The 288,358-nt window shown below is 34.9% G+C and overlaps 1 long non-coding RNA gene across 1 annotated transcript; it reads left to right on the plus strand.

Annotated features, from left to right (window-relative positions):
- The first annotated feature begins 190,827 nt into the window (after positions 1-190,827).
- Positions 190,828-201,903, plus strand: LOC131424932 (uncharacterized). The gene is made up of 3 exons (XR_009228590.1): positions 190,828-190,898; positions 200,162-200,231; positions 201,107-201,903. It is a non-coding gene; the product is annotated as an uncharacterized LOC131424932 (long non-coding RNA).
- The last annotated feature ends 86,455 nt before the right edge of the window (positions 201,904-288,358 follow it).

The raw sequence follows: 288,358 nt of genomic DNA on the forward strand, positions 1-288,358 counted from the left end.
CTTATATCCCTGTGTCAAATCCTACTAGATAATTATGAATGACCTTTTGGAGATGTTATTGAATTTATCACATGCTTGAGAGAAATACTAGTCTTTTTTTTTATTGTGTCCTTGTCTAGTTTCAGCATCAGGGTAATGCTGTCCCAATATAATGAGTTTGGAAGATTCCTTTCTAAATTTTGAAAAAAATTTGAGAAGAATTAGTATAATACCAATTCTTTTTAAAAGGCAATTTTAATAATATAACAGTTAGATAATCTAATGTGAATTGCTCTGTTATTTATAAAGTTAAGGTCTTAATAGTACTCAGATACAACAAACAAGTTTGTTACATTGCTGAACGTATGTTAATACTGTCTACATACAATATATGGCATGGACTAGGTAATTTAAAGTTCAGTCCTGGGCCAAATGTACCAGTAATTTTCTCGGCTTCTGCGTTTGGAGTATTGAAGAAATATATCTTTAAATAATATATTCCCCAACACTGCTACTCCTAGCTCACCGATTAGACACTAGGTAGTAGTCTAGCAATTCCATTCAATGAGAAAGCACTGCTAGGCTTAGCAAAAATGAGTAATGATTTTTCACTTGAGAGAATTTAACTGGCCTTTTCCAGGAACAGATTGCCTTATAAAAATGTGTATACCAATGATGGTAGACTACACTAGACACAAATTATAGCTTGCAAAGCATGTACACATGGTATTGAAAGGCTACACACGTGGAATTCACTCCAGAAATGCCTCCAGGAAACTCCAGACAGAATTCATGTCTCTCATAGTTACTCTCTGCCATAACTAATGTCTAAGGAATCGACTGCATTAATATCTAACTTGTAGTATCTAGATATTCATTACTGACTTCTGCCTAAAATCTCTTCAGTGCCATGCCATTTTAGTTTTTGAATCTTCAGGTCATAATGCAGTATCTACAATTTTTAAACTATTTAATAAATATTTGATGAATGAATTAAAGGGTGTAAATTCACGAGCATCTGTGTGGATTAAGCTGCCTAAATCCCAAACCTCTGTGTGGATTTGTATATGGCAACATACATAAATCAAAAGATGTAAAATAAAATTGTCTCAAGAAAATGAAGAACAAAAATCATATGGTTATCTCAATAGATGTAGAAAAGTTTTTTATATTTAATTCAACATCTTTTAATGATAATAACTCTGAACAACTTCAGTATGGAAGGAACGTACCTCAGATCTTATATTTCTTCATAGGGTTCTAGTTATATTAACATCTTAAATAATGACACTAATTACATGGGTTGAGAAATAGTCCTTCATAGAAGATTATGTGTACTAACAAATTTGGCTCTTTTTAAAATTTTCCATGGAAATGACATAAGCTCAATAGGTTCAATCAAATGGACAGACAATAAAAGATAAATATACAGCCAAATAAATATCATATAAATCAAATATGCAGTTTGCACAATATCTCAATGTGCTTCTGCACTTTAGCATGTACAGTTGGAATAGAGACCAACCTTGTTGGATGAATTATGCTGAAGTTGGATGTTACTTTACAATTGAAAATTAACTGAAAATTTTGTCCTAGTATCACTACGAAAAGATGTATATTTTGGATTTCAGAAGCAGAAGCTACTGATTTAAATATATATCTTAATTTCAATTAGAAGCTAAAATAGTTTGTCTAGTATTCTACTTTTTTTTTCTGCTAATGTGTTCAAAATAGAGATTCAGCCCATATTTTCATTCACAAATGAATCAAGACTGCCACTGCAAACATACAAAAAGTGATTCTTCTCTGGAACTTAAAGATCTGCAAATTATGTCAACCTAATGTATTATCATTCCACAAGAGCCAAGCAATGCAAAGAAGGAATCCCAAAAGTCAATCATATCACTAACATAGTAACTGCTACTACTTTATTGAATGCACTGCCAGACATTTTTCTGTATAGACATGTTGATCCATACTGAGTTGATCCATACTAAGGTACATCCACATATACAAGCAAAATACTATTCTACACACTGCTTGTTTAAGTGACCTTTGGTACTGAAACTATATCATGGTCATCTTTAGGAGTCAAATAACTCAATGAATGTATTATTATTAATATGTCTGAACTTAGCAATTATTTCTTTGATGGTTTATGATTTTTGGGAAACCTTTAAAATCATATCCTTCTATAATATTGAAGAAATAATCGGCTATATTTTTCTACGAGTTGCATAGATTTATTTTTATATTTAAATAATTTATTTCATCTAGAGGTTTGTAACATCTCAAGCTTTGGTGACTTTTTGTCCCTGTATTTATCACAAAACTATGCACCAAATAACAGTGATACAAAATACTAATTCTTATAAGCATTCTGTTCTGGCACTTTCCATTTTATTATATAGCTATACTTAATAGTGTCATGATATTTCATGAATTGCAAATTTGTAATATATCATGATATCTAGAAAAAAATTGTTCTGCAATGATTTGAATTTTCTAAACTTTTATTACCTATTTTGAAAGTCTTTTCTTCTAGGTAAATTTTTAGATATTTCAAGGAGGAGAATTTAAAAATTTTGTGGAGAGTTGGCATTCTTTGTATTCTTTTGTTACTAAGTTTAAAAAGTTGTTTGCCAAATATATTTGCCCCTCTTAGAATGGGCCTTAATATCAACATTAACACATTAACACTTTTCAGTTTTAAGCTATCTTCACATTCATGAGAAAAATTGTATTAGGTGTGGTATGTCGTCATTTATAATGTATTTATGAGTTCTTTTTGCCTATTTTTAAGACTTTTCTTTCTATATTCATAACTGGGGTTGTTTCTTTTTCTTTATTATATTTTACTTAGTACTTTTTCTGGTAAAGAGAGTTGGAGCATGCTCTATTCTCTAAACTTTCTCTTATTGCTAAATTTTCTGACCTTCCCTCAGACTGTCCATCCGTTTGAGCTTGGCTGTAACTCATGCTAACGCCATAGATGATGGCAGTGCAAAGGGTCCAATTGAATTGCTTAGCCAGTTTCAAACTTTATCTTGTGCCACCTCACTGTGATGCATCTACAAAATGAAATAGCTCAGATTATCCTTAAAATATAAAAATAATGAAGCTTTTATTTCATCCTTTTAGAGAGAGCCTTTAAATAATTAAAATCATTTGTATTATATTCACTGGGGTTTATATTTTTGGTAAATTTACATTAAATGAGCAGAAAAAAATAAGTCTGGTGTATAAGTGGTATTTAACACAATTATCCTTGGCGCGTGGCAAATGCTGCTTTTCTGTTTGCTTTTTCTTTTTCTCATTATTCTTTTGTCTTTTTCTTTTTCAGAGCATTGTTGTTTACATGGGACCCATACTGAATAGGGAAATAGGTTCAAACTGCAAGAGATGTTTTAAAATTTAAATAGTGTTACCTGGCAAATAATAAAAGCCAAAACTGTGCTTCTGTGGAGTTTTAAACATGACCAGCCTCAGGGGCTTACAGCTCTTTTCAAAGCATCATTTCATAAATGCAAAGATGCAATGTGATTGAGAAAGAAATGTATGATTTGCCCTAAGACAGTCCTGGATATGAATCCCAGTTCCACCACTTACTGGCTTTGTGACCTTCAGGAAATTGCTTAATCTTTCTCAAATACAATTCTCTATCAAAATATAAAAAGCACAGTGTCTATCCATCTACAGATAAAAGAAGTAAAAATATGGTAAAATTCCTTCCCCAGTGTCGGGTACACTCTGTGCATTCAATAAATAGGATTGCTTTCTCCCAATTGTATTTGAAAATCTGAAACATCACCAACTTAGAAATAGAGATTTAACCTATGCTTTTTGTGTTCAAATTATCCTCAATAAATTATTAAGCGATACTAATTATTTACACATTTGAAATAATATGTTCATTAGATCTTTCCAAAGAAGTCCTTTATACATGGACTTCCTCAGAAGCACTGAGGAAGGCATCATGCTAGAGGGAGTCCAATTACCTGTGATAGGAGAGGATATGAGTGGGGAGGAAACAGAATTGGGGCATAGTAAAAGTAAATAACATAAGAGATGAGGATCAGGAAAGTAAAACTTGAGAAGGAAAAAAGTAAAATTTGCCTATTTCACAACTTCTAGGGAATAAATAAGCTAATGAAAAATTATTGATTTTTTTAAATGAATACTTAGTTGATCATTAGACAGTGAATGGAATAGGTTAGGAAGATTAAATTTTTCTAAATACTCAAGTGAAAACAAGTGATAAACACTTAGTAGATTCTCCATGATAAACACTAAGTGATCATTATTTAAATCATTATGAGTCAAGACAGTGCAAAAGTATGCTTTTATTTTTTAAAAGAACTCCTTATAACCATATTTTTTTTACAGCAGGCCTCTATTATCTAGTCAATTTTCAAAAGTATGAGAACTATAGGAGCTAATTTACTTGCCCCAAGTGAGGAAAGAAGTTGATAATGAAAGCAGAATTAAAATCTAGACCTCTATATTGCATTTCACCTATTATGGTTCTTGAAAATAACCTTAAAAGCTGGAGCTCAAAAAATGAAAAATTTCAAGTAGTTTTACTGAAATATACTGTGACTTAAAATAATCACCAAGTCCATTGAAAATATATCTTGATTCTATCCAACTCCTTATATTATAGCAATGCATCTTTAAAGCCAGGTTAAGTATAATAATCATCATTGATTGCTCTTACAGTGGGAAATAAAATATTCTACTGTTCAGATGTTATTTGATTTTTTTTCTTGTTAATGTTTTTTTTTTACATAAAGACATAGTATATCAAAATCTAAGAGTTATTAGGTGTTTTAGTCAGCTTTTTTGTTGCTGCAACTAAAAGACCCAACTAGCACAATTGTAAAGGGGACTCACAGTTTCAGAAGTCTCAATCCACAGACAGCAGGCTCCATTCCTGGGGCCGAGATGAGGCAGGACCTCATGAGAGAGGAGAGTGACAGAGGGAACCAGCTCACGTGATGATCAGAAAGCAGAGAGAGAGGTTTCCACTTGTGAGAAACAAATATATATCCCAAGTCATGTCCCTAATTATCACCTCCTCCAGCCATACCTTACCACTTCAGTTAACACTCAGTTAATCCCTATCAGTTTATTAATTCACCGATTGGGTTAAGACTCTCACAACCCAATCATTTCTCCTCTGAACCTTCTTGCATTGTCTCCCACATTGGCTTTTGGGGGGTACCTTACATCCAAACCACATATTAGGGAATATTGATTCCAGCACCTTTATTTCACAGACATGGAAACTGAAACTCACAGGTATTAGTTAAGGATATAGAACTGGCATGTTGCCCAGCCAGTATGCATCCGTAGGTCTTCTGACTCTCAGACCTATTCTTTCTATAACCATCTGCTTTTTTGTGAACACCACACACACACACATTTTTTGTGTATACACACATGTACATACATACATATGATCAGAATGGAATAAGAGCCTTTAAAATCTTCTTTCTTTCTTTTCGTAGCTAGTTGCATTGATCAGTTTTCTTTGGTGATTAAAAACGAAATTGATTTTCATCCTAATTCTAATGAAGATCACAAAAGATAACATGCCTGAATATTTCTCACAAATTTGAAATTGCAAGCAAATGTACAGGACAATTAGGCCTAACACAGTGATGTTAGAGTAGTGAGAGGAATGAATGTATTAGGCATTTATAACTGAGATGTAGAGTGGGACCTTCCTTAGATTCATTTCCCTCCGCTTTGGAAAAATAGGCTGCCTGTTTTATTAGTTAGAGTAATTGACATTAGCAGCTACAGTTAAAAAAAATTCACGAGAAGTTTCAATGGCTGAGCATGAACATGTACTTCTACTTCTTATGAAAAGTGAAGCAGTGTGGGGGAAACATTTGGATTTGAAAAACAGGATTCATTCAGCTGTAACCCAACCATTTCAACACATCATCTCCAACCTAGAGAGTTGGAGGAGGTGTGTTGGCTCCTAACTGGCTTAACCCAAAAGTAACTTCTGCTGTTACTAGTTCCAGGGCCTCAACTTACTAATGAGAACTAGAAAATACACTAGAGTACTTGGAGAATTTGGTGAATGTTGTCTGCCTTTGGAATATCTATGGGCCATCTTTCTATCTCAGTCATTTCACTCTCTTTTTGGTGTCAAAACCTCATGAGAGGAGCCATGTACCCAAGATCCTACCAAAGTAAAGGATCAATGGATAGAATCACAAAACAACCGTATTGGAAGAAATCCCAAAAAGGAAAATATTCATAATACTGGATTCTGTCTTTTCAGCCTCAAAGAAAGAGTAGTATTAATCAATTTTAGGAGTAAAAATTACTTTTATAATTAATTGTTTTTGTGTACACACACGCACACACGCATTTAAAATCTTCTCTGAATGTTTCACTCTAGAATTTAGAAAAGAGTCCCAGGTCTGTGAATGTATGCCTTATGACCTTACCTTATACCACATTCTTCTAAGCTTCTTATATTCTAGCAACTTTGAACTCCGTCTTCCTCTTCAATTGCACCTAGCTTATATCTGTGAGGGACTTGATACATCCTGATCATTCTGCCTTGAATACCCTTAGCCCTCATCTTTGTTTGGTGGCTATTTCTCATTTCTCCAAATCTTAGCTCAAATATTGGCATCCTCATTTTCTTTCTAAAATTGTCACTGTACCTTGATTCATGTTTCTTTGTTTTAGTTAACACAATTTTAACACAATTTGTTCAAATTAATATATTTCCATCACTATTTTGTGAATATTATTTCTCTTAAAATTACCCAATTCATTGTCAGTTTCACTAGGATAAGGACTACTTTATGAACCGTTTCCTTGTTGCATAATGTCTAGTCCATGATAAAAGATCAACAGGAGTTGTTGCACTGAACTTGTTAGCTAAAAACTATTTAATGGTTTAAGCAACTGGTTTTAACCATATAGTAAAAGGACATGAGAACATGTACATGATTAAGTGAAGCTGAAGAGTGGACTTGATATTTTAAATGAAATATCAAGTATTTGATATTTCACAAACAGGTATAGCTCTAACTTGTCAATTTATAATGAAAGTAAATTTAATTTTTAAAACTAAAAGGATTCATCAATCAAAATGTAAATATAAAAAGGCAGAATTAATTAGCAGATACAAACTCGAACATATAAAGCCTAGATCAAAAGATTGTAAATGCATGTGACTTTTTTCCACATTCAAATAATATAGGTATAGGACATAAATCACTACAACTTGTTTCCCCTTAAGTGATTTTTTTTTCTTAGTGACCCATCCAATAGCTTTAGATAAGCGATTTCTAACTCAATTATTCTTATTTAACTGATTTGGAAAAAAAATGGAGTTTTGGAGGAGCTGAGCATTATACTGATAACAACCAAAGCATGATTCTCCTGACTGCTAATCTGGTGTTCTTCCATTATATTAGACAGTATCAATCTATCTGATATTGATCTTCTATTCTAGAATCTTGTTTTAATTCCAAGAATGACTTTAGTGCAATTTCTAAAGGTTATAAGCTAATGGCTAGAGTGAGGGTCCTGAGGTTGCACTCCACATATCCCTTCAGGAGAACCTGCTGCTGGGGACAACCCTGGCTGCTATAACTTTGAATACACTGCACTATTGATGAATGACACTGTTTGCCAATGATTTTGCTGCTGTAGTTTGCTTCCAGCTAGTGGTTGAGCACAGTGGGGAGTACTATAGTCAGGCCAGTGGCATTTCTATGAGCCTCCTCCAATGGGTAACCTTATTCTCTAATGGGAATTCTGTGGGATTCCCTAGAGGCTGAGCTGGGGAAGTGCATGGCAGTTTGAGTTTCTTTCTATCTCATCCTGCCTTTGTCCCTAGGGGTAAGACTCACATCACAGCCCGTAAACCTGCCCTGTCTACTGTTGCTCTATGCCACTTCGTCACTTCACAGGCATTTCTTTTAATAATCTGCTTGCACATTTAAATTCATTTTTAGTGTCTGCTTTGAGAACAATGTGGACAGACACAAGTGGTGCTGAGAATGGTCTAAGAAATTATGAGGTAAGATGTAGTATAATGATGTCTCACTCATTGTCTTACAGGCCAGGAAGACCCTGTATTGAGTGCAAAGGACAGCATGGTTAGTTTCTAATACAAGAGGAGGATCCATTTGCTGAAGATTCCATCAGTGGAAAACATGTCTCAGTTGAAGAGAACCATTTTGCCAATATGGCATTTGAAAGATATATAGGAAGCCAGGTCTGCAAAGGACTGTGGAATTGGCTATTTTCTACTAAGTAGTACTAATGCCAGGCAGAAGGGTAAAGAGAAACTTAGGGCTATTAACAATAATCAAAGGCTAAATGTAAGAAAGGGCTTCTTTGGTACACAAAGGGCCTTATATCCAGTCGTAAAGGAACAGGACAAAGATGAGGACAAACTTGGGGTGTGAGAGTTGATGTCTGAAAGCATCATAGACCGTAGTATATGCTTAACTAATTCAGTATTCTTATGCCAAAGTTAAGGTTTCAATCCATTTTGTGCTGCTATAACAGAATACTTGAATCTGAGGAATTTATTAAGAGTGGAAATTTATTTCTCCCATTTCTGGAGACTAGTAAGTCTAAGATCAAATTACTGGCAGCTTGGTGCCTTGGAGGTCCTAGTTTTTTTGTTTTGTTTTGATTTGTTTTTTGCTTCCAAGAGAGTATCTTGAACACAGCATTCTCCAGAAAGGGAAGGGGTATTAGGGAAAACAATGCCAAGATTGAACAGCAGAAGGGGAAAGAAATAATGAAAGACAGCAAAGAGACCTGAACTTGTCCTCTTGAAATCAACCCACACCTATGATTGCAGCATCAATTAATTTATGAGGTCAGAGCCCTTATGGCTCAATCACCTTTTAAACATCTTCTCTTTTAATAGTTTTACAATGGCAGTTAAGTTTCACTGTGAAACTTAATTTGGAGGGGACACTCAAACCATAGCAGTAGGTATGAAGGCATCTGCAAATATCTTCAGATTGATGTGTCTTCAGATCCGCTAAAGCCCCCAGAACTTGGGGAGGTGACCAACTGCTGGATGATACCAGCTAGAAAGGAACATAACAGAAGCCCCTGACTTTTGTCCAAGGAAGATATTTTACTTATGAACCCTTCCATTTAGTTTTCTTGTAGTCAAGTCAATATGAGTGATTGACTTACAACATACTTGGAAACATACAATGTCTAAACAAGGAGAGAAAGGATTGCATCCTGAATAGACTGGAAGGATGAACAGGCTTGTTCCTATAGGAGCCATGGTGACACCTCTAGAGTTTTATTTTGATCAGGTGCCTGGAACATAATACTATACAAATAAGGATTTATGGATTTGGTGGACAGTTTTTGCAGAGATATAAGGTTTAATTAATATCCTGACAGGAATCTTAGGGGTTTGGGTAACATGTTATTAGGGTGGCTTTTAATTACCTGGCTTATGCTGAGAAAAATGGATGACCTGAGTTTTTTTGGCATACTAAAAAGAAAGGAGTCAGAGTTGAATGTGACTATGATGGTTTGAGTATTATGTGAAGCCAGGGAACTCACCATTGGAGTATGTTTCTTGAGAATGTGCAAAAAAAATGTGATATTCACTTAGCTATTAGGAATGTGCTAGTAAAAGGGCACAAGCAGAACCAAGTCTGTGTGTCCTTGTCAAAGAAGGTCTATCACTAAGGTAGCTGGTTAAAGAAGTGACTTGTCATGAGGATCTGGCCTCTAAGTAATAGTGGCCAAGAGGCCAAGCTTAATTGACAGAAACTGGGGACCACATTATCATAGCAAGTAGAAAAATCAGAGAGAAACCCAAGGGAGGTTAACCTGCCAAGAATTGTGAAGATAGATAATCGAATATGGCATTCCCAGGTGTGTGCCACTGAACAGCTTCTGGGTACTTTTAACATCTTCAATAAAAAGATGGCAGGAAAGGAGAAGCAAGAGGTTGAGGGTAGTCACCATAATTAAAAGATTTGATCTCTTGTTCAGTTCCAGGTTCTGAGCCAACATTCAGTTCTGAAGACTACTATCTCATATGTATTCTTATAGTGGCACTAATCCTATCAAGAGGGAGTTATCCTCATGACCTAATTTCCTTTCCAATGCTCCACATCCAAATATCATCACCATGGATCACTGTTAGAGTCTGTAAACAAGTCAGGATGGCGCCTGGCATTTTGCCAGGGGGAGTGGTTTGTGAGGTGGCGCCAGCGAGCCATTAAGTGTGGAGATTTCTTATTGGTTGACTGCGGTATCTAATTTATGTTAATTAAGATAAGCTGTGTGGAATGTATAAATACCTCTGTTATCCTACAATAAATGGCTCCCACTCCTGCTGTATCAATCTACACAAGTTGTTCATCACCCCCCGGTTATTTTGCTGCAGCCGGACTGCGGCAGATCACCATGAGCATCAGGTTTCAACACATAAATTTTAGCATATAACCCATACATATTAATTATATAGCAATTACCAAGTGATTATAATGCCCACCAGAAAACCCATTTTCAACTGGGATTGCTAAGTTATTAAAATAGATATAGTATCAATCCATCATAAGATGGAAATGGTATTATGCTATTTTGCTCATGCAGAACTAGAATGCCCAACTTATCCAAGCAACCAGATAGCACAGAGTCTCATATCATTTATCACCATAGGACCTGTGTGTTCCCCATAGCTGTATTGGGAAAAAGTCCTAAATAACCAGCTGAAGGAAGAGGAAAATGTTTCTTTTTGTTTTAAGGACAAATTGGGTCCTTATTTGGGTACAAGTTAAAAATGAATGTGGCTGTATTATAGAAATAGTTGGAAATGTTTGGAAAAAGAATAGTAAGAAGAGAGGTACTTTGGATTAGGCAAAGGGGAATGTAGGGAGGGGTGGGAGAAGGAAAGACAGTAGCATGAATCAAATACAACTGATGTGATTCTACATCATGTACAACCAGAAGAATGAAAAGTTATACTTTATTTCTGTATGATGTGTCAAAATGAATTCTACTGTTATGTATAATTAATTAGAACAACAACAACAACAAAAAGGAGTGAAGCTGAAAATGGTTCATCTAGTTGTCTACACTTTGGAATGAACATGGTGGGAGGTGAGAAAAGTATACATACAGGACTCTGATCAGAGGTTAGTGACCTAGTTAATTAGTCAATGACATGGAAGAAAAATAATTGCAGGACAAAGAAATGTTGTGTAGGGCAATGTGGTGGGAATATGAGAACAGATACCAAGTGTAGAAATATTTGTATTACATATAACACACACCAAAATGTATCCAAATGGAAGAGGCAATGGAAAGCCAAGGAAACAAAATGTCTGGGCCAACTGACAACGTCAAGTCCTTGGCCTCCTTCCTTTTTCCTTCTGTGGAAGAAATGTTATTTCCAATGGGCGAGTTTGGGTAAAAGCTCAGTCTCCCAGAAGAAAATATATGTAATTCTTCTGCTCAAGACAAGGAAAACTTTAACCATTTTGTGAGGAGAAGAAGTAGATTAGGGGTTGTTCTAAGCTGTCCATGTCTCTGAGTGGGTTAGGTAAACTCTTAGCAGGCCCACTTGGTAATGAGCCTAAAGGCAAACAGTTCAACAACTGTCAGTGATAAACTCCTGGCTTACCTCTTATCTGCTTAGCTCCTATCCCCATTTTAATATGGATGTTTTCATTAGCACCTCAAGTCCAAATAACTCACAAAATGGAAAGTAAAGGTTACTGAAGAATCTTCTATCTATATTTCATAAAGGTGATTTTATATTATCAAAGGTGATTTAAGAGAAAAAGTAGCAGACAGTCAACTTTGTTACTTTCATTATTATCTTGTAGGTGGTGCAGTGTATCTTTCCTCTCCCTTCTCTATTTAAAATTTCATTTTTAATAAGATGGAGCTTTAAATTATTCAAAAATCACACTCTATGTCTACATTTATATGTTTTAAATTCCAGAATGTTGGGCTCTAACAATCTCCTTACATCAAGGGAAGTCCAGGATACATCTTTGCCAGCAGTCGAGTAGAAAAAAGCTCCTATGTTCTCCAACATAGAGGGAGTCACCTGGGCTGTGTCAAACAGGCAGGACACTGCTTTCCCAGCCACCATGACCATTTATTTGGTGTTTGGTCATGTTCTGTCTTCAAGACCCTCTTGCATTCTTTGATTTTTTGTGTGTTTTATTTTTATGGTTAAACTCCAAGTTTCTTGAAGGTGTTAACAACATGTTTCTTCATAGAATGAAAGGAAAGCCTCCTATGTTTATTTACATCCCAAGTGGAAAGCGTTTTGGAAATTATCACCTCACATACTTTTAAATGATTTTTCTTTAAAGTCAGTGTGATACATTTTTCATTAGGAAGTCCATATGTCAAAAAAATCAAAGAGGAGTTATGCTGTTTAAAGGGTGGGGAAACCACAGAAGCACACTGCATGACCTAAAGCAGCCCTATGAAATTCACAGAATTCTGGAGAGTACAGTTGAATACTGACAGAACATTTCACCCTAGAACATAGAGGGTGAAGAAATGTATAAGGGTCATGTATGCACCAGAGTATTATGTGACACACAAAATTGTTGAATACTTTAAATGTAACTAGTGTTTAATTTGGTGCATTTAAACCTATAATGGTATATTTCACCTTTGAAAATAGCAGATAGAACATAAATTTTAGAGTTCAATAAACCAGGGTCCAAACTTAATAACTGTGCTGAAATTCCATTTCTTAATTCATAATATAAGTGTTAATCTACCTCATAATTATTTTTTTTCTGAGGATGAAGCTTGATAAAATGTAACAACATTGTTTGAAGGATCCCATCATATTAAAAAAATTGCTTCTTTCTCTCAATTTGTTTTAATTTTGCCACACATGAGACATAGTATCACTGTAAGCCTAGTATGGAGCATTGGAAATTTTAAGAAGTTGTTCAAGATGTATGAAAGCCTTTGACCACCTCAATCCTTTTCCCTATTTGTGAATTATTTTATTAGTAGAATGACAATAAAATGAATTGGTCTTATCTGATAAGTGCTTTATTAATAAAAAGTCAGTGCTTTGTTAGTCATTTGTCTAAATGACAAATGTTGATTTTGCCTATTTCACAGGTAATATTATAAAGGGCAATATAGAAAGCACAGGACTATAACCCTGAAGAAAAATGAAGCTTGTATACACAACCCTTAAATGAAGAGTATTCATGGATCTTTATTTCATCTTAAAAATATATGATAGAAGCTTTTCTTTTGCCTACAAATCAGAAAAATAAGGAAAAATAAAACAATAACTCTGTCTAAAGTTTTTGAGAATTTAAAAGATTTTAATACTTTTTATGCACATTCTATAGATGATTCATGACAAGATTTTTTATTTACATTTAGAATGTTTTTCATTAATAAAAGATAATTTTTCTATATCAAAAATGTTCACTTGAGTCAATACAAGGAATTGATTTGGCTTTGTTACTGCTAAGTGCTTTCTAACACTTAGAAAGAAATATCTAGACCAAATACAATTAATACACATTCTATTACCTCTTAGTCTTGAAAACAGTAAATGGTTTACTGGCATAGTGTGAAGATATCTACTATTATGAGAAAAATTATTGCTCTTTCAATAAAGCTATACCTCAGAGATACTGCAGGGTTAGTTCCAAATCATTCCAATAAAGTGAATCTTGTCATAGAGCAGGTCACATGATTTTTTTTAATTTCCCAGGGCATAAAAGGCTATGTTTACACTCTACTATATTCCATTAAGTGACAATAGAATTATACTTAAAAACCATATATATACTTTAGTTAAAATATTTTCTTGCTAGAAATGCTGCCAATCTTCTGAGCCTTCAAAAAGTCATAATCCTCTTGCTGACGAAGGGTCTTTCCTCAGTGTTGATGCCCATTGATTGATGAGGGGGGTGATTACTAAAGGTTACCATGCCTATGTCTATGATAATTTATTCAAATAAAACAATGAAGTTTGCTACATTTATTGCATTTCTTTTAACAAAAGAGTTCTCTGTAGCTTGTAATGTGTTTGATAGCATTTTACCCACAGTAGAAATTCTTCTAGAATTGGAGTCCATCCCCTCCAACCCCATTGTGGCTTCTCCAATGACTCTATATAATACTCTAAACCCTTTGTTGTCATTTCATTGTTTACAGGAAGTAAACAGGAGTCAATTTCATCTCAAGAAAGCATTTTTTTTGCTCATCCATATGAAACAACTCCTGGTCTATTAGAATAATATGAGATGGTAGCAATTCAGTCACATTCTTGGGCTTCACTTCTAATTCTGGTTCTTTTGCTATTTCAATCACATTTGTAATAATTTCCTCCACAAAGTCTTGAACCACTCAAAGTCACCCATGAAGTTCAAGTCAACTTCTCCCAAACTACTGTTAATATTCATATTTTGGGCTCCTCTCAGGAATCACAAATTTCCTTAATGGCATTTAGAATGTGAATGCTTTTCAGAAGGTTTTCAATTATTTTTCCCAGATCTATCAAAGGAATCACTACCCATGACATCTGTAGTCTTATAAAATGTACTTCTTAAATAATAAGATTTGTAATTGAAAATCACTCCTTGATCCATGATCTGCAAAGTGTTTAGTGTGTTAGTAGGCATGAAAACAACATTAATCTTATTGTGAAATGCCATCAAAGCTCTTCAGTAACAAGGTGCATTGTCAATGAGCAGTGATACTTTGAAAGGAATCTCTTTTTCTGAGCATGGTTCTTAATAATGGGCTTAAAATATTCAGTGAATCATATTGTGAATAGATGTGCTGTCATCCAGGATTTGTTGATCCATTTACAAAGCACAGGCAGAGTAGATTTAGTATAATTTTTAAGAGTCTAGCTAGGATTTTCAAAATGGTAAAATAGCACTGGCTTCAATTTAAAGTCACCAGCTGCATCAGCCCCTAATAGAGAGTCAGCTGTCCTCTAAGCTTTGCACCCAGGTACTGACTTCTCTCCTCCTCTCCAGCTATGAAAGTCCCAGATGGCATCTTCTTCCAAAACAAGCCTAGGTCTCCTACACTGACAATCTGTTTTTGTTTTGTTTTGTAGATCAATTCTTCATCAATTCTCTTAGCTTGATCCTCTGGCAAATTTGTTGTAGTTTCTACATCAGCACTTACTCCTTCTCCTTGACTTTTACGTTCTAGAGTCAACTCCTTTCCCTAAGCCTAATGAACCAACCTCTGTTAGCTATAAACTTCTCTTTTAAAGCTCCTTGATCTTTTTCAGGCTTTTCAGAATGAAAGAGAGAGTTTTATTCTAGATTAGGTTGAGCTTAAAGGAATGTCATAGCTGGATTGATCTTCTGTCTAAGCACTAAAATTTTTTCCATATCAACAATAAGGCTGTTTTGCTTTCTTATCATGCATGTATTCACTGGAATAGCAATTTTAATTTAAAAGGAATTTTGCCTTCACAACTTGGCTTAATGTTTGGTGCTAGAGGCCTATCTCTCGGCCCATCTTGACTTCCACCATGCCTTCATCACTAAGCAATGGAGAAAACTCTGAAGAGAAATAATAATAATTTCTAGGTTTTCATTTAAAGTGAAAGACATGTGAATATTTTACCTGAAAGCTTAGAGGTCATTGTCGGAATATTCATTGGTCATGGATTATCATAACAGATATAGTAATAGGAAAAAAATAAAAATATTGTGGGAACTACCAAAATGAGACACAAAGATAAAAAGTGAACACATGATGGTGAAAAAAAAATGATACCAATAGATTTGTCCAATGCAGGTTACCACAAAACTTCAGTTTGTTTTTTAAAAGAAAGTAAAGCACAATAAAATAAAGTGCATTTGCATTGATATTTTGCAAAGAACTTAAAAATATTAGAAGTAAATATTATCTGACAAGAACACGAAATACAATATTTTAATATCAAATTGCAATGGTTTTTTATTTCAGTTATATATACATATATACACATACACTTATGTGTGTATATATATATATATATATATATATATATATATATATATGCTCACTTTTCATATTACCTCTTCATATCTCACTTGATATTGTATTAATTTGGGGAGGGGAAGACCTGTCCTAGCAAAATACCATAGACTACATGGCTTAAGCAACAGAAATTTATTTTCTCATAGTTCTGGAGTTCTGAGGTCCAGGATCAAGGTCAAGGTATGAGAAGATTTTCTCTTCAGAATTCTCTCCATTGCTTGCAGATGGTCACCTTCTTAGTGTTCTTTCATGACCTTCACTCTGTGCTTGTGCTTCCCTGTTGTCTCCTTCACTTCTTCTAAGGATAACAGCCATATTAGGTTAGGATCCTGTCCTATTGGCTTAATTTCAACTTAGTCACCTCTTTGAAGACTCTGTCTATATATCTAGTCATGTGGATTAAGAAAATATTGATTGGAGTTCAGATTAACAAACTCAAGAAACACAATAGGTTTTAACCATCACTGTCTACTTATCTTTAAGAAAAGGTAATGAACAACACCAAACACAGCATGCACAGAAACAGCAAAGTGAAAGTCTTGAGACTCCCACATCCAAATATCTAATATAATTATTCTGTGCAAGGAGAATACAAAATCACTAGAGATGGAGGGCAGCTAGTCACATAGGCTTTCAGGAGCACATGACTAGCAAATCATACAGACCCCTGAGGGGTACAGGACGAGTGACTCTTTTCTGAAGTGTTCTGTCTTCTCAATAATGTAGTCCTTTCTCATCCATGGGGGTTATGATCTGCACCCCGTCATGGATATCTGAAACTGTAGATAATACTAAACTCTTTATACACTATACATTCATACCCAAATTTAATCTTTTTCATCTTAACAAAACACTATTGTAACTTTTACAGTTTGAGATGTGACAATAAATGCAGCATGGATTTTTTTTTTCTTTTGTTATGATTTCATAGAAAAAGGATCCATTTTTTCCATAGATCATAGAAAACTTGGCATATTTTTTTTCCCTTTCATTGTTAGATTAAGAACTCTTACCTTTTTATTTTAAAAAGGTACTTTCTGGTTTTTCTTTGGCATATTCAAATTTTGCCTGTTGGAGTATTATGAAGTTAAAATAAGGATTATTTGAAAATAAGTACTGTTGTGCCATGACACTTGATTTGATAATTGAGTGAGCTGCTAAGTGATTGAGGGGCAGGTGGCATATATAGCATGTACACAGTGGGCAAAGAGAAGATTGACATCAGAGCTTGCACCATGTTATACAATTTAAAACTTACAAATTATTTCTGGAGTTTTCATTCAATGTTTTCTAACTATTATTCACTATGGGTAATGAAACTATGGAAGGCAAAACTGCAGATAAGGGGGGTGGTGCTACCATACAGGTTGATTTTCCCTTTTCCAAAATCTTTGGGCCAGAAGTGTTTTGTATTTGGGGCTTTTTTTGATTTTGGAATATTTGCATATATATAATGATATATCTTGGGAATGGATCCAATTCAAAACAAATTTCATTCTTACGTTTCATATATATCTCAAATATGTCCTTATATGTCTTTATGTTTCATAATATAATTATGTTTCATATCAGTCTTTGTAACAAGCTACAAGTTCTTCATCTGAAACATAATTATCTGTTGGTTTCTCATCAACCTCGACAGGGAAAATACAGCAAATTTATATGGCTGAAATGAAAATAATAAATAATGCCATGTTAAGTGGCAGAGTTCAAGTTGCATCATGATTCTTTATGCTCAGTCTTGTTGACTAATTCATGACCTCTCTTTAATTTCTTTTTATACCCTCTTCTCTTGTTACCCCCCACCCTCACCATCGTCACTTTATGATTGCCATCTCTTATTGAATATTCCAGGGGGCTGTAGGGGTTCATAATGCATGAATGATCTCTTTTTCCATTTCCGTTGTCCTTTGAGATGTCAACACAATGATATACATGTGACTTTGAAAGGTTTGAAATGGTTGGCTTTTGAAGTATCACAAGTCTAACAAAGCAGAGTCATTTAAGAAGAATACGACTAAAGAGAAGGAAAGTGTTTAATATAACTTGTCATAAAATATTCCATATCTGAGTGGTAAGGCAACCACTTATTTTTTCAGGAAGCTGAAAAAATAAACACAATAGTGCTCTTGGGGGATGGAGAATGGTGGATAGTGTGTCTGCAGAGGGGCCACAGGCTACCTGGTGATACTGGAGAGTCATCATATTCTGAATCATCACTCTATATTGTTTGAATTTTATGTCATTAGAACAATACCTCTGTGTTAGGATGTGTGTGTACACACATTATTCTCAGAAGTAATAGTTTTGGTTAAAGTAGGCTCCAGGCTGTCCCATGTAGATTGCAGATGTAGCTGAGATGAGCTGAGGGGAGAAATGAATACCTGTCCCTTTTTATATGATAAAATATTTCTCTCTCCTTATTCCATCTTCTGTCAACAAAACTGGCTTTATACCTTTATGCTTAGAATGGTCTATTTTATGTATCAACCTGGCTGGGCCATGTTATCCAAATATTTAGTCAAGCTTTATTCTGGATGTTTTCTATGACTGTGTCTTCTTAATAAGATTAAGATTTAAATCAGTTGATTTTGAATAAAGCAGATAATCCTCTATAATGTGAGTGGGCTTTATCGAATCAGTTGAAGGCTTTAATAAAACAAAAACTCCTCTGGGAAAGAAGAAATAAAGTCCCCTGAGAACAAAAACTTCATGTCTTCCAAGGAAAAATGAATTCTGCCAGAAAACTGCTTTTGGATTGAAACCAAAGCTCTCCCTTGGATTTTCAGCTTGCTTAACCACCCCATGAAATTTCAAATTCAGCAAGCCTTCAGAATTGCACAAGGATATTCTTTAGAATCTCTCACCACCACCACCACTTTCTCTTTCTCTCCCTCTCTCTCCCTTCCTCCCTCCCTCTGTCTCTCTCTCCTGTTTCCTCAACAGCACTGGTTAGTATATATTTTGGTACCAGGAGGGACTCTATCAGCAACATAAGCTCTTTGTGAATACAGTTTTTTTTTTAAATCAAAAACATTGACAATTGTGACATAAATGGAAACACTGTTATTTTTTTTTTTCTAATTCAGAGGAAAACCTGTTTTTGTTATGGGAAGAGGTGAATATTTTAGAATTTCCTTTCCTTTTCCTTCCTTCTGTCCTTCCCAAGAAAAGCATAAAGATGCTTTAGTTGGAATGTTGTAATTCAGAAGTAAAGAACTGGCAGATCTAAGAAATAAAGACATTAGTGATACTTGAAATTCACAGCACGTAGGTATTGCTATAGATGATTGGACCTTAACAAACTTGATTAGAATAAAGTTTATAAAATGCTGCTTTAAGGGTTTAGCCTACAATCTTTATCACAGCAGTGACTGGAGTCATAATGCCTTATTTGCTAAGATTTTATTACATTTTTTTACGAAACATTGTACTTTGTTTTCAAACACCAACTTTTTTAAAAGAGGCACATTTCCCTGCAGTTCTCAGGATTTCATACAACTCTCTATATATTGGAATCTTAGTGGCACAGTGTGGAACTGTTATCTGTGATGATAATGGATAACCCCCAAGGATCCAACCATAAAAACATAATGGCAATGACATTTCTCAGCATCAATAAAAGCAAATTCACCTATCTCAGTATTTTCAAGGTCCTGTAAACTAAGGAAAGCCTTTCTCATAGGAAAAGCAGTAAAATACAAATTCACTGAGTGATCAATTGTGAATTTCTCAAAGGGCAGAACACTTTCTTCATATTTCTCAGTACTCAAGCAAGAGTTTGTTCTATACATATAAATGGTGCTGAGAAACTTTTTAAATATTCCAAGTAATTCCAAGATATAGGCCTTGTTTCTGCCATATTAAATATGGACAACTGAGTGGGTAGGTCAGTTGTACTACAGAATAGATCTGGATCTAGAACAGAAGTTATGAAATTTTCATTTCAGTAGATATGTCAACATAACTAAAAACAGAGAAAAAAGCCCTGTGTGGGAATAATCAGTTTGTGTGGGAATAAGGAGAGGATTGCAATCTGGAACATGCATGTTTTGATAGTTGATGCATTCAGGGTAAATGAAGATGAAGGATTGTCAAGGTGAACTGAGAAAGGTTGTGTAAATTGCTGTGAAGCAATTGTCCTTGGCTAGGAGGATCAATGACAAGGATAAACAGGTGGTTGTCAGCAGCTATGCTTGCAGAAGTATCTTATTGTGTGGGCTTGTGTTGGGCTTTGTGCAAGGTTCTCAGAAAGTCCTTCTCATAGTTTTGTGGTAGGTGTGTGTGGGAGAGGCCTCCTGACTCCATTTTAATAGCATTGGACATAAGTGATTCCATTTTGGTTTTGACAACTTTCACAGCTCCTGTGCCCAACTCAAGTGATGTTCTGGCCATGATCGTCTCTTTATTTGAATACCGCAGTACTTACTTGTGCTTCCTTCTTGCATGCTAGTGACTTTGTACCCTGTGGTGTTAGTGCTACCACCTGGTGATTCTCCTGTTCTATTCTCTTGCTCCATAACTTGGACAGTGGCTTCCTTGCATGGCTTAACTCCAGACCTGAGACTCACACCCAGTCTTACCATATACCTTTTCTAGGGTTCCCAGAAGTCCTTTATTTTCCCTGTTTTAAACCACTTTTAAGAGGTAAGTGACACATAAATCAAGGCATTCAGAAAAACTTCCCATTTTGTTTTTCATCATTTATGGAATCTTTCCTTCTTTTCCACACCCTTTAAGTGTCCTGCTATTCTTCCTTGTTTCAACTGAGGTGTTAAATTAGATGACCTTAAATAGAAGACATTATTATTATTATTATTATTATTATTTTGCTTAGATAACAAGAAAATCTCTTGAAAGTCTAGTGGAGCATGCCTGTAATCCCAGTGGCTTGAGAGGCAGAGGCAAGAGGCAGGACAATCCCAAGATCAAGGCTGGCCTCAGGAACTTAGAGAGGCCGTGAGCAACATAGAGAGACCTTGTCTCTAAATGAAATATAAAAAAGGGCTGGCATTGTGCTCAGTGGTTAAGCACCTCTGGGCTCACTTCCTGGTACAAAAAAAAAAAGGTCCAGTTTTAGTTGTATGAGGTTAAAAAAAAACAAAAAAAAAATGGCAACTTAAGATGAATAGTTGGCAAGGAAAATATTTTTATTTATATTCATTTATTATATTAATTATTTCTATTATATATACTATGTTTTTATATTTGTTAATAGCAATATACACACAATTACAAAACTGATTTTTTCTCTCTCTCTCTCTCTCTCTCTCTCTCTCTCTCTCTCTCTCTCTATATATATATATATATATATATATATATATATTTAGTACTAAGTATTGAACTCAGGGCCTCATATATGCACTCTATTACTAAGATACATTTCCAAACCCAAGTTGGTTTTATATCTAATTTTGTGACGGTTAATTTTCTGTGTGTATAGATGTGTGTGTGTGTGTGTGTGTGTGTGTGAGTGATTGTCATATGTGTTTTCCAGCATTTCATGAACAGAATTAACATAAACAAATCTGACCAATGAGATGTTCTTCAGGTTTGGGATGATTCATCAAATTTCTCTGATCTGCCATAACCTCCTGATACCAAGCCAAAATTAATTTTAGAGTTTCTCATAAAGATAACATTTGTTGCATGATATTTACTATAACTGAATTACATAGTATTTTTTTTGAATCCAGAAACAACAAAAGGAAACTCAGAGAAAGCCATAGTTTTCATTAAAAGATGTTTGTTCAAAGTCTTTCCATTTCTACCTTCTTACTCACTCAGGCCCATTTTCCCACAGTGAACTGCTATTTTAGTGGGTATTATCCCTACTTTTAGGCTTAATGAAGCAGTTATTTATTGGTGACAGAACTGATTAAGATAGTAGAAAAGAAAAATGTGATGAAGAATTAAAGAACTTGCTTATTCTTTTGAGAACTTGAATTCTTTGGGGGAAAAAATGTTACAATGGATTGGAGTCTGGGGTGACTCAAAGAAAGCTGAGTTCCAGTAGCTATGTGATATTGTGCCTATCCCTCACCAGCTCTATGCCATTCTATAAACCACTTATTTATTTATCCAAAAGTTTCTCCACCCATAAAGTGAATTTTGAACCATTTTATATCTAAGAACCAATCCAACTTTTTATATTTAAAATATTGATGATATTCTGCTTTTGAATTCTTCTTATGTATAGTTTGGTGCAACTATTATCTTAATAACTCTGTGGATTATTGTATTTTTAAGAGACTAATTTGAGAGCACAGGAAGGCGAAATGACTTGTTCAAGGCCACAAAAAAAATCTAAAACAAAAATCAGTTCTATGGCATCCACTGTGTTTTTATTTCAATAGATAATGAAGCATTTTACATTGAATGTATAAACTAGTATACAAATGTTCTCAATATTATCTATGTTCTAGAATTATAAATCTTAGATTGCCGCAGTCCGGCTGCAGCAAAATAACCGGGGGGTGACGAATAACTTGTGTACTTTGATACAGCAGGAGAGGGAGCCATTTATTGTAGGACAACAGAGGTATTTATACATTCCACACAGCTTATCTTAATTAGCATAAACTAGATACATCAGTCAACCAATAAGAAATCTCCACACTTAATGGCTCCCTGGTGTTACTTCACAAACCACTCCCTCTGGCATTTTGCCAGGCGCCATCCAGATTTATTTACAGACTCTAACATTAGATTATATATAGAAAGTCTTTTCATATCTGTCAGTGCAAATTAAAAGTATTACCTTTGTCAAGGTAAAAGAACAATGAAGCATACAGAAGAAAAAACAGTGAGGGAAGTAACTCTTTGGTTTCCTATCAGTCAAGGTTAATCAAACTTGTGTGTTTCATTGAGCTTCTGGGCTGAGCTGGGACTTGCCTGATTCTTTGGAGCACATGTCGTGAGGTACTGAAGGTTTCTGATACACTTGGTGAACAGCCTCTCTAGCTTCAAGGTTGTGTTCAGAAAGATCAGGGAGAAATTGAGAACACTTTGGTCTCAAAATTTCATCTAAATCCACGAAGTTCAGATTCCTACTTGGTCTTTGAGACCAACAGGAATTTTTAGTTTGGGATTCCCCATGAAATTTAAATCCAGATGACTGGCATCCTGTGTTAGTTCTCTATTTATGTTTTAAGAAATTACCACAAAGTTAGTGGCCTAATCCCTCACAACGTTATGCTTTTCTCTTATAAATTACAGAGGTAGAACAACTGAAAATCAAGATTTTTTTTTTTTAGGAATTTCTAAGGGGAAGCCTTGCTCAACATGTAGAGACAATCTGTATCCTTTGGTTCTTGGCTCCTTTCTTCATCTTCAAAGCCAGAAACATGCCTTTCAAATCTCTCTGTGATTCTGACCCTCTAGGTCTCTCTCTTACAAAGATTCCATGAGTGACCCTCCTGCCACCCTCTAATAAGGACCTTTTTGATTATTTGTCCCACTCAGATAATCCCACATAATCTCTCCATCTCAAGATCCTCAATTGGATTGTATCTGCCAAGTCCCTTTTACCATATAAGCAACATGTTCATGGCTGAAAACTTTAGAGGTTTTTATCCTGTCTACTACATATAGCTAAACTGAATGAGTCCATCTGGATCCACTCTAGTCTCAAAAACAGTGCTTGGTGATTGTTGGTGGACCTTCAGTTGGATGAATATAGATTCCTAGTTGTCTACTGGGAAGAATAGTAGCTGATTCTGACACAAGCACAGAGATAGCTTCTCTCAGGGGTTAATGGACTTAACACAGATTACTAAAGTTAAACACTCTGAACAGCCTAAAAGAAATTAGAAGAGATAATCCACCTTCTCCCTGGAATATACATTCCTTGTTTTATCCTCAAAGCTTCTCACTCTTGACATAGTCAACATTGTCCCTTGAATGTGCCTCTGCTTCCTTAAGTAAGCCTCTCTCCGTCTCTGGAAAAAAAGAAAAAGAAAGTCAGTCAATAAGCTATGGTGATATTGTCATGTTGAGATATTCCTTCACTATTAAAGCCAATTCAGCAAGTGCGTGTGCGCCCGCGCCCTCGCACCCGCCCCCCCCCCCCACACACACACATCAACTTCCTTTGGCTAAGGCATGCTTTTGCTCTAGGGCAAACAATAACCATTCATTCTTTTTGGGACACTCTTTCTTCAGATAATCACATTCTAACCCCCTCATCTTCTTCAAATCTTTGTTTAAATAATATTTTTTTCATGGAGTTTGCTCCGATCATTCTAAATATTGCACACTTCCCTCTTCTCATGTTTAACCCACATTTCCCTGTTCTAGTTTGAATGTTTCATAACTCTGATCACTTATAATTATATAGTTCACTTAATTACATATCTATAGGGAATTAACTTCTTCTAGAAAGTTAATTCTAGATAGAAGTTAGGATCTAAGAGACCAGAGCTTTGATTCCCCCAACCCCCACTAAAAATCCTAAGTGATGGAAAGAGTGATTGCCCTGTAGGAGATGTTCAACAAAGATTTTTGAGTGAATCGAATGACATAGAATGAACCCCATGTACTTCAGCTAAATGTACCCTATTTGGCTTGTTTTCAGCTGTTTCTCAATTTTAATTGTTATTATTTCAATTGATTAACTTTTCTTCTTTTAATTGATTCCTAACTTTAGCTTGTCAGCTGTTTTTGCTTTTCTTGTATCTTTGAATCCTAGATCCATATTTGGCACACAGAAGGAAACAGACTCAGATTTATCTGTATAGTTTTTGCCACCATGGATACCTCCATCAGGAAAACCCATCTAAACTTTGGCCTTTGGCACCAGTTTATTTGGAAGACATCTCAATTGGGCCCATATAGCCTGAGATTAGGATTAAACTGGTATTTATATAACAAATGCTTTTCAGGTGTATTGATTCCACAAGAGTGCTGGAATTAAAGAAAACGATTTGCCATAAAAAATTAGTAGAATTTGGCTTTGAGAACTTGTTAAAGGGCATAAGTATTCTTCTTGACCATTCCCTAAGTGTCTTTGTTTTGTTTCATTTCTTGAATTTAAAGTCAGAATGTTGTTGAGACCGCTTCAGTGATTCATTTCCTCTGAGGCATTTTTGCTGAACAGAATCTCATGAGTTTCCCAGCATGTCTTTGAGACTAGGGCTGGATGTATATGAAACAAAATTTTGTATGAGAAAGAATGGCTTTTGGGGTGGGATTGCAATGCAGTTTTTGAAGCATACAAGTAGCAAGTGTTGATATTTGTCCAATTTTATGACCTGCTAACCTAGCCCACAATTGGTAACATCTTTTGGACTAAGCAATCTGAGTAACACATACTGTTTTTTAAATGTGACTCATATAAACACACAGTTCTTTTGACATCTACCGTGTCATAAAATAGTTGAGGTGCTAGGAACAGTCACTAAAATGTTAATAACCCAGGGAATGTAAATATTTAATTTGGCATGTCATGGGGATCCTCAGGAAGTAAAACTCTTCATGCTGCCACAGCTATAAACCCTTTAGCTGTCCCTCTGCTGGCTTCTTCACTCTGCCTGCTGGGCTCACTTCTTGCCTGTCACATTCTGCTGAAGAGAACAGAATGACAAGTCTCGCTCTGTCTCTGCAGCCTCACAGCAGGTGAGTTTTAGTTGGATGATCCAGAAACCAGACTCAGCCAAGGAGATGTCTTATTAGCAAGCATAAAAGGATGGAATAAATTCAACTAAAACATGGTTTACAGGAAATATTTTGCAAGCACACCAGAAGTCATCTATATTCATTAGTCAATTCCTTTACATAGAAAATCATTTTGCAACTTAAAATTACTTATGAAATAAGCCTCAGCTATAGCTCTCTAGATGGTTCAAGTCACCAAGGAGAATAAAGTTTTATTTTAACTGGAAACATCTGTGGAAATATCATATTTATATTCTAAGCCTTTATTATCTGTGTATCGCCTAAGTTAACCTAGGCATAATGCCAAATTTGAGACCAAGTTTTTGTCCGAGGACATTACATTTTATTTTTATCATGAAATTTTTAATTGTTCCAAATTTTCCCAAATTGATTTTATAAATGGATTAAGCTGAACATAGAAAATTTCCATGTCTGTGACATAGGTGTTGACAGTAGATGGAAATTCATTATACTCTCTCAAGTGAATTGTTTTCCAAACACTATAATTTCACTAACTCCTTAAAATTTCCAAGAAGGTAGATTAGAAGCTTGGACACTTCTCTCACCATTTCATTATCTCACATCAAGCCGTATCTTCCAGCTTTCCCACTCTTATTGTTTTTCCTGGCCACCACTTATTTTCCATTCATTCATTTATCCTGAGACCTAATTGAAGGTACTATCACTTCATACACCAGGGCCTCATTTGGCCTACTTGCTAGTCTTTTGAATTGTAGTTACAGTTACCACTTGCCCTTCCCCCAAATATATCCTTACGTGCCCTTCTTCTACCTGGAATCTCAGCAACTTTTCACACAATTATTTTTTTTGTGGGAAATACTTCCTTCCCTTGGATTTGATAACACATCACTTTCCACTTACTCTTTCTTCTATTCTGCTTACCTACTTCTTTTGCTAGCATCCTTCTCCTTTGGACTTAAAGGATACATCCTTCAATGGGTGACCCCATTGGCTTGCTTCTGTTAAACTCCATGGGCTCTACCTAAGAGTGTCATCTGTGCCCAGTAGTCTAACTTATCATTGCTCCATTGATTCTCTCCAATTTATTTCTCTAGTTTAGTTCTCTCCTCTTATCCCCAAACCATGCATGTAGTTCCACTTAACATTTCAATTTAATTCAAACATACCTCTAAATTAGCTCATTTTCTGCATTCCTGAACTCTGTATTTTTCTTTATCACCTTTACCATCTATCTATATATCTATCTATATATATATATACATATTTATATATATATATATATATGTTTCTTGCTTCAAATACTTAATATTTGTTCAATTCAATTTCTCCATAGTATATATAATATTAAGTATTTGAAGCAAGAGTTATAAGAATATATGATGGATAAATGAAAAAAAGTCTTAAACAAATGTGTGGTATTACACAATGAAAATTATTAGCAAGTGCAAATAGATCATTTGTATCTTGACATAAAAAGGTATTAGAGGTCATTCATCTAAACTACACACACACACACACACACACACACTATATATATATATATATATATATATATATATATATATATATGTAAGTGTTGATGGGAAAGGTGATAACTTATATATGAATATAAGTTTATATATGTAATATATAAAAGAATCAATAAACATATATTTGGTTTTCATATTAGACTATAAGCTCCATGAGATCAGAAATTATCCATCTTATTCAGAGATACATCATGAGTGGCTATAAAAGTCATATAACACGTATTGATCTATTGGTAAGGTTGTTGAATAAATAAAGACCAGATGAATGTTCTCAAAATTCAACTTTCATCATATCTTTTCATTATTAAAAATGAAAAACAAAACATAAAAGAAAGAAAATTGAATGCCTTATTATTGTATGCTTTAAAACTCTTTAATGTGCCTTTCAAGACCACATAAGCAATGCCTTATGTTTTACAAGACCAGGACCCAATAAACAATGTGTCTGTGAATGTGTTCCTGAAGCAGGGTTTGTGAGATGATGTTGAATAAGTTAAATAGACATTATTCTTACACAGATATACTAGCTTCTGTAAGAGAATGTAATTCAGAATGGTGCGGTTGGATGAACTGTTAGAGAGCAGAATAGATTTAGGTGCTTTAGTACCATTGGGATATGAGTTCTGTAAGTGAAAGTCAAACTAACTCTCAGTCATTCTGAAACAAATGGCTGGAGCTGGTTTCGTGCTCTGTGAGGAGTAATGAGAGCAGTGATGGAATGCAGAGAGTACTTCAGATTTTGATGATCACGAGGCAGCAAATACAATGCCATGGAGGAATTGAAATAAACAAATATTAAGTATTCGAAACAAGAAAATTTTGTAGGAGATGAAATATCTTCAGTAACATAAGATGCTTGTTGGAGGCAGTATAGTGTGTTCGGTTTTAGTCTCACACTACTTCTTTACTCAATGACTTTGAAATGGCCCATAACAAAAGACATACATATAGGAAAGTTGATAAAATCAGAATATGGAGCAAAAGGAGAAATCAAGCAGATGGAAGGCTGAATCACTGAGAATTCCTGATTGTCACTAAAATAAATGGATATTACATGATTTAAGCAAAAAATGTGATTCAAAGAAACTATAGAAATAGGAGATTCAAGTCCTTTAGATTTTAACTGGAAAAATTAAAAATGATTTTTGCTATTTCCCTAAGGTCTTCAAGCTTAATTACATTAACACCATAGATCATCATTCTTCTTTATATTGCATTTTTAAAATTTTTAAAAATTTTAATATTGACTGTTAAATATTTGCAGTTCTTCCATGTAAGTACTTATATGAAACTGCACTCATGTTTTTTTTCTCTTCTTCTGAGTTATAAGAATATATGATGGATAAATGAAAAAAAAAAAGACTTAAACAAATGTTTGTATTACACAATGAAAGGTATTAGCAAGTACAATAGATCATTTGTATCTTGAAGTAAAATGGTATTAGAGGACATTCTAATGTATTTATATGTCATTTATTTAAATTGATGTTTAAAGAGAAATATCTTAGGTGCTGTAATAAAAGTAATTGTTTTTGACTTCTTATGAAAAAATATTTCTATTAAATATTATCATGTTTCTAAGTCTAATGTATTGAATATTCTTAATTGTTGATTTAAGGCAGTAATAACAAGTATATTTTTGAAGTTAGTTTATAAAATGAATATTATCCAAATAGCAGTCTTACTTCTATCTCTCATCTACAATCCCTTTCTTGAATCTCAGAGTAAAATGTAAAAAATTCAACATGAAGGATAAAGGTTTGGTGCCTTTGTACATTATTTACCTATTGGGCTAAATGGAGAAGTTTAAAAGCAAGTACACATAACTAGAATCTACCTTTATTTAGGAATATCAAACTTTTCGTGAATTAAGTTCAGAGAATAAATTACAGGGAAAATTATAAAATACTTAGAGATGGATGAAAAGAAAATGACAATATATCAAAACTTATAGGACATAGTGAAATCTCCATTAAGGGGAAATCTGTGAATATAAATGTTTAAATAGTAAAATACAAGATTTTTTATTGATAACATAACATTATAATTAAAGGGATTTGAGGGCTGCCAATATAGGTCAGTTGTAGGGCACTTGCCTGGGTTCAATCCCCAGAATAATGGAAGAAAGAAAGAAAAAAGAAAGACAGACTAGAAGAATAAACTATGATTGAAGGTAGCAGAAAAAAGGAAATAAAAGCTAGAGCACAGATGATTAAAATAGACTATAAAAAGAGAGAAAAATTGTGAAATCAAAAGTTGATTCTTTGAAAAGATTAACATAATTGAAAAATCTTTAATTAGATAGAGTAGTAATGAAAGGAGAGAAGATTCAAATTACCAAAGTCAGAATTGAAATGATTCTTACCAACTCTATAGAAATTCTATTCTATTCTGCTGGACACAGTAGCACATGCCTGTAATCCCAGTGGCTTGGGAGGCTGAGGCAGGGGATCATGGTTCAAAGCCAGCCTCAACAAGGGTGATGCACTAAGCAACTCAGTGAGACCCTGTCTCTAAAAAAAAAAAAAAAAAAAAAAAAAAAAAAAAAAAAAAAACTACAAAATAGGGCTGGGGATGTGGCTCAGTAGTCAAGTGCCTCTGAGTTTAGTCCCTAGTACCCCCTGCCCCCAAATTCTATTCTATAGAAATAAGTGATTAGAAGAGAGTATTATAAACCATTTTATGTCTATAAATTGAAATGTAGACCAATGGACAAAATCCTAGAGGAAAATCCACCAAAATTAAATCATAAAGAAATAAAAAATATGATTAGACCTATAACTAGTAGGGTAAGTGAAAATCAAACTAACTCAATAATATCATAAAGCAATTATTGAGACAATAATCAAGAATCTCCTGACAAAGAAAATCCCAGGACTTAAAGGCTTCACTGATGAATTCTAAAAAATATTTAAAGAACAAACATCAGTCCTTTTCAAAGTTCTCAAAAAAAAAAAAAAACTACTCAAAAGGAGGACACACTTTTAAACTCCTATGAAAATAGTATTACCTTGAAACCAAAGATGGAAAAAGACACTATAAGAAAATAAAACTGCAGATCAATATCTACTATCAATCTTTATGAAAAAAAGAAAGAAAAACTCAATGGAGGGCTGGGGATGTGGCTCAAGCGGGAGCGTGCTCGCCTGGCATGCGTGTGGCCCGGGTTCGATCCTCATCACCACATACAAAGATGTTGTGTCCGCCAAGAACTAAAAAAAATAAATAAATATTAAAATTTTTTTAAAAAGTGTATGGGAAAATTGGATATTTATATGCAAAAGAATAAGTTTATGTACCTTTATTTTATATAATATGCAAAAAAAACCTCAAAATGAAATAAAGACTTAAACCTGAGACTCAAAGCTATAAACTCCTAGAGACAACATAGAGAAAAAGCTTCTTGGAATTGTCCTGAGCCTTGATTTCTTGGATAAAATAATAAAGGCACCGACATGAAAAAAAAGGAGAGATATATATATATATATCTTCATCATCAAACTAAAAAGCTTCTCTACAGCAAAAGTAACCATTAATAGAATAAAAAGACAAATTATGGAATGAGAGAAATTATTTATAATTCATTCAGTTGTTAAGGAATTAATAACTTCTCTATGTTCATATATGAATTCATGACCACATCGTAATCACAAAATTAGGATCCTAATTATAATAAGTTATACTCTATGAATGTACAATATGTCAATACTCTATGAATGTACAATATGTCAAAATTCACTCTACTGTCATGTATGTTAAAATGATCAAATAAAAAATACAAAAAAAAATGTCAAAATATAAAAGAAATTACCAACACTGAATAGCAAATAAATAAATAATTTAAAATATACAAATGACTTAAATAGTCATTCCTCCAAAGAAGGCATACAAATGGGATAACTGATATATGAAAAGTGGTTAACATCACATCATCAAAGAAATGCAAATCAAAAGCACAATGAGATGTCATCTCCTATCTTTTAGAAAAACTGATATCATAAAGCAAAAGATGGCAAGTGTTGATGAGGTTGTAAAGAAAGGGAACTATTGTACACACAGTATTGTCGGGTTTATAAACTGGTGAAGCCAATATGAAAAACAGGAGGGATTTTCCTCAACAATTTAAAATATAACTAAAAGTGGGCCCAACAATCCCACTTCTAGATTATATATACAAAATAACTGAAAACAAGATTTTGCAAAGATATCTACATTCCTATGTTCATTGAAGTATTATTCACTATAGCTAAATACACAAATAACCCTGATATTCCTCAACAGACTACTGAGTTAAAAATATAACACACACACACACACACACACACACACACACACACTTGCACATGATGAATATTCAGCCTTTAAAAAAAAGAAAATTCTGATATTTGTGGAAAAAAATGGATGAAACTGAAGGATATTATGTTAAGTTAAATAAGCCATACACACATGAATGAATACCCTCTGATACCACCTATATGATGAATCTAAAATAGCCAAATCCACAGAAGCAGGGAAGAGAATTGTGGTTGGCCAATGTGGAGGGAGGGAGATACAGGAATCTCGGTTATCTATCATGAGTAAATCCTAGAGGTGTACTGCACAGCCTGGTGCCTACAGTCAATAACAATGTATTATATACTTAAATTTTTTCTAAGAAGGTAGATCTATATTAAGTTTTTATCAGAAGCAAAAATAATAAAAAACATAAAAGCAAAAAAATAATTGGGGAGGTGATGGATAGGTTTATGGTATAGATTGTGGTGATATTTTAAAAAATGTATGTTTATTTCTGAACTCATCAAATGGTTTACATTAAGAAAAAAAATCTTTACTGTATCAGTTCACATAAAAGAAAGGAATGTATGACAGTAAAAATACTACCATAAACAACATTGGAAGCCAGATGACAGGCTGGGGAAAATATTTCCAAGATATATTACAAGTGGTAAATATCCATAAAATTCAAAGAACTCTTAGTGATCAATATGAGAAAAACAAATCCTCCAGAAGAAAAGCACACCACAATATGAAGATTTATTTTTTAGAAGAAATACAAATAACAGTTAAATATAAACATTAATGCCAGCAAATGCTTACTGGACACTTGTAATTGTGTTAGGCACATTCTAAGCACTTTGCTATATTAACTCTTAACACAATATACCAGTGAGCTACCTGAGTATATAATACTACAAAAAAGTTCTATTATTAACCTCTCACTTATTTTACAGAGGAGGAAATTAAGCCACAGAGCGGTTAAGTAACTTGCCCCAAATTATAGGTTTAGTGGTTGAGGAATTTAGATTCAACTCCAATAAACTTAAAGTAAAAGTTCATTCACTAGAAACTCTAGTTCTAATTTCATGACACTGCATAACATTGGGGAAAATATATAACCCTAATAACAAGAAGTCAATATAATAAGGTACAAGACTGGAGACTTATGCAAGTAAGTAACTAAAAAGAACTTTCACACACGGCTGGTAAGAAATTAAATAGGTCAAAACTTTCTGAATAGCAAATCTTAACATCACGTCTCAACTTCAACTCACTCATTATATCATGGATGATTGGTTCAACAACATAATCTTAATTATAGTCACTACAGCATTCCTTATAAGAGAATAATGCATTAGTTACTTAAATGACTAACAATTGGGAAATAAATAAATAATGCTAAATATATAATATGTAAGACACTTCCAGTAGATATTTAAAATGACACTTAAAAGACTATCAATGATTAGCAAATGTCCATCAGCTGTTGTAAACTAACATATACACAATGATATCCCAATACTATAAAATAAAAGCTATTTTAAAATTGAAGGTAATACAATGATTAAATCAAATGGTCATTTTTTTGGCTAGTAAATTGTAGGTAACTATTATCTTGTTTGCTCTCCAGATTTTCTGTGAGTTCGATGTTGAGAATGATTCCTTCTGTTGAAAACAAATTAATCTGATAAAAGAGTGGGCTTTGGAATTTGATTCCTCATTTTAAATTTGATAAATTTGGGCAATTTTATATCCTTGCTGGGTCTTGATTTCCTTTTCTGTAAAATTGGGCTGTTAAAACATACCTCAGAGGACTCCTGCAAAGATTAAATGAACTAATGAATAAAACGCCAAGTATATAAATATGACAAAAACATGCAAATTCTCACTCTCTTGGTGCTCCAGAGGCCTTGGCATACTATCTAAATTTATGCAATCAGTTTCTAAAAGTTTTCATTGTCAGAAGAATCAGAATATAAGCCATGTTGATGTTGAGTGCACTGAGAATACTGGGGATCAGAGCCAGGGCTGACTAAGTACTGAGTGAAGACAGGCAATCTGTGATTCCAAGCACGCTAACAGGCATTTTACCTAGAGAGACTTGATTCAAGTGAATGTCAGTTTCAAAAGAGTCTAATCTGGAGAGCACTACAAGGTATCATAAATTTTCAGCAAATAGCAGTAGCCAGATAAAAATAAGAGACTGTTTTTGTTCTAGATGATGCCTTTAACTTGGAGTATGTCTACAATGAATTCCCTAGTCTAGGTTTAAAGATGGCCCGACCTCCCCAGTAGAAAATGTTGCAAAAGGTTTTCAGAATGTGTGAAATCCAGAACATCTTCCAATATATTAGAGAGCTAATCAGAGATCTAGGGAACTTTTAGGGTGACCAAATGGCAAGGTTGCAGGAAAGCTCCAGTCTGCCATGTATATTGGGTACCAGTTTCCAATATCACCGATGGAGACAGGACTCTCGTCTTCAACTACATGGTTAAAACTCTCAACTCCCAGTTTGGTGGGCTATGGGCCACATTTCATTTATAGATAATTTTGCTTGGATCTACAAAATTTAAACAAATTTTAAATTTAAAAAACTAATTTATTGAGGTATTATTGACCTAGAAACACCATGCTTAGTGTATATAATCTTTTAAATAAAATTTAAAAATTATTTTTCAATTTTTAAATATTGGAGAATTTAATGATAAAATTTGGGTTTTAGATTTTATGAAATATGGAAAGTATCAGCAACCCTGGGGCTACATTTCTATGAAGCAAAAAGTGCCTGTTGCACTTTTTGCATCATAGAATACTACTGCCTTTAGAGGAGGCAGGGTCTCCAGTTCCCTGCGTTCCCTTCCCTACCCTCTTCACTGACAATTATTATCTGGCTGGCACCTACATTCTCTGCTACTCTAAGTACTGTCTGCTTCCTGGTAGAAGTCAGAGGCTATTAAGACTGATATGTGTGTCAGGCAGGTAGTGTAATACCCTTTGATCTAATCAGAAAATTTCAGAATAAGAAGATTAAGTGGAATATGACTGGCAGGCATTATATGGCTTACTGCTCTCCCATGTTGCAGAACCAAGACATGGTAGACAGGAACTCAACTTGAAATTAGGAGCTCAATGAAAGTTCTAATTTCCAGGGGTAGGGGAAACATTCTGCTCTCTCCCTTCTATGAATGGTTTAGTATAAATGATAATAAGGAAGGTAACACATATTTCAATACTAGCCTCAGTGTAACCAGCAGTGTGAATTTACACATAACATAATGCAATAGGTCTTAATCCCCAAATAATGTCTTTGAAATTGAAACTCTTCAAGGTCACTTTACTCTCTAACATTCTATTTATTATTATCTATAATTAAGGACACCAGAAAATTTCTATCCACAATTATGACCTATTATACCCTCAACAGTCCTGAAAGTGTCTGGCTGCCTCGCTTTCAAAGGGGGGGTATATAGGGATGATTCTACATCAAACCAATATGGTGCCTTTCTGATTTGTTTTCCCATTAAAAGCTAAGCATATTACCAAAGTGAACTCTGGAAATCTAAGTCTATAGCTTTCAATAAGGAAATCCAGAAATTCAGTAGATAATTTTCAATACTAGTTTTCAATGTCAAATAGCGAGACTTGCTTCAGCACTTATTTTATACTTGCCATAAATAAAGTTCCATAACCAGGTAGTTCCCATCCAGAGCATGTTTTGTTAGCATTTTTCCTGTGCACGCCACTCAAAAATTTTCTTGTATCATGGCAAGGATAAGAAAGCATTACTTAGATTGTGTTTATTTTCTAACATAAATGTGCTGACATCTGTAATTTCTGTTTGGTCCCTTCCAAGGCACCATTTTATTATAGCAAGAAAATGTACGTTTTAATGCTGTCTAGACAGAATTGTTGCTTCACATCAATACCTGAAGTTATCTAACTTGTGTTTTCTTAGGTCTAACATTATGAATGACATCTCCAGCAGACTATATAGTAAGGCTCAGGCATCAGGAAGCACTTGAAATTCAGATCCTTGATTTACCCTTTCCTAGAGGTATAAAATTGTGCACATTATTCAAAACCTCTAATGCATTTCCTTTATTGCAAATTGGTCTAATGTGTGTATATATCAAGTAAATCATAAGTTTGTATGAGCATTAAACAAAATAATTTATTAAAGTGTTTTGCTCAGAGATAATACTGGTTGTTAATAATAGCAATAATTTTGGTGAAACTGCTATTAATACAAAATCATGCAAAATTTTAAATGCATCTTGTTTCTAGAAGTTGTCATCAACAGATGTGCCCAATACATAAAATAATCTTTTCTAGCGCTCTTTAATATCCTAAGGGAGCTAAATAAGTTGGCGCTTCTGCCCTTGCTTTCCTTAGGTATGTTTGTGACATCTGGCATCTTGCTATTCAGAAATTTTCCACAGGTCAGTCTAAATTACAAATAATGCTAATCAGATCATCTTGCATAATCAATCAGCCCTGACAAGTACCAAGATTATTTCTTATTGACTGGCTACTCCTGATTCTAAATGAAATTGGAAAAAATGAACAAATAAGAAAGGAAAGTATTTAGACTGGTTTCAGTAAATTTACCTTAGACAATATGAGGAAGTAATCTTTTGCAACTATGGCGTTGACTCCAAAAACTTTGCTTCTAGTCTTACAAAAGAATTTTCAAAATGATACAAATTCTTATAAACCTACAATTTTACTTGAAAATATTTTCATCAGCTATTTACATAGGAATTATTGAAGTACTAGAAAACAACTTTTTTAAAAAAATCATTGTTATCTAAATACATAGCGATGTCATATTTTATTTCATTTAAAAAAATACATACCTGTTTTCTCTTCCATTCCTTGTTCTGACAGAACATTATCTCTAAATGATACATTTATACATTTGAGAATATTTTTGATTGTCTAATGTTATTACTGTGCAGGATTTTTTAATGTTAATTTTAGAAAATTCTAGTAATTATGTATCAGTTTTTTTTCCTTTTGTATTGTTTTGCTAAAATTATCATTAATGTGAAATTGATCAAAATAGCATATATTCAGATTTGAACAACAAATATATACAGTAAAATTTTACAGTAAAATTTATTATATATGAATTAGTAACTAACTTTTATCATGTTGAGATAGACTTCAATATAAAAATTTTATATATATACATATATGTGTGTATATATATGTATATACATATATATAGTACATTTGAATAAACAAATGGGAATTGAAGGTGTTTTAGAATGACAGTGTCCTTGAACTCTTAAACTTCTTTCATGTTATGTGGTAAACATCATATTGTGATTTAGCATTTAAAAAAACTTTAAATCTTTTTGCAGGTGTTTAGACAGCAAGAAAATGTGAGCAATCTACCTTGCAAGATGATTTACTATCCACTTGTTAGGTTTCTGATTTCTGGAAAGTAAAGCAACATGTTATCAAGTATCACTAAAAGACTATTTACATGTCTTATACTCTTCCATTTAGATGTACCTTTTTCAGCATGATGTGGCAAAAAGTTTTACAAAAATTGGAATAGTAATTTAAATATCTCTTCACCAGTAATTTCTTAATAACATTATTCTATCTGAATTAATCAGGCTTCTCTAGAGGAACAGAACCAACAGGAGGTATGATTATGAAAAGTGGATTTATTAAATTGGCTTATATAACCAGAAGCTGGTATAGTCCTACAATGGCCATTTGCAGGTGGAGAGCTGGAGGAATCAGTAGCTGCACCGTCCAAGATGCTGATGTCTCAGAACAAGAGATCAACAATGCTACTCCAGTTGGAGACTGAGGCTTCTGGAAACTCCCTGAAAATCAATGATACAATCTGCTTTGGAAGAGTGAAGGAGAGAGAATTTGATATCCTCAGGTGATCACAGCAACAGTCAAGAACCCATTCAAGAAGAATCTGCTGATGATTCCTTGTTCTTCCAATTTTTATTCCATCCAAGCCACCAACCTATTGGATGGTGCTACCCATGTTTAGGGGGAGTCTCTACTTTAGTTTGTTATCTCACATGCCAATCTTTCCTTATCACACCCTCATTGACACACCTACAAGCCTCTTAATCTTCAGCATCTCAATCCAATCAAATAAACAATTCAAATTAACCATTGCATTCTCTTAACATGTATTTTCAATACACTTTGGAGGTGCAGAGACAAGTGTCTATGGGAATACTAACTGTATTTCCTCATTTGCTTCCTTAATTCTTTATCAATAGAACCAAGTTGTTAAATAAAAATTAGTCCTGCTTTCCCAGTATACAGTTTGTCTTGATTTATAATAGCCCAACATAAACCATAATAAACACTTTCTAATAACACACTTCCACTCTAAACAAGAATAAGAGTGCAAAAGACATAAAGCACTATAATACCCTAATTAAACAATGCCTTAATTTGTTCATAATGCCTTAATTTTAACTGTCACTGATAGCTTAAATTATGTCTTTATGATATATACAGAGAATAACCTGAAGAAGCTGTAACAAAATAAAGAATGAGTGGGAGGCATACTCTTTTATCCAACAGAAAGACAGTCTTTATGAAAGGGAGTATAGAAAGAGAAAGGAAATATTCCGTCTACCAATGCATGAAATGAAAACACAAAAGGAAATTTAGAAACTGAAATTTTGTTCTTAAAAAAATGTACCTACCATACTTACCCTGGGCGGTTTGGTAGGGTGTAGTCTAACAGAGCATGGGGAGTCAAGGGAACATCTTTTGCTTGGTTTTTGAGGAATATGAAATAGTGGACTCATCAGGAATCAGTCTCAGCCTCTGCCCAGAACTGCAAAATGGTGGATATGGCAGCTTCTTTTGACTGTGCAGCTGTTTCAGAATGATTATTTTAGCTCATGTGAGATTTTTTTTTCTTTTTCTGTTTTAATAGCATGGAACTAGCTAACACGTTCAAAGAGGATGGGGATTCTTAAAGAAAGGTTGGGGTCAAAGGCACCAAATAGTAATTTGTATTTCTCGTGATTCTTTTGCTTAATCTTTACCAGAGAAAACATAAATTATACCTATGTAGATTGCTGACAGTAAAATCGGAGAGAAATTTTGAATTTAGTTTTCTGAGTGTTTGATTAAAAACACAGCATTATGGTTTGGATCTGGAATATGCCCCAAAAGGCTCGTGTATTAAAGGTGTAGTCCCCAATACAGCAATGTTCAGAGGTGGGACTTTTGAAAAGCGTTTGGATCATGAGGGCACTAATTTCATCAGTGGATTAATCCATTGATGCATCCAGAGACAACTGGGCTGTTAGGAGGTAGGGCCCAGTTGGAGGACGTGGGTCAGTGGGATCATTCATGCCTTTGAAGGGTGTATTTTTTCCTGCCTGCCATCTTTATTTCTCTGGTTCCTGGACGCCATAATGTGAGCAGTTTTCCTCAGTTGCATCCTTCTGTCAAGATGGTTCTGTCTTGCCACAGGCCTTCACGCAATGGAGCTAACCGACCATGGCCTGAAACTTCTGAAAACCATGAGGCAAAATAAGTATTTCCTTCTTTAAGTTGATTTTGTCATATATTTTGACACAGCAATGACACTCTTTGTGTCACTCAACTTAAAATAAGGGGCCAATTCAGAGCTTTTAACTGAGAGTGAATTGACAAATTATATCAAATACTTTTTTTAAAAATGTTTTTGAATGGACACTCCTTAAGAGATACAGCAATGTTAGTGACAATGGCAGAGTAAGAACTTCTGAAAACTCTTGCCTACATAAAAGCAAGAGAAACATCAGTTAAAAAATATATAGGAATCAATTTTATCATAAATCTTGAAATTAAAACAAAAAAAATTTAGCAGTCTGGGGAGTATATATTCAAGAAAAGTCAACTTTGTGGCATTTAAACACTCTGTATCCCCATCTCCATCTCCTCAACTCCATGGTAGTTTTAAAATTAATATCCTATAACAAGAGGCAAAGCAGCTACCTGCCAGGCTGTGAAGTGCGCAGATAGAATTGGAACTGCTTTGAAGACCTAGTCATAGAGAACTGTTGTCAGTTTACCCATCTGATAGGTCTGTTAGAAAGATCTCCCCAACAAGGATTTTTTTAAAATATCTAATCAGACATAGAGCTCACTCAATGTGAACAGTTGTTTTTTATTTTTTTTCCCTTGGGGGGGCGGTCTTTAATGAATTAAGAAAAAAATTACAGTGACAAATTTTTAAAAATATGATGATTACCTGAGGTGGTGAATAATAGTTGTGGGGAAAACACAGGCTAACCAAAAAAGGAAAAAGTGAAAAATAAAATGTTTATAGGGGACTTTAAAGAGTGCTTACACATTCTTAGGTACCTAGAGATCACTCAGGACGTAAATGAACAAAGCTATGCGCATACATAAAGGGGTACTCAAGAAAGATCTGAAAAGATGCTAACCTCTCATATCTAGATGATCAAAAGACATGCATATTATAGACATGCATTGAAATATCACTCTGTGCTGCATGTGAGATCATGTATTAATAAAAAATTTTACAAATGTTTGAGGAGAGGAAAATGCTAACTACTCTGATGATATATGGCACATTATACCCATAAATCAAAACATGAAATATATTCATTTCAAAAAAGAAGAAAAGACAGTCTACACATCCATGATACTCAATGAATCTCCAGTAGGATAATCCCGCTAATACATTATAAGATGCATCAAAAATACTTCTCAGTAAAAAGTTATCCTACAGAAAATTACTGTAATTGTCAAAACTAAGAGTATATATAACTAATATTTTTACAATGAAGAGTCCAAACACATTTACATAACATAAGCAAAATTGAGATGATGGTTTTGCTAAAGTATAGATGTCAGAGTTTGTCATTAAAAGTGATAGCAGGTATGAATTTATTTCCATGTTTCTTAATTTCTCCAACCTGTTTGTTGTTGTTGTTTTTGCTAAAACAAGGGTTGAGTAACAAGATGGATCTGAAAGAGGATGAGAAAAGGTCAACAAAATAGCCATCACCTGCTCATTAAATTCCAGATGGGATTTAGTCAACACAAAATTATAATTCAGATACTATTATTAAATGCAAAAAAAAAAATTGGCATTCTTCTCTCAAGACACACTGTGATATTTACCTTACCCAGCAAGTTCAGAAATGTAAGGCCAATGATGGAGAAAATGTTGTAGTCCTTTTGGTATTCCTCTCAACTATTATATTACTTTATATGTATATTGATTCTTTGGGTTGGGTTGGGTTGCTTGTTCTTATAGATATGGATTTATTTAGACATGAGTAAGTGAAGGCAGGCACAGAATTTAAGGAAAATATTTTAGTGCCTACCATCTACTTTGGTATACAAGCTAGATAATATTTCTGCAGAGATTACATTCTAGTGATGAAGACAAAACGTAAACATTTAATAGAGTAAGTATGATAATTTCAGGTGAAGAGAAGTAGTATGAGGCACATAATTTGTGATATCTAGTAACAAAGGAAAATGCAAGGCTCTTGTTCAAATTTGGTTGAGAATTTCAAGAGAGCACTAGCTGAGCATTAACCAAGAATTAACCAGTCCCTTTTCTCTTTGGGATGATGAGACTGAACAGGCTGTGGACCCATGAAGCCAGGCCTGAAGCTAGCACTATGAAGAAAATGATTCAGGTTATGGTCTGGAAAAAATTAGATAAGTTATCCAAAAAAGGATGTTAAAGTTTAATGGGTTTAAATTAGTTAAGAATGGACTCTTTATCCAAATAATTACATATGCTATTTAGATGAATCTCTGTGTTTTGTAACATAAGACACGATTTTAAAAATGTAGCTAGCAAGATAGTTTAAATGCATGCTCTCATTATATTAATAAGACATGATGGGGTGGGAGTAAACTCAACCTTGAAATCCAGCAAGCTCTTCCTGGCCTTTATCAGTTTTCTTACTTTGGTCTAAATCCTTAAACTTTCAAAACTTCAGAATAATGGAGAATAAAACATAGCATTTGATGTTGTTGGGGACAAAATAAGATGATCTTATTTCAGGGTGCCTAGCACAGTGCCAAGACTAAAATAAATATGCAAAAATGCTTGCTAGAAGCAAAAACAACTTTTACATTGCTACTTAATTTACTTGATATTTTCTGTTCTCAGGAAAAATCTTACTTTTGTTCAGCAGTTTTAGTAAGAGATAAGTTTAGGTATCTTGTTTATTCACAGCCACTTATCAAAACCATTCTGGTTGGGGCATTTAAAAGAAAAGAAGAATACCTCGAAAAATCAAAAGAATTAGTACATTTAAAAAAATATTGATTCTCTTTAGCTATTCATGATAGTAGAATCCATTTTGATATAATTATACAAGCATGAAATATATCTTATTTTACTCAGGATCCCATTCTTGTGGGTGTACACAATGGTGGGATTCATTGTAGTTTATTCATATGTGTACATATGGAAAATGATCTCAGATTCATTTCATTGTCTTTCCTTTTCCTGTCCCCAACCTTCCTTTTATTCTCCTCTAGGCAATCTACTGAATTTTTCTTCTTCTTCTCTCTTCCCTTATTCTGGGTTAGCTTCCACATATCAGAAAACATTCTACCTTTGGCTTTTGGGAACTGATTTATTTCACTTAGAATGATAGTCACCACATCCATTCATTTATTGGCAAATGTGATAAAGTCATTCTTCTTAATGGCAGAGCAATACTTCATTGTGTATATATATATATCATATTTCCTTTATCCATTCATTTGTTGAAGGATATGTAGATTGGCGTTGTAGAGTTGCTATAAAAATTGATGTGGCTCCATTGCTGTAAATCCTCTGCATATATACCAAGGAGTGAGATAGCTGGGTCAAATGGTGGTTCCATGGTTCCATCCCATCTTTTTTTATTATTTTATTTATTTATTTATTTTTAGGAATCTCCATTCTGCTTCTCAGAGTCGTTGTACCACTTTGCAGTCCCACCAGCAATGTATGAGTACACCCTTTGCCTCACATCCTCACCAACATTTATTGTTACTTGTATTTGATAATTGCCATTCTGACTGAAATGAGATGAAGTCTCAGTGTAGTTTTTATTTGCATTTCTTTCATTAATAAAGATGTTGAACATTTTTTCATATATTTGTTGAACATTCGTATTTCTTCTTTTGAGAAGTGTTTGTTCAGTTCCTTTGATCATTTATGAATTGGGTTGTTTATTTCTTGGTCAAGTAAAATATTTGATTATATTTGTTATGTTTGCTTTTGTGATTGAGAATCAGTGATACTGTATTCTCACCCTACTGAGAATACCTCATAAATTAATGAGATATTCTCCGGAAAAAAAAACATTAACTTGTTCACCTGTGGAAAAGTTTCAAACTGTTATCGGAGCTCTTATTCTTATACTTTGTTTTTTGTTCTTCCCTGTAAAACATTTAAAAAATAAGAAAAAAAGAAAGAAGGGAGGTTTGGAAGGTATGTAAGGGAGGAGGGTAGGTGGGTGGAAAATATGCTTGTTCTTGGTTTCCACATATATATTTAAGAAACATTATTAAGGATGTATGATAATGGTGGAAGGAAGATGAAGTTGGATCAGGTTAAAAATGTATTGATATGTGTTTAAAAATCAGAGATTCCAGATATTGGAAGAATTATTGCTTCTTTAAAAGTTAGAGGACATTTAGGAGGTACCATAAGATGTTGTAACGCTAAATTCCCTTAACATACCTTAGTGCAAGGGATCTAAAGCATCGGAAAATTCAAGATTTATCATGTAAGACATGCTCCCTGAATCTGTGAGGAGCCAAAGGACATACCTGTCACCACAATAGTGAGAAATAAATTTGTAGGAGAAGTTGTAGTAGCATCCTTGAATATCTCTATGGTCATTCTTCTTGGTAGATTAAAAATTAAAATGGAATTTGCTATTACTGAACTGGAACATCTAAATACAATAGGAGTGACTGGATACACAGGTAGCAGGGACCAATGGCAGTAAACACCAAATACAAGGTAGACATCGTATCATATCAGGCTCAAAATGGTGATTAAATGATCTTATTTGATTTTTAGAGATTAGCATTGGCTAATTAATCAAGAAGTTCCTGGAAGTAAATCAGATGATCAGTCTCCTAAATACGTATATGATAGATATAAGCAGAAGAGGTCTCAATAAAGTGAATGACATTCTTAAGAACCAAGAATCTTGGCCCTCTCAACACCTGATTTGAGCCACTTTTTAGACCTAGAAACCTTTGAATGAAGGGTAAGCTAATTCACAGAGAGGAGAAGTCCACCTTTACTGCCAAAACTCTGTAGTGTTAATTTCTTTCTCAGCCTTCCAGAGGAACTTTTACCATGGTGAAATGGGAAATAAACATTTCAGGAATTGGGCACTCTGAACTGACATTAATTCCCGAAGACCCAAAATGGCACTATTATCCTCTCCTCAGAGTGAAGACTTACAGAGCTCATTTGATTAATTGAGTCTTTTTTATTGATTTTTTTTTAAAAATAAATGACAGCGGAATGCACTACAATTCATGTTACACATTGCCGCAGTCTGGCTGGGCACAAATGCCGCAGTATGGCTGGGCACAAAATCACGAGTCACCACACAGCTTGTAGATTCAAACAGCAACTCTTTATTCCAGAACTCACACCAGCCGTCTACAATCACGTTCTGGGGAAATCCATGTTCTCTGCCCAAATCCACCTCCACTGGGCTTCTGTCTCCCAAAAAATACTCTGAATCCCATGAGAACTCAAGGGGAACTCAGGCAGTAGGATAAGCCCTACTCCCAGCAGGAATAATCTTAAACCTGGAATGCCCTAAACTGGAATGCCCTAAACCCAATTATCCTAAACCGGGAACACCCTAATCCTCCCTGGTCCTTGAGCAAGGTCACCTACATGCAATGTCACTGCAACATGGGGTACGCTGGCAAGGAAATTGTCATACCTACTTGGCTAATGGCTCCCAGCAACACATATAGAGCACAATTTTTCATATCTCTGGTTCTATATAAAGTATGTTCACACTAATTCGTGTCTGCATACATGTACTTTAGATACTTATGTTCACTACATTCCACCATCATTGCTAACCTCCTGCCCCTCCCTTCCCCTCCCACCCCTCTGCCTTATCTAGAGTTCATCTATTCCTCTCATGCTCCCCCTCCCTACCCCACTATGAGTCAGCCTCCTTAGATCACAGAAGACATTCGTCATTTGTTTTTTAAGGGGATTGGCTAACTTCATTTAACATTATCTTCTCCAATGCCATCCATTTACCACGAATACCATGATTTTATTCTCTTTTATTGCTGAGTAATATTCCATTGTGTATATATGCCACATTTTTTAAATCCATTTATCTACTGAAGGGCATCTAGATTGGTCACACAGTTTAGCTATTGTGAATTGTGCTGCTATAAACATTGATGTGGCTGTGTCCTTGTAGTATGCTGTTTTTAAGTCCTTTGGGTCTTTGGGACCAAGGAGCAGGATAGCTGGGTTAAATGGTGGTTCCATTCCCAGTTTTCCAAGGAATCTCAATACTGCACCAATTTGCAGTCCCACCAGTAGTGTATGAGTGTACCTTTTCCCCCCACACCCTCGACAACACTTATTGTTGTTTGTATTCATAATAGCTGCCATTCTGACTGAGTGAGATGAAATCTTAGAGTTGTTTTGATTTGTATTCTCTAATTGCTAGTGATAATGAATATTTTTTCATATATGTATTGATTGATTGTATATCATCTTCTGAGAAGTGTCTGTTCAGGTCCTTGGCCCATTTATTAATTGGATTATTTGTTTTTTTGGTGTTTAACTTTTTGAGTTCCTTATATACCTTAGAGATTAGTGCTCTATCTGTTGTGTGAGGGGTAAAAATTTGCTCCTAAGATGTAGGCTTTCTATTTACCTCACAGATTGTTTCTTTTGTTGAGAAGAAATTTTTTAGTTTGAATCAATCCCATTTATTGATTCTTGATTTTAATTCTTAACCTATAGGAGTCTTATTAAGAAAGTTGGGGCTTAATTCCACATGATGAAGATTAGGGCCTACCTTTTATTCTATTAGACACAGAGTCTCTGGTTTAATTCCTAAGTCCTTGATCTATTTTGAGTTGAATTTTGTGCATGGTGAGAGATAGGGGTTTAATTTCATTTTGTTGCATATGGATTTTCAGTTTTCCCTTTTGTTAAAGAGGCTATCTTTTTGCCAATGTATGTTTTGGGCACCTTTGTCTAATATAAGATAATTGTAATTCTGTGGGTTAGTCTCTGTGTCCTCTCTTCCATACCATTGGTTTACCAGTCTGTTTTGGTGCCAATACCATGCTGTTTTTGTTACTATTGCTCGGTAGTATAGTTTAAGTTCTGGTATAATGATGCTACCTGCTTCACTGTTCCTGCTAAGAATTGCTTTAGCTATTCTGGGTTTCTTATTTTTTCCAGATGAATTTCATGATTGCTTTTTTTTTCTATTTCTATGAGGAATGCCATTGGGATTTTGATCAGAATTGCATTAAATCTGTATAGTGCTTTTGGTAGTATGGTCATGATTAATTGAGTCTTGGCTCAAGTCAATCTCACCATCTCACTCAATCCTGTGAGTCCCTCAACCCACTGCAGATTTATTTCCCAAGTTCCAGGTTAAATAATTGGAATAGACATTTTTACCATCTGGCACAGTCCCCACATTGGTTCCCTGACCTTTGGAGTAAGGGATGGTGTACTAGAAAAGACCAACTAGAAGCCAGTAGACCTGTCTTTTCTTGGAAAAACACTAAGCAAATATTTACTACTGCATTCCTGAGAGGACCATAGAGATTAATGCCACTATCAAGGACCTAAAATATGAGGATGTGGTGATTCTCACCAGGTATGTCACTTCACTCACCTATTTGGCATAAGCAGAACACAGATGAATCTTGGAGATTGAGTATGAGTTATTTTAAACTTAACTGGATACTAACTTTAATTGAAGCTGTTATTCCTGATGTGGTTTCATTGTTTAAGTTAATCAGCACATTTCCTAGCAACTAGTGTGTATCTATCAATCATAATTTTTTTTTCTAATATTTTTACTAAAGATCACCAGAATCAGTTTGCTACCAGTTGGCTTCCATTTTCCTGTGACTCCATTCTGTGTCATAGTTTGGTCTGTAGGGATCTTGACTATCTCTTCTTCCCACATGATATCATAATCACATATTATGATGAATGGTCACATCAAAAAGTAACAATTGCTATTGTATATTGGTAAGGCGTTTCTGTGTCCGAGAGGGAAAAAAAATCAACAAATATTCTCAGGTATTTCACTTTGGTGAAATATTTAAGAAGTAGAGTAGTGTGGAATATGTTGGGATATCTTTTCTAACCCCCAAATAAGTTATTGCATCTGACCCCTTGTACAACCAAAAAATAAGGAATAATGTCAAACTGGCCTCTTTAGATTCTATGGTCAATGTATTCCTCTTCTGGTGTTTCCTGGGTATATTTACCAAATGACCTGAAAAGCTGTTAGTTTTGAATGGCACCCAGAAGAAGAAAAGATTCTGCAATAGGACCAGAATACCGTATACATCTCTGTGTCACTGTGGCTAAAGGATGTAATACATCCTATGGTTCTTAAAGTGTTAATGACACTGTTTGGAACCCTTGGTGGACCTTGCAGTTAAATAATTTTTAAGACTCCTAAGATTTTGGAGTAATTCCATGTCATCCTCTGTGCACTACTTCTCCCCCTTTGCAAGCTTGTTTTTGGTAGGCCTTGTTAGAGATTGAACACAACCATGAACCACCAAGTTACCACATAACTTGATCTTCTCCAAGTGAACTTGTTTTGTCTGGTTCACAAAAAATAAAGTTGGATGTGCACAGCACCACTGCATCATCCAAAGAAAGTTGGATATAAAATATTACATTTATGCAGGCCATGAACATACAAGAAAATTACTTGATAAAGTGGCTCCAGTGTCCTTAGCTCTGACTCAGCCTCTGTTACTTTCTCCCAGCCCACTTCTATAGCCCCACAAGGATTTACTTACTATCAATAGAAACAAACTTATGGATAGTCATGTAGAATACATAATCACTACTCAAAGGTAGGCAGCTGTAGCACTACAACCTTTTTCTGGGATAAAGGACAGTGGTGAAGTGAAATTTTCTCAGTGGGCAGAACTGTGATAAATACATCTGGTTGTTCATTTCACTTTGGAAAATAAATATCCAAAAGTAAAACTTTATAATGATACATGAGCTGTTCACAATGATATGGCAAGATGGTGAGGGACTGGGAAGGAATGTGATTTGAAAATGGGTCATAAAGGGACTTGTGGAAGAAGTATTTGGATAGACTTCTCTAGATAAATAAAGAATGTGAAGACATTTAAGTCCCATGAGAATGCTCACCAAAGTGTGATCTAATAGAGGAGGACTTTAGCAATCAAGTGACCTACTTTATAGATATGAATTAGGTTCATCCCCAAGCCTCACCTTTCTCTACTCAATAGATCTTCAATGGAGGTTAAGCACAGGATCAGCAACATAAACTTTCACTCACCAAATCTGACTTGGGCGCTTGGACGCTGTTGACCTTCCACCAGCAGCAGAGACAATGCTGAGTCTCAGGTAGGCTACCATTCTCTGGAGTAATTAGAAAGTCATCAAGGTGCAGGTGGATTATATTTGTTGCAGTGTGGATATGAGGTGGTCTCCAAATGTTCCTATTAATGCAGGAATATTCAGAGGTGAAATTATTGTGACAAATACAACCTAATTTTTCATCCTAGTTTGAATGGACTGACTGGATGGTAACTCTAGTCAGGTACAGTATAGCTGGAGGAGGTGGGTCACTGGGGGAATGCTCTGGAAGGTTTCATCTTCCCTTCTTCTCCTTCCCCTTGTTCTGCTTCCTGATTGCCACAAACAGAGCAGTTTTCCTCCATCACACTCTTTTACTTTATCTATCTATCTGTCTATTTATCTATCTTTCTATTTATGTCATAGCAAGGATCACAAAATACACAACATACACAGTGACACAAATACAACATTGGACCATGCTTACCATGGAAGGAGAATTGCTAGATTTTTATTGGAATAGACACTTACTGTGGATACTGACTGGCTTTCCTTTCATGCAGTGCTTTTACCAAAACTCCCATCCACCCATTTACAGAATGACTTATCCACCATTGTTATATCCCACACAGAAATGCTTTTGTTCAAGGAATGCACTTCATAGTAAATAAAATATGGCGATTGACTCATAACAACTGGCTTGATAAAATGATATAATGTTCTTTTGAAGACTTAGTTTGCATTCCAGGTAGGTATCAGTATCTTGCATGACTGCAACAATGTAGCTTTGTAGGCTTTAAATCACTGTCTAATGTATAATGATGATTTTCCCATAGCCAGGATTCAAAGGGTCAGGAATTGATGAGTGAGGGGTGTAGCACTATCACTCTTAACATTACTGATCCACTGGAAGTTGTGTGTATGTGTGTTTTCCCCCATGATCTTATGCTCTTTTAGTCTAGGGATTTTTTTTTTTTTTTTAATTTCCAAAGAGAAGAATGCTTCTCTTAGGAAATGGGATGATTCCATTTATTTGGAAATTGAAACTGCCACTCTGCCAACTTTGGGCTTCTTATTCCTCTTGATTGACAAAGAAATGTGTTGCTATGTCTGTTAGGATGTCTCCTGATTAACAAGGAGAAATCAGGCTGCTACTACACAAGGAGGGTAAGAAAGAGTATGTCTGATATATGAGAGATTGTTTAGAGTGTCTCAGTACTACCATTTTCTGTGATTGAAGGTAATGGAAAATTAACAATTCAAATCAGACAGGACTCTTAAAAGGCCTAGGTCCTCAAGAAATGAAGGTTTGAGTCACTTTAACAGGTAAAACAACCACAAATAAATGAGGAACATTTTTAGGGCAGAAAATATGGAATGGATAATGAAAGAATTCAGTAAATATAGACTATAATCATATGTCCAGTTATAGAAATGGATGCTGTAGTAGCTATATTTATTATTTTGTTAAGAAAGTGTATGGGGCACATACAGTAGCCAAATTTCAGTCCATCTACCTCTTTATCCTACTAAGTAATTCAACTTTCCATGGCAGAGTGTTATTTTTATTTTCTTGGTTTTAAAAAACAAGTGACACTAGTTTTTATAAAATTAGTTTTTTTTGGGGGGGAATAAACATGAAAAAAATTATCTTATGGTATTTAGAAAATGTTCTATTATTTGTTGTTGCTTTTTTTCCTTTTCTTTTTTCATCTTTTTTGGTACCAGACAGATTAAACCAAGGGTCACTTATCCACTGAGCCACATCCCCAGCTATTTTTAAATTTTGTTAGAGATAGTTCTCACTAAATTGCTTAGGTCTCGCTAATTGCTAAGGCTGGCTTTGAAAGCATGATCCTTTTGCCTCAGCCTCCCAAGCTGCTGGGATTACAGGCATGAGCCACAATGACCGGCCTCTACTGTGTTCTTTCAGTCCAACTTCTGGTTTCTGTATGCATGAATACTTTCTACCAACTCCTGGACTGCAGAGGACCTGCTGAGACCTGGACATTTTAGATAAAATTTATTTTGGGATGTTTAAAATCATGGTTGAGGGATAGACAAAAGACTCCCTGCTGAGGATCCCAGGGATGCACACTTCATATATCTGTACAGAAGATGCTTTTATATCCCATAAGAGAGTCTATGGATTTTAAATGGGGTCACTGGGGCCTGAAACCACAGCCAGTGAACTAAACAGAGGTGGATATTGCTTCTGATATACACCAGGGCAGGGGATGCTTCTGTAAGGAGTGTTGTCTACTAGATAAGGGTGTCCAATGTGGCGGACAGTGGTGAAGGCCAGAAAGCAAGATGCCATGGATGCTGCTATTTGTTATGTGGCTCAGGAAATCCCACCTTCATGCTTTGCTGATACTTTTTTTTCTTATGAATGAGTTTAATTTAATGAGGATATTTGGATAATCCATTAACAAGAAACACTATGGGAATTTACACCTAACTCAGGGGATGCTGCTCCTGGTAAGTCATCAATGTTTCTTTGAAAACAGATCTCTTCCTCTCTCTTTCTTTCCCTCTCTCCTTTCCTCCCTCCTTCCCTCCCTCCCTCCCTCCCTCTCTCTCTCTCTCTCTCTCTCTCTCTCTCTCTCTCTCTCTCTCTTTCCTACTTGATTTAGGTGAATGACCAAGCACTGAATGACAAAGGGCTTTCAGGACTAAAACAATTATGCCTTTACTTCTCACCAGCCAAAACCACCTGGGCTCACTTTTGAATACAGATTCACATCACAATTGCACCCGTCAATGCATATCCTTCTTCAAAGAGAGTTTGGGTGATTCAAAATAAATAAAAGTGTGTTTTAGTTATTTCATAGAAAATTGCTGGACTCCTTAATGATTGGAGAAGCTAATGTAGTATGCTTCAGGTAGAAATCCTGAGAGGAGTATGTAAATGATTAAGAGCCACCTTGGTGACTCACTTTCCAATTCTAGTCTTCTTTTTCCGTACTCTGAAACAGGGCAGACTCTGTTAGTCCAACAGTGCTCCAACATTTGTCATTAGATTTTGAAAGGATAGCCATAGGCAAGATTTTTCTTTCCCTTAATATATTTTTCTCATATGGTTTTCCTAATGGTAACAAGAGCTATTGGTTCTCAGAGCTTGTACTATTTCCAAATGACCGTGACCTTTCTATAAGCCTTCAGGAAAACTTCAATAAAAACATTTTATCTTTGCACCTTGCTATTCTTAGTATTGTTCTGAAACACACACACACACACACACACACACACACACACAATAACTTAGAAATTTCATTCAACACCCACTGTGTTAACTCTGGTCCCAGACTAAGTCTAAGCAGAGAAGCTGACAGTGTGAGTGGTCCTGCTATCCTTAACATTTGAATTCCTAGAAAATAATTTTAATTGCCATTACCTGTATGCACAGAATTTCCATTTTGTTACAAATATAAGTCTATAAGCCTTAGAAGCCTTTGAAACCTTATGTGCAGTCTTCATTTGCAAATGTTCACTGAGTAATAATTTGGTGACAATGACAGTTGTCTCTGCTTATGTTCATTTTAACCAGAGGATGCTATTGTATTTTCCCCATATTTTTTTACTCTTCCATATCTTCAATCATGACATTGAAATAATGTATTTCACCTAGTCCATGGTGATGTAGAAAAATCTAGGGCCATTCTTACATACCTTTGTCTATAAGCCTGAGCTATATGATGAAATGTACTGTAAATGATAAGCCCTTCAAATGGTGCCTGACACATGATAAACCTACAGTCAGTGCTCTCAATTTTGTCTTGTGAATCTCTCAGTTACTTAGTTGTAAGTTGTGTTTGGCTCAGTCTAGGACTAATGATGGGGATAATGATAATAAAGAAAAGGAGATGATGAGATAATGGTGGCTGTAATACTCACTGAGTGTAAAAGAGGAAGAGTATGGTGCATAGGTGAAAAGAAACAGAATGAAAGAGAAAGTATTCTCAGAAGGGTGAGCTTACTGTGTTCCTTTGAATGGAATTCTAATAGGAACCTTGGTTACTTCCGTGAATTAATTGCTGAAATTTACTTTGTAAACTCAATGTAATGATATGTAAGTACTTATTTAATACTTATTTAATTCTAATTTAGTTAGTAATATTAGAAAGATTTATGGCATATCATTTACACTCTTTAAAAAATGTTCACAACAATAATAATTCAAATTATTAACCCATCAAATGTTTTAATCTACATTAGGTTGCGGCTCTCATAATCTTATCATTTCAGCTTCTGCATTAACACAGGAGCTTTTGGTGAATGCCTCTTATCCAAACCATAACAGTCTCTGGAGCATTTAGCCATTTCCTACCTCTTCTCTATGTTTTCATCTATGTTAATGAGAAACGCTTGAAAATTCAGGGTTTACAACTAAATTGCAGATTTTGATCTCAAGGAAGGAACAGGCTAATTGCAAAGATGGTGACTTATTCATTGCTGGGTTATTTTTCATTGGTAATCATTAGCTTCTGAACTAAAACAGCAACAATTTTAAGAAGCTTTATTCTTTGAGACTCAGCATGCAACATGGTTATGCCTTCAAAACAAAAAAGTGCGTTTGTTTCAGCGCAAGTGTACTTAATTAGATAATAGGAATCATAGGCAAAGCTGTGACTAAAAAGGGAAACTGAATGACTTATAGTGTTGAATCTCAGAAGCAACTCCCCAGGCAGAGAGATAATTTGAAATAAGTTGACTCCAATTTAGAATCAATCAACAAAATACATTGAATACTTATTATGTGATTAGACTAAATTATCTTTATAGAATATTTCTAAATGCATCAGGCCATGGACTTTAACTTTTGGACTTATGAAGATTCAGGTATAACATGTGGAACTCTAGACAGAAAAGATAGAGCTTGAACCTTGGTAAATACTCTGCTGTAATAGCTTGCTTGCACTATGAACCTAGATACTCTTGACTTCTCTAATCAAGGCCAACAGTCTAGATATCATGTACTGATTCTAAGAAAAAAATTGGAACTAAGTATGTAAATAAGACATGATTTATTGAAAATGATAGAAAACATAACTATTTAAATATTATAATACAGAAAGCAAACATGAGTTTTAATTCAATAATGTGTGTTATATATAGACTGATTTTTACATCCATCCTTGAATATTCTTTAATTCAACAAATATTTATTGAACATAATTCATATACCAGATATTGAAATTCAGTAAAAAAATGTAAACAAATATCCTTGCCCTGTAAAATTTATATCTGTGGAGTATACAGATAATCAACTCTAATCATAGTAAATAAATACATTGCATAGTGTGTCAGGTGACACACTCATGTCATGATGGTTGGTCACACTTACACATAGCAGGAAAGAGAAGTAGGTTTCCAGACAGTGATGTATGTGTTGCTGACAGGTCTTTAAACACTGACAGATGTTGTGCCAACACTATGATCATTGCTTTTTGGGGGTACGGTATGGACCTGGATGAGATACTTTAAAACAACAGAATAATAGTGAATATATTGTCAAAATCGGAACAGTTAAGGTGGAATACAATAGTATATGATCAACACTGCAGAGATGGGGCTCAGAATGACCATGGTTCCAATCTTACTGCAGTTGTACAATCCTAATTGTATAACTGTAGTATGTTGTGGAATTAGTAAATCTCACCATTTGTTCCCTCATCTTCAATACGAGACTGATAATGATGTCTTTCTCAGAGAAGAAGCAGAATGACTTAGTAAAACAATGCATGTCAGATATTTAGCATAATAATGAATACATAAAATATCCAGTGAAGAGCAGAAATGCTCACTATCTCTTCAAACACTTTATGAATGAATTTTAGAAATGACAACCACTTAGAGATCCCCTAATTCGGTCCAGTCATTTCAAAGAAGAGGAACCTGAGAAAGAAGTGAGATGAGCTGTCCAGACCACAAAGCAAACTATGGAAATGTACCTATCCCAAACTCCAGAACAAAGTGATCATATTTGGTCCAGAGGATCATATTACATATCAACAAACACTAGTTCTTTCTGTGTGGTGTGTCAGTGCTTCAGAGTGCTGAACTTAGGAGCTGAGCATCAGTTTCTAAGTTTTTCCATTAGCTCAATTCTTCCTCTTCATGTTGCTTTTTGCCAAGTTGAAGACCTAGCTTTGTTTTGTGTCACCTCTTATGCCGAAGAGACATGCTGAACTGTAATTTGATTGAAAATTATAGTGCCTTTAAAATCTGAAGTCACAAACATATCACATTTTAAAAATAAATTACCCTTAGAAATGTAATGTGTTGATTTCATGTACTTTTATTTATTGCAGTGATATAGTAAGTTAAACCAACACTTATAACAGATCCAACAAATATAATAATTTAATAGAAGAATTTCAATTGCATCAACCTACAATGATCCCAACAGATCATCTCTTACTATAATTTGACAATTTTCCAGTCAGCAGAATCAGTGAAAGAAGTGAGGTGAACATTGAGGGAAATGTACAGTGGGAGTCCAGAAAGACAGAGGAGCAAAGTAGAAAATATGAAAGTCTGTCTGTCCCCAAGGACTTAGGTATTCTAGTTCTTATAGACAGACCTGAAAGATGGCAGCATAGATTACCCAACCCACTAGAAAAAATGATGGAAGATGGTTTTGACATCTTTTCCCACTGATTTCAAACAAGAAGAATTTGGGGTTTTTTTCCCCTGCTTTCTGCTGCCTTCTTGGATGAGTTAGTGCAGTTGAACAGACATGCGATAGTCAGCATTCTTGTCTGATGATCATATCTATACATTTTCATCATTAGGTTTGATGTTTCCTGTAGGTATTCTTCAAATGATAGAAATTATTATCTTAATCAGAAATAAAAAATGAGGTGTGATGAGACCACAATTCCTCCTGTTCATTGCTTCTTCTAGCCCCTGGTGACTCGAGGCATTCCTGGAGGGATATAATCGTATCCTCCTCATCTCTGCCTCTGAGACCATATTGCCTCTTCTTTTCTCTGCCAAATCTCTCCTGCTTTTTCTTATGAGCACACATTCTTTCCGTTCAATTTACAGCCCATGGAATATTATGGGGCAATTTCTCTAAATCCTTAATTTAATTGTATCTAAAAAGACCCTTTTTCCAAATAAGGTAACATTTTCAGGTTCCAGGAACTAGGACACATGTTTTGGGGGGGTCCAGATTTTGTTTTACATTTTTATGCATCTTTTTTTTTTTATTCAGGCCAATGAGCATAAGAGAAAAGTTCCATGAACATCAGTTTCAGAGTCAGATGAACCAGGGTTGAATTCTGGCATTCATTATCCAGTAGTTGTGTGGTAATGGACAAATAATTTCCATTTTGTGAACCTCACTTTTCTTGTTTATAAACAAGATGATTACGATATTGCCAAATTGTTGTGAAAATTAAATGAGATAGTATGACATTCCTGGTACCATGTCTAGAACATAAAAGTGTTAGTAAAATCATATAGTGTAAATGTGTGCATACACACACACACACATTTGAATGCTGTAACATTAGAGTGATTAAAATATGGTAATATTAAAATTGAATTTTTGCCAGATAACTTAATACTTAGGAGTATATGTTTCTGATATTACATAAATATTTCTATCCTCCCACACTTACTTTAAAAAAATTATGTATAAGCTGGACACAGTGGTGCACACCTATAATCCCAGCAGCTCAGGAGACTGAGGCAGGAGGATTGTGAGTTTAAAGCAAGCCTCAGCAAATTAGGAAGGCCCTAAGCAACTCAGCAAGACCCTGTCTCTAAATAAAAAATATTTTTAAAAGTCTGGGGATGTTGCTCAATGGTTAAGCACCCTTGGGTTCAATCCCCAGTATAAAAAAACAAAACAAAACAAAACAAAACTATGATTTTATGTTATGCATAACATAAACTTGATCATTTAAGTGTACAGTTCAGTGGTATAAGTACATTCACATTTTTGTACAATGTCAAAGATGTTAATAGATATTCTGTTATTTCTTTCTTCCCAAACATTGCTACATTTTCTAAAAAGCAAGAATTAATGTTATTTTCAAATAACTATTTTCATCTGTTGAGATGATCATACAATTATTCTTTTATATTCTGATAAAAATTTATTTTATTAGCTTTTTAAAAAATATTGAAATGCCTTTTCATTTCTAGAAGATAGGTTCATAGGACCGTTAGTCAGCTTTCTGTTGGAGTGACCAGAATATCTGATCAGAATAACTTAGAAAATGAAAAGTTTAATTTGGGATTGTGGTTTCAGAGGTTCAATCCATGGCTGACTGAATACTTTCCTCTGGGCCAGAGATGAGGGAGAACATCATTGGCAGAAGGGCATAACCGAGGAAAGTGGCTCAATTTATGGATTTGGGGAGGGGGTAGATATGAGATATGATATAGTGATACAGTGCAAGGGCACTCTCTCCCAGTGATCTCCTTCCTTCAGCCATGCCCCACCTGCCTTCAGTTATCACCTGGTAGTCCATTAATTCATAAAATTGATAAATCCACAAATGAGGCTATAGCTCTCATAATCTGATCATTTCACCTTTGAATATTCCTGCATTGCCTAATATATGAGGATTTGTGAGGGGCAGCTCATATCCAAAGCATAGCAATAAAAAGATATTCAATATTCTATCTTCATAGGAAAATCTATGCTGCATAAAAATGTACAGGGTTGTTAAATAGAGCAATTTAGACCAAAAGTCTAGTTTAACAGCAGGAGGTAATTTTAGCAACATATTGGAAAAGAAAAAGAAAAGATAAACTATGATTCTAAGGAATTGTAAAATGTTTTCTTTAAACATACTGCTTTATATAAAGAAGTGAGTCAATCAATGGATGTCATTTCTAATAGATTTTGTATTTCTCAACCAAAAAAAAGTCTATAATCTCCAGAATTCATCCTATGAGTATTTTATTGTCAAGATACATTTCCCAGGACTGATAAAAACATCCGTTTGCTCACTGTTCCCTCATTACTCCTCATTATGTCTGTTCTACCTACTAGCCCATAATATTTACATGGAAACTGAGACACTTTCAGACTCTTGTTTCTTCCATCTTGGTTCATACTTTGACTCTTTCATACTGCTGATCTAAGAAGATGTAAAATGAGGATGCTGTTATTTTAACACAGGAATGTAAGACCAGTTTTTTTTTTTTTAAATATTTTAGTATTTTTATTTAAAAAATATATATTTTTGCAAAAGTATATAAAATACTCTTATTGATTCTTTTTAGTCATACAAAACAATAGGGTTCATTTTGACATAAATATAAAAGCCTGAAATATAATTTGCTCTAATCCAGTCCCCAGTACTTCCCCTTCCTTCCTCAACTCTTCTGTTTCCCTCCGTCTACCCTACTGATCTTTCTGTTTTCTGCTATTTACTTATTATTTAGAGTATTTTTGTTGTTGTTGTTGTTGTTTGTTTTTCAGTGTCTTATGGATGTATGTGATGGCGTTATTCAGTGTGGTAGGTATCCTAGAGCATATAAAGGTGAAGCAGCATTTCTTTTAGTAAAATTTTGTCTAAAAGGTATATTAACTTACTTGACTCAAGGGAGGAAAGCATTCAAGTATGAACCTGACCCTATTATTACATCTCAGGGGGAACACAAAAAATCTAGTCTGTGGGTCTTAGCTGGCTACTAGATGTCACACAAAATTAACAATCATTACAAAATTCATGGAAAATTTAAAATACTAATCAGGGCTTCCAAGAATATTTGTGAAAGACAAAATTAAACCTACTGGTGGGTATAGAAAAAGAGTCAAAATTTTCTTCCTTTCCTTGGAAAAGGTTAAGTTGATTGAAAAGCATTTAAACTTAAAAAACAACAACAAAAAAATTATGTTGGCCTGAGCAAGTAGAAGCTTGCAGCTCATTTTCAGTATAGTTATGTTCCCTTTAAACACTAGGGTTGAAAAGGAAATGTTGACAGGCTATTTTACCAGTTAGGCCCTAGTGAGTGCAGGAATAACAAATGCAATCCATGTTGTTAACATGATGAAGTCATCAAAATTAAGCAGTTGGTAAAGAAACAAGTTCATTATGAGTTTATGTTTCCAGCTTTTTAATGAAATCCAAGGGTCAAATAAATGGGTATCATGGGGTTCTGCCACTGTGTACACTGGAGAATCCAGCCAGAAAAGTCACTACTGTTCTTCTTGCCAGATCTATTTAAGAAGCAGATTTTCATCCATTCCTGGCAACACTTTCAGTTTGGCGGTTTATGCAGTTCTTGTTTAGTAATATTTTCCAGTTTAAATTGTGCCTAGGGGGCAAGTTAAAGTATTGTTTCCTTTTTCAAGGTAAAGTGTATTTTAACTATTTGTTGTCTTTTCAAAAAATGCAAAACATCATTAATGGGAGCCTATGCTAAAGGAATTAAAAGACCTCAAGGAGGAAGTAAGCAGCCCTATTCAATTTAGTTGGATTTTAGATTTCCAAATTGATGGATCACATTCTCAAATATGCTTCAATTAAGGAGATGGAAGCAACTTTCTATTATTTTCTAAACACATTCTTTCTATTATTATCGCACAACCAAAAAACAAATTCCAGAGTAAATTTAGAGTAGTGATTCTTCAGTCACTAATGCTATATTAAATTCAAAGTATGACCAAGATAAGAGATTGCTTTATATAAAGTGATATTGACAAGGCATTAAAACTCTGTTTTGCACTAATTGCCCATAGATATATTTACTTTGTTATTAAAAGAATTTTTAAGAAGAATTTTATTTCTTATAAAATAATTACATGTTCCTAAGAACAAAGAATATGACTAACCATATAGAGAGATAGTCAATAGTAATATTTGACACTAATAATAAGACTCTATGTTCTGTATATATTCATTACAGAATTATGTAAAATAAAATCATACCATATTTATGTTTATCCATTTTCCCACTCAATGATACATTTTAAAATTCTTTCCATGTCATCTGTTATTTGGGTCATCTATGAAACCAATTGATCCAGTATTCTAAGTAACATTCTAATTGTAAATATAGACCAACCTGTATTTTATTATTGTTTTTTGGTGTATTTAATAAGCCTTCTATTTACAACACATCCTGTATCATTGAGTTGTAGGATTTTTTTCTCACATTATCAATAATGCAATGATTACAACTGTAGCAAAATCTTTGTGCATATCCATAATTACTTTCTTGAGCTACTTCTAGTAGAACCATCATACTGATGTCCTTTTGAAATGCAAAGGCAATCATTTCCTCTGGAGGTGACTGATTCACAATATATTTGAATAATGAGATTGAGATGGCAAATCGTCCTCCAGAATCCATTCTGTTTTATGTTCTGTTTTGTTTTTGTTTGTTCTAAGTAATGGCATCTTACTCATGATGCTTTAGCTTACTGTTTGCTGTTTCCCCAGACAAGTTCTATATTCACATCTTTCCTTGGCATTAGGCTGGATAATAATTCTGGAAAATAGCTTGTATCACAAGTTTTGTGAATAACTTCTGGGCCATGTTCCTAAGATAAATCTGCTTGCCCCCTTCTCCCTCTTTCATTTTCCCTATGGCTGGTCATAGATATGGGAAGCTGACTGACAAAGAAGAAGTGGAAAGATGGTAAGAAAGGAGGTTGTACCCGTGGGACATGACAGTCCTTCATCTCAGATTAATATGACAGTGAAGTACATCTTGGTATAAATCACTATTCAATTAGCCTGACGTGTGCCCTAAATAATACAACTATCTTAGTGGACAAACCTACAATTTGTTGAAGTTTAAACAGGATGGAAATAAGAAGGAAAAAGTAATGATCCATTTCTGAAAATTGCTTATTTTCCTCCAACAAGTGTTCATGAATCAGTTTTGTCATTGTCCTCCAGCTGGATGTGCTTTATTCCTGTGGTCATAGATGAGGCAGTGGTCACTAAAGCCCAACTCTTCAAAAATGAAGACTTGAAAATTTGCGCAAGGTTGGGGAAGCTTGCTTCTCCATAGGAGTCCCAGAGTTTCTCTCTTCATATCTCAGTTATGAAATCCAGGCTTGATAAAGTTTTTAGACCTAAAGTTCAATTACCCATGGCTACATGTTACTTAGATTGTTCCATGTTTCCACTTCTGATATATACAAATGCATTCATCCATGAATAAATGAAATAAGCAGAGAAAGGTCCTTCACCATCTCTAATTGTTCTGAAGGAGTTCCACACTCTGATTTTAGCATATCTGTCCAAAAGAACACTGAAAAGATGTTTTCATGGTGTGCCTGATATTACAAAATAACACCTATATAATGGGCTACACTTAAAGAATTCTGGCCAAAAGTAAATATCCATATCCCTGGATATTTATGATACCAAGAAATTCATTTGTAGCATTAGGAAAATTGGGAAATAGTATATTTTTTAATAGAAAGAAATGGGAATTTTTTAAAATTAGTGAAAAAAGGATCAAGCTGAGCTTTTGTACAGCTGATATTGGAGAACAGGGTACACAAATCTGTGCATAAGAGCATTCACTCTTTGTGGGACTAAGAGAGTATGGGATTACTCACAGCTGAATGGGAGTCATGAACTTCTTAAGCATAAGGCCCATAAAACAAGTGGCCTAGATTCAGGACAATTTTTGAAGTCAATGTTAATCTGTTAGGAACAATAACAATGTGAAGGGGAGGGAATTGTTGGGAATTTCACAAAACTGTACATTTGGAATCATTAGTTAAGGAAAAAATTCTGAGTCATTTTTTTTTTTTTTTTAGAAGTTGTAGACTATACACAGGTGGCTGCCACAATACCTCTTATCCCTATTATATACTTTTGTGTTCAATGTGAATTTGTAATTCTTCCCACAAAAAAGTGGAGTTGATTTTCCCTCACTTTAACATGACTTCTATATATCAACAGAGTGGTGGAGTAATGTGATGAGCCTTCCAAGCCTAGGACTCAACAGTGTGTCTAATTTCTGTTGTCTTATTAGAAAGTGACATACCTTAGCTGACTACCCCATCAATGTGAGTGAAGTCATCTAGGACCAACCATCTAACCTGCCCACTGACAAATGGTAACAGGAGTCCAGCTGATGCCACAAGGAGCATGCAGAACTATACCCACTGAGCCCCTCCAAGTTGCCCACCACTGGTTCCATGAACAAATAAATGATGGTCAGTCACGTTTAAAGCACTAACGTTTGGAGTGGGAAACACTCCAAAATAAATAATTGAGTCAATAAACTTAAAAATGCATTTACAGCTCCTTCTACCTCTTTTGCTTGTTATCAAATCAGTATAGATAAGAGTATTAATTTACTTAGGTGGAAGGGTTTCACTGCTGCTTAGAAAAAAGATCTTGTCTTGCTGAATATTGTCACTACCAATTAAATACACTGCTACAGCAGATGGGCTCACTTCATTGTAGAATAAATTGAGAAGGTTTAATTTCAGTTTATGAAATATATTTTCATTAATGATACTTTATAAAAGTCAGATTTGTTGATGAAACACTGCTTAATAAATGGAAATATATATACACCAGTGATCAAGAATTTATTCTGTAGATGGATGAAGTTGGACACACATATATAAAAAGTTTAATTGAGTTTATCTAAAGATAACTGAAGCTTGCTTTGATATACTGTCATTAAACTTTTTGTTTGACATGGCATAGTGATCTTTGGACCTGAAATTGTTTTATTTTGGCTTTTGGATGCATTGATATTTTCAGAAAATGATTTATGATACCAAGAGATTCATTTGTAATATGAAGACTTAAATTATAATCAATTTGGCAGCTTTCCAGTTTGAAGCCAATTGCACACAATAAAAAACTCTTTTGGAAAAATATTAAATAAAAATAGCATCTGGTGGTCCACACTTATCTAATAAAAAAATAGGAAAATTCTCCTTAAAAAGGAGAAACGAACTCGAAAAACATTCAGGAAACCCTAATTAGAGAAACAAAAAGTACTTAAATTAGTTTATTTAGTGTTGCAGCTTCTTCAAATGATATACTAATATTTATTTGCATACATTTTCTGTTTGTTTCTCCACAGAGCTGTGAGAAGTAATAAGCCAGGTGATTCTACATGGATGAAATTAAACAAGAATATTTTTATATCAGAAACAATTTTTTAAAAAAAATTTATGATTTAATTTGTATTTTTAAGGGTTATTTTGTTAGGAGGGAAAATGTGGAGAAATGCTTATCAGTTTCCAAGTCAATTATGTTTGGGTACAAATATCTATAAAATGGATATCTATAGACCTGCTTCCTGTTTATTCCCAAATTAAGGTGGCTGACTGTACCTAAATCATACATTAAGCCAGTCATCAACAATAATTCAATAGTCTACTAATTGGAAATCTGTATTTGATAGTAAATTTCCATTTTTTGACATATTCTTTGTTTCCAACTGATTCCTTTGACATAATTTCACAATGTATAGAGTAGTTCCAAAAATAATACAAATAATTCTTCTATAACTTTACCTAGTTCCCTACATTGTTAATATTCTGCCCACATTTTCGTCTCTCCATTTCATATAGATATATGTATGTGTAGATGTATATATTATATATATAAATGCATAATATTTTACTGAATTACCTAAAAGTTAATTACAAGTATGGTGTTATCCCTTTTTCCATAAATGCTCAAGTATTTATTTCCTGTACAGAAGGCATACTTCTTCACAATATTTTCAGAGAAGTGTATTCCTTGGCTAGTAATTATGTAATTCTAATTTGTGCCTATATAAAGAATAAATGAAATTGCTTCACTGGATTTTTAAATTTATTACATAGACCTAAAAATTCATACAGATTTCAGAGTTCATCAAGGCATAAACTACTCAGTTTGAAGCAAATTATTTTAGCATTTTAAAGATTAATTTTGCAGCTTCATTATGAAACTAAATAATAACTTAAAGGATAAATTAATTACTTTATATTCAAAATAAATTAATTATCATGGCACAAATTTATTGAAGACTTGCTATGTTTGAGGTACCTTGTGAGTATTTCACATATCTTTACAATTTAATCAGGATAGTAAGTAATATTTAAAAAGTACTTACCCTGTTTTAAGCACTATGTCAATCACCTTACAAGGATTATCAAATTTAATTTAAAAAATGGCAAATACTTATACAACTTTGCTTACGTTTCAAGTATAGTTGTAAGTGCTTTACTCATATTAACTCTCACTTAATCCTTGCAATATTATGGTAGAATTAATGTTGTTATTTATATTTTACAGATGAAGGAACTCTGACCACAGGGAAATTAAATTCTCAATGGGAATTGTTATATCTTTTAAAGAAGGAAATTATGAAACGAATCCAAATTAATACAAGTCTTCTAGGGCTGCTGTGACAAATTATCACAAACTGGGTGGCTGAAAACTACAAATTTGTTCTCTACACTTCTGGAGGCCTGAAGTGTGACCCCAGGGTGTCTGTAGGCCCATGCTCTTTCTGTAGGTTCTAGGGAGAACCTGTTCCATACTATTCTCTGAGCTTCTGATGCTGCTGGCAATCTTTGGCTTTTGTTGGCTTCTAGACACATCATTCCAAACTGCTTTTGTCATCACAGGGAATTCTCTCCCAGTAAGTTCTTCTCTATTTTTCTACTTTTTTATAAAGAAACCAGTGATGTTGGATTAGGGATGGCCTAATGGCCCAAACTTAATTTACTTGTATCTGAAAAGACCTGCTTTCCAAGTAAGGTCATATTCAGAAGTACCAGATACGAAGACCTCAACATGTCTTTTCTGGGTAGACATATTTCAACTTGACATTACCCAAGGCCGTCAATGAAAGTGCTAGGATTTGAACCCTGCTTCTGTCTCCAAAGCCCATGGTTTTAACCACTCCATTCTTAGCAGCATGCAAGACTGGAGTCACCTTCAGTTTTATAAGCTAACTAGAGTTATTGATGCGATAGCAATCTTCAAGAAAAGTAATTAACATTTAAAAAATAACAAATACATCATCTAGATATATACATAGGTAACTGCTTATATAACATGAATACTTTGCATTTAATTTTTTTGAACAATGAATGTGAGAATTATATAATAAGAAATAATATACTTTCATATGCAAAAATCTTATTTTTATGCTTTTATCAATACAAATATTTTAAAGAAATTTTCTATCAAAAAATTATCTATGCTTATTAAAGCCATTTTTATATTTGGCATAACATGGTGCAATATATTCATGTAAGGTTATTACATGTTTTATTTTTCATTTTATTTAAAGTCTATATCTTATTAACTTTAAATTCAATATTTTCTTTTGTCTTAGTTATATAACAATTGTTTTTAGTGTAGCTCTCTACATTATATTTTACAGCTACTGACTTCATTATTAAATCCATTGAGAATAAAATTTTTATTTTGAACTTGTGTAGCTGTCTGTATTCATCGACCGGCCTGTGCCCTCCAGGCGCTGCTAACGCCCCGCCCGCACGGCTAACTGCCCCCTGCCCTCCCAGCTCTGCTAACGGCCCTGCCCCCCCTGCGAACGGCCCCGCCCACCCGCCAAATGGCTCCCCCCCTAAGACGACCTGAAGGAAATCTAACCAAGCCTTTATGAAATAGCGAACTGGGAACTAAAACCAGAGATTGGGTCAGACCAGAGACAAGCCAGTTCCACCCCTCCCTTCGGACACTCCAGCAAGGAGGCAGGGGCCCGCCATTGCAGAGAGGGGAAGTCACCAAAGTTCGGCCAAAGAGATTCCTTCCCAGCGGAATCTACTTTAGCAGGTGTGTGACTCCCACCCGCATCAGATACAAACAACCGGGAAACTTCAAAATCTCTCCGTGGGCGTGACTGTAAGGGCCAAAGGACTCTCGACCCCCAACTCCCAATACTGCCAGTGATGTGGGGGTGACTGTAGGGGCGGAGGGAAGCAGAGAAGACTCCCCACCCCCAACTCCCCCAACTGCCAACAGAGAGGGTGTGACAGTAGGGGCGGAGGGAAACAGAGGACACTCCAGACCCCCAACTCCTCCTACTGCCAGCGGAGTGGTCGTGATTGTAGGGGCTGAGGGAAGCAGATGGGATCCTCGACCCCCAACTCCCATTACCACCAGTGGCGACACCAATGGTCTTAGCCGCCAGACTCCGAAGGTGTGCCCACCAAAGGGGTCCGGAAAAATTAAACTATTGACTCCCAGAACACAGCTCCACAGCACTGGGGCTTAGATGAATGACAGAGAGAGTGCTCAGCCATTAGGGAAATAGAGCACCCAGAGGGGCTGAAAGTGTAACCAAATCCTTGGAGAACCTCCTCTGGTGCACAGGACCTGGCTGGCTGGCAGGAGGAAGGGGAGGAGGGGCTGTAGAAGTGAAACGGCTCTGGACCAATAGGATTGAGAGACTCCCAGGAGCCGCCTTACAGGGATTGCTGTTGACACATTGAGGGCAAATCTCAGCCCGGAGGGCACAGCTTTGCCTACGGGAAGAGAAGAAAATGGATCTCTAAGACCTAATTTTATTTCTTATTTTATTTTATCTTTATTCTCCCTTTTTCCCTCTTTCTCTCCCCTTCCAAGTTTTATTGTTCTTTCCATTCTCCTCTATGCTATCTAACTCCCCCTCCTTCTTACTTTTCAAGAGCACCTTCCTTTCCCTTCCCCCCAACTTTCATCCCAAGCATTACGTCCTCCATTTCGTGTAACTGTCTAAATGCAAACAGGTGAATGTTTCGAGGCCGTCTATAGTGCTCCTAAATACCTAGCTACTACCAACACCCTGATCCAATTGACTGTTAGCATCCCCCTTCAGTAGAGCAATCTTCTAAAGTAGCCAAGACATACTAACCCTTATACCTTCATAGCACCCAACATAAAGTCCTAAGAACAAAAAACAAATCACTATATGCATACAAAATCCGGAAGCCCTTTATAAATTGAATGAATCAGCTCTAAAGTACAATAAAACCCAACATCTATAGGCATAATCTCCCACCACAAAGGAGAAACAACAGATATAAACAAAGCCAAAACAAATGTATAGGAGAAAGCAGTTACAAAGCAGTCAAATAGAGCTGGAAAGTAACGTGAACAACATGAAAAAACCAGGGAAAAAAGGAGTACAGATAATGCAGGACAACTTAAATCTACAGGAGGACCTAGAAGCATCAGAAACATGGACAGGGAAAGAAATCAAGGCATACCTAACTCAGATGGAACGGAATTTTAGAGAAGACATGAGAGAGCAAATCCAAGAATTGAAAGTATATTTTGAAAACCAACTAAACAAACAAATTCAAACTGCAAAGAACGAGCTTTACCAGGAGATAGAGATCTTAAAAAAAAACCAAACAGTGATTTTAGAAATGCAAGAAACCATAAACCAGATTAAAAATGCTAACGAGAATATTACAAATAGACTAGATCAAGTAGAAGTCAGAACATCAGATAATGAAGACAAAGTTTATCAACTTGAAAAGAATATAGTCAATACTGAAAAGATGCTTAAATCTCATGAGCAATCTATCCAAGAGATATGGGATTTCATCAAAAAACCAAATTTGAGAGTCATTGGGATAGAAGAAGGCACAGAGATTCAAGCCAAAGGAATGGACAACTTATTGAATGAAATAATCCTAGAAAACTTCCCAGAGATGAAAGATGGAATGGATTGCCAAATCCTGGAAGCCTACAGGACCCCAAACATCCAAAACTGTAATAGGCCAACTCCAAGACATATAATTATGAAGATAGCCAACATACAGAACAAGGAGAGAATATTAAAAGCTACGAGGGAAAGGAGGCAGATTACATTCAGGGGTAAACCAATTAGGTTAATGGCTGATTTTTCATCACAGACTTTGAAAGCGAGAAGATCCTGGAACAATGTATTTCAAACACTGAAAAATAATGGATTCCAACCAAGAATACTGTATCCAGCAAAATTAAGCTTCAGATTTGACAATGAAATTAAAATCTTTCATGATAAACAAAAGCTAAAAGATTTTGCAGCCAGAAAACCAGCACTGCAAAGCATTTTGGGCAAAATTCTACAAGAAGAGGAATGGAAAAACAGTGCCCAAAACCAACAGCAGGAGGTATCTCAGTAAAGGGGGAGGAAAACAACCAAAAAGTAAAAACTAGCCAAACTAAAATAAATAAATAAATAAACATGACTGGAAGTACAAATCATATTTCAATTGTAACCTTAAATGTTAATGGACTAAACTCTCCAATCAAGAGACACAGGCTGGTAACCTGGATCAAAAAAACAAATCCAACAATATGCTGCCTTCAGGAGACTCATATGATAGGAAAAGACATACACAGGCTGAAGGTGAAAGGTTGGGAAAAATCATACCACTCACATGGCCCTCGGAAGCAAGCAGGAGTGGCCATACTCATATCGAATAAAATCAACTTCAAACCTAAGTTAATCAAAAGGGATAAAGAAGGACACTATATCCTGTTAAAAGGAACTATTCACCAACAAGACATAACAATTATAAATTTATATGCACCAAATAATGGTGCAGCAACGTTCATAAAACAAACTCTCCTCAAGTTCAAAAGTCAAATTGACCACAACACAATAATTATGGGTGACTTCAACACACCGCTCTTGCCATTAGACAGATCCTCCAGACAAAAGCTGAATAAATAAACTATAGAACTCAATGACACAATCAATAACCTAGACTTAACTGACATATATAGAATATATCAACCATCATCAAGTGGATACACGTTCTTCTCAGCAGCACATGGATCGTACTCGAAGATAGATCATATATTATGCCATAGGGCAACTCTTAGTAAATATAAAGGAGTGGAGATAATACCATGCACCATATCTGATCATAATGGAATGAAACTGGAAATCAATGAAAAAAGAAGGAAGGAATAATCCTGCATCACATGGAAAATAAACAATATGTTACTGAATGATCAATGGGTTACAGAAGACATAAAGGAGGAAATCAAAAAATTCTTAGAGATAAACGACAATTCAGACACAACATACCGGAATCTATGGGACACAATGAAAGCAGTTTTAAGAGGGAAATTCATTTCCTGGAGTTCATTTCTCAAAAAAAGAAAAAAACAACAAATAAACGAACTCACACTACATCTCAAAACCCTAGAAAAGGAAGAGCAAAACAACAGCAAATATAGCAGAAGACAAGAAATAATTAAAATCAGAGCGGAAATCAATGAAATGGAAACAAAAAAAACCATTGAAAAAATTGATAAAACTAAAAGTTGGTTCTTTAAAAAAATAAATAAGATCGACAGACCCTTAGCCATGCTAACGAAGAGAAGAAGAGAGAAAACTCAAATCACTAACATACGGGATGAAAAAGGCAATATCACAACAGACACTACAGAAATACAGAAGATAATTAGAAAGTATTTTGAAACCCTATATTCTAATAAAATAGAAGATAGTGAAGACATCGATAAATTTCTTAAGTCATATGAGCTGCCCAGATTGAGTCAGGAAGACACACACAATTTAAACAGACCAATAACAAAGGAAGAAATAGAAGAAGCCATCAAAAGACTACCAACCAAAAAAAGCCCTGGACCAGATGGGTATAGAGCGGAGTTTTACAAAACCTTCAAAGAAGAATTAATACCAATACTTTTCAAGCTATTTCAAGAAATAGAAAAAGAAGGAGCTCTTCCAAATTCATTCTATGAGGCCAACATCACCCTGATCCCGAAACCAGACAAAGACACTTCAAAGAAAGAAAACTACAGACCAATATCTCTAATGAACATAGATGCAAAAATTCTCAATAAAATCCTGGCGAATCGAATACAAAAGCATATCAAAAAAATTGTGCACCATGATCAAGTAGGATTCATCCCTGGGATGCAAGGTTGGTTCAATATACGGAAATCAATAAATATTATTCACCACATCAATAGACTTAAAGATAAGAACCATATGATCGTCTCGATAGATACAGAAAAAGCATTCAACAAAGTACAGCATCCTTTTATGTTCAAAACACTAGAAAAACTGGGGATAACAGGAACTTACCTCAACATTGTAAAAGCTATATATTCTAAGCCTCAGGCTAGCATCATTCTAAATGGAGAAAAACTGAAGGCATTCCCGCTAAAATCTGGAACAAGACAGGGATGCCCTCTCTCACCACTTCTATTTAATTTAGTCCTTGAAATACTAGCCAGAGCAATTAGACAGACAAAAGAAATTAAAGGCATAAAAATAGGAAAAGAAGAACTTAAATATCACTATTTGCGGACGATATGATCCTATACTTAGAAGACCCAAAAGGGTCTACAAAGAAACTACTAGAACTGATAAATGAATTCAGCAAAGTGGCAGGATATAAAATCAACATGCATAAATCAAAGGCATTCCTGTATATCAGTAACAAAACTTCTGAAATGGAAATGAGGAAAACCACCCCATTCACAATATCCTCAAAAAAAAAATAAAATACTTGGGAATCAACCTAACAAAAGAGGTGAAAGATTTATACAATGAAAACTACAGAACCCTAAAGAGAGAGATAGAAGAAGATCTTAGAAGATGGAAAAATGTACCCTGTTCATGGATAGGCAGAACCAACATCATCAAAATGGCGATATTACCCAAAGTTCTCTACAGGTTCAACGCAATGCCAATCAAAATCCCAACGGCATTTCTGGTAGAAATAGATAAAGCTATCATGAAATTCATATGGAAAAACAAAAGACCCAGAATAGCAAAAGCAATTCTAAGCAGGAAGTGTGAATCGGGAGGTATAGCGATACCAGATTTCAAACTGTACTACAGAGCAATAGTAACAAAAACAGCATGGTACTGGTACCAAAACAGGCAGGTGGATCAATGGTACAGAACAGAGGACACAGAGACCAATCCACAAAATTACAACTTTCTTATATTTGATAAAGGCGCTAAAAGCATGCAATGGAGAAAGGATAGCATCTTCAACAAATGGTGCTGGGAAAACTGGAAATCCATATGCAACAAAATGAAGCTGAACCCCTTTCTCTCGCCATGCACAAAAGTAAATTCAAAATGGATCAAGGACCTAGATATCAAATCAGAGACTCTGCACCTGGTAGAAGAAAAAGTTGGCTTCCATCTACACATTGTGGGGTCGGGCTCCAAATTCCTTAATAGGACGCCCATAGCACAAAAGTTAATAACTAGAATCAACAAATGGGACTTACTCAAACTAAAAAGTTTTTTCTCAGCAAGAGAAACAATAAGAGAGGTAAATAGGGAACCTACATCCTGGGAACAAATCTTTACTCCTCACACTTCAGATAGAGCCCTAATATCCAGAATATACAAAGAACTCAAAAAATTAAACAACAAGATAACAAACAACCCTATCAACAAATGGGCGAAGGACCTGAACAGACACTTCTCAGAGGAGGACATACAATCTATCAATAAGTACATGAAAAAATGCTCACCATCTCTAGCAGTCAGAGAAATGCAAATCAAAACCACCTTAAGATACCATCTCACTCCAGTAAGATTGGCAGCCATTATGAAGTCAAGCAACAATAAGTGCTGGCGAGGATGTGGGGAAAAGGGTACACTTGTACATTGCTGGTGGAACTGCAAACTGGTGCGGCCAATATGGAAAGCAGTATGGAGATTCCTAGGAAAGCTGAGAATGGAACCACCATTTGACCCAGCTATCGCCCTTCTCGGTCTATTCCCTGAGGACCTTAAAAGAGCATACTATAGGGATACTGCCACATCAATGATCATGGCAGCACAATTCACAATAGCTAGACTTTGGAATCAACCCAGATGCCCTTGAATAGATGAATGGATTAAAAAACTGTGGCATTTATACACAATGGAGTATTACGCAGCACTAAAAAATGACAAAATCATGGATTTTGCAGGGAAATGGATGGCATTAGAGCAGATTATGCTAAGTGAAGCTAGCCAATCCTTAAAAAACAAATGCCAAATGTCTTCTTTGATATAAAGAGAGCAACTAAGATCAGAACAGGGAAGAAGAGCATGAGGAAAAGATTAACATTAAACAGAGATGAGTGGGGGGAGAGAAAGGGAGAGAGAAGGGAAACTATGGAAATGGAAGGAGACCCTCATTGTTACACAAAATTACATATAAGAGTTTGTGAGGGGAAAGGGGGAAAAAAAACAAGGGAGAGAATTAAACAACAGCAGATGGGGTAGAGAGGGAAGATGAGAGGGAAGGGGAGGGGGGATAGTAGGGGATAGGAAAGGTAGCAGAATACAACAGTCACTAATATGGTATTATGTAAAAATGTGGATGTGTAACCGATGTGATTCTGCAACTTGTATTTGGGGTAAAAAATGGGAGTTCATAACCCACTTGAATCAAATGTATGGAAGATGATATGTCATGAGCTGTGTAATGTTTTGAACAACCAATAAAAAAAAAGAAAAGAATCATAGTTTTTTAAAGACAAAATTTAGGTATTATTTAGGTTATGAGGTTTTATAGTCACACAGTTCATGCCATCACTTTTATTTGTGTGACCTTGGGCACGTTCCTTAATGGCTCTGAAGCAAGAGCTCCTCCTCTTAAAATAGATAATTCTAGGACCTACTTTATGGGGTGACTGATAATTATAATAATAATTTTAAGTGCTTTGCACAGTGCTGACACTGATTAAGGTTTCTCATAGATAATGGTGATGATGATCATGTTGATGATAGGATGCTGTGCCTATTTAAATCAGGCACAACATTTGGGGTCTTTTTCTTATTGAGACATCTGTATTGATATTCCAATGATCCATTCTATGTGATTTTCATGAATATTTATGCAGAAAAGCTTATGAGAATCATCAGACTTTGTCTACAGATAAATTTGTTTTATTTATTTCAAACGTTCTACACGGCCTATTTTAGGCAATTAATTCTTCACATGTGCATCCAAATAAATTTTAACGTCTATGTATTATATCTCAGGATTAGTGAGGTAATGTCTAAAAGGAACAGAAAATTCTTTGGAAGAAACACAAGGTCAAGTCTAAATTATTACCCTGGGACTTATGTTTGTGTCTATAAACTAGAGAGATGCCTTTTCTACTTTAGAGGACATGAGTTGCCAAACAGGCACTACTGTATTTGGAGAGCTCTGATAACAGCTGTTGAGGAGGAAAAGAGGAAAGAGCAAAGAAAATGAGTCCTCATAAGAAAGAACAGAAGCAGAAAATGCCAAAGTGAAGCAGATTTGAAGGGACAAAATGAGAGGTTCATCCTCCTTAGCAGCTGCATGGGACAGAGTTCATTGCTGTCTCCTTGAAACACTTCTCTTCCTTGTTCTGGATAAAATGGTTGCTTCCTTATCTTCCTCTTATCTCTGGCTGTGTTATCTTGGCTGTGTTGCTAGCTCCCCCTCATCTCCCTGACTCTCACACATGACAGTATTCCAGCACTCAGGCATTGAACTATTCTTTTTTTTTAATCACCGCTTCTACCCTTAATGATCTCATATAGACACATGGCTTTCAATATCATTTGTATGCCATTACTTTTCAGTTTTTATTCTCCAGGTTAGATGGCTCCTCCAGACTCTAATCTTATATGTATCTTCCTATTTAACATCTCTACTTGGATGCCTGATGTGTCTCAAATTTAATATGTCTAAACCTGAACTTGGATTAGCTCCCTACTCTGCAATCCCGGTCCTGGTCCTTTGCAAATCTCCTCTCACAATCTTCAACATTTGAGTGCATGTTCAATCTATTTTCCCTTTTGCTCAGACCCCATAGTTTCTAGTTATCCTAGTCCTTCTGTTTCCACTTCAACTCAATCCTCCAGCATAGTATAGCAGCAATATTTCGAAGTTATATTCAGAATCTAAACACTTCTTAACACAAGAATTTTTACCACCCCGAATTTTAACCTCCTAACTGATCTCTCTGCCTCCACCCTTTTCTTTCCTGTAAGCCCTCAAATTATGATACAGTTGAGAATTTCTGTCATCTTATAATGTATCTCTAGCAGTGTCAATATCACACCAAGAAATGCTATTCTAGATATTTAGTTCTACTTTGTAGGTGGCATAACCTTGTTCTAGAGCCCCAGAAGACTGCACTGTAATTTCATATTAAGCATTACAAAAATCTGACATAATGTATTTTCCTATCAGAGATACACACTAAGAATACTGCAGGGCTTTTCAACTTGAATGGCCCAAGTTTAGAGCCACTTACACCCAAGTCTGGAAATTGGAGTCTTTTCCTGCTCTGTGAGCTACTGAGACTTTGCAGCTTTTCATGTCACTCCATACAAATGCCAGGGACATCACACAAATATGGTGCTTCCTTCTCTATGATGAGAGATACAAGATGCACTGATTGCTCTTTATTTTGAAAGGTAATTTCTGGAACAGCTCACACCATCAATTCTCAAAACTCAATTTTAATATTATATTACCTTAACTCTGTAGGGTTTATATCCCACTTTCTGAAGTGCATGTGTCTTTCAAAGGCTTTTAGTATACTTGCCACTGGTGGCTTCTCTCATCTGAGTAATATAATGTCATCAATATAATGACTAATGGGATGTTCTGCTGAATGTCCATGAATTCTGGATCTCTACGGAATATATTATGCAGAAAGATGAGAGTTAATATAACCATGAAATGATATTGTAAATTTGTAATGATGTGTTACAAGTGAATGTGAATTCTTTCTGATATGCTTATATAAATTGAAAAGTTGTGTTAGTCAGATCTTAAAAACTATTTACCAAGGCTATGTTAATGTATTTAATCACAATTATCAAAATTGAAATTGGAGTATTACAGGTTGAGCCTCTCTAATCCAAAAATCCAAAATGCTCTAAAATCTGAAAATTTTGAACACCAATGTGACACCATCACAAATAGAAAATTCCACATCTGAGCTCATGTGACAAGTCACAGTCATAACTCAAACACTCTAAAATAATGTTTATATAATTTTACCTTAAGACTATGTACATAAAGTATAAATAAAATTTATGTTTGGAGTTGTGTTCTGTCCCAACATATCTCACTATGTATATGCAGATATTCCAAAATAAAATATAAACTTGTGAAATCTGAAACACTTCTGATTCTAAGCATTTCAGGTAAGGGATATACTACATTTCAACAAGTAATTTACTGTTATTTTCCTATTTTTGTGGGAATTGGATTGGAAAATTAAATATAAAGGGGAACACTATTACAGTATCTTTGTGTGTGTGTGTATGTGTGTGTGTGTGTCCTTAAAGTAAATGTTAAAATATATCAGTTTCTCAGGCTACTAATACAAACATTTTACTTCAAAGGTCAAGAAATTCTTGTAGCTACTAAATATATACATTTTAACTTCAAATTTGGGGCCTGAGAAATATCTACCTGATGGTGTCAGACAATCACTGTGAACTAGACTTAGACTCATTCCATTTATTACCTGGTTCCTTTGTGTGTTCATTCTAAAGGAAGGGACATATGGTACATGGTACATTTGGACCTTGAATGTCAAAGAAAACTCTGATCCCGTATTCCGTGGTCATCAAAAAGCTTAGGTAGTTTCATTTCTCCAGGGGATTATGACTTGACTAAATAGTAATAAATAACTTTGAAGCAGGTCTACAGAAGTCCTTATTAATGGTGCAGTGTGGTACTCTTTCCTAGAGATCAGTAATTCTGGTTCTAAAATGTGACTTGGGTATAAAAAAGGGAAAAGTAATAATGATTTTTTTTAGTTTCTTTCCACATCATTCTAATTATCTCTCCTTGATTTATTCTGGCTGTATGTATTATATAATACCATTATCAGCTCTTCCTCAATCTAGTTCTAATAAACATTTTCATACATCTCTGCAAGCCATTGTCTCTGGATGTACCCCCATACTGCTACTCATTTCAGTATTGAGCTAATTTTACTATTCTATCCATACGTTCCTCTATTATTAAGGGATCCTGTTGTCCCCATTGTTATTTTTTTTATTGTTGGTTGTTCAAAACATTACATAGTTCTTGATATATCATCTTTCACACTTTGCTTCAAGTGGGTTATGAACTCCCATTTTTAGCCCATATACAGATTGCAGAATCACATCAATTACACATCCATTGATTTACATATTGTCATACTAGTGACTGTCGTGTTCTGCTACCTTTCCTATCCTCTACTATCCCCCCTCCCCTCCCCTCCCCTCCCCTCTTCTCTCTCTACCCCCTCTACTGACCTTCATTTCTCTCCCTTGTATTATTTTTCCCTTTCCCCTCATTTCCTCTTGTATGTTCTTTTGTATAACCCTGAGGGTCTCCTTCCATTTCCATGCAGTTTCCCTTTTCTCTCCCTTTCCCTCCCACCTCTCATCTCTGTTTAATGTTAATCTTCTTCTCATGCTCTTTGTCCCTACTCTGTTCTTAGTTACTCTCCTTATATCAAAGAAGACATTTGGCATTTGTTTTTTAGGGATTGGCTAGCTTCACTTAGCATAATCTGCTCTAGTGCCATCCATTTCCCTGCAAATTCTATGATTTTGTCATTTTTTAATGCAGAGTAATACTCCATTGTGTATAAATGCCACTTTTTTTAATCCATTCGTCTGTTGAAGGGCATCTGGGTTGGTTCCACAGTCTTGCTATTGTGAATTGAGCTGCTATGAACATCGATGTAGCAGTGTCCCTGTAGCATGCTCTTTTTAGGTCTTTAGGGAATAGACCAAGAAGGGGATTAGCTGGGTTAAATGGTGGCTCCATTCCCAGCTTTCCAAGAAATCTCCATTCTGCTTTCCAAATTGGCTGCACCAATTTGGAAACCATTGTTATTAATAATTCTGGTTTGAAAATATTTTTTCCTATGGTCTTCCTCTGGTTTACAGAGCATGATTATTGATCTCCTCTGTGATTCTGGTATTCTTCTCACCAGCAAGGTTTTTATTCATTTGGTAAATGTTTAGGCTCTCTCCTATCCAGATAGTCCTTTATTGTGTTCTCTATCTTTACACAGTATGACCACATGAGTCTCCCTGCTTCTCTTGGCTCTTGATCCCTTTCTTCCATTGTCTGTCACAGCTGTTCTAACATCTCTGCCATGATTTTTTTTTTATAACAGTCATCACTGCAATTTGTTAGCCCTTTCTCACCAAGATTACAGTAAAAGTGGTAACTACTATATCCTGTGGGTGTGCTTCCATATCAATAAACTTTTTTCCCCTGCACCCACACCCCCATCTGTCTCCCCTACACCCCTATCAGATATCTGCAAAATTCAGTTCTTCTGGGCTGGGGATGTGGCTCAAGCGGTAGCGCGCTCGCCTGGCATGCGTGCGGCCCGGGTTCGATCCTCAGCACCACATACAAAGATGTTGTGTCCGCCAAATACTAAAAAATAAATATTAAAAAAAAAATTCAGTTCTTCATTTTTGTTGGTTAATCTCTATTCTCCTTAAGACAAATAAAAGTCATAGATGTGGTAGAAGTTCAGATCATCTACTAGAGTTCTTGATTAGAACTCTGAACCACATTGGTAACATCCTCACCACATCTTTGGATACTTACTGTGTTGTTGGAGCACAGTTTTGGTAGTTCTGATCTCTTTGGAGACTTTCGCCTACTGTTGAGCACACTCTGCCTCCCTATGATTTCTACCATCTCTTCCACCTCTGACATGGAGAATCATACACTAAGATCAAATCCTAATGAAAGTGATTCAGATATAGAGAGATGACTATCAAACTGTGCTCCATATATCTCCTTCCACTGGCTAATTATTTCACATTTAGCTAAGTTTAATGCCTTCGTAGTCTAGTTCCTATCTTGGGACTCCCCTCCAAGTTGACAGCCTTTCCAAGTGTCACTTTCAGAGATGAACAAAATGCTCTGGGACATAATCACACAGACAGTCTCTCCCTTCTTTAAAGACCTTGTATCTCTATTTAGGCAGTTTTATTTCTTATTAGCTCTTTAGGCAGCTTCCTCAAGGGACCTTTTATTGGGTCCCTGATAATAAAATAATGTTGTATCATTGTTGTCATTAAAATATGAAAAGCTACGTTCTACTTAATGAATTGATATGGACTTTTCTATTATTTTGATTTTCTTTTTTTTTATCTTCTAGAATATTAAGAATATTCTACAACTTTTAAGTCCCTAGGTTACAAGTTTAATTTCAAGTATCATGCCATGAACAAGATACATTTATCCTTTTAAAAGAAGCAATAATACATTTCTATCTCCCCAGGCTTTATTTTTGCAAAGGACCCCATCTAACATTTGCTTGAAGCTCAGAAGTTTCAAAAGAACTCTGCCTAACATGCCACTGATTTGCTGTAAATTTACTGATCCTGTTATTCTTGAAACAAAAGACTGGTTGGGTGACTTAAAATTTATCACCTGGTTTAATGTGTGACTTCATTACTTCTTTCCCTAACATGATTCCTTACTGTCTCAACAAATGTCCCCATATCCAAGAGAAATGCAGAGACATCTGAGTTTGTCTTTGTAAAGGTTATGATCTACAAATGAATGGCAAATCTTACCAGTCTGGGAAGCCAGAACACTTTAACTAATGTCAGCAGGAGTTAATAATGTTAGTTTTCCCTAGGAATAGAATCTATGTGAGAGAGTAATTTAGGCATTTGGACTGTGAGACTAAAATTATTTATTCAGAAAATTTTACTGGCAATATTGGGAACAGGAATAAAAACAAGTTTTGACAGGGGGCAAAATCCTTATTTAAGACTTTGTTGGCAGCAGCATCACCAAGAAACTGCTATTTTGCTTTTATTGTTATTTAATGCTCAATTATTTAAAATGCTTAAATAAGAGCTCAAATGTTGCCATAATATACCAGTGAGGCATTAATTATGTGTTTTTAAATGGCTGAAATTGAAATTTATGTCTTAAGCAGATATGGCTATATTTATGGAGTTCCCCTATAATCATTGTAACTCTCATTTTTTCAAATGACTTTCAACTATGGATGACAAAAATTTTGACAAACCAGAATTAAGTCTCACAATAGCATTGACTGGCAGGAAATAATATCCAGACATGGTCTTATTAATAGTGATTTTGTATTCACGTGTGTGATGTGTGTGTGTGTATGTGTGTGTGTACAAATGTATGTTTTATCAACTTATTGAAATTTCAAATAGTTGACAGAATGGCAGGTGAACATAGAGCTAGAAAAACCAAGAGATAGAGATTTACCTTGACCTTAAGCATGAATAAAGCTAAAGATTGAGTCCATTTACTTTTAAGATTTTCCAATCAGATTTTGAGGATTCAATACAATAGACCTTTAATAGTAAGACGGAGCTTCTAGTATCGTCTGTCACTGACTGTGTAGCCACTGTATAGCTTTCATTATTACAACTCACTTTTCCAAACACAGGAAGTGCAATAGCTTCCCTTAATAGTTTCTTGCTTTTCCAAGCTATCAGGATGCTGATCTCTTATAAAAGTTCTTAGACAATGTATATATTCAGGGAAAGGAGATTCAAAAAGACTTGATTCCTAGACACCAGAAATCATGATTTAATGCTGATAGAATCCAAATATCAGTATTGCATATTTAAAAAGATAGTAGCTGATGACTTTACTTATGATCAGGATGGATTAATAGAGGACAGATTTACCTACTCACTGGAAAAATATCTTAAAAACAGATGAAACAATAATTTTGAAGATATTAGACATCATGCAGTTGAGGCCAGTAATCCTGAAAGGTGGAGAGAAAGTGAGGTAAACTTCATTGTTTTCCTAGCTTTCTGGAGGAGGTTCCTAGGCCAGGGCACAGAGAGATGAATCCAGGCCGCCCAACGAGTCTTCTTAATTGTAGGCAATGAACCTGGAAGTTTGGGAAGGATAAGGCAGTTGGAATTCTTAGACAGAGTACCAGAGAAAAGACAACTGTTCAGAAAGAACTCCCAATATCTGCAGATGGTCTCCGTACAATATTAGTTTGAATGCAGATCAGCGCAAATATGTGAGGGGAAAGGACATCCAAGTGACTATGAGAAATTGACTTTGAATAGTGCACATTCCACACAGCCAGTGAAAGGCTTCCTAATGAACAATGCATCAGGAAGAATAGGAATGATATTGTCTCACTAGGAGCAGCAAAGTTTAAAAACAAAACTAGAAAAAATAAAACTAATTTCAGCCTGATTTAACCATATACCTGAGTAGAGAGAGAATTATCAAGGCACACAGCACTCAAGATAAAATTTACAATGTTTGGTATTTAATAAAAATTGCAGGCATGCGAAGAAGCAGTAAAATATAACCTTTAATGAGAAGGATAATCAATTAAAACCAATCTGAATTAGTGCAGATGTTAAAATTAGCAGCAGAAACATTTTAAAAATCACCAAAGCTGTATGCTATGTGTTTAAGAAGCCAGAGGAAAGATCAAAAATAGTAAATAGAGACATAGAAAATAAAAAGAAACTTTAATATAACTTCAAGAGATGAAAAATTCTATTTTGATTATAAAATACATTGTTGAGGATTGACATTGGATTAATAATTACAGAAACAGCAATTAGTGAATTTTAGATATAGTAAAAAATATATAAAAAATGAATCAGGAACCTTTTTTAAAAAAAAGTCAAAACAAGGATAACATAAAATCAAGTACTGAATGATCTCTCTCACATGTGGAACCTAAAAATGTGGATCTCATATGAGTTGAGATCATAGAATGGTTTGTTACCAGAGGCCAGAGATAGTAGGGAAGAGGAGGGATGAGAAAAGCTTGATCAATGGGCCCTAAGTTACAGTTAGATAACAGCAAGAGGTTCTGATGTGCTACTGAATAGTAGTAGAGTGACTACAGATAACAATAATGTACTTGTACATTTCACAAAGCTAAATGGAAGGATCTTGAATGTTTTTACCATAAATAAATGATCCATGAGGAGATATTGATGTTGAATCTGATTTAAACATTGTACAACATATAAGTGTATTGAAACATTACATGGTGCCACCTTAATATGTATAATTTTACACACACACACACACACACACACACACATATATATATATATATATATATATGACTTCATATTTAGCTTTTCTACTTGAATGTTGTATAGAAATTTCAAGTTTAACATGTCCAAGAAAATTTTTTCATAACCCTTAACTAATTACCACAACTCCCTTCATCTGTTTCTTCACCAAGATTCCACATCTCAGTACATATTATGGTTTTGATATTGAGTATCCCCTAAAAGCTCATGTGTGAGACAATGCAAGAAAGTTGCAAGGTGAAATGATTTGGTTATGAGAGCCATAACCTAATAAGAACCTTAACCTAACCTGCTGATAAGGATTAACTGTATGGTAACTAGGTATGTAGGGTGTGGCTGGAGGAGGTGGGTCTCTAGGGGGTATATATTTGGGGTATGTTTTGTCCTCGTTGAGCACAGCTGTCTCTCTCTCTCTCTCTCTCTCTCTCTCTCTCTCTCTCTCTCTCTCGCTTGCTCGCTCTCTCTCTGCTTCCTGATTACCATGTCCTGAGCCACTTTTCTCTACCACACTCTTCTACCATGATGTTCTGCCACACTTAGAACTCCAAGGAATGGAGCCTGCTGTCTATGTATTGAGACCACTGAAATGATGAGCCTCCCAAATTAACTTTTCCTCCTTAAAATTGTTATTGCCAAGTCTTTTGGTCACAAGTGTGAAAAATCCGACTAAAACAGTAGGTAATACCAACAACTATTTAGTGGTTCGTGCCACAAAATTTAGTTATGCTAGATTTCTGTTCCGTATCCTATACATTAGTATTTGTGTCCCATTTTTCCTGCATGTATATTTCTCTCCATTTCTGCTACCTTCACATTCATTGACACCATCCTCACCTCTCACCTCCACTAATGCAACAACTCTTTCTTGACCTCTTGTCTCCATCTCCTGAACTTTGTTGATCAGTTCCTTTCACAGTAGACAGTGATCTTCTTAAAAATTGTTCATCGTTTTTTTTTGCTATTCTGAACGACTTTGAAGTGCTTTCCTCAGGTTCTCTGTATTAACTCTCTGCATGAAAGGCATTTTCTATTCACACAAATGTTTCTCTCTGATTTAAAGTCTCAACTTTGATGTCAATGAAACATAAATGGCTTTCTATTATATTATCGTGATTTATTTTCTGCATAGCACTTATAAATATTTGAAGTATTATTTATTCGCTTTAAATATTTAATTATTTTGTGTTTTCTTCTTTATCTCTATGTAATAAACTATGTTATTTGGAAAATTTTCATGCAAATAAAGATCTCAGCCTGAAGAACGTTAGAATGTCAGAAGCTCTTTAGGAAGTCAAAGTCCTTAACAATTCTTTAATACATTCAGAGTTATATCTCTCAACTCCTTGCTTCATTATCTCTTTCTGAATACATTGTCAGAAAAGCTCTTAATACTCTGGTGGGATAGGCTTGAACCGACATAGAATGGAAAGAAAAACAACTACTGTTACAATATCTTCTCTTCTAAATTACTATGCCTTGCTTTCTTTTATTCCTTGTTCACTTTTTTTGCTTACTCTTATCTCCGAAGAGTAATATTCCTTTCATTTTAAGTTAAAAATTATTTGACTTTTATTTGGGTGGGGGAGTGAAAAATGTATGACTGCCACATTTTCATTACAACCAGAACATTACCCAAGAAATACTGGTTTACACTTTTGCTTTTTGGAAGATTTTTTTTTAGCAGCAAATTAACCTGAACTGGAATGCATTTCTCAGATGACATAGCAAAAGTTAATGTATAGCTTTTGCTATATCCTACTGAAATAGCCAAATAACTGTTTCTTTTGGAAGAGAAGATAGTTTGCAGAATGAGTGTAATTTTTTTTTTAATCTATGCACCCCCTGACTTCTTTATGTCTCTCACATATTCTAATTAAGGACCTAAAGGAACAACTGCTGGATCAAAATAAAAGCAAAAACTCCTTTGCCTAAGAATTGTTTGGTGATCTCAGAAATTCATGGCCAGGCTCTCAAATCACAAAGCATCTTTTTTTTTTTTTTTCTGTTGTGTAAGTTATCTGAGATTACCAGTCAGAAGGGAAGGAATTTACACCTGCTTCCATTGTATAACTCTTCTGCATAACTTATAATTCCATTATAGTTATGTCTTGACATAGTTGCCTGCCATGCCACTCCAAAGTGAATTTCTCAAAGTCAAGAGAATTGCAATCTGAAATATCTGAAGTACTTGATAAACAACTATCATTTAAATGGTACATTAATATTAAAATAAAATGTAGTGTTTTGTTTCATACATTTTTACCCTCAGGTAGGATATTTGTATTGTGGAATGTTTAACTTCCTGATTGTCAGTACTGTCAATTTTAAAGAATGGGAAATCAGATTGAGTTGCTAAGAAAAATCATACATGTTATCAGTTCCTGCCATATTTTTCCAATGCAAGTCAATATTAAGCATTGACTTTTAATAAAGTGGGAGATCATATTGAGAATTTTTCTATAATTATATGACATGCAGGATCAAAAATAAGTTGCAAAAAGGAGTTGATAGTTCAAGAAATATAATATTCCTTAGAGCTTACCTTTGCAATGGCACTTTGACACTATGAGACATATAACCACTAATGTGAAATGAAAAAGGGACATTTTAGGTCAAATTTCTGGGGAAAAGAAATGAAGCTGTAGTTAGAAGTTCACTTCATTCTGGCAGCTATAAAGAAACAATAGTAAAGACTGTGATTGATGTATATGATTATATCATCCTAATCATAGCTGTATCAGCAGAGAGACTGGAATACACATTTTGTACAAGTTTTACAAGAGATTTAATGTCTGAGGACTATTAGAGGCTTTTGTGCTGGAAGAATTGATAGATATAACAATTAAATGGAAGTTTTTACTATCTCTAGATATGTACATGACATTTAAGTGTACACATATAAAATCAAAAGTGCTTTATAAAGAGACTTTTGAATATTAAATGGAATTATGATACAAAATTACATTGAAAAAACAAGATAAGAAATATTATCACTTACATACATATTAATCCCAACTGGGTAAAACCTGCATGCAAAGAAAGAAATACTTTATAAGTTAATGGTAGAGTTCTTTGGTGAGAGGAGGAGATGGTATTATGGAAACATTGCAATCTCATTGCAATTTTGTATAATTTTCATGTATCAAACAATAAAATTAAGTGTATTTTATAATGAGAGAAAACATTTATTGTAAGCAGAGAGTGCCATACCTCCAACGTAAGTGTATCCTTGTATAAGTTGTTCTTGTCAGGTATTTTGGTCAGAGTGAGGAAGAGCTGACTAATACATCAGTTTTTATTTGACATTCATTATCCTAACATTTTTTGAGGATTAGAGACCAGATATTTTGTAGTATGGTGCTCAGTTTGTATTTGTCTTGTATTTCCCCATTCAGAGCATGCATAGTAAGTGCATATACAACAGAAGTGAAGCCATATTCTCATTGCATTTTCTCAGGTGTCAAACAATTTCATTTTATCCCAGTATCATCATGTCAATTAGCATTAGCAAATTATCACTTGACTAAAGTGTTAGTTCACCATGGCTTATCATGTTCCCCCACTGTTATAGATATATAGAGATATATATTACATTCATAATTTATAAGAGTTCATATGAAAATTTTCTTATTTCATCTTTATTCCATACCATTTTAATGGAAGTCTAAAAGAAATATTTCTCTTCCCCCATTTATATGATTTTTAAAAAAATTTATTATTGGTAAATGCTGAAGGATTTCTATTTTATGTTTTGGGCAATAATCTGTGACTATCATTATTTATTTTGATACTCAAATTATTTCAGAATTGGTCAGTAGGATTCCTTTAAGATGTTTTTGTATCCTCATCTTTCTTTGTCCATTTATTGACTTTCTGACAAACAAGGTGTTACAAGCCTATCTTGTATTTTCCCTGTATTATACCCAGAATCCAAGATCTTAATGTGGAAAATGCTATTTAGATACCAAGGTGTGAGCCCTGGGAGTGCTCAGCACTATTGAGTACTATTACTCACATCCTGTCTCTGGAAAGCTAGGGTACACATATGTACATATACATGCAGATGCACTGCTGACACACAGGTCACTACTATCAGTATGCACATATGTTTAAAATTACAAATTGATACAACGCCTTTCATTTCAACCTAATGTTATAAGGTTTGGTTTTATTCCCCCTTTTCATGGTTAATCTCAATACATTTATCAATTCAATCAATCCTCCACAATGTAACAGATTTCTTATCACAGCTGTCGCCCATCTGCATGTTTTACTCCTTTTGGGTTGTGATACCTTATAGCCAGGTCACTGTTTTCTCCACAGATCCACAACCTATACGCACCAGACACATATACCACATGAACACTTACCTAACTGACTCTCTAATGGGTTTAGGAATAGAATTGTTTAGGAAAGATAAGAGAAAGGAATGAAGAAAGAAAAGCAGTCTATCATAAATATAGAATATGATCCTGTGCTGCACAAAACAAAAATTGAGGCATGATTAACCAAAAGCACTTTAGTTATTCTTCACTCCCATAAGCAATCAAGGATAGCTATACGCAGAGACTTTTACTACACTTTATCTGTCCTTGCTTAACACATTGTAGCTTGTGACTAAGTAGTTTGGCCTGCTCTTGGGAAGTGATAGTGCAGGTAGAGACTTCCAGCATAGTGTGATCAGTATCAGGTTTGCCACAGTTTCTTTGAGTAGCATAAATCAAGTGTATGTAAAGAAATATTTATGCTGTAATCTGTGGATTGACTTTGGGTTAATAGGTCAGAACTTCACTGACCTCTCTTTTTTAACTCATATCTGTCTTCTTTTTCCCTAAAATATTGCTATCTGTCACATTTTGGATATCTGGCTTGCAGAATGGGGATATTAGACTTGTGAGATGGACTTTGCTAATTAGTACCAGTAATAGTTTAGCCAGGAATAAATAGTGAAAATGTTGCCTTTTAACTTTATTTTGCCTGAAGCAATGGCAAAAATATTTGTGGGTTTTAGATTAATTGCTATTTATATTCATAGTTTGCTTCACAAGGAAGTATGCAATGGAATGCATATGAAGTACAAAAAAAAGAGATATGTCAACTATAATTCTCCGCCCTGAAGCAATCTTTAAAATCATTTTGATTAATATCTATATGTATATCTTTATCTCCATGCACACACACATGAATCTCAGATATGTGATGAAGTTTTGATCTCCTGTATGTACTGTTCTATAAATTGTCTTTAAATTAACAACATATCATGTCAGTAAATATTAACTTACAAAAGGCTTTTTATTGGCATAAAATTCCATTCACACATATAATTTATTTATCAAAATAACCTGATTATCAAAATCATTTGTTTATTTTATGGAAGTGCTGCTACAAATCTCCTACAAAAATTTTTCTGTACTTTATTTTTGACCTAGGTTGAGATGAAAATATTTTAAGTTCAAATTTCCCTCTAGAAAATCTGAAGTTACATAGAACTCCTCTTGCCAGCTCTCCTTCACATCCAGATGTTGATAATACAGTATATTTAGTGTTTTAAGTGTCTTTACCAAGTTGAAAAATGGAAGTACCATACCATTTTAATCTGCATTTTATTTTGAGAGCTACTGAGCATTTTTTCAAACATTTAATGACTATTTGTTTTTCTTCCTCTGAAAATTACTTACGTGTACTAATTCATTACGCATTGTTAAGCTCTTAATCAGCCAAAGCCACCAAGTACAAATCTGAAGTCAGATTTATTGGCTTGTTGAGGCAGGACAGGGTGCTCAGAAGAACCGTGCTGTGCCACATAGCAAGAGAGAGCAAGGGAGCATCGTTTCTAAAGCTTTAGTTCTTGATAAATAATTCTGAAAAGAATTTAAGGGAAGAGGGCATTGACTCTGGCCTAGGTGCTGCTTCTAGGCAGATTGGGAGAATCTAGGATTAACTAGGATTAGGTACTGTCATGAGGTGAAGGTATCCGAGCAATCTAGTGTCCCCAGTATCAAATGAGGAAGGTAAAAACTTCTTGGGAACACCATTGGTAGGCCAACAGAAGTGTTGTGAAGAGAGGTTTGTTATGACATATTAAACTATGTTCTTGGGGAAATAATAGTTCCTATTAATTACAGGGCTAGATTTATGTCCAAACTTCCATTCAGCCTGATGAATAGAAAAATAGCCTTCTTTTTAAACTCTAGCTTATATTCATTTTTATAGTCCTCCACTTGGATTTATACGTTCATAATCGAGTTATGCAAAGTTTAGGCCATATGCATGATTTATTAATGGGATGGAATTTTTGATTACACATTCTTGAATTAGAGGTTTCTCATGTGCTTTTACTAATTGTATGACTTTTGACAAAGTATTTATTCTTAGCTTTTGTGTTTGGAAAAAAAAAACTAGTGAACTAGTGATAATAATCTATCTTGTAGGACTACTGATGAAATTAAAAGTAATTATTTACATAAAGAACTTTTGAATTTCTAATATAACTGTTTAGAAAAACATAGAAACTAAAAGTGTGTTTTTAATAAGTGCTTTACATGAGCTAATTGAAAACAATGAAAGGAGCATGATTGTGTGTACATCTGAGAATTGAAGAATATCAGATAGTTTGAAAGATTTTAATAAATATTTTATGAATTTTTAAGTTGATTTTTTAAGATACATAGATGTTGGGAAGGAAAATTGAAGCAAGCTTTTGTAAATTTAGGTAAGTGTATACAGGCAGAACTCTCCTGTAAATCTAACAGAAAAGCTGAAGCTATCCGTAAGGTATTGGCACTCACCAGGCTTTAGTTTCTACTGAAGAATGAAGGGCATGACTGTTTCCATAATGTTCTCTAGATGAACAGTAAGGTTGTATCTTCAAGGCTCTGGATGTAATCAACTTGAAGGACAAACACAAAATAAATAATGAATTGTCTCATAGAACATATTAAAAAGTTGAGAGACAGGGGTGTACAAAACATGCAGAAAGTACTGAGTACTGAGGGGATAGGTATTCAAATGCCAATAGTCAGTTTGGAAAAGAGGAGCATCTTAGAAGAGGAGGAGTATCAATCTATCATGAAAGGGAAGAGAAAGAAGCCAAGTATTTGTGGATTCACAGTGTAATGAGGGCAGATGGATTAGTAGTAAATGTAGTGAAATAGTTGATGTAAATCACCTATATGCTTTGGTAGCTATACAATGTCAATAGATCAGTTTTCTGTTTAGCTTGTGATAGTCGGAAATGGTGGAGAAATTGTGCTTTCTGTTCTTGGAATGATGTTCCAAAATCCAGTCAGTAAAACCAATGAAAGACCACTGAGAGGGTTCTAGAAATTTTACTTTGTAGTAGTAAATACAAAGCTGCTTTTCTGGCTGTCACTTCAACACATCCCCATGGATAGGGAGAGGACCTGTTGTCTTATACACTGCAAATCCTTAAGGAAACCAAGTTGATGGTCATAGCAAAAACCTGCTATCTTCAAGCAAGCAGAAGAACACAGTCTTGCCCCAACTGAGCAGAGCTTAGGGCATGTTAGGGAAGCTGTAGATAAAGGAGGAGAGAATAAGTAAACTCTAGATGGATTTGCTGCTCTTTTCAATAATTGGAAAAATCACAAGAAAAAAATACTTAAATAAAAACTATGTCACTAATGTGTGATATCAGGTCAACTTCACCCTGGACCAGCTTATTAAAAAAATACTATTTTTAAAATTGAATAGGTCAAACTTTCTCAACAGTGAGTCATTTTCAGAACTAAATTTAGCTAAATCCAGGCCACTGAACACCTGCTCTCATAATGCCTCTCTTACACAATTGTGGAGGAAAGGCTATACTCTTGTTTTTAGGTCCCACTTTTATCTATTTTATTTTATTTGACATTTTTTTTCTTCTTGGTAAAGCTAAGAATACTTGAAAAGAAGAAAAACTAGTCCATGTTAAGCACATCAATGGAAGAGATGAGAGAGTTCCAGAGTCAATTTCACTGGAAATCTGAGCTGCCCTTTTGTTGTGAGCAGCTGTAGCATCATATTATTCTGAACATTCCTCCTTTGCCCCATTTGACCTTTCAGATACTAACACAAGCATTAATTGCCCTGAGCATGGAACAACTGTCTGAACAGTAGGTACAGATTGCTGAACGTTTTCACCACACTTTTCAACTTATTTGTAGACTTGTGTTAGGTAAATATGCCTTGGAGAAATATAGAATAAATAAGTGCATATGTGTATGTGTGCACACAAAAATAATGCTATGTAAATTATAATATGCATATTACATTCAGAATAAGATTGAAAAGTTTTCCTAATATCTACTTTGGTGTAGAAAGCAAGATAAATTGATTCATAACCACTTAAAAGTTTTATGCTTATGGTAACTCTCATTTATTTTGTATTCAATAAATTGTTTTTTAAATAATGGAACAGGATTAATTACTGAATTGATAAGTCGTTATTTAAATTTAAAGATGTTATGTCAAGATTAATACTGAAATATTTTAAAAGGAAATAAAACTAGAAGCAAGACAGAAGTGTAAAGATCTAGTCCTTATCCAGATTTTTCTAAGTACTTATTAGATATAAATTCAACTCCATTTCTTTTATTCTCTGAAACTTAACTTTTGCAGCTTCAGGATTTGTATCAAAACCCTTTATTGATATAAAGATGATCTTCCACAGTTACCACAGTGGATTGAAAGTAAATGTTAATAGTTAGGATTTAATCAATATGTGAAGAAACAGAGGCCAATAATTCATTAATTTATTCAATATATCCTGAGAACAAGTGATAGAAATGGGATATGAACTCAGACTTCTCTGACTCCTACAATTTTTTCTTTAGTCATTAGATCCCAACAATTTTAGTATATAGGTCTCTATTTAAAAATTTTAAAAATGCAGATACCAATGTAGTATACTTTAGAAATTAAAAGGTTGACATGAACATCAACATCAGGTTCTCTGGATTTAAATCTCACCTCTTCCTCTGAAGTAAATTATTTACACTTGAAGATTCATTTTCTTACCTCGAAAAAGAAACTATATCTCTCAATCTATCCTTATGAATAGGAGTAATAATTCACAGTTAAGTGACTTGCAGGCCTGGCTTATGGGTGGGAACCATTTTACTCTGCCTGCTTATCTTAATAGAGTCCTTTAAATATATTTTTATAGCACATGAAAACCATCCCCCCACTTTATCATAATGGTTTTCTAGTTACCATTTCTCTTTATTGGCATTGTCCTGAATTTTTGTCTGATAAAGATAACTTCTATTGTGTCTTAGAGTTAACTTTACCCAATGTAGTTTTTCTTCCAACACACCAGAAACTCTTCTTCTCAGTGGATTATCTTACTTTTTGTTTGTAACTTACATTAGTTTTGGGAATAGTCCTTCTCTGTGAATGAGTAAACATTGAAAACTAACTCTCTCTCCTCTCTCTCTCTCCTGTAAAATTATAAATAAATGATTAAATTAGAAAAAAAAAAGAAAACTACTACAACATATATACTAGTTTCTAGAAAACTCTCTGTTAGTTTCTAATGCCTTGGGTTATATTATTGTGTAAATGTTGAATATCTATTGAAGTTCACACTGATCAGAACAGTTTACTTTTTTTTCAGAACATGAGCTCCATTTAGTGAAACAATGGTAAGTTCTACCTTCTGTTCAATGTTTCTGTAAAACTCTGATTTTATTTGAATTTGACTATGTGCATCATTAAAGAAGTATACTTATATTTATCCCTTTAAAAATAGTTCCAGAAGGAAAAAATATCTTGAATCTTGGTATTTCCTCCTTCTTGTAAAGAACAAATATTTTCTGCAATGACTGCTATAAATTATTCAGGTTACCGAAGCTAGGAAAGCATGTTAATGCTTATAGATGTTTGCAAGTGAAATGGAGAATTATAATTTCAAGTGAATTCAACAGATTTGCTTGGCTACAAGAATCTGATATTTTACTAAATGTTTCCTTGCATATCTTAAACAATGATTCTTAGATATAACTCCATATATACAAAGAATTATAATAGTTTAACTCTGAAACTAGAAAAAACACATGGTTCAGAAATTTGTTCTATTACTGCTGTAACAAATTTCATATATATTTTAATAACAGATATTTAAGACTAATTGCACCTTAGTTTTTAAATTTTTTAAAAAATTTTGCAGGGTAGAAAATTAAACCCATGGCCTTACACATTAGACAAGTTATCTTTTCCAATTGAATACCTCCTCAGACACTTTAAATTCTGCTTAAAACAATAGTTTCTAAATCATGAAGAGCTAAAGTTATCATGAAAACAATATTCTATTATATTGGTTAATAAATATGCCTGGGTGTCTGAATTTTCAGTATATATGAAAATAGTACATAAAAGTAAATTAAAATAAGGAGCTCACATGTTTCCTTCAAATAATCAATGTAATTTGATCACTTATTTTAAACTTTGTTGCTAGAAGCATGACATGATTAAAAAAAAACGTTTTGTAGAACTGAAAGAACTGGAAAACATACCTTCTATTCTAATATCTACTAAAGAATGATAAATGTACAAGTGAACTCAAATTTCCCCAGCCTGTGGTCTCATCCAAATATGAGAGTTTGGGGCCAGATAGTTTCTTTCAAAACAAACAAACAAACAAACAAACAAAAAAACACTTCTTGCATTAATAATTTGAAATTCAACCACTGTCAATTTTTCACCAGTGATTGAAATGAAAAGGAATCTTTGCTTATAGAAGTAATTTCTGCTTGAAATTTATCTGATTGTGGCTCAACATTACTAAGGAGCAACATATCCCTGATGGAAACTTTGGAAGTACTGTGATTGTATCATAGAATTTAATTACTTTGGAATCAGCTTTGCTCTTACATAGTGAAGACTGAGTATAGGCAGTGAGATTGCTCCAGTGGGATAAGGCTAGGTAATAATGCATGGACAACTGCTCAACTCTAGAGCCTTGAGAGGACGCTCACAAGGAAGTAGTCATGAGAATGCCAGTAGATGAGGCCTCAAGAGTTTGGTTGTGGAAAATCAATGAGATAAAATTTCTTTAGTTGGTGCCTTACCCAAATACTCTGTTTCTTTCAGTCTACTAACTCATTTCCAAGTTCAAATCAAGGAATGGAAAGTATCCATTCTCATAAAGGGAAAAAATTTTGCTAAGAAACATCCCTTCATGTTATTGTATAAAACTGGGGATTCGAAGAGAGAAAAGATAAGTCTTCACCTTGACAGGTTGTAATTTGTTGAAAAAATTATTGTTAAAGTAGTTTGCAATCAGGAATCTCATGTAAGGACACTTAATAATACCATAAATATACTAGGAATTTCATCTAACTGATTTGCTAAACACAATGTTCTACTTTGTGTGTACAATCAGTTGATACTATTATATTTTGATGTCTACATATTGATGATTTTTCTAGAAGGTGCTATATCCTAGCTTGTAGTATTTATGAGCTTGACAAAAAAAATGAAGCCATCTCAAGTTTAGTTATGATGGTGTGTCCTCAGTAAATTTTCATATTCATGTAGAAACTAATGGTGTTCATCCTTTTGTTGAATTAATATTTATTGAGAGCATGATTATAGTAAGAACTGAGTACTGAGCACAGTGTTCCCTCATATGCATGTGTATATGGTGTTGTCTTTCTACAGCCTACCAGTTTTGAAGGTCAGTTACCCCCATCAATGGTGACCAACAGTATTCTCAAAACTCCAACTCAATTTCTTGAATGAAGCAACTCTCTTAACGATTTAAGCCTTTGTAGTTTCAGGGTGTCTTGGAAAATGATGTATGTAAAGCTGGTATCTGGCTACATCAATGACCTTGATAAGACCCTCCAGAAAACCTGGATTGTTGGGAATGGTAGAGAGAAACAAGGAGAGTAAATAGAATTGTATATGAGTTTTGAAGGAAAGATGTAGATGATTGAAGAAATGGAGATGAGGTATTCTAAGGAGGCAATACTTCTTAAAAAGACACCACCAATATGCCAGAAATGTGAAGGATTTGGGATGTTATATAAGAAGAATCCAAACAGTGAGAAACATGTCAGACTTTCAGGTTTTTGGGATGCTTTATTGTCTTCTACTTCTGTCTTAAAGATTGTATTAAGTGAAGAGTTCACCACAGGGAGGATTTATAAAGCTTAGTTCATTCAGATAAACTGTGGCTCAGTTAAACCATAACTTTTCTCAAGTACCTCTGCTGGTATAACAGCATCCACTTGTAATTTCTCAAACTACTTGAAAAGTTAGTGAATTGGTCAAATCATTGATAAATTACAAAGCTCTAACAAATGAATTGGAAAGTTCTCAGAATCACTCTTGAAAAAATAAAATGAGTTTGGTGCTTACTTGCCTGCCTGACACTTTTGATTTGGCTTATTATACTCCATAAATCATTAAAATTAGGTGCTGAAACTCCATTGGGCTTTTTAGGAAAATATTGTAATTTTTTAAAAAGTGTTATGAGCTATAGATCACATGCTAATTATATCCAAATATCCTAATGCTCAACCTTATACCATATTCATTACTTGGGCTTGACCATTATTTTGCTTTGATTTTTGTTATTAGGCAATCCATTTTATTATAACACTACATCTTAAATTTTTTGAATAGATAAGATATGTACAAGGCCAAAATCATCCATATATGTGTGTACATGATAGGTGTGTGTATGTGTTTGTCTTCACTGGAAAAATTATTTCTCCTTCCAATCCCTTTCTCCATATTACCAGTTTTTATTCCACAGCACTATTCCCCAGCCCAATATGTTTACAGGAAATTTTACTACATTTTTATATTATTCCAAATGTTTTTTAATACATATGCAAGTAATACCATAAATGTTAGCTTTCATACTTTCTTTTATCTAGTAGGATAACACCCCATGGCCTGCCCCTTGCTTTTGTCGACTCCAGACATGCATCTTGAAGATATTTTCATACCATTACCTAAGGGCTTCCCTGGACTTCATTATTTCAACTTTTTAAAAAAGTGTCACTTATCATATATCTTATTTGAAATGGTTTTTGGAGATGGGAGAAATACAAATGACTGTAGATTCAAATGCTGAAAGTCCCAATCCTGTTCTAACTATCATTGTTATTTTTATGTAATTAAATACAGAGCTAATTAAGGTGTAATCACCCATTTCCAGTTTCATTTGAAATCCTTAAAAAGTGTATTTTTTCAATCTTTTCTAAACCATAAAGTAGAGTTTCCTCATATAATGCTCATAACATCCATATTGAAGACTCTTTATCTCAGAAGTTTAACAATTACCCATTGTTTTTCAGAGGAGTGAAATTTCTCTGGAAAACAGTAATGGAGAATCCTTAAAAAACTAGAAATGGAAGCACCATTTGACCCAGTTATCCTTCTTCTTGGCATATACCCAGAAGACTTAAAATCAGCAATAGTGACATGGCCACATCAATGTTTATAGCAACACAATTCACAAAATCTACATTATGGAACCAATCTAGATGCCCATTAACAGATGAATGGATAAAGAAATTGTGGTATATGTATATATAATAAAATATTACTAAGCCACAAAGATGAATGACTTTATGACATTTTCCAATAAATGGATAGATCTGGCGATACCATGCTAAGTAAAATAAGCCAAGCCCCCAAAAACTAACATCCAATGTTTTTGCTGATAGGCAGAAGCTAATCCAAAATAAAGGGGAGAAGGTGAAGAAAAGGAGTTTAGTAGACTAGACAAAGGGGAATGAAAGGAAGGGAGCAGAGATAGGCATAAGAAAGATGGTAGAATAAGTCTAACATAATTATGTACACATATGAAAATACTTACATGAACCCCACCATGGTGCCCATCCATAAAAATGTGGCTCTATTTAGAATAAGATTATATAATTCTATCAAAATGGATTATATTGTCTGTATATCTAAGAAGAACCAATAAGAAAAAATAAAAATCACTGCATTGGAATTTAATGAAGCCCCGAAATGGAAAAGATTTCAAAAACAGACTTTAAGACACACTGCATCTCATCACAACCTTAGGCATGCTGCTATGTGAGTCGTGGCTCCTTGGGGTTTTCCTTCTAGGTACTTCCTGATAACTGGAAACTAGTGATCCACACACTGGTGAGTGAAAGCAGAAACTCTTACATTCAAAACTCAACTCTCTGACAAAAGTCTCTTCACTTAAAATGCTTGTTCTTCATTCCATTAAAGTGGAAGAAATGTGCATCTGTATTCCAAAGATCTCTCCCAGCCTACTCTTCAACCCACTGTTGCCTTGGAAGCCATTCTTCCATACTTCAGTTTCCAGATTTGACATGAAAATTATTCACGTGTCTTGCCAACAGTCAAATGAGCATAATTGAGCTCCTTATCCCCATGAACTTTAGTTGCTGGAATACTAGTTAATGAATATGAGCAGGTAGTAACTTTGGGGAATATTGGAGTATGGAGGACTTGGCCTGTCCATACTTTCATATGGCTATACTTTCTTGTATTCTAATGACTACTTCCGAGTTTTCAATGTCACCTCTTTTCTGTTACTTAATATGCTTCTTATCTCTGTATCTGTGCCTCTATCACTTTAGCAGTTCACTGTTATATTTCATTTTCTGATCACTGGGATTTATTTTCCTCCATATTTCCTGACTTTGGCTAGGCAGGTTTTTGTGATGTTAACTTGGTCACTGTGATAGTTATTAGTGCTGTTTGATGCAATCTCCACTTCTCCCCATTCAAAACATTTTGTCATTTCCATTTGGGAGACCTCTTTGGGCTTCATGGAGGTCAAGTAACTAATTATGGTTAACACATTTTAGAAAGAAGTAAGTGTGTCACTTCCTGGCTGAATATCTAGTAGTGTGTATGACACATGAGAAAATTTTCTCTTTGCCTCTGTCATAGTGGTTAGAAATATTTAAGATAGTGACTGCTCTGAGAGACGGAGGTTAGGAGCTCAGATTGTTCCTTAACAACCCCATATGAGTATAATGTTAGGAAGGAGTAAGTGTTTCTTTTGTATTTGTTTGTTTAAAACCACTGAGATTTGGAGGTATATCTTACCACGGCGTAATGTATTCTACAGCTTATTTTATTTAGCCACTAAGAATATTTCTTCCTTCTTGATGGTAGATGGTTTCTGGATATATCAAGTGGCCACAGGAGGAGGATTAAGAAGGCTGGAGTGTTAATGTATTTTTAGTCTATCTCCAAATTTAAGGCTCTTCTAGAAGCTGAGGATACCATAGAATTTAGAAGCTGAGTCACTGACAAAGCAGGGTAGTACCAGTTAGGGAAGAGAAGATGTGATACAGAGTAGTAAACGGGGAAAGATGGTATAGAAAGGCTATACAGGAGACTTCCTCATAAACAAAATAAAACCCGTAACAGAGAGTAAGAGGTTACCCAAGATACCATCCAGCATCTGAGGGAAAAGAACTTAAAGCAGCCAGCTCCTCTGGCCAACAAGCAGAACAGAGCCCAAAGATTCAGGATTCCTTGGGTAATAGGAGAAGCCAGAACTTAGTCATAAATTTGGCTTTTAGGTATAGGGCTGCTCTTCCTGGAGGACTGGCAAGGAAGAAGTAGAATTTCAAACTCTGAGCACTGTATGATACTAGCCATCCACAGAGATGCCTGGACTAGGAGGCCCAAATCATGGGCCTATTTTAAGACCTGGTGATCAGGTCAAAGCTGCAGGAACAAGGCAGAGGTTCAGTTCTTGGGACTGTAGGTTAAACCCACCACATTAATGGAGATATTGAGTGACTGTCAAGTTTTTCACATTTCTCCTTTCTATATTCAGGATTAGTTCTTGATGTTGATGTGGTCTTGATATTGCAAATGAAGTTGAAGCTTTCCCAACCTCAGGAAAGGGAGCCATGGTGAAGAGAGAGGACCTGGAATAACATTACAGGTTGAATAATCACTATTTTCTTGTATTTCTGCCTTTTCCTTCTGCTTTGTGCTTGCTGTCATGTGAGTATTCAGAATTGCTACAAGGGGCTAATAAATTAATGAAAGAATACATTCCCTCCAACCTTGGATGGTTGTTTCCAGAATCTGTACCTGAGTGCCCTACAGATATGACATTGCATAAAATGATGTCTCTGTATATTTATTACTATTTCTGTTACCTGTATCACTCTAGTCCTGTTTCTATTTTGCTCAATTTTATGATTCATTTGGAGGGTACATTTTCCGATCTGTTTTCAATTCACTCTGCTTCCAGACAAGTCGATCATTTTGCCTACTGATTTGGCTCTCAGATCTAGTAAGCACTGTTTATTGACCTTGATTGCCTCTCAGTCAAGTGTAGTCCATCACTCCCACCCTCAAGTGCATGACATCAGGCTGTATAAGAGTTCGCCTGGGCTCACACACTTGTACTTCGGCATCCCAACATGGTCACCTGGCTTGACCTGGCTTTTAAAATGGAACTCAGACAGGCTCCATGGCAATCAATGTAATTGTGCCTGCTTCAAAGGAAGACTTCTGCTGCTTCCTAGAATCTGAAGAGGTTTGTCTGATATGCCTTCCTATTCAAAAAACAGAAATATTTCCTGTATAACACAAGTAATTTAAACAATGAAGATTTATTTTTTACAAGAATATAGGGAAATACAAATCCATTTTGAAGGGAAGAAAAGAGAACAACAATTTTTATTCAAGCAAAAAGGCAATTTTACCAGATACAACAAACATAGCTATGAAAAACATGCCGTATTCTAAAATGATTCTTGAAATGAAAATCTGGAGATCCCTACTATAACCATGGTTTTGCCTCTGTTTTATTTTGGACATGGACAAAGATTATATAATCTTCCAGTTCTTGGCACAATACACGGAAAAAAGCAAGGTTAAATTCAGATCAAGGCCACTTTTAATATATAGTTATTTCAAGAGAAGTTTTCAGTTTATAGTCTGATTCGTTTCAAGAATTAATGAAAAAAAATACAATCATATGTCATTTTGTGATTTCCATTCAGGAAAAAAAATCTGTAGATAATCATGAAAACTTCTATATTTTAAAAACAATAATGATAAATGCTATTTATTGTTAATTTTGTACCAGACACTTGCTAGGACTTTATCTGTGTGAACTCATTTAACATTCCTTGTAACTCTATATCAGTTTACTAGTGCTCCATAAAAATATACCTCAGGTCATGTGGCTTCGACAACAGAAATGTATTTGGGCATATTTCTGGAGGCTGGAGGTCTGGGATTAGGTGTTTGCAGGTTACATCCTCCTGAGGCCTGTGAGGGAATTATCTGCTCCAGCCTCCTTCCGTGGTCATAAATGGCTGTCTTCTCCTTACTTTTCTTCACATCTTCTCTTGTGTCCAGATTTCATCTCCAAAGAAGGAAACCAGGCATATTGCATTAGGACTCACCCTAAAGATCTCATTTTAACCACTGTATCCTTATGTCCAGAATAGGCCACAGTTTGAGGTTTATAGATTGAAATTTCAGCCTTTGGACTTTGAAGGGGATGAAATTCAGTCCACAATAACTCCTATTTGAAATGCCAGTGTTTTTCCTATTTGAAAAATGAACTGAAAAATGAGAGTATTTGGAATCACACTGTTAGGAAATAGATTTGAGCAGGACTATTTCACTCATAGTTCCCTATTCTCATTAGTCCTTCTCGCTTTCAGAGAATTGCAAATATAAAGAAGTAAAACGGCCTTGTCTCAGACTATGATCTCAGAAGTAAGTTATTTTAAAAGTTTAAACAGTCTTCAGTGGAACTCAAGTACACATTAATTATCTGAGGAAGAGGAAAAAAGAGAATAATATGTGTTCAGTTTTAAGAAATGAATATTTGGTTTTAAACTATGTAATTACATTTAACCTTTTTTTTCAGATGATAAAAATAATGGATATCTATTGTAACATTTAAGTTAGATGAAAATGTATTTTAAAAAGTTGTAATCACAATTCCATCCTTTACGGATAAAAATTGGTAACATCTTTCTTTCCTTTGGGCATTTTAAAGAAATATGTACTAATTATATACATCTCTATCTAATTCTATCTATCTATGAATATATAGGGTTAACTTTCTTTAGTTCACTGTTCTTAGGCATCATGACATTTTTCTATAATTTTGTATAATGAAATAATTTCAAACCTACAGCAAAGTTGCAAAAATACTGAAAGAACTTGAGTTAATACTTGACCCAGATTCCTCAGTTGATAATATTTACCCACATTTGTATCATTGTATCATTGTTGCTTTTCTCTGTATGCTTGCATGTGTATGTTTCCTAAGTACACTGAATTATTTAACTTCAATACAACTGTAAAAATTATAAAGTTAACTTTGCATAGTACAATTACTATCATATAAATTGTGTACAAATTTTGCCAATTATCCCAATAAAGTTACTTATAACAAAAGGAAAAAATTCTGCTTGAGAATTTCATCCAATTTTTTTATATATTTAATTTAGTTCTCCTGAGCCTTTAATGCTTGAAATTTAAAGAGCTCTTTGGTCTTTCTCTTTCATGGCCTTAATAATTTTCAAGTACAGTCCAGTTATCTTGTAGAATGTCACCTTCAGCTTGGTTCATATATATTTTCTTATGAGTATATTCAGTTTCGGCATTTTTGGCAGGAAAACTACTAAGTGACATCCTGTTCTTCTTAGTGTAATCTCTCAGAAGGTACAGGATATTGGTTTAACTTATTGCTTATGATATTTGATCACACTATTAAAGCAATATCTGACTGGTTTCTTCACAAGAAAATAATACTGTGTGGCATTGCCCATTTCTAAATTTAAAATTAAAAGACTGTCTACCCCACATTTTGAGAATCATGTGAAGGAACTGGAACTCACCCTCTGTGATGGAAATGTAAAACAAACAGTACCACATTGAAAATATTTGAGTATCTTAAAACATTAAACATGCACATACCATAGAATTCAGGATTCTACTCTCTGGATTTCCCCCAAGGAAGTTCACACATAAACTCATTTAAAGACTCAAAAACAACTTCGCATAGAAACTTAAATTTTAATAGCCCCAAACTGGAAACTGCCACATATCTATCAATAGGCAGATGGCTAAATCAATTTTGGTGTATCTACATGATGGAATGATAATTAACAATAAACATGAATGACTGTTGGATATGTACAACAATATGGGCAAATTAATTAGGCTGAGAAAAAGAAGACAGAACTCACCCTCTCAATACAAAAAGGTACATTTTATAAGATCTCATGAATAAAAAGTTTATGAAAATGCAAACTAATTTATAATTACAGAGAGCAGAACATTGATTGCCTGGATATGAGAATGATGAGGGTGAATCATAAGAGAGAGGAAGGGACCACAGAGGGGAACAAGGAGGCTTTTGGAAGTAATGGAGATGTCCATCATGTTGAGCTGTTGATGGTTTCATGAGTAAACACACGCCAAAGCTCATTACGGTGTTCATTTTGTGTGTGGTTGATTATAACTCAATTATACATAAGTAAATTGAAAAAAAAATACTGTATCTGCATTGACAAAATAATCTTTAAAATACCATGTTATTTATATGAAATTAAATTTAATATTTTGACAAACAAATGTACACAAAACATTTAACAGAAATACAATAATAGAAATAAAGGGAGAAAAGAAGAAATCCAAGGGAGATAAAACAGCAAGTCGAAAAGCCCTGGAGTCAGATGAGGTTAGAAAGGCTGGCAGGTAACCTTCCTGCAGGGCTGTATGAGTCTTCTTTTTAATTTTTTTCATAAAACTATTTTTATTTTGTTTCAAATATAAAGGGATTGTGTTAAATGCACAAAAGGACTTAACTAGGAAGGTGCACTCCAGGCTGAAAGGTTACACTTGCTTATAAGTATAAAATGACTTAGAGGAAGACAGTACTAGTGTTAGGTGACCAGTGTGAAGGCTCGTTGAGTGTCCCCAGTGGGAACGAACCAATCTTATAACTAGGGCTATGGTGGAGAAGATGGAAATAAATAGAGTCAGTCTATATTTCATAGAAATGATAGCACTGGGTCAGAAGTGGGGAACAGGGATAAAAGGATGCAAGGATGATTCCTAACATCCTGTCTTAAGAATTTGGTGAAATGAAGTGCCAGATGGTTAATATGAAAATGTCAAAGGAGGAGAAGATTGTCAGGGAAATACCAAAAGTTGAGTTTTGAACGTAATGAATTTGAGATGCCCATAAGATATCTAAGTGAAAATGAAGCAAAGGTAAGTGAATTAATGAAACTTAGTTTCCTAAAGCATCAAATGTACTGAAAATACAAATATGAATAGAATTAATTGATGTAATCTCTGATTGTTCCCTTCATCCACATATTTTAAAAGTAGAAATTCTCTGTAGTACTTTGAGGTGTAATACAATTCTAAGGATACTTTACGCATGAGAAATACTCTTTTAAAAACTTAAGTTCATCTAAAGGCTCCCTAGTGGCATAAAGTAATATCCCCAACTGTGTAAAAGCATATATTGTTAGAGTATTCATGAATATTTTAATTATTTTTTTTGTACTTAAGACAACTGAGTAATTTTATTTGGTAAGATTTTTTTAAAAATTGGGTATTTGGGTATAATTTTTAAAATATCATATTAATTGAGTATCAATATAGGGTTATTGTTGCATTATATATTTTAAATTGCTTTACTTCTGGTTGGCCACATTAATAAAGGAAATTTATTTCACATAAACTGGAAATTTTGAGATCCAGAAAAATGCTAGTAAAGATCAGTCTGAGATCTGATCTTGGTTATTCCAAAAGATTTATTTAAACATATTAAAAGTAGCATAATATTTAGCTGCATTAAAGTTGATACTGGAGAACTGCAGGCAATATCTCTTAGTGGGGATATAAGTCAGTTCTAGAATTGATAAATCATCTGCCTCAAACACATATATTCATGAGAGCTGCTCAGAAAGTTAACTCTTCAACTGTCCTTCATGAGCCCCCCTTTTTTAATAGAAAAGTCATATGACAGTGCTGGATATGAGAAGAAAAGATGTAGCCAAATTATGATAAATATTTGTAGGCTAATGCCTATATAAAATAATTCCAAAAAGAATTCTGTTTATCAATCTACCAAACATTTGCCCACTGAAGACCATATACACAAGAGTTTTTACTCTATTGGGATAGAGATGACTTTTGGATAACATTCTATAAAGAACAGAATATGATCAATCTTAAGGCCAAGTTCTGTTCTTTTAAAGAATAATCATACTACAATCATATTCTCTCTCCCCTCCCCACTCCTCATTGGTTGATTAGGGCAGAAGAATATCCTCTCCATTCCTTCCCTTATAAGAAAATTATGCTACAACTGTGGCTAAGAGGATATATTTTTGTTAAAGCTGATCATCCACTTAGTAAGCAGAGGTTGGAAGGAAAACAGTATTCTATTTTTGGTTGTTTCAGCAATGCAAATCCTGAGACATGGAAAGGAGTGAATGCCATTTCTTGTTTAGTCGTACTTCCTGATGCGCTGGGAAGTGTGGGTCTGTGGGTGGAACTAACAGTGTGGTGCTGCTGGTAGGATGGAAAAATCTCTCTCACTCAAGGAGAACCCTCCAGGATCAGGTCTGCTGGCAGGGGGGGGAGGTTGCCTCCCAGCATCTTAGAGACACATCTGATTCACCAGCTGATCTTCACTTCTTTCTCTCTTAGAGCATCAAATCTGCCATTCAAACTTGTTAGGGTGGAACAGGGGAAGGTGATGAGGACAGAAGACGTTCAAGTGCCTCTGTGTGGAGTGGGGTACATAACACAAAGTCATAATGGAACAACTTATCTCTTTCTTCAGAATACAAAACCCCAAGCCACATCAGATGTAATGATGTCTATGCTGGTTACTGGCTACAAAAAAAAAAGAAAGAAAGAAAGAAAGAAAGAAAAAAGAAAAGAAAATTATGAAATTGATCAATTTTTAGATAAAATATACTGTTATATTTTCTTTTACAAATGAATAAATCAAAGCCAAGAGAAGCCAAATTACTTTCTCTCATGTAATGGAACAAGTTGTCACTGGTGCCAAGATTTCCACCTAGAATTTGGTCTGTGCCAATTACTACTTCTAACATCAAAGAGATACAGCTGTCTTATTGGAGGAGCCTGAGGCAGGAGGATCACAAGTTTGAGACAATTTAGGAGACCCTGTTTCAAAAAAAAAAAAAAAAGTTGGGGGACTAGAGATGTAGCTCAGTGGTTGAATGCTGGCCTGGCATGTGTAAGGCCCTGGGTTCAATTCCAGTACTACAAAATTAAAACCAACCAACCAACCAGGAGAAGCCCAAAACAATTTCCCTCTGAATAAGGTTTTCTATTAGGAATGCATAGGATATATCATGTGATAGTGATATATAGTTTTAATGTTAGTCCTTTATATCTGAAATGAGCTTTCACAGAGAACTTGCTGGTTTGACATTGATACCCTTTATGTGAGCGCGCTTGCATGAATGCGCGCGCGCACACACACACACACACACACACACACACCACACGACAAAGAAATTCACATTGTCTTACCATCCTTGGAAGTAGAGTGCCTTGAGACAAATCCTATAACACAGGGTCTTTAGCATGTTCCATATCTAGGCTAAAACTGTGAGGCAATAGGTCTTCATTTCCAATTTCTTTGAAAATTGCTTTTCCTATGTTTTTGCATTCATAATACAGGCAGTACTTCCCAATCACATTCACTGTTCATGTACAAGATAAATAAGCTAACTTCAAGAAGCTTACTGGATATATTTTCAGGCTTTTTGTAGTTGCTGCTTTTAATGAGTCTCAAGTGACTCAGTCCAGGTTTTGCATGAAAACAAGATCCTGTCTCCATTATTTTGGTAAAATAACATTTTTACTGTGATAGATAGGTTGACCATGATTCTGTGCTTGATTTTCCTTTTTAAATTCAGACAGATCCTTCATTCTTGGTCATTCGGTTTTCTTATTTTGTAGTCTGTGTGATGCCTTATTAAAAGGACTTTTCCTTCATTCAAAAAGAATTGCTGCTATACTGTCCTTGTTTTTAATGGTTTAGTTCTCCAATGAGTGAACTATGTTCTGATGGCCCAAATGATCTAAAGTTTTTCTTTCTAACATTTAGTCAGCCTTCTGTATCTGCTGGCTATGTATACAAATTCAATCAATTATGCATTTAAAATCTTTTAAAAAATTACATCTGTACTGAACATGTTCAGACTTTTTATTATTATTATTTGCTACACAATACAGTATCATAGCTATTTACATAGCATTTATATTATGTTAGGTGTTATAAGTAATTTAGAAATGATTTAATGTGTAATGGATTATATGCATAGGTTATTTGCAAATACTATGCCATTTTATCTAAAGGACTTGAGCATCTGCAGATTTTGGCATCCATAGAGGGTCCTAGAACCAGTCCCCTGAGGATACTGAGGAGTGCTTTATATGTTTCTTTTTTCCTGTCAGGCTCAAAACGATAACTGTCAATATTGTCAGGTTGCTTAAAAATGTCAAATACAGTTTGCCCTCTACTAGCATAAACTGGAAGACACAGCTAAGATGCAGTAAAATTCAATATTTAGGATTCAAATGATTTGTATTAGTCAAAGGGTGCATCGCATTCAAAATCATCTTCTGTAACTGTAAAGGTCTTGTGGGTTTTTTTTTTCCATTTTGCTTAATATTTTAAATTATCATTAAAATTTTCAAATGTGTTTAATGATTTCCCCTTTGTCAGATAGGAATTTTAATGATCAGTATAAACAGGAAGCTCATACCACTTTTAAATCCTTACAAGTCACTTAGAGTACCACCATAGTAACTTGAGATTATGTTATGATATTTAAACAAAAGTAATATCTTCTTAAATTCCCTCTTTTTTTAAAATTTTTTTATTGTGGGTTGTTCAAAACATTACAAATTTCTTGACATATCATATTCCACACTTTGATTCAAGTGGGTTATGAACTCCCACCTTCACCCCATACACAGATTGCAGAATCACATCAGTTACACATCCATTGATTTACAAATTGCCATACTAGTTTAAATTCCCTCTTAAAGATAAAAGCTGCAGGGTGAATGAATGAACCACTGAAATTGAGTGGGTTTGGCATGGGTTCTAATGGCTCTGGCTCACAGAGGTGGTAAAAATTCTATTGGCACTGCCCTGAGTGCTTGGCCAATCATAGAGAAATCAAAATTAATGCCATTACTTTTGAGCATTTAAAATATAGTAAAAGTCCATCAATATTTATACAAAAATTGTCCCTATGATAAATATTTGAGGAACTAGGTAATATATACGTTTAGAAATTTAAAACATTTACTTTGTGAATATTTATTTTATCAGTAGAAAATAAAATTTTAAATTATATATGCTAAATCTTATGTTATTAATATTTCCTTGTCTTCATTATATAAGGACAATGTTAATATTTTTGTCTTTCAGTTCTAGATGCTTTTTAACATTTCACAACATCTGTGTTCCTAGATATCACTTTATGTATTCTAAAATATTTCTTGTTCGCCTTAAGATGTTGTATAAAACAAGAGCTATATGTAAGCTGCCAAAGGATATAAGTCTGAAGACTTCGAAGACTATAATTTTTTTAAGAAAGATACAGACATCATTCTTTGTGAAACAAGAATAAAACTATGCCCTTTATTCATTGTCAATGGGCTTGCTCTTCCAGAATACATTACTCTCTTTTATCTAATAGCCTATTACAGACTGCAGAGCATGTAAAAGCAGTGATATTGCTCAGGGTCTAGAGATTTCATTTTTTATTTCAATGCCATTATTAAATAACCCCTTAGATGGAAATCCAATACTGGCGCACTACATGATAAGCTCTGTTAATAGCTCATGTTATGCAAGAATTGAGCAATTACTTGAAACTTTAATAGGAGGCCTATGAAAATGTGTAATTGGCCAGATTTTCACCCACAGTAATGTTATGTAGTTACCTTAGTGTTAGAAGATTAGAATGTGTTCCTTTGAAAAGAGCTCATGAGGCCAGGCCAGATAATTAAAGAGGGGATTCCTTTTATCTAGGACTATTGGGATGAGGGGGATAAGAACACTTGTAATTTGTTCAAACCAAAGTTGTGCTGGAATGAGATCTGAGCATGAGGACTTGGCCATTTTGATCTTTTTTTAGTTTTATAAATACGTATGTCCCCAAGAAAGAATGTTTGTGTGTGTGTGTGTATTCATTATAATATGAAGAATAGTAAGTTTGAAACAGAATAAATGGGAAAGTTAATATAAATTCCTTAACTGCTGCAGAAAAAGTTAAAAAAAATATGAAAAGTCAGGGATGAAGAAAGAGAAATAATCACCACTGGCAGATTAGGCATAATTATAATTAATGATGATGATGTTATTTTATTCAGAAAGCAGTGATACAGGGAAACCACACTGGAAAGGAGAGTAATTATGAAAATTTTGAAATGTTGTCTTATCAGCAGGAGTCACAGAGTTGTGTACTCAAGGAGCTGAAATAGATGATTTTTATGGCATTCTATAATTTGGTAATAATATCCTTTGTTCTATATCAGTGGAAATAAATGAGTCTTTAGAAAATTACTGATCTAAAAATTAAATCAGGGACTGCATTTTAAATGGGGACTATAACTTGAAATTCTTCAGCAAAGTTTTATGTATCCAAGAGTAGGAAGTAGGCTAACGACTGACATCTCTGGAGGAGTCATGGATATCAGGTTAGTTTTGAGGAAAAAAAAAAAAAAACTCTTCCTTTGCACTATTTTATTGTGTTAAATGAGTCACAATGCATGTTCCCAATATCTAACAGAGGTGTTTTATGGCACAGTTGTTTCATGTTTTATTTAAGGTCCCCTCTTTTATTCAGGGGATCCAAAAGTAAATCCAAATGAGGAATACTTGGGAGACAATAAAGATGGCTTGTTGTCATCAGAATTGTCCCCTTCTCCAGACAACCACGGTAGTTGTGCCACATCTATGTCATTTAGCTTGGGTCCTTCTTCCTCTAGGAAGGCATCTCTCCCAGAAGTCACTTCACTCTTTTTCCAAATGCCATTGTATTCAGTGCCTTTTCTCTCTCTAGGAGCTCATGGCCAGCTTTGAATGCAGCTCAAAGCGTCTCAGACCTCCTGTGGATCCATTTTGGAAGGTTTCCTCTAGCTCTTTACTAGTGATCATCAGGCCCCTTGAACTCAACCTGGGTTTATCTTATCTCTGCTTTTATGCTTGCCTAGGTCTGATATATCTTTAATGACCTGGGAGGGACTCTTTAGTTTGCTTCTTCCGCATAGTAAAAAGTTGGTATTAAAATACTCATATACCTGAAAAGATTGCTAGGTAAATAGTTATATGTCTGAAAAATAGAATCTATTTTAGGTCCTCAGTTCTGAGTTTTATTGTCAAAATATTTAGAATCCAATCCACCTGTGAATATTATGTTTGCAAGAATTGTCATCACCTGCAGGATTTGTAAGAAATATTTACCCACCCTGAGCAGGAGAGGCAGATTTGGGGTTTACTGCAATTATATTGGGCCTGAATAAATAGGAGAAATGCTTTTTGTGGCCAACAGTGGCCTCACTGATTTCATCTCTGTCACTGAGTAATAGGCCAGTTTGAAACTAACAATTTCAATTTGGAACTAATTTGAACTAATACTTAAACTATTTGGACGAATAATTTCAGCTCTGTATTATTGCTCAAGCCTGTTGTGAAAAATAAGTAGAAACAAACACTACTTATTCCACAGAGAATATTGATACCTATTCATCAAAAGCCACTCTGTCCTCTAACAGCTCTTCCCTGTAAATTACTCATTGGGTAATGCACAGCAAATTTACTCCAATATTAACAACTTAAAACATAAAAAAATGGACCTCACGTGACTTGTTCAGGTCAAGAATCTGAGGTCACCTAGTGGGGTGTTGCTGAGGCTGAGTCTCTCCTGAGGTTGTAGGCAAGCCATTGTTGCATCATACCCCAGAAGTCTGGGTTGGGACAGAGGGTCTGCCTCTAGCCCTACTCATAGGGCTGCTGGCAGGTGGCATCACTTCCTTGCCACTTGGATGCTCTGGTTGGCTGCTCAGAACTTGGCAACCAACTTCTAACAAAGTAAAGCAGGTGAGGAGAAAAGTCCAACATCAACACTTCCGTTTATTATATTTGTTAGAATCAAATCATACAAGTCCAACCCATCCTCAACAGGAGAGGCTGCGTGAGAGCATGGATATTGGGGAGTAAGGATCACTGGGGGTCTTCTGGGGAGAAGGGCTATATTGTCACCAACTTGCTGACTCAACTTGAGCAAGTCACTTCACATCTAGGATCCTTTGTTTCCATTCCTTAGAAGTTTAGAGATTTCATCATAACCTCTTTTTATATCTATCTGGACTCTCAAGAATGATAATGTAGCTGAACACAATGACAGAGGCCTGTGACCCCATTACTCCGGAAGCTGAGGCAGGGGGATCCCAAGTTTGTGGCCAACTTGGGTAACTTAGCATGGTGCTGTTTCAAAATAAAAAAATAAAATAAAAAGGGCTGGGAATGCAGCTCGGTGGTAGTAGAGTGCCCCTGGGTTCAATCCCCAGAGTCCTCCCCCCAAAAAAGAAAAGAGCAGGTAATGTACAAATACAAAGGAGAGTGATTAGATACTGGAGAACTTGGATAGAAACGTTTGTGGTGCAGGGTGAATTTAACTTTAGTAACCATAACCCAATTTCTCTCTGAGATTACTGATTTATTTAAGCTATCTGAGACATCTTCCAAAGACACCTATTAAAATTATCAGTAATTATTTAAATAGTATCATGGATTATTTTGCATATACTACTTAAGGATCTTTTCTCAAATTCTCTCATCTAACCACTCAGGAAATTGGGTTCCAGGATCATTTCATGTTTTTCTTAGTCACAAGGCTAATTATTGGCATTTATCTCTGCAAAATATTAGAGGTAATAGTGAGGCAGGAGAAATGGCTAAAATGGACAGGCAGGAAACTTGGGCTTCTTGGAGATCAGATCTCTGTGTAGCAAGGTTGAGAAACTACAGATACAATCCAGGCCTCACCAAGGTCAGGTCAAATGCTGTGTAAGCAAAGAAAGACAAAAGAAGAACTAATAGTGAGGCATCTATTGCCTGATACTCAGACCCCCACAAAAAAAGCACAGTAACCTGATTGGACCAAAGAGCTCATGAATACTGAGTGCCTTACCCAGGATTGGGTAGGGGGCTGGCTTCCTCAACCCTATAGATCTATATAAACTCCTGGACAATATCCTTTCTTTGGTATCCCTCTCTTGGGACCCCTTCCCATTGGAAGCTCTGCTTTCTATTATTGTAATAAATTCTGTTACTTTATTCTCACCCTTGTGTCTCTGGGTTTCGTTCTTCAAATTCATGAGACAAAGAACTCAACCCCACGTCTGTGCTAAATTAGGATTATAGATATTTGAAAACTTACTTTGTGTCTAGTACACTTTTAAATGCTATTTTAATCTCTTAACAAACTAGCCAAGAAGAACCATAATGACTTGTAATGGTCACATCTATGTGCCATGGTACATTAAGTATATGCTACCAGGCAATCTGGCTCCAAAACTCGGGCTCTTGGCTACTACCTTCTGCTGTGTACACAGAGGCTGCAGAACTTGCACAAGATTCTAAAGCAAATTCAAAGGAAGGAGCAAGAGAGCAATGCAGTTTATTTGTACAATCCCACACCCAGGGAACTGACCACCACAGCAAATATTGTGGTAGTTCCGGAATGACTAACACTTTTTAAAGTGTATCCAGACCAACAAAATCCAGAAAAATGTGGTAAAGTGGGAACAACATCAAATCTAAATTAGAAATTTGAGTACCTAAATCATTCCTAAATGCTAGGAAGTCCATGTGAACCCCAGTTTCTTAATTATGTGTTAAACACAGTAATTTTACATTCCAAAGACATAACATTTTCCTGTTACTATAGAGCCTGTTAGATACAATGATCTCTTCTTTTGTTCAACCATGTTAAAGGAGCTGGGCTTCAGCATCAGATAAAATAATGAGTTGATAAAACCAGGGTCGGTAAACGTGAATTATTTCTCTTGTTTCTGTCCTCAGAGTGAATCACGTGCTATAGAATCCCCAGAATCGCTTACAATGAGGTATACAGTATGACTAAAACTTCTCCGAAGGCTTTTTTTCCCCCAGTATTTGATTTGTTTTGCAGATCTAGTCAATAATTCAGAGAAAACTCAGAGTCTATTTTCTAGTTGCTTTAGCAAAAACAGCAGAGAACACATAGATCTGACACTTTGTGGAAACAGTCCTAGGAGTTAGAATATCAATGCTGAATTTTCCCCTTTTCTACTATTTTTAATACAAGAATACCACAATTGTTTACACTGAGTATTATTAGACAGATAAAATATGGAATAGTCAGTTAAATTCACATTTCAGGTAAACCACAAAGAAAATATTTAGTATCAAAACTTGGGTCATATATATGTACAAAAAAGTACTCATTGCTTATGTGCAATTCAGATTTAACTGGGCATTCATATCTGTATTTGCTAAACTGGTAACTTAAATTTTGAGACCTCTAGAAGAGTTGAGAATCTTCTTTCCTCTTATGGTTTTGAGGTCTGGGGTTCTTATTCCTTCAAACTCTACTTTAAATCATAATCCAAGTAATAGCTGAAACTCTGTATCTTAGAAGAAAAAGCAGAGACTTTGACGTAAGAGGGTCCTAGTTTCAACCTCGCTCTATTATTTATTAACATCACAATGAGGAGCAAAGTCTTTAACATGCCTTTATTTTATTTTTCTCATTACAGTCATAGGAATGATGAAATCACCTCAGAGTACTCTACTATGCATCAAATGCATCTAAAATCCTTCTGATTCCCTCATATAGTATCCTTGGAATATGTTTGTATTCTTGGTCCCACTTTTCTTGTTTCTGGAAAAATATGTGACTTGAATTTTTTTAAGCCTTGCCTGCCTACAAGTACAAATAGTGTTAAATTGATAATAATAATTTGAATTTCATCAGATTTCCCCTAGATATGTAACAATGTTAACCAACTTTCTAGATTTTTCCTATTTTTTGGAAAACTCAGGGAAGTCTCACTGGTTCTTATAATTTCTTATCTCCTCCTTTTAAAAACATTTCTCCTATGTTTCCCATCTCTAGCCTATTTCGTGTCATCTGCTGCCCATGAAGCATTTTAACACCATTTATCACCCCTGTTGCTGTAGCTTCTGACATCCTTGAGGTCATTCTTTTAACTTTACATAATAATCTCTTATGCTTCTGAGGTTACAGACCCTTGGTGGGATACAGAGGCAAACCCTTATTCCGGGGCTCAGTGCACTAAGGCCAGACTCTGTTCTGATCCTCATGGGGACAATTCCCCAACCACCCACCCACCCTTGCCATTTGAGTCATCTGAAGGGCTATTGCTTTGTTTTCCCATATTTTAGTTTTCTTTGTAAATTCACTCTTCCTGAGTCCCAACCTCCCCCTTGCCCAAGCCCATTCTCCTCTCTTCTTTTTTTTCTTCTCAATCTTCCTCCCTTCCTTCTCTCTTCTTCACTCTACCTCCCATTCCCTCTTTCCCTTCCTTCCTTTCTTTCCCTTCTCATTCCTTTCCCTCCCTCCCTACCTCCATCCCTTTCTTTCTTCCTCCCTCTAAAAGTGGAATTTAGGGCCTATTAACTTAACCTGAGGATAAAATGATTAACAAATACAGGAAAAAAAACCTCATAGCAAACTGTTTTTCTCATCCATAATATACTACATATATGCCTACAATTATTCCATTCACTCAATTTTCAGTGGAAAGAATTCTGTGTAGAATTCAATGTAGATGTAGAATTGGGGTAGGCAGGAGGGTGAGGCAGAAGGAACGCAAGTTCAAAGCCAGCCTTAGCAATTTAGCAAGGCCCTGAGCAACTCAGTGAGACCCTGTCTCTACAAAAAATAAAATAAAATAAAATTATCATAGTATTTATCATAAGTATTTGGGGGAATATTATGCAACCACGGTTTTTCCCTCTGATTTTTGGTGAACATTATTGTCTGTATGTTCTGTTTGGGAGTAGAGATATCAGACCCTATGGGTATAAAGTAACAGTAGTCAATAAAGTGAGAAACTAGGAAAATACTGATGAAAAAAATGATAAGAAATTACTTCTGTTATGTCAACATTATAATGGCAAAAACATGAAGGTATGTCCCAGCCAAATAGAACTTCTTGAAGATTATAAATGTAGCAGATTTCTTCCAGAGGCTGTTACTTTGTACAAGCTAATCCCATGTCTTCTCAAAACTGTGTTTCTCTTCTCAAGAGCCATGTCCTTTCTGCCCAAAGGTCCCTTGACCTTCTCACATGGATATGGCTGTTTTAAAGCTATGCTCCCTGCAAATATTTTTTCAATTGCATATGCCACTTGTTATTTTAATTATTTCTTTGCATGTATCCTTCATCTCCTTGGAGGCAGGGACCATATGCTATTCATCTCTATGTTAACAGTGTCCCTTTAGCACAGAGCTTAATGCGTAACATTCCTTAGTAAAAGCCTAGTGAATTGAACATAGCCAGATCATTGTCCCTACAGTGAAAAATGCACAGTTGGGTGATTTCATTCTATCATTTGCATTATTTTCAACTATTAAACAATTTTAAACCTTTAAGGAATTATAAGAAAAAAAACTATGAGATGTGAACAATTTGATATTCCAGGAGTTAAAAGATATTAATTTTTGGTACCTGAGTGCTCATTGCAACATTGATATGTATCTTTTATTTTGTTACCATGCCCAGAGTCCAGATGGACTTTTATTAATTCATCAAACAATGCAACACATTTGACTTCTATTTAAATCAGTGCAATTAGTATACCATTAAAATAAAACAGATAAAATTTCTAAATGGACTTGGATATTTATTTATGACTTTTTAAATGCTTAAAATATTTAATTGAAATGAAGAGCAATGTACCGTCCTATGGTCTGATACATAAAGTTTTGGTAGCAGCGGCTGATGTTACAGACTTTACCTAGTCTTCCAGAACATTTATTTGATCCAGATAGGGTTTTATTTACATATTTTACACAAAATAAAGTACATTTAAATTTTTTTTCCTATTTTAATTATTAAACATATTATTGTACAAATTAGTGGATTTCACTGTGACATTTAATACATGCTTATATTGTGCATTGAGTATTTTGCAAATACATTTTTTAAATTGATAGTTTAAAATCTTGCTTGTTCATAATATATATTTGATGATGCAATAGATTTTAGTTAGTCTCAAACTGTTGATGCAGTCCAGGGGGATATTTGAGAAAGCACTTTTCTACAAATTAGCGGTAAGAATGAGATAAGATCAATAGTGAGCATTTATTAAGAATTTTCACATCCAGCGCTATACTAGGTGTTTGGCATTTAATCCTCAGCCTCCTAGGTGGACACCATTGCTAGCCTCACTTTGCACAACTAGTAGTTATGGAATGATCTGCATCAAGATCCTGTTTCTCTTAAAAACTGTTCAAACTACCTGGATAATGGAAAGATTACTCTGAGAATTGTGATTAAATTTTGCTGAGTAAATTAGGTTTTTCTGGTACCTTGCATACAGTAATCAGGATTAATTAAGTACCAGTATTCCTATTGAATCCTAAGGGGGTTCATGTCCACAAAGGCCATGTAGTCATTCATGTTATGGCCACAAGGGGGAGGTGTCTAATGGCAGAGGAATCTGCACTTGGTTTTTTCCCCATCTGTTTGAAATGTGACTTGATTTCCAATGATGCCTTGCCTGGGGTCTATTCTTGCTAACAACTTTTTCAGTGATTTTCAAAGTTATTTCTACATTTCTATGTTCTTGATGCCTAATTACATCCCTGGTTGCCCATTCCATGAAAATGACAGTTTAAGAAAGGCCATTTCCAGGGTGGATACTAAAAAACACCATAATCACCATACACAGTACAACTCAGTTACTTTTAAATGAGATTATTTCTTTTTTTAGTGGCTCTTTCCTACTGTCTGCTGGCAAGTTCTATAGAACTAGAAGATGGATAGATCAAGAGTTTAGCTCACCGCAAAAGGGAATTTGATCATCAACATAAAATTGAATAAAAAACAGCCTGGAACCAAGTGGCTGAATATATAGTCTTCTTCTACTTAAGATAATTATGCTAAATGCACTCATTTAATTTAATAACTATATTACTATAACTTTGGATTAAAGTATATAAAGTAATAAAATTTTGGAGAAGGTATTACATAAAAACAGGAAATAATTCATCATTTAATAAACTTCCAGTAATGAGCCTAACAATTCATCTTAGGCAGCTATAGAAACTCACAGACTTAATGTAATATCATTTTTCCCCACTGAAGTAGCTACATAGAATACTCCATATGAGTCTATTGAGGTTTTGTCTCTCCAGGCATTGTTTATAAACTAGGTGGGGGAAGCAAGTAAGAAATAATAATTGTGTAAACCTAGAGTTCTGTGTGTGTGTGTGTGTATTTGACATTTTATTTTAGAATTGTAATATCCATAGTAGTACTTGAATAGTGTCCTACACCCTGAAATATAAACATAATAAAATTTTGAAGAAAGTATTGATTACAGAAAAATAGAAAGTCTATTCATCATTGAATAAACTTCATTAATTTAATGGATATTTATTAAAAGACTAATAGATGCTAGTCACTATTCCAAGCACTTGGACTGCATTAATAAACATAATAGCCTTTGTTCCTTTTCACTATGAATCATGCAGTATAGTGGGAAAAGGGAAGCAATAAACAGAAAATCTAATGCATACATAGCTTATGTGATATACTAATATATAAATATTATTGCAAATATATCAGTTTAAAGAGATTTTGGAATGCTAGGAGGGGTTGCAGTGAGGCCAGAGTAGGCTTCGCTGAGAAGACGAAATGGGAAGGAGCAGAGACTATTTGTCTTGGAGATACCCGAAGTGGATGGACAGGAATAGCAAACAGGAGCAGCCTGTGAAAAGGCCACCTTAGACATAAGGACTAAGTATGGCAGGAGCCGACTTAAATTTTTTGGAGATTCACTTTGATTTTTATGTTGCTAATAGAATGTACGTTGGGATGGAGGGAAGTTCTAGTCCTTCCTAAAAGAGCGAAAATAATAGCGACTGTAAGGGTGATAACAGTAGATTCTGGATTTATTTTGAAAGTAGAACAAGCTGGATCTCCTGACAGACTGAATGCAAGGGATAAAAAAAAAAGATAGGAATCAGAGAGCCTCCAAGGTCTTTGCCCTGTGCAGCTGGAAGAATGAAGCTACAGGGAAGACTGGAGATGACATCAGAGTGGTGGGAGGAAGATGAGAAGTTCACCCATGGCTATGATGAGTGTGAGAGAATCACTAGACAACTGAGTGGTAGTTCCTTAAAACCGCCTCTTCTAACAAAGAATACTAACCCCTGGCCCAACTGGTACCCTCCCTGCACATCCAGGATAGGATGCATCTCTGACCCAAAAGACCTTTGTTCCTGCTAGCCTGATGTAGCTCAGACTTTCCTTAACACACAGGTTCAGATAACTCATACTATCTGGCAGAAATTTAAATCTAAGAATAATGCTATTGGCTTTCTTGCTAGGTTACGTCTCAGGAGTGACCACCTATCTCCTAGTTAACTCTTTATTAAGTTCAAAGATTCCTTTTACATGATATTTTATCAATATTTAAATGGGAATAGATATCACACACACACACAAAAAGTTATTCCCACTGATAATTTAGTATTTTCCTTGGGAATAGCTATGATTTTGTGTATGTTCCTATGATGGGAAAAACCCACATATGTGCTAGAAATTGATCTCATGTTTTTCTGATGGTGAACTTTTCTCAAGCTGCTTTTTAGCTGTCAATTTACTCTCTATTAAGGAAGGTCTGATGTGAGGGAAGACTATCTTTCTGACTTCCTAATGAGAAAACATTTTCTTAGCATGAAGAGAACAGAGATCTGATTTTTTTTAACCACTAAATCTCTTCATCTTACATTTTTTTTCCTCATTCCTCCCAGAGAGCTAACATATTCTCTTTACCATCTATTAGATTTAGCAAAGGGTCGGTGAGAGTTCACAGGAAATTACTTCCCTGGCACCTAGACACCCGAAAGTAGGGTATTTAATAGGAAATAATTGAAATAAAGTCTAAAGGGCATGTAATAAAAATACGCCACTTCTTCATTTCAAAAGGAGTTTATTAAGTGTGTCCAGACTTTTGTTCTGTTAAAGAAAATTGCTTTACATTTCTTTGAGTGAGGCAATAACCCACTTGGTAATAAGTGACAAGAAATGTATGTGCAATTCATGCTGCTCAGTAGATTGCCTTTGTTTGTCTTGCTTGTGGCACATAAACACAGATGTCAGGAGAGAATCCCTTTGTCCATTAATCTGAGCTTGGAACACTGCTGACACAGCAGCTAATATAGCGGTATTATCTGTCTACACTCTTGTTCCTTCCTGGTTTATAGTGTAAGGATTTTTTTTTATCTGAATATAAATCAATAGAAAGGGAACATTGGAGCTGTTTAGAATTCTAACCACTTGTGTTAAGACATAAACCCTTTTGATATTTTAATATTTCCACTAATTCACTCATTTAGTAAGATCACAGCTCTCTTCCTTTGCAAATTTGTGAACCAAAAATGAGGGGCAATGCACCTAAAAAAAAAATTCCAAAGAGTCATTCATTAAAAAAAAAAAACACACCACAAACAAACAAAATAACTAGGGCTGGGATGTGGCTCAATGGTAGAGCCTCTGCCTAGGATGGGTGAAGCCCTAAGTTCTATCCCCAGCACACCCTCCACACAGGAAGTAACCATTTTATAATACCAAATGTTTATGGAATTTTGGGGGGGTTTACCAGAGATTGAACTCAGGGCACTCCACCAGCGAGCCACATCCCCAGCCTTATTTTGTATTTTATTTACAGACAGGGTCTCACTGACTTGCTTAGAGCCTCACTTTTGCTGAGACTGGCTTTGAACTCCCAATCCTTGTGCCTCAGCCTCCCAAGCTGCTGGGATAACAGGGGTGCACCACTGAGCCCAGCACGTTTACAGAAATTTTTAATTGTAAAGTAGCCCTTGAGTGGAATTGGCACATTAAATCATATAAGAAATTGCATATTTCTCCAAGCTACAGCCATGTAGAATTGTACAATTTTCCTCTGAAGTTTCCATGTGCTTTTAGGATGGAAAAGCTCCACCCTTCTACTTGGAGAAGTACAAGGGGAGTTTGTGTTTCTGTCTTCAGTGTTCAACATGCTTATTGAGAAGGTAAAATAGCAAAGAAATAAGGATGAATAAGCATTCTTTGGATCAATAGAGAAGTGCAACATAAAAGATTCCTGTTGCTTGAGGTGCTTCAATTTAATAGCTTGTTTTCTATGCACACTATAGAGAAGATGACTAAAAATAGGTCTAAACATAAAAATATAAATTTACTTCTATCAAATTTGAATTGTAAGACCACATATTTCTTTATAACCATGTTATAATGGTGAGTGTAGAGCATGTATTTATTCAAACATTCTCTTTCTATATAACTTCTATGTGTCTATGTGCTGTTTTGACTTTTTCTTCTTGATCTTATTTATTTTAATAATTATTTTCATACCATGTAGCATATTTCCCTAGATAACCTCTATAGGGAAGACAGCTTATTTTCAGAGGGTGGCTTTCTGAAAGCTATACAGTTATTTAGGGAGAGTTTAGTGGAGAAGATGAATGGATGATCAAGTAGTTAATATAGATTTGGTCAAAATTATATAGTGAACCTCAAATGAGCAGAATCAGAATCATCCATAGGACATTTTAAGACCCAGGTTGCTGGGTGGGTCTAACCTTCAGATTTTCTGATTCATGGGTCAAATTTGTTATAATGCTGACAAATTCTGTTTATTAATGTTTATGTACAAATTAATAAAATTCTGAACATTGCTTCTCTAGCATGTTTTCCACTGATGTTCATGCTACTGGTCTAAGAAGCCCATTAGAATATATGTCATCTTAAAGTAATTATACTGATCTTGTGATTTTTTTTTAAACTTCTTTTGAAAGCAGCTCCAAAGAGTTATCAAAAGGCAGTATGGATAGAAGAAGTGTTAAAATTCCCTAAATAATTGTTTTTCATACAAAGGTATTCTAAAAATTACTTTGCCTTTGTTTGTAAACAAAATGCCTCAGAACTTCATGTCTACTTTGGCATCCTGACCTGACCTAGCCTACAAACAACCTAGGGTAAGGCATGGAAACACAGCCCACAGTGTCACAGAAAACCAGCCACCTCTTGTTTGTGTGCCACAAGAATGGGAAAAGAAGATTTTGTATTCCACTTCCCAACATCCGGAAATCATGTAAAAAGAGAGAGGTGAAGGGAGGAGAGGGGAGGGGAGGGGAGGAAAGACAACAGAATACAACAGACACTAGTATGGCTGTATGTATAAACGTGGCTGTATAACCAATGTGATCCTGCAATCTGTACACATGGAAAAATAAGAATTCATTCCCCATTTGAATCAAATGTATGATATGTTAAGATCATTGTATTGTCTTGAGCAACTAATTAAAAAAAAACTTAATATGAACCGTTTCTTTCCCATTAAGCAATTAAGCTTTGATTTAATTTAAAAATTAAACAAAATTCAACTTGGGAGAATTATTAATTGGAAAATACAGTAAATTGGTAGCTTAACTTCACTATGTGAACTTCTTCAAATGATCTCTCATTGACTCATTGTGTGGCATCTCTGTGGGACACTAAGTTCCATGAGGGTGTAAATAAGCTCTGTCATGGTAATTGTGGTATATTTAGTGCTTCAAATACATATACTGATTCCTTAACCCCCAGAACTTCAGATGTGACTTATTGGGCAATAGAGATCTTCAAAAAAGTGATTAAGTTAAAATGAGACCATTAGGATGGGTCCACATACAAATAAGTAGAACCATATGCTGTAATGTGCTAAACAACTCAGATTCAAGAGTCAGGAGAATAACATTTGTTGCTTTACCAATATACCTTCTAAACATTTAATGTGAACAGATGGACTTTCTGTGTAAGCAGCACACCATGAAGACAAAAGGGGGGAGGTGTTGAGTTTTCTATTATAATATTATGCAGCTTGCAAAAAAAGAAAATAAACAAATTCATACTTGATGATGGGCACAATCAAATATTCAACTTGAATGCAAATTTTTTTATAAGTGGAAGGAACGTGCATATCTATTCTTGCATACATAATATCTAATTATCAGTGTTTTGCACAACAAGAATGTTTCATTTCTTCCTGTCTCATTTTGTTAATTTTTTAGTTTGTGCAAACCAGAAATACTCTTTTTTTATTTTTAATTTTTTATTGTGGGTTGTTCAAAACATTACAAATTTCTTGACATATCATATTCCGCACTTTGATTCAAGTGGGTTATGAACTCCCACCTTCACCCCATACACAGATTGCAGAATCACATCAGTTACACATCCATTGATTTACATATTGCCATACTAGTGTCTGTTGTGCTCCGCTTCCTTTCCCATCCTCCACCCTCCACCCTCCCCACCTCTCCCCTCCCCTCCCCTCCTCTCTCTCTACCCCCTCCACTGTATAACCCTGAGGGTCTCCTTCCATTACCATGCAATTTCCCTTCTCTCTCCCTTTCCCTGCCACCTCTCATCCCTGTTAAATGTTAATCTTCTTCTCCTGCTCTTCGTCCTTACTCTGATCTTAGTTACTCTCCTTCTTCCAAGCAAAGTTTCTGGATCTAAATCTATAGCAGTGAGCCACTCTTCTCCAGGACTTCATTAATGTGTCTCAGTGCAAGGTTTCCTTGCCTCCATCTATGCCTTCCCTTGTTCAGAACATTCCTTTGGAACATCATGTACCTTGAGGATTTTTTTTTATTGGTTGTTCAAAACATTACAAAGCTCATGACATATCATCTTCCATACATTTGATTCAAGTGGGTTATGAACTCCCATTTTTTACCCCAAATACAAGTTGCAGAATCACATCGGTTACACATCCACATTTTTACATAATACCATATTAGTGACTGTTGCATTCTGCTACCTTTCCTATCCCCTACTATCCCCCCTCCCCTTCCCTCTCATCTTCCCTCTCTACCCCATCTGCTGTTGTTTAATTCTCTCCCTTGTTTTTTTTTCCCCCCTTTCCCCTCACAAACTCTTATATGTAATTTTGTGTAACAATGAGGGTCTCCTTCCATTTCCATAGTTTCCCTTCTCTCTCCCTTTCTCTCCCCCCACTCGTCTCTGTTTAATGTTAATCTTTTCCTCATGTTCTTCTTCCCTGTTCTGATCTTAGTTGCTCTCTTTATATCAAAGAAGACATTTGGCATTTGTTTTTTAAGGATTGGCTAGCTTCACTTAGCATAATCTGCTCTAATGCCATCCATTTCCCTGCAAAATCCATGATTTTGTCATTTTTTAGTGCTGCGTAATACTCCATTGTGTATAAATGCCACAGTTTTTTAATCCATTCATCTATTCAAGGGCATCTGGGTTGATTCCAAAGTCTAGCTATTGTGAATTGTGCTGCCATGATCATTGATGTGGCAGTATCCCTATAGTATGCTCTTTTAAGGTCCTCAGGGAATAGACCGAGAAGGGCGATAGCTGGGTCAAATGGTGGTTCCATTCCCAGCTTTCCAAGAAATCTCCATACTGCTTTCCATATTGGCCGCACCAGTTTGCAGTTCCACCAGCAATGTACAAGTGTACCCTTTTCCCCACATCCTCGCCAGCACTTATTGTTGCTTGACTTCATAATGGCTGCCAATCTTACTGGAGTGAGATGGTATCTTAGGGTGGTTTTGATTTGCATTTCTCTGACTGCTAGAGATGGTGAGCATTTTTTCATGTACTTATTGATAGATTGTATGTCCTCCTCTGAGAAGTGTCTGTTCAGGTCCTTGGCCCATTTGTTGATAGGGTTGTTTGTTATCTTGTTGTTTAATTTTTTGAGTTCTTTGTATATTCTGGATATTAGGGCTCTATCTGAAGTGTGAGGAGTAAAGATTTGTTCCCAGGATGTAGGTTCCCTATTTACCTCTTTTATTGTTTCTCTTGCTGAGAAAAAACTTTTTAGTTTGAGTAAGTCCCATTTGTTGATTCTAGTTATTAACTTTTGTGCTATGGGCGTCCTATTAAGGAATTTGGAGCCCGACCCCACAATGTATAGATCGGAGCCAACTTTTTCTTCTATCAGGTGCAGAGTCTCTGATTTGATATCTAGGTCCTTGATCCATTTTGAATTTACTTTTGTGCATGGCGAGAGAAAGGGGTTCAGCTTCATTTTGTTGCATATGGATTTCCAGTTTTCCCAGCACCATTTGTTGAAGATGCTATCCTTTCTCCATTGCATGCTTTTAGCGCCTTTATCAAATATAAGAAAGTTGTAATTTTGTGGATTGGTCTCTGTGTCCTCTATTCTGTACCATTGGTCCACCCGCCTGTTTTGGTACCAGTACCATGCTGTTTTTGTTACTATTGCTCTGTAGTACAGTTTGAAATCTGGTATCGCTATACCTCCCGATTCACACTTCCTGCTTAGAATTGCTTTTGCTATTCTGGGTCTTTTGTTTTTCCATATGAATTTCATGATAGCTTTATCTATTTCTACCAGAAATGCCGTTGGGATTTTGATTGGCATTGCGTTGAACCTGTAGAGAACTTTGGGTAATATCGCCATTTTGATGATGTTGGTTCTGCCTATCCATGGACAGGGTACATTTTTCCATCTTCTAAGATCTTCTTCTGTCTCTCTCTTTAGGGTTCTGTAGTTTTCATTGTATAAATCTTTCACCTCTTTTGTTAGGTTGATTCCCAAGTATTTTATTTTTTTTGAGGATATTGTGAATGGGGTGGTTTTCCTCATTTCCATTTCAGAAGCTTTGTTACTGATATACAGGAATGCCTTTGATTTATGCGTGTTGATTTTATATCCTGCCACTTTGCTGAATTCATTTATTAGTTCTAGTAGTTTCTTTGTAGACCCTTTTGGGGCTTCTAAATATAGGATCATATCGTCCGCAAATAGTGATATTTTAAGTTCTTCTTTTCCTATTTTTATGCCTTTAATTTCTTTTGTCTGTCTAATTGCTCTGGCTAGTATTTCAAGGACTAAATTAAATAGAAGTGGTGAGAGAGGGCATCCCTGTCTTGTTCCAGATTTTAGCGGGAATGCCTTCAGTTTTTCTCCATTCAGAATGATGCTAGCCTGAGGCTTAGCATATATAGCTTTTACAATGTTGAGGTAAGTTCCTGTTATCCCCAGTTTTTCTAGTGTTTTGAACATAAAAGGATGCTGTCCTTTGTCGAATGCTTTTTCTGCATCTATCGAGACAATCATATGGTTCTTATCTTTAAGTCTATTGATGTGGTGAATAATATATATTGATTTCTGTATATTGAACCAAACTTGCATCCCAGGGATGAATCCTACTTGATCATGGTGCACAATTTTTTTGATATGCTTTTGTATTCGATTCGCCAGGATTTTATTGAGAATTTTTGCATCTATGTTCATTAGAGATATTGGTCTGTAGTTTTCTTTCTTTGAAGTGTCTTTGTCTGGTTTCGGGATCAGGGTGATGTTGGCCTCATAGAATGAATTTGGAAGAGCTCCTTCTTTTTCTATTTCTTGAAATAGCTTGAAAAGTATTGGTATTAATTCTTCTTTGAAGGTTTTGTAAAACTCCGCTCTATACCCATCTGGTCCAGGGCTTTTTTTGGTTGGTAGTCTTTTGATGGCTTCTTCTATTTCTTCCTTTGTTATTGGTCTGTTTAAATTGTGTGTGTCTTCCTGACTCAATCTGGGCAGCTCATATGACTTAAGAAATTTATCGATGTCTTCACTGTCTTCTATTTTATTAGAATATAGGGTTTCAAAATACTTTCTAATTATCTTCTGTATTTCTGTAGTGTCTGTTGTGATATTGCCTTTTTTATCCCGTATGTTAGTGATTTGAGTTTTCTCTCTTCTTCTCTTCGTTAGCATGGCTAAGGGTCTGTCGATCTTATTTATTTTTTCAAAGAACCAACTTTTAGTTTTATCAATTTTTTCAATGGTTTTTTTTTGTTTCAATTTCGTTGATTTCCGCTCTGATTTTAATTATTTCTTGTCTTCTGCTATATTTGCTGTTGTTTTGCTCTTCCTTTTCTAGGGTTTTGAGATGTAGTGTGAGTTCGTTTATTTGTTGTTTTTTTCTTTTTTTGAGGAATGAACTCCAGGAAATGAATTTCCCTCTTAAAACTGCTTTCATTGTGTCCCATAGATTCCGGTATGTTGTGTCTGAATTGTCGTTTATCTCTAAGAATTTTTTGATTTCCTCCTTTATGTCTTCTGTAACCCATTGATCATTCAGTAACATATTGTTTATTTTCCATGTGATGCAGGATTATTCCTTCCTTCTTTTTTCATTGATTTCCAGTTTCATTCCATTATGATCAGATATGGTGCATGGTATTATCTCCACTCCTTTATATTTACTAAGAGTTGCCCTATGGCATAATATATGATCTATCTTTGAATACGATCCATGTGCTGCTGAGAAGAACGTATATCCACTTGATGATGGTTGATATATTCTATATATGTCGGTTAAGTCTAGGTTATTGATTGTGTCATTGAGTTCTATAGTTTCTTTATTCAGATTTTGTCTGGAGGATCTGTCTAATGGCGAGAGCGGTGTGTTGAAGTCACCCATAATTATTGTGTTGTGGTCAATTTGACTTTTGAACTTGAGTAGAGTTTGTTTTATGAACATTGCTGCACCATTATTTGGTGCATATAAATTGATAATTGTTATGTCTTGTTGGTGAATAGTTCCTTTTAACAGGATATAGTGTCCTTCTTTATCCCTTTTGATTAACTTAGGTTTGAAGTTGATTTTATTCGATATGAGTATGGCCACTCCTGCTTGCTTCCGAGGGCCATGTGAGTGGTATGATTTTTCCCAACCTTTCACCTTCAGCCTGTGTATGTCTTTTCCTATCATATGAGTCTCCTGAAGGCAGCATATTGTTGGATTTGTTTTTTTGATCCAGGTTACCAGCCTGTGTCTCTTGATTGGTGAGTTTAGTCCATTAACATTTAAGGTTACAATTGAAATATGATTTGTACTTCCAGTCATGTTTATTTATTTATTTATTTTACCTTTGGCTAGTTTTTACTTTTTGGTTGTTTTCCTCCCCCTTTACTGAGATACCTCCCACTGTTGGTTTTGGGCACTGTTTTTCCATTCCTCTTCTTGTAGAATTTTGCCCAAAATGCTTTGCAGTGCTGGTTTTCTGGCTGCGAAATCTTTTAGCTTTTGTTTATCGTGAAAGATTTTAATTTCATTGTCAAATCTGAAGCTTAATTTTGCTGGATACAGTATTCTTGGTTGGAATCCATTATTTTTCAGTGTTTGAAATACATTGTTCCAGGATCTTCTCGCTTTCAAAGTCTGTGATGAAAAATCAGCCGTTAACCTAATTGGTTTACCCCTGAATATAATCTGCCTCCTTTCCCTCGTAGCTTTTAATATTCTCTCCTTGTTCTGTATGTTGGCTATCTTCATAATTATACGTCTTGGAGTTGGCCTATTACAGTTTTGGATGTTTGAGGTCCTGTAGGCTTCCAGGATTTTGCAATCCATTCCATCTTTCATCTCTGGGAGGTTTTCTAGGATTATTTCATTCAATAGGTTGTCCATTCCTTTGGCTTGAATCTCTGTGCCTTCTTCTATCCCAATGACTCTCAAATTTGGTTTTTTGATGAGATCCCATACCTCTTGGATAGATTGCTCATGAGATTTAAGCATCTTTTCAGTATTGACTATATTCTTTTCAAGTTGATAAACTTTGTCTTCATTATCTGATGTTCTGACTTCTACTTGATCTAGTCTATTTGTAATATTCTCGTTAGCCTTTTTAATCTGGTTTATGGTTTTTTGCATTTCTAAAATCACTGTTTGGTTTTTTTTTAAGATCTCTATCTCCTGGTAAAGCTTGTTCTTTGCAGTTTGAATTTGTTTGTTTAGTTGGTTTTCAAAATATACTTTCAATTCTTGGATTTGCTCTCTCATGTCTTCTCTAAAATTCCGTTCCATCTGAGTTAGGTATGCCTTGATTTCTTTCCCTGTCCATGTTTCTGATGCTTCTAGGTCCTCCTGTAGATTTAAGTTGTCCTGCATTATCTGTACTCCTTTTTTCCCTGGTTTTTTCATGTTGTTCACATTACTTTCCAGCTCTGTTTGACTGCTTTGTAACTGCTTTCTCCTATACATTTGTTTTGGCTTTGTTTATATCTGTTGTTTCTCCTTTGTGGTGGGAGATTATGCTTAGAGATGTTGGGCTTTATTGTACTTTAGAGCTGATTCTTTCAATTTATAAAGGGCTTCCGGATTTTGTATGCATATAGTGATTTGTTTTTTGTTCTTAGGACTTTATGTTGGGTGCTATGAAGGTATAAGGGTTAGTATGTCTTGGCTACTTTAGAAGATTGCTCTACTGAAGGGGGATGCTAACAGTCAATTGGATCAGGGTGTTGGTAGTAGCTAGGTATTTAGGAGCACTATAGACGGCCTCGAAACATTCACCTGTTTGCATTTAGACAGTTACACGAAATGGAGGACGTAATGCTTGGGATGAAAGTTGGGGAGAAGGGGAAGGAAGGTGCTCTTGAAAAGAAAGAAGGAGGGGGAGTTAGATAGCATAGAGGAGAATGGAAAGAACAATAAAATTTGGAAGGGGAGAGAAAGAGGGAAAGAGGGAGAGAAAAAATAAAATAAAATAAGAAATAAAATTAGGTCTTAGAGATCCATTTTCTTCTCTTCCCGTAGGCAAAGCTGTGCCCTCCGGGCTGAGATTTGCCCTCAATGTGTCAACAGCAATCCCTGTAAGGCAGCTCCTGGGAGTCTCTCAATCCTGTTGGTCCAGAGCCGTTTCACTTCTACAGCCCCTCCTCCCCTTCCTCCTGCCAGCCAGCCAGGTCCTGTGCACCGGAGGAGGTTCTCCAAGGATTTGGTTACACTTTCAGCCCATCTGGGTGCTCTATTTCCCTAATGACTGAGCACTCTCTCTGTCATTCATCTATGCCCCAGTGCTGTGGAGCTGTGTTCTGGGTGTCAATAGTTTAATTTTTCCGGACCCCTTTGGTGGGCACACCTTCGGAGTCTGGCGGCTAAGACCATTGGTGTCGCCACTGGTGGTAATGGGAGTTGGGGGTCGAGGATCCCATCTGCTTCCCTCAGCCCCTACAATCACGACCACTCCGCTGGCAGTAGGAGGAGTTGGGGGTCTGGAGTGTCCTCTGTTTCCCTCCGCCCCTACTGTCACGCCCTCTCAGTTGGCGGTTGGGGGAGTTGGGGGTGGGGAGTCTTCTCTGCTTCCCTCTGCCCCTGCAGTCACGCCCACGTCACTGGCAGTATTGGGAGTTGGGGGTCGAGAGTCCTTTGGCCCTTACAGTCACGCCCACGGAGAGATTTTGAAGTTTCCCGGTTGTTTGTATCTGATGCGGGTGGGAGTCACACACCTGCTAAAGTAGATTCCGCTGGGAAGGAATCTCTTTGGCCGAACTTTGGTGACTTCCCCTCTCTGCAATGGCGGGCCCCTGCCTCCTTGCTGGAGTGTCCTAAGGGAGGGGTGGAACTGGCTTGTCTCTGGTCTGACCTAATCTCTGGTTTTAGTTCCCAGTTCGCTTTTTCATAAAGGCTTGGTTAGATTTCCTTCACGTCGTCTGGGGGAGCGGGGCTGTTAGCAGAGCCAGGCTGGCAGGGGGCCAGTAGCCATTCGGGCGGGGCGTTAGCAGAGCCGGGAGGGCACAGGCCAGGTGGGGACCCTTCTTGCTGCGTGGGCCGCTGGGGGCCGCCTGCAGAGCCTGGGGCGCTGGCCGCGGGCGGGGCGCCAGCAGAGCCTGGAGGGCGGGGGGGGCCAGTTTGCCGGGTGGGCGGGGCCGTTTGCAGAGCCAGGCTGGCAGGGGGCCGTTAGCCATTTCGGGGCATTAGCAGAGCCGGGAGGGCACAGGCCGTCTGCCAGGCCAGGTGGGGACCCTTCTCGCTGTGCGGGCCGCTGGGGGCCACCTGCAGAGCCGAGCCTGTGCTGGCCGGGGGCGGGGCCGCCAACAGAGCTGGGAGGGGGGGGCCGTTTGCCGGGTGGGCGGGGCCGTTAGCAGAGCCAGGAGGGCGCCGGCCGTTTGCCAGGCCAGGCGGGGACCCTTCTCGCTGCCCCGGGCCGCCGGGGGCCGCTTGCAGAGCCGGTTGGGCGGTGGCTGCGGGATTGGACCTCTGCGCCCGGTAGAACCCGGTAGGCAGTGGCCTTGTGGCTAAGAGCCGGGCGGGCTGGGTGGCCGATCACAGAGGGAGGATGGCGGGAGCCGTCTGCCGGGCCAGGTGGGGATCCTTCTCGCTGTGCGGGCCACTGGGGGCTGCCTGCAGAGCCTGGGGCGCTGGCCGTGGGCGGGGCCGCCAACAGAGCCGGGAGGGCAGGGGGGGGGGGGCGTTTGCCGGGTGGGCGCGGCCGTTAGCAGAGCCAGGAGGGCGGAGGCCGATTGCCAGGCCAGGTGGGGACCTTTCTCGCCGCGCCAGCCGCCGGGGGCCGCTTGTAGAACCCGGTAGGCAGCGGCCTCGTGGCTAAGAGCCAGGCGGGCGGGATGGCCGATCACAGAGCGAGCGGGGCCGCCAGGAGAGCCAGGATGGCGGGGGCCGTCTGCCGGGCCAGGCGGGGACCCTTCTCGCTGCCCCGGGCCGCCGGGGGGCCGCTTGCAGAGCCGGTTGGGCGGTGGCTGCGGGATTGGACCTCTGCGCCTGCGTGGCCGGCCAAGATTCACTTGTCTGGGGCCAACTGTCACCTCTAATATAACTTACTACTTCCTGGCAGGTCTCCTTTCAGCGGAATTTTGCTAGAAGTTCCTCAGTAGGTAGAATGTAGCTGTTTTAATGGGTGTTTCTGATCCGGTTAATGTGGAGATACTGAAAGTGCTGCTTCCTTGCCGGCCGCCATGTTGGATCCCCCCCTTGAGGCTCTTTGAGAAGAAATTCTAGACGAACATGCCTCTGGGGCCTCGATAAAAAGACAGAAGCTCTGCCTGTTTCTTGGAGAGGAAAGCATTGCTTACTTAGGAAGAGAAGGGATTTAACACACTGAGAATGAGTTCTTCTTTGATCCCTCAGAATAGAAGAATATAAGAGAAGAATTTATATATAAAGGACAAGAAAGAGGGACTGTGGCTGTCAGGTGTCTCTCTAAATGTCATTTTTCCCCTTGTCCTTTAACTGATAAATTCTCCTTCTTCTTTTTAAATGAATATCCTGCCAAGGGGATGAACCATGATCCATCCAAATCATTCATGGTACTCTCATTCTCCTTTATCAAATAATTGGTTAGAGATGTGCCTACAATCCATTTTGTTCAATGACATGTGGAAAGTCTTTAGGGCACCTAAAGAAATGCTTTTTCTCTCTGATAAATAAAATCTGCTGGGATAAAACCAATCTTTCTCTGGCTCTTGTTCAGAAGATATGCTCCAAGCTGCTGTTGCTTTCCTTTTGGAAATATCTCCAACATCCTGAGAATGATGGGCGATAAAATGGAAAGAACATGAGACTCGTGACATCACTGAGTGGCTAAACAGCTGAGAATCACCTACAAGTGATGAATTAAGTTGATCTCATTTATTGCTATGGTTAGGATGTGAGGCGTCTCTCCAAAGCTCCTGTGTTTATGCAGGAATATTCAGAGGTAAAATGATTAGAGTATGAGAACAGTAACTTAATCAGTCCATTGTAGTTTGAATGGACAACCTGGTGGCAAATGTAGGTGGGTGGGGTATGGCTAGGGGAGGTGGGTCACCGGGATAGTGCCCTGGGAGGGTGCATCTTCCCTACAGGTCCTTTCTCCCTTTCCTTTGCTTCCCAGCCACCATGAAGGGAACTGCGCTCTTCTACTGAGACAGAAAAAGGGTAGGTAGTCAAGAGTAGGCAAGTGACAGTAAAGGTTGACAAGAGGAAAGCATGAGAACAGCCATTTGTACCTGCCCCAACATGTTACAAAACAGTTTCTGATTCTCAAAGGGTGTAAGTTGACCATGGACTGAACCTCTAAAACTATGTGTCCAAAATAAGCTTTTCCTCCTGTGAGCTGTTTTTGTCTGATATTTTGGTCACATTGATGATAAGATGACGAACACAAAAATTGATACCAGAAATAGACTTGTTGTTTTCACTAACGTGGCCACATTCATTAAATCTTTGGAGCTGGTTTGAAGCAGGAATTTAAAAAAAATATATTGGAAAGGCAGACCAGAGAAGCCTCAAAATGTTGTAAGCAGAGTTTACTGGGCTATTCTCACATGAGCTCAGAAGACCAGAATGCCAATAAGATAGGACTCTAAGGACTGTGCTTATGAGATAGCAGAGTGAAATGAGGACGTTATTGGAGATTGGTCTAGAGGCCATTCAGGTTACCTTCTAGCAGAGAACATGCCTACATTTTGCCCATGTCCTGAGCCTCTGCGTGAGGCCAGATTTAAAGTTGATGAATTAATTAATCTGGTGGAGGAAGTTTCAAGGTAGCACAGCATTCAGGCAATGGCAAAGATATGGTTGGTAGATTTTAGTCAGATTTTCTGTGAGAATTGGGAGCAAATAGCTGAACACAAATATTTGAAAGCTTGCAATTTTTGCTAGAAAAATAAAATACGTATAAGTCTGGGGCCAAGTAAGTTTTTGTTGTAGAAGAAATTACCACTACTAAAGAGAATTTAAGTACTTAGTACATAAGATGCCTGAGAGTAGCTCAGGAATTGGCAAGACTACAGAGCTTACAGGCTCAAGAGTGTAAAAGGGAAAACCTTTGAGAAGAGACCATGGGGGCAACCCTGTCACACAGAGGGCCTACGATGTTTTTTACCATGCTCACCAACCCAGGCTCTCAGGCCACTTCAGCTAGATTTCAGGGGTCTTGACTACTGCTCAAGCCAGTAGAAGACCTTGGCATCATCTCTTGTCACTGCTCTACAGGAATGCAAGATGCTGGACTTAGGGGTCATAGAGATTTCCACTGAAATTTTAAAGGAAGTCCAGCTGGTAAGCCAGCCAAAGTGCAGGTGGGGATTCTGAGAGGAGAGGGTAAGGTGTGAAGTGTAAAAGTGAAGCCAAAGCTGGAATGGAGACTCCAGAAATTAAGAGATGACAATAATGTGGACTGTCTGCTGAGCAAAGAGGCTGGCCATGGGGAGAGCCAGACCAAGAGAGAGGCTGTTCCTGAAAGTGCAGTCCTTGTTGCTGATGCTAATTCAATAGTGAGGACATGGTTTTGAAAAAAAAGAAGAAGAAGAAGAAGAAGTTTTATTGCTTTGCTAGCAAAGAACAGATAAGGGGACTCATCTCCCAGGGACTATAATTTTGCCTATGCGGAGAAACAGGGGATTTTTTTTTCTCCTGAATTTTCAGGAATTTTTCTTTTATTATTTGTTCAAATTAGTTATACATGAGAGCAGAATGCATTTCAATGCATTGTACACAATGTAGTGCTACTTCTCGGTACACGATGCAGAGTCACACCATTCATGCAATCATACATGTATATGGGGTAATAATGTCTGTCTCGTTCCACCATCCTTTCCACCCCCATATCCCCTCCCCTCCTTTTACTTGCCTCTGCACAATTCAAAGTTCCCTCATTCTTCCCTTGCCCCCCCACCATTATGGATTCACATATTAGAGAACACATTTGGCCTTTGGTTTTTTGAGATTGGCTTATTTTGCTTAGCACAATATTCTCCAACTCAATCTATTTACCTGCAAATGCCATAATTTCATTCTTCTTTAAGGCTGAGTAAGATTTCATTCTGAATATATACCGCAGTTTCTTTATCCATTCATGAAAAAACGGGTTTTTAAAGAGGTGATTCAAAGGCTGTATTCTGCTTGTTTTCTGTATTTCATCTGTTAATTTGGGAGATAGTTGTTTCTGAGATTTTCTGGTGTCATATCCAAATCTGAATTAATTTATTCCTGCGGTGGGTATATCCTCAAGGACAGATAACTCTGCCTAGGATAGGAAGGAAAGGTAATCCTGTTCTCCCTGAGATTAGGGAAGGCAAGAGATTCAGGAGGGGGGAAGGAAGGGAGAAAGAGAAAGAAAAAAGTAATTTTAAAAATAAGTTGCAATGGCAGAGAAGCAAGGAGTATATTCAAAATATAAAGTGGACCACTGTTACATGGCCATGGATTCTGCAACCAGCAAGTCCAAATAGGAGGACTGCATATGTTCTTTGGAGAGAATATCTTGCCTCCATGTGCCCCAAATGCTTGAGATGGAGTTATGAAATATTTTCTGAGCTGGGTTTAGGTCCTGTTTGTGTTTTTCCCTTCTTTATATCCCTCTCTTTGGAATGGAAATGTTTATTTGTTTCATTATATATTGTATGTATGTAATTTGCTTTTTAATATTTTTGTTCTTTTTAGTTATACATGACAGTAGAATGCACTTTCACATATCATACAAACAAAGAGTATAGCTTGCCATTTTTGTGATTGTCCATGATGTGGAGTTAACACTGATTGTGCATTCATATATAAACATAAGAAAGTTATGTCTGATTTATTCTACTGTCTTTCTCATTCCCATCTTCCCTCTCTTCTTTCCACTTCCCCCTATCCAATCTGGTGAACTTCCACTTCTTCCTCTCTCCCATCTATTGTGAGTCAGCATACACATATCAGAGGGAAAATTTGACCTTTAGTTTTTTGGGACTGATTTTTTAACTTAGGATGATAGTCTCCAGTTTCATTCATTTATTGGAAAATGGCATAATTTCATTCTTCTTTATGGTGAGTAATATTCCATTGTGTGTGTGTATGTATATATATATATATATGTATATATAAAACATTTCCTTTATCCATTCATATTTTAAAGGGTACCTACGATGGTTCTATAACTTACCTGTTCTGAATTGAGCTACTGTAAACATTGATGTGGCTGTGTCATTGTTGTATGCTGGTTTTAACTCCTTTGAATATATGCTGAGGAGTGATATTACTGGGTCAAATGGTGGTTCCATTTCAAGTTTTCTAAGGAATCTCCATACTATCTTCCAGAATGGTTGCACCAATTTGAAGTCCCACTAGCAATGTATGAGTGTACTTTCCCCCCACATCCTTGCCCATTTATTGTTACTTGTATTCATGATAATTGCCATTCTGACTGAAGTGAGATGGAATCTCATTATCTTTTTAATTTGCATTTCTCTAATTGCTAGTGATGTCTTGCACATTTTTTCACATATTTGTTGGCCATTCATATTTCTTTTTCTGTAAAGTGTCTGGTCAGTTCCTTTGCCCATTTATTTATTGCATTATATATATATATATATATATATATATATATATATATATATATATATATATATATATTTGATGTTAAGTTTTTTAGTTCTTTATGTATCTGGGATTGATGATCTATCTGAGGTACATGTGGTAAAGATTTTCTCCTGTTCTCTAGGCTCCCTCTTTATGTTGATTGGTTCCTTTGCTGGGAAGAAGCTTCTTAGTTTGATACCATCCCATTTATTGATTCTTTATTGTACTTCTTGCTCTTTAGGAGTCTTGTTGAGGAATTTAGTTTTTAAGCCTACATGATGAAGATTTGTGCCTACTTTTTCAACAAGTAGGTGCAGGGTCTCTGGCTTAGGTTCTTGATCCACTTTTGAGTGAGAGATAGGGTTCTAATTTCATTTAGTTACATATGTATTTCCAGTTTTCCCAGCACCATTTGTTGGACAGGATATCTTTTCTTCAATGTATGTTTATGGCACCTTTATCTAGTATAAGATAACTGTATTTATGTGAGTTTGTCTTGGTGTCTTCTATTCTGTAACATTGTTCTTCATGTCTGTTTTGGTGTCAAATACTGGTTTTGTGTAACTTGCTTTTGATTTTTCCAGGAGTTTGCCCTGAGACCTAAAAGAGACTTTAGACTTGGATTTTTTGGCAACAATAAAAACCCATTAAGACTAAGGAGATTCTTGGAGATAGATTAATAGATTTTGCATTGTGACATGGACAAGTGCTTTTGAGGGCCAGGAGTAGAATATTATGGTTTGGATGAAAGGTATCCCCCCCCCTCAAAGTTCCTGTATTAATGCAGGAGTATTCAGAGGTAAAATGATTAGATTGTGGGAGCTGTGAACTAATTTGAATGGACTAATGAGGCAGTAAGATAGGTAGTTGGGACATGACTAAAGGAGGTAGGGGGATGTGTCCTGCAGGGCTCATGTTCCCTCTCTGCTGCCTAGTAGCCATGAGCAGGGAAGCACTCCTTTATCACACTTTTCTGCCATGATGTTCTACCTCACCTTAGGTCCACAGCAATGGAGTTGGCTAACCGTGGACTGAACATTTAAAACCATGAGCCCAAAATAAACCTTTCCTCTTTGTCAGGTATTTTGGTTATAGTTGCTGCAGCCCGGCTGGCTGGGCAAAATAACTGGGGGGTGATGAGCAACTTGTGTAGATCGATACAGCAGGAGTGGGAGCCGCTTATTGTAGGACAACAGAGGTATTTACACATTCCACACAGCTTATCTTAATTAGCATAAACTAGATACAGCAGTCAACCAATAAGAAATCTCCACACTTAATGGCTGGCTGGCATTACTTCACAAACCACTCCCTCTGGCAAAATGCCAGGTGCCATCCAGACTTGTTTACAGACTCTAAAAATAGTGATAAAAAACTGACTAACACAGGTATGTATGCATTAATAGAGAAGGTCCACAATAATATTAAGCCTTTTCTTTATTCTTCATCTATACTCTTTCTTTAGGAAATAGATTACAGTCCACCTCCTCTGGGACTTTTTTATTATTATTTTTTTTACTATTGCAGACAAAAATGATAATTTTTCTCAGATAAATTCCTGGAGATTTATTACTTTGGCATTTAATCCCCTATTTGGATAACCTATTGAGTCTTCAGTGGGAATATATAATACTTAAGGGACATGGCCTGCAACCTAACTCATCTTTCTTTTATACTTATTAGAGTTTTTAATTCCTCTGCAAAATATCCATTAGGTCTCCAATAAACAGTTTTAATACCTAAGAACAAATGAACTCTTGTTCTGTGCCAGGTCATCTGCTAAGCACTTTGTAACCATAATCCTCATGGTCTTATTGAAGAAAGAACTGTAATATTCCACCAAGCTCTCCTAGACTAGGTTGGTTGCCTGTTAAATGTCACTGTAGCACTTCATTCTTATCTTTTACAGCATCCACAACAGCTGAAGACAAAACACAGAAGCTAAGCATGAGTTTGTTCACTGTCCATTCTTCCCCTAGTAAAGTCTCTGAGGGCAGGTGTGGTTTCTGCCATAAACTCCAGGCCATGAAACAGTGTTTTACATGTAGTAGTGCCTTAAATATTTGTATAATTAATAAGTATTATTTATTTTTAAGAATGGGAGACAGAAACTTAGTGGATGACATATCTGGTTCAATACTACACCATTAGGGCTAGGGTTCATGTCCATATTGTCATTTTCCAGGGCATCATAATATCTCTAATATGTTATTTTCCATTGACTTGAGTTATTTCAGACTCAAATTGAGGCTCTCTGTGTTACCGTCCCATTTGTTGCAAAGATGCCAACCAACTCACCATCAAACAAAAACCCCCATATTTTTAACAACCTATGTAATGATTTCAGACTCCTGAAATCTGAAGTGAGCAGATAATAATGATAATACAGATAATGGTTATGATGATATGACTATTATTTAGAAAACACACCATTTTTTGCCATGGATATTTTATCCAGTCTTAAATTCATCAAAATATGTCCTGCTCTTAGAGAAATTTAATACTCCTAAGAGTCAAGAGAGTACAGCTAAGATTGCATAGCTCATTAACCATGATGGACTATGAACTGTTACCCCAGGTCTACCTGGAAGTAAAATCTGGGGTCTTTCTACTTTGCCACACTATGGCTTTCCGCAGTCTGGCTAGGCAAAACAACCTGGAGGTGACAAGCAACTTGTGAAGGTTGAAGCGGGAACTGCTTTATTGTGGGGAAACTCATCCGGGACTGAGCGGGAACTCAAGGTAGCGGGCACCCAAGGTAGCGGGAGCCGCTTTATTGCAGAACAGCAGAGGTATATATACCTTACTGATTACACACAGCTTGTCTCAATTAGCATCATCTAGATACAGTAGTCAGCCAATAAGGAATCCCCATCATCTTAATGGCTCTGTGGCATTGCCTCACAAACCACTCCTCCTGGCAAACTGCCAGGCACCATCTTGACTTGATTTGCAGTCCCTAACAGTGGCTATCATTCATCGGGTGCCTACTACATTCACAAAACCTTTTAGACATTTCTTCAATTATCCAAATAATCTCCTTAGGTATTGATTATCAGAGTGAAAAGGTAACAGTGGTTAAATGTGAGTGAATTTCAAAGCAAAATCAGTCATGTAAAAGGTTCAAAGAGTTGGGCAGATCTTTCTGAAAACATGTCAAATTTTAATGAGGGGATTTTAACCTATCTATTACAGAGACATGTTTAGGTTTGGTGTGACCCAGGCACTGGCAAGTAGGAGGAGGGCAATGGACTTGGATAAGAAGTTAAGGAAAGAAATGGCACAGCCAAGTCACATTTCACAGGGGAGGGTAAATTCACTGTGGGCATCCTCAAAGGCTCAGACAATGATGAAATAAATGCCTGGAGACTCCGAGTTTAAAATGGGTGCATCCATCTGGAGTTTGTTCGTTTCTAAGGACATGCTGTCCTTTAAAGGAAAATATAATTCTGTAAAAGTTGATGTGGGAAAAGTTGAATTTTCATCTCTAGTGTCATAGGAACAGAGGAATTGAAATGGGAAATGAGATAAAGAATAGTAGTATTTTTTTTTAAGCTTCGAGGTCCAAACCAGCATCACTGGGGCACAACTTGGTTTTCACTTTTCATCACTTTTCCACCAGACACATGCTATTGTGGATTTAATTGTATCTGTCACTTCAGATACATGCATGTGTATGCATGTTTTCTAGAAGGATGAGTTATAGCTGTTCTCTGCAGGATGGACAGTGTGAAGTGCAGCTGTAGCAAGGCTAAGCTCAGCAATCATTTCATGGAGGTCTCTAACCACTCTGCTAGTTTCAGCCTAATGGACACTACCAGATATGCTTCTCCCCTAAATGCTCCATAGTGAAACCAAGAAAAAGCAACATACAGAAAACTAATAGATGATGAAAGCTGAGGAACCTGCTTCTGCAGGAGAGAATCCTGATGACTGCAGTCCTTTGGAACAGGAAGGAGAAAGAAACAGAAAGCAAAATGAATTATTTCCAACAGAACGTCTGCTTCTTCTTACCTACTTTCGGTTGTATTGGAACATTTTATTATCATTAAAGACTGTTTTCAAAAGGGTAAAGGGATTGGAAAATCCAATGAGAAAAATGCTGAAAAAGAATGAGTTTATTAAACTTAAAAAATGACCTTGACTTTATAAATAACAGTTGTGATGTCAAAATATCATTTAATCTAATGTCCATGTTTTTTATTATTTTCAGAGAAAAGAAAATAGTGTGTGACTAGGTGATATCCTGTTCCCTCCTGATAAATAACTCTACACCAACACTAAATTAGACTAGCATTTTGGAGGGGAAGGTACCAGTGATTGAACCCAGAGGTGCTTAACCACTGAGCCACATACCCAGCCCTTTTAGTTATTTTAATTTTGAGATAAAAAATAGTCTTGCTAAGTTTTTTAGGGTCTCACCCCTTTGCTGAGACTGACCTTGATTGAATTTGTGATCCTCCTGCCTCAGTCTTCTGAGTACCTGGGATTATTGGCATGTGCCACTGCACCTTGCTTAGGTCAGCATTTTTAAGCATCTTACATAGACTTCTATATCCTAAAAATACCAACCCCAAATTCAAATGCCAAATTATCTCCCCCACCATTCTGAACACCATGGTTTTAGCAGCAGTGTAAGATGGCAGTCTATGCAATGTGGACCACAAAGGCAATTATTTTTTTTTAATATGTATTTTTAGTTGTCAATTGACCTTTTATTTTATTTATTGATGTGCGGTACTGAGAATTGAACCCAGTGCCTCACACATGCTAAGCAAGTGCTCTGCCACTGAGCCACAATCTGACACCCCCCTGCCCCCGAAAGAAGCAATTCTTTCAGTAATTTTAAAGAATAGTAGACTGGCCATAGTGGCAAAATCCTGTAATCCCAGCAACTTTGGAGGCTGAGACAGGAGGATCATAAGTTCAAGGCCAGCTTCATCAATTTAGTGAGGTTCTAAGCAACTTAGGTTAAGACTCTATCTCAAAATAAAAAATAAAAAGGGCTGGTAATGTGGCTTAGTGGTTAAACACCCCTGGGGTTCAATCCTACATACAGACAAAAAAAGTACTGTCGCCTATGTCAGCAAAGCTTCAAGGTTATTCTTCAGAAACAGGACAAAGATTAGTTATTTTGTAGTTTCTCTACATTTTTAATAATTACAAGTTAGGGAGATCATTCACAAGTTAGGGAGGTGACACATTAATATGGGAATTCTTATAAAGATTCCAAATTTGAGGTAGTTCTTAAGAATTCAAATGTAAATAGCAGAAGAAATATCAGAAAAATCCCAGGAGGGAAGACAAAGACAGGTTAGTTTTTTTTCTTCTGCAATTTCCTCTAGTATCCCAGTTGTTACATTGTTGCATGGTTAAAGGATCCTTGTTATTGATTGAAGTCCAATAGTACACACACACACACACACACACACACACAGATTAAGAAAGAGATTAAGATGCTTTCTGTAACTATGTTACAGGAACATAGAGCATCCTTTTCTACTTTATATCAAATTTAGAAAAACTGTAAATGTATAATTCATGTTGGAATTATTTGTTTAGAATCTTATTTCCTGTCATGTTCCCACCTATGTGATCATCTGACATCATAATTTGTTATTTTATAGATTTTCAGAATATAGGTTGAATAAATAAATGAGTAAGAGTGAATGTATACTCTCTTATTATTCACATACCTCTTTCATGGTACGTAGTGTCTTCAGGTCAACTATTCTTGGAGCATGGGGTAAATATACTCAAGAAAGATAAGTTACTTTGCTTTGAACAGTTTAATGAAATTCTCAGTTTTGCTCTAGAAAGCAAAAAATTGACTTTATTATTCAAGGCTTATAATTCACTCTTGAACCCAATCACGATCTCATTCTTAGATAAACACACACACACACACACACACACACACACACACACACCCCACTCATGAGACACAACTGAGTCTTTGTAGTGAAGTCATGATGATCATCTTTAGTGATTTCTACTCAGTTCTCAAAGCCTCCTTTTTGGAAGAAACAGAAAACCCATTATGAATGAGGGGTTGGAAGCTTCACAAATGTGGGTCAGAGAGACAGAGTTTCAAAGTGCTATTCTAAATAGCCAAAAGAGGTAAGACCTGTGTTCTTTCAAAGAAATCAGCATTTTAGATAAATAGCCATTAAGTGACCTCATTTTTAAGTAAAGATCAATGATCCTGAAAATAATAAAATATTAAAATATTGAGTGCAACTTTTAAGTAGACCTTTGGCAGGAACAGGAAATTCTGATTCATTCTCCTTCCCTAGCTCACAACTTGCTGTGTCATTAAGCACATAATTCCCCTTTGTTTTCTAGATGAAAGCTGAGAATATCCTAGCTTGTCAAGGGTCATATTTTGTTTGACTGAATTCCCCTGATTGTCATATAAATACTGCCACTGAATATAGGTTTTCAACTAGTGGACTTAAAGTTGTTGAGAGGAAATGCCATTGTTTTATGTAAGGACAATGCAAAAAACCCATGGCACCCAAAGGCAAACTTAGAAAATTATCCCCCAGAAAGGAAACTCTGCATGCTTTGAAATTTATCTTCCAAGGAATTTCTATGTAGTTTCTTATGTACTGTGTAGAAAGTATAGGGAAAAGTTTCTCAGAATTTACAACATATTTATTATCTTTCTTTAAAAGTATAAATATGTTATCACTGAAAATAAAAGTGAATATTATATATATATATATATATATATATATATATATATATGATGAAAACTATAAAACATTAATGACCAAAGTGAAAAAAATAATATATACATATACACATGTCTGTGGATTTTAAGAATACACACACACACACACACACTACATATATATATATATATATATATATATATATATATATATATATATATATTATATTTATCATGATGTTGTGAAGAGCAGTTAAGATTATATAGCATAAAAGTTTAGCACAAAATCTGGGCTATGTTAGGAGCTCAAACTATGGCAGTTCAATTTTAATTTAAACTTATTGTATTTATACCATGTATAGAATATGGAAAAAATGATGAAAGTGAAGTTTTTTTTAGAATTTCCCTGAGAGTAATGTTGATACAAATGAACTAATAAATCAAAGGTAGCATCATAGAATCCAGTCAACAGATAATATAGATTCAATTGACCTCATGTACTGGCTCTTGGCTATAAGGTTTGCTATAAACTGAAATCAATATGCTATTGAAACCAAATATCAAAATATTTTAATAAATATTATTTTTAGAGATCTTTTATACAATAATGCTTTTGTAATAATATAAAATTGACAATAAAACAAATATATTCAATGATAATAATAACAAAAACCTAAACTATTAGTCAACAGCAGACTGTAACTGTGAGAGACATGCTAAACAGAAAACCGATTTTGTTTTATATGGAAAAACTAAATAATAAAAACGAGAGCAATTTTGTTCATTTATGGATTAATCTTTTTGATTTTCTAAGAAATTTTTGCCTCTACCAAGTCTTCAAAAAGTTTTGATGTTGACTTCAAGCAATTTTCTAGTTTCAGCTTTTATACTTAGGTCTATATTTCCAGTTAAAGTTAATTTTATAAGATGTAGTTAATATTTCTAGTCTACATTTTTACACTTAGATTATTTGGATTTCCACTTGTTTTTCAAGATCATTTATTTAAAAGACCATACTTTCTTCAATATATTTATTTTATCTTTGTGAAAATTAACTGTCAGTGCAGGTCTATTTCTGGACTCTGTTTTATTCTGATCTGTGTGTCTAATCTTTTGCCAAGAAAACAGTGTTTTTTAATATTTTAAGTATTTATTTTACATACCTTACGATAAATGTTTTATTACATTACCTTATTACATCATACAACCTTTAGGAAAACCATTCAGTGTTCATTTTGCAGAAGAAATTTTGCTTACATTATTAGGTGATTGGCTAGGATTAAACCTGATATCTGAGGAGAAGCTGGGTTTTGAAACATCAAAATATGTTCCAGTCTCTGATCTCCACCACTGTGCTGAGTGTCTGGCTCCCCAGCAAATGCAAGTTCTGAATTCCTGAGCCCCACAGCTCTCCAGGCCATGGCTACTAACAACTTTGCAAGCTTTTCATACACTGCTCTCCTGCCCACTTCCCTCTCTGCCAATCAATTTACACCTTTTTAATTCTGTGATCATTCCATGATCCCTCTCATCATCAGACCTTTACACAAAATTTTCTTCATTTGCCCCCATTCATTCTCTTCTAACTAAGCTGTCTTAATTGTTTCTTTTTGTTGGACATGAATAAACCCTGATTATTGCTCTTTGGATTCCAGGCAGTGGGAAGTGGTTTAAGTAGAGCATGAACTTGAAGCCAAATGAAACCTGGCTACAGTCTGTATGTCTTTTGGCAACTTTATCTTTTTTTTCTCTCTCTCTTTTGATGTTTTGTCCCTTTATTTACTTTTTAAAAATTCTCTTAATTTATGATACACTATTAGGATACACCTTGGCATAATCACAAAGGCAGGAAACCCAACCCGCCCCAATTCAGTCTCCAGCATGCCCCCACCACCCCACTTCCTACTCTACATATACATCTATCTGTCTTCAATCTATTTACAGTTCTCCTTCCTTCCTTCCTTCCTTCCTTCCTTCCTTCCTTCCTTCCTTCCCTCCCTCTTTCTTTCTTTCTTTCTTTCTTTCTTTCTTTCTTTCTTTCTTTCTTTCTTTCTTTCTTTCTTTCTTTCTTTCTCTTTCTTTCTGTCAGTGTCCTCTGGATACATTCAATTCCTGACCCACCATGCCACATCCATGCACATACATAATGAAAGTTTGGTCTCATTCATTTCACTGTTCTTTTCTTTTTCTGTCCCTTCTTCTTTCTCCCCAATCTCTTCTGTCTACTCTCCTTCCTGATCTTTCCTCTATTTTGGTGAAATTCCCTCTCCCATCTATTTTGTTTTTCTTTTCTCCCCCCCTCCTCTCTCTCTCTCTCTTTAATTTTTCCTCCTTTATTTTGGATATGCTACACATATCAGAGAAAACATTTAAATTCTATGGGACTAGCTGATGTCACTTAGCATGCTAGTCTTCAGTTCTATCCATTTGCTGGCAAATGCCACATAAGTACAGTTATCTGATACAAGACAAAAATGCCAATAACATACATTGGATAAAAAATAGCTTTGAAAACAAATAGTGCTGGGAAAACAAGAAATATATACATAGAAGAATGAAATTTAACCCATATTTCTTACTATGTACAAGAGTCAACTCAAAGGGGACTACTGCACTTCAGATATATTAATAGCTAGAATATATAATGAACTAAAAAAACTTAGCATGAAAAAAAGATAAAGAAAAAAAAATCCCCAGAATAACCCAATTCATAAATGGGTAAAAAGCTACACAGACATATCTCAAAAGAAGAAATACAAATGGTCAAAGATATGAAAAATATATGAAAAGATATTCAATATCTTTAGCAATTAGGGAAATGCAAATTAAAACTACACTGAGATTTCATTTTACTTAAGTCAGAATGGCAATTATCAAGAATACAATTAACAATAAATGTTGGTGAACATGTGGGGAAAAAGAGCACTTATACATTGTTGGTGGGACTGCAAATTAGTGCAACCACTCTGCAAAGCAGTATGAGGATTCCTTAAAAAACTAGGAATAGAACCACCATTTGACACAGCTATCTCACCCCCTGAAAGATTTAAAATCAGCATACTATAGTGATGCAGCCACATTATTGTTTATAGCAGCACAATTCTCAATAGCTAAGCTATGGAGCTAAAATATATATACACAATGAAGCATTATTTAGTCATGAAGAAAAATAAAAATAGTATTTTCAATAAAGTTGTTTAATAGTAAATTTGAAATCAATTTGATGAAAAGCTCTCTATGTTATGTTCCTTTAAAGTTGTTTTGGATAGTCATGTTTCTTTATCTATCTATAAAATGATATATGTATCTTATATTTCATAATCATTTCACCAATGTTCATAAATAATATTTCTGGAGTTTTTAGAAAATATTTTTTGGTTGTCAATGGAACTTTAATTTATTGATTTATGTGTGGTGCTGAGAGTCAAACTAAGTGCCTCACACATGGTAGGCAAATGCTCCACCACTAAGCTACAAGCCCATCCCTCTGGATTTTTTTTTTTACTGTAATTTTGCTGAATTTTACATCAGCTAAAGGTTGGTGTGTATATTTATATTATTTGTTATTCTTAGAAACCATTAACATGCATATATATATATATCTTTAACTATTCTTTGACTTTGTTAATTATTTTTATAGTTTTCACCATATAGATGCTGAAAATATTTGTTATATTTACAAGTAAACATTTCTTAGTTTTGTTGTTTTTAAAAATGATATTGGGTTTTCAAACCATTTTATTGAAGTATGATTGACATGTAAAAAGTTGTACATATTCGAGGCATACAATTCATTGTGTTTGGGTATAAGTATACATCTTTGAAACTGTCATCAGTTTCATAAACAAATGTGTCACATTTTAAAGTTTTCTGTCACCCCCCTTTATTGTTCTCATTATTTTCATATGGTGGAAAGAACATATAGCATAAAATCTACCTTCATGGAAAATTTTAAGTATAAAAAATGACATAGCTAGAGGCACTATGCCATATAGCAGATCTCTAGAACATATTTATCTTGCATTCTGGGAACTGTACTATTTGCCCGCCACCTTTCCTCTCCCTGCCTCTATGAGTTTGACTATTTTAAATTCCACTGTGAGATCATATAATATTTTTCTTTGTCTTTTCTTATAATACTTTTCATATAATACTTTCCTTTCTTTTGAAAGTTAATAATAAAATATCCTTCAGGTCTATCAGTATTATCTCAAATGATTTCCTCTCTCTCTTCTTTTCTTAGGTTTTATGTATTTTTATTTGACTAATAACAATTAAACATATTTTGGGGGTACAATGTTAGTTTTGATATTACATGTAGACTGTAGAAATATTAATTAAAAATAATTAGCATATCCATAATATTTATTATTTCTTTTCAGTTAGAACATTTATAATCTTTTCCTTTAGGGGTTTTCTTTATCCATTCATCTCATGATGGGAATTTAGGTTGTTTCCTTGTATTGGCTATTGTGAATAGCCAATTCAATGCAGTGAATGTGGGAGTGTATCTTTTCAAGATCCTGATTAAAATTCCATTGAACAGATACTCAGAACTGGATTTTATAGATTTGAAAAGAGGTTAATATCCAAAAAATACAAGAAATTCTTATAATTTAGTAGCATAAAACAACCATATTCAAAAATTGGTTAAGGTTGTGTGTGTGTGTGTTTCCTAAGACCATTTTAGTTAATTTTTCATTGCTGTAACCAAAATATCCAACAAGAACAACATACAGGAGGGAAAGTTCATTTGGTCTCATGGTTTCAGAGGTCTTAGTCCATATTTTGCTGACTCCATTGCTCTGCACACAAGATGAGGCAGCACATCATGGGGGGTGAGGGCAGGGCCCAGGAGAAGAAAGCTTCCTAGCTCATGGTGGTGTCAAGAAGCAGAGAGAGAGAGAGAGAGAAACAGAAGAAAGAAGAGGCACAGGGAAGATGCATCCTTCTAGGCCATGCTCCCAGTGACCCACATCCTTCAGCCAAGTTCTACCTCCCTACAATTACCTCACAGTCACTTATCCAACTAAGATTGACTGATTAATTTAAATTCTCACAATCTAATCATTTCACCTTGAATATTTCTGCATTAACAGGAGTTTTTTTTTTTTTTTTTTGGGGGGGGGACAGGGAGAGGGCACTTCATATCCAAACAATAACAAAGTTGTAAATATAACTAGCAGGTAGATGAAAAGGTGATCAACATTGATAATCATCAAGAAAAATGCAAATCAAGATCTCATTAAAATACCAGCTCATACTTGACAGAATGGCTATTACAAAAAAAAAAAAAGAAGGAAAAAGAAAAAAAAATAGAGGTTTGGAGTATAAACCAGGTTTGACCTATGGCACTGAAAAACAATGAATATAAATATATAAAATTTAAAAAGATGTTGTTGACAAGAATGAGTAGAAAATGAAGCCCTGGCCTGGTCTACTGTGGTGGTACTGTAACTCAGTACAGCCATTTCTGAGATACTATGGAGTTTCCTCAAAAACGTTCAAAATAAAACCACCATATATTTTTTCCTTTAATTTCCAATTTCATATTACTAGTATAGTTACATAAAAATGATTTTTTATTATATCTGTCTTTGCTATTCACTTATTTCTAGTAAATGGTCACACCACCTGTGAAGTAATTTTTTCCTTTTCAGTATGCATGGCTTTTATTTCTTATTGTAGTACATTGTTTAGAGTCTGGCACAGTGTTGAATAGGAGTAGTGAGAGAAGCCATTCTTATCTTGTTCCCAATTTTAAAGAGATAATAATCAATCTTTTATCATTAAATTATGATACATGTAAGTTTTTGTAATAGCCTTTTATGAAACTAAGGAAATCTTTTTCTGTCCTCCTTTGATGAGAATTTATAACCTAAAAGGTAGTTGAATTTGTCAAATACCTTTTCTGCATCTTTGGAGATAAAAACGTGGCTTTTCTCCTTTAAGCTTTTGATCTGATTAATTACATTGAATGGGAATCTATCTGGCATTTCCAGGATAAACCACACTAGGACAAATTGTATTTTTCTTTTTACATATTGGTGTATTTTACTTTTTTGTCTATGTTTGTGATATATATTTTGTTTATTTTATGTCTATATTCATATATATTGGGCTCTAGTTTTCTGTCTTTGTAGTATTTTTTTCCAATTTGGGTTTAAAAGTATTCAATTTCTTTAATAGATATGTTTAGAATATTCATTTCTTCTTAAGTGAGTTCTCATAGTTGTTATATATCAAGGAATTTCTAAGTATACTTAATATAGTTTTAATCTTTCAAATAATTACTAAGTAAACAAATGTATGTGCATAAAGTTGATCATGTTATTCTATTATCCTTATAATACTTGGAAGTTCTATTATGATTTCCTCTGTTTCATTTTAAGTACTTTTGAATTTTATTTCTTTATTTTTAACTTTTTTCTTTCCTTTTGGTGTAAGGTTTTATAATTTCATGAATCATTTCAAAGAACAAATTTTTGGTTTGTTTCCAAGTATTTTTCTCTTTTCAATTTTACCATTTTATCTCAATCTGTCTGCTTGGTCTGGAATTAATTTGCTCCTTTAAAAAATTCTTTATTAAATTTTTTGAGACTTTTTTCTTTCATAGTTATTAGATACTGTAAATATTCTTCTAACATTTTAGCTTTATCTTAGAGGTTTCCATTTTCTGAAAAATTTCACCTCTTCATTCTATTCACCTTTTTCATTAGAGTGTAACATATCAATTATAATTGTTCTAAAGTCTCTGTCTAACACTTCCTATATATAGGTTGTGTATTAGTCTAGGTCCCTTGATTTTTTTTTCTTTTTAAGGAATTACTTGCTCTTGCTTTTTTTTTTTTTAATAATTTTTTAACTGAAAGATGTATGCCTTATTTAGGACAGTTGAAACCAAGGTTAAGTAGTACTTATGTTGGAAGTGGATACCTGTGCTTTTGTAGGCAATTAGCATTTGTCTCCTAATGTAGGGATGATGAGGTAACCTAGTGAGGAGTTGAGCTGATTTTTTTTTTTTTTTAATTCAGTGTACCATCAGCGTTAACTTCTTCTTTAAGTGAGGACTGTTTAAGGTGTTTCTCTTCTGTTTGTTTTCTGCTCAGCTCTAAGCCTTCTCTATGTGCTTGTGCTCCCTGAAAACTCTTCTCCATGGTCTCATCTGGTTCTTTGTAGTGCATCACTACTACTTGAGGGTAGATTGAAAGCAAATGAAAGGGAATACAAAAAGAAAAAGAAATGGAGACAGACCTCAATGGATTGGGTGCGCTTTATTAAGCAAAGGAGGGACACATTTTTCAGAGGTAAAATGCAGTGGGCTGCAACAGGGTTTTCGCAGGGCCAAGTCATGGGAGGAGTTTTGGTGGTGGGCTCAAACAGGGTGGGACAGGAGGAAGATGAGGGAAGTTCCCTGGGGCCATATCTTTTATAGCTCACTGGGGGTAGCAGGCTGGAGATTTCTTTGTAGTTCTATCTTGCCTTGTTTAGTGTCTAAGGGTTTTGGGGATGAACTTTACTCTCTGATTCTTCTTTTGCTGTCGTGGGAAGAAGAGTTTGAGGTTAGGCTGTTTTCTGTCCTTGCCTTCAGGATAAAGGGGTTTTTTGTGTCCCCCCCCCCCCCATTTTGCTTTCACCAGACGCATTTTTTTTTCTCTTGTGCCTACGGGATGACTGGGAGAGTTTTTCTTCTTTTTGGAAAAACAAACCCAGAAAGATAGTACTGCCTGCCCCAGAGCAGCAGCCGCTCCCCCTCCAGGAAGCTTGCTGGAGTCTCTCAGCATCACAGCTTCCTGTAAACATTTAGAGGAGGTCTGTGCCACGCAAAGTGTGATGGGTGAATGGACCCAACTCCTGTTTCTGCTGCATCTTTGAGTTCCAAAATCTCGGGACAGCCCGTCCTTGGTAGTTCACCATTATAACTGAATTCAGCGCGTTTACTTCAGTGGTAGTTTTGTCTTGCTCTTGAGCCTTACCTCAGCTGAGCCAGTGCTTGTTCCTGTGTGTCCTTTAACGCACCTGACTTTACACAGAGTTCAGAGTATTTGGGTACCCAGTGACATCAACTCTCAAAGAAACTTAGGATTTCATCTATCAACCAGCATTTTCACTCTGTTAGGCTAGGATGATGTTCTTTCCAGATTTCTGTATATTAGGTGGAATTTGGAAACCACCAGTGATAATCTCTTTTAAATCACATCCACTTTTCTCCCATTGTGTTGTTTCTCAGCGTAGCCTTTTGTCTAGACATGGCTTCTTGCATTAATGTTTGGAGGCCTCAGAATCCTGCAGAAGGGCAGTTTGGGGAGTATGTTCTCTAGTTAGCTGTTCTGGAGCCCTTATTGTGCTCATTTTTTAAATGATCCTCCATGACCCTGAGTGAAGTGAGTACATTAACTCAGCATTTGCACCTGCTAAGATACACAGCTCAACATGGAACCAGCTTTCTGTTCAATTGTGCCATGTGGAATACCCTTTTAAAACTATAGTAGGAATGAGCATGGTGGGCCACAGGCCATTCAGTTCTAGGTATCTAGCATGATTCTTCCATAATGACATGGGCTTTCTTTCCTCTGGAATGCTGAACTATGGAGATATACTGTTAACATACATTTTGTGTTATTTAATACTTGTTATTAAATGACAATTTCTCCACTCACACCCAATTATTAGAGCTCTTATTTATATACTACCGCTTCTTATTTAGTGGGGTTTTTTTCATCCTGAATTAAATTACCTTTATTCCACTCAGTGGTCTTATTGCCTGTAGATCTTTCTCAGGGAGAAAGATAAAAGATAGAAAATTGCATTACATGAATGAGACAGATAAAAATATTACTTTGTTCACCTCAGAGTACAATCTCTTGAGATGACATATATACAGGGTTTTTAATCTTAGTATGGCCCTCTTTTTCAGGAAGAGGGTCCTGTGTATGCCACAGTTGTAATCTACCCTTTCTTTCTATTCAGCTTTAATTGCTTATTATGAGTGAAAATTCTTCCCAATTTTTCCTTGTGACTGGCAGCCAGAAACTACTTTAATCCATATGTCTGGAAGATAGGATTCTTTTGTCTAGCAAAAACCTATGATCTTAGAATAATATCCACCCCGACAGATATGAATGAGGTAATATTTCATTGTGTTTTTTCATCTACATTTCCTTGAATGATTAGTAACACTGAGCACTTTTTAATATCCTCTACATACGAATCCTAGAGGGATTACCTACTGTAAGATTTCAAATGGGAATGGGTAAAGGGGATACTCCCTATATATTATACAAATTGTAATCTTTATTATAAGTATTAAAACTGGAGTTGTTCATGTATATTTCTCATGTACTTAATTGGATTGTGGGGAACCATGACATTTTGATTTGGAAGAGACAGAACTTTTCTAAATTTATTTTATTTTGATCGTGGTAAAAACACTTAACATGAGATCTACACTCAAAGATTGCAGTGTGCACTACATTATCGTGGACTGCAGGTGCACAGTTGGACGGCAGATTTCTAAAGTGCATATGCTTGGCTTAACTAAAACTTTATATTCATTGATCAGTAGCTCCACCTACTACCTCTTCCTGGTCTCTGGAAACCAAAACCAAATTTCATGCTTTGATTCTATGAATTTAAATTTGACTATTTTAGATACTACATAAAAATGCAATTGTACAGTATTTGCTGTTCTATAGCCAGCTTATTTCTTGTAGCATTCATTCAAGGTTCATTCACACTGTCAAATTTTGCTAAGCTTTCTTCTTTTTTCTTTGTCCCAGTGCTAGGAGTTGAATCCAGGGCCTTGTGCATGCCAGGGAAGTGCTCTCCTACTGAGCTACATCCCCAGTCTTATTTTATTTTTGAGACAGAATTTCACTAATTTGCCCAAGCTGGCCTTGAACTTGCAATTCTCCTACGTCAGCCTTTTGAGTGATTGGGATTACAGACATGCATTACCACACCTAGACAAATTTCCTTCTTTTTCAAATCTGAATAATATTTCATTGTATGTATATACCACACATTGATTTATCTGTGCACGGTCACTAGATTATTTCTACATCTTGGCTTATGTAAATAATGCTTCAGTGAGCATGGGAGTGCTAATAGCTATTTGAAATGTGGATTTCAATGCTTTTAAATAAATGCCCATAATTATAATTGCTAGATCATATGAAAGTTCAATTTTTAATATTTTGATGAACTCACAAACTCTTTTTCTGTCATGGTTTCATCATTTTGCATTCCCCCAACAATGCATAAAGTTTCCAGTTTCTCTGCCTCCTCACTAATATTTGTCATCCTCCTCTCTGATAATACCCACCCCGACAGATATGAATGAGGTAATATTTCATTGTGTTTTTCATCTACATTTCCTTGAATGATTAGTAACATTGAGCACTTTTTAATATACTTGCTGGCCGTTTTGATGTCTTCTTTTGAGAAATATCTATTCTGGTTCTTTGCCCAGTTTTTAATTGAGTTACTTGATTTCTTACTACTGAGTTGTTTGAGTTCTTTACATAATTTGGATATTAGCCTGTTATCAAAAATAAGGTTTGCAAATTTTTTTCTTCCATTCTGTAGGATGTCTCTTCAGTCTGTTAATTATTATTATTATTTTTTTGTTATGCCAAAAGGTGAAGCCAATCCTCTTGTACCACTCAGGAAATCCTAGAGTCCTTAGAATTACATTAAATTTACTCTGTCTGAGCTCTATAAATGGAACAACAAAGACTCAATGACAGTAAATCTGTTTGTAGCATGGCTTACTGAATATTTTAAGCTCATTCTAGAGACCTGAAGCTCAGAAATAAAATCCTTTTCAAAATATTACAGCTCCTTAACAATGTACCTTTTTATCCAAGAGCTCAGGTGGAGATGTGCATTGGGATTTATAGTTTTCATGCCTGATAACATAAGGTCTATTCTGCAAATCATAGATTCAGGAGTAATTTTTACTTTTAAGATGCATCATTTAAGAAATAAAAGCTGTGCATAGTGGCGCACAGCTATAATTCCAGCTACTTGGGAGGCTAAGGCAGAAGTCTCACAAATTTGAGGCCAGTCTAGGCAACTTTATATATATATATATATATATATATATATATATATATATATATATATATATATATATATATATATATGTGTGTGTGTATAAATATATATATATATTTTTTCCCATGACTATAGCTCAATTGTAAAACCCTGGATTCAATCCTCAATACAAAGAAAAAGAGAGACAGAGAAAGAAGCAATTTGTAGAGAGATATCTGCCATAAATAACGATCTGGTAGATCTAGGCAAAGACAATAAAAATCTTCTGGAGAAAATTAATGAGAGGAGGTCAACATATGAACATGGATGGTTTAAAAGTTGATTTTAACCCCCAAGGATGACTTTGAGGGATTCAAGACTTTAGTGCAAGAAGTAAGTACAGACATAGTATAAGTAGCAAGAGATCTAGAGACCTAAGTGGAGCCTAAATACAACATTGCATGCTACAGAGAAATCTTTAATGGACAGAAGAGTTGATAGATTGCAAAGCCTATTGTCAACTTATTTTGAGGAATTTCCACAGCCATTTCCAACCTTCAGCACCACCATCCTGAGCAGTAGACAAGGAAGAAAATTCCTCCACCAGCTAAAACATCATGACTTCATCAAAGACTCAGATGACCATTAGCATTTTTTAAGCAATAAAGTATTTTTTAATTAAGGATTGTGAATTGTTTTTTAAACATGCTTTTGCATACATAATAGATTATGTTATGAATATAACTTTTATATGTAGTGAGAAACAAAAAACTTTGTGTTCACTTTATTGTGAAATTCATTTTATTGCAATGGCCTTGCTCCTTATCTGCCATATCTCTGAGGTATGTGAGGTATGTCTGTAAAGAGACTGAACCTAATAATTTTAAAATTTCACACAAAGAAATTCCAGGTCAAGATAGTTTCCTAGTGAATTCCACTAACATTTAAAAGATCAATACCAATTCTTCACAGTTTTACAAAATATAGATTAGGAGAAAATACTTCTCAATTCCTTCTATGAAGCTAATAATAATACCCTAATACCCAAACAAGTTAAATTGGTAACATAAGAACACTAGGTATCAATATCCCTTATATATGCAAAATTCTCAACAAAACACTATCAAATTAAATGTGCAAAATAGAGAATTATTCATCATATCTGAATAAAATTTAGCCTAGACTACAGGATTGGTTTAGTGGTCAAAATTCATTGCATGTAATGTACTGTGTTCATATCTTAAAGGACAAATGGCTTATAGTCATATCAATAGGCAGAGAAAGAACTGTTGAAAAACTTAATACTCTTTCTTTATAAAAAAAAACAAAACAAAACAAAAAACCTCAACAAATCAGGAATAGAGAAGAACTCTCACAACCTGATAAAGTATATCTATGAACAACTCACAGCAAACATACTTAATGATGAAAAACTGAATTTCTTACTTTAATATCAGGAATAAGACAAGGCTTCTTGCTCTCATCACTTCTATTCACCATTGTACTATAGATTCTAACCAGTGCAAATAAATGAATAAATATGCCATCAAATAAAAAGCATACAAGTTAGAAAGGAAAAGTGCACTACCTCTATTTGCAGATTATGTTATCTTATAGATAGAAATCTCAGAGTTCACAAATAAAAAGTTCATCAAAGTTGTAGGATAAAGGTCAATAAAAATATTCATTTTATTTCCAGAAATGCATAGTGAACAATCTAAAAGTGAAATTAAGAGAATGTCATTTTCAATAGCATCAAAAAGAATAAAACACTTAAGGATAAATATCACAAAAAATGTTCAAATCTTGCTATTGAAAATTTTTTAGTAAAGCCAAAAATCAATAACAAATTAAATAAGATGTAAGTAAATAGAAAAGCATCTCCTTATCATAGATTGGAAGACTTAATATCATTAGGATAATAATACACCTTAAAACAGTCTGCATATTCAACACAATCTCTCTCAAAATCTCTGCTGGCTTCTTTGCAGAAATTCATACGCTGACGGAAATTTGCACGGAAATTTAAAAGACCCAGAATAGCCAAAACAAAACTTTAAAAGACTCAGAGTAGCCAAAACAATATTTTAAAAAGGAATTACAATTTTAGAGGATTCATATGTCCTTGTTCCAAAATGGTTTACCAAGCTCCAGTATCAAATGTATCAAGTCAGGGCTGGGGATGCAGTTTAGTGGTAGAGTGCTTACCTAGCATACATGAGACCCTGGGTTCAATCCTCGGTAACATACACACATGCATTATCAGGTAAGTTAAATGGAGCTAAGAATAGTCTTTTCAACAAGTGGTCCAGGACAACTGGATATCCACATGAATAGAAAAGTTGGACTTCTACTTCATACCTTAGAAGACCAACGGATATAAAAGAACTCTTCAAAATCTGAGGAAAAATATAACAGAAGTGTAACTTTTTGAACCTGTATCAGTCAATGGTTTCTACATGAAACACTCAGACAATGAGAAAAAAAATTGACCTTCATTCACATTAATTTTTGTGCTTCAAAGGATGCCACGAAAAACATGAAAAAGTAAACCAACTTTTCTCACCACCAGGTTAAACAAACAAAGGGAGCACACAGGGTTAACAGATCATGAACCACAGTTATGTTCCCCATAAGGAGCAAGGACGGGGAGCAATTTTAGAAGAATTTTAGAGAAGAGAGCCCGCTGCCTGTGGCAGACAGACCCTAGCTTTCCTCACTTTCTGTCCTTCCAGAACATGCCAGTTCCCTTCTATTAACTGAACCTTGATCAAAGCACGTGAACCTGGGAAATGTAGACTGAAAGAACTGACACTTCAAAAGGTGAAGAATAGGGGGAAGCATTCAGGAAGAAATAGAGAAATGATTGGCACAGTACAACATCCTTCTCTGGATTTGCACTTGTATGCTATTCTTTGTCAGGGTTTTTACAATAGGCACGACACAATAGTAGGAGCATCAATACCTCAGTGTTTCTCTGCATATATTCACTTATAAATACAATAAACTTCTGATCTGTGTGTGTGTTGTGTTGTGTTTTCAATTGCAAAAGTGCTTGAGGAGGTGGAAGAAGAGAGCTAGTTGATCGATTCCTATATGTATATAACATCTCTCCACTTCATCATCTGTTAAATAACACTAGCAGTACCCATTCCATCACTGAAAGGATGGAATGAAAGTGTGTTTAAAATTCCTCGTACAAGGTCTTGAACATCAGTCCTCAAATGTGATGGTTACCTTTCCTGTGCTGTCTTAGAATCACATTATAGCAGTATATTCCTAGAGGATTTCTGTCTTCAGAAAGCCTTCAGAGTTTGGTTTGTGTTAAGTAGCTCTACTATCTCATGAATAAGTCTCAATATCCAATCCATGGATTGTCATTTTTTTTTCCTGGCAACTTCCAAGACTGCTGTCTTTGGCAAAGAGAAGTGGATGCTGGGCTGTGTGATTTATCTTACATGGATTTCTGCTCAATTATGATTTGCAATCTGGCTAATCTGTCACCCATTCACACAAATCGAATGCATGTGTGCAAATTAGTCCAAGACTGGGCAGCCATGACAAAAGAACAAAAGCGAAACGGGTGTTGGGAAAGAGAGAGGAGCTGTTCTAAATGGCAGCAAAAGAACTGTTAAGCCCTTATAGATGATCTCCACTTCCCCGTTAAAGTACTAGATTCCTTGATAGGAGTTCATCAAGCGGTTTTGCAGTTTGTTTTTAACAATCCAATAGCACTGTTAATATCCTGCAAAATCAGTCATTTAATTGAACTGAATATTTTTTGCAGTGGTCCTCATTATTCTTATGGTATTCTCAGATTCCTTATCCTTTGTTCTGAATTAGTGCTTCACAGTATGGGTCAAGGGAGGGAACAGCCCATTGTTGCTGTTTAGTTCTTTTTTTGTGGATGGATCATAAAACTCAAGGTCATGATCATTTGTGTTCATTAAGAATCCCACAGAATTTTGAGATGGGGTAGGGATGTTCACTCTCCCTGGTGTCCTGGCTGACTTCCAGCTGGATAATTACTTTCTGCCTGTAAAAATGATCCCCCTGCAGTTGAAGTTGGCTAAGACTTTTATTTATTTATTTTTTCCACTTCCAGCTTGCATCTGTTGTGAGACCAGTGCTCATTTCAAGAAGTCAAATTCTACCTGGTATTTCTGGGGTGGGTTTTAAAAAACATTCCTCTAATTCCTTGGTTCTCTATTTCTGGAGTTTTCTAAACTTCAGAACTTTGCAGTTTTTAATGTTGTCTAATCACCACTCATGCATCTTTGCCAGTAAATTTCTAGTATTATTGGAGGGATATTTTCAAGCTATTTTCTTGAAGTTATGACTACTTTGGATTTATTTTGTGCATACATATGTGACCAAAATTCTATAGCTTTTTGCATAACTTTGTTGATGCATATGAGGAATGTCAGACAGATGGATACATAAATATTATATCACAATAGCTTGCACATTTCCTTTCCATTTGCTTTATATTTTGCAATGTAGATTCACATGTCTTAACATGCATTGTCCACAACTTTTGCATTTTTAATCTCTGGTTTTGATCTGAATATCTTATGAATTTTATATAATACAATTATCTCTGAAGATCAGACATTTATAAACAAGGTTAGTGCTGGTACATCTTCTTCCATAGGCATTTTTTCAATCAGTGGATTTTTCTTTCTGGGTTTCTTGTTTAACATATTTACAGGAGTCAAGGGGAAAAAAAAACACATGAAAATTCACTTGGAGGTTGGCTGCTAATTTTTTTTGATAAGGGTAACCTAAGGTTATCTCCAAGGTGAGAAAATATACTTTTCTCGTATTTAAAAGTGCCTTCCTCAGCTATTTCTGTCCCCTCCACCTTTATTTTGTAGCCTTAGAGAATAAAATTTATTCCAAATCTGGATTCATAGGTTGGTAACCTCTTTTTAAAAAAAATATTTTAGTTGCAGATGGATACGATATATTTTATTTATTTATTTATTTTTATGTGGTGCTGACACTTGAACCCAGTGCCTTACATGTATTGAGGCAAGCATGCTACCCCTGAGCCAGAACCCCAAACCCATAGTTGGAACTCTTAAGGAAACATTCTCCTGATGAGTTCTCTGCTTTCATGTTATTTTGTTTGTTTTCATAAAGCCAAAACCTTAATTATGGACATAGAAAATAGGATAGGTACATTGTTTCAAAGGGAGTTTTTCTTACCTCCTTTAAACCAGAGTAGGTTCATTTGGCTATTTGAAAATCCAACCCTACCTATAGTTGATTAATCAAACTTTAGATGAATCAAAGTAAAATTTTTAAAGGTTGTTAATGGTTACTTGAATGAATCTTTTATTGACATAGACAAGAAAACAAAATTGAAAGTTATGGAAATTGAAGTCATAAATTTGAAAGATCTGAGACTAGAATTTGAGTATCATTGTGACTTTTCTATCTTCCCGGGACCACAAACCTCAGGAGTTGGAAGTTTTTACCGGTTCTCACACAATCCACTCCTGACCCCTAATCAGTACAATTGGAAAAATGACTGGAAGAACATTTCTGCTAGTCTTCCTAAAATCAAGTCTATTTTGGACTTTATTACATTGTCTGCTACCAGCCAAGACTCTTCTATATATGCAAGATCATAGAAGAGATGTGACTTACCATTTCCTGTTCCTTCAAAAAATCCTGTGCATACCAAATGGACTTTCATTCAGCCATAAAGAAGAATGAAATTATGTCATTTGCAGAAAAGTGGGTAGAAGCTGAGAAGACTATGCTAAGCAAAATAAGCCAAACTCACAAAGTGAAGTGTTATATGTTTTGTCTCATATGGGGAAGCTATCGATCAAAAAACGGTGGCGGGGGGAGGGGGAGTGGGGAAGGGAATCTCATGAAAATAGAAGGGAGATGAATAGAGTGGAAAAAGGAAACAGGTGGGGGTGGGGGGAGGGAGCAAGGAGGGCAAGGAAAGCGGAGGTGCAGGGAATGAAATTGACCAATATCTTGTGACATGTATAAACAATGAGAAAATGAATCCCATGAATATGTCTAATTGTAATGCACCAATAAGAACATTTTTTCAAAAATCTTACATTGAATCTTATCTATTCAGAAATCTTGGAATCTGTGGTACAGAAGGAAGACATTGAATTACAAAAGCTCTCAGGGCTTTTACACAAATGTTCATCACATCTAATTTAAGAGGAAAGGCACAGAAAGTTGGATGCTACGGGAAAAGGAGAATCACTCCTGGAAGTGATTCTGAAGAGTGGGTGGAGGTGGTGAATAGAGCTGTGACTAGGAGCTCCACAGGAGAGGCTGAACAGTAAAAGGGAAGTTTAGTACGTTCCATAGGAGTTGCCAGTCTGGATCAGATCACTGATCCATGAATTTTGGATACCTTCCCATAGCAACTGGGGCTTACTTCAAGAGCTTATCTAGAAGTCAGAGTTCTTTCATTAGATTCCAAGCCAAATGAACTATACACAGGGAAGCTGAAAAAGATTTCAGAGATCAGGTAGATGAGAAATGAAAGTTCTGAAGTAGCTACTTTTTAATTTAATTTAAAATTTATATTTTCAGGGGATACAGGTATTGAACTCAGTGGTGACTTGACCACTGAGCCACATCCCTGGCCCTGTTTTGTATTTTTTGATTTAAAAACAGGGTCTCACTGAGTTGCTTAGTGGCTCGCTTTTGTCAAGGCTGGCTTTGAACTTGCCATCCTCCAGCCTCAGCCTTCCAAGTCACTGGGATTACATACATGCGTGACCTTGCCCTGCTTAATTTTAAAGTTATTATCATTATTATTTTATTGACAGATAAGATTGTATGTAGTTACTATGATGTTTCAAAGAATATATACATTATGGGATGACTAAATCTAGCTAATACATGCATCACTTCACCCAGATACCATTTTTATGATAATATTTTATATCTATCCTCTTCATATTTTTTAGGAATATAGTATATTGTTAATTTTAGTCATCATCCTCTGCAATAGATCTCTTGAGCTTATTCCTTCCATCTAACTGGAATTTAAATTATTTGACCCATATCTCCTGGTACTCCTCAACTACCTCAATCCCTGATAACCAATGTTCTGTTCTCCAGTTCCAAAGGATCAACATTTTAGATTCTACATATGAGTGAGATAATATGTTGTCTTTGTGTGCCCAGTGTATTTCACCTAACATGAAGTCCTCCAGGTTTATCCACATAGTTGCAAATAACAGAATGTCCCTCTTTTATGGCTGAATAGTATTCCATTGTGCATGGATACCAAATGTTTTTTCTGCATTCATCCATACATAGACATTTCAATTGATTCCAGATGTTGACTACTATGAATACTGTTGCAATAAACACGAGTCTTGGCTAGCTTGAATAGAGTTGCAATAAACGTGGGAGTACAAATATCTCTTTGACATATTGATTCCATTTCCTACATCCAGAAAGGGATGGCTGGATAATGTTAGTTCTAGTTTTATTTATTTATTTTGGGTAACCCCATACTGTTTTCTATATTGGTGGCACTCAATTACCTAATTGCTCCATTTTTCTTGATTATTTACTCTTTTTAAATAGTTATACTACTCCCTTTTGAATATCTGCATTACACACACTACTTATAATTTATTTAAAAGTATATTGATATCTTCATGCTGTATAGCCTCCTTAATTAAAAGCATAGGGGCTGGGGATGTGGCTCAAGCGGCATGTGCTCGAGTGGCATGCTTGCCACCCGGGTTCGATCCTCAGCACCACATACAAACAAAGACGTTGTGTCCGCCGAAAACTAAAAACAAAACAAAACAAAAAAATCAAAAAACTCTCTCTCTCTCTCTTTAAAAAAAATTAATAGCATAGTATGTGTTTCTATTTCTTCAAGTGAACTTTTATGTAATTAAGTTGCATTAGGGAATTTTATATCTACTTGTATTTCTCTTTATTTATTGTTATATCTATGGAGTCTTTTGTTCTTTTATATCAATTTTTTTGTTTGAATATATTTAGTTATTAATTTTTATTTTGGATTTTATAACATTATGTTTTAAATTTTCATATTATTTGAAGTAATTTTTCCCTTTGGTTTTTTAGATATTCTATATATTTCCATATTTTATAATACTCCAATATCCATTAATATCAATAAAAGAGATATATACATACATATCACCTATTATAAATAGATATCACTGCTGGGTACAGTGGCACATGCCTGTAATCCCAGTGTCTTGGGAGGCCAAGCCAGGAGAATTGCAAGTGCAAAACCAGCCTCAGCGATTTAGCAAGGCCCTAAACAACTCATGTGAGACCCATTTCTAAGTAAAATATAAAAAGAGCTTGGTAAGTAACTCAGTGTCTAAGTGCTCCTGAGTTCAATTCCCAGTACAAAAATAAATAAAATAAAGAAATAGACATCACCATTTATGAAATGTACTTGATTAAAAAAAGTCAAATCTGAATCAGATAATGCCTCTAATTCCAGTTATTAATGGGAGAAGAGCACGGAGATAGTAAGAACACATTAAATGGCAATACAACATGCAATCAGCAAAAGTATTAAGTGAAGGAAATGCTAAGGAAAACAAATGTGGTTTTCTTCCACAAAAATTGAAACAAGCAAATTAAATTCAAAGTGAATACTATATAGGCAATAAAAAGGACACAGGAATTAAGTAGGAAACAAACATTTAAAAAAAATACACCAAATTTTGGCCCTTTGATATCGCTAATAAATATGAAGCAGTTAGATCAAGAAAATAAAGTATAAATAATATGAGAAATAAAAAAGAACATCATTCTAAGTCTTAAACTTTAATAAAATAAGAGGATATCATAAACAAGTTTTGTGCTGGAATAAATTTGAAAACAAATAAATGAAAAAACACAACAAAACTAGATTCAATACACATAGAAATTGAATATCTAAGTTATCTTCTGTTAAAGAAATTTGATTCTTAATTATAGAACTTTCCATAAAAATAGTGATAAACTGAGAGTTTCCCTAATGTTTTTCCAAAGACTTGCTGAAAACAAACAAAATGAAAATCAATACAGCACCAAATGACCCAAAGAATGTGAAGAGGAAATGCTTTCTAACTCACTGGATGGGGCCAGAATAAACTTGATGTTCAAACTTGAGAAACCACTAAACTTTTTAAAAATCACTACTGGATAATTTGTATTAAGAAAGTATTAGCAAGTGACATCCTTTGTTATCTAAAATGGCTAAGCCATGACCACAGGGGGCTGATTTGAGGAATGCTAAATTGGTTTAGCCTTGGATGATCAGTACAGCTTGCAGCCTTGTGATACAGAAGGAGAATCATTGTGGATCATGCAAATATGAAAAGTATTTAATAAAATTCAGAATTAATTAATGATAAAACTAGGAATAGAATAACTTCAATCTAATAAAAATCACGAAAACTCTAGAGCGTATCAAACTTTATAGTGAGATATTGAGACTTTTCTTACTGAGACTGAAAACAAGACCAGCGTGCTGGTATTACTTTTATTAAATTTCATCCTGGAGATTTAGCCAGAGCAATAAAGCAAAGGAAATAAATAGAATGTATATGGTTTTGCAAAGAAAAATAAGACTCTCGTTATTTGAAAGATAGAAAATTTAAGAGACTATTTGAAATCAGAAAGATAAATATTAGATATTTACGAGATATTTTATATATTTACATATATTTTAGAATTTAAAATTTTGGCAAGATTGCAAGTAAAGTCAATACCCAAATATCATATATATTTCGATCTGCCAGCATCAAATAAGAAACAAAAGCCTTTTGAAAATTCATAGAATTTGAAATAATCAAATAGTACTAATAAACTAACAAAGAGTATGAGACTTCTGAAAAAACTCTATAGTTAGATAGTACCAAATATTTTTGAGACAATTAAATAAATGGAGAAGGAATATATATTCTTAAAGACTCACTAATGTAAAGATATCTTTAAAAAAACAAACAAACTGATACATAGTTTCAGTGTAATTTCAATCCAAACATCAGCAGCTTGTTTTGCTATTACTTTTTAATTTCTTTTCTTTTTAATTAGTTGCTCAAAACATTACATTGATCTTGACATATCATACATTTGATTCAAATAGGGTATGAATTCTTATTTTTCCACGTGTACAGATTGCAGGATCACATTGGTTATAAAGCCACGTTTATACATACAGCCATACTATTGTCTGTTGTATTCTCCTGCCCTTCCTATCCCCGCCTCCTCTCCCCTCCTCTCCCCTCACCTCTCTCTACCCAATCTACTGTGACACATTTCTCTCTCTCTCTCTTTTTTTTTCTTTTTTAAATTTCTGGTGAAATTTGATAAGTGTCTTATAAAATATATAGAAAAGAAACAAAACAAAAACAAACAAACCCTCCCAAACAAAGTATAAGAAAATTTTAGAGGACTTTTACACTGCTTAGATGCAAAGCTGCAGCAATTAACTGAAGCTCTGGGTCTGATGGAGATGCATCGACACAGGACTCAAGTGACACACATTACTATGAAGGGTTGCTGGGACAACTCAATGCCCATATTAAAAATGTAAAACTTGGCCTCTCCCTCATACATTATGCAAAACTAAGTTCCAGTTAGATGGAAGATAAATGCGAAAGTTAAAAAACAAAAGTCTGTGGAAGACAAAATACAATGACATACACAAGAACTCAGTATAAGCAAAACATTCTTCTTCTGGACACAAGAAGCACTAACTAACAATATAAAGAAAAAAAATTCAATAAAGATGGATTATAATAAAAATGAGAACTTTGATTTATTAAAATACAACATAAAGAAGCTTAAATGATCTGTTATGGAGAATGAGAAAATACTGTTTAAATGCACAAACACATAAAAGCTACTTAATGTATTTCTATAAATCAATAAGAGGAGACAACCCAATATAAAAATTGGGCAAAATATTTATTTAATTAGGTACTTTCAAAAAATATCACATCCAATTTGCTGTTTAAAAATGTGACACACATATAAATATGCATTGATGAAGTGACATGCTGTCTGGGATTAGCTTAAAAATATTCCAAGTGATGTAAGGGCCAATGAAGTTAAGTAGAGACCAAAGAAGATGTCAATGGGTTAAAGATCATCGATGATTTGTGATAAGGAGATAGAGGTCATTTTATTAGTTTTGTATATTAAAATTTTTCTTAATAATATTAAAGGAGGAAAGAAAAAAATGAGTTAAGAAAAATCACCATACTAAATGGTTCTGAGATAAAAAGTCTTTCTTCTTGTAACCTTAAAGATCTTATGTGTTAAATTATTTCACTGAGAAAAACTGCTCCTTCATTTAGCAAGCATTTGCTTAATATTATCATGCCAGGCTAAAAATTTTGAAATATTTACATGATATGGCTCTATTATCCTGATTTATTTTAAGACATGATCCTTCAAATAGCAAGTTGTATGTGCATGTGTGTAGGAAGGTAACGGTGTGGGTGTATATTTGTAGGCATGGATTAACTCTTTCCGTACTTTAATTTTTTTACCAGACCTTTTGATCACTATGAGAGTGTGTGTTTATTTTCATCCTACTAAAAAAATGGGGAAAAAAGGATTTCAATTTTTCCTACCTGTCACATTTTTCTACAAAGAATCTGAATTACACTGTTTCACATTAGAACTTTTAAGTTTAAAAATTAAAAATTGAGAAAACATTGTATTTTATATTAATTTTACTAAAATAAAATACAAGGTGATACAAAGGTAATATTTTATATAAATTTTTCTTATTCTTTCCTCTTAGCACATCAGTAAATTCTAGAGGTCTATATCTTATGAAATTATATATCTTTCCAAATGTTGTATGTAATAAACTTTGAAAATATATAAATAAAATTGAAGATATGTGTTTATATATTATTTGAAGTAAAATTCATTACTGTTTCAAGTAATATATATGTAAGCATTTTCCAACACTCTCAAAAAAACATTATAGTAATTTTTATTCCCTCTGTACAAAATGTAACTGGAATAGAAATGACTTGTAAAAGCCATATTATGCACTTACACTACTAAAAAAAAATCATATCTCCAAACCCATCATTAAATGTAGGTGTTTCTTAGGTTATACTTATAAAATTTTCAGTTTGAAATTGGCATATATACACTGAATCTTAATTTCAAATCCAGTGTATTCCCTGTCCCAAAGTTTATGTGGTTTTCTTTATTAAACTGTTTGAGAATTTGTGTCAGCTGATTGAATGCTGAAGAAAACCATAGAGTAATTAAATTGTGTGTTTTTGATTAAATAAACTTCAATTTACATCCATGATCTGATCTGAGTAATACCCAATTTTAAAACACCCATTTTTAGGAAGCCAGAAATTAAAACACTCAGGAGAATAGTAATAGTTAGGTCAAATCCAGGTTCCAAATTTAATGATATGATTTACTTGTCCTTTACCTTGTTAGATTACAGGTACAAGAAATTAAATATTTCTAATGTAATTATGTGATTATTGTAGTAGGCAGAATAGTAGTCCCCAAAGATGTTTACATTCTAATCCCTGAAATCTGAAGAGTTGTGATCTATGGCAAGGTGTAATTAAGATTGTAGACAAAATTAAGCTGTCTAATCAGGTGACTTTAAAATGAGAGATTTTCTTCAGTATTCCAGGTAGGTCCAATATAATCACAAGGGACCAGAGAAGATGGAAGAGAGAGAAAGAAGACTCAGTTTCACAGGGAGATGGCAAATCATAAAGACTGCTAGACATTGCTGGCTATATTTAGTTAGGGATGTTCAATTTAGATTTGGTTTCTGTTTATTGTACTCTCGCTTTTCCAGTAAATAAAGATAGTGCTGTACAGTTTCATATACACAGAGTATCAATATTTGAGAATAAAGATGAATTTCCAGAAAAGAAATTGCTGTGGGCTGAACTGTATTCACCAAAAGTTCACAGACCTCATTCTGAAGGAATTTAAAATGAGAAAGTAATTAAATTTAAATAAGGTAAGATGGGTGGAGCCCTAATAGGACTAGTGTCCTTATAAAAATAGACACCATAGATCTTAATATCTCTCTCCTCCACCCCCATCTCCTCTCTCTGTCTCTATGTCTCTCCCTCTCCCTGTCTCTCCCCACCTTGTGAGGGCTCAGCTGAAAGGTGGGGGTGTGCAAGGCAGGAAGATTGCCCTCACCAGAACTGGACCATGCTGGCACCCTGGTCTCATTTTCTAGAACCCAGGACTGTCAGAAACTAACTTTCCATTGTTTAAACCACTCAATTTAAGGTATTTTTGTTTTAAGTGTCTGAGCAGATTAATACAGGAACATATTGAGTGGATAAACACTGTAGGTATCTTAGAGCTAAATTCTTGTGGATTTGCATTCCTGTATTTTATAATGGCAATGACTGTGTTCTGATATTCCTTGAGGACTAGACCAGACCTGAGTTTCTCCCAGTCTACTTAATACAATTGAGGATCAGTCCTTCCCCTTTTGGGGTGATGAGAATGTCTCTTATAATGTCAGTCCCTAACTCTATCCCTTCTTTACCCTCTGTTTCCTTGACCTTTTCTTGGAAGTTGCTCCCTGGCTCATGTTTTCAAGGTACTTTCCGTTTATTTATTTGGGAAGCACATCACTATCACTAGCATGTCTTACATGGTTCCAAAACTACTAATGAGAATGCAAACTAAAGGTCCAGAAGAGCTGACTGGTAGAACAAGCAAAAGGCATTACAAACTACATTCTAAAATACAGCATTCCAAGTGGCTGAAAGTGTTTTTAGGATACACACGTGACACTGATCATGGCTGTTGAATAAACAGAGGACAAAGATGAGGTGGAATGAGAGAAATTCAGCTGCTTATTTTTTAAGATTTTAGTCATACACACTGTAATAAATTACATCATATGGAAGTATGTTAAGTGGAATATGAATCAGTATTGTACATAAAATTGAGTTTGATTTTTCCTGTGTTTTTTGGATTTTATTTGCATTTTTTATATTAAGTCCAAATACATGATCAGTATAACTCCATATATGTACAAAACATAAGAATGGGGAGTTATACTCCATGAATGTATAATAGGTCAAAATATACTCTACAGTCATGTATATCTAAAAAGAACAATAAAAAAAGAAGTTAAAAAAATCCACTAAGAGCTATCTGTACTTAGATCCTACAAAAAAGAAAAACAAATAGTGTGTTTTGTGTTTCTTTTGATTCAAACCTTGTTTTCTTAACCCACTTCTTACCTCTTTTAATAGTTGGTTTAGTCAGTTTTTTCACTGCTGTGACTAAACGACATGACCAGAACGATGTAGAGGAGGAAAAGTTTATTTAGGGGTTCACAGTTTTGGAGGTCTCAGTCTACAGAAGGCCACCTCCAGTCCTCAGGACTTGAGGTGAGGCAGAACATCACGGTGGAAGAGTGTGAAAGAGGGAAGGTGCTCACATGATGATTAGGAAGCAGAGAGAGACTCTACTTTCCAGATACCAACTACATACCCCAAAGGCATGCCCCCAGTGACCCACCTACTCCAACCACACCCTACCCACTCAGTTAATCTCATCAGGGGATTAATTCACAGACTGGGTTAAGACTCTTATAACCCGACCATTTTACCTCTAAACCTGCTTGCAACCTTTCATACAGAGCTTTTGGAGGACACCTCATATCCAAACCATTAACAATAGTATTGATTGATTCGTTAATATTCATAAGCAAAAAGGTATAGTAGGTGGCATGTGATAAAGACAGGTCACAAAAAAGAAGGGCAAGATGTATTCCCTACTCCTCAGGTTATTCATAGTAGCTGAAGAAAACTCCAGCTCTTTCTTCATATGAGACAAATACTGTTGAGACATGATAGGCCAACCTTTGGGATCCATGCCTTGTTTAATCCACTGACTCTAGTTTAAACCTCCTAGACTACCACCAACCCTGTGTTCTTCCTCTACTAGACAATAGCAATAGTGAGAGAAAGAAGGAGGCCATCTTTTCATTACATTAAGACCAAGGAAGGAATTTCTGAAGCACACTAGAGGACAAATATTTTTGCTCTCCTGGTTAATATAAAGAAGATTCTGAGTACTGAGACTTCTGAATATCTTTTATATGATAAAAGAGAGGCCCTCTGGCCCTTGGCTGAAGAGTATCCAGCCACATGTAGAATGAGAAACCCTTAAGTCTTTAGAGGATTCCTGTGGATCAGAGTAGTTAGAATTCAATTGTCATATAAAAGAGTTGCTACTATGCAACTAATAGACACACACACACACACACCATTGCACTTCAATTATGATACATCAAAACTGCCTTTCCTTCCTTTTAGTGCCAGTTTTACTATTTCACTTTCAATTGGCATGAAACAAACCAAAACAAAGCAATACTTCTTACTGATCAGAATAGAGGATATGATATTTAAGAAGTCAGAGAGGGAAAAACATTATTCCTTAAGAAGCATCAGAGCAAGTGACTTCAGAGAGTCACTTGCATATCCCTCAGTGCATATCCCATATTTACTTGAGATCCTCCAATTTCTGTCAATCTGTAGACATGAGGGTGACTTGGTCATCCATTTTCTTACTAATGAACTCTGAGATTACTGTTTTCTTTGCCTTATTTTTTTTCAGAGAATAAAATAAATTTTCACTCCATTTAATATATGTTGAGACCAAATTGTTTCTTGGAAATTCTCTTTTTACTTTGAGATTTGAGCATACATTAAGATTTTGGCAATTATTTGTCTGTGTGTGACTATGGCAAACTTTGTGACTGTGTTCTCTAAAGAATTTATTTTCTAACATTACCTATAAACACAAGAAATACACTAAAAAATCCTTGAATAACAAGAAATGACCATATGTTGAAATACTGTTTCTTATATGTCACGGAAATGTCTCTTTGACAAATTATATTACAAAACCTACCTAATTGTATTTCATAATAGCCTTAGTAAATTTATTGAGTGGAAATCCATGGATACTATTAACAACAAATTAGAAATGGAATTAAATCTTTCAGAATTACTTAATATATTCAGTGTGCTTATCAGTTAGGTTGTTCATTCATTCCGTAAATATTTATTTATATTCACAGGGAGAAAAATACAAGCACCTCTAGGAATAGATTTAATAATAGGAAACATATTGTTCTCATTATGTGCCAGTTATCCCTTAGATTCTTTTCCTAAATTTTAACCTATTTAAATGAAATATTGGAGGTAGATGTTATTGTTTTCCTTACTCTAAAGATAGGAAACAAACACAAAAAAGGCTGAGGAGTCTGTTAAAAGTCACATGCCCAAAATGACTAGTGCTCAATTCAATCTGTCTCTAGAAACTGTGTTTATAAACACTATACAATATTTGCTCTTGAAAATCTAATTGTCTTTCAAGATGATGTGCTTTTGGCCATAAAGATAATTTCAAACTAGGAACCTGGTTAAATTGCTATTTATCTTCTATAAGGAGTTCCCTAATTATTTCATAATTATGTGTTATTAGCTGGACACGTGGCCACCCAGCTGGAGACTGCATTTTCTAGTCCCCTTTATAGCTAGACGTATCCCCAGTGAAATATAAACTGAAACAATATATGCAACTCTCATTTCACCAAGTAAAAAAGAAAACATTTGTCCTACCTCCTCTTCTGCCTTTTTCTACAGGTTGTCAATATTGGGAGTGGTAACAGAGGAAGAACAATAGAGGCATCTAGACAGAAGTAACTTGGACACTTGAATGACCTCCAGGATCAGAACCCTTGTATAGCCCAGACCAATGGTGGCCAGGATGTCATATAAAAGAGCTATATACACATTTTGATTTTGCTTAAGAATCTGTGTTTTTGGTGTCTTTTTTTGAAGCTAATCTGTTTCCCATCTTACACAGAACTAAGAATATGCCGTGCAATGATAGTGTCAATTGAGTGACTTTCATCTACCTTAGAATGAATTATTTTCATGGAAGATGACATCAAGGAAGGGGAGATCATTTGGACAAGCAGGAAAAAGAACTAGTACTTAGTTCTAGATTTATTATGTTCTTCCTCTTTCAGATTTTATTGAGCACTCACTGTGTGTCTTATTATGTATTGAGGATGCACAAAGGACATGTTGCCTTTCTTTAAGGAGAAATTCAATAAGGACAACAGGTATAATATAATGTGACATGCACCTTACTTTAGAAGGAATTCTAAGAGATGCTAAAGGAGAGGAAGTCTAAAATTGTAATAATCAGAAAGGAGACAGAGCAAAATGTCTTCTCAGCTGTGCTGATGAGCAAAACAGTTTTTTTTTTCCCTAAGAATAAGTAGGAGTTACCTGAGTAGAGAAGTTGGTACACATTTGGCATTGGGAATATCACCACATCACTGACAGAAGCAAAAGAAACAAATTAGCATGAGATTATGACTAAGCAGAAGTTGAACTATAAAATAGAATACTAGTGAAAAGATGATATGGCAGTAGTGCTGAACAGTGTACACTTTATACCAGAAATAATGCTGCATCATTGAGACTTTTAAAATACAGAGCATATGGTAATTTTCATTTATTATATTTACTCTATACCATAGATCACTTTCTCAGTTTGATGTAAGGGATCAGAACCCTTGAACTATAGTGACTGTCCTCAAGAAGCTCAGAATATAATGTAAAACCACATAAATAACAACAATGTCTTGTGACAAAGGCTACGACAATGGCAAATCAGGGTGTGTGTGCTAGGAAAGAAAGCTGAATGTGGGAAACTGAAGATGGGAAAGATGCTAGCTCATCTGCACTATTGCAGGTAGTTTAATAGCAATATCTGGGAGTGAGAAATAGCAAGAAGGATAGATAATGAGACTGGGGAATAGTCAGGGGCTAGATCAGGAAGATCTTTATGCTACTAAGAAATTGGATTTTATTCTGAATTAATCACAATGCATGAAAGATCTAAGAGGTGGTGCCAAGAGGAGTGATGCAGAAAGGAAAGAAAAGAGTTTGACCCACCGGTGTCCCATTGAGCTGCTGAGATGATGGGTTGAGAAAGCAACTGAGATGGGGAAGAAGAGGGAAAGCATCACTTCAGCAGTAGGAAAAGAATGAGCTCCTGCAGATGCTTGTTGAAAAGCTTGTTTTGTCCATTCTCCTATACCGTGGCCATAGCTGATGTAACAGAATTCAGAATGTGACTGAAGAATAGCCAATTTGCATTCAGGGTCAGCCAGCAATTATATGTCCTCATATGAACGAAGAGCCTGAATGAACCATCCAGTTAATGAGGTAGTTAGCAGAGGGAGCTGCCTTCATAAACTAATGAGCAGAAATCAAAACCCAGGACAAACCACGGTGCGCCCTGAATAAGTCAATGTTTTGAGGTGTCCAGAGAAAGAGGATGTCTTGGAGAAACTAGAACTCCTGACATAGACAGGATAGGGCAAAACCCAGTCAGCTGAGGTGACCTGCTGCTGATGGCTTTGGGTGTCCATGCCTGACATCAAACTCACTTTTCCTTGAGGCAGTGTCCATGATTTTACAGGGCTTACAATCTAATGGAGTCACCACCTAACTGTCTCTTTTCTGTTTCAAGCTCTGGTGGAGCCATGGTTTAAATACTTTCAGAAATATTTTGTTTTCCTTTCCACAATATTTTCTTCACCTGATGAATAAGACCTCTTGAATTACTACTATGAAAATAATGAGGAAACAGTTTTGAGAATGAAGGGAATTGAGAAAGGGCTGGCTACTGCTTAACTGCAAAAATAAAATTTGTGGATCTTCCTGGGGGTGGTGATGTTAATCTCCCCTTTCCACAGACTTCCTCTTCCCCACTCCATGTGAGTTGTTCAAGGAGTGTGTTCAAGTGTTGATGGCTCAAGGGAGAGAAGACTACTCCTTTGTCCAGCCTGAGGATGCCACAATGTTTGTGTGACCCCAGTGCTCCCTCTGCCTGTGCCAAGATACCATGTGTGATGAAATCGAAGTCACTAGGTGGCAATGGGGATGGGGAGGCCAGGTCAGAGTGGGGCACCAGGGAACATGGAGACTGGGCCACAGAAAACTTTCAAGGAGAAAGAAAGGTGATAAGAGGTAAACCACCCATTCTCTGAAAACTTCTGGGTCTTGGCATATACTTCCTTCTTTTATTGTACTTCACTTACAAAACATAAATTCAAAGATTACTTTATTAATAGTTTCAAGACAGAAACTTCAGAGCATTGTACTCTAAGAACTTAGTTTAATCCCCATGTGCCCATAGGAATCACCTACTTAAGAAACCAGCCATAGGTTGATGGAAACTGGGTAAAATAAAGGAAGACATTTGTGAGTAAATTGAATGTTAGTTGAAGAATTCTGATTTGTTTCCAACACAAGGAAATCTTATTTATGACTTATGTAATGCAATAAGAGAGTTTGATATATCATTCTCCTCAGAGATCATTTCTTTAATGAATCCCCAGGAAATTATCACTCTTGCTAAAAATAAATAAATAAATAAATAAAATAAAACATGAACAACATCAGAAGCATTATAAAAGTCACCTTGTAAAACATCAACATTGGTGAGTTTTCATAATGTAGAACATGATTCTGGGAATTCACCATCTCCATGTCAGTGACTCAACTGCTTGATGTCTTTAATTTTAAGAGTTTATTCTTGCTTTGCATGGTGGCACAGAGAAAACAGTGGGCTGGAATTTGGAAGCATATGTAAGCAGGCCTTGGTTGCCAAATTCCCATTACGATACCTGAAAAGGAAGACTCCAGAAACAAAGATGTGGCTTGGAAACGTGGCCCTTGAATCCCAAAAGTGGTCTGGCTCTGAGAACTATTTTCACAATTTGTTCTTATTTCTTATCAAGTAGCTATTTTCCTGAAAGCGGCAAAAAAAAAAAAAGGATCTATTGTTTTTCCATTTTCTAAAGGAAGTAAGAGAATTCCCAGATTCTGAACAGGATGCTTATATCCCTAATGATGCAGAAAATGCTTAGAAATGATGGTTGTTAACCCAACCAGTTGCTTTGTTTTGGGAAACTTTCAGTAAAACGCAGTGTTATTCACAACACTTTTTACTGAAGCAGCAACAATCTTCATAGCAACTTGCTTCCACAAAGCTCCAGTTTAAAGAGAGAGAGAGAGAGAGAGAGAGAGAGAGAGAGAGAGAGAGAGAGAGAGAGACAGGAAAGAGAATGTGCAAGTACAAGAAAGTAAGGGTAACTTCAAGATTGCAGGAGTCCTTGGACGCAACACAGTGGCCAGAGAGGACAAAGACCACTTAGTGAGCTTTTGACTAATGAAATGGCTCAGGGTTCTTTATTATTACAGCAAAACAAAATTTTTTAAAAGATTATTTTTCCTTGGGGATAATTAGTACAGACCATTGAACAAGAGGGAGCTCTTGGAATTAAAATGTCTGTTGGTTCTCACAGTTTTCTTTCCTCTAATGAATGCCCAGTATAAAGATTTGCAGTGTTATCCTGTAAAGTCATGCAGTAATCCCCATGAATGATGCTCAGGTCAGCATTAGTCTCTTGTCCTCTCCCTGCACTCTGTTTTGTTAACAGCAGGGAGATCCTCAATGTTGGGGATAGTCTATGTAAAAGACAAAGAGAATAGAATTTATTAGTCAGCTGGGACGTTGCCCATATGTCCATGTGTAATTGCATTTTCTCTTCCTATATGTGTCTTCAAAGTGAATAAATAAATGCCGCAACACTGAGTTAGAGTGGGGTGTATTAGTGCCCTCTTGATGTTTAATTGCTGGGGAGGTTTTCCCTGGAAAGGAGCCAGAGTATCTTGTGAACTGAACAGTCTTAATTTAGTTCTGCCTCTGTCTAGCTGACACCGAGGTGCTATGATCTTATTCACTGCCCCAAACCCAAAAGCTGTGTGCAATTTTCTGCTCTGCCTATTAAGGATGATCTAGCTGTTGTTATGTTTAGGTGGTAGTTAATTTAATCACTCGTAATGATAATGCACCGTAATACATATGTCGACGTGCAGAGCACCCTGCTAAAGTGGGGCTTTGGGTTATTTAATGTCAGCCCATTTCACTGGCACGGACAGGGCTCAGAAATCTCACTCCCTTCACAAAAGAGAATTTGCATTCAGTTACTCTAACTGTACTCTTGAGTGTGAGGCAGAGTATATTCATAGCTGCAGTTGTAACACTAGAAGAAATAGTATTTCCCAGCACATCTCTATGCATGTAGCCCTTTATGACATTACTTGTCAAGTAAAGAATCCTCTTACCTGCTGGGCCTCAACCTCTATTTTCTCAAGCCCAGACTGACTGAAGCCCTTGTGTGAGTTCCTGAGGCACTGGGTCTCCCAAGGCTCAGGAGACAAGCCCCTCCGTGGTATACTTTCAACATAGCTGTTAGACCCTCTTTCTATTGGAAATGATCACAATCTCCTGAGTTTCCTCCAACCACAGCATTGCATACTTTTAAACTTCATCCCTAGGAAAAGCTTCAATTTATCTAAGGTGGTACCGTGGGTTAGAGTAGGAAGCTGTGTTATCAGTGGAACTCCTAAATGATTTTCTAGAGACAATTTCATTTCATTTATTTTATGTATAGAGAGATGAGATCTGGGGAGTGTGGCTGGTCTGTCAGAAGTATGTCAGAAATCAGTGTCGGAGACGGAACTAAGTCAGATTCTCTCAATTACTTGTCCTTACACTCTTTATGCTCTTCAAGAGCCAGTTTGCAAAAGCCAGGGCTGAACTTTGCTGAATCTTGGACCCTTATGCCCTGAGATTAAGCTGATTTTCTTAGGCTCAATTAAGATTCATTTTGCCATTGACTGGGAACAGACAGAAGCAAATGGTGGAAACGCAAGGTTAAGGTAATAATTCTAGAAATTGAGCCCACTGTGTTGACCCCACGTGTTTTCATTCCCAAGAAGCAATTTGCTTGCAGACCTGCCTGGCTTAAGTGAACAGGCTATGTCACATTCCTCAGCAAATTACCTGTTATCTGCAGAAGAAATGCAGGCCCAATAAAAGAAACCCAAGTTACCCTGTAGGGGGAGAATTTTGTGACCCTTTTCACAAACCAGATCCTGAAACTCAAGAGATAAGGATAATTCCTCCTAACTGTAAAAATCTGTAAGAATTTATAGTGAAGAATCCAATTAGAACTGGTAAGCATGGGCCAAAGTGACCTGGAGTTGTTGCGGCATTGGGGACTTGGAAGCCTGACATAACCCTGCAGTCAGTGAAAGTCAAGAGGTGGCCCTGCACAGAACTCTCTGGAAACTTCTCTGAGATCTCCAATATAGCTGAAATGCAGGAGAGGCACACTGTCCCTCTCCACTCTGAGAGTAACCACTCTCTCCCTTCAGAGTGTCTCTTTTCCACTTTTCCTCTCCTGTTAATCTGAAAGACATGTCTGAAGTTTTTCTGACTTGATTACAAGAATTGGGGTTGAGGGGTATCTTCAGACTGCCCTGGTTTCCCCGAATGTCCCAGCCCTCTAACATTAATTATGTGATCATTAATTATGTGACCAATAAATATGAGCACTTACAAAGTGCTAAACACTGGGCTTGAGACTCTGGAAAAAAGATGAAAGAGACAAAATAAGCCCTGATATTTTGAGAAATCTCTCTTAGGCCATAACTCAGGCACCGAAGGTGCCATTTGATAATTTCAGATGTATCTGAAAGTAGTTGTGCTCCTCAAAAAGTCCCCCTTTTTACTGAGCAGAATTACAAGGTAGAAGGTAAAAACAGTTTTCAATGAAGCTGAAACCTGCAGTTATAATTCAACCACTTTGAATATTTTCTACAAAGCAGATAAATATGATCAGCACTCAGAATATTCTATCCCAAAGTGTAATGACTTGAAACTCACTCTCTGACCTTCTCCCATCTTTCTCCCCTAAAGGATGGTCCTAAAAAAATATATGATATGATCTTTCTCCTCTGGAAATCAGGTCATAAGTTCCTTATTACAGAGTAATTCTGACCTATATCTGGAGGCCAAGAAGAATTTGAACAAACAGGTCTTTCTGAGTTCTTCCCCAATTTATTACCATTAGGTCATGCCCTCTTGTGCTCCAGTCATATTTCTATGTAAGTGTCTGTAAAAATATAGTTTTCTGTGGTTCTTCATCTCTGATGTTTCCCATATCATGTAAAACTTTGATTAAATAAATTTGCTATAGCTTTCTCTTGTTAATCTGTCTTTGATATGTGGGTGTCTGTATAAACCCAGTAGTGAATGAGAAAAATATCTTATTTTTTTTCCTTTACAGTAGGCACATGGGATATTACTATTAATATTTAGTTTTAAATAGCAATGAAATTAAAACATTAAGCATTTAATCTATTAAATACACTTGTGGGCTGAATTTACTAGTGTACTAGCTATAAACCAAGGATAAATGCATTGATGGTGATGTAGGAATAGAAGAAAAGTACAAGGGCAGCGGCATACTGGAATTAATCATTTTTTCCTCTAATTTGTTGGAATTGCTTCCAGTGGGAGATGAGATTTCAAGACCTGTTTGAGTGATGAAGAATAGGGAATTTTTCAGGGAGAATCAGAAGTTTTGTAAGAGAAAGCAATTTGCCAAAGGTCACTTAACTAGCCAGTGTCAGAGTAGGGAATTAAAAATACTGAAAAGAAATGAATGTTTCTATAGAGAGTCTCTTATAAGAGCACCTTCAAGCTGATGTCAAGAATTTTCTTCAGGAGACAGACAAGAATTACAGTGACCTTCTCGAAATTATACATTGTGTCTCAGAGAAAAGGGACTCTCTGATTTTTCAGCTGAGAAACCTGGGTTCCAAGGGTCTGTATCCCCAAGAAAATGCTTTTCAAATTTCCATCAAACCCAATAAAAGACAAAACCATGTCTCTGCAAAAGATGAAAACTTACTTGATTCAACCCTGCATCCAAGGAGTGTAGTCTTCATGTTTTCTTAAAAATTAACTTTTCTAATTAACTTTGCTGAACTTAAGTCTCAAGTCTTGCTTGAAATCCTCTCATGTGAGAGCACAAGAGCCAAGAGTCCGGTGCAATCTCATCACCCAGAGCAGGTCTGTATCTTAAGACAAGGGAACCTGAGGACATAAGAGACAGTGAAGGAAGCAGAGTCAGCCCAACCAACCTTACTTCTAACATGAAAAACAAACATTTGTTCTTTTTTGTTCTAAGGTTCTGTAGTAGCCATGGCTAAATGAGACATCAGAGAAATTAAGGACTAAAGACATGCAATGTAATCAGCAGTAAAATGCCTGTGTGTGAGTGTGTGGGTTTATTGATTTGTTTGTTTCTGGACCTTGACAAGAAGGATTTCAATGGAGTAGTTGGGAAAAGAAGCCATACTACAAATGCATACCGTCATGAGAAGAGATTGAAAGTGTGGTGATGAGATGATGTCGCGAGATTTAAGCATAATGGTCACTAAAAATTCTTCTGTAGTAGTGTTTCCCAGGGTATTTTTTTAGTATTGAAGCACTTGATTAGGAAAACATATGTATATGTGCACATGTCTTTTTCTTTTATAATGAGATTGAACTAAAAAGTTCTGTAAGTGGTATAGTAATCTATTATAAACTGTGTCAGTATGGGGGCTGTATGCAAACATGTTTGCTTCCATTGGTTTTTTGTAGACACTACTTTAATAACTTGATTAAACAGAACTGATTAAAAGATTACATTAAATTTATTCAGCTTGAATTATAACCACTGAAATCCATTGGTTTGAATTACCACTAACAAGAACCTCAAGCTTGCTACCCCAACGCGGACTTGATACATGCATATATAAGCCACTGAATACCAGTAGCTGCTTATTGCTTACAAGTTATATAGTAAATTGTTTTGATTAATTTCTATTTTGATTTGTATTTTAGTTTGTTAGTGCTGACATTGCTATTATACTTTTCCAGAACATTTCTGGATGGTTGCTTTTTAGGGCGCCTTTAGCCCATAGACAATTATTGAATGCCAGAATTTTTTAGTTTCTTGAAATTTATCTCATTTCAAAGACAATATGTATTGCCAAACCTGTTTGAATCTCTTCTCAGCACTTTTGAGTTGATTGAACATCTTATTTGATTGAAAAAATAGTGATTTAATATTCAATATTAAAGTTAGATGTTATATGTAAGAAACAAAACAAGCACTAAAGAAAGGGTACTGTTAGCATACATTGTGCCATTTTGTGTCTGCACATATTCCCACAGAGTAAACAAAACCAAATTTGCACACCTTTGTATTTTAAATATTAAGAAAATCAATATAGTGTTTTCTAAAAGCTACATTTTTTTATAATTATACATGAAAGAAATGTGAGAAGTAGGAAATAAATTGCAACAAGGTCAAACAGAAGAATGAAGAGTCATTCTCTTAGGCAGACATATAAATAGCTTCACATTTCACATGGTCTAATTAGAGTGCTTATGGATAAATGAGATGTACAAGAAATAATTTGTAAATACTCTTTGTTTAAGTGATAAAAATGAAGCTTTCTGATTGGCTACTTTAAAATGGAGGGGGAATCCTAAGAAGCAAAATGTCCATTTTCATTCCGGTTTAATGATTTACTATTCAAGTGTGAAATTAGATAAATACACACTCCTTCATGCAGAGCTAAAACTTTAAAATGTCTAGGGATTTTTGACAGTGTCACCCATTGTCTCTGTTTTTCCTTTTCTCTCATTTTCCATAATTTGCAGAATGATGTCAAAATGTTTGCCACTACGAGAGAGAGAGAGAGAGAGAGAGAGAGAGAGAGAGAGAGAGGTTTATTATTCACCAAAAACATACTGAAAGTCACTCACAAAGCCCTTTGCCTCTCTGATAAAGCAGATGCAAAACAAAAATCTGCTTTTGTGCAAAGCAAGATGACCTTCTGTTTTAGTGATTTTTTTTAAAAAAAAAAAGATCTCACATAAGCTTCTCTTGGGAGACAGAGGGCATTCCTATCCACTGATTCATCTTTTCCACTTCTTCCAGCATTGTTTGTGAAAATGGCAGCAACTGATGAAAGAATATTACCTTGGGAACATGGTGATCACTGGGCTCTCTGAAGAGACTTTTTAACAAAAACTGTATTTGCTTCTGAAAAGAAAAAAGTGTTCCTAGAAAAGAATGATACAATTAAAAGCCTGATGTTACATACATTTACTCTAATTGGTTTTGTCATAGTACTTCCCCCCCACACCCCGAATTGCTTCACAGGTTTGATAAGAAGAAGAAAGTTCAGCCACATTGAAAATATTCTCGGGGTAGAGCAAGGAATCAAAGAAGAAGAAAATAAATGTCACCCCAATCACGTTGTAGGACAAGACTTTGTTCTTGCTATGCAGGACTTTTATGATACAGCCGGAGAGTTTCCTACCTCAAGACAGAAAGGGGGATGCAGCATCCCAGAATAGATAGTCTGTTGGTGGGAAAAATTCCTATTTCTACCAAGGTGCCACATCTTGATCTGGTGGGTGAAGCAGTCTTCTGACATATTAGGCAGTGACACAGAATTATATGCCCTCAACCTAAATCCAGAGGGTTTGAAGTGTTTGTACCCTGGATACAGAACCAAATACCATGAGATCTCTTGGAATTTGACAATAAACATTTTCAGACCTTGCTAACTCAATATTCAATGTGACACATTTGGACAATGCCAAGATTTCCTAGCTGTTTCCCAACAAGGTGATGAGGAAAGTAAAGGATCATTGGAGAAATCCCAACAAAGAACTGACATTTCAGAAAATTCGGAGGGACACCTTTGGTGACCCAGAAAATGCCATTCCAGCGAATGCATGGCTGGCTGTCTCCAGATGGGAGGGAGGACTTTGGCAACTGGAGAGCACATAGGTGCAATTGGCCTAACTTGCTCCAACAGGAGGAAAACACTGGGATGCAGTCCAAACCGTTTGAAAAGGTTGGTAGAAACCTTGATTTTCATAGCTCACTATTTTAAATGTCAAAAAGCATCACTTATTGGATTTTCAACTTCCATGAAGGAATTTTTTCCTCAAGAGAAAGCTGTCAGTTCATGTACTATATTTCAAAGGTCTCAGAAAATGCATGTTTGTCTTGACCTTAGTCCTCATCCAGACTGGTGTGAATGCCATAATTTTCATTTTATTCTTATGGGAAATGAATAGTGTGTGGAATAATAAGTAAAGTGACATTGAACATTCTTTGATTGTACTCCTGTTCCCATCCCTTGTTGCTGACCCAACATATCCCTTAAAAATAAATACACATATATAATAATTAACTTAAGAACCACATGATTTAGAGTTCATGTTTCAAAAGCCCTTTCTCCCCTTCCAGATGAATTCTGACAAATACACTTAGATAAAGGAGACAGTCAGTAGCTCATTAAAAAATCAACAAGCAAAAAAAAAAAGACTTTTTATTTATCATCTTCACTAAAGATAAACCTCCAGATAAAGTATCAGATGGTGAGAGCGGCTCTGCCTCCAAAAATCATTTTTTTCCAATTTTTCTGGCTTCTCAGGATGATAGTATCAGCTCCCTATTTGGGATGGTTCACAGCATTTGGTGCTATGTCCTAGGGCAAAAAGAGTAGCAAGAAGAGGCTGATAAAGACATCTCATGCTGGGTAATGAACTCCAGCGGTACCTTATGTCCAATAGAAATCTTTGTAGCCTCTGGTTTCCCATTACTTCCCATGCTCTGGAAAAGACATCACTAGCAGAAGTGTTCAGTTATAAAATCCAATAATTGAAGATATTTCAAAAGATATGGCTAAAGTCAGCCTAACTTTTGTCTTGGAATAAGTCAAATATTATTAAAGATGTTCCTGCTGTTGTCCATTAAGTTTTATTTTAATACTACCAGCAAGTGCCATATGCCGAAATTAGCAACCTTATCATTTGTCAACACAAATTATTTACTTAGTGTCAACTCAGACTAGAGTGGAAAATCTGGGCATATAAGATACCTCACTGCAAAGTTATTCAACTTGAAAAATATCAATCTCAGAATTTGAAGCAATTTTTTAAAATTCTCCTTTAAACGATACATTTTGTGCTCACTTAATTAAAGTACTATATTAATTTGCACATATTTCAGCCAAGTACAAATGTGAACAAAGTTTTTTAGATATGTTTTTAAAGCAAGTATATTTTGTGAAGTTTTGTTCTGTCATTGGACTAGATGACCAACCTAATATCCTTTCTCTCAATTGTTGATAAGGACAATTGTTAAACTACAGACTGATATTCTACTCTTTATTTTATAAGTAAACAAATCAAGACATATTTCAGAGGATAGTTGGAGGATTTCTGAAATAGAATAGTTGCCTAATTTTGACATATAAGAATAAATTACAACATTTTAAAGGAACATATACTGTTTATAACTTTGCTACTTAAAAATTTGTTCTGGGGATCACAACTAAATAATGTTTGGTTTTCAAAAGGTAGGGGGAATTAGGTTGTCACAATATTTTAGGAAATGTTCACTATTTTTTTCTTGGAGATTTTAAGTGTAATTTTAAGCATACCAAAAGGTATAAGAAATCCTACAATGAAGAATTCTCTTTTCATTTGTTTAATCCAATGTTTCCTCTACTTACATGATAAACACTTCAGGAATGCTGTTTATGCAACAGGATTCATTTTTGTTTTGTTTTGTTTTGTTTTGATTAAGAGAGATCTTCTGAGTGTGGAGGCACAGGCTTATAATTCTAGCGGCTCGGAGGCTGAAGCAGGAAGATCTCAAGTTCTAAGCCAGTCTCAGCAATTTAGCAAGACTGTAAAGCAACTGAGCAAGAACCGTGTCTCTAAATAAAATACATTTTTTAAAAAAGGCTGGGGATGTGGCTCAGTGGTGAAGCACCCCTGGGCTCAATCCTGGGTACCAAAAAAGAAAAAGGGAGGGAGTGGTCCAGAGAAGAGGTAGAACGTGCTGCATGAAAAATAAAAAAGGTTTTAGAAAGACAGGTATGAGTTTGAACTACTCCTTGGGAACTCAGGCAATCAGCCCTGTTGCTGAACTTGGTATGGAGAGTATCAACATAGGAACAAAACCCACATGCTCAGATGTACAACAGTGGAACCTGGATCTGGGAATCAAGCATTTTGTCCAAAAACATGAAAGACTGCTGACTGCAAATTTGTTTCCATTCTCCTACACTGAATGGGAAAGATCCTCAACAAAAAATGTCTGATCCTACTTCTTGATGACACCCAGTGAGGCCTCAGAGCTGAAACGCATGTGATCTTGAAAAAAATAAAGAAAGAATGAAATAAAATACTTTTAGTGCATTAAATACTTTGGAAAAGTTCATCTCTGTATACCTATAATGCATGTGTAAAACCAAGCATTTTAAAATATGACAAAATAAGAATAATTATAGGACAGGAAGAAAGAGCCATGTGTTCCTAAAAATTGAATATATGCTTAGAGCTGAGACACAAATGAATGATCATAAATTGGTCAAGTTCCAAAAAGCTGGGAAGAGAGCAGGAGTACTTATGACAATAAGAGATACTGTGAATGAACATTTTTCTTTTCTTCTCCTTTTATATCACACTACTTTTTTCTTTTCTTTCTTTCATTTTTTTTTTTTGTACTGGGGATTGAACTCAAGGGCACTGGACCACTGAGCCACATCCCCTGCACTATGTTTCTATTTTATTTAGAGAGGGTCTCAGTTACTTAGTGCCTCGCTTTTGCTGAGGCAGGCTTTGAACTCCGGATCCTCCTGTCTCAGCCTCCCCAGCTGCTGGGATGACAGGCCTGCACCCCCATGCCTGGCAACACACCATTTTTTTAAAATAACTTTCATCTTTAGTCTATTTCTAAGATAACTCTCAACTGTAGAATAGCCAAGTCTCCAAATTTACAGAATTTTGCATCATTGTAGAAAACTTCTGCAGTAATATAAAACAGTTTCACTAGAAGCACATCATCAAACTATACTGAAAAATATTATGCATGTTTATACTGGGATTCTTAAAGTTGCACCCAAAGTTGTCTGTATTTATTATTTATTTATTATCATTATTTGGTAAGAACTATTTTTGCAAAATATGATATTTCCAAATGTTAAGGATCAGTAAAATTGGTTTTGGTGCCTAGTCAACATATATAGATTTTCATTTAATTATGATATTTATTATTGAAAAACAGGTATGAAACAAAGGAAAAAAAAACAAATTCCTGTGTTAAAATGAACACTAAGACCCTAGTGATTACTAAACTTGCTACACTATCATATCTATATTTCATAGGTATCTAAAAAGAAGAGTAAAAGTGAAGTTAATCACTTCAAATCTTTTAAAAATCTTGGAATTTCATCACATATTTTTGACAAATAATAGCTTTACTTAGACTTCTTACTTCTGACATATAATGATGCAATCATTGCAGCCTATAAATTTGCATTCTCTGAGATCAAAATGTGTGCAGCTGTTTTCACAACTTGGTAGGATAATTTGCTATTAATTAATTTTCTTTTATATATTCCATGAAACCAGCACGGGAGCCATTCATCAGTATAAAATGTACTTATTTCAAGAGTGACTCTTCCAAGCCATATGGTAAATTGTACCAAAGCCACTTCCTTCAATACATGCTTTTTTACATATAGTGAAGGTTGATTTTTTGAAATGTTAACATCAGCATTCATTCAAGAAATATTTATTGGTCAACTTTATAGTCAATACATTACGACACTGGTAATAAGTCAGTGAGTATTAAAAAGAGAGAGAGATTTTCATTCTCAATCTGCTCATTGAATTTACATTCCATTGTGAATTGGCAATGTGAGAAATGGTAGGGAGACAATACAGAATAAAACAAGCAAATAAAATAATTTCAAATAATTATACGTGTCTAAAAAAATAAAACAGATGACATAAGAGAATGACCAGGGCTGCCGTGTGGTTCAGAAAGGTCTTATTTACTAAATTCTTTTAAGCTGCAATATAAACAATGAGAATAGAGGGAAAAAAAAGAAAAAAAAAATTATAATTGAAATTTTACATCAATGTAAAAGTCCCTGTGAAGGAAAAGGTTTGGCGCTTGCTTGAGGAATAAAAAAGAAGGCTGTGAGACAGGAGCATGATGAGCGAGAGTCAGGGAGGTAGGAAGTAAGATAAGGTCAGAGGACACTGAGGTGGAAGGTTTAGGGACTAGTATAGAGGCCTATGTTGCCTACATCTAGGGAGGCAGGGGATTACCCCCAAGCCCACCAGTGCACAAATACTGTCCTTGGTTAACTCCCACGCTGGGTATGATCCTGATCATGTATAAGGAAGAGAGAGTAAATCTTGGCTTAAGAGTTAGAGTTGGTTTACATGGTGCTTTATTTGGCCTGTATAGTAGTTTGAAAAATAAACTGAAATATTTTTCAATATTCAAAAATTGATGTATTTGACATAAAATTGTAGATCTTAAATTCCTCTTGAAAAATTGTATCATTTGACAACACCCGCACCAATTTTTTTAATGATAGTCACGTCATTTAGATAGGGAAGTCACTTTCCGCTTTGCCACAGAACCTGCTATTGCGTACCATCACAACTCCATTATTCTTTACTCATTCGTATTGTCTTCTTGTCCCTGTAAGAGCTTTATATTTGTCATTCTCTGGAAAAACTGAGTGTGTGTGTGTGTGTGTGTGTTTCCATGTTCAATTTTTTCCTTTTCATAAGAACACTGGTTGTGTTAGATTAGGCAGTCATCATACTTCAATATATAACCTCTTCTTAATTAATTACCTCTGCAATGACCCCATTTCCAGTAAGGTCACTTTTTGAGGTGCTGAGCATCTTTATAAAGCTGTTATTCTGCCTACTCCATGGCCATTTGCTCCTATTCTGAGGCTATATTCAATCTGGAAACTGTAGCTATCAATCAATGTCTTAACTACTGTAGGTACATGCTCGATAAATATTTGACAATTAATTTATTAGCATTTATGAATGTATAAATATCTCTAAAATAATTCTGTAGTACTCTTATTAGTGTCATCCAATGCCAAGTGTGATGTTTCAATTCTGAACAAGCCAAGCAATTGCTCTTCAGCAGAGGAGAAACACCTGCAGATACTGAAAAGAATTAAAATGTGACTTACAAGCCCAAATTAGAATTGTTTTCCCTCAGGACAAAGTAAAAAGCAAAATAGATAGTTACAGTAAATACAAATTAGGGCTAGGCATGGAGGAAAGGATAAAGTGGCAGAATTCAAACCATTTTTAAAGCAGTGCAATTCTTCTTTCTGATATTCTAATGAAGGACATGATGGCCACAATGCTTTTCTTAAGAGAAATGCTTTTCTTAAGAGCTTTCTTTGTCTAGAAATAAAGTATACAAAATAATGTTTAATATCTGCTACAAACATTTAGATTTAAACTTAGTAAATGGACACATAGAGGTTTAAATAATGACCAGTACCATGATCAATGGAAGACTCTGTAGAGATTAGATGTGGGAGAAAGTGGAGGAACAGAATAACAAGAGGAAAAATAGGAAGTAGTGTGTTCCACTTGGTACAGGCAAAGAAGAAAAAAGTTTGGATTTGAATCTTCACTCTACAACCTATAATTTATGTGATATCTGAGTAAGCAACTTAGGATTCTCAGTTTCTTTGTTCATGTAATATGGACAGTAAAACTTACTGAGTTGCTATAAGGGACCTAGGAATGAATATATATATATAAAAGATTTTAAATAATGACATGGAGGCAAAAATTATTGCATAATAAACATAAAATTGAGTAAGAATGTGACAGGTGATATTTTAGATATTTTTATTTGGAAGTTTCTTATTTTGCTCATGAACCAAGTAAAATAGGGACTATTATTAACCATTGGGAATATGAAGAACTGGAAACACAAATAATCTCAGAGTTCCCTTCCTTTTTCTTCTGTCTCATATGCTATGGTCTGAACGGTGGTGTTTCTATCCAATTTGTATGCTGAGATCCACCTAGTGTGATGGTGCAAAGAGATGGGTGTTTAGGAGGTGGTTATGTTGCAAAGCCTCTGCCCTCATGAATGGAATTCATACCTTCACTTAAAAAAAAAAAAAGCTTGACAAATGTTCAGAGGTGGGGCTTTTGGGAAGTAATTGGATGGTGAGCATACTAACCTTATTCATTGATTAGTCATGGATTCATAGCTGATAGACTACTGACAGGTACTGGAAACTGTTGGAGATGGGATCTAGTTGAGGGGAGTGGGTCCTTGGGGACATGGCTTTGGAGATCATACCTTATTCCTGGCCACCATATCTCTTTCTCTCTCTGCCTCCTGGTTGCTCAGAGGTGAGCAGTTTAGCTCCCCCAGGTCTCTTTGCCATGATGTTCTGCCTCACCAGAGGCCCAGACAATGGGACCAGTCAATCTTGGACTAAAACCTCTGAAACTATGAACTAAAATAAAAATTTTCTCCTTTAAGAAAAAAATAAATAAATAAAAGAGGCTTGAAGGATTAAGTTTTCCCCTTCTTCCATGTAAATACACAGCAGCTATGCAGCTATGCACAATCCTTGAAGCAAAGATTGAGTTATCACCAGACACTACATCTGCTGGTGCCTTGATCTTGGATTTTTCAGCATTTAGAACCCTTTCTGTTATTTATAAATCATCCAATACAAGGTATTTTACTGGAGCAACAGAATGGAATGGTGTAATATTATTACCAACACAATGGGTTAAGGAATTGACAGAACTTTTATAAATAAATTGTCAGGAACATAAACTTTTTACTATCATAACTAATTCTTTCATAAATTTTTTTTCTATATACCATTCATCTTGTGGAAAATAGAATAATATTTCAGTGCATGAGATATTATTTTGTAATTTATTACTTTATTAACATAAAATGCTTGCAAAATTCCTGAAAAAGTGTAGTATAGCAAAATTATGTTTGGCCTTTGTCTTCCTGCCTCCCACTCCTACCCACAATAGGACTCTTAAATTCTCTGGCATTTCCTGAGTGAAAGGGTTGTCTTTGTTATTCATCAGGAATCCCTTTGGATTATAGCTGTCTATGCCAATAAAGTGATTCAGGGTGGAGTCCCTAGATAGCCCCAGGATCTAATCCAAATGATTAGAGAGCTAGATCTCTTATCCCTACCTATCAACATCTTGAGTAATGAAATGTGAAGAGTTTCCAGGTCAGCGGACACATCAAAGGGCTAGGAACATGGTGAGCCTGGAGAGGGCATGTGAGTTCTGCATTCCTTATTCTGTGAATCTTTTATATGGCTGTTTCTGAGAAGGGAGTCATGAAAACCCCTAAAGTATAGCCAGTCAATCAGAATTATTGTGGGCGTGGACTCAGAATTGGCATCTGAAATGAGGGCCAGTTTGTGGGATTGATTCCTTATGTCGTGGGGTGTGACCCTAACACCAGGTAGATAGTGTCATTGAATTACTGTAGGATACCCAGATGCTACTGAAGAATTACTTCATTGGAAACACACACACACTCACACACACAGAGTGATAAATGTGTGATTGTAGAGAGACAATGTGTTCTCAGAATGTGTGCTAGAAGCTGGATTTTCTCATGGAAGCATGTGGGAAGAAAAAAGATAGAAAGACAGGTGATGAGGAATTTTTCATTCTTGGATGGCTGCTTCATGGTATACAATTGCACTTGCGGTTAATGAAGGTAAGAGTTACCAATTGAATTTAAGATATGGTGGTAGATCTGACTCCCAATTCATTGTATGCATAAGGAAATGCAAAATAATAAATACCATAATATACACACAATTCTGTAGTTACTATTTTCTGTAATAGCTAAATGAAAGTAAAAGAGATCACTGAATGAGACCTTGATGCTGGACCAAATTCATATTTCAGTCAGTCTGAGCTTCTGTCACTAATTTCAGAGCTCTCCCACAGGAAAATTAGGCAATAATAATGAAGTAGCTCTAAGACTTAAAATCACCAAGAAGGAGCAGGAGCCCAGGACTGCCCCAGCAGAACTATGCAGAAACCCACTGGAGTTCAGGCCTAATCTACCTCCATCTTGGGCCAGTACAGCCATCAACACAGCCCTCCCCACACAGTAACCTTCATCTTGCAATAACAGACAAAGTCTAGAAGCAGCTACATCTCAGAACAAGGAGCCCAAAGCCATTGTAAGGACATCTGCCCCATCTCTGAGAGAGGTTGCTTCCATATTAGGACACTACAACTGCTATCACATTTACCTCTGCTATTGCCGCCACCACCTATAGTTGTAGTAGTATCCATCACAGGTCAATGGCAGGGACTAGAAGCCCAACACGAAGGTGAGGTACAGATAATCTTCATGGATACTATAAGATCATAGGGTTAAAAACTATAGTACCTCAGATTTGCAATGCAAGAAAGGAAGACACATAGACAACATAAAAAAACAAGGGGAAAAAGTGCCCTAAACAAACCAGGATACCACAATAACAGAATCCATGGACAGTACAGTTGATGAAATGTCAGAGAATGAGTTCAAAATATACAAAATTAAAATGATCTGTGAATTAAAGAATGACCTAATTGAGCAAATACAGGCAAAAATTAGTCACTCCAACAAAGAGATATGGGAGCAAATATAGGTAGCAAAAGATTGCTTCAAGAATAGTTAGAGATTCTGAAAAAAATCAGAAATCCTTGAAATGAAAGAAACAATAAACCAAATAGAAAACTCCATAAAAAGCATAACCAACAGACTAGATCACTTGGAAGACACAACATCAGATAATGAAGACAAAGTATACAATCTGGAAAATAAAGTTGACCACACAGTTAACATGATAAGAAACCATGAACAGAACATCCAAGAATTATGGGACAGCATTAAAAGACCAAATCTAAGAGTTATTGGGATAGAAGAAAGCACAGAGATTCAAACCAAAGGAATGAGCAATATCTTCAATTAGATAATTTCAGAAAATTTCCCAACATGAAGAATGAATTGGAAAATCAAATACAAGAGGCTTACAGGACACCAAATGTACAAAATTACAACAGATTTACTCCAAGGCACATTATAATGAAAATGCCCAGCTTACAGAATAAGGATAGAATCTTAAAGTCCGCAAGAAAAATCAATCAGATCATTTATAGGGGGAGACCAATTTGTATCTCAGCAGATTTTTCAACCCAGATCCTAAAAGACAGGAGATTGTGGAACAACATATACCAAGCTCTGAAAGAAAATAGATGCCAACCAAGAATCTTATATCCAACAAAATTAAGCTTCATATTTGAAGATGATGAAATAAAAACCTTTCAGGATAAACAAAAGTTAAAAGAATTTACAGTAAGAAAATCTGTACTGCAGAACATCCTCATCAAAATATTCCAGGAGAAGGAAATGAAAAATAATGAAAATCAGCAAATGGAGCAACTGCACTACTGGAAAGGCCAATCAAAGAAAACACCTAGTTAAGTTAAAAACTCAAAAATAACCCAAAATGTCTGGGAATACAAGTCATATTTCAATAATAACCCTGAATGTGAATGGCCTAAACTCATCAATTAAAAGACATAGACTGACAGATTGGATTAAAAAATCCCAACTATATGTTGCCTTTAAGAGAATCATCTCACAGGAAAAGACATCCACAGTCTCAAGGTGAAAGGGTGGGAAAAAATGTACCAATCGTGTGGACCATTTAAACAAGCAAGGGTTTCCATCTTCACATCAGATAAAGTGGACTTCAAACCAAAGCTAGTGAAAAGGGATAAAGAAGAACATTTCATACTGCTTAACGGATTCTTAACATCCACAAGACATAACAATCATAAGTGTCTGTGCCTCAATGTGTCATTTATGTATGTAAAAGAAACCCTTCTCAACTACAACAACCAAATAGACCACAGCACAATGATACTGGGTGACTTTAATACACCTACACCTCTCTCATCACTTGATAGATCTTCCAAACAAAAACCAAACAAAGAAACTATAGATCTCAATAATATGATCAATAATTTGAACTTAACAGACATATATAGACTATTCTATCCATAAAAGAGCAAATATACTTTCTTCTCAGCAGCACATGGAACCTTCTCCAAAACAGACCATATGTTATGCTACAAAGCAAGTTTTAACAAATACAAAAAAAAAAAAAAATAGATATACTACCCCTGCATTCTATCAGACCATAAAGGATAAAATTAGAAATCAATGATACAATTAAAAATAAAAGCTACTCCAACAGCTGGGGAGACTAAACAATATGCTATTAAATGAAGCATGGATAACAGAAGACATCAGGGAGGAGATAGGAAAAAATTCTTTGAGGTAAATGACAACTCCCATCCAACTTATCAAAACTTCTGGAACACTATGAAGGCAGTGCTAAGAGGAAAGTTCATTGCATGGAGTTCATTCATTAAAAGAAGAAAATGTCAACAAATAAATGACATGACATACAGCTCAAAGCCCTAGAAAAAGAAGAACAACAAACACCAAAAGTAGTAAAAAACAGGAAATAATTAAAATCAGGGCAAAAAAATCAATGAAATTAAAACTAAAGAAACAATTGAAAAAATTGACAGAACAAAAAGCTTGTTTTTTGAAAAAATAAACAGAATTGAAAAACCCTTAGCCACTCTAAAAAAGATGAGAGATAAAACTCAAATTACGAAAATTTGTGATGAAAAAGGGAATATCATGACAGACACTACTGAAATACAGAAGACAATCAGAAAGTATTTTGAAAATTTATACTCCAGTAAAATAGAAAACTTTGAAGTCACCAACAAATTTCTAAAGACATATGATCAATCCAAGTGAGTCAAGAGGACATATACAATTTAAACAGGTCAATTTCAAGCAAGGAAATAGAAGACACCATCAAAAATCTGCAAACCTAGAAAAGCCCAGGACCAGATGGATTCACAGCTGAGTTCTACAAAGCCTACAAAGAAGAATTAATACCAATACTCCTCAAATTATTCTGTAAAACAGAAAAGGAAAAAACCCTTCCAAACTAATTTTACTAAGCTAATATCATCATGTTACCAAAACCAGGCAGAGACACATCAAGGAAAGAAAATTTCAAACCAATATCTCTGATTAACATTGATGCAAAAATTTTTAATACAATTCTTGGAAATTGCTTACAAAACATATTTAAAAAATAGTGCACCAAAATCAAGTGGGGTTTACCCCAGGGACGCAAGTTTGGTTCAACATATGGAAATCAATAAAAATAATTCATCACACCAATAGACTTTAAGAATCATATGATTATATCAATTGATGCAGAGAAAACATTTGACAAAATACAGAACCCTTTCATGTTCAAAATGCTAGAAAAACTAGGAATAAAAGAAATATACCTTAACATTGTAAAAGCTATGTATGCTAAATGCAAGGACAACATCATTCTAAATGGAGGAAAATTGGAAACATTCCCTCTAAAAGCTGGAAAAAGAGGGAATTCTCTCTTTCACTACTTCTATTCAACATAGTCCTTGAAACTCTAGCCAGAGCACTTAACACAGATGAAAGAAATTAACGGGATATGGATAGAAAAAGAGGAACTCAAACTATTATTATTTGTTGATGATATGATTCTATACTTAGAGAATCCAAAAAAACTCCACCAGAAAACTTCTAAAGTTAATGAATTCAGTAAAGTTGCAGGATATAAAATCAATACCCTTAAGTCAAATGCATTTCTATACATCAGTGATAAATCCCTCTGAAAGAGAAATTAGGAAGAAAAATACTCCATTCACAATAGCCCCCCCCCAAGATAAAATACTTGGAAATCAACAAAAGATGTGAAAGACCTCTATAATGAAAACTACAGAACACTAAAGAAAGAAATTGAAGAAGACCTTAGAAGAAGAAACTATCTATGCTATTGTAAAGGCAAAATTATAATTGTCAAATTGCCATACTACTCAAAGCCCTATACAAATTCAATGCAATTCCAATTAAAATCTCAATGTCATTCCTTATAGAAATAGAAAAGTCAACTATGAAATTTATTTGGAAAAATAAGACACCCAGAATAGCCAAAGCAATCCTTAGCAAGAAGAGTGAAGCAGGAGGCATCACAATATATTATCCTACATATACTACAAAGCTATAGTAACAAAACCAGCATGATATTGGCACCAAAATAGACATGTAGACCAATGGTACAGAATAGAAGACACAGAGACAAACCCACATAAATACAGTTATCTCAAACTAGACAAAGGCACCAAAAACATAGAGAAAAGATAATCTCTTCAAGAAATGGGGCTGGGAGAACTGCAAATTTGTATGCAGCAAAAGGAAAATAAACCCCTGTCTTTCACCATGCACAAAACTCAGCTCAAAGTGGATCAAAGGCCTGGGAATTAGTCCAAAGACCCTGCCCTTTTTTTCCTACTTTGGGAAAAGTAGGTCCAAATCTTCATCATGTCGTACTAGGCCCTGATTTCCTTAACAAGACTCCTAAAGCACAAGAAATAAAATCAACTCTTAATAAATGGGATGGACTCAAACTAAAAAGTTTCTCCTCAGGAAAAGAAGCAATCAATGAAGTGAACAGAGCCTACATTTGGGGAGCAAATTTTTGCCACTCACATGTCAGAGAGAGTACTAATCTCCAGGATATGTAAAGAACTTAAAAACAAACAACCCAGTCAATAAATGGACTAAGGAACTGAATAGACACTTCTCAGAATAGGATATACACTCAATCAACAAATATATGAAACTATGTTCAACATCTCTAGTAATTTAATGCAAACCAAAACTACTCTAAGATGTCATCTCATGCTATTCAGAATGGCAGCTATCAAGAATACAGACAACAATAAATGTTGGCGAGGATGTGGGGGGAAAGGCACACTCATACATTGATGGTGGGACTGCAAATTGGTGCATTCAATCTGGAAAGCAGTATGAAGATTCCTTAGAGAAATTGGAATGAAACCACTACTTTACCCAGCTATCCCACTTCTTGGTCTATACCCAAAGGACTTAAAACCAGCAGCTCAATTCATAATAACTAAACTTGGGAAGCAACCTAGATACCTGTCAATATATGAATGGATAAAAAAAAAACTGTGGTATACACACACAATGGAATATTACTTAGCATTAAAAGAGAATAAAATTACGGCATTTGCAGGTAAATGGATGGAGTTGGAGAATGTCATGCTAAATAAAGCAAGCCAATCCCCCAAAAGCAAAGTGCAAATGTTTTCTCTGCTAAGTGGATGCTGATCCATAATGGGAAAGGGGAGGCATGGAAAAAATGGAGGAACTTTGATTGCACCAAGGGGAGGGAGGGGAGGAAGAGTTCATTGGGGCAGGAAAGATGGTGAATGAGATGGACCTCATTACCCTAGGTACTTGTATGAGTGCACATATGGTGGGATGCTACATTGTGCACATCCATAGAAATGTAAAAATGTGCTGCAATTGTGTATAATGAATCAAACTGCATTTTGCTGCCATAAATACCTAATTAAAATACATTAATTATTTTTTAAAAATCACCAAGAAGGTAGTTCATATTAAGTGAGACCCAATCCAAGAAACTACTGAAACCAGGGGGCATAGCATGAAATAATTTGTCTCATTTTGTGCATTGCTGTCATCAGCTTTCTGAGGAACTTTTACTGAAATGGATTTTGAAAGTAACTAATTCCATGGCAATGTCTTGAGTTTTGAAAGCTGCAGAGTGGAAATGCACATTTGGATTTCAAGGACTTGCAACTTGCTATTCAACAATTACAGTCAGCTATTCATGATAAAAACACAGAAGGCTATTCTCAAAAGAATTGCCAGCCTGATGCACTGCATAAAATTTACTGAAAGGTGTGCTTAGTTTTAAAAGGGGAGGACTGTCTGACTCCCCTTGTGAATGCCAAGTGAAACACTCCAGATGAAGCAGTTTCATGCTTTGTATGCAAGACCTATGGAATTTGTTTTATGAATATACCTGTTACTCAAGTCATGGTAAATATTATGGTTAAGAAGACCTCTTTTACATGGATATCCCATTTAACATTATTGCTGCAAAATTGAAAAACAGTTCAGAAAATTTATCAACTTATTTTAAGTTTCAATTTATTTAAGATTAGCTAAATTCAATTTATTTAAGCTTCAAAATTTAGTAAATAAATCAAAATTGAAGTTTTCGTCTCCATAAGTCTTACTAATGCTAATAAAAGCATGAAGTTATTTAAGACAGAATGGAGAAAGGCAGAGGAGAGTGTCAGTCAATGGTCTCTGCACAGTAACATTTTGAACAGTTATTAAGAAATCAGATGACTAAAGCAAAATGTCAATAGAGGTGAAACTAAGAGGAAAAAGAAAGGAGAGTTATGGGACTCAACCCTCTAAGGAAGAAATTTTAAGACATGGGATGAGTAAAATTAAAAAGGACAGTGACAAGGTTTTAAAAAAAACCTTAATTGTGTGGACCAGAGGGACATCATTTGGTATTCCACCATTCAAAAGACTCAAATCCACTTACCTCAGTTTGGAGAAATTTACTAAACTAGCAGGTAAAAATTTCAAAGAGAAATGTTAGACTGCAATCATCTAGATAAATAGATTAACTATAATAAAATTGACAAAAGGCCAGGTTCCCTGGACCTTACCCTTCTCTAGGGAACCAAAGCCTTTTGAACATGATTGGGTAAAATGGTTCTGGGTGGGTGTAGAATTAAAGTTTGTGGGACATTTTTACAGAGAAGCCTCATGAAATGTGGTACCAAAACATCAATGAAGTCTTACCAGGCACTATAACTGTTAAGAGTAAAGGTAAGGGTTGATAAAGATTACAGGGAAATTTTGGATAATAATTGGCATGTTCAACAAGGCTTTATGTAAACAAGTTTCGTGTCCTTTACCTGAATTTTTGATGGGAATGAATATTATGTCTGGCTTGGAAATACTTACTGAACTTGGTATTATAATGCAAAAATCTGCTGAGGAATTTGCAATGGAGGTGACAGTGAGAAATGTAAAGTCAATGAAATTAAGGTTAAATTTCAGAAGAGAATTCTTGTGCTTGAATACATTTCACTTGAAGTGGTTGCATCTCTTTTGTCTGATTATATTATGAGATGGACTTTCATGTATTGCTGGATAATATTTTTCATATCTAGTATTGCAAAGCAGAGATGTGTTAATCTGCCCTAATAATTGGACATGCTAAATGATACTCAACATGATTACCTGAATCCACATAATGTAGAACAGAAGCTGGTGTGTTAGTTGGGACAAATTCTATGTATAATAGTCACACACGGAAACTGTAAGCTATGAGCACCTCTCAGCAATGACTAAGTGGTTCTTAGGAGTAGAGAATTTTCATCTGAGGGACATTTTCTACCATGCTATTGTATATTAATTGAAATTACTCCTACAACTATCGGACATAAAATAATCTTGAATCCTCAAATCCTCCTGATGTTAGGTGATCAGAGAAACATTCTAATGGGGTGACAAAGCACATATTTCCATAATGATGTACTTTGTTTCCAGAATGGCCCCCTAAATTGTATGTGTTGAAAGCTAGGCACCCCATGAAGCAGAGTTCAGAGGTGGGGTCTTTGGAAGGTGATTGTATTATACATGTTCTCACATGGGGATTGGATTAACCACTTAATTCATAGCTTAATTGTCTATTTGGAATCTTTAGGAGGTGAGACCTAGTTGGAAGACCCAGGCAAGCCTTTCAATGGCATATTCTGTGCCCTGTTTTTTTGTTTGTTTGTTTGTTTGTTTGTTTGTTTTCTATCTCTTCCCTTCCTGGCCACCATGTGAACAACTTTCCTCTACCAAATGATTCCTGCCTTGGTTTTCTGTCCTACGACAGGTCCAGAAACAATAGAAACATGTGACCAGAAACTGAAATCTTTGAAATTGTGAAAATGAATATTTTCTTCTGTTGGTTTTCTCAGGTGTTATCTCAAAGCAGTGGAAAACTTATTAACTCACATAATAAAATAGAAATGTTTTATATAGACTCTTGATACTGGGAAAATGCTAGGAGATATTCACAATCAAGGAGGCTCTTTTTCCCCTAGGACTAAATTTGGAACTACATAGGGAGCTGCCAGTTTCTTTCATCATTTGGACAGTGTCTTATAAACAGATCTTAACTGATCAATAGAGCTGTTTGGTTTGTAGATGGCAGTTCTAAGGTCAAGGAAAAGGATCCTGTTTCAAAGACCACTTCTGATTAAAATTGGTAAAAACCAATCATTTTGGTAGGTTGAATTACATTCTTGAAGTGATGGTAAAATTGAATTGTGATTAAAATCGCCTGTGTTTGAGATTTTATTGACTCGTGGCCTGTGCCACAGGGTCAAGTAGAAGGACAATGGAACATTTTTCTAATAAAAGGATGTTTATATGGGGAACAGACTATGGAAATCTCTATTGGAATCTGAGATGTTCATTAAAGTAGGAGCAGTTGATTTCTATTAGAATCCACTAAGGATTGGAACCACTAAGTGGATCCCTTGGTGCACTACTTTGAGGTAGCCATCTGGCAACATGACATGGGTGGAACTTGGGAAGGGGGTGAGTATAGCAATGTAGAAATAAGTTGAATCAAGATATATTCCTCTTATACCCTAAAAAGCATAAAAGACCAGTAAGAACTGTTTAGTTTGTTAATAAAAGAGACAGAGATTACAAATGGCTTTGTGGGTAGATCTCCTGGGAAAGGGCTCTGAAATTAGCTAGCAAGATTTATGTCAGTAACTCCAGGGGGGCTAAAAATGGGGATGATCAGAAACAGACACTGACTCTGGCCTGTGCATTTATATCCAGGATAAGGTGCAAAGGCTCAGATAGAACCAGAATATAAAGTATTGCACCAATTTGGAAGGTTGGTCACCTTCTATTCAGACCAAGAAACACACTTTAGCCCATAATGTCCAACAGTGAACTACAGTTTGACAGAATTATAAAGGGCAATTGAAACATTGATTATATATGTAGGAGTGGAAGGAAATCTCAACCCCCTAAGGTATAAACTTTGAGGCTACTAAAACAAACTAAGAAAAGACAGATTAATGTAAAAAGGGGGTGCACATTGATTAGCATGTCAATGCAGGAGAATCACACAAATCTAGAAAAGGTAATATGAGTTTACTGGATGATAACACTTTATAGTTTTCTATGAAAGCCATAGAAGTGCCAGATGACTGAGACTTGAATAACCTTTTTATAGGAGACAAGGAAGTGGGGACTCAAGGCATTTTTAAATGGAGAATAAATGATTTTTATAGGAGATAAATGGGCTTGAAGAATAATCAAAGTTCACCTAAGAAAAAATTGACCGGGTCTCTGGGTGATGTGTCCACACTGATCCTTCCTCTTTTGAGTTAATCTTCTTTAGTTAATGAAATTTGTGGGGAGGGAGCATTCAAAACTATTGTATTCCTTCTTGAAGGACTTCCTTCATCAGATGAGGGAATTTCAGAGAATGATTCCTTTTATCTTGAGGGGGGCGGGGAAAGGAAGGGAGAAATGAGAAGGTATCATTTTTCTGAACCCCATATCTAAAATGTGGTGGGAGATATAGGCAGAAGGGCTGGCTCACATTCCTTCATGAATGTGTACTCACACCCAACATGGCAACCAGGGGGTGATGTGGGAGTATCTTCTCTGCATAGATTATCCTGTTTTGATTTAGGAAAGAGGGGTACACGGGTATGCCTGCGTTTCTTCCAAGGGTGGAGCATACTGGTATGATGACCATGCTTTTCTTTCTTCTTAGCAAATGTTTGAACTGTAAGAAGGAGTTATGGAAAACTTTTATTTATGCTCAATAAGCCAGAAATACTAGTGATAACTGGGACTTGCAAATGTCAATTGAAACGGGGGCAGTCTTAAGGGACTGAATCCTCAATCAGAGAGTCTGAGCTAATTCTGAGATGAATTTTTTAACACCCAGGTAGAGTCTAGAAAATTGGAGAATTATCTGTGGGTATTGAAATTTATCCCAGAAAAGGTAATATGAGTTTACTGGATGATAACATTTTCCAGTTGGAAAGAAACCTGGCCACTGGCTAACTCCAATTTTTGCTTACTGTAGATGAGAAAAACATGATAGAAATTGGTGTATCTAGGTTCTATCTATTAGTGCATACAACTCATACAACCAGTAGAAAGAACAATTTACTCCTCATACAGGCATCTTTTTATTTTTAATATTTTCTATACATTAATTACTTGTAAAAAGCGGTCACATCCTCAAATTATATTACATGTAATGAAGGACTCAAGTAAGTCAAGACCATAAACTTTTAGTATATTAATAAAGAAGACATTCTAACATCCTTAGTCTGGCAAAATAATCCATTCTTCCCACATCTGCCACATTTTAATAATGACGAGTCCAATAACAAAACTTAATCCATATCTTCAAAAACATGGAGACCTAGTGCCACGATTATATTGCTTTAATTCATGGTTTTACTCTCATTTTCTCTCCCTGTGATTTTTATTAACTCAGTCTTTCTCAGTGTTTGTTTGTGAATGTTTATTGAGAACTTAAATTCAGGGTTATTTGGGCTGTATACTTATTACCTTATTTAGTCTTAAGCCTTAACTTTAATACTGTGTGTTTTTATTGAGTCAATAATTTGTCCAGTTTCACAAGTGCTTTAGACATAAAAATCATAAAACTGTACCTTTTCCATGCTAAACTAATAGTTACTAACATAACCAGAACTGTACAGTTCCAAAGGGCTTTCTTACACTGTATTTACCTAAGGGGCTGAACACTCATCCCCTAAGCATACAACATAGTCTTTACTGTCCTGAAACCAGAGTATTGTTTTCTTTTAAGGAGAACTCTAATAGGCACTAAATGTCAAAAATCACTTTAAAATCCTTAAATATTCATCTTCAAATAAAGTAACCAAGAAAGAACAATATTAAGACTTTCTTTTATCTCATAGTAAAATAACTGATGACTCGACTACACTCAACTTTTCTCCCAGGAAATTTTATTTGGAATTTCTAAGATATCTTCAGTTTACAGACTCTTAAAAGAGAAACTTAAATTTAAGTGAGTTACTTTGTATTTAAAAGCCTATTTTCCTCTCCTCAATTAAAATAATATGTGATTGCAAGACAGTGGGTACCATGGCTACATACATATTGATTTGCTTTCGCTCTTCTGACGGCATTTCAATTTTAAAACGTGTTTTTTTTTTTCTAATGTGCTTTGCTTTTAGCCATTCCAATTGCATTATTTTCTGGTATGAGAAAACTAGAACACAGTATCGGCAATCACGCATTCTAAAAGGATGCAATTGATTCTTAGGATAAAAGAGCCATTACCCACCACATTTTAGCATAAGCAGGTATCATGATTCACATTTCTAAGGACAGATGAAACTCACTGAAGCACAAATTTCTATGTGTATCTCAATGCTGTGGTGATGGTTTCCTATAAACATGCTTAGTAAATGAAATGCAAACAAATACAGCATTTAGGACTGCCACTACAGAAGCAGATGTGGAAGATAGCCAACTAAAGTTTTTTTTTTTGTTGTTGTTGTTTTTTTAACTTGGCTTCAGTTAACCAATTTAACATTCTTGGAGAGGCATCATATATACGGTGAGCTAGTATTTAAACAGGGAGAGTGGCTTAACATTCAGATCCTGCAATCTCTCTGACAGTCTTTATGGAACAATTTCTGAGGAGTTGATGGCAATTTTAATTATGAACAAGTAGCCATTAGCCTGGATCCTGTGAACTGTTCAACTGATAACATGAAACAGAAGTTTTCTCTGCAGGTGGGTTAACAACTGCTGCCAAATACCTCTCTATCTTTACATCTTAGAGTAAGCCTATAGCAGATAGGTTGAATAATGTCCTCTGTCAAGAATCCCCAAGTTGAAAAGTTCTATTTCTTGTGAAAAAAATAAAAATAAAGGTGATTGATGCTAAAGGCTAGGCTCCTTGTGTCTTCAAAAGACAAAGTGATCCTTTGAGACAATACTGTTTCATTTTATAAGATATATTTAAGCTATCTCCCATTTTATTTTTCTGAAGTTGAAATCATAGGAAAGATTAGCCCTCTAAATTTAATTGCCTATAATTTTGCTATCAAGACAGCCCATCAAAGAGCTCTACAAACAGATTGTGATTGAAAATGAGAGACAAGTGTCTAGCTATCTGCAAAACTAATTTGAGCACTAAATTAGAATCACCCTGTTATGCTTTGCCTGGATCTTCTTCATTTGCATCTTGTGTACATACCAACCCCCAAATGTATATCTTCCTTTCACCCAAGTCTAACAGTATGCTAAATGATGGCAGAATGCATCTCCAGGGCTGAGCTTGCAATCAGATTGATTTTTGAGAATCAAATTCCAACCCTAGGAAATGAACAAATTTCAGTGATATTGTTGACACAAAGATCTATATAAATATATTTGAGGGAAAGACAAGTGGGAATAAAAAGGTAACTTCCAATATTAACATGTAGTTATTTAAGGGCATCTTTGTGACTTTTTAGAAGAGTTCCATCACAGCAGTGACTGATTCTCTAATTTCTCTCAACCATAATTGTTTTTAAACCATCTTAGTATAACTACTTGCTCCAATTTGTTTTAAAAAGCATTGCTCTTCCCATTTCAATAAATATGACTTCAAATAAAACTTTATCACAGACAGGATGGGAAAATGGCATGATATGGGGTAATTTCCTGTGATCCATGAGCCTCTTCTCATGAAATTTATGTCAGCGTTGGCCTAGGTTGGACTCAGAGAACCTCACTATTACTTGTTATGGTTTTGCCAATGTTGTTATTGTCATATTTAGTTTTTACTATAATAAATGATCAGGTGCAAAATGGAGGTGAGAATTTTCAGGTATAGAAACATAGAGGGCTTATGGTTTTTGAGGTTTTGCAACTTAAGTGATCTATGAGTATGTGTCAAGTTGAGTAACTCTTAACTGAATTCACAAACTCTAATTCAAGTCTTTGCCTTACAGAGATCTGTTTTTTTTTCCTTCTCAATACTTCACATTGGGATATTACTAAATCAAAGAAAATGTTTTGCTGCAAAGAAAGTAACTTTCCTACTTACTCAAATTTTATTTTCACAAGAAAGTAATATAAATATGAGAAAATATTAGATGATTCATGGGAACCTACCTAGAAGTTTCCTTACTACATAGCAGTAAACACTTGAAAAGAAAAAAATATATATTTCTCTCTCTCTCTCTCCCTCTCTCTCTCTCTCTCTCTCTCTCTCTCTCTCTCTATATATATATATATATATATATATATATATATACACATATATATACACACATACACATATATACATATATATGTGTTTGTGTTTGTGTGTACACACACACAAACACATATATATGAATCTTTATGTATAATTATACATATTTAATAAATTTATACATATGCATATATTATTTTAGGAGAATATTTAAAAACAACCAAATTTAAAGTGTGAAGGGAGTTCAGAGGCCATGTTAGCAGGAGATTGTTATATACAGGTGAGCAGTGCCAGTTATGCCCATGCGTCTGCTTATACTTATCCCCAACTAGGCAAAATGCACTTGTCATAGTTTGGGTTTTCTGAGATGCAAATTAGGAGATAATATTAGCATGCATTTCTTTTTCAGCTTTTATTGACAAATAAAAATGTATATATTTACATATATATATATATATATATATATTTAGCATATATAATGTGATATGTGTATACATATATAAAATGGTAAAACAATTCCTACGGTGTCACAAACTAATTAGCAAATCCATCACGTCACACAGTTTCTTTTTTTAAAAATGTGATAACAATACACAAATTCTGCTCTTTTAGCAAATTTTAGGTACACCTAATATATATTTGTTGTGGTTGTGTTTGTTACTATACTTGGAATTGAACACAGTGCTTACCACTGAACTACATGCCCATTACTTTTTATTTTTTATTTGAGACAGGGTCTCTCATTAAGTTGTCCAGGCTGGCCTCAAACATGCGATACCTGTGCCTCAACCTCTGGAGTCACTGGGGTTACTGGTGTGCGCTGCTGTCCTCAGCTCTTCACAGTAAATGATCAACTATGTACACTGTGCTGTACATTAGGTCCTCAAATAACCACAAATTTCTAACCTGTGAAAAACTTCTCATTTCCCTCACCCTCTAACCCTCCTAGTAACCACCCTTCTATATTCATTTTCTGAGTTTGGCTTTTTAAAATTCTATGTAGGGCTCTTATTAGGGACTGCTTTGGGTTCTAGACCCTTTGGAAAGTAGGAGAAAAGGTAAGCAGTTTGGACAAAGAGAAAAATTTGTTTGTGATTCAGTCCCAACAACTTGTCAACCTTCTCCACAGGGAGCTCTTTAGTTGGGCTGGATTCCCAGAGTTGGCTTACATTAGGGTGAACAAGGATCTGGCTCCAGTACTCCTCTGTTGATCAGGTATTGAGTGAGAGTTTCGCCTCACAGGAATGAACTGAGGCGAGGTGGGCTCTTTGTTTTTGATTAGAGCTCTCCCAAGTAGGGCTGCCAGCTGAGGGTCATCTTGTTGAACTGCTCACAGTGAGGAGAGAAAGTCCTACTTCCCTTAATGGACTACTGGAGAGGTAATGACTCACTGCATTTACCAAGGACTTCCTCATGTTTTGTATAATGTGATTTCCCATAAATATCCTCAGACTCAACTCATGTAAAATACCATCCTGTCTCTGCACACTTCCTTGACTTCTCAGGTAGGATTGACCATCCCCCTTTTATTTAACTGCAGAATCCTTTAAAGACATAATTATAAATATTCAAAGTTCTTATTACAATATTTTTTCTGCATATTGTTATTTTCTACAATACTCTGAGCTATTTGGAGACAGGACATATCCCTCATCCTTGTGTTTTTATCACCTAGCATAGGACCAAGAACAGAGTTTGTGCTCAATGAAAGGACAAATGAATAGATAAATTACAACAAAGAACTGATTCTAATCCTCACTGAAAAACAGTTAAGGAGGAACATTAAAAGAATACTAGAGATAAAAAGGAGACAGGTTTGCCCTTTGAGAATGATGTGCACTGAAGAAAATGAGCCAGACATGCAAGTTGATTTCTAGTGGCTGTGTGTGTCCTATGAAGGAGGAGAATTCATTTGATCACACCGAGTAAAGAGTTTATCGGCATCTCCAGTGCAGTTAGGAATGTGGGGGAATAAAAATTTTTAATTGCATAACACTTTCTATCTTCTAATAAGAGAGATAAAGCAAGGGGAAAATAAAATAAAAAGACTACGGGCTGGGATTGTGGCTCAGTGGTAGAACGTTCACTTAGCATGGGCAGGACCCGAGTTCGATTCTCAGCACCACATAAAAATAAAGGCATTGTGCTGTATCCATCTACAAAAAAGATTCTCTCTCTCTCTCCTTTAAAAAAAAAAAAGACTATGTGTTATACAACTCATAAAAATAAAAGCAAATTTTTCTTGTTGGAAGGGATTCACAGAATAAGAAAATATAATTAACTGGAAAGGTAAGCAAAATTTCAGGAAGGTAGTAACTTTTGAACTTAACCTTCATATTTTTATAACTAAATGTGATCAGTTTGGTGATGTATACTAGGTCATTTTCTCTTAGAAGCAAAAAGAATGAATTAAATATGGGAGACAATTAATGGGGAAAATAAAAATAAAGGATGAAAGGAAAGGTAGTGGAAATAGGAAGAACTTTAGAAATTTACACAGGGAAAAAAAAACATGATGTAGATCTGATACCTATGGTATGACAGAGGGTAGTAGGAAAATTGAATAGAAAGTCTCATATTGCAGTGAAATTTTGACAGAATCTTAGACAGGCAGATGGGGAAGCCTTGGAGCAAAAATCACTCATTACAGGATAGCCACAATCAGTCATTTGCTGGGAGCATCCCAGGAACAATATGGCCTTGGTACCAATGCTGTGGTGAATTCCAAATAGATGGCAGCTGGAAGGTTTCAGAATTCCTTGATTCAAGTTCTTTCTCTCTCTTTTTTTAATTTTTTTTGTTGTTGTAGATGGACACAATATATTTTATTTATTTTTATGTGGTGCTGAGGATCGAACCTAGTGCCTCACATGTGCAAGGTAGGCGCTCTACCTCTGAGCTACAGCCCCAGCCCTCAAGTTCTCTCTTAAAGGAAGATCTGAGCAGTGCATACCATAAATGTCATAGGCAGAAAAGAAAACATTTCAGGAGAAGGAACCACACAGCTTAAGTCATAGGATACACAACTGAAATCTTTGGTTGCAAATGTTAACAGAATCTATGAGCAAACACTAGTGGCTAAGGAGTAAAGGCAGGCAACTATCTAAGCCCCACCATTATTTTAATTATTTGTTTTGTTTATAATTTGTCTACTAGTTGATATGATTACTCATTTTTTCCTTCCTTCCTCCCTCCCTTCCTTCCTTCCTTCCTCTCGTCTTGCATCAAAGAAAATGCCTATGAGCCCAACAGCAATCATAACCTTCTAACTATAGTTGTTTAAAGAAAAAATATTTTTTTTCTTGCCAATGACCTTCAATAGCAGTGTCTCATCCATTTCCTATTCCCATAACTTATGTGCTGTGCCTCTCTAACAAAGAATGTGAGCCTCTTGCCCAGCTTCATTGCATATTCTTTTCCAACACAAAATACTTTCAGGGCTGAAAATGATTAATTCTGATATAATTCACATATGGATATGTTGGTAAAATATTTGTTGCTGCATCTGTGCTGCAGCGTTTATCTACCTCCTATAGGAAATCAGGTTTTGACAGGTGTTTTATGTGTCCAATTGTGATACCTGCTTTCCCCGAAAGAAGTTAAGAAGCACATAGCAGAATGTTTTGAATACCCTTTATAACAATTATCAGCAATAATTTGTTTGTTTGTGTGAGTTAAAAGTGGCCCTGGTGACTGGGACAGCCTGACCAAGAGAACATACACTGACCCTTGATTTTGTTATATTTTTTTCCAGCTTCCTCTGGAAATTAGCGCTGTGCTCTCAAAGCTGTGAAAACTCCCTTCAAAAGTGCTGATTACTAGTTGTATTATAGGTTGAGAGGCTGCTCCAATAAAGACCCCCTACACTTCAAAAGCTGACTTCTGGACTTGGTGTTCTTGATTTCTGTCAGTAGTGGAATACACTTTGAGAGGACAGATGTACATTCCTTTAACATTCTTGATGAATCAGAGAAATCGATACCCTGCATCTCCAAAGCAAAACAAACAAACAAACAAAAAAACCCAGCAGGAGTCCTGAGCAAAGACAGTGATTTCCTGTGCTGTGTCCCTTGGTACCAATAATGGCCCAGGGAACAGGAGACAGGAAAAGTTGGGAAAAAGACACAACTTCAGCCAAAGGAAGGGTAAACACTGGAGGAGACAGTTCCTTAGGGCAGAGTGGGAGCTGTGACTACTGGAATTCAAGTCTACGTCTTCAACACATCTACAGGGTTTTCCTGATTGGGAAGTAGGGCACAAATGGACTCGGGGTAACTGGGAGATGATGAAGAAGAAAGGGTGTATGAAAGGGCTACAGAATTTTGCTGCATAAAACATTCTACCCACACTTGCATCTTAGAAATACAACACAATTTATCTGTTAAAAAAATGTTTGGGTGGGACAGGAAGTGAAAGAAGATGGCATGCTGAACAGGTTTTATGTGTTGTGTATTTTTAGTATATATATCACAGAGGTTGGTCTTGATGTATTTTCTTTAAAATTTTGCTTTTAGTTATGCTTATTTGTTGTTCTTTATCATGTGAAAGATTAATTCCAGAACCATTTCTGAAATTATACTTGATTCAGAAAATGGTAAGTATTTAAATCTCAGTAGATGCATGTACATTAGAGATTGAGAATTCTGCTTTTTTTTTTTTTTTTCTAGGAACACTTTTCATTGTCTAAGAGGAAACAGAGCTCTCATCTGCTGGGATTTGAACTAAAGACCTTGAGATCCCAAGGTGAATGCTCCTTCACAGGACCTCAAAACAGTCTGCTTGGAATAAATGAATCTCTGATTAATCCAATTTATGTTAAAAACAGTACAGATAGGGCCTGCATTTCCCGGAGAAGGATGAATCAGCTTTCATGGCCTATTGCAAATGCTACATTCTTTGGGCCTTCAAACTGAAGAGAAGACCTTTGTTCACTGAGGGGAAAAGTTCTGCTAATGGTGTGGCATGTTACAGGATTTAGGCCAAAGAAAACTGCCAATGATCCTGACTTTTTAAAGAAAACTTCTGATTTTGTTGCCATGCTTTACCCTGTTTTCTCCTGACCTATAAAAATAATTTTGACAGAACAAAGAACCAAAACCAAATAGATTAAAGTTTTAGTCATCTTTCTATCTTTTTATTTTTCTTAAAATGTTTATATTTTACTCTATGTTTTACTGTCTGTTCTCACACCCGCTCCTCTGTCGGGAGCTGCCACATAGGAGCTGAGCACCCCCAGGCTTTGAGGGAGTGGAAATGTGGAGACTGGCTTCCTCTGCTCAAGGAACCAGGTGGATCCCTATCTCCGCTTGGCAGGGGGATGAAGCTCTGGGAGTGAGTGTCACCCAATGAGACTGGGTTACACCCCCCTGAAACCCAATCCCTTGCCTCATTTGGGTGGAACTTTCTCTAGTGCCTTCCCCTCAATAAATAGGGAATGCTTTCTCTTTTGTCTGCCTTTATTGCTTCCTTTGTGGAAGATGGGGCTGAGGAGCCGTCACTGAACCCCAAGAAAAAGGTATTTTCTCTGTCTCTGTGTGATTACCCAATCCACCTGTAGTGACCCTGACTGATTTAGTGCATATCCTCCGAGCACCTCTGCATTTAGAAGTATCACATTCACTCCAGAAAACAAGATCTTATGTCACAAAACATTCAACTCTGGTCTCCTTTTGAAGATGCAGTCCTTCTTATTGATCATGTACTTATTATTCCATGAATGCAGCTTCTCTCTTTAACTCACCTCTTTGTTCTCCACCATCACCCTCACTGCCATGACCAGCACCTCCTACAATTTCTCTGTGATCATTTTCTCCTTTATATATTACTTCCTTTATACAACTTTTAAACTTGTCCGTAGAAATGAACCCTTGAGGCTCTCACACCAAACTGGCAAATCAAGATTCATTTTTTTCATTGACAAGCATATGTATATATACATATACATATGTATGTGTGTATATATATATATATATATATATATATATATATATATATATATAAAACAAGGCTATATAACCTTGTTTTATACACACACACACACACACACACACACACACACACATATATATATATATATATATATCCTTGTTTTTGTATCTTTTAAAATACTAACTTTATATACATTTTATATGAAGACAGCTTTAGAGTTAAATGAAGAACATTAATATGGTCTTCACTAGTAAAAGTTTTCCAACCTCAACATTAACCATTAGATATTAAGGAATGTGATGTATGATCCTCATGAAGCAGTGGTCCCATTTAATACAGAAACCATTGGAGAAAACACCTTTATAAGACTCAGCTTTATAAGATAGGGACAAAATGCTGAAAAGATTCTGATGAAGAAGTCAGATCCAGCTGGAGAGATGCGGAGGTCAGTTACAACTGGGTAACTGCATTTTGGTTTGCTCATTGAAGAACAGTTGAGTTCAATTGTAGGGGGTTGGATAGAATTTGGTCAGCTCCAATTGGCTTGGAGTTGCCCACAGGAACAATATGCTCATTGAAAAATGGGCACCAGAACAAAGAGAAAAGCATAGTCGTGAGAAATGTTAACCCCAATCCCATTCCCAATGCCCAGACTAACAAATAAATCCAGATTCTTAGAATCTACAAATGCCTTTCTGAAGTCGCAAGTAGTTTTTTTTTCTTAATTTAGGCCTGAAATGGATTTAAACGGCATGGTCTTGGAAATTGATAATTTCCTTCTTTCTTTCAGGACTCTCTCTCTTCTTTGTTCCTTTATGACATGTTTTATAATTTCATTAATCATTCAGAACTTGGATAAATATTATTGTGTAATCCTATTCATTTGACCTGTACCTATTTGTTACCCAATGTTTCTGATATATGTTAATAGAAAAATAACTCAAGAAATATTTGAGAAAGAAAATAAGTTTTAGTTCTTTAAACAACTGTATTAACAACTATATTATTGTAAAGTAATGACGGTATACTTCTATTTAATAAATCACATACATTTGCTATTTAATCTCCAATTATCTCAGGCAATAAATAACAGAAAAAAATTCTTAATAAATTCCAAAATAAAATCTTTTATAATTGATAAATCTTTTATCTGTTTTGCAAAAAATCTGGAAGAATTCAGGAAGTTTGTTGCATCTTTTCCTTTTCTTTATTGAAGTATATTGCTTGTATTTTTGGCCCATTGAGAAAGATCAACTAATAAGAAAATAAGGAAAAGTCAGCAATGAAAAGGGAGGACAAATAATCCAAGTTATTTCTCAATAAAGCTGGTATAAAAATTCCAGTTTACAATATTATTTATAAAATGTTTTAGAGAGATAAAATTATCTTTGCATAAGAAAATTATGTGCACTTTTTAGAAATGGTCAATGTTGCCTTAATTTTCTGACTAGATCTTGACATTTGAAGAAAAAATACTTAGATCTTTCTTCTCACATGAATATGTGAAGATGGTACTCTTGCATACTGGAAAACAATGTTAATCCAGCAGAGACTGAATCAACTCTGTCATGTGTAACAGTTTGGCTATTGGCTATGGCATCATCTAAATGAAATGGAAGCATTAATATCATTTCCTGTCTGCTGTGTGAACAGCTTCCTTTCTCCACGAGTACTGATATTAGCAGCAGAACTATGATCTTATTAGTTGCAAATTATTAAATTCCTGCATCTGTTATTTATTGCCTGAGATAATTGGATATTAAAGAGCTATTTCCTATGATGGCTGGCAGAATTATGAGTTAATATATCAGCAGGATAGTAGGTGAGCTAAAAATTGATCTATTCTTTACCTAGCCCATCATCCCCTGCAACTATAGGGTCTTACACATATAATCTATGAGAAAAATCATGATATAACTAAGGGGTAAGCAAATTTAAAAATCAGGAGAGGAATGTCACTGTATCCATCAAAAATAATACATTATAAGAGACAAAGAAGGGTAGTGGAAATGATCCAGATTAATAGAGGCAATCTATAAAATTATATCTAAGTGTAATAGCTATCACTAGACTAAATCTGGTACCAGAGGGAAATAAAAATCCCCTAAATATTATCACTACTTCAATGGACAGGACTGAAAAACATGATTGATTAGCTTAAAATGTTGAATCAACATTTAATATGTTAGTATGATCACTGTACTGTGGGTTTTCATTGTTTTTAATTTTTTGTTTCTGGGGATTTAAGACAGGGTCTGTGCATAAAAGCACATCCTCCACCACTAAACTAGGAACCTAGTCCCAGAATTGTATTTTGAAATTATAAATGTTTTAGGTGATACATATTTAATATATGCTCTGTAACATTATCTTATAGTATATTTTTATAATTTTTGAAGGATTCTACTCTTCTTAAGTGACCAAACCACAACATAGCTCTCCAACTGTAATACCATAAAATAACAATATGATTTATTATTTATTCTATAATATTACAAAAATGAAAGAGTATATATCATGTATTATATGTTGTATGAAGAAAAGTTGTGTGTGTGTGTGTGTATTTCTGTGTGTTTTGGTCTGAGAGTGACAGGAGAAAGAGACAACTGTAAACAGGTGAGACAAGCAAATGACAAAGAAAACCAAAGGGGTAAAGAAAATAATAATGGGGAATACGGGTAAACTTTTTAAAAAATTATCCTTATTATCTCAATTATTTTGTAAGTCTAAAATTATTTTCAAATAAATAAATAATTAAAATAAATGCCTAAAATTGATTTTTAATTATTTTTTATCACTTCTATTGCTGTTGTTGTTATTATTTGGTACCAGGGATTGAAATCAGGGGCACTCAACTACTGAGGCACATCCCCAGGCCTATTTTGTATTTTATTTAGAGACAGGGTCTCACTGAGTTGCTTAACGCCTCACTGTTGCTGAGGCTGGCTTTGAACTCTCCATTCTCCTGTCTCCCAGCCTTCCATGCTATTGGGATTACAGGTCTCTGCCAACTTGCCTAGCCCTAAAATTAATTTATAAGGGACATGCACTAAAAGAAACAATGAAAGAATTATTTTAACAGAAGAAAATTATTCAAGATGAAAGTAAAAACAAAACTTTTCCCACATGAAACCACATAAATACAGTTAAGAATGAAGAGCCCCACAAGGTATAAATGTGTTGGTAAAATAAATGATTATTAACTGTCTCAAACAAAATAATATTGTCTAAATTATTTCAAATTATATGTAGAAATAAAACATAAGAATGGTAACACAAAAGATGAAAAGAGGTAAGGATAGTTAAACTTTTTGAGGATCTTTTTACTTTGATACTGTTAAGTGTTAAAGGTCATTGTTACATAGACTCTATTATGTCAAAATTGAATATTTCAATCTATGATTACCATTAATAGAACAAAATGTTAGTTGAAAATGTTTTAACTAACACGCTAACATGAGCAGTAAATAGAATAATAAAACTACTAACTTAATTTGAAATGACAAAATTAAATAAAACAAGTTATATCAAATATAAAAAAATAGGTGATAGATGCAAATCTCTAATATCAGAAATTACAAATATATATAAGGTTTTTCTTTGGGCTATTGATAGGGTGGATGCTATTAATGACTTAGTATTACATTTAATTTTAGTATTAAAACATATTTACATTCCTTGTATAAACTCCACCAGGTCATCATGTGTTATTTTTAACCAAAGTGTTTTTTTTTTTCACAATTATTTCTGTTAAGATTTTTGTCAATTAAAATTTTTTAATGTGTTTCTCTATAATTTTTTTTTTTCATTTACAAAGGATAATGGGGGGGGGTTAAAATTCTAGAATGCTATCTCTTTTAGCTAATTGATGGTGTCAAACTGCTTGTCTTCTCACTTTAATGAGTTGTGTTGAGAAGCAGCTGTTTTCATTATTTCTCTAAGGTGACCATTATGGATTTATCATCTACCAATCCACAATGTACTTCCTACCTATTTTACCATTATTACTATTTTTTAAGAGAGAGACAGAGAGAATTTTTTAATATTTATTTTTTTAGTTTTCGGCGGACACAACATCTTTATTTGAATGTGGTGCTGAGGATCAAACCCAGCGCCGCGCACATGCCAGGCGAGCGCGCTACCGCTAGAGCCACATCCCCAGCCCTACCATTATTATTTTTTAAAATCAGATATTTCATGGTATGCTTCTGGTTTTCTTTGTATTTATTTTGCTTATGGTTCACAGATCTTCTTGCATCTGTGGCTTGAAGTCTTTCATTTCTGATTTCAATAATTCTTGACCAACATCTACATAAACACTGTTGTAGACAAAATTTTTTTATTTTCTTTTGTTGGGACTAATTTTTAACCTTTTCATTGTCCTGTTTGTCTCTTACACCTTTTGTAAATATTCTTTTATTTTTTTCTCTCTGTTTTATTTTGAATATTTTGTATAGACCTGTTTTGCACCTTAGTAATGCTTTCTCTATTATGTCTCATGTATGGCTAAATCCATCTATTTACTTTCTAGTTTCTGTTAATATTTTTTCAATTAAGTTTTTATTTGATTCTTATGATCAAACTCTCTAGAGTCTTTCTTCCATTCTATTATTTCATTAGTAAGTGTTTTATAAAAACTCATACTTATTGATTACAATATCTAAATTCCCTTTAGGACTGCCTCTATTTCCTGTTGTTTGGCTTTCCTATCAAATTTTAATTAAATTATCAGTTCATTGTATAAGAAATTTTAGCAATTCTGTTCAACGTTATGTTCTTCCAGAGAACATATATTCATGCACTTTAAAAAAAATTATGACAAGTTAAAATAGAGAAAATCACAAAGATTTTAATCTGGGATTGAACTAATTTTGAAACTTGAGGTGCTGTCTATACCCTGTTCATCTTCTAACAGATGTTTCTAACTAAAAGTTGTATTTTCCACAGTGCTTCTAAGTAACTGCCTCCATTTTTTTAGTGTTATTCCTCCTCTCTTTGTCTTTCTAGCAGTGTAAGTCTGTCAAAAGCCTTGATGGCTTCATAGCATCTATGCTACTTTGTTCTATTATCTACACTTAAAAATCTTCCAAAGCCTTGGAAAGAAAGGCACTAGGTAATGTTCGTGTTTTTCCTTTCTTTTTGGAACTTTGGTCCCTTAAATCTGACTGCTTTAGAAGAAATTAATACTAAATTTTGTCGTTCATCATGACCCTGCTAAAAGCTTGACTCAGTTTTTCAGTCTCTTAGCTATTGTTTCCTGCTCATCTTTTAGACTTTTTTGGCTTCTGATCATAAATTTATGAAACTAAACAGTATTGCACCATTTCCCTACCCTTATTAGTTTTTTAGGGCTTTCATAACAAAGCACCCCTAAGTACCATCAGCTAGCATCAACCACAAAGTCTTACTGTCTTATATTTCTGAGAACTGGTACATCCCAGTATCTGCCCTCATTTTTATATGGCATTCTCCCTGTGTGCATTTGACTCAGAAATTTCCTTCTCATAAGGACCCAGTCACATTGAGTTAGTGACCCACCCTATTGCAGAATGAACCCATCACAATTTAATTAATTTTATCTTTAATTACCTCATTTTCAAGTAAAATCACATTTGGAGGGCCAAGAGTTAAGGCTGACATATAAATGGGAAAACATCATGCAACCTATTAATTCCTCTCAGAGCCCTGTGTCCTTCATATCTTCTATTTTCGGGTGGTTCTTGAAAGTCTTTGGAAAGATATTTTGTATTTTTCCCAACTTTTCTAATTGTTCTTAGACATATGAATGATCTGATATCATCTGGTCAATAATATTCATATGTGGATTCTCAGGTTTATTCTCAAATCCGTAGTTAGTCACAGAAACATCATGACTTCAATCTTCCCTGTAAGAATTTTACTGAGGGTGGCACAGAGTTGAAAATGTCAATCCCAGTGTGTCATTGATTTCCATTTATTAATAACACTTTCACCATTTGTGAAATTCGCACATTGAAGTCAGTTTGAGGGCCATATATAAAGGTTTTGCAAAATGATAAAAGAGAAAGAAAGATGGCCAAAATAGTGTCTGATAGGGCTTCTCTGATACTTGTCTTTCAATGCATACAGTTATAGAAGAAAAAAAAGGTAAGCTTGCTATATGAGTGATATCTGAATGTTAAAGTTTATGCAGTTATTGGTAGTGGAATATTTTCCAAAATTCACCAGGAAACTATGTAGCTAAAGAGATTGAAGTAGTTTACAGTTTTCATCATGACAGTGATAGCAGTGAGCCATGTCATTTGAAGCAGACACAAAGACAGGAAAGAATTTCTACCTTATAGTATAAAGTTCCATTTTACATTCTAAAAGAGAACTCGTTTGGCTGTCATGGATAATTGATGGAGGCATTGAATCCACCTGTTTCCTTATTTTTTATATTTCCTTTGGTTCTATACTGTAGGGCTTTTCTGTTTCATTCAAAGGAAGGCATTGCAATATTGCTGTATTTTAATTCCTCATCCACAAATTCTTCACTTATGGGAATTTATCCAGATGTTTTTCAAGAAGGTAGCTGAACTTTTGTAACATCAATGATTCATGTATGTTACTTCCTTTCCCATTTTTATTTTTCATACACATATGTTTGCCTTTTTAAAGTCTTCATATTCACTTAATTTATTCCCACTTCACATTTGAACAGAACAATATATTGAGGTATTTAAGAAGTCAGTCTTTGGTCAAAGAGATTGGGCTTAAAACTATAACATTTTTTTACTGAGTGATATCATGGATAAGTTTTTCCCCATGCTATGTTTCAACATCTAGAAATTATAAATATCCTGTAGACTTGTTACAAAGATCAAGAGAGAAAAATATAGGAAAATGGTAGACTGTCTCCCACATATAAATGACCAAACAAGAGAACTATTATTATTCATGAACAGATACAGATTGACCCATATCTTCTACTATATTACAGGATCAATCTTGTACTCCAGACACACAGATTTCTCAATCTTTAAATTGTACACACTTATATACATGTGGACTCATGTATATATGTATGTATGCATTTGCACAGAGGTACATACATATGCTTTCACATAATGTATAAGTACTTAGAGATGTGTATGCATATATATATAATCATCAAATTTATTAAATTTAATTAAAGGGGAAATTATAAAAGGCTTGCCTTGTCTAAAAGATGAAATAATTTTTAAAGATTTTCTAAAATGATTAAGAATAAAATCAGAATTATTTAAACTTTAGGGATTATTAATCTCCACAGCAGGAAATGAATGGAAGCAGGATTAGGAATATCATACTAAGAGAATATTTTATCAAGTATTCAATTTCACTGACTTTGTTGTGTAATTCATGTTTGCTTGAAGCATATATTTTTTAATCTTTCATTATTGCTAATATTTGGCATATTATCAACAATGCATTATCTAAAGTTTATTCTTGTTTTATTCAACATTATGTTTGAAAATTTGTTGAATCTGGATATTTTACTTCTCATTTCCTTTATTTGAAACATGGACTGGAGAAAGAAGACCTTTGATAAAATGAAATAGAATAGACTGACTTTTGATTAATAAATCTTCTGGGAACCTGTTCTGAAATGAAAGTAGTTTAGTACACAGAGGAAAAAACTCAGTGAGGACAATGAATGAAAACCACAAATAATTTCTTGTCTGTGATAATTATTTTATCAAGAAAGATATTACTGAGAAACAATACTGAACACTGGTATGTATTCATTCATCGAAGATATAATTTGGAGTCTTATGAATGTATAATTGTACACTATTGATTCTAAATAACTCTTGGTCTCAATTACTCGGAGCAGAAAATATTAAGCACAATAAAGTAAGTTTATCAGCTAATTATATTCTTACTTAGTCATCAAGCCAAGGATAGTTTCCCAGTTGCCATCCAAGGGACTTCTTGATGTATATTACTAACATTTCTGCTTCAGCATTGCCCAATAACAATAATGATGATAATTGATTTAGGATGATATCATGAAGTGTTGAATTAATTTAGGAAGAGGCACCTTAGGTCTTTTAACCATGGGCATTTCAAAACACTTAACCTCCTTTTTAAATTATCTTCAACTTGTTCTTCTACTGGTGTCGGTGGCATCCAAAATTCCTTTTCCTTCCTCTTATAATGAGTATGAGCAAGGTTCTCAACTGTAGCACAAAATATGTCTCTTTGTTTTTTATTTTTTCAGCATCTTCTAGCACTCACAGACTTGGCTGTTGTCTCCTAACAGAAGCCATTTATATTATTGGATTTTGTGGCAAAAATCTAAAGTAAAAAAATAACTGAAGTTAACGTACATCATTGAAAACAAATTCTGTCTTTATGTTAGCAAGACTGCTCTGTAACCAATTGGAAAGAGAAATTGACAGAAAATCGTGTCTTGGACAAAGCTACAGGGCCCAGTTTAGACACAGGAGGAAAAAGAAAACCAGATGTTGGTTATATGTGGAGGAATTTCCCAAGTTTATCTGAATGTTGTTTTAACCTTTTTGCTAAACATGAACTTCTAAAAAAAAATGACCAGGTATCTCATTAGTATTTAGCCCAACTTATGATGTAAAGTCTTCTACTTCAATAGAGAAAATGTACCATTATAGTACCACGTTGGTTAATTTTATGTTTCAACTTACCTGGGTCATGGGGTTCTCAGCTATTTGGCTAAACATTATTTCTGAATATATTTGTGAAGGCATTTCTGGATGAGATTATCATTTGAAATCAGTGGACTCAGTAAAACAAATTTCCATCCTCCACATGGTCATCATCCAATCTGTTGAGAACCTGAACAGAACACAAGTCAAAGAAAAGGAGAATTCAGCCTTTATTCTTCCTGTCTGACTATTGCACTGAGACGCTGGACTTTGTCTTGCCTTTAGACTGGTACTTATACCATCAGCTTCCCTTGTTCTCAATACTTTGAACCTGAGCTGAACTACACCACTGGCTTTCCTGCATTTCTAGGAAATGGAGGTGGCAGAGTGTAGGACCTGTCAACTTTTACCAGTTTCTCTTAATCTCCCATCCCCGACTTATTTGGTTCTGTTTCACTGAGAACCCTGACTAATATAAATGTCAAATAAATCCACTGTTTCCTGACTAGATGTAGAGGGATTTGTATGGAGCTCTGTGCCTACAGCATCATGAAAATAAGATGCTATTTGATAAGACAGCCACATCAGTGCTCCTAGGACCAGCTTTTATTCTGTAAGAATTGAAAGAAATTGAGATGGTTCAGCTTAGAGCAAGTGGTGTCCACAGAGAGAGGATAAGGAAGAAACTAATTTCTCTGTAATTTGAGTAGGAACAGTGAATGCAGTATTGGTGAATTCAAATGCAGCTAACTTCTGACCAGCAAAAGCAGCTGAGAGATGATAAAGGTCTACTCTGATATGTCAGTTTCATTTACCTACTTATTTTGGGGTGCTGGGGATCAAATCTAGAACCTTACACAAGATAAATACATGCTTGATCATTGAGCCACATCCCCAGCTCAATATGTCAGTTTGGGATGTTCCTCTTTAATTCTTATCATAGATAATTCTTAGTATCCCTCTTGCACTCTTCTCTCATTCTCTCAACATATTGTTCAAAGCAATAATCAATGTACATATTGTTATGACCAATTAATGTCTGTGATCACATTTCTTTACCACTTCCTATTTTTGTGGAATTAATAATATATATAATATATATTTTCATTTGCAATATCCAAATCACTCCACAGTCATAATTTCACACATGCAAAAATTATATGTAATATATTAATTTTTGTTCTGAAGCTCTATCTCCCCATAAAAAATCAGGATGTTTACTCTCTGGAGGGCGGTTATATCAGGAAGTGTCTTTCTTTGTTATATTTTATTTACTTTATCATAGAATTAATGTCTCCTTCTTTCTTGATATCCATATTTGCTTAGGCAGAGCCTAGTCTCTAATAGCTTGCTGAGAAGGTCTGCAAGAGATAGGTGTGTCTTCAACCATTTCCTCTCTGAATATTTCTTTATCTTACTTTCCTGTGTGTTGGTAGTTTGGCCAGACATCAATATCTATTTGGAAAAGTTTCAAAGTTTTGTTTCAATGGTCCTCTAGTATCTTGAATTACCACTAAGAAGTCTGATTCTGTTGTGATTGCTATTTCCTCTTATTGCCTTATTGTTTTGCTTGATGCTTTCAGGATGTTCATTCTATCCTGTAGATTCTGAAATTTTCCCACTGGTATCTAAGCATGAAATGGAATGAAAATGTTGTTTATTCATTGTGCTTTCACTGCAACATTTGGAAATCTAATAGACTCTAAGCAGAAATCTAACAGTTCCTTTCTCTCTCTCTCTCTCTCTCTCTCTCTCTCTCTCTCTCTCTCTCTCTCTTGCTGGGGATAGAACCCAGAGCCTTGCACACCGCTAGGCAAGCACTGTACCACTGAATCACATCCCCCCCACCTAAAACTTACATTGCTGTTGAATTTTCTCATGATACTTTAAATTTTCTTCCCTTTGTTTTGTTCACTCCTCTGGGAACACCTTCATGTCAGATATTGATTCCTCTGGACTAATCCACGATTTTCTTAAAATTATATTTCCCAATCCTTGTATCATTTTTTTTGGGTGGAGGGGAGTATTGGATTGCCCCTGTAACATTTATTCAGTTTCTGGATCAGTGGATCCACGGAATTCCTGACTAGAGAGAGGCCACGAGCAGGCTCTGCACGTTGATTATATAGGTATAAACATCAAAAGAATTTACTGTGAGAATGCTTCTTCAAATTAAACAAACCAAAGTTGTGAGGAAACAGCCTAATTGGAGCTTATCAGCCTTCATCCATATCTCTTCTACCTCCCTGCAGCTGGCATTTGCACTCAGGGCCATGAACCAATCAATTCTGTGAGCTTCACAGCATCCTCTTTGAACAGAGCATCACCAGGGACTAAGCAATCTCCTTCAATGCCTTTCTACAGAGAGTTCCCAGAAGGGCATCGCCTCTGCCTTGGGATGGCTCAAAGAAACTTGTAATTCATTCTCTGTTCCCGACACTGGATGTTGAATCCAGGGGTGCTTTACTTCTGAGCTACATATCCATCCCTTTTTGTTTTATTTTGGGCAGGATCTTGCTAAGTTGCCCAGGCTGACCTATAACTTGCAATCTTCCTGCCTCAGCTTTTCAAGTACCGGGGATTACAGATGTGCACCATTTTCCCAGTTATTGTGTTTCTAATTTCCAAAAGCTTTTATTTCTCCCTCTTCTTTTATTCTAACATCACACTCTTGTTTCAAGAAAGGTTGAAATATAATCTTTTATCTCACTGGGTCTGTGAATTATTTTTCCCATTTTTTTCCCTATGCTATTTTTGTTTCCTCTAAATCTCTCCTGGCTTTATGCTTTTATTTTTTAACCATGTGTTAGAGGCAATCCATAAGTATCTGTTGATTCTTGACCACATTTATATTTAGGGGTGTGGTGCTAAAAAGTTGACTTGAAGGTCTTTTTGAAAAAAATAACTTATTAACTGCTCTGGTTGACTGAGGGTGATTAATTTGGCATGGAGATATATTTTGTAACTGGGAGGCTTCAAGTTTTAATAAGTCCTATTAAGTAGATCTAGGATAATTCAGTTTCTCTAGAAATAAAAATCCTTTCCTTTCCTCTCTGTGGCACGGTAAGCTGGTTTCTGCATCTCTGGATGATAGGAGAAGGAAGGAGATAAAAAAAAAAAAAAAGCTAATATATATGCAGATCCTCTCTGAAATTCCCTGCTTAAAATCAGGTGTTCCAAAGTGCTCATCCCTTTTCTTACTATCTCCAACTTTGGATGCATTCTGGTTCAGTCACTATCATCTGTGAGTCACATTTAGATAATCAAATGGTGAAATTCAGAAACGAGAAGCATATACCACTTCCTTGTGCAGAATTTCAATGAGCATACCTGATTTCAGTCCACTGATTTCTGTGATATCAGATGTCCTCAATTATCAAACTGTAGCAAGTGATTAATGATTTGTTAATATCTCCTTCATTACATACCTAGATATATTTTTCATGTTTCTGTTAAATCAGAGACCATTCTTTTAATTTTCCCACTGCATACATTGTTCTTCATGGTTGTGGATACTATTTAAGTTTTATAAATGCCAGAGGTTGAAGTCTCATTTCTTATTCTGCATGTCTGAGTTTGTCTGCTTTTTTTTTGGGGGGGGGAGAGAGAGGGGGGGATTGATTTATGAGAGGAAAAGAAAAAAACCTTAATTTGCCAACTTTAAGCAAGAATTTAGAGACAGATTTCTAATTAATCTGATTCAGTCTCTTAAACATAAAAATCTACATGGGCAGCAATGGAAAGCACAGCGAGTGCTGTAGTCTCTCAATAAAGAATATGGAGAGTTAAAGAAGACCCTAATCAGCAGTAATTTTTCTCTTAAAAACCAGTGCTGCTGGAGTTTTCATTATCTCTCTTTTATTCCTTCCTCTTTCTCAAGACAGTATAACTAAGAATTCTTGCTATGTCCATAACTTGTCCAGCTTCAAGTAAAGAGGAGTATATGAAGATAGTCAGAGTTCATGTTAGGATAAGGCAGTTCTCTGCTCCCCAGAAGAACAGCAAAAGCATAGATTTGGCTTGCATCCCTGCCAAAGCTTAATCAAACCAAAGACATTTTAATCCAAGTATCTTCATTTATATTGCTTAGTTTGTGCTTATGAAATATGCTTTTTCTCAAATGCCCTGAGATAATCTACCCTTATGAGATAGTCTCCATAATGCAATGATTTTGAACACGAGTTCTAAATCCAGATTCCTGGCCTGGAAAAACTTATTTTGTCTGTGCCTCAAGTTTTTTTGTCTGTAAATGGAACTGTTACTGAAAAAACAAAAACTCTATAAAAATGTTATTAAAATCTGAATAGTTTAACATATAAAGCATTTAGAACAATATTCAGTAGGTATTAAAGATAATTTGTACATAGAACCAAAATTTTTGTGAGTTAGGAATTTTTATTTATGAAACATTCTGTAATTTGTAAGAGCTAATGACCTCAGCTACTTAGATGTAGCAGAGTAACTTATTCTTATGATCTGAATGTTTGTGCTCTCCTCATATGTATAGACTGAATCATAATCCTCAATGTAATAGAGTTAATAAGTAGGTCCTTTAGAATGTGATTGGGTTGTGAGGATGGAACCCTCATGAGTGTGATGAGTGCCCTTAAAAAAGAGATGTAGGAAATGTGCTTTCTTTGTCTATCAAATGAAAACACAGCGTAAAGCCTCCATCTAGTAGGAAAAGACCTTTTACCAGATGCAGAATTTGCTGTTGCCTTCATCTTGGACTCTCCAGCCTCCAAACTAGAGAAATTAATGTTTGTTGTGTGTAAATATTGTTTCTGTTGTAGAAGTCTGAGCTAAGATACTTAAAAAAAAAAAAAAAAAAAAAAAAAAAAAAAAAAAAAAAAAAAAAACTTTAGAGGAATGTTTAGCACTTTACTGCTACCAATGTCATAGTTGCAAGTGGAATTATAATTATTAATTTTGTTGGGACAGAAACAAGGAAAATGGTATGCTCTGAGCATAATGAATATTCACCTTGAATTATAAAATAAGAGAGAAAAGGAAGGAGCTTAGGGAATGAGTCTGGGACAATCAATGTCTGACATCAATTTAAGAAGATTGTGGCAAGATTTAGAAAAAAAATATTGAGCATAGCAGAACAATGAACATATTGTTGAAAGGTTGGTAGAGTTGGCATGGGGAGGAAGCGGTGAACCATCCACTTTGTTTTCAATATATCACCTTTTGTCCTCTGAATTATGGAGTTTCATAAGAGTGTCTCATTCTTACAAAAATAATTGCTACTCTAGCCTCATGCTTCCTCTGAATTTTTTATTTGATCCTATCTCAATCAATCCACTCATCAGTCACATTAAGTGTTAATCCTCAAAACTCAGCTCAGATAAAAACTTAACAAATGAAAATGTGGTCAGATTCTATTGAGGCCCATGGTAAATATTTTACATAATCACAAAGGATCCTGAGTTATGATAGTATCTTCTTGGAAATATTGTGTGATTGTTGTATAGATACGGATATGTTTTTAAAGTAAAATTACATTATAGGTAGTATAATAAAAAAACTCACATGGAGTAGTTATTTCTGATTTTAAATTTGTAGCACATATAAATGTATTTCAACTGAAAACAACTTTAATTTATACCACTTTCCTGATGAAAATGGATTCCTAGAAGAAGGGAATGGCCAACATTTGTGTTTAGAATAAAATACTGTGTTTCCAAGTGTAAGATCTCTGTAAGAAACATTATTATTATTATTATTATTATTATTATTATTATTATTATCATATTTTTGGGTACTGGAGATTTTAACTAGAGGTGTTTTACAATTGAGTCACATCCCCAGTCCTTTTTACTATGTTTTAAATTTTGAAACAGAATTTCACTAAATTGCTTAGGTCCTTGCTTAGTTTCTGAGGCTGAACTCAAACTTGTGATCCTCTTGCCTCAGCCCCTCAATTTGCTAGTATTACAGGTATGCACCACCACACGCATAGAAATATCTTTCTAACTTAAAATTTTCATAAAATATAATTTAAGGGGCAGCTCTTCTATCAGAAATCTTAGTTGTTAATTTCTCTGACAGTTACGTGAACTCACTTATATGGGGAATAAAAAACAAACAAACAAAAAAGATCAAATATACAAAGATAGAGAATACAATAGTAGTCACCAGTGATGAGGAGAGGACAGTTAAGTGGGGACAGGTGGCTAAAGGATATAAAGTAGCAGATATGTTGAATGAACAAGTCTAGAAATAGGATCCACAGCATGAGGACTACAGTCAATACAATATAATCTAACAACATTAGGATGCCTACTGGAAGAGTTTTCAATTGCAACCCTACAATTGTTGTTTAAAGAGAGTATAGGAACTGTGATTTCTTCAACTAATCATGAGCTCTAAGTATATATGAATGGGTTCTCCAGAGAGAGAACTCTAACATATGGCATCTTATTGGTATCCATGATGTAAACATTCCCACCACTGCTGATTTCAAGCCTCTAATATTGTGTACATCAGCTCACAACATTTCTAAAAATTTAACAGTTTACTGGTTCCATTATTTCATTCTACCTACTCTCTAGACCAAGGATAAGAGATGTATTTTTGCTGTTCATTCCATATTTTGAGTTTCAGTTCAAATTTTTGTTCAGGTTCTAGAATTCTATCACATAGTGGGATGACCACAGATAATGGTACTGTGGAGTACATTTCAAAAAATCTAGAAGAAAGGATTTTGCAAAGCTTTTATTTCAAAGAAATAATAAGTTTTGAGGAGATAGATATATTCCCAATGATTTAAACATTGTAAAATGAATACATGTATGAAATATCATATGGTGCCCCATGATATGTATAATTTTATACATTGATTGATATATAAATCAATAAAATTATTTAAAATCAAATTTCTATAAGGACACACTTCAAGGTACAAAACTTTAATATATAATAAAGGTGTACTTTGACAAGGTCTTTTACATTTGTCCTCACAAATTTACCTTTTTATTACTATCATGATCTATTATAGATGTTCAATGTATGCTTTAGTCTATATTTCACAGTTCATTACCCATCCCTGTACCGAGTCATTATACCAGATGGTATAATTTTGTGAGTACTTCATTTATCAAAAATGTGCTTCATTTTGGTACTTATTAATTATAAGCAAGACTTCATGCATGTGTGTGAAAAGCACCCTGGGTAATTCTGCTACTCACAGGTGATTATAATGAAGAGTAAGATTAAATATGAGGGTAATGATTCCATCTATGTTTCCTCTTACCAAAATACCTAAAGTGATGCCCATAAAATCAAACTTAATTTTAAAGCAATTCACAAACATTCTGAAATTAGAAGTGAACACCAAAGTTACAGAAATATTTGAATCCACATTTTATTAAGTAGATATAACTGGCTAATTAATGACAACATATTATGCCTTGGCCAAAAATGAATTAACTAAATATTTAACTTCAGAAAAAAACATAAACTTACTATATTTTAATTTAAATAATATTTTCTTCTAAATAATGTGTCCCTTGTTTAAACCCAAATTCATTATTTTTCTTACCTTTTTATCTACAACATATGGCATCTTTTTAAAAACTGATTGTTGTTTTTATATCTATTTAATGTAATAATTCTTCAAGGTTATTTCTCAACTATCTTCTGGATCACTTGAAACTCCCAGAAAAATAATATTTGCATCAGTACTTTTCTAAAATCTTTCTCCTTATGTAAGCCTATGGCAGTCCCAAATTCTTTTGCAAAAATAAAATGAGACGTTCCTGCATGTTCATCATGTCCTACCCAGATTTTACCACCTCTCATCATTTTGTGTGAAAAGGAATCACTGTTTATTTTGAACACACATGATGCTCTATATAACTTTCCATATCAAACTGTTCCAGGCTTATCAATGCAGGTGACTGTATTAGTTAAAATGCCAACTGACTCAAAAACTGCACTCAGAGCAGTTTAATAGGAATATCCTCAATCAGTTCGCATGATAATCTCTCAAAGCAGGTATCTTTATCCATAATTTACCAATGAAGACATTGATAACTAGAGAAAACCTGGAACTATAGAGCAAGTTAAGTGGGAAAGCTAACATTGAAGAAATTTCTTTCTGGATCAAAGCCAGTTTTCTTCCCATAATACCTTATTAAAACTCTCATTAATAAATCAGTGATGACAATAACACCACTATGCTCCCTTTACATGAAACACTCTTTTTTTTTGTTTCTGATACTGGGGGTTGAACCCAGGGTCTTGTGCATGCAAGGTAAGCACTCTACCAACTGAGCTATATTCTCAGCCCTTAAAGCACTTGTTGATAATATTAAAACCATGAGAAAAAAATATTCCCATCTTTCCAAAGCAAAATTTTTTATACTGAAGCAATTACAAAGTAAATAAGAGATTTTGATCTGAAATTAGTTGTACTAAGTCAAATTTTTGAAAGACTGGATTTTTGGCCAACCAAGCCAACAACCTGTTTGCAAAAGTTAAGACTGATTGGTATGTGATATATTCTTGGAAGAAACTAAGAACAAAAAAATAAAATGAAATAAAAATAACCCCCTACCCCCCAAAAAAAATCATGGTTTCATGAAAGTTTAAGTACTAAATGGAGAAAGTCTGAATAGACGACATTTTGAATTTTCTACTGCTTCATTCAAGAAAGAAATACAAAGAATTGCCTCAGACTGGGGACAAAATTATGGCAGGGAACAGCCTAGATAAGAGTGTAGATCTAAATGAAATGACAAGAGACACTGAAATAGGTTAGAAATAAAATTTTTGCTTTCTGATGAGAGGGCAGCCACAGGAAATGTCAAGAACAAACAAGAGAGATTTGAACAGCAACAAAAAATCTTGATAAAAGGGAATAGGTGTATACTATAAGTTCAAGAATTGTTAGAAGAGAAGGTGACCAAAAACCCAAAAGTCAACAGGGAAAATACAAGTACTCTCCACATTCAGGAGTAAAGGAGACAAGTGACAAGCAAGTACCATTCATGGTTTGTCAGTCGAAACTGGAATTTTTAAGGGAAGGTAATAGTGTCCAATGTGTCTTGCATATTCCTATTGAACAGCAAAAGGGTATTTTCTCCAATGTATAACTTTTACCACATGAGAACTCCAGAAAATAGATATTTATTCTCTCTAATCATTTTGTCCATGACAGAGAAAGGATGCTGAAAGAATTCAAAGACAGAATACTCACTGAAAAAAGTAGGAGGAAATCTTGCTTTATTTTATTTTTTCTCTTGCCCTATACATGATTTCTTACATGTTAAGCACATCCGTCCTGGAATTTGCTTTTCTCTAATGGAGTCCTTACATTAAATGATTATCCTTATATGAAAACACCAGTATAAGACTGACTACCCTGAATTTTGCCACATTTCAGTCTCAGTGAGTCTTCTTATGGTTTACCTTCATTCATTTGACTCCTTAGTGGTGAAAAGTGTTGTTGTTGTTTTTTTTCCCCCATCTGTGAATGTAAAGATCATGAAGGTTGTTCTCTTGTCCTTTCATGAAACACTCTATAATACATTGAATGATAACTGCCTCAAAATCAATCAGTTAGGGATCACGGTCAACATTTCACTATGCACAGATTTGTTCTTTCAGTATCAAGAAAATTTTTCTTTCAATTTTTGGAAAAATATTTAAGCTTGTGAAATTTTCTGCCATCTTATTTTGCAGACAAGTTACCCAAGTCACTAGTTTTATTTATTGACACCTCATTATTTCTTGTATCTCCAACAGTTCAAACTATAATACATTCATACTCATACCTTGATGGCACCATTTTTAAAGTACCATTGGTTACTTTGATCAAGATATTCTGAAACATTAAATATATTATTAAATTCTCTCAGGAACCCTAATTGTTTACTAATTATAATATCCTCACAGTTATCTCCTTATACACTCTTCAGTGATCTTTTCATTTATTACCTTTTCACAGATGGAACAATATGAAATGTAGATTCAATAGACTCTGGCTCCCAAGATGTTTTCTAGAACCATCTCAGAAAGTGAATATACTTTGGCAATTCACTAATCATTTGTCCTAAGTATAATTGTAGTAATGGAAATTTATTTCCTTTGAGAAACTTAAATTACCTGGCCTCTCTTTCACACATAAATTTTAATTTAACAAATTTAAAATGTATGCATACTTTTATCTTTTACCCTTCATTATCAGTTTCAAATAAAAATTCCAACTTACAGATAATGTTTTAGACAAAAGAGTTATCAACAATGGAGGAAAATTCATATCTAATATAAATACCAATTCAAGTATAAAGAAAGGGCTACTCCTTGTAAAATGATGTTTGTCCAATATAACAAAATTTAACAATGTAGCCAAAAAATGGTGTCACATTTTGGACAGTGTTGGCCTCTGTGGTCGGCAAATGAGACATCTACTAGTGGGTATGGGTAGATCAGCCATGATGAGAAGTCTATACCACAGTATTTCCCTCTTATCTTCAAGCATAGGTGCCAAGATCCACAGTGGATTCCTGAAACCACCAATCAAATCCCATAAAGTTTTCCCTACATACCCTATACCATTGCTATAGAACCAGAGTTAATCTGCCTTTTCATGTTTTAGAATGGTGCTTTTTTTCATCTCTAATCTTATACTATATGACCATTATTAAGTAAAATAAAAAGTACTGAGGGGCTTGTAAATAATGTGTAAGGCACTGGGTTCAATTCTCAGCACAACATATAAATAAATGAACAAAATAAAGAAAGGCACATCAACAACTAAAAAAAATTAAAAACAAAATAAAAGAAAAACTACTTGAATGCAAGCACTATAATATCAAGACAGTAGATCTGATGACCAAGAGGACTATGAAGTGATTACTGAGTAGGTAGCACATATAGCATGTATACACTGTACACAAAGATGATTCACATCCTAGTTGATATGGAGTATGATGACATGAAAGTCTGTCACATTATTCACATCACATGCAGAGGCACACAAGCTTAGCAATTTAAAATGAAAAAATTGAACTTTTTCTTTAATTTCTGGAATTTTCTACCTAGTATTTTGGGCCCACATTGTCCATAGCTAACTGAAACCTTTGGACGTATAACCAGCAACTCTATTGAAATGAACACTTTACTAACTAGATCACGACACAGTTTGAGGCCTGGAAAAGAAACTGATTGACATCTATAAAAGTGGCTAATTTTTCTTTCAGACTTTTTAGACACTTTTCTCCAAGGTCATTTTTAGGGGAGTCACTCTTGGGCATCTGTTAAAGCTACTCAGGCAACTTTTTCCAATTTAGAACAACTTCTGAATTTGCTCCTCAGTGCCCTGGTTACCTTGATTTCTTCTGCAATTGGCAAAACTTTAAAATGGTCTCTGGATCCTATATAATTCCCTCTCCTTGAATGTGAGTGAGGCTGTAAATTTGATAGAACATCTTTCTCTTAATTATATAACATTATATAGCAGAAGAGATTTTTCATATGCAATCATGTACCTTAATTGATTTTCAGTTAATGAAGAGGGAAAATTATTTGGCCTAGCAAAATCAGGTGAGCTTTAAAATTTGTCAGAGAGATTCATAAGTGAGTTTTTTTTTCCTCTACTGTACCAGAAAATAGGGAGGGAAAAACCTGAATAGCATCTGGGACCAAATCCACTACCCAAACAACAGCTACTAAGAAAACAGGGAAGTTCCTTATACCAAAAAGAACATGAACTTTTCCAACAAGCTAAGGAATCTAAGAAGCAAATATTTTCCTAGAAAACCCTCCAGATGAAGAAGATGCATTTGGCTGACACCTTGATTTCAGCTTTGTCACACCTTGAGCAGAACAGTTAAAATGTGCTGGACTACTAAATGACAGAAATTGTAGGATAGTAAATTTGTTTCGTTTTAAATTTCTAAGCTTTTGGTAATTTGTTGTGTGAAAAGAAAATTTATACACTCTCAGAATGTTTGTGGTTCAAATGCTGCTTCTTATTTTGTATTATCCTTCTTTTTGTTTAAGATGGCAGGAATTTTACCAGAACAGTTCTCTTAAAAATATTGTGGGTCTCCCATGCATGTTATTGCATCCACTCCATGGGACATGGGACAAAAGTTACAATCAACTTTTTTTTTTAAATAAGCCCTTTTCTACTGTAGATCCCCAGTGAAATTGTTCTATAAAAATTTCTTAAGATTTTTGAAAGCTTTATTGTTTAAGTGAGATCTATGAACCATAGTCTTAAAATCTGCCAAAGGCCTTTTATTCTGTCTCATAAATTTTGTGAAATACTGCTTTAAACTTTTCTGTGGTATTGGGAAATATCCTGGTTTTAGTCTTGTCCTAATGTCCTTTCTTAATTTGAAAGAACATGCTTTCTGGAGGAGATCCTGAGAGTAAGAAATACTTCTAAATTTGATGCAGTAAGTTATTTTTAAAATATATATCAACAGTTTGCTCTGCAGCTTATTTTATGTTTCATTATAGACAGTAGAAAGGAGATTGGTGGCACTTTCAGTATTCTACCTGGAAATTTCCTGAGTTTGGTATGTGTGTTCCTTGGGTATACTCTGTTTTCTGTATTACTGTATACATATATTCCAAAGTCTGGAAGCTTCCAAACTTCCCACCAGAGCATACGATGATTAATATACTATAAGTTCCATAAATATTTCTCTAATTTTTCCTTAAGCCCTCACTCACAGGGTGTTTGAGGTTATTTATCCTCTGTAATACTCTCTTTGAGGTTTTTTTTAAGGTTTTATATTAATACTCTCCTTGGGGTCTCCTTTTCAGTCCCAGTATCAATTTGAAGTACTCACAATGTGAGGAACTCACTTCTAGGCTCCCAGGTCTCTTCTGGTTGTCTACTGATATGCCAGCATAGTAATGTATGCAACGCCACATATTTTGGTCCTCAATCTTTAGTTTGAACAGGGCTGCACACAACTTCAGCTCAGGCAGCAAGACTGAGGCTAAAGGATCTATTTCCAAGATGGCTCAGTCACAAGGCTTGCAAGTTGTTGCCAGTGATCAGTTGTTTTCTGTGTAGTGCTCTTGGAGATAACTTCAGCTTCTCATGGCATGATGATTGAATTCCAAGAGCAAGTGAGTGTAGCAAGAGATGGAAAGTAGAAGATTCCAGCTTGAAAACATCAAAGCATCATTTTCACCACATTCTCCCAGTGAAGCAGTCCCAAGGGGACGTTGTAGGGGAGGGACCACAGACCTGCCTCTTGATCATTTATTGGATCATGTTGTAGAACTACCAGCTACCTTGTGTATCTATGAAGACTTCCAGGGGTGATTACACTGCTGAGACAAAGCCTTCCACCTTGATGACTGTTCTCTAATCCGTTCCACGTGTTTTTATAGTTCCCTCACATTGTCTATAGTTCTACATCTTGAAATTTCACAGCACAAACTTTTTCATGAACTTCTACTTTGAACTATGTGGAAAAAACATTAACCCAGGGCCATTTAATCATTGATCCACATCTCCAGCCCTTTTATTTTATTTTTTTTATCTTCTATTTTGCTCTAGGCCCTGCTATGTTGCTGAGGCTGACTTTGAACTTGTGATCTTCTTGCCTCATCTTCCCGAGTTGCTGAGATTATAGGTATGCACCACCCTATCCATCAATATTCCAATATTACTGTGCCTTAAAACATCAGCTCCATACTGGAGTATTCTGCCAGCAGAGTGAGGTTAAACATTACTGGTTTCTTCAGGTATGGATTTCCCATCTTGGTTAAACTGCACTCACAACATTGTGCATGCTTATTCCAAAGCATAGCCCTGAAAACTGAATACATAATTATAGGTGCAGTCTGACTAGCACAGAATTTAAGCAGAGATATCATTATTCTTTCTTACCTATATTTTAAACTTTTATAAACATTATATTAGCTGTTGTGAAAACTTTGTTACCCTCAAAACTATCATAAATGGCTTTAACTGATATCAATTGCTATTTTTCATTCATTATACCACCTTGGTTTAGATTTATACAATCTCTTTAATTAAAATTTTAAAATACAATGGGAAATAAGTATTTTTTAATAAAACACCTGTACTGCTTTCATCTCTATTCATTTCTATTCATCTTAATGAACATATTGCAAAGAAAATATTATGTGAACAATATAATTTAATTCCAGGCTTTCTTAATTCTTAAATACCATATAAATTCCATAAAAAATGCATTGATGAAGTAGTTATTAAATTATTCTTGTAGTATCTTTTTTAATTTTGGTGAGAAGTTAAAGAATTATATATTTTTTTCCAAATTTATATGTCTGTATCTTTGAATAATTTCCCAGAAAAACTGAAGTGAGATATGAGACCATGAGCATATGTTTTAAACTCTAGAGCCAAGAAAATGTTAATGATTTTAAAAACGTTTTTGTAGTTGTAGATGGACAGAATGCCTATATTTTGCCCTGTGCCTCAGGCATGCTAGGCAAGTGCTCTGCCACTGAGCTACAGCCCCAGCTCCTGTTAATAAATTGAACAATAGAAAACATAAATTATAACTTTTAATCAATAGATAACATTAGAAATTAGATAATTTAGGCAAAAATTAGGCAAATTTTTATTTGTCCCTATCACCCATATCCATGTGGGCGAGGTGGTATGGGCTGACCGAGAAATCAAAACTAAGAAAAATAGAACAGCGAAATGACCACAGAACACAGAAAGTATTTTCAAAGTGGGGGCAGGGGGCTTGAGTTGTAGCTCAGTGGCAGAGCACTTGCCTAGCATGTGTGAGGCATTGGGTTTGATCCTCAGCACAACATATAAACAAACAAATAAATAAAGGTCTATTAATAACTAATAATACTTTAAAAAAAGTGAGGGTAGGATGGGTAAGCTGACCAGGCAGGTCCAGTTCCTAACAATGAAAGAAGCCCACATCTGCTTTATTTATATTGGAAAACATTAAAGAAGTTCCTGGAAAGTTCTTCACCAAAATAGGATAGAGGTGGAGGCAGAGAGGCAGCTCAGTTAGTTCCTACTGGGTTACACCCATCTCTGGTGCTGCTTCTCAGGACCTTTTTAGCTCAGTGGAGGGGAAGGTCAGCGCATGGGTGCATCCAGAGGTCTGTCTAGGTGGAAGTGCCACTGGAAGTTCCCAGTGCCAGACCTGTCCCCTCCTTGGCTGTGATGCCCAAAAAGTTCCTCACACATTTCACGGATGGCCCTTACCTAGTTCCTATCATTTATTGTCCACCATACCAATTTAAATCAGATGGATTAGAATGAGATATCTTTACTGGGATTACCTAGGCTAGGGATTATCCACATTTACGGATATCATGATCACCTGGGATGTTTGTTGAGCATCTTCCCTGAGTTCTGTTTACCACTCCCTCCCCTACCTCACAGCTTTCTGACTTAGTTGCATTTGGGTGGAAGAGAATGGCATTGGTATTTGGGTGTGTCTTAATCTGATTTTTTGTTGCTATAATATAGTGTCATATACTGGATAATTTATAAATAATAGAAGTTTATTTCTTACAATTCTGTAGTTGAGAAGTCTAAGATTAAGGGGCTTATCTATCTGGTGAGGGCTTTTGTGTTGTGTCATAACATGGAAGAAAGCATCACATAGTGAAACGGAGCCAGCAAGACAGCTCAGGACTCTCCTCTTTATATGAAGCTGCTGATCCCATCATGGGGACCTCATCCTCACAACCTCTTCTAGCCCTAATTATCTCCCACAGGTCCCACTTTCAAATACCATCAATATATGAATTTGGAGATGACGTTTTCAACATGAGTTGGATGTGGGAAAAAGGCACAGTTAGACATTGTTGGTGGCACTGCAAATTGGTGCAGCCACTCTGGAAAGCAGTGTGGAGATTCCTCAGAAAACTGGGAATGGAACCATCATTTGACCCAGCTATCCCACTCCTCGGTTTATAACAAAGGACTTAAAATTAGCATACTACAATGACACAGCTACATCAATGTTTATAGCAGCTCAATTCACAATAGCTAAGCTATGAAACAATCCTAGGTGTCCTTTAACAGACCTGAATGGATAAAGAAAATGTGGTGCATATACACAGTGAAATATTACTCAGCCTTAAAGAAGAATAAAATTATGGCATTTGTCAGTTAATGGATGGAACTGGAGACTATCAACTATCATGCTAAATGAAATAACCAGTCCCCAGAAAATAAAGGACAAATGTTCTCCTGATGTGTGGATGCTAACACACAATAAGCAGGGGTGAGGGTAGGGAAGAATAGAAGTTCATTGGATTAGACAAAAGGAAATGGAGAGAAGGGAGGGAAATGGGAATAGGAAAGACAATAGAATGAATTGGATATAACTTTTCTATGTTCATATATGAATACTTGACTAGTGAGACTCAACATCATGTACAACCAGATGAATGGGAAGTTATACAGCATGTATGTATAAAATGTCAAAATACATCGTACTATCTTATATCGCTAGAAAGAACAAGTAAGAATGAAAAATTAAAGATAAAAAAGTTAAAAAAAATTAAATTTAAAAAAAAATTATCAGGTATTTTTTTTCATACCCTATGTGGGTCTGCTGTGAAGTGCTATGGATGACATGTGTAGAAATATGACTCCAGCTCCATCAATGGTGATTCCAGTATTTTCAGTACAAGGTTATGACCTCTGCTGCCCCTGAAGTTTGTATTCCAAGACACTTACTGCCTATAATGTTATAATTTACCTCCTTCCCCAAATTTCCTGAAATTTTTTTTGGTTTCAAGGCTTTAATTTCTATCTATTTTATGCCTTCTTCTTTTTTTTTATTTTTTATTGGTGGTTGTTCAAAACATTACATAGTTCTTGATATATCATCTTTCACACTTTGATTCAAGTGGGTTATGAGCTCCCATTTTTACCCCATATACAGATTGCAGAATCACATCAGTTACACATCCATTGATTTACATATTGCCATACTAGTGTCTGTTGTGTTCTGCTGCCTTTCCTATCCTCTACTATCCCCCCTCCCCTCCCCTCCCCTCCCCTCCCCTCTTCTCTCTCTGCCCCCTCTACTGACATTCATTTGTCCCCCTTGTATTATTTTTCCCTTTCCCCTCACTTCCTCTTGTATGTACTTTTGTATAAATCTGAGGGTCTCCTTCCATTTCCATGCAATTTCCCTTCTCTCTCCCTTTCCCTCCCACCTCTCATCCCTGTTTAATGTTAATCTTCTTCTCATGCTCTTCGACCCTACTCTGTTCTTAGTTACTCTCCTTATATCAAAGAAGACATTTGGCATTTGTTTTTTAGGGATTGGCTAGCTTCACTTAGCATAATCTGCTCTAATGCCATCCATTTCCCTGTAAATTCTATGATTTTGTCATTTTTTAATGCAGAGTAATACTCCATTGTGTATAAATGCCACATTTTTTTATCCATTCATCTATTGAAGGGCATCTAGGTTGGTTCCACAGTCTTGCTATTGTGAATTGTGCTGCTATGAACATCGATGTAGCAGTGTCCCTGTAGCATGCTCTTTTTAGGTCTTTAGGGAATAGACCGAGAAGGGGAATAGCTTGGTCAAATGGTGGCTCCATTCCCAGCTTTCCAAGAAATCTCCATACTGCTTTCCAAATTGGCTGCACCAATTTGCAGTCCCACCAGCAATGTACAAGTGTACCCTTTTCCCCACATCCTCACCAGCACTTGTTGTTGTTTGACTTCATAATGGCTGCCAATCTTACTGGAGTGAGATGGTATCTTAGGGTGGTTTTGATTTGCATTTCTCTGACTGCTAGAGATGGTGAGCATTTTTTCATGTACTTGTTGATTGATTGTATGTCCTCCTCTGAGAAGTGTCTGTTCAGGTCCTTGGCCCATTTGTTGATTGGGTTGTTTGTTCTCTTATTGTCTAATTTTTTGAGTTCTTTGTATACTCTGGATATTAGGGCTCTATCTGAAGTGTGAGGAGTAAAGAATTGTTCCCAGGATGTAGGCTCTCTATTTACCTCTCTTATTGTTTCTTTTGCTGAGAAAAAAACTTTTTAGTTTGAGTAAGTCCCATTTGTTGATTCTAGTTATTAACTTTTGTGCTATGGGTGTCCTATTGAGGAATTTGGAGCCCGACCCCACAGTATGTAGATCGTAGCCAACTTTTTCTTCTATCAGACGGCGTGTCTCTGATTTGATATCAAGCTCCTTGATCCATTTCACTTTTGTGCATGGTGAGAGAAAGGGATTCAGTTTCATTTTGTTGCATATGGATTTCCAGTTTTCCCAGCACCATTTGTTGAAGATGCTATCCTTCCTCCATTGCATGCTTTTAGCCCCTTTATCAAATATAAGATAGTTGTAGTTTTGTGGATTGGTTTCTGTGTCCTCTATTCTGTACCATTGGTCCACCCTCCTGTTTTGGTACCAGTACCATGCTGTTTTTGTTACTATTGCTCTGTAGTATAGTTTGAAGTCTGGTATCGCTATACCGCCTGATTCACACTTCCTGCTTAGCATTGTTTTTGCTATTCTGGGTCGTTTATTTTTCCATATGAATTTCATGATTGCTTTCTCTATTTCTACAAGAAATGCCGTTGGGATTTTGATTGGCATTGCATTAAACCTATAGAGAACTTTTGGTAATATCGCCATTTTGATGATGTTAGTTCTGCCTATCCATGAACAGGGTATATTTTTCCATCTTCTAAGATCTTCTTCTATTTCTCTCTTTAGGGTTCTGTAGTTTTCATTGTATAAGTCTTTCACCTCTTTTGTTAGGTTGATTCCCAAGTATTTTATTTCTTTTGAGGATATTGTGAATGTAGTGGTTGTCCTCATTTCCATTTCAGAGGATTTGTCGCTGATATACAGGAATGCCTTTGATTTATGCGTGTTGATTTTATATCCTGCCACTTTGCTGAATTCATTTATTAGCTCTAATAGTTTCTTTGTAGACCCTTTTGGGTCTGCTAGGTATGGAATCATGTCATCTGCAAATAGTGATAATTTAAGTTCTTCTTTTCCTATTTTGATGCCTTTAATTTCTTTCATCTGTCTAATTGCTCTGGCCAGTGTTTCAAGAACTATGTTGAACAGAAGTGATGAGAGAGGGCATCCCTGTCTTGTTCCAGATTTTAGAGGGAATGCCTTCAATTTTTCTCCATTCAGAATGATGCTAGCCTGAGGCTTAGCATAGATTGCTTTTACAATATTGAGGTATGTTCCTGTTATCCCTAGTTTTTCTAGAGTTTTGAACATAAAGGGATGCTGTACTTTGTCGAATGCTTTTTCCGCATCTATCGAGATGATCATATGGTTCTTATTTTTAAGTCTATTGATGTGGTGAATAACATTTATTGATTTCCATATGTTGAACCAGCCTTGCATCCCAGGGATGAATCCTACTTGATCATGGTGCACAATTTTTTTTGATATGTTTTTGTATCCGATTCACCAGAATTTTATTGAGGATTTTTGCATCGAGGTTCATTAGAGATATTGGTCTGTAGTTTTCTTTCTTTGAAGTGTCTTTGTCTGGTTTAGGAATCAGGGTGATGTTGGCCTTGTAGAATGAATTTGGAAGTTCTCCCTCTTTTTCTATTTCCTGAAGTAGCTTGAATAGTATTGGTATTAGTTCCTCTTTAAAGGTTTTGTAAAACTCTGCTGTATACCCATCCGGTCCTGGGCTTTTCTTAGTTGGTAGTCTTTTGATGGTTTCTTCTATTTCCTCAATTGATATTGGTCTGTTTAGGTTGTCTATATCCTCCTGACTCAATCTGGGCAGATCATATGACTTAAGAAATTTATCTATGCCTTCATTATCTTCTAATGTATTGGAGTATAAGGATTCAAAATAATTTTTGATTATCTTCTGTATTTCTGAAGTGTCTGTTGTGATATTGCCTTTTTCATCCCGTATGTTAGTAATTTGAGTTCTCTCTCTTCGTCTCTTTGCTAGCATGGCTAATGATCTGTCGATTTTGTTTATTTTTTCAAAGAACCAACTTTTAGTTTTGTCAGTTTTTTCAATTGTTTCTTTCGTTTCGATTTCATTAATTTCAGCTCTGATTTTCATTATTTCTTGCCTTCTACTTCTTTTGCTATTGTTTTGCTATTCTTTTTCTAGGATTTTGAGATGAAGTATGAGATCATTTATTTGTTGTTTTTTTCTTTTTTTAAGGAGTGAACTCCAAGCAATGAATTTTCCTCTTAGAACTGCTTTCAATGTGTCCCATAGATTCCGATATGTTGTGACTGTGTTTTCATTTATCTCTAAGAATTTTTTAATTTCCTCCTTGATGTCTTCTCTAACCCATTGATCATTCAGTAACCTATTGTTCATTCTCCAAGTGATGTATGCTTTTTCCTTCCTTCTTTTATCGTTGATTTTTAGTTTCATTCCATTATGATCAGATAAGATGCATGGTATTATCTCTACTCCTTTATATTGTCTAAGAGTTGCCCTGTGACATAATATGTGATCTGTTTTTGAGAAGGATCCATGTGCTGCTGAGAAAAAAGTGTAACTGCTTGATGTTGGGTAGTATATTCTATATATGTCAATTAAGTCTAGGTTATTAATTGTGTTATTGAGTTCTATAGTTTCCTTATTCAACTTTTGTTTGGAAGATCTGTCCATTGGTGAGAGAGGTGTGTTGAAGTCTCCAATGATTATTGTATGGTGGTCTATTAGACTCTTGAACTTGAGAAGAGTTTGTTTGATGAACATAGCTGCACCATTGTTAGGGGCATATATATTTATGATTGTTATGTCTTGTTGGTGTATGGTTCCCTTGAGCAGTATGTAGTGTCCCTCTTTATCCCTTTTGATTAACTTGGGCTTGAAATCTATTTTATTTGATATGAGTATGGACACACCTGCTTGTTTCCAAAGTCCATATGAGTGATATGATTTTTCCCAACCTTTCACCTTCAGCCTATGTATGTCTTTTCCTATCAAATGTGTCTCCTGTAGGCAGCATATTGTTGGGTCTTGTTTTGTGATCCATTCTACTAGCCTGTGTCTCTTAATTGGTGAGTTTAAGCCATTAATATTTAGGGTTATTATTGAGATATGGGTTGTTCTTCCAGCCATATTTGTTTATTTCTGTTACTAAACATGGTTTCTTTTCCTCTTTGATTATTTTACCCCCCTTTACTGTCCTACCTCCCACTGTTGGTTTTCATTGTTATTTTCCATTTCCTCTTCCTGTAATGTTTTGCCAAGGATGTTTTGAAGAGATGGTTTTCTAGCTGCAAATTCTTTTAACTTTTGTTTATCGTGGAAGGTTTTAATTTCATCTTCCATCCTGAAGCTTAATTTCGCTGGAAACACAATTCTTGGTTGGAACCCATTTTTTTTCAGTGTTTGAAATATGTTATTCCAGGATCTTCTATCTTTCAGAGTCTGTGTTGAAAGATCAGCTGTTATCCTGATTGGCTTACCCCTAAATGTAATCTGCTTCCTTTCTCTTATGGCTTTTAAAATTCTCTCCTTATTCTGTATGTTGGGCATCTTCATTATAATGTGTCTAGGTGTGGGTCTCTTATGATTTTGCACATTCGGCGTCCTGTAGGCTTCTAGGATTTGGGATTCTGTCTCCTTCTTCAAGTCTGGGAAGTTTTCTCGTATTATTTCATTGAATAAATTGCTCATTCCTTTGGTTTGAAACTCTGTCCCTTCCTGTATCCCAATGACTCTTAAATTTGGTCTCTTGATGTTATCCCATATTTCTTCGATGTTCTGCTCATGGTTTCTTAACAGTCTTGCTGAGCTGTCTATGTTCTTTTCAAGTTGAAATACTTTATCTTCATTGTCTGATGTTCTATCTTCTAAGTGTTCTACTCTGCTAGTAGTATTCTCAATTGAGTTTTTAAGTTGGTTTATTGCTTCCTGCATTTCTAGGATTTCTGTTTGTTTGTTTTTTATAACCTCTATCTCCCTGTATACTTGATCTTTTGCTTCTTGGATTTGTTTATGTAATTCATTGTTGAAGTGATCTTTCATTGTCTGATTTTGCTGTCTGATGTCTTCCTTGAGACTCCAGATCATCTGAAGCATGTATATCCTGAATTCTTTATCTGACATTCCATCTGCTGCAGCTATTACCTCTTCTAACGTTGAGTTAACCTGCATTGCTTGTGGTCCTTTCTTTCCTTGTCTCTTCATACTGTTCACGTTCCTTTCTACTTGGTGAAACTGTTGTGCTATTGAATTTTCCCCCTATATATTTATATTATGCCTGTAGAATCACCATTATGGAGATGATGCCAAGTTTTGCCACTAGACTGAATTGTAGTTGTGAACCAAGACTGCAGTTGCCTTTGAGTACCTGATGGCTGAACAAGGACAAAGAATTCTCAAGGAAAAAATTTCCTAGGCAGCCTTGTATGAGCAGGGTCTTGCTGATTCTTGAGAGGCACCCAAGACATCTTTACTATTGTACTGGTGCAAATTGCTTGGCTTCTCTTTAATGTAAATAATCTCTTTGTAACTATACCCTCTTTGGCCACAATGATTTAAAGATGCTCTTTTTCTTGCAAAACTGCAAGCTTTTTTTTTAATATTTATTTTTTTAGTTGTAGTTGAACACAATACCTTTGATTTATTTATTTATTTATTTATTTATTGCTGAGGATTGAATCTAGTGCCTTGCATGTGCTAGGCGAGCACTCTACCACTGAGCCACAATCCCAGCCCTAAAACTGCAAGCTTTTAAAAATCTTTCTGCTGTGTTTTGCTCCCAACTCTCACTGGGAAGATGGTTAAAAGAAGCTAGCACTACCCATTCCAATGTCTGAGGGCTATGCTAACTTGAAATATCTTCCATTAATAAATCAGTCTGTCACCTTTAAACTATTCAGCTTCTTACAAAGTCTCAGGGAAAGGACAAAATATAGATAATTTCTTTGCTGGAATGTAACACAAATGACCTTGTGTTTATCAGTTTTCCATTGCTGTGACAAAATAATCTGAGAAAATCATTTTGAGGGAGGAAAGATTTATTTTGGCTCATGGTTTCAGAGGTTTAAGTTCATGGTCATTTGGTCCCATTGGTTTGGGTTTGTCATAAGGCAGAAAATCATGGCATGGAGCATGAGGTGGAGCCAAGCTGCTCACCTTGTGACAGCCAGGAAGTGAAGAAGCGGAGAGGCCAAAGTCTCCATATTCCATTTAAGAGCACCCCTCTGTGGCCTCATTTCTTTCCAGCAAGGCCCATTTTCTAAAGGTTGTACCACCTCCCAATAACATCATAGGCTAGACACCAATCCTCTGGGGGACATTTAAAATCCAAACAATATTACTGACTCCTACTTTGGATGGACTTGTGTTATTTCAGGGCCCCTGCCTTCTACCCTTCACAGTGGATCAAGTGCACTAATTAGAATATTAACCCATATGGTCAGGCTTGCTCCAAACTCAGCCTAGTGTTTTCTTCTGAGCTAATGGTGTAATCTGGTTCTTTAGCAAAAACCTGAACATTTTTTTCATGAAAAGATAACTGTATTTAATTGACATGTCACTTTTGTCTTTTAAGCATTTCATGAGCTCAATTATATTAAAAGACCTTCAAATATTTTTCATATAAAGAATTTTATTCCTAGCATAAGGGGATGGGCTTGTAGCACAGTGTTAGATGGCTTGCCTAGAATGTGCAAGGCACTTGGTTTGATTCTCAGCACTGCATATAAGTAAATTAAAGATATATCAACAAATTAAAAAATTAAAGAAAAAAACAATTTTATTCCTAGAATAAGTCAAAATTTTTATTGATGAATTGATTTTTCTACATGGTTACCTTCATGTAGCTAATATCTCTTTTCTCTGAAGGTATCTGTGCAATTTTGAGTTTTTTAATCTCATTTATTTTTATAATTTTATACAGGTTTGATCTTTTCATTGAGAAGATGTTCAACCACTGAGGGACTCTAATGAAAGCCATAGGAAATTCTGACTTGATTTAGTACATTATGTTTTTTCTGGAAAAGATTACAGATATATTGTATACTAATTTGACAACTCAAGAGTAAGTTGAGTTGTAAGCAAAAGAAGGCACATAGACCAAAGAAAAAAATTTACTTGGACAAAAAGTAATTTAGAATAGGATTTAAGCCAAAAGGAATAGATAGAATAACATTTTTATTTAAAGATAAATCGTTTTATTTACTAAAAAGATATATAAATATTCTAAAGTATGCCCCTCATAACATGTCTTTAAGGTAAATAAAAGGAATTTGAAAGCACTACAAGGGGAAATGAATACATCCCCTATAACCATATGATATTGTAACAGATATCTCTCAGGAATTCACAGATGCATAGACAAAAATATCAGTAAGGACCTAGGCTATTTTAACAATATGACTAACATAAATCGTCTAATCTGTCTAAGCATCATGCTACAACAAATACACAATTTTTTCACAAGGCCCAAAGAACATCATAGTAATATTCAAATAATGTATATCATTGTGAGTTTTCTTCCTATGATGTATTTAACTTAATAAATCATTCTTTAAAAACTAAAAACAAACAAAAATATCAAAACATACAACTAGAAAGTTTAACAAAATCACCTGAGAAGGTCATATGTAAAAGAAGAAACAAATGAAAAGTTCAATGCTAATATTTGATAATAACACAAACACTAGATCTAAATTATTGTGTATATCTAAAGTTGTCTAATTAAAAGCAACTTTATATTATAAAAATTTATATAAAAAAGGAAGCTTAAAAATGAGCTGTTTGGCCATTATGAAGTCAAACAACAACAAGTGCTGGTGAGGATGTGGGGAAAAGGGTACACTTGTACATTGCTGGTGGGACTGCAAATTGGTGCAGCCAATTTGGAAAGCAGTATGGAGATTTCTTGGAAATCTGGGAATGGAGCCACCATTTGACCCAGCTATTCCCCTTCTCGGTCTATTCCCTAAAGACCTAAAAAGAGCATGCTACAGGGACACTGCTACATCGATGTTCATAGCAGCACAATTCACAATAGCAAGACTGTGGAACCAACCTAGATGCCCTTCAATAGATGAATGGATAAAAAAATGTGGCATTTATACACAATGGAATATTACTCTGCATTAAAAAATGACAAAATCATAGAATTTACAGGGAAATGGATGGCATTAGAGCAGATTATGCTAAGTGAAGCTAGCCAATCCCTAAAAAACAAATGCCAAATGTCTTCTTTGATATAAGGAGAGTAACTAAGAACAGAGTAGGGTCGAAGAGCATGAGAAGAAGATTAACATTAAACAGGGATGAGAGGTGGGAGGGAAAGGGAGAGAGAAGGGAAATTGCATGGAAATGGAAGGAGACCCTCAGATTTATACAAAAGTACATACAAGAGGAAGTGAGGGGAAAGGGAAAAATAATACAAGGGGGACAAATGAATGTCAGTAGAGGGGGCAGAGAGAGAAGAGGGGAGGGGAGGGGAGGGGAGGGGGGATAGTAGAGGATAGGAAAGGCAGCAGAACACAACAGACACTAGTATGGCAATATGTAAATCAATGGATGTGTAACTGATGTGATTCTGCAATCTGTATATGGGGTAAAAATGGGAGCTCATAACCCACTTGAATCAAAGTGTGAAAGATGATATATCAAGAACTATGTAATGTTTTTGAACAACCAACAATAAAAAATTTAAAAAATGAGCTGTTTGACATATTAAACAGAAATAATGAAATAATAGATATGAGTTATTTTATTTTTAGTACTGGTAATTAAACTAAGAATACTGTGCATTTGAGGCAAACCCTCTACCTGAGCCATTTCTAGCCTTTATTTTATTTCTAGACAGGGTCCCACTCAGTTTCCTATCATGGCCTAAAGCTTGTAAGCCTCTTACTTCAGCCTCACAAGTAAGCTAACATTATAGGCATGCACCACTGAACCTGGCATAATGACTTAATATTAAGGAAATTGGTTTGTAAAGTTTCTGGTATTGTTAATTCATGTTCACAGACTGCCTTACTGCCTACTACTGGTTGGGATTTTTTTTCTTAACATCCCCCAAATTGACTTTGTATTTTGTTAATTTTGCCTATTATTTGGCAGATTTCTATTATAGTGGTTACTGGTTTATCCCTACTCTTTACTAATTTATTTTTTGTACTCACCTTTGGTTTTCTTTACTCTTTTTCTTAGCTTCTTAAGATGCTTTAAGATATCAGAAACTTCAGGATTTTCATTTTTAAAACATGATCATTTAAAGATATAATTTTAAGTCACAGTTTAGTAACATCCAACAAATTTGATTTATTATATTTTCGCTATAAGTTATTTTTAAAAAATATTTTTAATTTTTCTAGCTGCATTATTGTATTGTCTCATATTTTGGATCTTTTTTTTTGGGGGGGGTGGGGTTTACCAGGGATTGAACTCAGGGACACTCAACCACTAAGACACATCCCCAACCCTATTTTGTTTTATTTAGCTACAAACTATTAGGGTGTTTTAAATATGCATAATGAGAAAACAAGTAGCACGTGAGGTACAGGAAAAATCTATAAGCTGAGTTAAATACACATAGCAATGAATGTCCTATAGGACAAGTTACACACAGAAGAATAATTGTAAGGTAAGCTGAAATAAACAGAAGTGTTACTTACATATTTAAAACGGACAGAAAGAGCATATATTAGTAATCCATCTTGTAGGATAAAAGACCTTGTCCATGTAGTCACCCAATGGTGACTTCTAATACAGTCTCATGATCCCAGATATGCTTTGCACAAGAGAGGTAGAAGAAGCCCATAGTTATTTAACATACAAATTGACAAGTTACTTGCCTCTTCTCCTCACTGATGCAACAATGTGTATCACTGCACCTGGGACTTTTTGTCTAAAATTTCCTCGCACATTCTTCAGTTCTTTTTCTCATAATTAGACCATCAGCAATGAAGGGCATGTTGTGAGACAGGATATTTGGACATCACACAACCCAGAATTCATTAGCAGTTCTTTTGTCTCATTCATAAACTATCCAAAGTGTGATTAACTACAAGAACTTCTCCCTTATTCCTTACTTCAAGTTTCAAATACATCTAATAAACTGTGATTAGTCTAAAATGAAGTGACTTTCTGTGCTGTGACCTCTGGGGTAGTTTGTCAGTGTGCTCAGAAGCTATCACTATATCAGATGATTTTCTAAATGATAGATGATAATGAAATGATTAAATTATACTAGCAGGTACTTAAAGTGGATATTTAAGGCCAATTATTAAGGAATTAAAAAGGCATGAATGCAACATATGCTAGGATCAGAAATACCCAATTGTACTTTTTGTAGCAAAGCAATATATAGCTTTGTGACATTTTTTTTTAACCTTGGTTAATTCCAGATATTTCTAAGGATTAAAGTAAAAGTAAATCCTGTAAAAAGATGTTAATTAATCTCTACACTACCTCATAGATATAACCTTCTTATGCCATCTCGATATGGTCATACATCCTAATAAATAGAAACTTGTGGTCCATGATGTTTTTATTCTATTTATATAACTATAAATAATTTGCTTTATATAAATATGTGTTCGTTTTATATAATAGTGTTCTACCCCGATGGATTCCACATACTAATAGCATACTGAAAACTACATTCCACTCACTGCTGCAGTATCTCATTAACTGCGCTCTTGTCTAACTTCTCTATTGGTGTCCTTATTGATCATACACTCTGTTGTCACATCAATCTTGCCAAAGATATGCTTTGAGTCACTCCCAATTTTAAACTGTTTGAGGGGATCCAGGTTTGGATTTAGTAAAGTCCAAATTTCTTATACCAGTATCTCAAAACCTTGGAAAATCAGGCTGTGCCTCTTCTCCAAACTCATAATTTCTGTTACTGTAAACAGACATGGTTATAATGCTTGAATGCTTGGTCAACCCTCCAAATCCAAAAAATCATAAGATGTTATAGGATTTGAAACTGAAAGTGTCCATCTGTTTTCTGGAAGTATCCAGTCATTGCTTATCATTTTGAACATTAGTCTCATCATCTTCAAAATGGGAAGATTATAATTGTAAGTATAATCATAGCTATAACAATACTTTCCTCACAGTGTTGTAAAGATTAAATTAATCTATAATGCACTCATATTCTGAAGTCCTCTTATTTATATATACATATTTACATATACATATATTGATATATACTTATACAGTATATTTAGATGTAGACACAGATGTATGCTTTCCAAACATTGCTCTGTAGATTGGTATATTCACATTTTAAGACTCCCTCTTGGTTTCTTAAAAATAATAGAGTCCCACTTTCTTAAACTTTTCCTGATGCATTTTGACAATTTTGTTGATCTAACTCATCTGGATAGGAAAAAACTGGCAGCATAGAGTTCATCCCTACTACACACACACACACAAAGCCATAACAGAATATGAGCTCTATGGCTCATATATATGATGTTAAGAACTAAGATTGCTATTAAAAGTCAAGATATACCTAGGAAGAAATAAAACAGGTCAAATGGATCTATGTATAAATTCTGGGTTATTCATGAAACAATGGTCATAATCATAATCATAATCAACACGAATTTCAAAAATTGGATTCGGTATGTAACATTGCCCAAGCTTTAGACAGGCAGGGTAAGACACTAGTGGAGTGTGATGGTCATGTATTGCATTTCTATCTCATTCGGTTCAGAATGCATTCTAATTTCCCTTAATGCTTACTACATATCACTCACATGAAATGGATATATATTGCTTAATTTCCAAATATTTTCAGATTTTCCAGGTTTCTTAATCCAGTTGGGTTATTATAAAAATTACCAAAATGGTTGATTTACAAACTACAGAAATGTGTACCTCACAGTTCTGGAGACTAGACATTCAAGATCAAGTTTCCAGGAATATATGTGTCTGGGAGAGCCTTCTTCCAGATTACAGATGACAACTTATTATTGTATTTCCATTTGTTACAGCAGAAAGTACCAAGCTCCTTCAGAACTCATAGAGGGCCAGGTATTCAAGTCAACTCATAAACTTCAAGTGGATACAGTGGACAGCACTGGGCATTTTTTGTTGTTTATTTTTAGTCCATACAGGTTATGAATATAGCATAACTTTTTATGATTTCAATAACTTAAAATGTTGAAGATTAGGGTATCTTAGTTAATATACTATGTGTATTACAAAAGAATTTATATTGTGGCCTGGTGCAGCCTACGCCTGTAATCCCAGAGGCTCAGGAGGCTGAGGCAGGGGGAGAGTGAGTTCAAAGCCAGTCTCAGTAATTTAGCAAGGCACTTAGCAACTCAGTGAGACCCTGTCTCTAATAAAATATAAAAGAGGTTGGGGATGTGGCTCAGTGGTTGAGCACCACTGAGTTCAATCCCCAGTACCCCTACCACCACACACTCACACAAATAATGAATTTATATTGTGGTATTTCTCTAAATGGCAATTGATTTCATTGGTGGATGTGACACACAGTTTTTTGTTTTCCTTTACTGATTTTTTGTCTATTCTGTCAGTTATTGAGACAACAGTGCTGAAACCCCCAATTATAATAGAGATTTTGTCTTTTCTTTCACTTCTGACATGTTCATTCATATATGTTTTATTTGGCAGTAGTGGGGATTGAACCCAGGGCTTTGTTCTACCATTGAGCTACATCCCTAGTGCTCATATAATTTGAATGTATGTATAATTAAGGCAAAATATTTTTCTTTGGGAAATATGTAGCATCACATATTCACAATTTTTTTTAAAAGGCATAGTTCAAATTAATAATCTAAAGTTTACTTTAATAAAGTAAAAAAAGAATAAATTAAAGCCAAAGCAAATAGAAGAAATACAATTTTAAAATTGGAAATCAATGAAACTAGAAAATAGAAAAATAATTGGAAAATTATTTTAATTTAAAAGAATATCTTCAAAGATATCAATAAAATTAACAAAATTCTGGCAGGCATGGTGGCACAAGCTTGTAATCCCAGAGGCCTGGGAGGCTGAGGCAGGAGGATCACAAGTTCAAAGCCAGTCTCAGTAATGGTGACGAAGTGCTAAGCAACTTAGCCACCATTGAGTGAGACCTGTCTCTAAAAAACACACAAATAAAGGCTGAGGATATGAATCAGGGTTGAGTACCCCTGAGTTCAATATAAGTTACCAAAAAAAACAAAACCAAAAACCCAAAATAAACAATCAAACCAAAAAATCAACAAAATTATAGCCAGACTAAAAAAGATTAAAAATGAAAATTTTCAATATTGTAAATGAAAAGCTTTAACTACAGAGAGTAAAAACATAACAAACGCTTTGAACAAGTGTATTGTCATAAATATAACAATTAAATTGAATTTATTAATCCCTTGAAAGTCTAAATGACCAAAATTCATTAAAGAACAGATTATTTTTGTTCTTTATCCACTAAAAAAATTGAAATTATTATTAATATCCTTCCAGTAAGGAAAGCATGAAATTTAGGAAGTTTCACAGGTAAATTTCTCCAAACATTAAAAAATGAATATCAGCTGGGTGCCTATAATCTCAGCAACTTGGGAAGCTGAGACAGGAGGATCACCAGTTCAAAGCTACCCTCAGCAACAGTGAAGCACTAAGCAACTCAGTGAGACTCTGTCTCTAAATAATATACAAAATAGGGCTGAGGATATGGCTTGAGTGTCTCTGAATTCAATCTCTGGTACCTCCCTCACCACTGGAAAAAAAATCAATTGTACATAATTTGCTCCAGAATATAGATGACAGACAATACTTCCCACCAAAGACATGATGGCAGAGTTACTCTAATACTAAAAGTGTAGACTTTGTAAGAAATGAAAACTAAAACCCAATATCTCTGATTAACACAGACATAAAATACTCAACAAGATATAAGCAAATCAAACATAGCTATACATAAACAGGATAATTCATGAGTTATTAAGATTTATCCTGGGAAAGCAATGATGGTTCAACATTTGAATGATTAATTTAATCATCATATGTATAAACTAAAGAAGAGGAAGAAAATCAAGTTCACATCAATAAAGACAGAAACATCATCTGAAAAAATTCAATAAGCATCCAAGATAACATCTCTAAGCAAACAAAGAATAAAAAGGCATTTCCTCAAACAGGGTATCTAAAAACATCCAGCGGATGACATCATACTAAAATAAAAAGGACTGAATATTTCTCCATCAAATTGGGGAATGATGCACCCTTCTGCCACCCCTGTTGAATTTAGAAATGTAAGTCCTAGTCAGAATAATAAGACAAAATTTCATCTCGATGGAAAAAGAATAAAAATCTCTTTAATCCCATATATGATTATATATATACCTGGTAAAGCCCAATTAAGTTATAAAATGACTTCCTAGATCTAAATTAGTATTTTTAGCAGGGATGTAAGTTATAAATTCAATTAAACAAACAAAACAAACTTGATTTCTAAGTATGCTATATTTCTAAGCTATGGTTTGAATCTGGAATATTCCTCAGAATCTCATGTGTTAGGTTCTGCAGTAATGTCCAGAGGTGAAATGATTGGATGAGGAGAACGGATCATGGTTTTGTGTCCTTTATCTGTTCTTGGTCCCTTCCTGTATTTTTCTCTCTGCTTCCTGGCTGCCATAAACTAACCAGCTTTCCTCTGCCATGCCATCCCATAGGGATGTTTTTCCAAGCCCACCATGGACTGAAACCTGCAAAACCATGGGCTGAAATAAATCTTTCCTTATGCTTATGTGGGGGCAGGTGGTATATGGAAAATCTCTATCTTCTGCTCAATTTGCTGTGAACCTAAAATTTCTCTTAAAAAATTAAATCTCACAAAAATAAAATACTCAAATATAAAACTAATAAATATGCATTTTATATATATATATATATATATATATGAAAACATACACACACACACACAAACATTGAAAACTTAAATAACAAACACAAAGTACCAGTTTCAGCTCTAACATGTCAAAAGCTTGGAAGTCATCACTCTATTCCTTACAAAATCAAAAGTACTGAATAAGTGTAAAGTCAACAATATTTGAAGAATTGGATAATATAATACATGGATAAATGAAATAATATCAATATAACAAGGGGTAAAAACAAGGAATTACAAATGCTACATGAGATATATTCACTACACATGAAGTGGTATAAAGTTATTAGGAAATGAATTTCTATTAGTTTAAAGAGTATATTGCAAATTCTAGAACAACCAATAGAAATGAGACAAAAGTATAATTCATACATTAACAAAAGAGATAAATTCAAATCATATAAATGCTCAGTTGAAGCTACAAAAGGAATAAAATATGAAAAATATAATAAAAAGTCACAAACTTTGTTGTATTAATACAACTACATCAATGATCACTTTAAATATGAATTATATAAATATATCAATTAAGTGAAAAATGTTGTCAAATGGATAAATTTTTAAAATCTTTATATGCTATCCACAAAACTCATTTTTAATATAAATGGATTTGAATAGGGTAAAAGTAAAAGAATTGAGAAAGATAAACTATGATATTATTTATCAAGAAAAGTTGGAGTAGGTGTTTTAATTTCATACAATGCAGACTTAAGAAGTAAGAACATTATCATAGTTAATGAAGGGCAATATATACTGATAAAAAGATCATTTCTTAAGAAGACAACAAAACTTGACAGCATACATCTAACACCACAGTACTGAAATACATAGGACAAAATTTATAGAATTGAAAAATGTAGAAAAATCCATGATGATAGTTAAATAATTCAATGCTCCGTTTTCAGTAATCGATGGGCCAAGCAGACAGAAAATGAATAAGGGTGAAGTTGACCTGAAGGGTACTATCAATCAACTTGATCTAATTGACATTTGTAATACACTCAATCAAACAATAGAAGAATACACATTCTTCACTAGCTGATAGAGAAATTCATCAAGATAAACTACATTTTGTGTTATAAACTATACCTTAGCAAAATTAAAAGAACTAAAATTCTACAAAGAATATTTCGGATCCCAATGGAATTAAACTAAAATCAGTAATGGAAAGATAGGAAATAATCAAATACATATGAACAAAACACACTTTCATATGACAAGTGGGTCAAAAGTGTTTTGGTATGTATATGTGTATTTTTAAAAATTTTGTGCTAAATAAAAATCAAAATATAGTTTATTAATATTAGAATTGTGAAAACATACTTAAATGGAAATTTACAGTAATAAATAAAAACAAAAGGGAAAGCAAAAGTTACAAAATTAAGTTTCCATCTACAAAAACTAATGAATAAATTAAACCTCAAACAGTCTGAGGAAATAATACAAATTTGGATGGAAAACAATGAAACTGAAAACAAGAAATCAATAGAGAAAATCAATGAAGACTAACATGGCTCTTTGAAAAGTGTTATTTTTCGATGAAATTGATAACACTCTTCTAAGCTAAGCTAAATAATAAAAAAGAGAAGAAACAAATTGCAAATATTAGAAGTGATAGGTTATTACTACTGATTTATGGATGTTTCCAGTTTGGTACTGTGAACAACTCTGTCTGCAAATAGTATAACCTACATGAACTGGGACAGTTCCTTGAAAAATAGAAACTATCAAAACAGACACAGGAAAAAATAGATAATCTGTATAAACTAATACCTATTATAAAGAAATTATATCAATGACTAATAACAATTTAAGAAATAGAACACAGATCCATATGTTTTTACAGGCCAATTCTATCAAATGTTGAAGAAAGAAATTATACTGATTCTTCATAATTGCTTCCATAAAGTAGAATAAGAGGAAAGGAACACATCCTATCTTATTCTATGATGTCAGCATTATCTTAATATCAAAACTAGATAAATACAAAACAAGTAAGGAAAATTTCATATTAATATTTCTTATTTATACAAATATAAAAATCCTTACGGAAATAGTACATAAATTCTAATTATAGTACATAAATTCTAATTATACCATGACAAAGTGGGGTTTATTCTAACTAAGCAAGATTAATTCAATTTAAGAAAGTTAATTAAATTGGCCCAACATATAAACTTGCTAAAGAACCCAAATTCATACATTTATATACTTGAGGCATAAAAGACATTTGACTTTTTCCAATACCATGCATAAAAAATTTCAGCAAACTAGTAATAAAAGAAAAATTCTTCAATTGGTAAAGGATATCTACTAAAATCATATATATAACAACATACTTTGTGATAAGATACTGCATATTTTCCCCCTAAGATGGAGTCAAAGAAAGAATGTTCTTCTCTTTCATCTGTCCTATTGAAAGTTCTATTTAAAGCAATAAGATAAGAAAGTAAAATAAACATACATTGACTGGAAAAGAAGATTAAATTGCTGATTTATGTAGACAACATGAACATATATGTAGAAAATTCCCTACCCTACCTTCATTTTTAACCTGGAACAAATGAGTTTATCAAAGTTATAAGGTACAAGGTTAATATAATACTTATTTTTTTCCTATATAACAATGATGAACTATTATAATTTGAAATTTTAAATGACATAGCACTTACAATAGCACCCCAAAATGAATTACTTATATATAAATCTAACAAAGTGTCTATAGTATGTGTGTGCAGAAAATTACAAAGCTCTGAAAATCATATCAAAGAAATCTCAATAGATGAGAAGGTATTTCATGCCCACATACTGGAAGGCTTAAATTATTGTCAATGATTCCCAATTAATCTTCAAAGTTAACACAATCTCAACCAATAACTCATCAAATCATTTTGAATATACTAACAAAGTCAATCTAAAGTTTATCCAGGAAGGAAAAATAAAAACACAAAATGGTCAGCACTACTGAAGAACAACAAATATGAAAGATTGATACTACCATATTTTACCATACTATAAATTTGTATATTTAAGACAGCATGGTGATAGCAAAATATAGACACAGACGAATGAAATAGAATAAAGAACCTGGAATTTAGAGCCACACACAGATAGTCTGTTGATCTTTGATTAATGAACAAGGCAATTCAAAGGATGGTTTTCCAACAAATGATGCTGAAGCAGGATATTGTGAAAAACATGAATCAAGACTTCACATCTTTTAGAAAAATTAATTCAAAATATAGATGAAAAATGTGAAATGCAACATTATAAAACTGCTAGAAACAATATAGAAAAATTGTTTTCTTGGATTTCTTATTCAGTTTTTAGATACAATACCAAAATATTTGTCTAAAAAAGAAAAATCGATAAATTGGATTTTAGTGAAATTCAAAATGTAGTCATTAAAAAAACACTGTTAAGAGAATGAAAAGACACACCATGGACTGGGAGAAAATCCTTTTGAGACAAGTATCTGATAGACAACTTGTATTCAGATTATAGGAGGAACATTTAAATCTCAACCATAAGAAAATAAAAATATAATTAAAATAGATACAAAACACTATACAACCATCTTATCAAAGAAGACATACAAATATCAAAGAAGTATAGCCAAGATGATTTTGGAAAATTAGAGATAAGGCAATGTTGGAGCCATCAAGCTATTCCTTCTGTCCCTCTTTGTGCATCACAAATGTTATTCCCGATTTAATTACTACAATTCGAACTCTATCTTGGTGTCTAATTTCCACAGGAACTCATTAGCACAATATAGAAATTTTTAAAAATATGTTGTCACAAAGGTAATGTGATTAAGGAAGCACAAATATATTACAAACATGTCTATTAGTAATGTTCTGTCATTTAAGATTTATGTTATCAGCATTTATAAAATAATTTGTATTATCTTGTGTTATATTAGTCTTTATCTTCTATCTCCTTCTGTTTATAATATGGGATATTTCAAAACTAGACATTTGAAAAAGAGTGAATTGAATATGAGGGTTTGTATAATTCTTTCTGGAAAATTATGTTCTTAAACAGAAGCAGAGGAGAAAGCAATTGCTAGAATGGGAAATGGCCTTAAGAAAGATTTAATTAGGTATGTAGGTGCTTTTAAAGAGGAGTCATTCAAAGCTTGAACCCATAATTTTATTTTATATGCCCCTGTGCAAGTTATTCAAATTCCCTAAATCTCAATTCACTTATGTGAAAGTAGAGATTAAAATGTTTACTACTTGTACTTTGGGAGGATCCGATAATATAAAAAGCACTAGAGACCAGTGACAGTCACAGTGCATGATCACAGCTGGTGAATATTATTTTTATGCATTGTATTTTAATATTTTGGAAATAATCCAAAAAGATTAAGTTAAAATTTATTTTATTTTTAATAAATTTGAAGGAATAAGTATAAATTTGCTCTATCTCTGATGCAGAAATCTAAGAATTTAAAAATTTTCATCAATATACAAACATGTAAGAGAATCCAAATGATTTTCAAGCACTTGAGTGGTTAGGAAATGTATTACTTTTCTTTATTTAGCTTAAAAAAAGGTTAAAATTATCCTGACTTCAATTTTCTACAGTGTTTCAATTTTTTAAAGTGTATGTGAAACATAAACGCTATATGTTCAGATATAGGTTTAATTTATTAGTTGCACTTGAATTTGCAATTATTTATATCAAATATGTTTGATTTAGTTGTGACCAGTTTAGTATATTCAGGATTTACATATGTTGGCTATACTATAAGATATTTTAAGTTTTAACTTTTTAAAGATTTGGAAGATTCTTAAATGTATGTTTTGTCAGAAATAATATGTAATTAATTAATTTAACCCAGATTTATGGAAATAATTTGTCTAGGTAAGCAATTTTGAAATGCGTATGGCTATGTGAATTGGTGCATCTTTTTCAGTAGCAGTAGGAGACAGCAGTTTCATGTAGTCTGTATGCTGCCCTATGGTGACTTGACTTCCCCTTATTCACGGGTAATACATTCTAAGAACCCCACTGAACATCTGAAATAGTGGATTATACTGAACCCTATAAACACAGTTTTTTTCTTCTATGTGCTTATCTGTAGTAAAGTTGAATTTATAAATTAATCACAGTCAGATATTAATGACAAAGTTAGTAAAATAGAATAATTATAATAATATACCATAATAAAAATTATGTGAATGTGATCTGTCTCTCTTGAAAGAGTCAAGACAAATAATGTGCTTTTGACTATCTTTGATAATGGATAATTAAAACATGTAAAGCAAAACTTCAGATAACTGGGGAATACTGTATTTACATTTATAGAAAATATATGTTATCTTTTCATTTATTTGGTCTTCTAGCTCAGTGTGTATACTAAGGTAAGCAATAGGATTAATTCTGAACTTTTCATAGGAATTATAAACATACATACACATGATCTCAGTATAAATGAGTATTTTATGTTAGTGATATATACATATATATACATACATATGTATGTATGTATATGTATGTGTGTGTATGTGTGTGTATATATATGTGTGTGTGTGTGTGTGTGTGTATATATATATATATATATATATATATATATATTCACTTTTTATCTCACAGAGAAATGCATGATTTCATATCAACATTAGAAAATGCCTTATGTCCAATCGATGTAGCTTTTCTCAATATATGTTCCCAATGTAATTCATTATTCATTTGTGGATAGGCAAAAATCAATGTAATAAAGAGAAGAAATTGTGTTCCTTTTAAAATATCTTCCCTAATTTTGTTAAATAATTAGTAGTACCTCATAAGCAATATGAAGTAGGCAGAGGATTTGTTTAGGTTTGCATGTAAATGATTTTATTGGAAAAAAATAGATCATTTTTCATCCTACAGAGAGCATCTGGAGACCTTTGCTAGATTTGCCTTTCAATGCTATGGCAACAGTATCCCAGCAGGGTACTGCAGGAGATAGCAATGTGACCAACCACAGTGGACTTCATGTCCTTGGGGTTGCAATACCAAACTGACATCGTAGTATACCAAAGGGTTTGAATTCTGACAAGCATCTGTGAGGCTTTTCTGCTTCATCTGACCCCTGTCTATACTCCATCTCTATCTAAAATGAAAAATGTGACCAGTGTTATTTTAAAAAAGAAAAACAGGTCTGAAAGACGTGAAAAATAGAAATTAGCTGATGACTGAATATATAGAATCTAAATATACATGAATACAAAAAACTCTTGTATGTAAGAAAATGTTTATGTTAAGAAATGTCTCAAAGATTAACTTCAGAAAGTGTCCAAAGTGTGGATAAGAAAAGAAAAAGTCATTTCACTGTTTGCTTTCTATGACACAGTAGAAAGTATTGACATGAACAGAAATAAATTTTGGAAATAGAAGCACTCTAAGGACATTTAGATTACTGATAGGTTCTATTTTCCTTACAACATTTTATCACTTAAAAAGCAATAAAAGTTTATACTAGAGATAGATGGGCAGTTAAGTTAAACAACATTGATTCAAAGCTTGGGGAAAAAAAGGCAAAAAGACTAAAATATACTATTTGATTAAGTACTGGCTCTTGTTACTTAGGAGACTGCCAAAAAGTTTGAATCTTATCCAAAGCAGTCTATTATAGTTTTCATCATTTTTAAAACCCTGAAAGCAAGGGAGACATAAAATACACATGCATTGTATAAAAACTGAAAAGAAGCAATTAGTTTGGGACAAATATCCAACTCGTGATAAAATAAAGTCTTACAAAGAGCCTGTGACAGCTTTTAGATGTTAAATTACCCCCCACATCTCCCAAGCATAGGACTGTTTTAAAATCTTTTGTTGAACATTTTAAGTTTTCAGACTCAGGAAAAAATTATCCTTTCAAACTCTTAACATTAAATTTACCCATCGTATGTTCAATTAATACACATCAAATTAAAATAAAAGTATCTATAATGTAAGCTTCAAAACAGTTGTTTTAACTTTTTCAAATAAATTTTTAAAATATATTTAAGTGTCCAAAAGGAGAGAAGGAATTTCTTTCTTTCTTTCTATTCTTTTTTTCTTTTTCTTTCTCTCTTTTTTTTTTTTTTTGATGCAGGGGCTATAAACTTATTTTTATTACCATCATTTAGAACAACTGTGATATTCAGACAAAGTTAACAATCAATTCTATTAGCCACTAAGAAGGTGATTTATATATTATATAGTAAATCATGAGGGTATGTTCTTGATGGACAACTAGACATAATATTTCCTTTTCTGTCAATCATTTTCTACCTGCATGATTCTTTGGATTACTATAATATTTTACATTAGTTTAAAGTTTCCTTTAAATGTATATAACTTTTGCATTTCAAAACTATGTAGTTGAATTACTTTATATAGCAAGTTTGTGTAGCATCATAATCAAAGTTACAATATCAATGTGAAGATAATTTGTTATTTAAATTGCATTATTTTAGAATAATCAGAAGATAAATAAAGTAAAAGAAAATTTATTATTTTATTGGTACTAGGGATTAAATTCACAGGTGCTTTACCTATGAACTACATAACTATCCATTTTTTATTTTGATATTTTGAGATAGGGGCTCCTTCATTTACTGAGGCCAGCCTCAAACTTGACATCTTTCTTCCTTGACCTTCTGAGTAGGGTAACTGGCTAGAAAAAAAAAATTAAAATATCTATGTCATCCTTCTATGAGATAACTACTCTGAGCAGTTTGTTTTTTCTATATGCAAATGCGTTCTTGAGGTAAATCTATGTTTTGTAATTTCTGTATATTGAAGTGGGAGCATTTCAAATGGGAAAATTAAAGCTGTAAACATTTTTTAAGTATTTTTAAAATATTACAATAAAGTTAGTAAAATAGGTACAGGGTCTCTGTTGACACTACTAATTTTTTACCGCACTGAAGGTACTCAGTAAATTATAGAGTACATAAATATTATATAATTATACATGATAAGTTAATAAAAGAGATAAAATATACACACACCTCTAAGGATTCATTTAGCTTTGAGATAGAAGAGAAGAAAAAAGGATGCACTAGAGATTCTCTTTCAAAAGTGTATCCTGAATGAGAAAGAAATTCACATCAAAAATATTCATTAAATTACAACTTGCTCATTGAGTACTCACTGTCTTTACATTCATTATCAATTCTGTGCTTGAGATGATCTAATAGGAGAGCAATATGAAGCACAAAGAAAATCAAAACAACCAGGGACAGGAGAATGTAGTTATAGAACTAGTCATTGGCCACACATACCCAATAAAGAGCTTATCTTCTTAACCATTCTCCATTACCATCTTACAGCTATGGTTGGTTATCCTAGAGGCTAAGAAGGGTAGACTGATTTGTTATGGTTTGCATTAGGGTCCCCTAAAGTCCCATGTATTGATGTTGTTCCTACCCTTAGGCACTACTGGGATGTGTCAAAACCTTAAGGAGACTGGACCTACTGGAAGTAAGTTAGGTCATTGGGGACATTCCTTCAAAGAGGTGTGAGGACCTTGGCCAATGCTCCTCCCCTGTCTTTGTTTTATAGCCATCATGAGGTTCCATGTGCTTCCTGTCAAGTGGCATCACCTCATCACAGGCCCAGAGCAGGGAGGTCAGTTGGTCAAGGACTTATGACCACGGATTCAATCCCATCTCTTGGTTTCTGAAATAGAATGTTGGATGGTGTAAAGTTATCTAAATTTAGTAATTAATAAGAAGTTAAACTTTTACAGTTGTCTTATTCTTTTTAAAAAAATTATGCAATGGTGAAATATGGGTAATATTTCAGGTGGAATGGCACATTTATCAACAGATTTCAATTGCCAGACAAACCTTTTGGAACTATATGATATTAAGACGAAATGAAAGAAATGGTCAAAATTTCAATATGTATGTTAATATAAATTATATCCTTCTCATATTGAGGGGAAATGAGAAATTGGAATAGTTCAATTGGTAGGTCCAGCTAAAAATGCAATAGAATACTGGACTCTCTAAAACATACTTCAAGATGTTGATTATGCAGTTGCCATTTTTCTATTTATTTCACTGTAAAACTTCCCAATAAGCTAAGCACAAAAAAATGCTATATATATGCATAATCATTTTAAGGAATAAAATGATGAGTTCAATTCACTGCACAGGTGTTATGTGGGTACCAGGAAATGAGGTTAAATTGGATATAGTGAATGCTAGAGGAATTTGGTATACTTGAACACCAATATAATAATTCTCAATTATAGTGTAATTTTAAAAATATAACATTAGCAAGACACCACAACAAAATAATTAAACTCAAAATTTTTGTTAATGGGACTGTAGCATTAATAGTCTTTTACACTTTCAAGATTTTAAAGCTTGCTTGACTAGGTGATTTTAATAGGCATGTGTCCATGAGAAACTCTACCTCTGAGAAACGGTGTCACTTATAATTCAGGTATCTCCGATCCATTAGTTCTTCTTCCTTCTTTGTGCCACCCAATATACTGAGATCATAAACTAATGCTCCCTAATCTCTATCAAGTGAAGCATTTTCATATCCATGCTACACTTATAAAAATTTATGAAACAATTCTGTTGCAAATATTCTGGAAAAATATCACAAGTTACAATTGTAGTTTCTAAATTACTCTTTACATTTAATTAAAAATAAAGATTTTTCTATAACTCAGGAAATTCTGTTTCTAATTCAGATGATGCTTGTGTGCAACCAGATTGAGTTCTTAGAATTGTTAAATCAATAGAACCATTTTTGTCCTCAATAAACTCATGCAGGTAATGTTGATTAATAAATATAGGCTGGGGCAAGTGGGTGTTGTGGTTTAAATATGAGGTGTTTACACGAACTCCATTGCTAATGCAGAAATGGTTGGAGGCGAAATAATTGGATTGTGAGAGCTGTAACCTGAAAGAACTGGGTGGCAGTTGATAAATGGCCAGAGGAGGTGGATCACTGGGGGTGTGTTCTGGAAGGGTTAATCTTCCCTGTGACCCCTTCGCTGTTCTCCTCCTGTGCTTCCTAGCTGCTATGAGTGAAGCAGATCTCCACTACATCCTTCCACCATGATATTCTGCCTCAACATCCCTGAGCTTTGGGCTAAACCTCTGAACCCATGAACCAAAACAAACTTTTCCTCCTCTCACTTGTTCTTGTTGACTATTAGTCACAGCAACAAAGAGCTAACTCACACAGTGATACAGTGGGTTTGCAGAGAAATGGGGGAGGATATAGAACACCCAGAGTCACTTATTTCACCCTTCCATGTGCAAAACTGTAAGAATCAAGTGTCCCTGAGAGATGAAAAAATTAGCCTAGCTTCATGCTTTTTGTTGTTATTGTTGATGTTCTTGTGGTTGTTTTAAATTTATGTCCCAAGAAACCCAGCTATACACTCTTTTTAGTCTCTTTGTGTTCTATGAATTGTATTCATTCATTTAATTTTTTTTAAATTGACACATTTTTATGGTAGTTCTCTTATTTTTTTCCTAGAGTTAGGTTTTTTGATTCTCCCAACTGAAAGAGTATTCCCTACTGAATGACTTTCAGAAGAACATTTACATTTGAATGATTTTCCTTAATTAACCTGTTACCCTGCCTTGAATTTGCTAATTTCTGTTTTTCCCAGTTCCTCAAAGCTGGATTCCCTGATGTTCCCAAGAGCCTACTGAAGTCCATCCAGGTGCCACTGTCCATGTTCACAGAAATGGAACAAACAAGCTTGCTATTCTTTTTTCCTTCCACTTCACATGCACTGAATTCATTCTCTTCATGAATTTATAACCACAACCATTTAGAACACATTCCCTCAAAACCGAAATCCCAGGTGCAGACAAAGGATTGCTGTCCTCGAACTGCCTCTTGGCTCGCCTGCAGCTTGTTTTTATCATTAGGTAAGGCCTCTCACAGTTAGTTGGTGCATTGGCAGTTCATGCATGTGAACTTGGCTGTGCTTTCAGTTTCCTCTTCTCACTTTAGGCTACAAGTTCTTAATCCGCAACAGAGAGACCAGTGTCTCACAATATCACAGATATAAAATCACTAAGGGCACCACCCCATCCTGAGCTTCTGCCACCAGGAATGTTTTAATCAAGGTACTTCCTACTGAGGGAATAAACTTTTCAGCTGGGATTCTAAGATATATGTGTGTTTGTGTATGTATGTGTGTGTGTGTGTGTGTATATATCTGTGGTTTGAATTTAGAATAAACTTCCAGACTCATGATTATCATAAGTGATGAGCAAACTAAAAGTAGCACGTTATAACAGTTGGTACTTAGACAATAGGGAGAGACTTGGATACACAGCATCATGTAGCCATTCCCACCATTGAAAAAGCCATCCATCTGCAGAGCTTATCAGAGGATTGCCAAAGCTTCCATAGAAAATAAGTGATAAAGACTCAGAGTGAAAGACTCTCCTACAAATGGGTGCAACAATGACTTAAAAACATTCTAAGTCTAGAAATAAGGCTCTGAAGTTAGAACTTAGTATCCCTATAAAACTCTGAATAAGAAATTATTACTGCATAATGTCATTTTTTATGGGATCTAAACTAAGAGAATTCCTGAAAGCATAGCATAGAAAAATGGTTACCAATTCTTGTGAGAATAAGTAGGGGATAGGGAGATGGCATTCAAAGGGTGAACATCTCAGTTATATAGGACGAGTCAGTTCCTAAAGCACAGCATGGTTACTGAAGTTAGCAATACCGCATCGTGTATTTGAAATAGACTAAGAGAGCACATCCTCAGTGCTCTCACTACACCCACACACACACACACCCCCGATACACACACACACACACACACAAGTTGCCATGTTACAGAAATGTTAATTAACTTGACTTTGGTGATAATTTCACAATAGATTAGATTAATTAAGATAATTTCTCAATTAGACATAGATTAAACATAAATTTGCCCACCTCGGATATACAGGATTTCAATAAGCCAATTATATCCAAGTAAAACTGAAAAATAAGCAGGCAGGGGTGGGGGGGAATTTAGAACAGAAACTGTTCTCTTGATCTCATAGGAGTTTACTCTTCTTGAAGGAGAGATAGAAACTAAGCAGCTCTTTTGTGGCTCTGAATATGTAATTATGTAAACTGTACAGATGTATAGGATTGGCTTCACGTCCACCAAATGACTTTGTTATTTTTTCATAAGTCCTAGCTAAAAACAAAAACAAACAGAAAGGAGTGAAGAAATTAAAAAGAAAAAAATACCTGGGCTTGCTAAAGCTAGAAATCCAAAACAGGGTACCTCATCTCTGTCTCCTACACTCATGATTCTAGAGGTCAGAATAGGAAAAACAAATATGGAAAGAGCCATTTCACAAAAGTGCTCATTTTTTCTGATATTCCAATTGACCCACTATATATATATATCAAGAAAAAGAAAACATAATCAGAGAGAGAATTGTGTGATCCATACATGCACCTTGCATTCCAGTAGCCAAAACCTTGGAAATATATAAGGACTCATCTTTGCCCTTAGAGAGATCCCCAGGTGTAACCAACTAGACTGCTGCAAATGGAACACTGAGAGGGGACAAAGAATGACTCTTTCTCATGAGTCCCTGGAGACTGGCTGCTGTGGAGTTTGACACAGATCTAATTTGGTTTCTTTTCAAAGAAGATGATATCTTTTCTTCAAATAATTGAGCAAAGCAATTATTCAGTCTCTAGAAAAGCATTAATGTGCCCTCAGAGGACAATACAAAATATTTTTTTCATCATTCCATAATTTATTGATTTTTAGGAAACAGTTAATTCCTCTTTCAATGACCCACATTCTTCAATATATGAAAATAGCTTCGTTTACCACTCCTTCAGTTCAAATTTAAAGAACCAGCTTGTCATACCTAGTTCTACAACAGTAATTTTGCCTCTTTTTTTTTGCCTTATTCTGAGGCATTATTGTAAACATTGGTGTAAGTTCTATTATTTTTTTCTATCAACTCATATTTTATAGTGCATTGGGGATTGTTTATAACAAGATTGCACAATTGCTAATTGATTAATTACAGTAATCTCTGGAGATACTCTACTTTGAGAGTGTGAAAGGTTCATCCTTACCTTAACTGATATTTAAATGACAGTGATAGATAAATTAGAAAAGCTGAACATCCATCATGAGCTAGGGCTGTAGAGGTGGAGATACTGATATCCTAAAAATCAAACACAAATAAGAAAAGATCAGAATTTAGGAAAAACAACAATAACAACATTCAAGGTAAAAATAAAACGTGTCATTAACCCTTAAAACCATGAGTGAAAACCCAGGTAGAAGAAGTTATAAAATATTCCAGAGTAGAAAGGCTGCTGCTGGTCAGGGTCAAGTATAGAATGGGAATGTTTCTTCACTCTATTCACTGTAACAACTTCATTTTATTAATTTCATCCTTGATAGTTTTTCTCCTTTATAAAATTTTACCTTTTTAATGATTCTTTCTAATTGATTTTTTAAAAGTTCCTGGTCTCCAACTCGTCTCTCCTCTTTTTCCCTGCTGTACATTGTATTTAACAATTATGAATGAAATTTTATATTTATGAAAATATGTAGTAATTATTTATAAATAAGTTTTGTTGCCTGTATCTTTGAATATACAATTCACAGGCAGAACTTATGTATTTATCACCATTGTGTCCCCATCACTTAGAAAAATGCCTGACTCAAAATAAATATCAGTAAATATTTGTCCAGTAAATGAATGAGTGACCTTCCTTTCTTTTTTGGATGCTGTTGAGTCTACGTTCCAATCCACACATCCAAATTTATCTCCTGCCCCGTAATTTCAGTTACATACATTTAGGTTATACAGGGTTAGCCTGTGTACAAGCAGAGTTGGCAGGGTGTCCTAGGGTTTAATATTAGTGGAGAAGTCAAGGATTTTTTTTTTTCTTCGTATGTCAAAGCACACCTCTCGTAGCTTGATCACTGGTATTTCACATTCCTTAAGGGGAGTAATGATAATGTTAAAACATAATCTTCATAGAAGTAGATATTTATACAAATCAATTTGTGCTCCAGTGAGAGGGCTTATAGCAGGTGTAAAAAATATCAGGAATCATGGAAACTCTGGATGGCAGAGGCTATAGTCAAATAGTGAAATAGAATTGTAATAGTTAGGATTGGATATTGAAAAACAAATTCTAACTTTAAAAAAAATTTTTAGGAATACTATGTAGCTTTCTCAAGTTTACTACTTTTGCCCTAAAAGTTTCTTCTTTTGTATATATATTATAACATTTTCCTGTAAAATTCATTCTTGTACCCAACTTTTCATTTTCATTCAAGGGCCACCATTTTTCTGTCCTTCCTGGGTAGAAACTTTTTTATCTTTTCTCCCCCCCACACTATTTACAGCTGTTTAGTTTTGCCAAATCTCATTTCTTTAATGTGACATTAAGAGTCTCTGCAGTGCAAAATATGCCTACTTTTCCTTCTCTGTGTAGCCTGGTATAAACCAAATGCATTATCCCTTGCGTGTCTAACATGTCTATTTCTTATCATTTTATTCACATAGTATTCACCACAGGATATCTCTAAAATTTATATTTTCAAAAAATTTCCACTTCAATTTTCATCTCCAACCTTGATAAACATCAATATGATAATATTGCTTCTTTCTTTTAACTTTCTCCCAAGACTGTCTTTCTGGTGACTAGAATGTTCTGGAGGTAAGGGTGAAAATCCATTCCAAACTAGTATTGTAGACAGGGAGGACAACACAAAACACTGATTGTTTCACTATTTTTTTCTGGTAAACTAATTGAAACTTGCAAATAATAATTAATTCAAAACTAGTCAGGGTAAGCATGTGGTTTTCATTAGGATTTTTGAGAATAACTGTGTGACCTTTTGATTTTAGTAATACCATATACCTCTAACCTAATCAGTATATTGATTTTAATGCTTTATTTAAATGATCCATGTGACTTTTTTCTGGGAAGCAGATCAAGATGAAATCAGTTATGTAAAAGATTAATTGGATGAAATACTCATAAAGAATAAAGAGGTAGGAGCAGATTTCAGTGTAAGTTTGACACTTGCAAAAGGAAAGAAAGAAAAAGGAAGGTTCTCTGAGAAGAGCTTCAGACCATGTTGAAGGGCTAACAAAGCTTTGGGCTGCCAAATGGGAAGCCCAGGGTAAAGCCTGTCCATTAGGTGGCTCAGATATTGGGCTACAGTTGTGGAATAACTGGAGTACCCTCATCATGCACAGTCACTAGGTAGAAAGAGTCCTAGTCCTGGGAGAGAATAGCTGCAGCTATTGCTTCCAGCAAGTTCTCTCATGAAAGATCTGCGCAGGCACCTCCATGGCTGCCTCAGCTGCTGATTTGTACTGTCTCTATAAAATCTTCTTCCCAAAGATGTGAGCATCAAAAAATCAAATCATGTAGATTTTTTTTTTGTACTTTTAATCTCCTGAGCCAATATGGGGAACAGAGCATTCCTGTGAGTGTATTTGTTCAGAGGTTACATTTAAGAGCTCACCTGAGTTGGCAGGTAGTGTTTCCCTCACTGTGAGAGTAATTTGTTTATTCTTTAAAATTAATAAACCTCAGAACTCCCAGATTGACCAAAATATTTAATTTCTACTTTGATACCTATGACTAGTGAAAACATTCAATGCTCTGTATGTTCTTTTTTAAAAACCTGGTATCAAAGGATAATTATAGTTCACTATTACAATATGACTTTTTATAGTACCTTTTTTTATTTACTTCTTTGCAAGTAAAAGCTATTATGCCGAAATATATCTAATTTCAGATTTACAGATGAGAACTTTGGGCAGAAGAATGTAAGAAGATCAGGACTGCTTCAAGGCCAGAAATGTCTGAACTGGAAAAACTGAAACTGGGGTTCACAACTGATGAACTTTTTCATTGTTGCTCTCATTGATTTTTACTTTGTTTTTGACTTTCTTTCTTTTTCTTTAAAAAACAAATCAGTATGTCCACATAGAAAATATTTAAAGAAAAGAATGCTTAGGAGGCATGAAAGATGGTACACACATACAATCCCATTGACACAGAAAGCTGGGGCAGGAGAATACAAGGTCAAGGTCTGTCTGGGCATCTTAGTGAGTCCCTGTCTCAAATAAAAGGCTGGGAGTGTAGCTCAGTGGTAGACAACCCTGGGTTCAATCCCTAAGAGTACAACAAAACAAACCAAAACAAACAAGCTAACAAAAGAGCGCTTAGAAGTTTCTGTTTATTCAATGTCTACTGGTGACCTTTAGGGACTTCTTTAGGTTCTCCTCCCTTCTGCACAGAGCAAGTTGGCAAGGAAGAATCCTTTGGAATATTCAGGACCTCTGGAACCATCTTAACAGTAACTATCATTTACTTATTTGTTTCCAAATGCTCTAAGAAATTACTATAGATTTATATACATCACATTATCTTTATTTTGTAGATAAGGAAAAATTAACTGCTCGAGTATAGAGAGCTAGCAAGTAGCAGAAGTGAAGTTAGAACCCAACTGCACATGACACTAAAATATATGCTTATTTACCACAACTTCATACTGGCTTCTTCATTGGAAACCAATTTTTTATTGAACAAGCTTGGATATCAAAGGCATTCTTGAAGAGATAAAATAAATCCAGTTTGACCACAAAGATAAGAGATACAGTAGAATTAAGATGTGTTAGAGTAATTTTGGCTGTTTTGACAGTTCTAAAGAAGGAACTGAAAGAAAAATAAAATCTATACACATTAATTGCTTAGTATGTGCTATCTAGGTTAGGTTTTATATTTTGGCATATATAGTTATTATTCTCACCACAACTTTGTTAGCATATTTGACATCTACATTATTTTGCTCATCACTTTCCCCTACTTTGATTAGCATCCCCTTTATCTGGGGGCCTCATGCTCATCTCACTTCAGTCAGGCACTGGTCTATCATGCTATCTCATCTCCCTGGATTTGGATGTAGATTATTGATGTAAGCCAGTTTAATCAAAGCTCTTCCCTGGACTGTTTCCAATTAGATCCAAGAGACCGAAATTCTGTTCTTTCTAGTAAAATATCCATGAAGGGAAAGAATTATCTAAGAGGAATGGGATTAAAAAAAGAAAAGAAAAAGAAATAAGTAGAGAAATTCTAGTGGTATTTAAATTCCTAATTCTAGGCATCCCTGTACTCTATCTTTGCCCTGGGTGCAGTTTTGATTATATCAATCAGTACTTTATTCCAATTGCCTCAGTCACATGCAACCACAAAACTTGCATTTCCATAAAGTAAAAAGGAATTTATGACCTTAGTGTAACATCTCACTACCGTTGGATGACAAAATAGATCGGAGCCCAAACATACCTAATTCTCTATTTAGATTCAGTTTTTCTTATTTATTCTTACTCCACAATACAATTCAAACGTGTTTGGTCTTTGGCATTTAAATAAGGATAGTTATCTCTTTTGCTGTTGTTCAGCTAGACTGATGGGAGCAAATTAAGTCAGTACCCAGCATCTTTGCACATCAGGTGTACATAGCCTTTATCTTTAAGAGGATGAATATTACCTTAACACTGTAGGGAGCCAATCGACTTCCTTAAACATCTTTTAGACAAATAACACTTTAATTCAGGTTTCAACAGAATGAAAGAGGTAGAATAAGGTGAAAGTCTAAATATAGTTGATCTAACTCCCAGTCCATCTGAAGAAGTACAGCTTTTGCATATTTCACCCTAAATATGTAGGCATATCTACAATTTTTTCACACACATCTGAGCAACTCTTTCTTGATGTGTTTACTGCTTCAAAACAATGCTATCAAAAACTTTCCCTAGAGAAGTTGATAAATGCGACTCTAAGCATAAGATCACTGGAGACAGTTCAAAGAACAGAAGTAGAAATTCTGAGAAAAGAGAAAACAGATAGTAATGCACTGGAGTTTTGTGCAAACTCAATTTGCTTCTCTTCCAACATTAAGGATCCTAAATCAAATAAAATTGTGACACAGAAATACAAAAACATTATTAGCTAATTGAGTTTGACTAGAGTGGATTAATTACAATGGAGAGAAGACAGGCTGAAATTAGGGGTTGTATAGATACTAATGAGGTTCTTGAAAGTATTTTTTTCCCCTGACACTTTTTCCTTTCTGGTTTTCATAAATTAAAAAGGAATTTGGTTTCCCTACTTTCCAAAAGTGAAAAGATGCTTGGATATTATTCATTTTTAATTTGGCCATTATACAGTAATTACTGATTTTTCATTGTTTATAAAATTACATGAATAATGGAAGTGCATATAGTTACACACACACACACACACACACAATATTGCTTACAAGTGTAGCCTGACTCAAATATGAGGAGTTATTAGAACAACTTCTAGACTATATAGTTTAGATTGTTGGGATAATTTGTATCTACTTACACTTACTATATTAAGAATGATTATCACTCTATAAATAGTTATATAGAAGACACTCATCCACACATTCAAGTGAACCACTCACTAAACTTTATTCATCACAACTCTGACTTCACTCTGCTTCTTCTGCCATTTGTATCTCTCATTTATTGCAATTATTTTCTTACTAGCTTTCAGGATCCCTCTCTTGCCTCCTTCCAACAATTTCTTTTGTATTCAGCAACTCGAGGGGATCATTTATAAAGACTCATGTATATGGGGTTGGGAAGATAGCTCAGTTGGTAGAATGCTTGCCTCGCATGCACAAGGCCCAGGTTTCAATCCCCAGCACCACAGCACCAAGAAAAAGGCAAAAATATTCATGTACATGATTTTGTCACAACACACACACACATTAAAACTCTTCAATTACTTCTCATTGCTACAGAGATGAAGTCTATTTGCCCTAAAAAAGGTTAATAAGTTCCTGAATCCTCTGGCTGTCTCAATTTTCTTAAGAACTTTTATAAAACTCTGCATTGAAGTGTGTTTTTCAATTCCAATAAGAAGCAGACACCTTTTAAGAAGCAACTCACAGAGAAAGGAATCTGATTTACCATGATTTGTTATATTTATTTAAAACTTTCCATGTCTTTCATCTCTGAGAACATAGTTAATATTTATGCATATATTAATAAAGTGACACATTTTCTACTTTCAAATTTAACAATGACTTACTTGTTGATATGAACATACTTCTCTGAGTTATCAAAACCTTGGGTTTAGTCTACCACTCCTTACCTCAAGGCATCCACTTTCATCTAATGTTGCTGCTAGAACAATAGGTAACAAGCCTAATAAGAAATACAATCATTTAAAGAGTGGTTCCAAGACTGTTCAATTATCAGAAAACTTCAAAATAATAATAGGGACTAATACCAACCATGACATGAACCAACAAATCAAACAGAATTTGACATTATCATTATTATTTAAAAGAATGTTTGAACTTCAAAAAGTAGGTAACAAATCTCAGAATAAAGGTCAGTCCTTAAAAGTGAGTAAATTTTGTATTATAGAAACAGTAAAATAAATTTGCCCTATGTCTCTTCTCTCATCTCTGTAGACTTTAAACTCTGTTTGGCAATAATACCTCTGGGGACTTTGCAAATCCAGCTGACTAAATTTTAGTAAGTGTTATGGCTCAGAGCCCCAAAAGGATTGTTACTGTTTTTGTTTACATATAGAGTCTCATTGTGCCTCTGCATTTATTGGCAATTTCCCCTTCCCAATCTCTGAAATCCCTAAAGACCCATCGTCCTGTATACACAACTCGTTCTGTTTGCACACTGTGTAAATATAAGAACACAATAGTAAGATGAAACATTTATTAACAGTATCAAAGAAAATGCAACTCTTCACTTTGAGTACTTTTTGATATCTACAAATGACACAAGCACATGATAAGTTTATAATATTATTTTAACTTAGAATCAAATACAAGGCTTCTGTACCAGATATCCAATTATTTACAGGAGTAACCACAAAAGTTTTCTATTCACCTTTCTTTCCTCAAGGTAACCTGATGAGGATAAAGGCACAATCTCTAAGACAGGAGGAAACCCCAGGATTAAAAATTTTGCAGCTTATAATAGAAACTATTGCATAACAGTCCCTCTTCCTCTCCAGGGAGCAGATAGAACATTAGCTTTCTAACATAAACAGATATCCTCCAGGGGAAGAGGAAAACATCCCTAGGTGTTAACAACCATTTGGAATGTAAATAAGTGGCTCCAGGGAAGATAGGACTGTAAATCACTCTGGAGGTCCTCAACTTCCAAGGCATGTTTATCATTCAAGCACACCTTCATCCTATTTGCCAGTAATTTTTGCTCAGAAAGCCTTTATTGTGCAGAATAATAAAAATATTAGTTGCTTTTCTACAACAAGTACATGACAGTCTTATTTTAAATTCTGTCTATAATACTTGCTATTTCTGAACTTCTCAAAATATTTTTCTATATAGTTCAGAGTTAGGCTCTCTCTAGTGAGCTCCTAAGCTTCTCAAAGTAAACAAAACTTATTGAAAGCACCAGTGTCAGTATTGTATTACTTGACAAGATGCAGCTAACTTCTCTACTATGTTAGAAAATCCAATTCTGTCATCACGCATTTATTATACTCTGGCAAAATACTGTATGTTTTTTTTTTTTTTTCTCTGAGTCATTCATCCTTTTTCAGACATCTCTACTGATAAGAACTTATTCAGTCAGGGAACAATATATTCTTAATCTAGCTATCAACAAGGCACCTTTAAAAATGTGGCACATATTCACAATGGAATATTACTCAGCAATAAGAGAATAAAATCATGGCATTTGCAGGTAAATGGATGGAGTTAGAGAAGATAATGCTAAGTGAAGTTAGCCAGTCCCAAAAAACCAAGTGCTGAATGTTTTCTCTGATATAAGGAGGCTGATACATAGTGGGGTATAGAGGGGGAGCATAGGAGAAACAGAGGGACTCTAGATAGGGCAGAGGGGTGTGAAGGGAAGGGAGCAGGCATGGGGTTAGAAATGATGGTGGAATGTGACGGACATTATTATCCAAAGTACATGTATGAAGATATGAATTGATGTGAATATACTTTGTATACAACCAGAGATATGAAAAATTGTGCTCTATATGTGTAAAAAGAATTGTAATGCATTCCACTGTTATTTATAAATTAAAAATAAATAAATAAAAATCATCCTCTAAGAGATGATTTTTTATTTTTTGTTTTCAAATTGCTGTATTTAATACTGATGATGCTGCTATAAAAGAGTCATAGTCATATGCTACTGATAAAGTATCTAAAATATCAGTGGCAATTATTTCCTGCTTGTAGAATCATTTGTCCTAAGATTTGTTTCTGATTTTTATGTAAGAAATTTTATTTTTTATACTTCATTTAATAATAAATAGCTTTCCTTTGTAATATTCTCAACTGATTATCTTATTTAGAAATTATTTCCTTATTGCACAAATAAACATTTATGAAATGTTTAAACTAAACTATAAAAATATGTACATAAAGTAAAATTCCTATCATTATTCATTTTCAGAATTTGGGTGGCTAATCTTGCGCATTTAGATATACTTTCTTAAACAAATAATATTTGTTTTCTTTTATTTTTATTTTTTAAATTGGTTTTATTTTTTAAATACATGACAGCAGAATGCATCACAATTCTTATTAAGCATATAGAATGATTCTTCATCTCTGTATATATTTCATTGATTTATTGAATATTTCAATAATGGTATACATTTTGAAAGAAGAATATATTTAAATGTAGGTTGAGAATCCTTTTACCTAAAAATCTGAAATCTGAAATACTCTAAAATCTAAAACATTTTCAGTGCCACAAGTGGAAATTTCCATACCATGAAACTTTCATACATAAAATTATATAAAGTATTGTATATGTAAAAAAATATTGTATAAAATTGCCTTCATTCTATGTGTAAAGGTGAATATTAAATAAAAATGAATTCATATTTAGGCTTGGGTTCCATTTCCAAGATATTCCAAAATTCAAAAAATTCTGAAATCCAAAACATGTCTGGTCCCAGTTACTTCAACTAAGGGATATTCAATGTATTAAATGATCATATTTTGTGATCAACAAGAGCAGCTTTGTACATGCCTATTACTGTGCAAACTGCATGGAATGATTAATACCACTTAACCTTTAGAAAAACACTGTGAGATAAGTCTTGTTAGCATACTCATTTTCAGGTAAGAAAACTTGGAATTAGAATGATCAAATAATTTCTGTGTCTCAACTCAAGAGTTACAGAAATCCAGAAAAATCATTGGCAGGGGCACTCTTGTCATGAAGGTTTTGTTTTGTCTTTTTAACCCAGCGGTGCTTTACAACTCAGCTACATCTTCCTTATTTTTTATTATTTGTCAATGGATCTTTATTTATTTATATGTAGTGCTGAGAATCAAACCCTGTACCTTACACATGCCAGGCAAGTGCTTTACCACTGAGCCACGACCCCAGCCCCAACATCTTCCATGTTTTGTTTTATTTATTTATTTATTTATTTATTTATTTATTTATTTATTTATTTATTTATTTATTTAAGACCGGTTCTCCCTAGGTTGCTTAGGAGCTCACTAATTTGCTGTGCTTGGCTGGCCTCAAATTTGCAATCTACCTGCCTCAGCTTTCCAAATGACTGAGACTGAGTCACCATGCCTGGTTTACGTGTAAATCTTTAAACCATTTAAATTGATAAGAGGAACTGAATAAAGTTCTGATTTCATTTTTCTGCATGTGGATATTCTGTTTACCCAACATCACTTACTGAAGAAAAACCTTTCCTTTCTCCATTGTGTGTTCTGAGCACTTTTGTTGAAAATCATTTGGCTATAAACATGTAGATTTATTTCTAGAATCTCATTTTGTACTTTTGGTCTGTTTTATGCAAATACGATGTTTCTTTGGTTCCTACCACTTTGCAGTATATTTTGAAATCAGATTGTATGATGTTTTGGTATTTTGCTCAAAATTGCTTTATACTGTAGTTTTGAAAAAATGCTAAGAGAGATGCTGTTTTCGCAACACACAAAAAAATGATAATTTTATGAGCTAATGGACATGTTAATTAGCTAGATTTAACTAGTCCATAATGTATAATGTATACTTTAAGCATCACATTGTGAATGATAAGTGCATATAAGTTTAATTTAGAAAATAAAGTCATAGAATAAAATCATAGAAAACTTCTATACTTTGCTGAAAGAAACATGTTAACTTTGACAGAAGAAAAAAAGTTTAAAGAAATGTTCATTTATTCTAAGATGTAATGTAATTCAGTGCCATTTTTCTTTTATTTGAGGAAGCACAAACATGCAGCATAATGATGGCAACTTTGAAGATACAGATTTGAGCGTCACCAACTCATATTAGATCATTAAAGAGGACCATTTCTTCAAGGAACAGTGACTAAACAAGGTCTAGTCAAAGAAGAGCAAAGAACTGAAGCCTCAGTTCAAGACCTTCCAAAATTTAAAAAGCCAGAGAAAGTTGGAAACCCAAGGCCTGGGGAAATGAGCCTAAGGCAAAAGAGGGAGCCAAGGGCTGATAGACAGAGTAAAAGGTTATAGGGATTCAGGGCTGGAGAAGGGCAATTTTTTTTTTTAAATTTTTTTTATTGGTTGTTCAAAACATTATAAAGCTCTTGACATATCATATTTCATACATTAGATTCAAGTTGGTTATGAACTCCCAATTTTACCCCAAATACAGATTGCAGAATCACATTGGTTACACATCCACATTTTTACATAATGCCCTATTAGTAACTGTTGTATTCTGCTACCTTTCCTATCCTCTACCATCCCCCCTCCCTCCCCTCCCATCTTCTCTCTCTACCCCATCCACTGTAATTCATATCTCTCCTTATTTATTTTCCCATTCCCCTCACAACCTCTTATATGTAATTTTGTATAACAATGAGGGTCTCCCTCCATTACCATGCAATTTCCCTTTTCTCTCCCTTTCCATCCCACCTCATGTATCTGTTTAATGTTAATCTTTTCTTCCTGCTCTTCCTCCCTGCTCTGTTCTTAGTTGCTCTCATTATATCAAAGAAGACATTTGGTATTTGTTTTTTAGGGATTGGCTAGCTTCACTAAGCATAATCTGCTCTAGTGCCATCCATTTCCTTGCAAATTCTATGATTTTGTCATTTTTTAGTGCTGCATAATACTCCATGGTGTATAAATGCCACATTTTTTTTATCCATTCATCTATTGAAGGGCATCTGGGTTGGTTCCACAGTCTAGCAATTGTGAATTGTGCTGCTATGAACATCGATGTAGCAGTATCCCTGTAGTACGCTCTTTTAAGGTCTTCAGGGAAAAGTCCAAGAAGGGCAATAGCTGGGTCAAATGGTGGTTCCATTCCCAGCTTTCCCAGGAATCTCCATACTGCTTTCCAGATTGGCCGCACCAGTTTGCGGTCCCACCAGCAATGTACAAGAGTACCCTTTTCCCCACATCCTCGCCAGCACTTGTTGTTGTTTGACTTCATAATGGCTGCCAATCTTACTGGAGTGAGATGGTATCTTAGGGTGGTTTTGATTTGCATTTCTCTGACTGCTAGAGATGGTGAGCATTTTTTCATGTACTTGTTGATTGATTGTATGTCCTCCTCTGAGAAGTGTCTGTTCAGGTCTTTGGCCCATTTGTTGATTGGGTTATTTGTTTTCTTATTGTTTAATTTTTTGAGTTCTTTGTATACTCTGGATATTAGGGCTCTATCTGAAGTGTGAGGAGTAAAAATTTGTTCCCAAGATGTAGGCTCCCTATTTACCTCTTTTATTGTTTCTCTTGCTGAGAGAAAACTTTTCAGTTTAAGTAAGTCCCATTTGTTGATTTTTGTTATCAACTTTTGTGCTATGGGTGTCCTATTAAGGAATTTGGAGCCCGACCCTACAATATGTAGATCGGAGCCAACTTTTTCTTCTATCAGACGCAGAGTCTCTGATTTGATATCTAGCTCCTTGATCCACTTTGAGTTAACTTTTGTGCATGGCGAGAGGAGGGGATTCAGTTTCATTTTGTTGCATATGGATTTCCAGTTTTCCCAGCACCATTTGTTGAAGATGCTATCCTCCTTCCATTGCATGCTTTTAGCTCCTTTATCAAATATAAGATAGTTGTAGCTTTGTAAATTAGTCTCTGTGTCCTCTATTCTGTACCATTGGTCCACCCGCCTGTTTTGGTACCAGTACCATGCTGTTTTTGTTACTATTGCTCTGTAATATAGTTTTAAGTCTGGTATCGCTATACCGCCTGATTCGCACTTCCTGCTTAGAATTGCTTTTGCTATTCTGGGTCTTTTATTTTTCCATATGAATTTCATGATTGCTTTATCCATTTCTACAAGAAATGCTGTTGGGATTTTGATTGGCATTGCATTAAACCTATAGAGAACTTTTGGTAATATCGCCATTTTGATGATGTTAGTTCTGCCTATCCATGAACAGGGTATTCAACGAAATTGAAACAAAAGAAACTATTGAAAAAATTAACAAAACTAAAAGTTGGTTCTTTAAAAAATAAATAAGATCGACAGACCCTTAGCCATGCTAACGAAGAGAAGAAGAGAGAGAACTCAAATCACTAACATACGGGATGAAAAAAGGCAATATCACAACAGACACTACAGAAATACAGAAGACAATTAGAAATTATTTTGAAAACCTATATTCCAATAAAATAGAAGATAGTGAAGACATCGATAAATTCCTTACGTCATATGATTTGCCCAGACTGAGTCAGGAGGATACTCACAACTTAAACAGACCAATAACAATAGATGAAATAGAAGAAGCAATCAAAAGACTTCCAACCAAGAAAAGCCCAGGACCGGATGGGTATACAGCAGAGTTTTACAAAACCTTTAAGGAAGAATTAATACCAATACTTTTCAAGTTATTTCAGGAAATAGAAAAAGAAGGAGCTCTGCCAAATTCATTCTATGAGGCCAACATCACCCTGATTCCGAAACCAGACAAAGACACCTCAAAGAAAGAAAACTACAAACCAATATCTCTGATGAACCTAGATGCAAAAATCCTCAATAAAATTCTGGCGAATCGGATACAAAGGCACATCAAAAAAATTGTGCACCATGATCAAGTAGGATTCATCCCTGGGATGCAAGGATGGTTCAATATACGGAAATCAATAAATGTTATTCACCACATCAATAGACTTAAAAATAAGAACCATATGATCATCTCAATAGACGCAGAAAAAGCATTCGACAAAGTACAGCATCCCTTTATGTTCAAAACATTAGACAAACTAGGGATAACAGGAACTTACCTCGACATTGTAAAAGCTATCTATGCTAAGCCTCAGGCTAGCATCATTCTCAATGGAGAAAAATTGAAGGCATTCCCCCTAAAATCTGGAACAAGACAGGGATGCCCTCTATCACCACTTCTATTCAATATAGTTCTCGAAACACTGGCCAGAGCAATTAGAGAGATGAAAGAAATTAAAGGCATAAAAATAGGAAAGGAAGGACTTAAATTATCACTATTTGCAGATGACATGATTCTATACCTAGAAGACCCAAAAGGGTCTACAAAAAAACTACTAGAACTAATAAATGAATTCAGCAAAGTGGCAGGATATAAAATCAAAACGCATAAATCAAAGGCATTTCTGTATATCAGCGACAAAACTTCTGAAACGGAAATGAGGAAAAATACTCCATTCACAATATCCTCAAAAAAAATAAAATACTTGGGAATCAACCTAACAAAAGAGGTGAAAGATTTATATAATGAAAACTACAAAACCCTAAAAAGAGAAGTAGAAGAAGATCTTAGAAGATGGAAAAATATACCCTGTTCTAGGGCAATGTTTACAGCATTTAATAATATGTAGATTGTTCATAAACTTTGGCAAAGAATTTCTTTATAACATAGGAGTTTAGCAGTTAATCTGTGATAAGGAGAAAAAAATGCCAAGCTTTTCACCACTGTTTGAAGGCAGTTTGCTTAAGTACTGGGAGCAAGAGGACCAGGCGAACATTAGTCTGAAATGTGATTCAGAGATTAAGGCAACTGACAGCTCCAGGGGAGGTGAGTGGTCCCAGAGGAATGAGGGTGTGAGTAATATTGGGATCATGTCACTTTCATGTTGGGGATGCCTTTACAGTTCTATCCCACAGAAAGGGATACAAGATTTACACCATGCATCATACACATTTCTAACTTAAATCCTTTTCCTCATCTTTTTAGAATAATGCAGCATATAGTTAGTAGCTTACTATGAGTTAAATGTGCTGTTTCTAGGATGTCTAATCTTTAATATATTAGAAAATCTCTAATAAAAATTAACAGAAGATGGAATGTATAGATTTCTTGTATAATTAAAGATTGCTTGGTATAAAATGACCAGTCTCCTAGTATACAGACTATGATAAATTAGTTTCCTCACACCAGTGTATTTTGCCGGTTTTCAACTCAGAAGCTACTTTATTTTTTTAAGACAAGTAATCTTTACAGGATTGTGTGCAATTTGTGGCAAAGACAGCACATCATCACCTTAGCAATAAAGGGTGGCTGTAATCAATGGAACTCCTGGATCAATACTGAATAAAACGCAATAAAGCATGTGCAGATTTAGATAACTAAAATTCTCTTTAGTAGAACTTTTCCAGCTTTCACTTTTCATTCAACAATTGACATCATATTAGCACAGCTGACAATGTCAAGAAATGGTTATTTGTGCAGATTGGGTCATCAATATGAGTTTATTGTTAAAAAAAAAAAAAGTCACTTTGAGATCCTGATACTGAAAGTAGACAAAGACACAACAATAACAAATCACAGTGGTGACTTTCTACTCTTTCATTTATCTTTTTAAAACATTCAAGAAGTTTTTCAGAGGAACTCTAATAAATGACATTTGGAAATTTCATATGCTTCCTAAGAAAATTATTGGCACTTTGATCAGTGAATGTGATGGGAAGCGTATGAAACAGCGCATAATCATCTCTTTCCCCTGATATTTATGCCCTTTTGTCTTTTGTGTGGGTTGTACCTAGAGACTTTCTTCTAAATGTTGTGGGATGCTACTTCTGAAATTGAGGCATAAAAATGTAATTTCCATTTCACAATCTCTTTAGCTTTGGCATTTCTTATTTTTTTATCTGATGAAACAAACTTCCCTGTTTGAGCTCTCCAATTAGGGCTTCAATAGGAAAGGAATTGACGGTGACAGCCAGCCAACAGCCAGAACAGAATGGAGGCCTCTGTCTAACAGTCCTTGAGAAAGTGAATCCTGGCCAGCACTGCATGACTGAGCTTTGAAGCATCCCTGAGTCCGTCTGATTGAGTCTTCAGATGAGAATGCGGTTCAGCAACCATCTTGACTGCAGCCTCAGGACAGGCCCTGAAGCAGAGGACCCTGTTAAGTCATTCCCAGATTCCTGGCCTATAGAAAATTGAAGTGAGAAATAAATGTTGTTTTAAGCCATTACATGTTGGGCAAATACACAAAATATTCCTTCAGTTCTTGTCCTGTTACATTGCTTTTTTATAAAGCTCATCTCTAGAGTAGTCACTCTCAGAAATAAGCACAAGAAATATCACAGATATTATTTGAATAAATTTTACTTTGATGATCCAAGAGTCTTTCTTTTTTTTTTTTAAAGAGAGGAGAGAGAGAGAGAGAGAGAGAGAGAGAGAGAGAGAGAGAGAGAGAATTTTTAATATTTATTTTTTAGTTATTGGCGGACATAACATCTTTGTATGTGGTGCTGAGGATCGAACCCGGGCCACACGCATGCCAGGCGAGCGCGCTACAGCTTGAGCCACATCCCCAGCCCCAAGAGTCTTTCTTTTCAGCAATTCATAGTTCAATCAATTTCTCACTAATCTAAAAGCCATCCTTGACATGATTTTTTTTTACTGTCTGTGACTTCCCATTTATCAATAATTCCAAAAAATACCAAATTTAGAAGTTCCTTAAATTAATGAGAATATTTCAGACACCAAATAACAGGATAGTTGACATGTTCCAGGATTTGAAGGAAAACCGTTATTTCTGGATATAATGAGAAATAGAGAAAAATTATATGAGGGGATGTTCAGAGACAAGTGGGAGCCAGATCATGTAAGCACTGATAGGTACCTTCATCTTCCTAGTGACTACATATTTAAAAGAAACAAGTCTACATTTCTGTTGTTTCATTTACAGATTAAGCTGATTGTTCAAGAAAGCACTAAGTCTACATAAAACACTGTTTTCCTTATTCCAAAAGTACAGTTGTACTTCAACAAGGGATACAATCAAGAGTGCTTGTGGTGATACTTCTGAAATATTAAAATCTTAGTAACTACCCATTCTTATTCACAAAAGAGTAAATATCTTTGTTCCGTGTTGCTATAACAGAATATCTGAGATAATTTATAATTATAATTTATAAAGAAATATATGTCATATGTTAATAAATGTAATTTATAAAGAAATATATGTCATATGTTAATAAATATAATTTATAAAGAAAATATATTTAACTCTCAAAGTTCAGGAGGATAAAAAGTTCAAGGTTGAAGGACAGCATCTGAGGGTCTTCATGCTGCCTCATCCTGTGGTGGAATGGCAAGAGGGCATGCTTGAGCAAGAGAGTGAGCAGACCCTGGATTCCCTTCTGTAATAAACCTCCTCTCGAGACAACTAAACCACTCCTATGATGAAGAAGTTAATACATTCTGGAGGGCTCCAACTCATTACCCCACACTGTTGCAATAAATATCAACTTCTAACTCATGACTTTTGGAGAATGCATTAAAAAATACAGGAGTGAATAAATAACCCAAGTCTGTTCACATGACAAAATATTTTTCAGCAGTCAAAATGTATGAACTACAGTAACAAGCAATGATTCTGAACGAATGTCAGCAATAGAATATTTAAATGAATAAAGAGTCCAAAACTATTGTGGTATTATAGCATTTTTATAGTTGGAAGGCAATAAAAATTTTTAAACACTTTGGTAGTATATGTCAATTCAATATTACATAAAAGCAACATTTAGGGAATGAAGAACTCAGTATTTAGACTATGATTACCTATAATGAGAGAAACAGAGGGAGGATATGGGGAAAGATATGATTAGATGTAAATTATTTTTGGTTTTAGTTTTTGCTTTGAACCAAGAATTTGAGGATATGTATCATAAAAAGCTTAACCAAATGACAACTAAACAAATAAAAGTAGGCCACACATGTACCAATTATAGGTATATTCTTTTCATAAAAAATATTCATTAATCTATTATTACATTCTGGATGCTAAATAAATGTGTAACTTTTGGCTAGCGTATTTGGATCGTCATTAAATCAAGTACACATATGCCCCAAAGTCAGAGTTGAAAATAAGTATGGAAGGGGAGTGTATGCTTTTACTCAGTGTTCATCTAAAAATGTAAGGAAAAAAGTAAGATCATATAGTCCCTTGATTATTGCTATTACAAAACAAAAAGATATTGGAGAAACAGTTGGAAAATAATTTTTAAAAGATACATTTTCTTTATGATTCCCCACTCCACAAACCCATGGTATAACTCCGCCTTCCTAACTCAGATCTCACAGGACCAGCAACTCATTCCCTGTGAGAGCCTGGATGTGTCTTTGACATGCTGTCCCCTCCCTCCCAGATGCTCCTGTGCTCATTTTTCCCTAGAGTCCATTCAAACTCCAATTCATTAGTTCTCCCACATTCTAAGCTAGCTAAATAAGATTAGGAATTTTATCATTTAAAACATTTTCAGTAAAACCCATTATCCTATAACATAGCAACTCTAACATCTAGCCTTTTAAATATATCCTACTCTAACGCATACTCCTAAACTACCAACAGAGTGCAGGATAACTTGTAGTTATTTTTACCATATTCTACCAAGGATGTCTACTAGAAATTAACAAGTTGAAAACAGTATTTTTATGGAACATTATTAAAAACTATATTATGAGATAATCCTTATTATAGTAATTTACATCTCTGACAATTACCTAATTTTTGAAGTCTCATAATCACAGTTTTTTATCCTAGCTACCAAATACATATAACATTGCTTTATTCAAACTTGATTGTTTAATTTTTACTAATTGATTTTCTTTATTAACATATGACATTACTTAGCATTCTATGCAACTGTGTTTAGTTACATAGAATTTTGAAAAAATAGTGAGGAACAATGCATATGTTTTGAGCACTAAGTCTTAATCTCAAAGAAACATTTGGTATAATTTTGATATTACATTTTAATGGAAATGCATACATATCTTTTCTCCTCATATAAACAACAAAATCACCATTATTAAATTATTCAATAATGAGCCATAATACAAGTTAATCTTTGGGGTGAATCCTCACAATGAAGTTAGTGTGGTTTTCTTGGAAGTATTTATGCTTAAATCATCATAAATTTTATTTCATGGACATGGTAGACATTCATCTATGTAAGAAATGGCCAAAATTAACCTATAGTTTGCTCAATTCTATTTTAATAGGCAAAGGTGAACCACTAGTGAGTTCAAAAGATTTGATTTAGTGAATAAATATCATTGTGTTAGTTTTATCACTGTGTTAATTGAATTTCTTTTCTTGGATGATATATGGTTTAGATATGAACTGTTACCCCAAAGCTTGTATGTGAGACAATATAAGAACATTAGAAGTGAAATGACTGGGTATGAAAGGTTTAATATAATAAGTTTATTAATCCATTGATATAGGGAGTAACTGTAGGCAAGTGGGGAATGGTTGGAGGAGGTGGGTCACTAGAGGCATGTCTTTAGGACTTATATTTTGTCCCTGGTGAGTAGACTTTTCTGATTCCTGACTGTCATGTTCTGGGCTGCTTCAGGACACACCCATTCCCCTCCACACTTCTCCACCATGGTGTTTTGTCTCACTCTGACCCAGAACAATAGAGTCAGACATCTATAGACTGAGACCTCTGAACCTTGAACATGAAGTCAACTTTTCCTCCTCTGGGTTTTCTTTTCAGATCTTCTGGTTACAAAGGTGGACAGCTGACTAAAACAGATGATGTTAAAAAAATATGTAGCATTTATGCAACTCTTACTGTTTTTCCAAACATTTTGCTGAGCACTTTACACTATTTATTTCACTTTAGCCTTTAAACTCTCTGCAGTTAGTGTCATTACAATCCTGAATTTATCAAGAAAAAAAAAATGAAGGTTCATCAAGTTTAAGTCATTTTCCCAGACTCTTGAATACTGAAAGCCACCACTAGGACTCAAGCTGAATTCTCTTTTACTGAGGAATCTAAGCTCTTAACCATTACACTCTACAGTATATTTTGAAAGCAACACTTTCACAACTCTGATTTTATGCTGTTGACTATAAAGACTAAAAATATACATATCCAAAAATCACAAAACCCAATTCTCAACATGTTTAGGAGCTCACTTGGCCTAAATTATGTGATCACTCTATTTTTGTAACTGTGGATTAGTCTCACTGCTTTTTCATTACATGCTCCACTGATGACTATTGCAGCAGCATTTTGATCTTCGTATCCTGTTATAGGCCTGTGTGTGAAGCCTATATGTCTGTGGTGAGTCTAGATAGGGATAGCCATTTTCTGGGTAGAGTGTGGACCTATTCCAAATGGCAGGTTATTAAAGAATCAGTGATGGGTTATTTTAAGCTTGTCACCTCACATAAACATGTCTATGGACCAGGCAAAGTCTCATTATGCAAAAACCTGAAATGAGCCTAACATGTTCCTTCTCCCAAAATACATGCTGCTCAGGACGAAGTGGTCCTGCTGAGTGCCTTAATGTAATTTTGAATATTTTGTAAGCCCTAAAACAAAACTCGTAGCCTTTCTGGTAAATCATTTCTGAAATAAAGAGACTAAAAATGATTAAGAATAACTAATTGCATTAAAAATATTGTTTTAGTTTAAAGTAGCATTATTGTAACATGTAATATTGGCCTTTTAAAAATATGTTCTTAGATATTTACTCTTTCTACCAATAAAATCAAGGTTGACTTAGTTATATTTCTTTTAGCAAGTTAATTATATTGCTAATATAAATAGGGACAGTACCTTAAAGGACAGTGAACGTCAGAAACATAATGACTAGTCAGTTTAGACAATGTAGTTTTAGAATATTGGTCCCAGATGTATGCTTTGAGGAATGCTTTCCATTTTTGCAAATGTTACAACTAAGTAGCTATGTATTTCTAAAACAAGTATCATGCTTTAGTTTTCAGAAAATTATAACATAGAAAGAGCACTTCATTATAGATATTGATTCAGATCTCAGAATATGGAAGTTTGATATGATACATTTTATGGGGATGTAGTTCATGGTCTCAGACACGTACCATAATTGTATATATTAATCTTGTAGGTTTTCTTAAACTCATACCATGCTTATTTTTGAAATGCTTAAAGTTTGATATTGGCCTGGAATAGTTAAAATGCTCAAAGTCTGTATATATATCCAAGGAGGCTATGTATATTAGTTATCCAGATCTTTAATAGTGGGCACTAGAGCCATGAAAATAGTGGCTTCTGAATGGGTGAAAACTTGTCCATCCTGCACAGTTGTCATCCTATCATTGGTTACAGCTTCACTATTTTATTGTCAATTTCCTCTTCCAACTCTACATGATCTAATCCCATGATGTCAATATGCCTTTTAACTCACAATTATACACACTTCCAAGGTGGAAGTATGCTGGCCTAGTGAACCAATCCATGTTTTAATTTTACTCTTCTGATATTATTTTTTAATTCAACTTTTTTCTGATCCTTTTTTTCCTTTTAGGAAAAAAATATTACATTTTAACAATAAACTTTAACTTCATGGTTGTAATCTCTTTAAATATCAAAGCTTGTGTTTTCTAATGTGAGAGCAACTATGAAATAAGCAAACTTTTTCTAGAAAAATTAGTGACATGATAGCAAGCTTAAACTACCAAGTATGGTATGTGTCTGAGACCATGAATAAAATTTTATCTTTTCAAATTTCGACATTTTGAGCCCATTATTTCATTTTCATTGAGCTGAGAGACTTCATTCAAACCCTGATGATGCCTAATTTACAAAATCTGGTAACTGACTGATTGATGCTTGGATCTCAAGAATTTTGTATCATTAATTTATTAACACTGGTCATTTGGCTGGGGGTACTGGGGATTGAACTCAGGGGCACTTGACCACTGAACCACATCCCAAGCCCTATTTTGTATTTTATTTAAAGACAAGGTTTCACTGAGTTGCTTAACATCTCGCTTTTGTTGAGGCTAACTTTGAACTCATGATTCTCCTGCCTCAGCCTCCTGAGCTGATTAGATTACAGGTGTGCACTACTGCACTGAGCCTTATTACTATTTTGATAATAGATAATTCCAAAGTTGTTGTTACTTAAAGGCTAATTTTGCAGGTGGGAATGAAAATTGTTTTTAGCCAGTTAGAAGATTCTAACTAATCATTGTTGAAACTTTAATGTGTTTTGTGAACATATATTTGCATAGCCACGAAGCTTTGCCAGTATAATTTCCATAACTGTATCCCACTATTTGTTATAGAACACACTATTATTATACTACAGCTTGTGGGTAATGAACCACTCAGGGTTTTGACAGAAAAATGGATCAGAACAGAGGATTTGCTTACAATTAGAATTTCAGAAATGTTTCTCAAACACAAAACCATGTAAATATTTGACAATTTTAATACAGAAGTTACAAACTGAGTTTGATTTAATTTACCATCAAATGTGTATCATCCAACACATATTAATTAATCTTCATGGGAAAGTTGTTATGTTTGATATTACGGAGAATGTAAAGAAATATAAATTATAGATCTCATGTTCAAAGAGTGGAAATGGGAATAGCAAAGCAGAGTAAGCAAAAAGAAAAATAAGATTAGTACCAGGCTGTATATAATTTCTAATTATGCTCTTTTTGAGTGTAAGCATTGTAGGAGTTAATAGAACTAAAATTTCATTGAACAAACAAGATGAGAAGAATCTTCTAGTATAATCTGAGATTTGAGGTAAGTCTTACATGGTAAATAGGAGGGGAGAGAGTTAGGTGAAATATGCAAGAGCAAAGGAGCTGATTTGAGAAAATACAAAGGTATTTAAGGAGTCAACTTTTTATGGAACTGTGGGTTCATACAAAATATTAATGAGAGCACTGAGATCCTTTCCTCATGGAACTCTATCTAACATTGGGCAGAGTTTCATGACTGAGTTGTATAAGGAAATATTCCACCCATACCCAAGAGTTCTGGGTTCAATTTAAGTTATCCAGTAAAATATAACAAAAGTAAATCAATTTAAAAAAAGTCTTGTTCAACAATGCTTTTGGATTTGGGTTGGATGTCAGCTCTAAAATAGATTATGATGAAACCAAAGAAACATAAAAAAATGAACACTCTCCCCATCCCGCCCACCACTTGTATAAAACAAAGGCAAGCTTCATTTGCAAAAGCTGAGACACTCAACAGATATGACAATGGTCTATCCACTAGGGACAGGGAATCTAACTCTCCCAGTTTGGGTGAGATGTGTTTTTTCTATTCTTGCCTGACAGACCAACAGTATTGCATGTAACAAGTTTAGCATTGACATAAATCCCTGCCTTCCACTGAATTTCATATAGGTGTACCTGTTAGTGATGGGTGACAAAAGTATTGGGCAAAGGTTGCTTGGAGTTCATTTGCATGGCTTTATGAATTTGAACTATTATATAGGATCACCATCAGACATAAAGAAGGAAAGTACAGAAGTTGAGGAGAGAGAAGGTAGAAAAGATAGTTCTCCTTAAGAAAAAACCTCCTTTTTTTAAGATAGTAGCAAAGAATTAATTTTGAAAAGGGGATGAGCTTAAATATTCCTGTGAGCTGAAGACTATGAATATTTGGACAAACCGGAACTTTTACTTCTTGGATAAAAGTACACATCAATAACAAGAAAAGTATTCTGGGGTTGGCAATGAGGACCCCCCAGAGACACCAAACTCTGTGGATATTCAAGTCCCTTATATAAAACAGCAGTATATCATCTCTAGCTTACTTATAATACCTGTGCAAATGTTGTTATACTACTGTTTAGTGAATAAAAATGGGAAAGGAAAGTAAAAAAAATAATAAAATAAAATAAACATAAGAAAAAATCAACGCAAACAACAATAGCAACAAAAGAAACAAACAACAAACAAAAACATTGTCTTGTTATGTAGTTTTGTAGCACCATCAGTTTCCTCAGCCAATATCATTAAGTAAGGATTTCTAATGTCACCACAGATATTAGCAAAGACTTTTATTATAGTAAATATTTAGGCTGTTTGATTTTTGCCTTTTAGGAAAACATATTAATTATGGCCTACTGAAATTAAACAAAGGAGAAAGAAGGTCACCTAGTACATTCAGGGATAGAACTAGTTCTCATTTAACAACTTTGCATAAACATTTATATCTATGATTGCCTTAATATATGGCATGATTCTAATTGTAGAACAGGTGGTTCCACAAAGTTTCACAAAATAAAGGATTTTTTTTACATCTCTTTCATTTCTAAAATAAAAAAAAACAGTGAGGCAGGAAATATTTCTTAGCTCAAAATAATCTCCCTTCTATTTCATGATAAGGATTTTTAAAAATTACTTGGAAATCATAATACTCAGAAAGTTTATAAATTAATCAACTAGTATTTACTATGTTCCTATATTCTTCTCAGCATAGGATTCTAAGTTTCTCTTCATTACACCCACTGACCTATCACAACTACACAAATAGATTTGATAAAGATAAGCCCTTATATCAGCAGGATTTTATGATTAATTTTTCATAATGATGACTAAGCATATATAGATAGAACTATTATGGTGCCTGTTGTTAAAAAAAGTGTTAGTTTTTAATATACATAACAGTTTGCATATGACTTTTTATTAATATAAACAAAGGCTAATATTGAAGGGTATTTATTGTCAGCATATAAAATAGCAGTTAACAATCATGGATACAGTTAAGGATTTTCTGTGAAGCATAAGAACAAACAAAAACAGTGAAACTCATGGACATCTTCCCAAAATACTTAGAGTCATCGCAAGACAATGGGTATTTTAAAATATTACAGTTTATACTAGAAGACATTAGAATTTAGCAAACACTACTGCAGAACTTAATAAGATTTTTTATTAGAGAATTAAAATTTCTGGGAAATTTGGACACTATTTATTTAAAAAAGTGTTTTGTGCTAAATATTAAGAGAACAATAAAATTTACAAAAGAGTAAACTTTTAGGATCTTACGGGACATATGGACTATGATCAAGGAGACATATTATTGTAAAACTTTAGAAAAGAAAGTAACCAGCTTGTAGTTGAAGAAGTTATCATGGAGATGATATGGGAATTGATCTGGAGCTGGTGGTGCATGACTGTTATCCTAGGGACTTGGAAAACTGAAACAGGAGAATTGCAAGTTTGAGGCCAATCTCAGGAATTTAGTGAAACACTCAGCAATTTGGGAAGAACCTATCTCAAAATAAAAATAAGAACAACTACGGAGGTAGGTCAGTAGTAAAGTGCCTCTGAACTCAATTCCCAGCACCAGCGAAAATAAAATAATATGAGAGTTGGGTAGTTGAATTTTGAAGGTTAATGTAGATTAAACCATATAAAGATTTCTAATCAACCATAGCATAGCATAGTTGAGCTTTAGAGGCAGGACTTGGCTTTTCTCAATTTGTTAAAAAGGTTCATGATGGGAAAAGACTAAGAAATCACTGGAATATGTAGAAAACATAGGGTAAATTTATTCCAAGTTGAACATGAGGGAGTAATGATCAAAAGTTTCAGATTTATCATAAACATGTCCACATTCAGAGACCATGTGGAAGGATTGAGAGTGTACATCCCAGGAGTATTTGGGTTATTATATGGTAACAAGATTGAAGAATTCATATTTTATTAAGAAGAAAGAGAAATGGGGTATTATAACGGCAGAGATAGGGTGAAGGAAACCTGGAAGCTTGAATAGAGAAGTCATATATTTCATTTTTAGAAAAAGTTAATCTGATATGAGAACTTTGTGCAAAGGGGATTATAGGCTGAAGCTCCAGGGTACAGTCATAAACAAGGAAGCTCTTGCAATAATCCATATGTGTTAGGCCATATGTTGTTTTCTTTCCAGTGCAGTGAGTCATAAAGTTAGGATGAAACCATCTGGATAAAAATCTCTGCAAAGGAAATTTTAGCTCACGGGATTCTCCCTCTGCTGCCAAATGGGAATTCCAGTTTCTCTTCCCAACCCAGACATTGAAATCCTTAAATCAATAGATTGTGATATCCTCAAATCTCTTTACTCCATAGTAGTTTGCATAATGCTTAGGACACAGGAGGTGCTCAAAATATCTTATTATATTACTGTGTCAAGCAGGTCCCACCAATGGGTAGTAAAATTATGGTTATATAGATGTCATTATTTAAAATCATATTATATGTGTATCATATGCTTATATAATAAAATTTCCTGAAAGGTTTAAGAAAAAGATTATGTTAAAATTGTTTGAAATCAACTGTTCCACAGTAGTGAAGTGCTTTTAAAAGTACTAATAGTACTTACATAATACATTGCTTTTTTCATATCTAAGTAAAAAAGAACTCTTCAGAAATTGAAAATGGTAGAGGATAATCAAACAATTTATACACATATAAATATATGTATACATATATACCTATGTGTATATATATATATATATATATATATATATACACACACACACACACAAGGGTCTGCATTTTTTATTTAGTAAGACATATATAGAATAAAAAAGACATACTTTCTTTCCTACTTACACTAACAAAGAGTTAGTGTAATTGAGTTGCTAAAACAAACACCATCACAGAGCAAGTATAAATGAAAAAGGAGATACTATTAAGTATGCATATATATTATACAAAGTCATATAAAGAGAATGTAAACATCTTATAATGACTGTAGTCATTTCCTAGAATTTCTCTTTTCAAAAATCTATAATACTGATTGATTATATACAAACTGATTATATAAAAAGCAGAGGCTGCAGATGCTATTTTTATTTAATCAATTAGTTGACTCCACTTCTTTTTATGCATATAGCCAAATTTTATTGACTATAATAGTAATTACAGTGACTCCTAAAATTAAATTTAATAGCCTAGCCAATGCAATGAGACAAGAAAATGATAAAAGCAATAAAAATTTTAAAATAAAATTGTCATTATTTCTGGACATGATAATGAGAACAAAATCCAAAAGTATCAACAGATCAACTGTTAAAAATTAATATGTAAATATATCCAAATCACTACATACAAAGGGAATGCATTATGTTTAATAATATAAAATTAACATTTTCATAGATCCAAAAATGACATTGAGTATTCTGTATAGCTCAGTTTAATGTATTAATTTATGTTTGTATATCAATAGCAACATATAGAAAATAAAATTTATGTCTGGGCTCAGTGGTGCATGCCTGTAATCCCAGCAGCTTGGGAGGTTGAGGCTGAAGGATGATGAGTTTAAAGCCAGAGTCAACAACTTAGTAAGGCCCTAAGCAACTCAATGAGACCCTTTCTCTAAATAAAATATAAGAAAAGCTGGGGAGGTGCCTCATTGTTAAGCAGTCCTGGGTTCAATCCCAGGTACAAAAAAAAATTATGAAAAGTTCTTACTTATGATTATCTCAGAAACAACAAATGCTTAGGAGTAAATCTAATAAAAGATGTGCAAAACTTGTTAACCAAAAGTATTCATATATATTCGTAATAATAAATCATCAAGTATTGTGTGTGTGTATGTGTGTGTGTGTGTACAGAGAGATGAATATGTCAATACATATTAAGGAGAGAGAGAATTAAGATTTCCAAGTAAATTGGTGATACATCATATCTCTAAATAATTGGAGGTATATGTTATGTTAATTAAATAAAAGATATAACAATTTTCTCCAAATGAATTGTCACATTGATTACAATCTCAACAAATCTTTGTACATATATGTGGACAGTTATAAACTGAGTTACATGCAAAGACCAAGGACCAGTAGTAGCTAAGGCAATTTTGAAGCAGCACAACCCTGGAGAACTTAAACTACAAATATCAGTACGATGCTGCCTTAATTAGAATAAAACTATATGAATTGGCATGGGGATAGATGAACAGATCAATGGCAAATATTTACATATGGAAGATCAGTTCAACCTTGAAGGAAGAACCATTTTTTAAAATGGTGAATCAATAGGGGAAAAAATGAACCTTGACTTCTACTTCACAGACTATGCAAAATCAATACCAGATATATTATAGATTTAAATGTAAATTTTAAAAATAAGAGTTTTAGAAAAAAACATAGAGGAACATTTTCAGGCCCTAAGAGTAGGCAAATATTTTTCTTTTTAAAAACAGGGAAAAAGGAAACACTAACAGTAAGGTAAATATGTAGATGTTTGCATCTCTGTGAGTGTGCATGAACATTGTATTAGATTTGAGACTTGTAGTTAAAAATCACCATTAAAAATTGCAAACATACAATACAGTGGGCAGAGATATATAATACAAATATCCAGCTAAAGAGTAGAATCAAAAATATTATAAATAATTTCTATGAATCAGTAAGGAAAATGCAATGTTTTAGAAAACTGAACAAAAGACATAAAAAGGTTTTTCACAATAGTATTTAAGTAGCCAATAAATTTATTTAAAAATCAATTTTATTATTTAATAGGCACATAAAATTGTGATATATCAGCAAGAAGAACTAAAATGAAAAGGATCCCCTCAAAAAAATATTGGCAGAAATGTGAAGCAACAAGAGCTCATTCTCATATACTATTAATGGGAGTATAAATTAGTACAGTTATTGTGAAAAATGCAGTATCTTCTAATGGTGAACACATTCCAACAATTAATCTCCTAGACATATATGTAATAGAAATGCATACATACATATATATGTATATATATCTTGTAGTGAGTGAACAGATGTATGCAAAACAATACTATTATTAATATCCAATATTGGAATGTATTCAAATATCCAACAATAGAATGAAAAAACAAATGGTATATTTTCAAAGAGAATACTATGTAGCAATTATAATAAATGAAGTACAACTGCATGCACAAAATAATTGAATCTAATGAATATAATACTGAGAAAGGGCAAGCATGAGAAAATATATACTATAAGCTTCAATTTGTATGAACTGGAAAAACATGAAAAATTATAATGTATTATTTTAGAAGTTAGGTTAATGTTTGCTTTGGGGGAAGCAGTGACTGAAGGTTTGAGGCAGCTTTGTAGTACTGGTAATTTAATCATTCTTGAACCACATGATAATAATGAGTAAATTTACTTTTTAAAAATGTGATGAACTGTAAACTTATGATTTGTGTTTTTTTATGAGTAATGTACTTCAGGAAAAGTTTCAACATTCTGGGGCTGGGGATGGAGATCGGTTGCAGGGCATGTGCTTAGCATGCATGAGGCCCCAGGTTCAATCTCTAGCAGCACCCCCACCCCCAAAATTAAAAGAATTCAACATTCTGACTTTTAATGTCATTGTTTTGATGACATCGTTATCACATGCAAATAAAAACTGTAGTTTTCTTGTTAGCTATTCAACAAAACAAAAGTTAGACAAAGTGACCTTTGGCACTCTCATATTTTGATATTTTGGTAACTTTCATCTTGCTATCTTTTAGTCTTATTATTCAACCATATAGAAATAATTTATCTTCAAATTTTGCCAAGTAAACACAGTAACATACCCTTATAAATCTAAGCAATCCATGCCTCCATTTATCATTTCTTTTTTCTCTCTGAACCTCATGTTGTGTGCTTTTTATCCTATAAAGCTTACGATGGTTCATAAATCCTCTCACTGACTACCGATTAAATTCATTTTCCAAAAGAAAGGAAATGTCTTTTTATGTAGTTTGAAAAATATTGTTAGTATAAGGAAATAGCCACTATATTTAGGGACATTTATAAGCATTTGTAAAATTTTTGCCCTCAAGGAAGTGGAGCATGGCTTCGACCTCCCCAATCTAAATGTAGGCTGAGCACACTTCCACAGAGTGTAAAAGGGAGAGAAGGAGTAGCACTACAGTGGACAAGCCTGATGAATGCTACTGCAGCCAGATGACCAAGGTCAGCATCCCTAGCAACACCTTATGCTGGGGGAATGGAAGCTTGATAAAGTATGATGTGATGAGGACAATCCTCTTACCCCTATGTCTCTTTCTGAATAACCATAACCTCAGTCTCATTGTGAGGAAAGCAGCCAACAACTCCCAATACAAGGAACTCATATAATTGCCTGACCAACAGTCCTCAAAACCATATTTGGTGTCATTAAACACAAGTAAAATCTGAAAAACTACTATATTCAAAGGAACCAAAGGAGACGTGACAAAAAAATATAATGTGGTATCCTGACGGAGAATCTGAATACTTCACTTCATGACTACTTGTGTTTTTACCTAAATATGAAAAAAAAAAAATCAGCATGTGCCTTTGCATAAGATCTTGCTTAATGCAAGCAGAACAAGTACATGAATGAGAATAATCTATGTTTTTCTTTCCTGTTCATATAGAGTGTAACTTAAATATGGCAATTCAGCACAGCAGCTAACAATGGACTCTTAAGTGAGATGGCCTGGCTTTAAATGCCAGGCTAGCTGTGTTTCCTTGAGCATCTACTTAGCTTCCCATCACCTCAGTTTCTTCTACTGATTGAAGGCAACACATGGAAGCTGCTAATCAGAAGGTGAAAGGATGGAATGTTTAGTAATGTTAAAACATTTGGTAAATGATTGTCAATAACAATTTGAAGACACAACTTGTACCTAACGGTCTTGTAATCCTAGGGCGAATGTTTGGAATACTGATAACACCATGTGATAGGATGTCCAGGACAGCATATAGCAATTATTATAGGAAAGAAGTGATCATAGGATTCATAAATTTTTAAGAAGAAATTAAAATTTCTTCTCAATACCAATTACTAAAAATTGAGAATAATTTCTATATTAGTCATCTTTGGTCACTTGAATGAAATACCTGACACAGGCTCTTTGTCAATGAGAAGAGATTTATGTAGATCACAATTTTAGAAGTTCAAAACCCAAATGGCATAGCAAGGGCTGCTCCTTGACTGCATGTCCTCATGGTGGGGATAGCAAGAAAGGCAAATAGTCCCATCTGAAGCCAGCAAACAGATGAGCCATGTGGGTTCAAACTCAGTCTTATCACAATCCTCTCATCAGAATGGCCGATGGGCCTCCACAAAAAAATACCTTTGGCTGCTAATGACCTAAGAGTCCCCCAGTAGGGCTCCCTCCTGAAGGGTCCCATCACCTGCAACAATGCCTTCTGGAGACTCAAGCTTTAATCACAATAGACACTGAAGAGACACTCAAACCACACCCAAAGTATAGTAACCTTTCATAGCAAAATCCAGTTAAAATTCATCCTAGATCAAGGGACAAATCATACCCCTTACAAAACTTATGGATGGTTTAAGATATTACAGTTTAAGGATTCAATTAAGGATGGTTTTAACAGAAAACTTCATTGGACAGATCAGCTCAGGAAAGGGAGACTAATTGTGCAGTTCTTCCTTAAAACTTAATAGCCCACGATGATCAAGAGGAGTAGAAATAGAAGAGAGACAGACAGAAAGAGTAGAGAACAGCATGGGTGAGAGAAATCAAAGTAACATAACAATTATAGATTTGACTCCTGACACATGAATCTGAGTGTAATCAATAGATGAAAAGCTAAATTCTTGAAAGTTTTGTACGGTCAAAATCCCACCAACCAGGACTAAAAGAGATCATAACTGATTGAAACTTAAATGAACCTTGATAGCTCACATCTTTGAAGCGTATTTTCTAATGTCTATTTCAGATATGACAAAGGACAAAATGAAAAGTCAGTGTTCAAAATGAGACAAAATATTTGCAGATCATATATCTGATTATCTGATAAGGGAGTTATTAGTCAAAATGCATAAAGAACTCAACACAACTTAACAAAAGCAATAAATAAATATGAAAGTGGGGGAGGGGAGAGAGAGAGAGAGAGAGAGAGAGAGAGAGAGAGAGAGAGAGAGAGAGAGAGAGAGAGAATACAAAGGAAGGAAGACAGCAAAACAAACAATTGGACTATGGAATGGGCAAAGGATCCGAATAGGTATTTTTCTACAGAAAACATACAAATGGTCAACAGATGCCCAACATCACTAATCATCAAAGAGATGCAAATCAAAGCCACAGTGGAATATCACCTAACACTTCTTAGGATGGTTATAATTGAAACTCCAAGAGATAACAAATGTTGGCAGGGGTGTGGAAAAAAAAGGAAACCATGTACACTGTTAGTGGAGATAAAAATTGTTATAGCTATATTCGGAAAAAAGGGAAGATCCTGAAAGAAATTAAATTGAGAATGATCACACAATCTAACATTTTCACTTATGGGTATATTTCCAAAGAAAGTGAAATCAGTTTCTCGGAGAGTTATTTGCACCTCGTGTTCCATTTGACATTATTCACAATAGACAATATATGGAAACAATCTAAATATCCTTCAGTGAATGAAAAGCTAAAGAAATGCAT

Source organism: Marmota monax, unplaced genomic scaffold (assembly GCF_021218885.2).
Source record: "Marmota monax isolate L192 unplaced genomic scaffold, Marmota_monax_Labrador192_F-V1.1 WCK01_AAM20220418_F8-fsc00156, whole genome shotgun sequence".
NCBI classification, from domain to species: Eukaryota; Metazoa; Chordata; class Mammalia; order Rodentia; family Sciuridae; genus Marmota; species Marmota monax.